Below are 285,609 nucleotides of genomic sequence, written 5' to 3' on the forward strand. Positions count from 1 at the left end.
ATTTTTCATTTAAGTTTATTTATTTATTTTGAGAGAGTGTATGTGTGCACGAGTGGGAGAGGGGCAGAGAGAGAAGGAGAGAGAAAGAATCCCAAGCAAGCTTTGCACTGTCAGTGCAGAGCCCAACGTGGGGCTCAATCCCACAATCTGTGAGATCACGACCTGAGCCAAGATCAAGAGCTTAACCAGCTAAGCCACCCAGGCGTCCCTGTTAGCTAATTTTTAATCGTTCATTCAACACTGAGAGCACTGCCAACTTTTAGTCCAACATGCTGTTCTGTGTAGCAGATGATGCCAGGGGCCCATGTACTATGTACTGTGGCTCTCATTTTGGGGAGCTATCATTTTGGGGAGCATTCCACCTGTTGCACAAAGCACTTTCTATATTCCCCATGTGATCCTTACAATAATCCTATATGTTGGCTATTATTACTCTTACATCACAGGTGAGGAAAATGAGGTATGGAGAGATTAACTGAGGTCAGACACCTCAGGTAAAGGGCGAAGTAGGATTTGAACCCAGCTCCAAAGTCATGCTCTTAACAAGACCCCCCTGCCCTAGAGAAGAAGGGGAGCAGATGCATCATCATAGACTTCCCAGGGCAAGTGTGGCAGGCAGGAAGTCTTCCTGATGGAGGTGCCAGTCTGGAGCTCCGCCTCTGTTTCCTCAGATGCTCTGGGGAATGTTTGGCCTTCCTACCACATGCCTCGTCAGGGCTTCCCTCCCTCTTTTCCCTGCAGCCCCATTTTCTGAGCCCAAGCCTCAGAGCTCCAAGATGACCTGCTGTAACTCAAGCCCCAGGGTGTGGTTCTGTCCTAGATCCTGGGCACCCCAGCCTAGTTAGCAGGGACAGGCTGCCCACACTCATAGACCCGGATGTTGATTTAGAGACTGACTTCTGGAACCACTATTTTGGGTCCCGCTGACAGTGCATTAGCAAGAAATAGCAACAAGGGCTGAGTTGTCAGGCAGAGGGGGGATCCACGGGAATTGGGGGTGGGCAGGCTGGTCTACTGAGCAGGGACTAGCTTTGTCTACTCTGGAGAATTATAGGCCCCACCAACCTGAGAATGAATCGAGAAGTTTTCCATCCCCAGATTGGAGAGGCGCCCTGCCTGGTTGGGCACAGCAGCAGCAGCCCTTCTGCAATCCTCCAGCTGGGATGTATGTTTACTCTTTGGAAAAGGCTCAGAGAGCACCTGAGGTAGCCAACCACCAGCCATTAATGGGACCAAGTGCTGTAGGGAGGAGAGCAGGGAGCTGGCAGGGCAGTTCCTGCCCTTTGAGGCCAGAGCCCAGAGGTCCCACATCCCTGCGGCAACATTCCAACCGCGTTTCATCTTCTCTGAGCCTTGGGTTGTTCAATTTTAAAATGGGGGTGTTAATCCCTATGTCTCAGACAAGGCAGCATAGGTTTGCTCAGTTTATGATTTGCAGGAGGAGGAGCAGGGGCTAAAACACAGCCTGTGCTCAGCTCACTCAGACGGGCACCCTGACCTGGAGCTACGTCTGCTTGGGAGAAAGGGACACCTATTCCTCAACCAAGCCCAGGAGCAATTATGCCTGAAAGGTTGGTTTGCTCCCAAGGGGGCACCTTGCCTGATTTGTACAGAGGAAAAGCACTTGCCATCTGGAAATAGGAAAGATGGCAGAGAAGGGCAAGGACCCCTCTGCCCAGAAGGCAGAGCTGGCCCCAGAGAGTGTTGGTAGGGAGTAAGGAGGCAGGGTCAAGGTGACCAAAGAAGAACAAGATGTGCTGGGAAGAAGGCATCAGGGTGCCCAAGTGGTGAGCATGCGGGCAGAGCTGGGGGAAGCAAAGGTACCCTCTGGAGGCAGGCCTGCTCCTGGGGCTGGCTGGGACCCACTCCCCCTGGTGACCTCCATAGAGAAGACCTGGTGCCAGCGGTGCCAACCTGTAGTTGTGGTCCACGCAAGCACAGAGCTATGCCTGAGGGCAGGGTCATAACCAGGGTGTGGGAGCCATGGGAGCTTTGAGACCATGGGAAGAAGCCTGGTCAGAAACAGCCAGTTGGAAGAGAATGATAAGGCACCAGTAAATTATGATTCAGAGTGACAGGTGATGTCACAGAAGGTGGGTGGGCATTTTGGTGGTTCGAAGAGGAGCACTTCTCTCAGGTTTGGAGGGTCCAGGAGGGTTTCCCAAAAGTAACTGCTAAACTGAGACCTCATAGAGACCCCAGTGAAAGTGGGGGAGGGTGGTACACTCAGGTGGTACAACCTGAAGGATGTTTCAAAGTGCCAGAGGTAAGAGAATGTGGTGCATTCTGGAAACTGCAAGTGGATCTACCATTTCTTAATTACACAGTGTGTATAGAAACAGAATTACAAGAGATAAGGCTAGAGATACAAGAAGGTTCTCAGATAATGAAGCATCTTTATACTTTGTCAAGGTGTTTGTACTTAGGGGGTTGTAAGCAGAGTGGCAATGTGATCAGATTTCCATTTTAGTAAGATTGTGTATGGATATTGGAGGGGCAGGGCTTGAGGCAGAGAGACCAATAGTAGGCTGCTGCAAGGATCCAGTGAGAGGTGAGGGTGGCTTGAACTTGGATCCTCACAACAAAGATGAAGCTAAGTGAGCGGGTCCCAAAGGTATTGAGGAAGTAGAATCAATAGGCTAATTGTAGAAGGGGACATGATACCCATCACTGACTTGAGCAATGGTGGCTGTCAGAACTCTTCACGAAAATGAAGAACTAGGAAGAGTTCAGCTGGTGGGGTGAGGCTGCGGAAAAGCTCAGCTGAGTTTGAAATTCAAGTGCAGCATTCAAATAGAGGTGGGCAGTGGGATACAGAGGTTTGAAGCTCAGGAGAGCAAACCGGGCTGACTCAGAGGAGTCATCAGCCTAGAGATGTGAACTGAGGCTGGGGGTGGGGGCAAAGGGACCCCCCCCCCCAGCAGAGTGAGAACTGTAAGGAAGAGAAGAGGCAGTAGCCAGAACCATGAGAAACCTTGAGGCTTAAGGGTCAGCTGGAAGAGACAAGGGCTAAATAGGAGCAGCCTGAGAGGTGGGAGGAGAGCAGCCCGTGACACTTTGCTCCAGTTGAGGAACCTGGGGCTTTTCGTATTGTGCTATTAGGGCACAAAACGAAGAATCTTGGAACTAAATGTTTTGCTGCTTCATAAAACCATCCTTCACCCAGGACTCTTGGGCTGTCTCTTCCCTAGACCCTCTTCTCTCAGTTGGTGCTTGTTTTAGTCTGTCCTTTTGAAAGTACGCATAAGTGAAAAGATTCAAAAGATGTTATTTGTACAGCAAGTTTTGATGATCGCTTTTTGATGGGGTGGGCATGGAGGAGGATGGTGACGGACTGAACCTTGGTCTTTATTCAGACAACCTCGCTCTTGGGTGATGATATGAGGAGGACAAGATGAGGAAAAGGCCAGCTAATTCTCAGCGCTCGTACTCCCACTCCTCCCTTTTGTACCCAAGGCAGATACTACTAATTGATCCTCATGTGCCCTCTTTCTTCACGAAGACTCAACATGGACTCAGACTCTCTCTGTAGGCTGCCAACATGCTGACTCAGAGCTGGCAAGCCTTCTGGGCTCTCGTGGCCATCCTGAAAGTAAGCCACCACCCCCACAAACCACCAGAAGATCTCCTGTCTTTATTATGATGAACATTTTATTATAGAGACAGACTGAACTCTCTTTTGTATAAAGAATCTTTGGATTGGGTCAGGGAAATCCACCTGCTAAAGGTCACCACTCAATTCTCCCTGCTTCTGCCTCAGCTAAGCCCCCACTTGCTATTTATACCTCAAGGTCACTGGAAACAGCAGAGGCTGCTGTCCCCAGGGCCAGGCTGGTTGGGTTGGGCCATGCTGGCCAGAAGGTCAGGGCTTCTGGCTGCTCACCAAGTCAGAGCCGCCCCGTCTCCCGCCCCAGTCGGTTGTCCAGAACCTGGAGCTGCTGGAGGAAGCCCGAGTTGGGGCAGATATCACGGTGGGCCTGCACCGTCTGGATGGCCTCCACCAGCGTCATGTTCTCGCAGATCATGAGGAAGGCCAGGACAACTGTAGCAGAGCGGCTCACCCCCATAGCACAGTGTACCAGCACACGGCCTGTTGGAAAGACCCAACCTAGCGTTAGCTACCTGCCCTCACACTGACCACCCACCCCAGCGGGAATTGGAGATGCTTCTGGCCATCCTTCAGCCCACCTATCACAGCACCCTGGAATACTGACAATGTTCTTACAGTCAGATGGGGCAGCTGAGGCCCAGAGAGGGAAAGGGACTGGCTTAAGGTCACGGAGCAAGTTAGTGGCCCAGCTAAGGTTAACAGCTGGGATTCCCTTCTCCAGGTCCAAGGTGCTTCTTCTGGCATCCTTTCCAACTCTGCCATCCTGTTGTAAAGGGTGGGAGAGGGGACAGTATTCCTGGAGTCCCCTGGATTTGTGGTTGATTAGAGGGAGTGTCCCTTACCCCCTTAGTTCTGCCCTCTCCTCTATCCCTGCAGCCCTATGCCAAGGCCTCATCTTAGAGGGGTCTGTTTAGCCTTTGCTAGGTTGTGTACCTTCTGCCCAACGCCAGACCTCTTACTGAGGGATGGTTACCCTGAACCACATCAGACCTTAGCTATGTCTGTGATTGTTGGTCCCCTGAAGGGGACACTCACTAAATGGTAGTAGCTATTTGCTCCATGGGGTGGGAGGGTTGTTGAAGATGTTTGTAGCTCTGGACACCCCACCCACCAGTGCTACTGGGAAAAGTGCCCCAGATCCCATCCCCTCACCACCATCCCTACCCCCACCTCCACCCCAGTGTCTTCCCCAGCAGTTCACCTTTAGGAACACTGAGGGCAGTCCGGATGTATCGAGCAACAGGCAGAAAGTAGACACTGAGGTCGAAGAAGGGGTTGTCATCAGCCTCAATGCCATAGTACTCCAAGGGCATTCCGCGGTAAAACTTGGCACCTGTGTCCACTTGAAACTTGCCCGCAGCAACATTCACGACATGGGTGATGCCCAGCTGGGTCAGCTTGTTCTTGTCCCGGGCTGCATACCTGCAGGGAGGGCATGGGGACGTTGAGAGGTGGGGCAGGTCTCATTGGGTCACCTCTGGCTGGGCTGGAACTTGTCCCCTTCCCTCCTCTGCCACCCCTCCTCCAAGTGTGAGACTAGAAACAGTGAACAGGCCCAGATGATCAAGACTCTGTTTCATGCAGCCCAACTTTTCTAGAGGGCAGTTTGGCCACATGCATCAGAAGCCTTAAAAATATGCATAATATATTGGGGCACCTGGGTTCCTCAGTCGGTTGGGCGGCTGACTACAGCTCAGGTCATGATCTCATGGTCTGTGAGTTTGAGCTCTGCATCGGGCTCTGTCCTGAGCACTCAGAGTCTGGAGCCTGCTTCCGATTCTGTGTCTCCCTCTCTCTCTGCCCCTTCCCTGCTTGCTCTCAGTCTCTCTCTCTCTCTCTCTCAAAAATAATAAACAAAAAAAAATTAAAAAATATATGCATAATATATACATCCTTTGCCTCAGCAAGTCCCCTTCTAGGAACTTGAAAAAAACCCAAAATGTGCCCACAGACATATATAAATTGGACCTAATGATATTCAAGATAGTGAAAAATTGGAAAAAATCACTATCTTGTAATAGGAGACTGAGTATGGTATATCTAAATGAAATATTATGCAACCACTAAAATGTTGTAGATTGTTGCAGGTAAACAAGGAAAGGTGTTTGTGCTATATTGAGCATCTGTGAAAAATGCAGGTTACATTGGGGCACCTGGATGGCTCAGTCAGTTAAGCGTCTGACTCTTGGTTTCAGCTCAGGTCATGATCTCACAGTTTTGTGAGTTCTGGCCCCACATTGGGCTCTTCCCTGGCAGCTCAGAGCTTGCTTAGGATTCTCTCTCTCCCTGTGTCTCTGCTCTTCCCTCACTAGCACTGTCTGTGTCTTTCTCAAATAAATAAATAAACTTAAAAAGAATGCAGGGTACAGAACTTTGTTTAAAAATGTTTTCAAAGGATGTGTGGTTCCATTCAAAAAGCTTTAAAAAAAATCTTTCTACATAAAGGAGATTACAAAATGGGACTAGAAAGAGGTATCATTTCTGTAAAAAAAAAAAATGTGACAAAGCGTTTATGTCTGTATATTTTTATTTTTAACGTTTATTTATTTTTGAGAGAGAGAGAGAGACAGAGCACAAGCGGAGGAGGGGCAGAGAGAGGGGGACACAGAATCTGAAGCAGGCTCCAGGCTCTGAGCGCTCAGCACAGAGCCCGATGCGGGGCTTGAAATCACAGACTGCGAGATCATGACCTGAGCAAGTAGGATGCTTAACCAACTGAGCCACCTACATGCCCCATGTGTGTGTATTTTTAAAAAGTCAACAAGGATTTTATAACTGGTTATCTGGTGTGGGGAAAGCATACTTGCCATATTATTTATAAGATATTGAACCATATTTTCTAAATATTAAGGAAAATGTCTGAAATCCACGTATATTCATCCATATATTCCAAATTTTAGGAAAACTTTTGGGGAAATGACTCACAATTCTACTTTCTTTATACATATACACCCTATAGAAACTTGGTGTGTGTATTCCCAGGAACCATGTACTAGACTGTTCCTAGGATCACTGTTCATAATAGCCAAAAAGTGAAAACAACTCAAATGCCCACGTACAATAGAATGGATGAACTATGGGATAGTCATACAAACAAATAGTATGCAGCAATGAAAAATGACTGAGCTTCAGCTGCATATAATGCAAGTGAATTTTACAACACCGAGCAAAGGATGCCAGGCACAAAGAATCCACAATAGGATTCCATTCATATGACTTTAAAAGACAAGCAAAACTAACTACATTGTCAGGTATATAGGTGTTAAAACCATAAAGAAAAGCAAGGAAATAATTATTTCAATACTTAGTAGTTATCTACAAGGAAAGGGATTATGATGACTGGGACTTCTAGGGCATAAGTAATCTCCTATTTCTTGTCCTGGATGGCTAAATGGTTCATATGTGCTCTATACACTTCTCTTTTTTTCTTTTTTCTTTTCTTTTTTTCTTTTTCTTTTCTTTCTCTCTCTCTCTCTTTTTTTAATTTTAGAGGGGGAGAGAGAGAGTGCATGTGTGTGAGTGGGGGAGGGGGCAGAAGGAGAGAGAGAGCAGAGACAGATATAGGGCTTGATCCCAAGACTCTGAGATCGTGATCTGAGCTGAAATCAAGAGTCGGACACTCAACTGAATGAGCCCCTCTATGCACTTTTCTTATGTGTATTCTGTTTCCACAGCTAAAATTAATAGTAATACAGAAGGAAAGGAACATGTGGAAAGAAATGGTGGGAGGCAAAGAGGGTGCCACCTCTGCCCCTGGAGGACTCTGGGAGAGGCTCTCCTTCTGTCCCCTCTACCTCCCACCGTGGGTAGTACTTACGCATCTCCTAGGAAGAGGTTGGGCCAGACCTCATTGATGTGGCTCAGCATGGCAGCCCGACGGACCCACAGCAAGCGCTGTAGGGAGGCCAGTGTGGGTGGCTGGTAGGGGGACACCCGGACTGCCCCATGGATCTTGGGCCTCCGGAGGTCCTGCTTCTGCAGCGAGTTCATTCTGAAACACAGTGGACACTGTGGTGGTTGGGGGCAGGATCCCTACCTGTGGGTCAAGCTGATGGAAAGGCCCAGGCATGGTGCAGTGCCCAGGTGCCACTGGGATGCTGCAAAAAGGGCCTCAGTTATTTTGGATGAGGTTATTAACCAGCTCAGGTGGGGCTGAGGCCTAGACCCTTTCCCCAGGGAACAAGGGAATCAATCCCTTGTCACCCCTGTGAAGCTGAGAAGCTCTCTCCTGCACTTTCCAGAGGTCCCTGATGGTGGAAGCTTTGGCTTCCGAGACAAGGCCCTCGGAGTTCCCTGTTTGTAGCAACTAGTCAGTGAAGACCCTGTCCCTTAAGTCACAGGTATTTGGGACTTTATAGGACTTCAGATGACTATGGCTCTCAGAGGGCACCTACGGAGGCCCCCACATCCTGGCAGCTCATCTCAAGCTCCCTCCTCTGCTACTTCCCCAGGTCCCCATTCCCTCCCAGTTTCAGGTGCTTGAAGGGCAGAGCCCATCTCAGGAATAAGGGGGCCTGGGCCATGAACTGACATTTGTTGGTATTTCTGTGCTAAGTAAACTGATGCTTTTATAGGCCTGAGGCCTCACTTGGGGTAGTTCCCTATTTTACATAGGAGGAAGCTGAAGGTCAGAGAGAATTTTTAAGTGATGCCCAAAGCCATATGGGTGATAAGTAGCAAGGTTGGGTTTTCCATCCAGTTGTGTTCCTTCAGTTCTGTCTCTAAGCCTTCCACTTGCCATCATTGGGGACTCCAGAGAATGGTCACTACTAATCCGTCTGTCTCTACATGAGAGCCTAGTGTTGGGGTCACACATCTGCCTATAGGCCCTGGGATTTTCCTCCTTACCCCCATGACTCAGGCCAGTGCTGAAGATCAGGCCTCACCCAGGGAGGGTGAGTTGTGTCAGGAGTCATCTGGCTGAGTGTGTCCGGGACCCTGCAGAGCTGGGTTATCTGTGGCACCAGAACCTGGGTCTGGTGCTGTGCTGGGAAGGAGTGCCTATCTTGGCTACTTGTCCCTGGCCCCCTCAACCAGTAACTAGGGAAGGTACAAACTGGGAAGAACATCTTTTCTCTTTGGTAGGCAGTTCCAGGACCAGGAAGAGAAATGGGCACCCAGGAGGCCACTGGCTTGGCCAAGCTCACCCAGCGGGTAGCCAGTGGGCAGGGTGGAAGTGAAGACCCAGCTTTCCCCTTCATCCCCCACTGTGACCTCTCAGGGCAGGCTGAATGGCCTGCCACCTACCTAGGGCATGGTCTGGGGCCAGGAATGGGGAAGTGGGTACAGGGACAGGACTCAGCACATGAGCGGAACTGGGCTGGGGCAGGTTCCGCCCAGAACACAAACGCTGTGAAGCGGCTAGAATTCCAGGTCCTTCCCTTGGAGCCTGTGGGGGTGGGGTCTGAGAGCAGATCTAGGCTGCTGTAGACTGAAGCACAGTCCTTTCAAACCCTCTCTGCTTGGCATCTCTTTGGGATGAAAGGCTTTTGGCCCTGAGCTTCCCATGTCCAATGGAAGCTACCTGAAGTGCTGGAAAGAGAACTTTGGAGGGAGGGAGGACAGCATGGCCATAACTCATTTGGTGGCCTCCAGCAAGTCTTTGCTCCTGTCTGGCCGATGGTCTGTCTTATGTTTAAAATCCTGGCCTTGCCTGACTTTAGGATTCCCTGGGGGTGTGACCTGAGAATGAGAGCAGTGGCTGGGTTTGCGGTAGCTACAGGGTAGGGAGTGGCATAGTGTGTTGGGGTGGAGAAAGCCCCAGGCCCCAGGGTTGTCCAACAGCCACACTGGTCTACCGCCAGCAGCTGGAGCTGCAGGAGATGGAGCTCTGGGAAGCCTGGCAGACCCACACTGGCCTCTGAGCTTGGCGTGGGGTACTTCCGCCACCCTGTGGCCATTGGGTGCATCGCAGTCCAGCTGTGCCAGGGAGCAGGCAGCCAGGCTCTGGCTGACACAGAGCTGGTCCCAAGGGGGCTCCTGGGAAGAGGAGGAACCAGCAGAGGGATCAGGAATTGGGGGCTGTTAGGCCACAGCCCATGTTTCAATCTCCTAGGGGCCTTAGACCCAAGTCTGGAGAATGGGGGCCTTTTCCTTGGACTTTGGGGTACTCCTTGTCTGGTCCCACCTAGGTTCTCATACCTGATGCTCACAGATGTACCCCACATTTGTCCACTCTATCCTACTGGGGGTCCAGCCCCCTGCACAAGAACTCATCCTTCAAGCTCCAGGCACATCCAAGGAAGGGAAGTCAGTGGCTACAGCAGCTCCTCTGGTTTCTGCTGCCCCCGGACCTGGACTGACTCCTCCTCCCACATCTCCTTGGCCACCACAGAGTGAAGCATGCGCCCAACATTTAGTAGGGACAGGTCAGGCCTGGCTCTTCTCCTCATTCACTCTGGCCCTCATTCTGCCTCCTTCTTGTGTCTTCTCCCTAAGCTGAATACCTGCCTCTGTGGGCAGTGGTTTCTCTGCTCTTGTGCTGCCGCTGTTGACAAGTTTAGGTATTTGTTTTCTGTCTTTGTGTGTGTCCCTCCTCCTGTCTATGCTGCTCTCCCCAGCCTCTCGTAGGAGCTCATGCTCCTCCACAGCCCCCGACACACCACTCTGCCTGCTGGCAGGCCAAGGCACAGGCCTCCTCGGGGCGGGGGGCAGCTCTTGCCATCCACCTCCTCAGCTGAAGCTCCAGACGTCCCCCTGGCCTTCCCTCCTCCCCAGGCTCTCTGCTTCCCCCTCCTCCTCCCCAAGCAGACCAGATGGGACTGTGGCCACAGGAGAGTTGAGGCCAGAGATCTCAGGGCAAGACGAATGAGGAGTCTGGTAAAGGAAGCCTCGGGGAGGGTGGCAGGCGGGCAGCCAGCATGAGCTGCCAGTGGGGCTCTGCACTCAGCACGCAGGCCCTGGAGGAGGACAGATCTGGGCAGTTCTCAGGTCAGGTGTTTGTATGGTCTTCTTCGAGCCAGTTTTTTCATGGGGCTGCTGTGAGAATTTCATGAAATACTAAATGTAAGGCACCTCCCACAGGGTCTGCCTTATGGTAGATGCCTCCAGAATGGTGCATCTTACTATTATTATCATTACTACTATTATTACTCTTACCCTTTCAAGCCTCAGCCATATCCTGGGTAGAGGGTAACCTCCCCCAGGACAGTGAGGCTTAGTCTCTGTTTCTTTGTGTCTCTTAAGGTTTTTTTTCTCTGTCCAGCAATAATTGTTATTATATTTACCACCTACTAAGGATGGACTGTGTACCAGACAGAGCTAAATGCTTACATTTTCTCATTGGATCATCACGGTACCCTTATAAAGCAGATAACGTTATCATCCCCATTTTACAGATGAGGAAACTGAGGCTCAGAGAGATTAAGCGATGTGTTCGAGGTCACGCGGCCAGTAAGCATGGGATCCAGGATTCGAGCCCACATCTTTCTGACTATTCTGCTCTTGTCTGTGCCTGTATCTCTAGCCCACTCTGTCCTCCAATCTAACCCAGTCCCTCCACAACACACATAGACACAGGTGCCCTGACCCTCATGACTCAGCATGCTCTGTGGCCCCCCTGAAATAGGGGCACTCACCCACCTGTGGGGATATCTGGCCCAGGCTGTGGTCTTCTCTGACGGCCACTTTGTGCTGCCGGCTTCCAGCTGCCTGTCTCCGCACACTTGATGCTGTTTCTATTTTTTGATTTGAGTTTAATTATAAAGCATGATGTGCTGCTCCCCTCTTCTGGCCTCCCCCTGACACTCCCAACTCACCCACTGGGTCCCTGGCATGGTCAGTGCCAAGCCCAGCCAGGCATCTGGCCTTGCTGGGAGTGGAGGCAGCTCGCAGGGGTCTGCTATGGTGTGTATGCATATGTGGAGCAGGGAGAAAGAAGATCCAATAAGCCATTTTAAAAGCTCCCTTGGCCTTCGAGGGTGGTATGAAGGATGGAAAGAAGGTTAGAGCTAGAAGGATCTTCCATGGAGGAGGACAGAAAAGAGACTAGCCAAAACCAGACACAAACTGGCAGTGATGTCAACATCAGAACTCAGGTCCAGGGGTGCTTAGTTGGGAGCTGAGGATTATAGGACTGGCCCAGGATTAAGATCTAGAAGACCCAGGCTGAGGGAAGTGTGGGTACACTTAACAAAGCTGTAAGTGGGGTTCAGAGCAGGCCTTTAGACCTGCGCTGGCCTGCCATCAGAGGCTGTGTGTCCAGAAGCCACTCTGCCCTCTGCCAGGCTCCTCTTTCCTCCAGAAAGTATTCCTAACCCAGGTCTCACTGTCCCTTGAGGTCAGCAAGATGGTGTTTTAGGTCCTTCCAAGGCCACTGTGGTCAGTTAAGGACCTTGGATTTAGGCCTGTTAAGAGTCCTTCCTGCTCTCCAGATACCCTTCTCATATATACTTCAGGATTCCTCCACACACACTCCCAGATGACAGACACACACAGAGACATATGCACACCTGCTGCCACACCTACAGGGTGACTCTGAAGTCCGAACTCCAGGGAGCTAGGGCTCAGCCCCTGCTGGGGTCCCTTGAGCCCTGGGGAGAGCTGGTGGAGGCAGCTATGGCTAAGGGCAATCATGAACACTTAGAGTCCCCTCCCACTCTCCTCCCATCCTCCCACCCCAGGAAACTTGGAGCCCCTGCCTAAGGAGCCTCAGGATTGGCTGAGAAGGCAGACCATTCCCACCTGCAGGGACTGAAGACAGTGGCTGGCAGGGAGTGCAGGCAGCGGGAGGAAGCAGATGGAGTAGCAGGCTCTAGGGCGGACTCCACACTGGGTTCTTACCATCTTCTTGGAATCCACCTGGGCCAGAGCCTCCAGCAGCACCAACAGGACCAGTGCCAGGGCAGCAAAGTGGCACAGCCCTGCGGCAGGGAGTAATGACGAGCTCTGGGGAAGAGATGAGCTCCATGTTATAGGCAGGCAACCCAAGTCCCAGAATGTCTGGGACTTGTCAGGGCAGAGGCAAGAACTGCCATCTAAACCTGCCTCTGCCTTGAGTCCTCTATGTAAGGTCAAGTGGGTACAGGTGCTGGGAGAAATAAGGCAGGTCTGGGGCTAGGGCTCATGGAGAGAAATGACCTTTCCCCAAGGCCCCCTCATCTTTCAGAGTCCCTAGGTCTGCTGTGTATGGCCATATAGGCTGCACACTGCACAACTCCTGAGGACTCCAGTAGCACAGGCTGTCTGGTGGGTGGCACCTCAAGGAAGTGTGCAGTGCTGCAGCCCAACTGATTTCCCCCAAGCCGCCTGACGGAGAGATATTGAAGTTGGAGGTCAGGGCATTTAAGGGTTCCAAGCCAAGGAAGTGGGGCAGTTGGGCATAATCAGAGATCTGCTTTCCACCAGTTTCCTGAACCTGTTTAGAGGAGAGAGCAGGATGGGAACGTGCCATTCTTGTCTCCCTCTTGGCTCCGCATACCCACAGAGCTCCGCACAGTGGTTTCCCACCCAGCTCAGCCCTAGGCCTAATCCCAACCACGGCTATAACCCTAATTTTCTTCCATTACACTCACCCCCAAACTCTAAACCTATCTCTCCGTCCTGCTCTGATCCCCATCCCCAAGATGCTCATCCTTCTGAAAGTATCAGGAAGGGGTCAGTGTTGCTACATGGCTCCCTGGCAGTGGTGCCAGTTAACAATTCAGAAACAAGAACAGCTTTTAGTGGGGGGCAGGGCAATTCAGTCCACATCCTGGGAAGCTCTTGGTAGGAGAAAGCTACCACTTTTCCAACTCCCAAGAGAGCCCAGGCCCATCACCCACCCCTAGCTGGCAACCCCTCTGAGCCAGTGGGCACTGAGGCACAGAGCCCAAGTCAGGGTTGAGGAGAGATGAGGGAAGGCACAGCATGGGTAGGAGGCTTAGCTCCCTGGCTGATGGCCCTCAAGGGGGATGTGAATGTGAGGCAAGTGGGCTACTGGGGACAGACAAAACAGACCCAGCCTCAGCATGGTGAGAGAAGAAGGGCAGGTGACACCGCAGCTCCCTCACAATGCTGGTGCCAGCACAGCCACTCCACCACAGGAAGAGATGTCCCTGTGGTCTCCCAGCTGAGCTGGAGGAAAACAGGGCTGATGCCAAAGAAATTGAAGTAGCACCTCGGTGACCGTTTGTGGGCCGGGAGCCTGAGAAGCAGTGTTGCTGTTAGGAGCAGCCAACTCCTTCTACTAGGCAGCTGGGGATACAGGAGGCCCCCATCAGGAGTAGGGAGACCTGGGGGAGGAAGTGTTGAGGATCTGTTCCTCTTCTGTAACTTAAGGACCATCTGTTAATGCTCTGAATGCACTGCACATGGGGCCGCAGGACGGAGGGTAAACGGAAGTAGAAAGGAGCTGGATAGACCTTTAATGTCCTACAGGGGTCCTCAGAACCTGAGAGGGAATGAAGTTAGGGAGGCTGCTTCTGTGGATCTCTGAGACCAGATTGATTGGGGGAGGACAGGTAGGGAGTGGGGTACTGGGTCTGAGGCAAGGAATGGAATGGCATGATGGCAGGAGAACTTTATATCAAGCTGGGCTCAGGTAAGGAGGCCATGGCTGGTGGCAGGAGTACCTGTACTCCTTCTCCATTGTGAGAAGGGTGAGGCAGGGCTGATGTGAAAATTAGCTAAGCCTGGAGTGACAGCTGTAGCCCCATTTTCCCCCCAGAGCTGGAGCTGGGATCTGGACCTGGGAAAGAGGTATGCAGAGGTGTGGGAATGTCCAGACAGCCCACAGGTGTCAGGACCGGCTGTGTTGCTGCCTCAGTGGAGTTCAGGTGAACCCCCACTGGCTTTTGGCCAAGGAAGCAGGGCAGGCCACATCAGAACCAGGTAAGAAGGCCTCACCTCTTCCATTATATGTTTTCCACCTCTTTCCTTCCTAACATTTCCATCCTCTCAGGGGTCTGAAGAACGTGAGTAGGCTGCAGGAGAAAGGCTCCTTCTGGAAGGTTGCCTTAGCCAGGCCCCTTCAACCCTCCCTCTGGCTACACATTAGCCCTGACAACCCACTTCTGAACTGGTCCCATTCCATGTCCCCTGCCAGCCCTCATGGGCCTTCCCTTTCCTGGTTCCCCATCCAGCCCTGACCTGACCTCTCACTTCTTAACTGCACCCAGTCTTGCCCCTCACCCCCTCATTCCCTGCCCAGCCCTCACCTGGCCCCTCAGCTCCGGCCTGCACCCCGCAGCTGCTGGTCCAGCTGGCAGAGCTGGTGGAGGAAGCCTCGGTTGGGGAAGACCCATCGGTGTTGCCTCACGGTGATCACTGCCTCGCGCAGGGACAGCTGCTGGTGTAGCATGAGGTAGGCCAGCACCAGTGTGGCAGAGCGGCTCACCCCTACCACACAGTGCACCAGGACCTTGGCTGAGGAAGACATCCTGGTGAAAGACCCTTTCCCACCAGCTGGCCCACCCAAGGGCAGGGGTAGGGACCCAAGTTCCTTTCCCAAAGTTCTCCTTTCTGCCTTGGGTGTACTATGTAACCCTGGGCAAACCATTCAGCCTTTAGGGTTCCCAGTTTCCTGATCAGTCAAATGGGTATATCAACACCTTTTGCCTCCCCTTGGGATAGGGTCCAAACTCCTCAACACACGGCTTACAAGACCCTCCGTGAGCTGGCCCCTGCTAACCTTACAGCTTCATCTCAGGCTGTCTCACCCCAACCTTCAGATCTAAGAACACTGGGTAACTTTGAGTTCCTTAAAGCTCTTATGGTCTCTGGCCTCCAGTCCTAGAACATGCTATTCCAACTACCTATAGCTTCTCTAGCTCATGGTCTGACTAATGTTTAGTACTCATCTGTCAGGTTTCAGCTAAGACATGATTTCCTTGTCCAGGCTTTCTTGACCACTCATGGTATCACTTGAATCACAGAGCAGCTCATCCTTTTTGCATGTGGCCCAGTGAATACTGCTGTAGAGGGAAGTCTCCTCACTTCCTGGTCCTCTGGACTGAGCACCCTTGCCCTGTCCCTGGTCTCCCACGTCTCTTCACATTTACCCATTCAAAGGAATAGTACCCACAATACTCCACATTTTGACCATCTTTCCACAAAACATATAAGTTTTGATTATGCAAGTTCCATTAGAGCAGGGATCCTGCCTTGTCTAAGTGTGGATTTAGTACATAGCTCAGTGCCTGGCACAGAAAAAATAATAAATAGCTGGTAAATGAATGCTTGTAAAATGAATGTCAAAGTGCTCTAGATGTTAAAGAGTGCTGTGAGCCATAGTCTTGTCTTTCCTGTCACATAGATGAGAAACTGAAGTCCAGAGAGGGACACTGGCTTGCCCAGGGTCAGGTAAGAAGGGGCATGGCCCTTACCAGGATAAACACAGAGTGCGGGCTCCAGTTTCCCCAGCCTCCTTTGTTCTACCCTGGGTATTAGAAGTTTGTTGGTTTTTTAGGGACATATGGGTGGCTTAGTCAGTTAAGTGTCCGACTTCAGCTCAGGTCATGATCTCACAGTTTGTGGATTTGAACCCCGCATTGGGCTCTGTGCTGACAGCTCAGAGCCTGGAGCCTGCCTTGGGTTCTGTGTCTCCCTCTCTCTATGCCCCTCCCCCAGTCATGCTCTGTCTCTGTCTCTCATAAATGAATAAACATTAAAAAAATTTTTTTTTAAGTTTGCTTTCTTTTCCATTTGAAAATACTTTAGAAACCAGACATCTAGTTACTAAATGGCAATTTCTCAAAGCTGAATGATGCAGAGAAAGAACTGTTCTGCTATTTGTGAAACTTGGCTTTCAGTCCCAGGACTGCTCCTAACTCGTGACATGACCTTGTATTCTAGGCCTCAGTTTCCCTGTCTATGAAGCGATGAAGTTGGATAAATTGTAGTAGCACTGAGCAGAGGATTTTTAAAAACCTGAAGGCTTTTGAAAAACTAGAAATGGGAGGGCACCCATATTTGAGGGGAAACTTGATATCTCGCCCCCCAATGACTGAGCAGGTTGGAATATGAGTTCAGACCCAACTCCTACCCCCGGGCGTGCTGAGGGCACGGTGGATGAAGTCAGCTGCTGAGGAGAAGTAGGCACTGATGTCGAAATTGGGGAGGTCGTGGGCTGGCACGCCCAGGTAGCTCACACTGCTGCCGTAGAAGTCAGGGCTGCCCTGACAGTAGAGTCCGCCGTGGGCTGCATTCAGCACATGGGTGATGCCCAGCTTCCATAGCTCAAAGCGGTTATTTGCCGTGGCCCTAGGAAAGGGAGGAATGGGACTGGTTGCTGGCTAAGCCATGGGGTCCAGAAGAGAGGTTTTGTCTGGCTCCCTGCTTCAGGGGGACAGAGCCATCAATATCCAAAGGGTACCAAGAAGGAACCCAGTAAACTTGAGCCCCAGCCTCAGAGCTTTCTGGTGGAAGGGTGGGTGGTATAGGGAGTTATCTTCAGACCCTCTTTGCTACCTGAGATGATCTGCTCCTGCCTTAGCCAAGTCAGGAAGGAAAGAATTGCTTCAGCTCTGGAATCCAGCTGCCCCTCCTTTCCTGCCCCATGCCCTCCCACAGACATCTGGCCTCTTGTGGCCACCACCTCGTACCTGTTTCTAATTTGCAAATGTTTAATGACACCTTCCCTGATTCACCTTCCTCACCCACTCTGTGTCCAGAGGAGGCTGGACTCAGGAAGGGGAGCTTTCTGTCCATCCCATGTCATACCAGAAAGCACCATTCCCCAGGCCTCTGTCCCTGAGACTCGCCAATTGTCCAGGATATATCAGAAGATTTCAGAATCCTCTGGGAGCTCCAATCATCCAGGCAGGCAAAAGCTTTCCTCCCCCTGGTGGTCACATCTGTTCACTGCACTCACCCCCGCACACAGGAGTCCTAGAGTCAGTCCCTGGCCTGAGATGTGCAGCGCAGAACTATTTTTCCTTGTGCCACCCAACCCCTCATCTCTGGTAAAGAGCCCAAGAACTGTCTCTCCTTGTCCCCTTCCCCACACCCTTTCCGATGAGCTATCACTCACGCATCTCCTATGTAAAGGTTGGGCCAAACTTCGTCCACGTGGCTGCAAGAAACTTTCCCTGCCCTCAGGAGCTCCTCCAGTTCCAGAACGCTGGGGCAAGGCGTGGCTTCGGCATCTCCCCTCAGCACTGGGACTGAGGCTTCAGCCATGGGCCAGCCCACCCAGCCCTCTGTCTCTGCGGTCACTCCTCTTCTGCCTCTCCAGTGTCATTTCTCCTTCCTGGAGATTGGCAGGGACAGGTGGGACAGAAGCAAGTGACTCAGCAAGTCGTGGAGCCTCCAGAGAGAACAGGACATTTTTCCCCCCAAGTTACTCCCCTAACCCCAAACTCCATGACAACATAGAATCCATCGTATCTTTGCAAGTTATTTTACTTCTCCACCTGGGTTTCTTCATCTGTAAAGTAAGGATAATTGCAATTACTTCAAAGAATTGTGAGGATTAAATGAAACAAAGGATATTCTGTATCTAACACATCGTAATGCCTAAGAAACATTTGTTGAACTAAGAGGCTTTGGGCCCTGAGGAAGGCTATTTAGTTCTGAGGACTGAGTTAAAGTGGAGATCCAGGGTGGAGAGGGGGTGATTGATTCCAAGGATGAGTGACAAAAAAAGCACCGCAGGTCTGGGTGGGCTACCAATTGGGTGGGAACCATATGGCTGCTGAGTGAGCCTCTGGATTATGCAGCCCAGGGAAAGTTTCGAGGGTTGTGGAGTCAGAGTAATGTGGAGAGGAGGCAAGGAGGACTTCATCTCAAGGATGCCATGGGGTTTGTGGGGGAAGGTTTGAACAATGGTTCTGTACTGAAGATGGCTGATTTCTCAAAAGAGAAAGCTGAAATGGGCTGTGTATATCAAAGGGGGGAGAAGGGAAGTGAATGTTGCCCTAGACTTCTGAAGAGCCAAAAGGACTGTCATCAGAAACATTTTGGGGGCGCCTGGGTGGCTCAGTCGGTTTAGCGTCCGACTCCGGCTCAGGGCGTGATCTCGCGGTCTGTGAGTTCGAGCCCTGCGTCAGGCTCTGTGCTGACATCTCAGAGCCTGGAGCCTACTTCAGATTCCGTGTCTCCCTCTCTCTCTGCCCTCCCCCGCTCATACTCTCTCTGTCAAAAATAAATAAACATTAAAAAAAAATTAGAAACATTTTGGGGATAGGAGGGAGATTCCCCTGCTTACAAGGGCTTTTGTCCCCACAACAGAAACTAAGAAAGCTCTATATCTGCCCTCCTGTCAGAGGCAGTTATGGGCAAAAGAGGTAAGATGCCTTGCCCGCTCTCAGGTGAGTTCGTGAAGGCCCTGATGGGTTGGGAGGAATATGATTTGCTGTGGTGATGGGGTTTTGAGGTGGTGGGAGTTTGGAGCTGACAGCCAAGAAAGAATCCTTGAAGACATCTTTGGTGCAAAAAGGTGATTTTATTAAAGCCTGGGGACAGGACCCTGGGCAGAAAGAGCTGTGAAGAGTGACTGGTTATATACTATGGAGTTGGGGGAGGTAAAGTCCAGACGAAGTTTCTTAAAGAGATTTCCATATGCTAAGACTCACAGATTACTGAAGGCCTAGCTATTGTCAGACTAAAGTTGTTTTTCCCTCTAGCAAAGCATTATCTTTAAGACAGTAGGGAGTTCCTGGAGATAAAACTATTGATAAATTGCCTTTTTCTTGTAATTTGTAAAATGATGGAGAGTCTCAGATTAACCATTTGTTTTCTTTTTTTTTAATGTTTATTTTTGAGAGAGAGAAACAGAGAGTAAGTGGGGGAGGGGCAGAAAGAGAGGGAGACACACAATCCGAAGCAGGCTCCAGGCTCTGAGCTGTCAGCAGAGAGCCGGTGGTGGGGCTCAAACCTACAAACCATGAGATCATGACCTGAGTTGAAGTCAGAAACTCAAGTGACTGAGCCACCTAGGTGCCCCTTGACCATTTGTTTACGTTCCTTTATTTTGTTCTCAGACAGCCTGAAAGTGCCTGAGGAATGTCACATATATCCCACGGGGGTGGGGGTGAGGGGTGTTGTTAGCTTGTGCTTTGCCCTCAGCTTGCCTTATGCTTCCTCATCAGTGGGAAGGCTCCCAACTGCCTCTGGCCTTGAGTCCAGCCTGAGGGTAAAGGCTACAGCAGGGCATCCCACGGGAGCAGTAGGCACTCTTGTCCCCTCCCCCCCCAACCTGTCTCCATCCCATCAGAGCCTCCGAAGTCTGCCCTGCACTTGATGGGGAAGCAAGATCAAGGAGGGTTTGGAGCTCAGGTCACAGGTGGTTTTGGAGTTGGTTTATGCCAATTCTAAGCCAGGTTAGGTACTTTCTGGTAATGGAATGAGAAGAGTACAGAATCTTGTTAGATTTAAGAATACTGGCTTCGGCATGTATTAACTGCGGTACCTCAGGTAGGTTTCTTGGCAGTTCTGTGTTATAACACCCTGAGAGTTGGCACAAGGATTAAGTGAGATATTTATATAACATTTGGCATAAGCGCTGTCAGAAAGTAAAGGCAATAAATGGTAATAATGATCCCTGGATATTGGCTCTTGCAGAGGAGCTGGCTCCCTCCAAAGGAATTAGGTAATTTCTTGTTCCCAAACCCTACTTACTAATCCCATAGGCCCCACCCCAACTTCACCAGCCTTTTATTTTCTCCCACTTTGACGTTGGACCTGACGCATGCGCTCTCAGACTTCCTTGCTGCGGTTTTCCTTCCCCCAGCCCAGCTTGAGTCCCGCGAACCTTCCGGTTTGGGCCCCACCCCCGCCCGTAGGCTCCGCCTCCCTCCGGTACGGCCCCTCCTCCCGAAGCAGTTCCGGTTCGGATTCAAGTGGCTCCCGGCGCGACAGAGACAGGCCGAAGCGATGCCTGCGCGCAGCCGCCACCGCCCCCGTCTCCACTCGGGCTCTCCTCCCCGGGCTCCGCCCCCGCCGCTCGAGGAGCTTCACTCCGGCGAGGCCCGGAGGGCCCGGGATTCCGACAGCGGCTCGGACGCCGACTCGGAGTTGGGTCGGGGGAGCCCGACCCGGACCGCAGAGGTGAGCGGCAGCTGAGCCTGACGAGAGGGGGGGGTTTGGGGTCGCCTGCAGCCGAGGATGAGTTGGGAGTCAGGGGCGGAGCCGGGGCTCCCAAGGACTGGGGTCTGGAGGGGCCACAGGAGACGGTTGAGGGAGCCTGGAGAGTCGGCTCTAGAATGGAATCTGTGGGAAATGGAGGCTGTTGAGCCGAGAGCCTGAGGTGAGGTGGGAGAGTGGGAGACTGAGGGAGAGATGGCTTTGAAGAGACAAGGGCTTGGAAGGTTTTGAGAGCCGAATAGTGAGGGAAGCAGATCGAAGGGGTCCCGCGTGAATGCGGGACTGGAGAAGGAGATGCTCCAGGATTTGGCAGTGGGGGCGAGGCACCGTAGGAGCCGGGAACACGGTCAGTGTTGTTGCCTGGCGAGCGACGGAACCGGGCTGTGAATGATGAGGTAGCTGACCAGAGTCGGGGGGGTGGGGGGTGATAATTAGGGGAAGGATTTAGGTTTGATTGGAAAAGGGAGGGGCTGTCCGCTAGGAAGTCGTCTGACCTAAAGGGCCTTAAAAAGAGAAACGGGGTCAAGAAAGAAAAAGAGCCCTGGGGGATCTAATTTAGGGCTTTGGCGTTTTCACAGGTGTCTTTGAAAACGTCGAAGATCGCTAGGGTAATGTGCTTGGATAATGGGGCTTTCTCATTTGTGAATAGGGGATCGTTTTAATAATCTGGGGCGGTGTTGAACATTGATTTGCCGTAAAGACTGGGGGGAAGTAGTAAAAAGGAAGTGATGTTTGGAAAAGATAGTGAAGGGGTGATTCTGAACATAAAGGTATCATTTTGGGTTTTTACTAACAGTAATAGCGTGTTTTTGTCTTTGTATTTTTTCTTCAAGTTTACTGTAAATACCAGACAAGTTTAAATTTTTTTTTTTTTTTTTTTTCAACGTTTTTTATTTATTTTTGGGACAGAGAGAGACAGAGCATGAACAGGGGAGGGGCAGAGAGAGAGGGAGACACAGAATCGGAAACAGGCTCCAGGCTCCGAGCCATCAGCCCAGAGCCTGACGCGGGGCTCGAACTCACGGACCGCGAGATCGTGACCTGGCTGAAGTCGGACGCTTAACCGACTGCGCCACCCAGGCGCCCCCAGACAAGTTTAGATCTTTAAAAAAGAAGAGATTTAATACGTTACCATTAAATTAAAAAAAAAAAAAAACAAACCTCAAAACAAGAATTTGGACGCTTAGGTTTTACAGAGACTCAGTATTGACTGGTTCCGCTTTGACAGTTTGAGTTGACACATTATTTTGACCACAGGGTAAAAATATGATCAATGCAGGTTAAAAGGGTTATAAAACTGCAGTTCACCCTTGAACACCAGGAGGTTGGAAGCATGCAGTCATAATCCCCTATAACTCTTGACTCTACAAAAACTTAGCTAATAGCCTGTTGACCAGGAGCCTTACTGATAACATAAACGATTGATTAACACATTTTGTATGTTATGTGTGTTATATACTGTATCCTTATAGTAAAGTAAGCTAGAGAAAAGAAAATGTTAAAATCATAAGGAGGAGAAAATAAATACATTTACAGTACCGTATTTATCGGGAAACAAGTCTGCATATAAGTGGACCTGTGCAATTCAAACCCATGTTGTTCAAGGGCCAGCTGTCTACGTGAAATCACTGCAGCCCAGGAGTACCAGCTCTTTCTCTCACCCGTAACTCCAGGATTGGAGTCACCTCTTGAAAATTGGAGAAGTTCTTTTGATACATTTGCAGGACCAGTATTAATGCAATTTTGTATATATTGTATAAATAATATTTTTAGGAGAGTAATCTAGAAGAATAAGAATAGAGGATGCTTTTAGTTGTCAGTAAACAGAACTGGGATAGGTGGGTACACAAATGCTTTTTATAGAAGACAGTACCAAAACAATAATTGTGCCAGAAAAATAATGATTGCAATACTTACGTTCACTTTAGTATAAGTAAGTTAATTTCCTTTTGTAATTGTTAAATTATAACATGGCTTCAAGAAGTCTTTGACTTTAGCTATGTTTCATATGTTGTTTTACTTTTGCAACTTTTTATTTGACTGTATGTTTTGCACATTTGTTGGCCATTTTAAAACAAACTTTAGATCAAGTGTTTCTTCTCTAAACAGGTATCTACTATTTAATCTTCATGCAGTGAAAATGTACTTTATTGCAAAAACTTTTCAATTAGCTTATGTATATAGACTGTCATCTTCAAATGCTTAGCGGACTAGTAATTATTTCTTCAAAGGAGAGATGAATTCTTTGCTTTAACTGTTGTCAAAAGATTAACTCCCCTTTAACTTAATACAAAAGATATTTAGTTGGAAGTTACGTAGTATTACTATTGCTTATATCTCTGTTTACCCTCACCAGACAGATTTCTCTAAAGACCTTGCCTTTATACTTAGCTCTAAATAAAAGTCTTGGCATTTAAAAATTTACTGAATGGAACTGAAATAGAACTCTCTAGTAAGGTTACATCTTAATATTACTATAACATTAAAGAAACTATTAAATGGACTTGTATAATTTTTAATGTTTATTTATCTTTGGGGGGCAGGGGCAGAGAGAGAGGGGAAACAAAGAATCCAAAGTAGGCTCCAGGCTCTGAACTGTCAGCACAGATCCCGATGTGGGGCTCCAACTCACAAACTGCGAGATCAGGACCCCTGCCAAAGTCAGACTAACTGACTGAGCCACCCAGGCACCCCTGGAGTTGTATAATTAACATATTAAATGCCTAATGGTTACTTTTGTTTCCCTTTGACAGTTCTCACTGTCCCTTAGTCGTAAAGAAAATCAGTTTTGTGGTAGAGCATTTTCCCTAAAACAAGAAGAAGCCATCATGACCACAGTGGCAGAACTTGCAGATATACTTAGATAAATCCATTTTTGTTTATTTTTTAAAACATTTTATTTTTACTGTTTGTTTATCACAGATAAATCAGTTTTGATTTCAGTAGTACTCTCTGCATTCTGTAAAAACTCTCACATTGCACAACTACTTATAAAAATGTATTTTGCTAACCACTAAATCCTCAATGCGTTTTCAAAACTTTGCCATAGTTGATTTGGAAGCATTTTCATGGCTTTTCTGAGAATTGAAATTTAAACACTGTTTTTGAGAAATTGTTGAATCACAAATGTTCTAATGAATATTATTATTTTGTCTTATAAGAATGACCATATTAAGTGGACATTCTTTGAAAATTCTTACCTTCTGGCCTGATGTAATATATGGTGTTACGTAGTGTGAATCTAACACAGCCATTGATCATGACAGTAATTCTTACTTTAGGTTTTATTGTCCTCTTACCTTTGAGAAATCCAGAAGTTAACAAAAATTGGAGAGCATGGACCAGGCACGCTTGGAGAACAATTCAGTGTTTACATGCTGCCTCTGTCACTGGTTGGTAATTTGTCACATGAGTATTGGATATGAATTTGTGACAGACTTGTGTGAATATTCCTAGCCCCCCCCCCCCCCCATATACACAGCATTGTCATCACTGGATCTTAAGCTTAACCTTCTAGTTGAGTCTAGACTTCATGTCTCCATATTGAAGTGTTCTGTTACTTCCCTACACATTGGGTCTTCCTGGTAATAAAATCACTTCAGTACAGAATGTAATATAATATGAGTTTATCTTTGCTCTTGCTTAGGATAGTAGAAACTAGGAAAACTTGGTTACAATAGTTTCATCACAGTCTTTCACCATAAAATAGTTTTTATCGTGTGTACCTCAAAAGAGTGTTGTGGAGTCAGTGACCTATATTTATATTTGTCTTAAATTTTTATTGTGGGCTTAGGTGAGTAATTGTCTCAGTGGACAAGAGAGGTAGTATCTAATATCTTGATCCTTTGTTCTCTTAAAATTCTTGACAGGTAAGACATTCTATCTAGTAGGAGGTGAGAACCACGAATTCTGCTAATTTCAAATCTTGTAAGTTACGCCGTATCACTGAGTTATTGAAAATGTCTGCAAATTGGTTTTAATTTGGAACTTCGAGACTAAATTAAATCACTGTCAGTTTTATTAATGTAATATTGTCATGAAAGTCAAAGATTGCCAAAACTATATATTAAATTTTGAGTCCAGATTCAGTATATTTTCACAATATTGTGATGGGTTTTGAAATCTTGAGCCAGCTTCTCATTTTCCATCATGTTGATTTGATTTGGAGGTGTAGCATATTTAGAAATAAAGATTTTACCAATCAATATATCAAACTACTAGTCTTTCCAAATATCATTTTAGTGATTAGAATAAGAATTAGAATTTATATACTTCTTTGCTGGTATATTTCTTTGTACTGGCATGCAGCCAGATCAAGAACCCCTCATCAAATTTACTACTAAATTATCATCATTGTGTAAAACATTTTACTGCAACTGAGGGTTTAAACTGAGCAATATTGTCTAATTAGATTCTTACTCATTGAGCTGTGATGGTTCTGGATGTGGTATAGAATTAGATGCATCCTGCCAGTGGGAGTCTTAGTTTAAAGGCAAGTTGGAGCCAGAAAAAGTGTGGGTTCTTTGGTATACATGACAATTTTTTTTTTTTTAATAGCATATGAGATTGCATGATCTGGACAGCAAAAAACGTCCCTGAACTGAAGTGCAGCCAAAAGAATGATGATGTAACTAAGAAGGCAATTTAATTTCTTCAAATGTGCTGCATCAAACTCTACTGCTCAGAAGTAGGACATAACAAAATAGTAAAGAATCACTGCTGGAGTTTCAAAAATGGTTGGTAGAAATTGGTTCAGGGTCTTTGTAACTTTTGAAATTATACCAGAATTCATAGATGTTTTGGAAACAATGCTCTGTGCTTAAGAAGGTAAACGGGGCAGGGCGCCTGGGTGGCTCAGTTGGTTGGGTGGACTTCGGCTCAGGTCGTGATCTCGCGGTCCATGAGTTCGAGCCCCGCGTCGGGCTCTGTGCTGACAGCTCAGAGCCTGGAGCCTGTTTCAGATTCTGTGTCTCCCTCTCTCTGACCCTCCCCCGTTCATGCTTTGTCTCTCTCTGTCTCAAAAATAAAAATAAACGTTAAAAAAAAAAATTAAATTAAAAAAAAAAAAAGAAGGTAAACGGGGCATCTGGGTGGCTCAGGCGGTTAAGTATCCGATTCTTTATCTCAAGCATGATCTCACTGTGAGTTTGAGCCCCACATGGGGCTCTCTGTCAGCACAAAGCCTGCTTCAGATCCTTTGTCCCCCTCTCTCTCTGCCCCTCCTCCACTCATGCTCTCTCTAAACAATAAATAAACAAACGTTTAGAAAAAGAAAGAGAAAATTTGATGAAAAGATTTAAAAATAGGATTAAAAAATAAAAATGGGATTAGAAAAAAAGCTGCATAGTTCTAAATACTACAAACTGCAGAGCTAAATGCCCAAAGTAAACTTCATTCTTCTACATTATAGTTTAGTCTTCTTTCATAAAAGTTAATTTTATGCTCTGGCTTATGGATCTGCAAACTGATAGAATTTGTCTGTATTAAATGTATAATAAGTAAGCTTTATTATGTACAATTGGATTTAATGTTATTTTAGCTTGAGTTCACTATAATGTTTAATTGTTTTAAGGAGAATATATTTACTATATAATTTTTAAAAATCTCTTCCCCTCTTTTTTAAAAAAAATTTTTAATGATTTGTTTATTTTTGAGAGAGAGCATGTACAAGCTGGGGTGGAGGGTGGGCAGAGAGAGGGAGACACAAAAACCGAAGCAAGCTTCAGATTCCATGCTGTCAGCACAGAGCCTGACACAGGGCTCAAACACACGAACTGGGAGATGATGACCTGAGCTGATGAAGTCCAACGTTTAACCAACTGAGCCACCCAGTCACCCTTCTTCCCCCTCTTTTTTGTCTTGGGATATGGTCACTTGGAAATTATAATTTAAAAAAATTTTACTGTATGCCAAATCAGTAATAACTTTCAAAAACAGCACATTTTGTGTTCATGAATCAAGTTTAATCAGTTCTAAATTCCTTTAGAGGCATTCGAATGAATGGTTTTTAAAGACAATATATGGTTTTTAAATAAGACAATTACTTCAGGTTATACTCTAGTATTTTAGATTACACATGATCGAGTGAAACTACAAGAAAAATCCAGCATATTTAAATTACTGTCATCATATGAACCTCAACATTGGTTCTGAAAACACACAGAAGTAGTTTTTGGGGCACCTGGGTAGCTCAGTCAGTTAAGCATCAGACTCTTGGTCTCGGCTTAGGTCTTGATATTAGGGTTGTGAGTTTGAGCCCTGCATTGGGTTCTGTGCTGGGCACGAAGCCCACTTAAAAAAAAAAAAAAAGTAAAGTTTTCATTTTGTTCATATATCCTTTGTATTCTAAAGATTGTATGATAACTTGAAAGTCATTTTGGTCTCTTATGTGTTTGTATAATTAAGACCACCAGGATGGTTTGTCTATTTCCAGTTATTGGTACCTCTCACTTTTTTTTTTTTAAGTTTATTTATTTTTTTAGAGAGAGAAAAGGAGAGAGAGAATCCCAAGTAGGAGATTCTCAGGGATTCGCCATGCCGACAGCAGAGAGCCTGACTTGGGGCTCAGTCTCACAAACTGTAAGATCATGACCTGAGCCGACATCAAGTGTCAGAAGCTTATCCAACTGAGCCACCCAGGCGCCCTGTGCCTGTCACTTTAGGAAAATTTCCCAAGTTAATTGTTAAGGTATAGAAGTACTTTTTTTTTTTTTTTTTTTTTTTTTTTAAGATTTTATTTTTAAGTAACCTCTACAGCCAGCGTGGGACTTGAACCTACATTCCTAGGATGAAGATTCTCATGCTCCACTGACAGCCAACCAGGCACCCCTAGAAGTACTTTTAGATGTCAACAATAATCAATTATCATCAACCTATAACATATTTTTTTAAATATTCATATGTTCCTGTTGAAATATATTTTTATTTAGTTAAACTTGATATTAAGTAAGTCTTTATATGAGAAACTCAGGTTGAGTTGAAGTCTACACCGATTAATTGGAATCACTATTGTTATTTTACTTTTGAGTTTGTTCTTTGATTACATTGTTGTTTCCCTGAAAGGTAATTCCATCTTGAGCAAAACCTTATTAAGATTTTACAGCTGTTTTCAGATATTCATAATTATTTCATATTAACCCAAAGGTTGAGTTAAGAGTGGGTTTGGGGGTACCTGGGTGGCTCAGTCGGTTAAGTGTCTGATTCTTGATTTCAGCTCAGGTCACCATCTCACAGTTTGTGAGATCCAGTCTCATGTCAAGCTGAGCTCTGCGCTGAGCATGGAGTCTGGTTTGGATACTCTCTCTCCCTGCCTTTCCCTTGCTCGCTTGCTCTCTCTCTCTCAAAATAAATAAATATACATTAAAAAAAAAAAAAAAAAGAGTGGGTTTAACTATTAGTTGATAGGTGACTATCCTAATGATTTAATTTCAGGCCTAGCGCAATACTGGCAGAAAGAGGAGTTAGTGAGGATGGCAGTATTAGCTTATATTTACTGAGCAGTTTGTATTTGCCAAGCATTATTACAAAAGCATTACATGTTTTAGTCCATGTAATCTTAACAATAAGCCTGTGGAGTAAGAGCTAGTATTCTCTCCATTTTGCAGATAAAAATAATGAGGCCCAAGGAGATTAAGTAACTAATGCAGGGTCACATAGCTGTGAGTTGTAAATCCCTGATTTGAATCTAGGCAGTTTGATTCCAGAGCCAGCATTCTTAACTGCTATGCATTCTGGGTTATTTGTTGAATTCTGTTGCAGAATAGCTTTCTGAAATTTATTTAACTCTCAACCCTTTGTTTCTTAAGCTGTCAGTTGAGGAATTGTACTAAATCTTCCATTCAAGTCATTTCCAATTCTACCATTTTAAGAATTCTGTCATCCTGATTTACAAAACATTGTATGTTTAATATTTCTGATTAGGTTCTGTTCGTAATCTCTTGATCTCTTAAAGTACAAAGGTTAAGTCATTTTCCAAAGTCACACTGGTAATGGGTGATGGTGCTGGATCTGCAATTAGATATTTTTTTGGACCTCTTGGGCTTGTTAGTTGCCTCACTATTTCTTTTATTTAGTGTATATATGCATACGTAGATTAATAATTGAGTTTAATTGATTTTCTTTCTTAATTTTCTATTCATATCTTATTTGTGTGATATGCTTCAAACAGGGAGAAATAATATTGTTTTCATTTTCTTTAAAGAGTCTTCTCTTTGGTTATCAAGTATTACATGCTTATTGTATAAAATTTAGAAATTTTAGAAATGTTTAATGTAGGTAGTGAAGGAGTCCACTGGAGGAGAACTCTTAATAGTTTGACATTTTACTTATTTAAAGATACATACATATGATGCATCTGCTATTTTTTAGGACATTTTGCTCCTTTAAATTTTTTTTTAACTTTTATTTTGAAATAATTAAAGATTCACAGTATGTTGTGTAGACAGTACAGAGAGATCCCACATACCTTTCACTGGTTATATCTTACATATTTATAGTACAATATCAAGGCCAGGAAATTGACACTGGTTCAAAATGTGTGTGTAGTTGTGTGTTACTTTAGCATGAGTAGATTTGTGTAACCATTGCACTGATTAAGATATAGAGGGGCACCTGGCTGGCTCAGAAGAGTATGCAACTCTTAATATCTGGGTCATGAGTTCAAGCCCCACATTGGGTGTAGCGATTACTTAAATAAATAAATTTTAAAAGTTAAAAATTTTTTTTTTTTAATTTTTTTTCAACGTTTTTTATTTATTTTTGGGACAGAGAGAGACAGAGCATGAACGGGGGAGGGGCAGAGAGAGAGGGAGACACAGAATCGGAAACAGGTTCCAGGCTCCGAGCCATCAGCCCAGAGCCTGACGCGGGGCTCGAACTCACGGACCGCGAGATCGTGACCAGGCTGAAGTCGGACGTTTAACCGACTGCGCCACCCAGGCGCCCCCCAAATTTTTTTTTTAAATATAGAATTATTCCATCACTATAAGGATCTCCCTTGGGTTACCCTCCACCCTCAATACATACTCTTTCCTGTGTTCCACCTGTATAATTTTGATATTTTGAGGATATTACAGAGGGAATCATACTGTATATGACCATTTGAGATTGGATTTTTTCCAAATAGCACAATGCCCTTGAGATCCATCTACTTATTGTATGTATCCATAGTTTATTAATTTTTATTGCTAAATAGTATTCCATGGTATAGATGTACCACAGTTAAACTGTTCACATATTATGGGATATTTTGTTTTTATACACCTTTCAGCTATTAAAAGTAATAAAGCTGGGGACATTTGTATACAGGTTTTTGTGTGAACCTTATTGTCATTTTTCTTGGATAAATGCCCAGAAGTACAGTTGCTCGGTTGTATGGTAAGCGTATGCTCAGATTTTAAAGAAATTGGCCAAACTATCATCCAGCATGGCTGTACAATTTTACTTTCCCCCAGCAGTGTGTGAGAGGTCCAGTTTCTCTGCATCCTTGACAGCATTCCATATTGTGACATTTTATACCTCATCATGGTCTTAATTTGCATTTCCCTAGCAGCTGGTGATGTTGAACATCTTTTCATGTGCTTTTTTGCCATTCATACATCTTTTTTGATGACATGCCTGTTCATGTCTTTCACCAATTTTAATTAGATTTTTAGTTTCTTACTGTTGAATTTTAGGAATTCTTTGTATGTTCTAGATTTGAGTTTATCCAGGGAGTAATAGTGAAAAGTATGTCTGCTCCATCTTCCCACAAGCAGAAGTCCACATATGCTCTTTTTAAAAATGTACTTGTCAGAGGGGTGCCTGGGTGGCTCAGTTAGTTAAGCGTCCACCTTTGGCTCAGGTTGTGGGTTCGAGCCCTGTGTCTGACTCTGCACTGCTGGTGCAGAGCCTGCTTGGAATTCTTTCTCTCTCTCTCTCTGTCTTTGCCCTTTCCCCGCTTGCATTCTGTCTCTTTCAAAATAAACTTTAAAAAAAAGTATTTATCAGAAAGAATGCTGTTACCGCCATTTTTTCATCTGCTGTCGTATTTCCTTCATCTCTTGCCTCTATTTTTTAAATTTTCTTTCAGTTTTTTTAATGTTTATTTATTTCTGAGAGAGACACACAGTGTGAGTGGAGGAGGGGCAGAGTGAGAGTGAGACACAGAATCTGAAGCAGGCTCCAGGCTCAGAGCTGTCAGCACAGAGCCCGACACGGGGCTCAAACCCACAAACTGTGAAGCCTCTATTTTTAGAAGCTATTTCCTTCATTTAGTCTGTTAAATACTTTTATGCTAGCTTCATCCCTCACAGTCTGTTTTACACTTTCTGACAGCTATTCTCCTTAAAGCACACTTATTATGTCATCCTCTTATTCAAAAATCTCTAGTGGTTCCCCACTGTCTATAGAATACCCTTAACTTGATGGGGCACCTGGGTGGCTCAGTCAGTTAAAGCCTCTGACTTTCGCTCAGGTCATGATCTCACGGTTTGTTGAGTTCAAGCCCCACACTCTCTGCTGTCCGTGGAGCCCGCTTCAGATTCTCTGTCCCCCTTTCTTTCTGCCTCTCTCTTTCTTTTTCTTTCTCTCTCTCTCAAAAGTAAATAAACATTAAAAAATTTTTTTAAAGAATATCATTAACTTGACAAAGTTTCCATGATCTAGCCCCAATTTATATTTTCAGCTTAATATCCCAGTAGTCCTTTGTGCCCTGTGAACACTAATAGTTCTCCATTGTTTTCTGTCTTCATACCTTTGCTCATACAATTTTCCTCTATTAGTGTACTTTTTTTTTTAACTTTTTTTTTTTTTAACGTTTATTTTTGAGAGACTGAGAGAGACAGAACACAAGCAAGGGAAGGGCAGAGAGAAAGGGAGACAAAGAATCTGAAGCAGGCTCCAGGCTCTGAGCTGTCAGCACAGAGCCCGATGTGGGGCTTGAACCCACGAAACATGAGATCATGACCTGAGCTGAAGTCAGACGCTTAACCGACTGAGCCACTCAGCTGCCCCTTTGTTAGTGTTCCTTTATTTTTCGGTCTCTGTTCACAGCTTCACCCTTCCTTAAAGGCTCAGCTCAGATGTCACTTCCAAGAACTCTTCTGATCTCACCAACTGGAAATAACCTCTCTTTCCCTTAACTTCCTAATTTTTTAAACAAGTTTCATAAGTAACCACTTTATTAGTGTTGTTTTAAGGATTAAGTGAGCTAATGTATATAAATAGCAGCTGTAATTTTACCTTTTTTTCATAATGACTTTCTTTAATATCCCTTTCTAGACTAAAAATCATTGAGGCCAGGATCTGTTTCATATTTATCTAGGTAAGTGCTACATTGCCTAGTGAGATACTCTTCACGTAGTATGTGCACAGTAAATATTTAATAGGTGAACAAACATAACATGAGGGCATTTTAATACTGTCTATATCCCCAGTGCCTTATTACCTGACATCTGGATATAGCAGACAGTAAATGTTTGATCCTGTACAGTGCAAATTTGTGATTCAAAAAGCTTCCATCATTAAGCAGTCTCATTGATGTAATCTTTATGTAATGTAACTGAAAACCTTTGATAAATTCCTCTGCTGATAACTAGAAAATATTTAATGTTTATGAGATTCAATCCCTACAGAAGTACAAGAACCCTCAGCTTATGTGAGGTGGTGTGGTGTAGTGAGAAAGAACATGGACTTTGAAATGAGATTGCCTGGGTTGGAAACCTGTCTGTACTAGTTACTAGTACAAGTTTATCTTGGGCAAGTTATTTAACCCATCTGTTTCAGTTATCTCATCTGTAAACTGAGGAAGATGATAATGCCTACTTTATGTGGTTGTGAGAATTATATGAACATACAAGTAAAACACTTAGAGCACTTTCTGGCCCTTCATAAATGTCTTAAGGTGGTAGCTAATCTAATTATTGCCTGTTGTTACTTCCTAAAAATGTACTGAACACAGTTCAGAAATCAAAGAGTGTGTGAGTTAGGACATACATTCTTTTAAAGAACAACACTCTGCAGAGATGGAATATCTTGTGCCTGCACATCCTGCCCACTGTATTCCTCTTCCAGTAGGTGTTGATTGGGTAACTGATAATCCTGTTCACCTCATTGTACTAATCATACAAAAGTCAAAGAAACAAGTCTTCCAGGGACTTTTTACTGAAAAAGGATTTTGAGTTCATATCAAGGAACAGTACATACTTTTGTCTTCTTCCTTTGAAGAATATGATAACTGAGTTTTTTTGGTTCTGGTTGAATATGCTTCCCTATTTTGTGCAGTTAATTCTTCTGAGGTGATATACCATTAATTTTGTCTTCATGGACAAATTAAAATGGCTATTTAACATTTCCTATATTACTTTGAATCTTGAGTCTGTTTTTATCAATTTAGCAGTCCTCTAAACTTTTTCCAAAATTACTGTCATTCAAATTTTTTTTAAAACAGGTGAATGCTACAATCTACTTTTGTATAATACTTGAAGAATGCATACAGTGTGATTCAATTCATATAAAAGAGAAAAACAAGCAAAACTAAACTATATTGTTTATGAATATATGCTTAGGTACTGAAACTATAAAGAAAAACAAGGGATTATCACAAAGATAGGTTTGTAGTTCCCCTGGGAGAAAGAACAGAGTTATTCACTGGGATACTGGGCTGGTGACATGGTGGTTATAAAATAAGGGAAATTAATAGTTGCCTGAAATGAAAAGATTTTTTGAAATCCAGCTATTTGTTTGTATTATTAATACGTGTATGTACCTGATTTTGGTACCTAAATAGTTAGCCTAGATTTCCCAACAAATAATGAGGAAAATGTATTATTTCTATCTGTAAAAGGGTCTCTTAACAAAAGTTGAAAGTTTTATAATGAAGAAGCTGTATTACAAATCACCTCCAAATCATCTGGATCTTATTTCTAGTATGTATTTTTTTATTCTGAAGATATTTTGGCCTTGAGAATGATTAGTCTCATTTGACATCTTCAGTTTTTGGGGGTTTTATTAAGTGTTATTTTGAGAGAGAGAATCCCAAGCAGGCTCCACATTATCAGCATAGCTTGATGCGGGGCTTGAACCCACCAACTGCCAGATCATGATGTGATCTGAATGAATTTGGACACTTAACCAGTTGAGCCACCCAGGCACCCCTTGGGATTTTAAATTCAGGCCCTACGTTGGGTGTAGAGATTACTTAAAAATAAAATCCTAGGGGCTCCTGGGTGGCCAGTTGGTTGAATGACTGACCTCAGCTCAAGTCATAATCTCACAGTCCGTGGGTTCAAGCCCTATGTCAGGCTCTGTGCTGACAGCTCGGAGCCTGGAGCCTGCTTTGGATTCTGTGTCTCCCTCTCTCTCTCTGCCCCTTCCCTGATATCACTCTGTCTCTCTCTCTCTAAAAAATAAATAAACATAAAAAAGGAGAAATAATATATATTCTTAAAAATAAATAAATATAAAAATTAAAATAAAATCTTAAAAAGATAATGAATAAAATAAAACATAAAACAGGTCCAGTCAGAGTCCCCAAAGCAACTAGGCAAAGATGAAGCAGGAATTATTATTATAATTATTGCTATTAATATTATTATTAAATCACATGTGAAATCATCCTGGACAGTGTCTGATCTATAATAGATGTTCATAAATATTAGTTTCCTTCTATTAGCTCTTTCTTTGCCTCCTCATTTTATAGATAAGGTATTGAGATGCCAAGAAGTTTAGATTGTTTTAAATCACCTAAAAGGGTAATTAATGTTGTTGAAATTGAGCTCCAAGAATTTTGACAACCAATTCACTGCTCTTCACTATATCATGCTACTTTTCTTTTAAGTTAAAGGACAGGTTGAAAATAAAGCTCTTAAATCCTACCAGGGATTTATAGACTTAATATTTATTATAGATTTTTTTTTAAGCTTTCTTACTATGTTTTGAAGACTTTTTTCCTTATAATTATCAGAAATATATAAATTGTGGGGACACCTGGGTAGCGCATTCAGTTAAGTGTCCGACTTCAACTCAGGTCATGATCTCATGGTCTGTGAGTTCTAGTCCTGCGTCAGGCCCTGTGCTGACAGCTCAGAGCCTAGAGCCTGCTTCAGATTCTGTGTCTCCCTCTCTCTCTGCCCCTCCCCCACTCATGCTCTATCAAAAACATGAATAAACATTAAAAAAAATTTTAATATATAGATTGTGGGTAAATTTATTTAAGTTTATTTATTTTTGAGAGAGAGAGAAAGTGTGCACATGTGTGAGCACATGTGGAGGAGGGGCATAGAGAATTCCAAGCAGTCTCCACACTGTCAAGCAGATTGCAACACAGCTCTGAACCCACGGAACATAAGATCACTCCTGAGCCAAAATCAAGAGTCAGATGCTCAACCGACTGAGCCACCCAGGCACCCCAAATTGTGGGTACATTTGATCAGTTATTTAAAATAATAAAAAGTTTCTGTTTCCTGGGTGCTAGGGTATTATAAACAGACTCTGAAGGATTATTTTTAGTATAAACTAAATGCAGTTTTTCTTAATATATATCAGTAGTCAACCCTAGAGTGTGATATGTCTTTACCTGCAGTTCTGTGTATAGGTATAGTTTATTCAGTTGTATCATGTAGATTTTTATATAGGAGAAACAGCTGCTCAACACAGAATCAACATATAATGGATGAAATAAGATATGTGTGAAGGAACTTGAAAGATTAAATGTTAGCCAAGCCAGAAGTAGAAGAACAAGCAGAGTTAGATTGGATGGTCTGGTGTAGTGCTTCAGAATCACTTGGGGAGCTTTTAAAAAATGCAGATGTCAAGCTTCTCAGATTCTGATCCAGTAAGAAAGTTAAAAAAAAAAGCATGGGAAGTAGAACGGGCATGTTTGTTTGTTTGTTTTATTTCAGATTATTCTAATGTGTAGCCAGGTTGAAAACCATTGTTTATATTGATTCCATGGAGCATAGGCAAAGGAGGAGTCAAAGGTTTTTTATATCTACCCTGTGTGGAAAAGAGAGATAAACTGAGAGATGTAAACAACTTTTTCTAGACAGATACTCTGTGAGGCACAGACGTTATACATTAAGTCTCATAAAAATGTTGCTTAAAATCATCTGCTTTTCTGTGATCTGATTACTTACTCTGTAAGTAACATTCCGCTTATTAAGTCAGCCTTCTAGATACTTCAGAGTTGTGAACAAATCTGCCTGGGACAAGATTCTTGAGTATTCTTTCTAGACACTTATGTGCCTAGTGTTGGCATTCTAGTTTATCCATCAGTACCTTATATAAGTTCGCTTGTAGTCTCACTCAATATGATCAACTCTGGGGTAATGACAAAAGATCAAGTTTTGAATCATTGAGGCTGATTACCAGATCCTGATTCCTATGGGTTTATCAAATTAGTGACCAGGGGTTGTCTCTTGGCAGTTAGACATTCTAAATTTGTTGATGTAAAACTGAAGCCCTGAAGAATTTGTAATAAAATTTTATTATTAAAAATGTGCATAAATAAAGGGAAAATGTAAAATCTTTTTAAGACTATACTCTTAAGAATGAAATAGCCAGTGTAAAACAAGGCGTTTTGTTTTTAATAATCCTGTTTGGAAGGGCATTGGGGCAGTTATTTTGATTGCTACTTTGTTTTTGCACATTTATTTAATAATGCTTGTTGAGAACCTATTATGTGCTCATCATACAGGTCTTTGTAATATTCTTAGTAATCCCTACCATAGTCTCTAAAAATAAAAATAATCTAACGTAAAAAATCTCTTAAGCTCTCCTGCTGCCCTAGGTGCTAGATAACTTTTTTTGCTAGACATATTCATGTTTTACTTTTTCTCCCCCTTTCTTTAATTTGTCGTGCTATTTGCCTCCTTTATTTTCTCCCCTGTGGGCTTCACAGTAGGCAGTCTGGTGCACCCAAGCCCACAGCCTCCTCACTTTTCCTGTACTCCCAGGAGACCTACGGCTGGCTAGAAGCCGTGGGGCACCTGTCTACTTTCTTATTCTTAATAGATAGAGTTGAACCTATTTAATAGATGAAATGACCAGATCAGAGCCTTTGTTGTGTTTAAATTATCAATGGGACATTTTACTGCTTCATCTTTTTCCATTGGCACAGTGTGCTTGGTTGAGAAAAAAATATGTTGTACAGCTTATTAAAATAAAACAAGTCATTCATTCCAAAGATAATGCAAGAGTATGTGCATTTAATGGGGGGGGGGGTGGGAAACAGATGAAACCATATCCTGCTTAATTAATTTCCCAGGAAGTTGAAATAGCATAAATTTATTTGCCTTACCTAGAATTGAACTAGAATGTGGACCTTGTGAGCAAGCTTGAAGCCTTTAACCTTAGGTACTTCACTTGCTTTGAAAGATGACAGTTTGGAGCACCTGGGTGGCTCAGTTGGTTGAGTGTCCCAACTCTTGATTTCGGCTCAGGTCATGATCTCATGGTTGGTGGGATCAGGCCCCATGTCAGGCCTCTGTGCTAAGAGTGCAGAGCCTGCTTGGGATTCTCTCTTTCTTTCTGTCTCTGCCCCTCCCCTGCTCCCACATGCCTGCCCTTTCTCAAAATAAATAAGTAAACATTTAAAGAAGAAAAGAAAAGAAAGTTAACAACTGGGAAGATTGAATGGCCTGGCCTATACTGACATATTCAGGCGAGGTTCAATTACAAGAGATAGAAACTACTCTAGGCTCTGGGCTGGGCTGCTAGGAATGACTTCTATAACAAGATTTGAACTTGTGTGCCAAAGAAGTGCTACCTTTGCCACAGTCATCAAAGGTATTAGAAGGCCGGCGTGGAACAATTTTAAGAATGTACCATTTCAGAGCACCTGGGTGGCTCAGTCGGTTAAGCATCCTACTTCAGCTCAGGTCATGTGCTTGTGGTCAGTGAGTTCAAGTTCCACATCGGGCTCCATACTGACAGCTCAGAGCCTGGAGCCCGCTTCAGACTCTGTGTCTCCCTCTGTCTCTTGCCCCTCCCCGTTCATGCTCTGTCTCTCTGTCTCTGTCTCTCTCTCACAAAGAAATAAAAACATTAAAAAAATTAAAAAGAATATACCATTTCAACAACCAAACCAACTTGATTCAAAAATAGGCAAAGTAGGGGCGCCTGGGTGGCTCAGTCGGTTAAGCGTCCGACTTCGGCTCAGGTCATGATCTCGTAGTCCGTGAGTTCGAGCCCCGCATCGGGCTCTGTGCTGACAGCTCAGAGCCTGGAGCCTGTTTCAGATTCTGTGTCTCCCTCTCTCTGACCCTCCCCCGTTCATGCTCTGTCTCTCTCTGTCTCAAAAATAAATAAATGTTAAAAAAAAAATTAAAAAAAAAAAATAGGCAAAGGACTTGAACAAACATTTCCTTAAAGAAAATATACAAATGTCCAGTAAGCACATGAAAAGATTCTCAACATCACTAATCATTATGGAAATCAAATAAAAACTACTTTACACTTTACATCCACTGGGATGACTATTGTTAAAAAAAAACAAAAAAAACAAAAACAAAAAACATAAAATAACAAGTGTTGGCAAGAGTATGGAAAAATTGGAACACTTGTACATTGCTGGTGGAAATGTAAAATAGTATAGCTACTTTGAAAAATGGTATGGTGGGCTCCTGGGTGGCTCAGTTGGTTAAGCAGCTGGCTTTGACTCGGTCATGATCTCACAGTTTGTGAGTTTGAGTCCTGCTTTGGGTGAGCCTTGCTTCTCTCTCCCCTCACAGTACTCTCTCAGTCTTTCATGAGATTTTCTCTTTTTCTCTTTCTTTCTCTGCCCCTTCTCACTTGCGCCATCTCTCTCTCTCTCTCTCTCTCTCTCTCTCTCTCTCTAAAAAAAAAAAAAAGAAAAGAAAAAGAGAAATGGTGTGGTGATTCCTGAAAATAAAAAAAATTACCAAAGACTCAGCAATTCTACTTCTGAGTTTATACACCAAAGAAGCGAAAATAGGACTTGAACAGTTATTGTACAGCCGTGTTTATAGGAGCATTATTCACAATAGCCAAAAGTTGAAAGCAACTCATGTCTGTTGGTGGATGAATGGGTAAACAAAATGTGATATATGTATATAATGAAATATTTTTTAAATGTTCGTTTATTTTTGAGATAGAGAGAGAATTCCAAGCAGGCTCTATGCTTTCAGCAGAGAGCCCAATGTGGGGCTCAAACTCATGAACCATGATGTGATCTGAAATCAAGGTTCAGGTTCAACCCACTGAGCCACCCAGGCACCCCCATGCAACAAAATATTATTCAGCCTTAAAAAGGAAGGAAATTCTGATAACGTGCTACAACATGGACTAACTTTGAAGACATTATGCTAAGGAAAATAAGCCAGACACAGAAAGACAAATATTGTATGATTCCACTTATATGAGGTACCTAGTGTCCAATTTATAGAGACAGAAAGTAGAATGTTGGTTGTTGTGGGGTGAGGAAGTAGGGGATAATGGGGGGGGGGGTTATTGTTTAATGGATACAAAGTTTTCATTTGGGATGAAGAAAAAGTTCTGAAAGTGGACGGTGGTGATGGTTGCACATCCATGTGAATGTACTTAATACTACTGTTCTGTACACTTAAAAAATTGTTAAAATAGTAAGTTTTGTGTATGGTTTAACAAACATACACAAACAAAACAACGTATTATCGTGTCTGATGCAGGCATTAGAAAGGCAGAATTGCTGCTCCACAATTGCAACTTCTTCCTTATACTCAACACTTAGTGACTGAAAACTGGAGAATTGTGCGCGCATGCACACACACACACACACACACATACAACACACACCCAACATTTACATAGTCTGTCTTGTGGACAGCCAGAACTTCAGGAAAATGGCCCCTACTTCACTTACTGTTTTCCGTATCTCTTGTCAGAGAATCCACTTGGCCGAACCTAATTCACATTTAGAACTCTAGTTGCAAGGGATCCTGGGTAATAATTTTTTAGCTTTCAACCTCTGTAGTAGCAGAAAACAACTAGAGGGAGATTGGATGGAAAAGGTGCCAATTCATCAGTGCCAAATTCATCGTATCTGTCACAGACACTGAGTCAGTGTGATTCACAAAGGTAATGCTCCTTTCAGTTCAGTCATTTTCAGTGGGGGCCAGATTGTTCTGCAACTGGTCATACAGAGGTAGGGTGGAGCACACAAATAGTTTCAACAAGGAGGAGTAGGGAAAGAGTTCATTGATAATCATTATCTGCTTTTGCAGTTCTGGACTGGTTGTACTTTGTCAAGCCTAACAACATACAGTACTTGCAGTTTGAATAGAGAAGAACACAACTGAGTTATTTATATTATTGTGAAGAGATTTGGGTCATTCTAATGGGATGCATTAAAGGCTTGTTGATTGAGGAATAGCTATGCTACTGTTAAGAAATACCAAACTAAAGTTCTTATGATAAGGTTTTTTCATTTTATTAAGTATGGAGATAAAGTCATCTTTACAGTATATAGGCAATATACTGTAAGCTCTTTTGCTCTCAGGCTGGTGAAATCTCTAATTAGTATGAACTAAATTTGGAAAGAAAAGAAATATGCTTGTAAATTAAAGAGTTGATGTGCCGAAAATTGCATTTTCTATAGTTTTCAAAAATTTCTAACTGGAGTCCATCCATAAGATACTTTTGTTCCCCTTTGTACAGAACAGTCAGCTCCTTTTGTTTATCTGTTGTCTAGGACTTGGAACTCTGACTAATGCCTGTTGATAATGAGATTCTGCAGGAGTTGAATATTCTCTCAGTGCCTTTGATAATTAAATTATTAATTGTTCATGATTTCAGAGTAAACCTCTTTAGAATTTTATCTCAAATGGGGATGTTTCCTTTATACATACCAAGTAATGTTTTAGACAAGTACAAGCTTTTCATGCAGTGTTTTTTAATTGTGAATTAAGCTTTAATGACGTTAGTGGGGAAACACTTGAGATTTTTTTTTGATAGTTACTTGACTCCTAGAAATCTTAAGTAAGGCACTACAGTACTATTTATAATAGTAATAATATTGTGAACAATTGCCAACAATGGAGAGATGGACAAACTATTGTATAACCATTAATGGACTGTCCTTTTCAAAGGATAATTTAATAATTTTAGACAGGATTCATGTAATAATGTTAAGGAAAATGAGACAGAATTATCTATGGTATGATTTCTTTTCGTAGAAAATTCTGTGAGAGTTATAACAAATTACAAGCAGTAGTCTCAAAGGTAATTTTAAAATTTTATTTCTTCAATGAATATATATTACTTTTATGTATTTCCTTTTTAGTATAGAAATACATTGCTATAAAAGATTCAAACAATGCAGAAATTTACAGACTAAAAACTATAAAGGTCCTTCAGTCTCCTACCTAGACAAATGAAATCCAGTTTATCAGTTTATTCTTTTATGCATTTTGCTTTTGGTGTCATATCTAAAAAATCTTGACCTAACCTAAGGTAAGAAAGATTTTCTCTTGTGTTTTCTTCTAGATGATTTATAGTTTTAGACTTCACATTTGGTCTGTGATGCATTTGGGGTTAATTTTTATATGTGGTGAGAGATATCGATTGATTTTTTTGCATATGGATATCCATTTGTTCCAATACTATTTGATGAAGACTATCCTTTCTTCATTAAATTGCCTTTACATGTTTGTAGAAAAACAGGTATCTATCGATCTATCTATCTAGGTCTATTTCCAGATTCCCTGTTCTGTTCCATTGCTTTATTTGTCATCATGCCACTACCACTTTGTCTTGATTTGGGGTAGATGATAGAATTCTAAAATGGTCTCCAGTGACTGTTGTATAATAATAGAAGGGACCTGTAAATATGATGGGCGATCACTCCTGTGATTATGTTGTGTTAATGTGGCACCGTTGACTAAGAAACTAAGATTATTCTTGGTGGACCTGACTTAATCAGGCAAGCCCTTGAGAAGGAGTGTGTTTTTCCAGGAGAGATTCCAGGTACAAGGGGAGTTCAACACAGGTGAAGCTGCTGCTTTTCAGAATAAGAAGAGGCAAGAACTGAGGGTGGTCACTAAGTTTATGGTAATTAGCTACAAAGCGGTAGAAAATAATTGCTGTATGATAAGTCTTGAAATCAGCTAATTTGTTCTTTTTCAGAGTTGTTTTTGGTTATTTTGGATCTTCTACATTTCCATATGAGCTTTTGTGAGTTAAGTTTATCAACATCTACAAAAAATCCTGCCAGGATTTTGATTAGAATTGCACTGAATCTGTAGTTCAAATTTGGGAGAGAATTGACATCTTAACAATATTGAATCTTCTGACCCACCCATCTCTCATTGTTTATTTAGATCTTTAATTTCTCTTACAGTGTTTTATAGGTTTTAGTGTACAGGTCTTTTCCGGGTTTGGTCAGATTTATCCTTGAGTATTTGATATTTTTTGATGCTATTGTAAATGGTAGTGTTTTATAAATTTCAATTTTTTTAAGTTTATTTAATTATTTTGAGAGAGAGAGCATGAACAAGGGAGGGTCAGAGAGAGTGAGAGAGGGTATCCAAAGCAGGCTCCACACTGTCAGCACAGAGCCAATGTTCTGGAACTCAGGAACCACGAGGTCATGACCTGAGCTGAAACCAAGAGTCAGATGCTTAACCAACTGAGCCTCCCCGGTGCCCCTATAAATTTCAGTTTTTGAATTTTTATTACTAGTATGTAGAAATACAATTGATTTTTGTATATTGATCTTATATCTAGCAGTCTTGCTAAACTAACTTACTAGTTGTGGTAGGTTTTTGTGTGTACGTATAGATTCCACTGAATTTCCTAAATAAACAATTATATTGCTTGCAAATTCTGCAGATTGTGAGTTTTATTTCTTACTGTCTAATCTGTATGGCTTTATTCCCTTTTCTTGCCTTATTCTACTGGCCAGAATGTCCAATGTATAGAATTGGTGAGAATGGATAGTTTTGGCTTGTTCCTGATATTATAAGAAAGCGTATAGACTTCTGTCATTAAGTATGATATTAGCTACAGGTTTTTCAAAGATGCCCTTTATAAAGTTGATGATGCTTCTGTTTTTGGTTTGCCAAGAGGTTTTATCAGGAATAAATATTGGATTTTTTCAAATGCTTTTTTTTGAGTGTCTTTTTAAAAAACTTTTTTCTTGGGGCGCCTGGGTGGCGCAGTCGGTTAAGCGTCCGACTTCAGCCAGGTCAGGATCTCGCGGTCCGTGAGTTCGAGCCCCGCGTCAGGCTCTGGGCTGATGGCTCGGAGCCTGGAGCCTGTTTCCGATTCTGTGTCTCCCTCTCTCTCTGCCCCTCCCCTGTTCATGCTCTGTCTCTCTCTGTCCCAAAATAAATAAATAAATTTAAAAAAAAAAACTTTTTTCTTAACATTTATTTATTTTTAAGAGACAGAGACAGAGCATGAGTGGGGGAGGGGCAGAGAGTGAGGGAGACACAGAATCCAAAGCAGGCTCTAGGCTCTGAGCTGTCAGCACAGAGCCCGACGCGGGGCTCCCACTCAGGAACCATGAGATGATGACCTGAGCCGAAGTCGGACACTTAATAGGCTGAGCCACCGAGGTGCCCCTACAGGGTTACTTTCAAAGGAAAAAAAAAAAACTTATCTTTTCTTGTGTTTCATTTTGAGTAATTCCTATTGTTGTGTCTTCAGGTTTATTATTCTTATCTTTTGTAATGTCTAATCAGCTGTTAATCCAATCCAGTGTATTTTTCATTCTGTGTATTGTAATTTCATCTTTAGAAGTTTCCATTGGAGCTTGTTTATGGCCCATGTCTATAACTTCTTGAATATGTAATAGAGTTATCATAACTTCATTGATTTTCTAGTCTGCTAATTCTGTTTAATCTGTATTAGTTCTGGGTCAATTTTGATTGATTTGTTTTCTATTATAGGTAATTTTTCCTACTCTGGATAGAGAGTAGGCATCTTTGATTGGATGCCAGACATAATGGATTTTATCTGTTGAGTGCTAAATACTCCTAGTAATCTTGAACTTTGTTGTAGGATGTAGTTAAGTTACTGGAAAATAATTTGATTCTTTTGGATCTTGATTTTAACATTTGTTTGGCGGGGGGTGCCTGTGTGGCTCAGTCGGCTAAGTGTCCGATTCTTGATTGTGGCTCAAGTCATGATCTCACACTTCATGAGATCGAGCCCCACGTTGGACTCTGTGATGACAGTATGGAGCCTGGGGATAATCTCTCTCTCTTTCTCTGTCTCTGTCTCTCTCTCTTTATCTCGCTCGCTCTCTCAAAAATAAATAAACTTCAAGAAAAAAAGATTTATTTGACTGGACCAGAGACCTGTTCATTGTAGGGCAGGGTTTTTCAATATCAGCACTCAATATCAACATCTTGAATCAGTTATTTCTTTGTTGTGAAGGGCTATGCTGTGCTTTGTAGAATGTTTAACAGCATCTGTAGCCTCTGCCCTTTAAGTGACTCCCTACTTGTAACAACCAAAAATGTCTCCAGAAATTGCCAAATGTTGGGGAGGGGGTAGCAAATTGCCCCCAGCCAAACAACTACTGCTTTAGGATTAATTTTGTCTTACTACTATGCAAGATCTTCCTATGCACTTTGCCTAATGCCCCATGAATTGTGAGATTCTTTTGTTTTTTTTTCAGTCTGTTTGAGGTAGGCATTTGTATTGGTCTTGTGTGTGTACTGAGTGTTGTTCCCTCTAATCTTTCTGGGTGGTGCTTTTTTCAGTCCTGTTTTGTTTCCTCGTGTGTATGTGATGATCAGCATTTTAGCTGCATATTCAAAGGACAATCTCTGCAGATCTCTGGGGTTCTGTCTTAGTCTTTTCAGGCTACTATAACAAAAATACTGTAGACTGGGTGGCTTAAACAAAGCACACTTACTTCTCAGTTCTGGAGACTGAGGAGTCCAAGATCAAAGCCCAGCAGGTTTGGTATCTGGTGAGAGCCTGACTCTTGCTTCATAGTCAGTCATCTTCTAGTTATGTCTTTAGGTGGTGGAAGGGGTGATAAAATTCTCTGGAGTATCTCTTAAAAGGCAACTAATCCCATTTATGAGGGCTCTGCCCTCATGACTAGTCACCTCCTAATTGGGGGGTTAGGATTTCAATATATGAATTTTGGAGAGACAAAGCATTCAGTCTATAACAAGTTCTCTGTCTGTGCATCTTTCTCTTCTCCAGTAATCTATTTCATGAACACTAGCCACCTGGATCTCCCCAGACCCTCAGCTCTATCTCCTCAACTCAGCAAGTCCGCCAGCCCTCACCCATTTTGTGTCCTGTATCACACATGACTTGGAACCTCTCAGGGCAGTAAGCTGGGGCAGTAGGGTTCACTTTGTATTCTGTCTGGCAGCGATCTTTTTTGTCTGATACCCAGTGTCTTGATGCTGGTTTTTCTCTCCCATGTATTTTGTCTATCATTTGGTTATTTGTGGTGGGAGGGTAAATTTGGTCCCTCTCATTAAATCTTGGTCAAAAATGGAGTCCCTTTAAACCTTAATTGATTCATATTAATTATTGATTAAAGCTGAAAGTGTTCTTAAACACTAACTTAATTTCATTTTTTTGGATTTATATGAAACTCATAACCATCATATCTTTGTTCAAAATTTCCTGTTCCATGTAGTTTCTATGGCACAACATAAATACTAAATTGGCCCTAAAGCCTTTTATCATCTTTTTAATATACCTCTTTAGTGCAGGTTTTCATGGTGTTACATAAATATGGGCCTCTATAATGTAGTAGCATACAATTAAAGGACATGTCCTGACCTGATGAAGCACATTAGTGGAGTGTGTCATGTTTTTAGGACATTGCCACAGCAGGCTCAAAGACTTCCAGAAGGCTTCCTTGTGTTACTCGTTTTGTAGCAGCTAAAACACCAGCATCAAACTCTGATTGTTGGCCCAATTGAGAGTATAGAGAACTGGTGATCTAAGACAGGGGGAAAAAAAAGAAAAAAACAAAGAGAAGATCATTTTGAACAGTGTATGAGACAAAACCGTACTGAAGGATAATGCTATAAGGATGGGAGTGACTTGGAACCCATTGGTGGTAAGCTGTTTGAGAAAGGAGAAAGGTAGCAGAATAGAGAATAAAATGACAGAAGAATCCAGCCTTGTTTTGTGGGAGATGAACTCCGCAAATTTGCTACATCGTAACTGCTGCAGAGTTTGTATGTAACAGGTGTGGTTGGATATTCAAAGATGAAGAAATTTATTCTGAGCATATCTTTGGGGAAGAGAGATGTATGTAGTGGGTGGGATGAAACCATCTGGATATATATATATATATATGAACTAAAACATACCAAAGTCATTTTAATGGAATTTTGTATATATGTGATAACTTACATAAAATGATATACATCAGTGTGTATAAATTCAATGTGGTAAACTGCATAAAACATGTTTGGGATGGCGATGATATTCTGTAGCTAAAAAGAGCTGAGTAACAGTTTATGTAGCTCTTTAGTACATAAGAATTAGGCAGCTTTTTAAAGCATACAGATCCTTATAGGCAGATGTGCTGTTAATGTTCTAAGACTGAAAAGCTATTGTGGATTGATAATATGAAAAACTCTGTTTGGAAACAAAATCTGATTAAAGGCTTCCAAAAATTAGGATTGCTTTTTAGTAATTAAGAAATAAATATTTAATAAGCATTTCTTGTTGCCTGAATATTTTTGATGGTGTAAGTGGTGGTGCTCATGTAGTTAAGTATCTGCCTTTTTCAAGTATTTGTAAGTCTTCATGGCAAGAGTTTGTGTGGGTAGGGGAAGAATGTAGAACAGTAGCAGTTTTTTTACTTTTCTCAACATATGTAAGCATAGAAGATTTATCATAGCCAAAAGTGCATATTATAAGAAAATGATAAACACCAAAATCAAGAATTATTTCATCTGGGAAGGGGAGGAAGGGGACAGTATCAGGGAGGGACATTCAATTGTATTGATGTTTTGTTTTTGGCCTTTTAAAGCAAACTTTTAAAATATAGTTTAACATACGTAAAGTGTAGATCATAAGCATATAGCTTCTTGAATTTTTATAAAATGAACATAACCTGTATGACTAATACCCAGATTAAGAAACAGAACATATATTGGAATTATTTGATATTTTTTCAAACTGGGTAGTGGACATTTGGGTATTTCTTTTTTTTTTAAATTTTTTTTTTTCAACGTTTTTTATTTATTTTTGGGACAGAGAGAGACAGAGCATGAACGGGGGAGGGGCAGAGAGAGAGGGAGACACAGAATCAGAAACAGGCTCCAGGCTCCGAGCCATCAGCCCAGAGCCTGACGCGGGGCTTGAACTCACGGACCGTGAGATCGTGACCTGGCTGAAGTCGGACGCTTAACCGACTGCGCCACCCAGGCGCCCCACATTTGGGTATTTCTTATGTCATTATTTTTTTGTTGTTGTTATGCTTTAAAGTTTGCCTACTGTGTTTTTTTAAAAAAATCGTCTCCTCTCTCTCTCTCTCTCTCTCTCTCTCTCTCTCTCTCTCTCTTTACCCCTCGTGGGATTCTCTCTTTCTCTGCTCCCTTGCTCACTTGCACCTTCTCTCTCAAAAAAAATTAATTAAAAAATCATCTCAGAAGGAAATAGGATCTTTAAAAATATGGAAGATGTCAGAAAACCCACATGCTTTAGTAACTGAGGAAAATACTTCAGGGAAATAAGTTTTTTCCATGTAGGCCTTTGTCTCCTGTGTTATCTTATAAACCTGATAGAGGCCCAAGTTACTGAAAGTTTTAGAATGGAAAAAGAACATTAACAGAACTATGTGGATTAAAGTAGTAAAAATAATTAGTACATTTCATTACATTATTGGCCTTTTACAATCACAATATAAAGTTTGGGTCCTCAAATATGAGTACATTGAAATGACAGTTTTCTTTTAAAAATTTTATCACTGAAATCTCAGTGATAGTTTAAGAAGGAAATTTCTTATTTAGTTCTATAATGGTATATTCAAAGTATGGAAAGAAATGAGCTAATAAGATACTTATATCTAGTTTATAGGCTTTATATCTGTTTAGAAATCATTTGTGTAGTGGGTAGAAATATTCTTAATCTAAGGGGTTTCCTAAAACTAGTTCTCTGTCTACCTTGGTGGTGTTTCTTGTTTTTGTTTTCTCATTTTAGAGAAGTGGGAGATACTTATTCCATCAAACATGAAGATTTCTAAAATTTGATTAATTTTTATGTATCAGGTATCTATTTTAAGAAAAGCATTAAAATGAGATTTTTCTCGATTCTCAGCAGTAGGCTTTTTCTAATGAAGTTACACTTGCTATGGTGTGGAAAGGCCACTTGTAGAGTAATTTTTTGTAAAAATGTTTAGTCATTAGCCTTCCTTCTTCTGTGGGGGCCATATCATAAAATTATTAGAATGTTAATCTACTGAAAACCAATCGTTTGGGTTTTTTTTTTTTTCCTTTTTACTCTCTTCTAGAAGCCAATAGATCAGAGTAGAAAAATTATTGTTTCTGGTATGTTTACGTGTATTTGGTCTTTAAAGGAGTTGTTAGGACACACTGAAGTTTTTGTTTTGTTTTCCTGATTTCCCTGGACAGGCAGTGGAAAAGGAAATGGCTGTTCCTAATCACCTCTGCATTCGCCGCTGGACTACCAAGCATGTAGCTGTTTGGCTGAAGGATGAAGGCTTTTTTGAATATGTGGACATTTTATGTAATAAGCACCGACTTGATGGAATCACATTGCTAACATTGACTGAATATGATCTCCGGTCTCCTCCTCTGGAAATCAAAATCTTAGGGGACATTAAAAGGTTAATGCTCTCAGTCCGAAAATTGCAGAAAATACATATTGATGTTTTAGAAGAAATGGGATACAACAGTGACAGTCCCATGGGTTCCATGACACCTTTCATCAGTGCTCTTCACAGCGCAGAGTGGCTCTGTAATGGAGAGCCTTCACATGACTGTGATGGACCGATCACTGATTTGAATTCTGATCAGTACCAGTACATGAATGGTAAAAACAAACATTCTATTCGAAGATTGGACCCAGAGTATTGGAAGACCATATTGAGTTGTATATATGTTTTTATAGTATTTGGGTTTACATCTTTCATTATGGTTATAGTCCACGAGCGAGTGCCTGATATGCAGACCTATCCACCACTCCCAGATATATTCTTAGACAGGTAAGTTTTGTTTCTAGTTGCCAAGTTTGCAGAAGGTTGGAATAAAAGTAATGATAATATAGTTATGCTAATTATGTTGTTTGTTATTATTTTGGTTGATACATACTTTCTACTTATCTGGTAGCATATGAAGATATGCTTTGAAGTCGCTTTTTTTTTTTTAAGTTTATTTATTTTTGACAGAGATAGAGTATGAGCATGAGCTGGGGGAGGGACAGAGAGAGAAAGAGGGAGACTCAGAATCTAAAGCAGGCTCCAAGCTCCAAGCTGTCAGCACAGAGCCTGATGCGGGGCTCGAACTCACAAACTGTGAGATCATGACCTGGGCCAAAGTCAGACACTTAACCGACTGAGCCACCCAGGTTCCCCTGTCTTAAAGTAAATTAGACCTTAAGCTTGTGTGAGTGGGAAAAGCCACTGCTTAGTTTATTTTTTTTATAGCTATATTATAGCTCCTTGGGCAGTTCACATTTTAAAAGGGTTTCCTGGAATGGTGTCTATAATAAATGGAATTTGGTTACCTTTTCTTGATGAATGGGGTTTAAAAGCTTTTCCAAAAATATGGGGAAGGCTCCTGTATCACCAAATAAATTGGAATTATCACAAATAATACAAATTGATTCATTGATAGTATCCTCTTGTTTTTATGAAGTGTTGCATGCATAAAAAGGAATATAGTATATGCATATGAAAAATAAGAATAGAACAAAACTCAAAACTATTAGTTTTTATATTTGTGATTTTAAAAATCTGTTTCAAGTTTGTAGAACTTTCCTGATTGTTTTTATAAAATATTTACCCTTCTGAAAGTGCCTTGTAGAATGTTTTTTTTGTTTAGAATGTGTTTTTTTTTAATGAAGTGAATTAAAGTATTCGTGTTGAGATGGCAAAATGATGTACATATCACATTTTTGTCCTCACAAACCCCGATTTAAAGTGTAGTAAAGAGGTTTTTGTTTAAGTCGTAAGCCTACAAGGATGCAGCAGATAAGAGAGGAGAGAGTAGCCATACATTTTTGGAAGTTTGAAAGTAGGTGGATGAGTGGCAACAAACAGACCTAAAATAATCAAATTCTAAAACAGCAATTAGGAAAAATGAGAACCAACCCAGTCTATATTGCAGATTTCTCAAAACTCTGGATATTGCAGGTGAAAGGGTGGTGCTAAAAGAAGAATCTAATGAAAACTGTTGAAGAAACTGTTAGATCCTTATATCTCCTCCCCTATTCTATACAGTTTTCCCAATTATAAACAGAAGACCCTAAGGAAGTAAGGAAGAAAGCATATGGATATCTAAGGAAAGAGTATTGGAGGCAGAAGAAACAAGTTGTTCCTTGCTCCTTGTTCTTTGTTCCAAGTTGTTTCCTTATTCCAAGTTGCAACACAAGTTGCAGAAATCCTGAATTGGTAGGGTACTTAGCAGGTTTAAAGAACAGCAAATGAGAGCTGGGAAGAACAGTTGGAGATGAAGTTTGAGAGGAAACAGGAATCCAGATTGTATAGTGACTTGTAGATTATTGTGTGGATTTTAGCTTTCATTCTGAATGAAAAGGGAAGCCATTGGAAAGTATTTTAGAGAAGGAGTGATCTAACTTCCATTTTAAAAGGTAACTCTGGTTGTTGTACTGAGAATAGCCTGAGTGTGGACGTGAGTATGGCCAAATAGGGATTAAATTATTGAATTCACCTTGACAAAAATGAGGTGCATTGGATGAGGATAGTAGTGGTAGAGATGGTGTGAAAGAGTCAAGTTCTATTTATATATTTAGAAAGCGCAGCCAACAAGATTTGCTGATGGATTTGCATGTAAGGCATGAGAAAAAGAAAAGTCAAGGATTACTCCAAGATTTTTGACCTGACCCTTTGCAAGGATGGAGTTGCCCTTTACAGAGATGGGAAGACAGCTGACTTGGAAAGAAATGTAAGGATTTGGTTTTGGACATGTCAGATTGAGATATCTTTTACACCAAATCATTATGTCAAGTAAGAGATGGAAGGATGAGTTGGAGTTCAGAAAGATGTAGGCTGAAATTTGGAAGTTACCAGCACAGGTAAAGCTGTGATGTTAGATAAGGTCTTCTAGCGAGTGAGTTAAAAAGTGGGAAGATTAAAGATTGAACCCAAGAACATTCTTTTCTTTTTTTTTCTTTTTTTAAATGAGTGGCCTGTTTTATATTTCCTTATTATTTTTTTAAATCTTTTAAATGTTTATTTTTGAGAGAGAGAGAGAGAGAGAGAGAGAGAGAGAGAGAGAGATGGAGCATGAGCATGGGAGGAGCAGAGAGAAGGAGAAACAGAATCTGAAGCTGTCAGCACAGAGCCCAATGTGGGGCTCCAACTCACAAACCATGAGATCATGACCTGAGCCAAAGTCAGACAGTTAACCAACTGAGCCACCCAGATGCCCCCAAGCCCAAGAACATTCTAACAGAAATCAGAGAAGTAAGGCAAAACCAGTAAAGAAGACTGAGAATGTCAGGGCAGAGAGAGAAAGTAGTATCCTGGAAGCCAAGTTAAAAAAAAGTATTGTAAGAGGGCAGGAATAATTAATAATTAGCTGTTTTTAAGTGCTACTCAGGGATCAAGTAAAATGTGGATAATTGACCATCAGATATAGCAACATTGACCTTCACAAGAGTTAGTAAAAGCAGAAGCTGATTGTAATGGGTTCAAAAGAGAATATGAGACTTACTGAAATTTACCTAATGGGATATAATCCACAAATAGGAAACATATGCTCATTGTGACAGTTGCTCATTGTGACATTATTTGTAGTAATTGCAAATATTAGAAATAATATAAATGCCTATCCTTGGAAAACTGGTTGAATATAATACTCTGCATAGCAGAGTACTACTAAATCACAAAGAAGAGTGAGGAAGATTTTTAAGAACTGATATGAACTGGTTTTAAGTGTGAAGCAAGGAAAATATAAAATGAGTGAAACAGCTCTTGTTCCATAAATCAAGGAAGTGCATAAAACCAATGAAAGCATGTCAGAAGAACATATGAGCTGGTTTGAAGGGACTTGCACTGATCAAACTAGGGCAATTAAAACATCCAAAAGCATAATGATGGTAATGGATTCTAATATATTGAGTAAAAGAAAGAATTTGTGAATCCATAGTGATAAACAAAAAATGGTCTGGCAAGAGGGGAAATTCTTCAAGAATGATACCAGCAAATAAACATGGATGGCCTATTTTGCAACATCCAGCATAGTAATTGATTCAGGCAGGTCATCAGTGGATGCTAAAATCATTAGGTGAAAGATCAAGAATGTTTACATGATTTGAAAATAATCATCTCACATACTACTTAATTATAGGAAGAATAAAGTAGCTTTCCAGTGTCATGATCTGACATGCATTGTTTTAACCAAATGATCAAATGTAGCATTTCAAACTGACATGTGCATTGGATGTGATGTTCACAGTATCAACTATATAATAATCTTGCCCTTCCAAATGTAACCTAAGTCTAATCATGAGGAAATTATCAGACAAATCCAGAACAAGGAACAGTCTAATAAGACAGCTGATCTGGACTCTCCAAAAATGTAGATATTATAGCAAACGGAAGTCAGGGAGAGAGAATTGTAGGGATATTGAAGAGCTGTAACCAAGAGCAATATATGCACTTTAATTGGAACCTATATCAAGAAAAAATATATACTGTTGACATTTTGGGGACATTTAGGAAATTTTGGGTATGGACTTCATATTAAACAATGTTGTCTAACAATCAATGTTACAGTTTCCTGGGTATAATAGTGTATTGTGTTATGAAAAGGATATCCTTTTTCCTAGGGGAATCATGTTGTAGTATTTAGGAGAGAAGTGTCATAATGTCTGCAACTTACTTTGCAGGGGGTGGGTTCAAGTTCTTCCAAAACAGTATGTGTGTGTGTGTGTGTGTGTGTGTGTGTGTGTAGGTATGCATAGAAAGAGTGAAAAAAAAATGTGGAAAAAATGGTAATTATTGTACGGTGGATTTTTTTTTTTTAAACGTTTATTTATTTTTGAGACAGAGAGAGACAGAGCATGAACGGGGGAGGGTCAGAGAGAGAGAGGGAGACACAGAATCCGAAACAGGCTCCAGGCTCTGAGCCGTCAGCACAGAGCCCAACACGGGGCTGGAACTCACGAACCGCGAGATCATGACCTGAGCCGAAGTCGGACGCTTAACCGACTGAGCCACCCAGGCGCCCCTGTACGGTGGATTTAAGTGAAGACCTTAAAGTATTTATTCGTTCAACTTTTCATAGCCAAGAAAAGTTAAAAAAAAAAAAATTGGTTAGAGTTGATAAGAGAGAAAAAGAGAATAGGAAGAGAGAAATTGGAAACAATCAAATCTTAAAAGGTTTCCTGTAAAGGTGGTAGAGAAATGGAGCTGTATCTTGGACAGAGAAGGAAAGGATAGAGAGTCACCAGGATTTTAGTTTGGGATGGGCTATATTATAGTATGTTTGTTGTATTGATGATAGGAATGACCCAATTTAGGCGGAGGGGAATGATGTTAGGAGGAAAGAGAGGGACATGATCAGAGTCATGTCCTTGAGTAAATGAAAAGTGATGGGATCTAATGGGTAGGAGAGGTTGGTTTAGGCACATGGACTGTTCATACATAACAGAGAAGATAGAAAATACAGGAGCACATTATTAGATGTGATGGTAGAGCATGAGGAAGTGCTCTCCTGATTGTTTTTATTTTCTCTGCAAATAGAGAGTTACAATGGAGAGAAAGATGGCAGTTTGAGGAAAATGAATGGGGTGTAAAATAGTCATCTAGGAGAGTGAGTAGACTTGTGTGATGTAGTAGCAGCACTGATGGCCTCCTTGAAGTTAGTAGTCATGTTGGCATGATGTATTTTTACTACCTCACTCAAATAGGTGGATGGAATAGGTGGATAACTGGATTTAATAGGCAGGGTTGAAGGTTTGCTAGGCAGCATGATGAAGGAAGACCAGGCAAGGGAGTGATTATAATGACTGGCCATGGACTCAGGTGGATAAGAAGGGACATGAGGAAATGAGATAGGTGAAGGACAGTGAAAATGTTGTAAGATCAATGGATTTTAGGTCTCAAAATTATTGAGGTTGGGAGTACTAGAAGGAATAAGCTGGAAAGCAAAGAGGTGTTGGTTAATATAGGATTCTTGAAATTAAGATTATGAAAAATAATCTTAGTAATGACAAGATCCAGGTTATAACCATGGGTGCAGGTCACTGAAGTAGAGTAAAAGACAAGGCCAAAGGAGAAGTAAAAAGATAAGTGAGAAGAACCCAAGTTACAATAGAAGTTTTAGAGAAAGTGACAGTGAACCAGAAGCTGAAGTCTTCAAGAAATGAGAGAATGGATGCTGAGGTTCGATAGATGCCTATAACCAAGGTGTAGTGGGAGAAAGGTGGAAAAATGACCTGAGAGAGAAATGAGGATTTTATTTTAAAGTGTACAATCCAGTGGGTTTTATTATATTTACAAAATTGTGCAACTATCACCACTAATTCCAGAATATTTTCATTACCCCAGAAAGAAACTCCTATCCATTATCAGTCTCATTCCATTCCCTCCTCCTTCCATTCCCTGGAAACCACTAATTTACTTTCTACACCTGTGAATTTGTCTGTTCTGGACATTTCATATAAATGGAATCATACAATATGTGGCCTTTTTTGCGTGTGATTGGCTTCTTTCATTTAGCATAATTTTTCAAGATTCATCCATATAGTAATATGTATCAGTGCTTCATTCCTTTTTATTACAGAATAATACTCCATTTTATGGATATATACTACATTTTGTTTATCATTAATCAGTTAATGAATGTTTGGGTGTGTCCACTTTTTGGCTGCCATTAATGCTGCTTATGAACATTTGTGTACAAAATTTTGTGTAAACATATATGTAATTTTCAGTTTGTAATGGGGATATGAAGCCAAATTTTGCCTAACTCCCTATAGTGCCACCCACTACAAATCTTCATGCTCTTAAGCATTGAAGCTTTATTCATAGGAGAATGGTAACAGGTGCTATCAGTGTTTTTCCTGTGTACTCTCAGATCTCTTTTTCATTTTCTTGCATGTGGACGCCCCCAACATCCAGTAAATGTATCTGTGTTGGAGAGCTGCATCTGGGCTGCTGAATACATTTTGCCTGCTTGGAAAGAGAGGCAAACATGCTTAGGAATTTACATCCCTCCAGCAACGGCCTTTAACTAATGACTGATGAGATAGGGTATAAATATTTTATTTCTCTTCACCCTAATTGGGACAACTTTTAGGTCGGACCTACACTGTCTCCCAAAGTCCCCATAGGATTGAGCCATAATTACCCTTGCCATAGTTAACCCCACAAGCCTTTATTTGATGTCTCACTTTTACCCTGCTTCCTTGCCTTCCTAATCTCATTTTCTTACTACCCTAAGGTTTTCCCTTGGGAACACTCCTAAACACTTTCACACTGATCTTTGTTTCAAAGTCTGTTTCTGAAGCTTATGTTACACAATTTCAAGACCTTCAGTACACCTTAAACAGAAAATTAGGAGATAGGGATGCCTCTATAGGCAGGCCCACTTAAAACAGTGAGAAAGGATAGCTGATAGCCATACTAGTAACAGAAGAACCAGAAGCACTATAAAAAGCAAACATAAATAATGGAAAAACTAGACTAGCCTGGAGCTTAACCTTCATTTCTCAGTAATCCTGAGGTCATTATCATATTCAGTGTAATAATCAGTGTTCATAATCATGATTATTACCAAGTAATGGTAATAATAACCAAAGTTAAATTTTTATCTAGAAAAAAAGAGGCATGTACATGTATAATGCATTTTAGATAACTTTGTATCAAAATAAAATGAGATCTTGAAAAAACATTTCCTCACAACATTCCACTAAAATAACAGTAAAAAGGAGATGAAGGGGAACCCTATAATCCTATGAAGGCAATAGTAGTGATAATGATGAATATTTGGAAAGTAGGAAGTTGAGGGCCTATTATAAGATTAGGAACCGGAGCTAGCAATGTCCAAAAGGGGAGTTAGTGTTGCAGAGCTCCAGAAAAACTCTCTAAACAGATGGCACCAGGTATCTGTCACAACCAGGTACAAATAGGAGCCAAATATGGGCGAATTGGTTGAAAAGCTTTTAGACTTCCTCTATTCCAACAGAAGATAGATGGTATAGTCTCCAGAGTAGTTAAATGTGAGGGACTCTGGACTCATGAGAACAAAGGTACCTAGATGTGTTCAAGGTGATTACTATAAATTTACATACTGACCACTGAAACTTCTAGCTCCCTTCCTTAAGTAGCCAGACTTCTTATCCCCATTCTCTCCCAGCACCAGTCATCTAAGCAGGAGAACAGATCCCTCTCCTTGGAAAACCTACACAAGAGAAAAGGACTATAGATACAATGGTAGGGGAGATATCCCTATCTCATCAACCAGACCCCTTTATCACTCTACCATGAAACCCACAACATGAGAAGCTCAATCTATGCGCACAGAGCTTCAAATTATTTTTTTAGTGCTTCACTGTCAAATATGAATGGTCAAGAATGATCAGACATTTAAGGACAAAAGACCAATGCAAACAGAAAAAAGCAGCATGGGAAACACAAAATAGCATAAGAACACTTCAAAAAATAAACCATATTCTCACAGATGAGATGTTATGTTGCATTTTATGAGACAGTAACAGTAGGCTATAAAAAAGGAAAATTCAGAAGGAAAAAAGCTTTTGGAAATTTAAAAATGAAAGTAGAAATTTAAAATCCAGCAGAATAATTGGGATACAGATATGATAAATTGCCCTGTATGTAGAACAAAAATGAAAAGTAGAGGAGAAAAAGTAAGATCAATCCATTTGGCCCAACAGTGAACAAATAAGGGTATTAGAATACATAGAGAAAATGAAGGGGAAGATATTACTTAGGATATAATAAAGGAAATTTCCTGAATTCAAAGGATGTGACTTTCCAGATTGAAATGGAAAATTTCAGAACACTGGATTTTAGGCTGAAGATCCTAAAATTTAACTTCTTTTTTTTTAATTTATTTTTTTTAATCTTTATTTTTGAGAGAGAGAGACAGAGTGCAAGTAGGAGAGGGACACAGAGAGAGGGAGGCACAGAATCTGAAGCAGGCTCCAGGCTCCGAGCTGTCAGCACAGAGCCCAATGCAGGGCTTAAACTCACAAGCTGTGAGATCATGACCTGAGCTGAAGTCAGAAGCCCAACCTACTGAGCAACCCAGGTGCCCCCTAAAATTTAGCTTCTTAAGAGACAGAACAAGTAACATAGAAAAGATTGGAAATCTAAATAGCATCAAATTCTTTGCAACAGTGGAAGCTAGAGGACAAGACCTTTAACTTTCTGAGACAAAATAACATCTAACTTAGAATTCTCAGTCCAAGCAAACTGCCAATTAGTTATAACGTTAGACCGAAGGATAGTTTTTAAATTTTTTTTTAATTTAAATTCAAGTTAGTTAACATATAGTGTAGTATTGGTTTCAGAGTAGAATTTAGTGATTCATCACTTACATGTAACACCCAGTGCTGATCCCAACAAGTGCCCTCCTAATTAATGAGCCTCACCCATTTAGCCCATCCCCCCACCTACTCCCCTCCAGCAACCCTCACTTTGTTCTCTGTAGAGTCTCTTATGCTTTGCCTCCCTGTTTTTTATCTTATTTTCCCTTTCTTCCCCAATGTTCATCTGTTTTGTTTCTTAAATTCCACGAGTGAAATCATGCTATTTGTCTTTCTCTGACCTATTTGGTTTAGTATAATATACTCTAGTTCCATCCACATTGTTGCAAATGGCAAGATTTCATTCTTTTTGGTCACCGAGTAATATTCCATCTCACACACACATGCATGCACACACACACACCACATCATTATCCATTCATCAGTCAGTGGACATTTGGGCTCTTTCCATAATTTGACTATTGATAGCGCTGCTGTAAACATTGGGGTACATATGCCCCTTTGAATTAGCATTTTTGTATCCTTTGGAAATACCTAGTAGTGCAATTGCTGATAGACCCAAGGATATTTTTAAGTTTTCAAGTCTCAAAATATTTACTTTCCAATCCCACAGCTACTAGAATTGCTAAAATGAAAAAAATTGATGATAACGCCTGATGAGGATTCAGAGGAACTGATAATCTCATACATTGCTGGTAGAGATGCAAAATGACAGAACTGCTTTGAAAACAGCTTGATAGTTGTGGTGTTTTTTTAATAATTTGTTTTTTATTTTAGAGAATGCAAACGGGAGAGGAGCAAGAGAGAGAGAGAGAGAGTGAGAGAATATCCTAAGCAGGCTCCATGCTCAGCATGGAACCTGACACAGGGCTTGATCCCATGACCTTGGGATCATGACCTGAGCCGAAATCCAGAGTCTGACACTAAACCGACTGAGCCACCTAGGCGCCCCCTGTTTGATAGTTTCTTAAAAAGTTAAACATATCCTTAACATAACCCTTAACAGTTTCACTTCTAAGTATTTACCTAAGAGAATTGAAAACATATATCCATGCAAAGACTTGTATGTGGTCTTTATTCAAAACCACCCAAAACTGAATATATCCAAATATCCATTACATATCCAAAATACCCATCAACCAGTGAATGGAAAGGAAATTGTAGATAAAGAAAGGGTAAAGAATTATACATGCAGTATATATGGGTAGATCTGAAATATATTATACTAAGTGAAAATAGGCAGATACAAAAGGTATCTAGATAAATACTGTGTGATTCCATTTATATACCATTCTGAGAAAGGCAAACCTATATAGGACAGAAATCAGTTGACTTGTTGCCCCAGAGCTAGAAGTGAGAGAGGGGGTTGACTACAGAGGGGCACAAGGGAACTTTTTGGAGTAATGAAAATATTCTATATCTTTATAGTGGCGGTGGTTATATGACTGACAAATACGTTTGTCAACCTCATTGAACTACACAGCTAAAAGGGATGAATTTTTTGGGTTGTAAATTAAACCTCAATAAATCTAACATTAAAAACAAGTTTGTCCTTCAGCCTGTCTTTCTCAGAAAACGAATGGAGGAAACAAAACTAAAGAGTAAACTGAAAAAGACGAGTACTTGGATTCAGGAAACAAAGAATCTAATATAGAAAAGAGGAGTTTACAAGGTGAAAGTCGAGTTTTACTTCAAAAAAAGAGCCATACAGGCAGACTAGAAAATGCAACCGTACTGTGTGATTCCATTTATATGCCATTCTGGGAAAGGCAAACCTTGGGATCATGACCAAACCTACTAAATTTGAAAAAAAAAAAAAAGAAGAGCTCTAAGAGAGATTTCCCCAAAAGGAAAAATTGAATCGGTAGAATAGTTTGAAGCTGAATTGATGATAGGCACATAAGAAACAGAGCAAACTAAAAAAAAAAGAAAAGAAAAGAAAGAAAGAAAGAAAGAAAGCTTTTTTAGCTCTAGAGAATTATAAGAATTTCTACAAGAAAGGGATTTAATTATTGTTCTCTACTGACTCAGCTGCAAATGGTATTTAGAAACTTAAGTAAAAGCCAAAAATTATTTTTTAAAAAATTGTGAAACTGTAGAGAATAGGGGAGAGAAAATGGACTGTGGCAGCTAAGAGATATAATGCTAAATAAAACACAAGAGTGAAAGTGATTGCCTCTGGGAAGCAAGAATTAGGTAGGGGGTGGGGCAGAAATGTATTTTCATCCTAAACATTGTAAAATTGTTATATATATATATATATATATATATATATATATATATATATACACACACACACACACACACACATACACACATACATATATACATATGTATTATTTTTAAATGTTCATTTAAAAATTTATATAGTTAAAGTCTTTTAAAGGAATTTTTCTTTTATTTAAAAATTTCTGATATGTGATAACCTTTTCCCCTAGTAATGCGAGATAAATAAGGCAGCAATAGATTAAAAATACATAGGAGGAATCTTTTGAGGTAATAAATGACAAATCCCTGGCTAAAGATGATGTATTCTCTTCACTTACTCTGAATAAGGTTTGGTTGGATAAAACTATTAATACCTTTCTTTCAGATTTCATGTTTTATTTTTAAAGGATACGTTTATTTCCTTAGTTATAAAATTAATACATTGTACAAGAAATTTTAGTGGAAATGTACAAAGAATAAAAATAAGACAATCAGGGGTGCCTGGGTGGCTTAGTTGGTTAAGCGCCTGACTCTTGATTTCAGTTCAGGTCATGATCTCACAATTTGTGAGTTCAAGCCCTGCATCAGGCTCCATGCTGGCAGTGTTGAGTCTGCTTGGGATTTTATGTCTCTCTCCCTCTCCCTCTTTCCCCACCCTACCCCCTACCCCGCCATAGCTCACGCTCTCTGAATCTCTCAAAGTAAATAAATGGGAAAAAAAAAAAAAAAAAAAAGACGATCACCTGGAGATGATATATTTGCACTAATTTATTTCCACCTTTACCTCCTTTCCCCCTCTGTCTTCTCTTTCTCCTCCTTCACTCTTTTTATTTATTTATTTTTTAAGATTGTAAGTAATCTCTATACCCAACATGGGGATCAAACTTAAACCTCAAGATCAAGAGTCACATGCTCTACTAACTGAGCCAGCCAGGTGCCCCTTTCTCTTTCTTTTTAAATTAGGAAATGTGACATGTATTTTACCAGTGAATAACCACAGGAGCTGTGGATTTGGTGAGGAAAGAGGGGTCAATGGAAACAATAGAAGAAAACAAGGATATAAAACAAAGGAGGGCAGAAAAAGGAGTAAAAACGATTTACTGCCTCTAAAACAAAACTAAATTAAAAAAAAAAATTACTATAGGGAGAAAAGAGTCAAGTTCAAGCCCCAATTGTCTGGATTCTGCAGTTAGCACATCATGCAAGAGGCGAACCCTTTCCCATTGATGTTTGTGGGCAGTTTCGTATCCAGGTCTACCATTCTATGGGCGGGGGGGGGGGGGGGGGGGGGGGGAAGGATTGTCACCTCTTCACAGAGAACCATTAATTGGGAATCAAAAACAGCAAAAAAGTTTTGATAAATGAGATATTTGATGAAACAGATCTTTCCCCCAGGTTCTTTAAATATCCTCTCCTAAAAGAGGTAAAAGTTATAGAAATAAATTTTGAAGAGTATCATGTTGCAAAAGGTGTCACATACATGCACTTCTTGTCAGTATGAAATGTAATTTTTTTCTATTTCAGTGTTCCTAGAATCCCATGGGCCTTTGCCATGACAGAAGTATGTGGCATGATTTTGTGCTATATTTGGCTCCTGGTTCTTCTTCTCCACAAACACAGGTACCTCAGTTATTCCATTAAAAGACAAAATGTTTTTACTGTCTTGGATAAAGTTCATCAAACCTTGTTTCTCTCTTTGTAGTTTCCTTGTTAATTTCCTTTAGCCATTATGGAAAATGTTTTGGGTTTGATCAACAAGAAAGTCACCGTGAGGTAATACCTCCATATTTAGTTACATTCTGAATATTCTGAACACAAAGATCAGAGTTGGCAATGTTCGGCCATTAGCCAATCGCTAACAGTCTAGCTTTAACTTTCTTTGGAAACAAACCGGAAATATCACTTTTTGTGGAAGGATAGAAACTCCTCCAAAGACGGTCTTTGGACAAGGATAGTGCTTGAATGGAAGACATTGTTCTCTGCTTGCAGGAGGCTCATTAGAAAAGGGATTATTTTGCACACCATGCACATCTGTCTAACCAGTGTGGTTTGCTTAAGATGGTGTAGGAAATTGATGAATAGGGAAAGTGCTTCTTTGGCACTTCCACTAAGAAATATAAAGGAAAAAAAATTTTTTATTAAAAAAAAACGTATAAGGGAGGCTTCTTTCCTACTTTAGTGAGAGGAAATTACTTGATTTAAGTAAAAAGGCATAGTGAAGAAAAAATTTAAAGAACTCTAAAGTTTGTGGATCTGCTATCTGTTGTCTTTGGACACTGATGAGAAATAGGGACAGTTTCTTGAATTTTTGATCGGTTCTCCTCACCAGGAAGTGCTTGAGGTAAACCGCTGATGGGCTTCAGTTCCTAAGCAGCAGTTATTGCATCGCTTTGAAGGTGAAAAGAAAGGTTGATGATTGCTATTGTTGTCACACTCTCAGGCTGTATTGTGCTTCATTCTTTCCCATTTTCCAGCAATATTTTTAACTCTGAATTGCTTAAAACCAGAGGTGATTTAAGAACATGTATATCACTGGTGCTCTCTGATTTAACTTTGACTCACAAGACCCGGTGAATTTGAATTTATCCACTCTTCAAAACAGGAAACTGTGGTAGGTTTAGCAAAGCATAGCAGTGGCCAGTTAAATGCAAGTTTTGATGTTTAATTTGTCAAAGAAAGTGTTTCTTAAAATGTGGTCTTTGTACTACTTTCATTAGACTCACCAGGCTTCTTGTTAAGATGTAGATTCCTAAGCTCCATCCCAGGTGTACACACTAAAATTTGAGATGTCTTAACCTGTATTCAATGCTTTTTTGAGGGTGGGAAGAGCATTTCAAAAACGTGTAAAGCATAATTCCTGTTTTTAAGAATGTTATAGTCTGTTTTGGTTTAAGGCATTTAAAAAAATAATATGACAGTACAAGTGATATTACAGTGCAGTTCAAAATTTTAGGTTTACTTAATATAAAACTTGGTATTAAAAAAAACAGTATTAAAAAAATTTTTTATGTTTATTTTTGAGAGAGAGAGACAGAGCACAAGTGGGGGACAGGCAGAGAGAGAGGGAGCCACAGATCTAAAGCAGGCTTTAGGCTCTGAGCTGTCAGCAGAGAGCTGGAGGCGGGGCTTGAACTCATGAACTATGAGATCATGACCTGAGCCAAAATCAGAGACTTAACCAACTGAACCACCCAGGCACCCCAAAAGACTTAGTATTTTATACCCTACGTTTAACTTAGGAGAAGTTAGAGAATGTTTATTAGATAGCTACTATCGGTAACCAATTTATGGTGTTATTAATCAGCAAAAAATTCCCCAGAATCATGTGTTTAGTTTTACCTCTCATAAAATAAATAATTTATGAGCGATAGATGAATAACAGGGCTAACATTAAGCTAAGAATCAGGCTAGGTACTAGTCTTACTTCTTTCTCACTAACTCCTTTACCTTCTCTTAGCCATATTTTCTTATCAGTGAAATGATGCTCCTAGGTCTGCACTGTCTAACATGGCAGGTACTAGCCACATCTGGCTATTTAAATTAATGAAAATGAAATAAAATTAAAATTCAGTTCCTTGGTTGTACTAGTCACATTTCAAGTACTCAGGAGCCACATGTAGATACCTTATTAGTGCGGTTATAGAGCATTTCCATCATTGCAGAAAGTTCTATTAGACAATGATGCTTTAGATTGAAGAATTCTCTAAAATTTCTGTCCTCTTCAAAGAGTCTAGTTCTAGTGGTTTTCCTGTCTGTTCTTCCTTTAAGTAAACACTTGATGCCTGGAGTTTTTTGGTTTGCTTTCTTCTGATCTTTCTCTCTTTTTTGGTCACTCTGTTTACAGGTCAATACTTCTTCGAAGGCTCTGTAGTCTGATGGGTACTGTGTTCTTGCTTCGCTGCTTTACCATGTTTGTGACCTCCCTCTCCGTGCCAGGACAGCACCTGCAGTGTACTGGAAAGGTAGCCTGCTACCTCTTCATCATTCTTTCCTTTTGTTTTTGGTGGGTTGATGGCACCATATATGTAATAGGGCTAAGATTTTGCTTTTAATAGTAAAATGTGCTTTTAAGTATTTTCAATATCTGTAAGAAATCTCTATAGATTTCTAGATCTATAGATCTCTATAGATTTCTAGAAATAATTTGGTAGTAATCTTAAGCCAAAATCTACCTCCCTGTTACATCAGTCCATTGAAACTGGTTCTGTGCAGTGAAGCTATAGAAAGCAAGTTCCTTTTGGGGCGCCTGGGTGGCTCAGTCAGTTGAGTGTCCGACTTTGGCTCAGGTCATGATCTTACTACTCCTGGGTTCAAACCCCACATTGAGCTCTGTGCTGACAGCTCAGAGCCTGGGGCCTGCTTCGGATTCTGTGTCTCCCTCTCTCTTTGCCCCTCCTCCCCTGCTCGTACTCTCTCTCTCTCTCTCTTTCTCTCAAAAATAAACAAACACAGAAAGAAAAGAAAACAAGTTTCTTTCAATTGTCATTTTCCCTTTCCCACTATCCTGAACATCTTTAGTTCCTCATACGACATGACTCTGGTCCCTTCAGTGTCCTCATCACTCCTTTTTTAAAAGTTTTGCAGTTTGACCATATTCCATTTAAAGCATTCTAAACTCTATTCTAAACTTTACTCTTTCCTGGGGTATACTAAATAATGGCTGATTTATTGTTTTTGTTTTAAACTTTGTAGCTTGTTTTGCTATATTGTAGACATATCTTCTCTTTTGATTAAATTGAGAGAGGAGAGATTATGCAGATGGGAACAACAACAAAACCCAGATAACAAAAAATTTTAAAAACCTGAAAACCACCTATACTATACAAAATTGGCCTTTGAGACTCATTAAATTTGGACAAAAGAATTTATTATCCTACTATTATAAACTTCCATGCTTTAGTTATGTATTCCCTAATATTCAAATGTATGTGTTAACAGCTTTGTTGTTATTTTAATATTGTTTGTAAAGTGTAAAACATAATTGTCAGGTCTTCTATTGCAATGTAAATAGCTGAAATGCCAGCAAGGGAAGATTAAGCAGCCAAAGGAGATCAAGAACTAAAAATACAGGGGCGCCTGGGTGGCGCAGTCGGTTAAGCGTCCGACTTTAGCCAGGTCACGATCTCCCCGTCTGTGAGTTCGAGCCCCGCGTCAGGCTCTGGGCTGATGGCTCGGAGCCTGGAGCTTGTTTCCGATTCTGTGTCTCCCTCTCTCTCTGCCCCTCCCCTGTTCATGCTCTCTCTCTGTCCCAAAAATAAATAAAAAACGTTGAAAAAAAATTAAAAAAAAAAAAAAAATACAGCCCTTAGCTGAAGGGTAACAAAACTTTCTCTAGGTATTAGGACACTGACCAGTAAGCAAGGGGGAAAGGTTAATATGACACTTAGGATTTCGTGTAAAGGAAATGTTTTATTTTTCTAAAAATATATAAATTGAAAAGTGAAAGCTCACATGGGGCTCAATTGGTTAAAAAGACTTCAGCTCAGGTCATGATCTCACGATTCATGAGTTAAAGCCCTGCATCGGGCTCACTCTCTCTCTCTCTCAAAAATAAACATTAGGGGTGCCTGGGTGGCTCAGTCGGTTAAGCGTCCGACTTCGGCTCAGGTCATGATCTCACGGTCCGTGAGTTTGAGCCCCGCGTCGGGCTCTGTGCTGACAGCTCAGAGCCTGGAGCCTGTTTCAGATTCTGTGTCTCCCTCTCTCTGACCCTCCCCCGTTCATGCTCTGTCTCTCTCTGTCTCAAAAATAAATAAACGTTAAAAAAATTTTAAAAAATAAATAAATAAATAAATAAACATTAAAAAAAAAAAGTAAAAGCTCACACAATTTCCTCTTTCACCCATCCCATAAATAATACTATTAACAGTTGGGTATATAGCCACATAGACTATTTTTAAGCATGCTTACACATTCACATAAGTTTATATAATAGATACTTTTTAAATAAAAGATGAGATTATATTGCAGATATTGTTCTTTTAACTTATGTTTTATTTAATGTTAATTACTTTTTTCTAAAGAAATGCATATGGTTATACCTCATTTTTTTAATAGCTGCAGTGTCCCATTATATGATTTACCAGTTTCCAAATGATACACACTTATGTTGTTTCCAAATCTTACTCTTTATAAACAGTGCCTTTGTAAACATCCTGGTGCATTTATGTATTTTCACTTATTTAAACATCTACTTAAGATAAATTCCTGGAAGTGGAATTATGACCTCAAAGAACATGAACATTAAAAATAGTGATGATATTGCTCAAATGTTTACCAGAAAAGACAAATTTTTTACTACCTACACTGTATGCATATCAGTTTTCCCACTCTCATGCCAGCACTACTTATTATCAATTTTTAGAGTCATTGTCATTCTGATTAATGAAAGATAATGATATGAGACCTCTACGGTCTTATGTTTTCTATTTAAATCTTTACTCTTCTGAATTTGTTTCTGTACATGGTGTGAAATAGGGATAGAACAATTTCCCCCAAATAGTATGGTAATTGATTAGAAGAGATTTTTAAAAAGAAATATATAAGCTTATTACACTGAAAAGAGAATTTCCTGTAGCTGAGGGATTTAATTGTTGGGTCAGCCACTAAAGAGAATAATATATGTACATAGCGCTACAACATGTACTACAAAAATAAATTAGGTACCATTCCTCTATAGTATGGATAACCCTTTTTCTGTCTCTAATGACTGTTTTTCATTATCAGTTAGTTATATGTGGACATTTCTATTCAAATTTGCCCTAAATACTGTTAATTGCTTTAAATTATAATATAACCTACTTATTGACCTGTATTATTTGTTGCAGTTGTTAAAAATAGAAGGTTAAGGTGATAGTAACTAGCAATCAAGTCCCTTACAGTGAACTCCATAGGGCATTTTCATTGAAATAAAGTAATTGCTTGAAATCTCATTCCCAGAAGTAGGAGGTTTAGGGACAGAACCAAGAACCTGCCTGTTTTTGAAATGTAACAATGGACCCACCCTAAGGAAAGAACTACTTAAAGCAGATTTTTGTACCTTGTCTCATTAAGGCATCTTAGTCCGTTATGTTTTAATTTTTATTTTTCTGGAAGAATATTTGGGACATTTAAAATTGGAAGGGATAGGGAGACTTGAGTAACTGAGAAATGATTGCTTTCTTTTGACTGGCATCATTTTTTTCCTGTGCCTGGCTGAGATACATTTTCCTAGCAGTCTCTGTGCTTCACTGCCTAATTTCTTACTCTTACAAGAGTACTATCTGCAACGCTGTTCTTATTAGAGGGCTTAGAGGAACCAAACCATGTGTATTTTAGTAACTTCTCTTTCCTTTTGTCTAATAATAAATTCCTCTTCTTGTCCTGCCCTGCTTTTTTTTTTTTTTTTAAATCTAACTGGCTTTATTAAATGATTGATGAATTGGGCAGCACCCCATCTAGCAAGTAGAGTGGCATTCTAAGACTTAGGACTTTAGAATTGGTCTTCCTGGATTCACATGTGAACAAAGATTCACATCCTCGTTGTGTTACTTACTAACCGTGTGACCCCTCTAAGCCAGTTTCCTCATCTGCACAATTGAATCCTTTCATAAGATTGTTGTGGAAATTAAATACAGTAACACATAAGACACTTAGCAGTATACCTTACACATAGTAAATGCACACTAAATTCTAGCAATTTTTTGTACTGTTATTATGTGTTAAATGCCTTTAAAAAAAAGTGACCTTTACTCAAACTCTTCCTCAAAATGGATTGCTTTTTTAAGCTTATGTGTGGGAGTTGGGATTAGATTTGGCTTTAAATAACAGGAAATTCAAGGTGGCATGGTTTAATAAACAAATGGTTTATTCTCTCTCATAAGAGAAATCTGAAAGTAGGTCATGTGTAATTGTATGGACTTAATTAACCACAACTCATGATTCTTCTGTCTTTCTGCTCTCCTGTATAGTTGTTGTCTCCTTCCTTCATAATTAGCCTTCCCAGAAATCTTTTACAATTCCACTTACATCTTATTTGTATAAAACTTAGTCACATAACCACACCAAGCCTGTAAGGGAGGATAGGAAATGCAGTGTTTGAAACTCTGTTACCAGTTAAGAAGGGGAAAATGAATAGACATTGAATGGTAGCCATTGTCACTGTCATAGCCTATTTCTTGTTGACAAGAACAGCCAGCAAATACTACTGTATTATTGGATTAAAACTTGGAAATATTTTGTGTAATAGTGACCTTTTCACTGTAAAGGAACTTCTGGTAGGGAAATTTGAATTACATTGATTTCATGTAATTACCAGAATATTTCTGACCACTCTTTCTTGATGTCTGGAATTAGACTGGGAGTCTGGTTGCTTTCGTTTAGATCTTATTTCTAAGTCACTCAACATTTGAATTTCAATGGGAGTAGATGTTCAGAAGCCCCTACCTCTCTAATCTGTAGCTTTCTTTATAGGTATATGGCAGTGTATGGGAGAAACTGCGCCGGGCCTTTGCCATTTGGAGTGGCTTTGGTATGACCCTAACTGGTGTTCACACTTGCGGAGATTACATGTTCAGTGGCCACACAGTCGTCCTAACTATGCTGAATTTCTTTGTCACTGAATGTAAGTATCTCTTTAATGCTTCCATGCATATTAGATAACTGGCTGCAGAGGAGGCTGTGGGAAGGGTGTCAAGTTCTGTGAAGAATGAAAGGAACAGACTGATCTAAGAAACACATGACTTAGGAGCACTGGAAGGAATGTGGTTTTGAAACGATGTTTCTGTCCTTTTCCCAGATACACCAAGAAGCTGGAATTTCTTGCACACTTTATCCTGGGTTCTCAACCTCTTTGGAATCTTCTTCATTTTGGCTGCCCATGAACATTATTCCATTGATGTGTTTATTGCCTTTTATATCACGACAAGACTCTTTTTGTACTACCATACTCTAGCCAATACCAGAGCATATCAGCAGAGTAGGAGAGCAAGAATTTGGTTTCCCATGTTTTCTTTTTTTGAATGCAATGTTAATGGTACAGTACCTAATGAATATTGTTGGCCATTTTCAAAACCAGCAATAATGAAAAGATTAATTGGATAAGGACTACCTTTGTAATGGGTTCTTGATTAAATATATAGTAGTTGTCGAAAGTGAGTAACTTTGCTTTCTCCCCCTAGGTTGTTCCCGGATGCCTTGCTTTTGGGCTTATATGTTGACAAAGTAAAGTTCATATTCTGAGCAAGGCTATGATTATAGAAATCAAGAAAGAACAATCAAGAGTCCTTACATATCTGTTTGAATAGGAAGCTTAAGTAGATGTTTCCTGACCCTTCTTTTTCAACAAACTTAATGTTGTGATTGAAGTCAGATTGTTACCTTTACCTGTTGAGTACTGGCTTGTTGAACTTAAGCAATTTGCTGGTTGAAAGTGGTTTTGTTTGTTTGTTTGTTTGTTTGTAATTTCATCAGGACTCTAGTCAAGAAATAATTTTTTTTAAGCTCCTTAATATCTTCAAGGGAAAAACCCCTACCAAGTGAGCAGTATTTGTTCTTTGAACTGATCTCTGTATTCTTGAAAATTGCAACTCTAGAAAGTAATCTGTATTACTAACAAATAATTTTTGCCTCCTGAACCATCTTTAAGAAAAGTATACTGAACATACCAGGATGCCTGAAACAAGAAGAAAATGAAAGGGGCTATCCACGAGGTAACTGAGTACAAATATGGTACTGGCGTTTTTCACCAAAGATAAAACACAAGATGCAGTTCCTGTTTTGTTCTGAGGGCTCAGTATGACCATCAGTCAGTATTTTTGAGGGAAAAGTGGCTGCATCCATAAAAATCAAATTGGCTTAATTTTAGTGAGGTAGGTACCTGGAACAACTTTGTGCTGTAGTTGTTAGTTAGACTTATGACAACCCAATTTTATGCTATTTAATGATGTTATTTAATGAGTAAAATAGTGGAGTGTTTTACCAAATGTTAGATAAAGTTCTGATGTCTTTAGGGAGGTTTGCATGCAAAGAATACTTTTTCTATTTCTGAAAAGAAATGATAACAGGTTGCAGGCATTATACAATTATTTGGTTTAATATTTGTCATTCTTGGCCATCAGAAGTAAACAGTCTCAAATATATTTGGATATAAAAAGGTTTTGTTGTTTTTCATTTTTAAATACAATTGTGTACATACATTCTTTCTATTTTGTCTTAATTTGGCAGTCAGGAAGTGATATAACTTAGTTACTGTTTACACTAGAAATTTAGTACCGTAAGTAATCTGACCCCTGTGATAACATTTGTCACTTTGCTTTTAATGATTTTAATAGTTATGACAGTAGAATGGTTATGGAATTGGAATTCGAGCCCCAACTGATTGAGCTTAGCCACTTGGAAAATTAAGTGTGTAGTTTTTACATTCCATTTTAAAACAAGGAGTTAGAAAAAGTGCTGACATATTGAGGTCTAAAATTAGGCCACTTAGCTGAAATCTGCTTGTCATGTGGGTGAAATATTTTATTTTTGCATTTTGAGTCCTATTCCCACCCCTGTATAAGGTACAGAGGAGCTTGAAGGGAGTGAGCAGGAAAGGAATATTACGCAAACAAGTTTCAGCCAGTGCTGAATTACCCCAATTTGAGTCTACTCTGAACATTATATCTTATTTCTCACCTGAGAAATGACACAAGGCAATTCAAATTTTATTATGATTTTAAAACTCACACTTTAGAATCTTATATCTTAAATTGTTGATTCTTTTACATGCTAGGGACAAAAATGCCAACATTTCATGTACGGAAACTGCATAATCATGAAAGGTGAAGGATGTTTCCTATGACTCTTGAGGTCAAATTATGTGTAACTAGCATTCTTTCCAAGTGACAGAGCAAGACTGTATTTTAGCTATGGAGGGACTTAATGTTAGCTTTTGGAAAAATGTTTGAAGAAAATCTGTGGCAACATTAATTCAAGAATGTTAGATAGCTACTTAATGATAAATTTCCTAACATCAGTCTTCTTTCCTTTATATGGATTCTATTCTAGAACAAAATAGAAAAAAAAAAATTGTAACTAACTTTGCAGAGTGCCTAACAGCAGACTGCAATGAGGATTGTAAAGTAAGTTTTCAGCCTTGCATTTATCATACATGATTTGAGGAAAAGGTAAGCTAGATTTATAATTTATAACTAATACAAGGCAGTGTTTACATAAATTCATCATCTCCAAGTCTCTTTCTTGGAAAACTTGGACACAAAATTCTTTTCCATTTCTTTTTTTAATATGAAACCTATATTACAGTTGTGTTTTGTTTTGTTTTGTTTTGTCCAGAAACTCTCCAGATTTTGTCTTTGTATTTTTTTTCTTGTTAAAATCTAAACCATTGAAAAGGTGGTATTTATATTCACATTTTGGGTATGAATGTGGCTAGATGGAGAAGCTACATGCCTTAGATCTATATATTTTTTTGCCCTGTATTCAGTTGCAGGCTTGTGAAAGCTTATAAAATACTGAAAGTTCAGTATAGAAGGAACCAAGAAGGTTTTGGTTTGGGGAATGCAAACTGGAGGTTATATTGAAAGTCCTCAATGCATTTCTCTATGTTCCTAAGGACAGTGTAGCCTTTTTTGTCTTTTTTTCTTTTTTTAAGTCCATGCAGGACATTGTTAACTGAAGGGTAATTGAAGTTAGTAGAGAGTAGGAGATTTTGAAGAAGGCACATTTATTGTTATTACTGAATAATTTGGGAGAAACCTTTTTTGGCTTTGCTGCAAAATTCTCAAATGCCTATCCTTTCCATAACTCTCTGTGGTCAGAATTGCTGGGGTAAAAATACAACTTCCATATCTGATTAAGTATTTTTTTCGTAATCGGAAAGCAATGAAGGTAATCTTAGAACCAGTCAGCTGAAGAAATGTGGACTGTTCACAACAAAACACCTGTTGGCTAAAAGACCTGCTGATTGTGTAATGATTTACACACACCACAAGTGGCTCTTTCTTACCCTGTACCTGCCTGAGTATTGTTACTTAGAATTTCAAAAATCTTACAATTTGTAAATGGAGAATTGAGGAGCCAAATCCTTTTATAGCTTATATGAAAGTCTGTTTTAGAGACATCTGTTTGGAAAGTGTTATTTATATTTCAAAGTCATATTCATAACACTAACCTGCTTTCAGTGTATTCAGCAAAAGGCAATTTCATCATTAGTTTTATAGTAAACATTTTTTAAGGATTCTTGTTCTAAAATGCTTGACAACGTTAACCATATTCTTGTTTTAAACTCTGTGATCTAATAAATTTACTTCTTTGATAGTCTTTGTAGACCTAAGTTATCCCTTAAAAAAAGTAATTATAGTAATAGTCATGTGTCAGTTCTTTAAGGTATTCAGGCATTTGAGACAAGAAAGTTCTCTTTTAGAATAGTCCAATAGCTTTCTTAAGCAGGATTGGTTTCATTTAGATAGTTTCAAAGCCAACAAAGCATGTCAGTTTTAATGCCATCTTTACTTAGTGGTTACGATGGTGTGCACTTGTAAAAGCGTAGCCTGAATTACCCCCTTACCTCTGTAGAGGTGACTTGTTAGTAACATCAAAAGTCAGACTGCTTCACATGACGAGTGAGAAAGGAAAGAGGTTGAGGATTTTTCCCTCTCTGTGTTTGAGAAGCTCTGAATGACTGAAATTACTATGAAAGTAGGTTTTGGTCTCCCCTCTCACCTACCCCTCACACCCAGTGAATGCCACCAATTTCAAGTAACTTAAATGTGGCCTATTATTTTGCATCAAGTTCAATAAAAATATCTATGAAATCTATAAGCCATAATTCAGCTACTGGTAAGGTTGGTTTTTAGAATATGTTCTACCCTAAATTAGCCAATGGACTTTTTATTCAGTGTACTCCATGTTTAAGCATAAAGATGTTTTGTGCCTGATGTGGAGGGAGAAGGAATACTATGATAATTTTGTTGTTATTTCAGGTCTGTTTCAGTATAAACTACTGGCTTATTAGTTAGTCATCTTAAAAATGCTTAATTTTAATAATTTTTTTGAGAGAATCTATGGATTATTAGGACAATTGAAGTATTCCTGAAATGTAACAAAGGAAGTGGAAACTGGTACTGAGCGGGGGAAGCAAAATTAGTTTGCTAAACTAAAGTGGGCTAAAGTGGGCATGTTTTGTTTTAAGAACACTACCTAAATGTCACTCTATCCACAGAGAAACTAGTATTACTTGAAGATGTGAACGTTCCTGTGGTAGCCATACCTTGAAGCACAGTATTGTATATAAGTAAATATCTTGATTCTAAATTAAATCCAGATTTAACTAATATATATTATTTTATATCTTTGTTGTATTAAAATGTTTAAAAACACTAAAAATAAAACATTTGAAAGTTGGATTGCAGTCATTTCTTTGAGTGTCTTGCATTCCTAATGCAGCTGGTCTATTTTTTATACAGTAAGTTTTTATTTTTGTGAATGATTGGGCCCAGCAACTTTAAATCTTAATATGGTATCTAGTCCCGGGCATTTACTGATTCCTAATTGTCGTTTAGATAAGCCATTTGCTCTTTCCCCTTTCTTTTGTGTAAACTAGAAAAGAAAAGTGATCTTCCTGAAGGTATAGAATAATTGTAGGTTAAGTTGAGAGGGAGAAAAGAGAAGCAAATTGCTAATTATTCTTGGACAGATTAAAGCTTTTGTCTGGTTGGTTTTGGTTTAATTGTAGATTATGTTAGGAAGATGCCATCATCTTGGCAGGTCAGCTTTGGAAATAATGATGAACAGGAAAAGAAGGGAAAACAGCTGTTGGGGGTAGCTCAGTAGCTTAGAACCATGGTGTCATTGGAACACTAAGCATTGTCATAGACCACATGAACTTTGATCCATGACTGAACTTGTCTTCATGATCACTACTAATTGTAGCCTCTCTAGTGGTGGCCCCAGCTAGTCTCTCTTGAGAACTCTGGGAAGGAATAATCCAGGACAGACCCTAGAGGCTGCTTGATGGAATAGAAAAGGTACTGGATTTAGACTCTGAGGGCCTAGGCATGAGTTGCATCTCTGCTGCTGTTTAAATTAGGTCTTTTCTTCCAGCTCCTCTTAACTTTATGTGTAAAATGGAGACCAAAAAAATGACTATCTCCTAGGTTGTATCAAAGGCCAGATATGAAAGTATTCTACCCTTGCTGGTTCAGTAGCTGGTACATAATGCTGAAATACTAGTTGAATTTAGGTCAATAAAACAGGATCTGTGCCCATAGGAAGTTAATAATCTATCTGGGAAGTTGACGTGAAAAGGTAGCCAACAACATTTGTTGGTGGAATAAACCTGTAGTTTTGAAACTGGCAGGTTGAACTTCTTCAGGGGTAGGGGAAGGGGAATTGGAGTTTGTACCATTCTTTTCCTTTTTTTTTTCTTTTAAAGAAAAAACCCAGCACATTCTATTGGGACGCCTGGGTGGCTCAGTCGGTTAAGCAGCAACTCTTGATTTTGGCTCAAGTCATGATCTCTCAGTTCATGAGTTCCAGCCCCACGTGAAGCTCTGCACTGATGGTGTGGAGCCTGCGTGGGATTCTCTCTTCCTCTCTTTCTGCCCCTCCCCTGCTCTCTCTCTCTCTCTCTCTCTCATATATATAAACCTAAAAAAAAAAAAAATTTATTAAAGAGAGAGCACAAGTGGGGGAGAGGGGCAGAGAGGGAAAGAGAATCTTAAACAGGCTCCATGCTGAGCATGGAGCCCGTCTCAGCGCTCAATCCCATGACCCTGGGATCATGACCTGAGCTGAAATCAAGACTCCGGTGCTCAACCAACTGAGCCACCCAGGCGCCCCAGTTATTTTTAAAGTTTGTTTATTTATTTTGAGAGGCAGAGAGTGGGGCACAGAGGGAGACAGAATCCCAAGCAGGCTCTATGCTCACCTCATTGTGGAGCCTGACGTTAGGATGCATCCTATGACCATGAGCTCATGACCTGAGCCGAAATCATCAGTTAGTCACTTAACTGACTGAGCTGCCCAGGCACCCTGAGTTTGTGCTGTTGTCATCCAGAGATGGTATTTCACAGATTTGGCTTTCCCTTTGAAAAAAGAGTTGAGGATAGGGGAAGGAAATGTTTAGAAACCCCTGAGTCAACAGACAAATTTACTGTCTTCATTTGGTAACTTGAGAGAGGAAGGGCACACTGGGGTCTGAGGGTCCAAGCAGAATTTACTAAGCATGTGAAACTTGAACTGACCCCTCCCTGAAGGAAAAATTCATAAAGATATGATGAAAGGTTTACAGGACTCTAATTCTCATGCAAAAAAAATGGATTTATTTGTGTATGTATTAGAGAGCTGTTGACAGAGTATGTGTTTTTAATGGAAGCACTGGGATGCCTATTGCCAGGGTCTATATTGTTGGGACAGATATAAGTAGCTTTATAAAACAGGAGTTAATTGAGGGCAAAGACAGAGAGGGTAGGATGGTGGAAAGTACACAACAGGTCAAACTAGAGATGAAGGAAATGCTACAGACCTCAAGATAGTAGGTCAAGGAACCAGGCCTGGGCACAGCTATAGGAAAGTTTTGCCCCCAGCCAAGGAAGATCATGACACCCCAAAAATGAGTTGTCAACTGCTACTGGCTTGTGAAATATGACTGTAGAATATAATATACCCTGTATCCAAAATTGTCTGTTTTATGGTCAACAGCTCATCCACCCATTGGAGTACTAGACTGCCGGCTACCACGTGGAGTGGGAGCCGTCTCTAGCAGAGACTTGAGAAAAGTGCTGGGTCAAGAGAATGCCTCAGAGACGCTCGGTTACCACTGTCAACCGTAACTGTGAAGAAGACTACTTGATGGCTGTAAGGCATCTGCTAGAGGAGCATAATATTTAAATGCTGTATGTTCTCAGCTCACAGGGCCCCCCTATGAGAACTGGAAGTATAAAACCACCACGACCTGTTCATATCCCAGCCTTAAGAGTCTTGGATCCCACTCTAAACACCTATACCTGATGGTTTTTCATTAGAGATCATCGATCAGCAGCCTTCGTCAATACGATGTCCAAGTACATGAAATTTGATCCTGTTTTTCCCCAAGCTCATTTTGGAGTAGTTGGCAGTGGTGATGTGATTTTTGAAGGACTGCAACATGGTGGAAATCATACCTGCAGAAATTTGATAATCCTAACTGTCCAGGCAAGATTCTGAATTTTCTTCACTATTGCATTCCACAGTGGTAACTGTGATTTTGCTATCTTTTTAAGAAGTTATTGTGAGTAAGTAATGAACTTGGTAACAAACTATATATACTGAAAACTTTTCCTCCCACTCCTGTGCCCCAGCATATAGTTCCCTTTCCAAGAGGCAACCATTTTTTTAATGTTTATTTATTTTTAAGGACGAGAGCATGAGCAGGGAGGTGCAGAGAAGAGAGGGCAACAGAGAATCCGAAGCGGGCTCCATGCTGACAGCAGACAGCCCAGTGTGGGGCTCGAACTCACAAACTGAGAGATCACAACCTGAGCCAAAGTGGAATGCTCAACTGACCAAGCCACCTAGGCATCTCGAGGCAACCATTTTTTTAAATTTAATTTATTTTTTTAATTTACATCCCAGTTAGTTAGCATATAGTGCAACAATGATTTCAGGAGTAGATTCCTTAATGCCCCCTAATCCATGTAGCCCACAACCCCTCCAGTAACCCTGTGTTTGTTCTCCATATTTAAAAGTCTCTTACATTTTGTCCCCCTCCCTGTTTTTATATTATTTTTGCTTCCCTTCCCTTGTGTTCATCTGTTGTGTGTCTTAAAGTCCTCATGTGAGTGAAGTCATGTGATATTTGTCTTTCTCTAATTTCACTTAGCATAATACCCTCTTGTTCTATCCACGTAGCTGCGAATGGCAAGATTTCATTCTTTTTGATTGCCGAGTAATACTCCATTGTATATATATACCACATCTTCTTTATCTATTCATCCATTGATGGACATTTGGGTTCTTTCCATACTTTGGCTATTGTTGATAGTGCTGCTATAAACGTTGGGGTGCATGTGCCCCTTTGAAACAGCATACCTGTATCCCTTGGATAAATACCTAGTAGTGCAATCTCTGCGTTGTAGGGTAGTTCTATTTTTAATTTTTTGAGGAACCTCCATACTGTTTTCCAGAGTGGCTGCACCAGTTTGTATTCCTACCAGCAGTGCAAAAGAGATCCTTTTTCTCCACATCCTCACCAACATCTGTTGTTGCCTGAGTTGTTAATGTTAGCCATTCTGACATGTGAGGTGGTATCTCGTGGTTTTGATTTGTATTTCCCTGATGATGAGTGATGTTGAGCATCTTTTCATGTGTTGGTTGGCCATCTGGATGTCTTCTTTGGAGAAGTGTCTATTCATGTCTTCTGTCCATTTCTTCACTGGATTACTTGTTTTTTGAACATATGTGCTCATATGTGTTTTTGGGTGTTTTTTGAACATATGTATTCATATGTGGTTTTGGGTGTTGAGTTTGATAAGTTCTGTATAGATTTTGGATACTAACCCTTTATCTGATATGTCGTTTGCAAATATCTTCTCCCATTATGTCGGTTGCCTTTTAGTTTTGCTGATTGTTTCCTTCGCTATGCAGAAGCTTTTTATGTTGATGAGGTCCCAGTCGTTCATTTTTGCTTTTGTTTCTCTTGCCTCCAGAGATGTGTTGAGTAAGAAGTTGCTGCGGCCAAGATCAAAGAGGTTTTTGCCTGCTTTCTCCTCGGGGATTTTGATGGCTTCCTGCCTTACGTTTAGGTCTTTCATCCATTTTGAGTTTATTTTTGTGTATGGTGTAAGAAAGTGGTCCAGGTTCATTCTTCTGCATGTCACTGTCCAGTTTTCCCAGCACCCTTGCTGAAGAGACTGTCTTTATTCCATTGGGTATTCTTTCCTGCTTTGTCAAAGATTAGTTGGCCATGTTTTTAGGTCCATTTCTGAGTTCTCTATTCTGTTCCATCGATCTGAGTGTCTGTTCTTATGCCGGTAACATACTGTCTTGGTGATTACAGCTTTGTAATACAGCTTGAAGTCCGTCAGGACAACCATTTTTAACTAGTATGTTTTCCCAGAAGCATTCCATGCATATTCAAACAAATACATATTTTTTCATTTATTTTTATATTATTTTAAACAAACTGTAGCATATACATGTATATGCACATGCATACATGGTTTCATACCTTATTTATTTCACTTAACATATGCCAATGCCTTCCCCTCCAAGGACACACCTTAGTTGAATAAGGTTTATTGCTCATTACAATGAGGGAGAACATATAACATGGGAAATTATAGGGCATCTCAGCTGGAGGGTGTTGGAAAGGACTTATTTTAGGATTTGGGTGGTTATTTAGGTCGTTTAGGGGGAAAGTTTTAAGGAAGCATGGATTTGCTCTGGATTGGATGCTTTCGGGATGTTGGGGCAATCCAATGATTGAGTATCTTAATAAATCTGAAGACAGGAAGAATGGATCGAAGCTAATATTACAATTGGTAAGGAAGCAACAGTCACATATTAGGATAGAGGGATACTTGGTCATTTTTGTGGTTTCAGTAATGTTTATGTTTTTATCTGTGTTCAGACATAATTATTGACCAGTCTTGTTTTTATCCTTTTTTTTTTTTTTGAGAGAGAGAGAGACAGACAGACAGACAGACAGAGTGCAAGCAGAGGGGGGGCAGAGAGAGAGGGAGATAGAGAATCTGAAGCAGGCTCCAGGCTTCTAACTGTCCTCACAGAGCCCAGTGTGGGGCTCGAACTCGTGAACCACGAGATCATGACCTGAACTGAAGTCAGCCACTTAACCAACTGAGCCACCCAAGCGCCCCTGTTTTTATCTTGATCTATCATGGTCACTGGTCTCCTTGTCATACGTTGGTGTTTGGTGAAATTTTTTTTTATGTTCAACAGGAAAACAATAAGGCCTAGCTGTGGGTCCTGGGCCAGCTTCTGGCAACACCCAAGTTCTAGCTGATGGTACCAGGCAAGCTCCCCAGTGTCAAGAGCTGCTTTTCTCTTTCCCACATGATATATTGGTGTTCTTTCCATATAAGTACATAAAGAATGCAATTTGCTTCATTCTTTTTTTTTCTAATGCTTATTTATTTTGAGAGAGAGAGAGAGAGAACAAGAGTAAGGGGAGGAGGAGCAGAGAGAGAGGGAGAGAGATAATCTGAAACAGGCTCCACACTGTCAGCGCAGAGCCCAATGTGGGGCTCAATTCCACAACCATGAGATCATGACCTGAGCTGAAATCAAGAGTCAGAGCTCAACCAACTGAGCCACCCAGGCTGCCCTGTTTCATTCTTGTTAATGGCAACATGATACTCCATTGTATAGATGTCATTTATTACTCATTCCCTGAAAGATGGACATTTAGATTATTTACTATTCAAACAATGCTATAGTAAATAATATATTACTTTGCACGTGTGCAAGTTCATCTGTAGAATAAATTGCTAAAACTGATGATATTGGGTCAAAGGGTTTGTGCATTTTAAATTTTGTTAGATATTGTCACATGATTGACCTTAATAGAAGTTGTACAGTTTTTTCTTCCACTAGCAGTGTATGAGTTTGCCAGTTAATCCATACCATTGCCAAAATAATGTATTACTGAACTTTATCATTTTTGGCAATCTGATAGGTTTAAAAATGATATCTTAATTCCCTTTCAACTTAAATAAGTTGCAGAAGTATTTTTTTAATTTTTTTTAACGTTTATTTATTATTGAGAGACAGAGAGACACAGAGTGTGAGGAGGGGAGGGGTAGACACAGAATCCGAAGTAGGATCCAGGCTCTGAGCTGTCAGCACAGAGCCCGATGGCGGGGCTCGAACTCACGAACCGCGAGATCATGACCCAAGCCGAAGTCAGTCGCCCAACCAACTGAGCCACCCAGGCGCCCCTGCAGAATTATTTTTTTAAATAAAAATTTTTAATGTTTATTTTTGAGAGAGAGACAGAGTGAGCGGAGGAGGGGCAGAGAGAGAAGGAGACACAGAATCTGTGCTATCAGCACAGAGCCCAATGTGGGGCTCAAACTCATGAACCATGACATCATGACTGAGTCGAAGTTGGATGCTTAACCAACTGAGCCACCCAGGCACCCCAGAAGTATTTTTAAATAGTAATATAGTAAGGGAAGGTGACAGCTTTATTGGAATACAAATCTTTATGGAGGACTAACTGCATTGCAGACTATGTCATATACTTTGTTAAAAATCCATATGACTATAAAATATTGAATGGGGAGGGGCACCTGGGTGGCTCCCTTGGTTAGGCTTCCGACTTGATTTCGGCTCAGGTCATGATCTCAGGGTCAGGAGATGGAGCCCTGCATCGAGCCTTGTGCTGTCAGCGCAGAGCCTGCTTGTGATTCTCTCTCTCTCCCTCCCACTCTGTCTCTCAAAATAGACACTTAAAAAAAACAACTCCACTCCATTTAAAATATATAAAACAGGGAAATGAAGATGATTTAACAGATTGAGGTGTGTTTCTCCCATTTTATTTATAGCATAGTCTTTAACTTGGCCATGTCTTGCCAATGCAGAGTAGTGGAGGTTTTGGATAATTGTCTTCCTAAACACCTGAAGGAAGCTAAGTGCTCCCTGGTCTAAGGGAGAGTCTGGAAGACTCAGTTGCTTTCCATTTTAAAGTTCTATAAAGGGTAAACAGGGTGCCTGTGTTACATAGTTGAGCATCTGACTCTTGATCTCAGCTCAGGTCATGATCTCGTGGTTAGTGAGATTGAGCCCCGCATCGGGTTCTGCCTTGATGGTGCAGAGCCTACTTGGGATTGTCTCTCCTTGTCTCTGCTGCTCCCCTGCTTGTGCTCTCTCTCTCTCTCAAAATAAGCTTTAAAAAAAATTAAAAATTAAGAAAAATTAATAAAGGGTAAACATTAATACCTGTCTGCCCAGCAGCAACTACTTGGCTCTGCCTCTACCTATGAGACATTCTAAGGATCTGAATTTACCTTGTCCCAGATATAGGGCTCCATTGTAGATGTATAGGACTTGAGTAATGGAAGATATTTTGTTTTTTGTTTGTTTTTTTTTTTTTTTAATTTTTTTTTTAAACGTTTATTTATTTTTGAGACAGAGACAGAGCATGAACAGGGGAGGGTCAGAGAGAGAGGGAGACACAGAATCTGAAGCAGGCTCCAGGCTCTGAGCGGTCAGCACAGAGCCTGATGCGGGGCTCGAACTCACGGACCGCGAGATCATGACCTGAGCCGAAGTCAGACGCTCAACCGACTGAGCCACCCAGGCGCCCCGGAAGATATTTTGAAAGAATATTTATCAAGAATTTATTGAGCACATACTATATGCCAGTTACTACTTAAGCACTGGTGCTTCACTGGTAAATAAAACAACATCCTTGCCCTCAGGAAGCTTACTTTATAGACAATAAACTAATATATAAGAAAGAAAAAGGCACCCCTAACAGTTGTCAACTAGTAACTGACAGTGGTGTTTCCTTACTGAACATGAACAATGTTATAGAATATCAACATCAACATGTATGACTGATAGACCATCTTCACTTGTAATCAGGCTAGGACAGACACCATGCAACATAAAAATAACCATTCACCCCTCTCCCAATTAATATGTACAACTAAGATCCTGAATTGCCCCAGGTTTCTGAAAACACTCAATCCAGAATAGCATCCCACCTCCTTGTTTTCATGAACCCTCTGTAATATCACCCAACACAAGCCCAAATCCTGTACAAGCCCCTCCTAACACCCTCCTACTGAGCTTGCCCATTCCTTTCAATAGTGTTTAGTTTCTCTTGCTACATGAAGTTTAATTTTAAAAACTTTGACTCATGCATGGCCCCAGCGATCTTTGGTTGGTGGGAATCGACCCTTTTGGTAGTCAAAAGTGGCCACACACACACACACACACACACAGTAGAAAACAGATAAAAGGATAGTGAGTGCTAGGGAGCACTTTCTGTCTGATTGCAGAGGCCTTCTGCAGAGGTGACATTTGAGCAGAGGCCTGAATGAAATGAGGGAGGAACCACATGGATATCTAGAGGTTGAGGGAATAGTGAGTACACTGACCTCTAGAATAGGCTTGGCATGTTGTACAAATAAGAGGCCAAATTAGCGTAAGAGTAAGCAAGAGAGGGGTGCCTGGGTGGCTCAGTTGGTTGAGTGCCCAACTTCAGCTCAGGTTGTGATCTCATGGTTTGTGAGTTCAAGCCCTGAATCAGGCTCTGTGCTGACAGCTCAGAGCCTGGAACCTGCTTCAGATTCTCTTTTTCCCTCTCTGTCTGCCCCTCCCCCACTCACACTCTGTGTGTGTGTGTGTGTGTGTGTGTGTGTGTGTGTGTGTCAAAAATAAACAATTTTTTTTTCTTTTAAAAAGTGAACAAGGGAAAGAATGATTGGAAGTGAACTTATAAAAAAAAGTAGCCAGCCTCCCAATCATGCAGGCCTCAGAGTTCCTGGTGAAGACTAGATTTTGCTTCAAGTTTCTGGAAGCCATTGAGAGACTCTGTGTTTGTGTAGGGGAGTGACTCACATCTCCATTATAGCTAGAGTGACACAGACCTGAGGGTAAGGCAGAGAAGGCCTCATCCACCCACCTCCTGTGTGGCCTTGGAGGCCTCCAGGCCTTGCCTGGCCTTAGAGACAATTGTCTCTGAAAATTTCACCAAGTGCTTCTGGGTCCTTTATTAGGAGCCTAGAAAAAGGAAGGATGCACAAGGAAATGAAAGTGGCAGCAGAACCAGAGGAGAACACGCCATGATCTCAGAAATTCTGTGATAAAATGAGGAGGCATCAGTGTATGTAATAAGAAACAGGATTTTTCTTAACATTCCTTCAGTTGAGTAAAAAATTCACAGGCCAGCAAATTAATTTTGAGAGCTTTGTTTTGGTTCAGAGGTCGGGCTTTGCAAGTGGTCACCAGCAGAGGGTGCTATAAACCTCCAGCAACCTGGATGCCTTGGTCTTAGGTACAGAATGAAGTAGGAAGTAGCTGTTTGGAGCAAAGCATGTGCCTCAAGATCACCTGGCTTCCTCCCCTCCCTCTCCCTCCCCCCAACGGCCATTTCTAACAGGTTCCTAGGTTAGATGCAAGTGCCGACGGTGTTAAATGCTGATGTTCCGGGTCAGACTGTTTCTCTTTCTGGAGGTGATAAGAATCCCTTGAAGAGCCTTTCAACCAACTGTCTGAGGCGCCCTCCCCTAAGGGAATTTCAGAATGGGGTGGAGTGAGAATGCAGGTGTTTGCCAAGCTCCCTAGTTCCCTCCTCTGTCCTCTTTGGTGGTTGTAAAAGTACTCTGTGCACTGAAGCTCTATACAAATAGCTACTCTAAGCTACACTTAGCTTTTTTATTCACTCATTCCATCTTTTTTTTTTTTTAATTTTTAATGTTTATTTTTGAGAGAGAGAGACAGAGTGCCAGCAGGGGAGGGACAGAGAAAGAGGACGACACAGAATCTGAAGCAGGCTCCAGGCTCTGAGCTGTCCGCTACAGAGCCTGACGAGGGGTTTGAAACCATGAACCAGAAGATCATGACCTGAGCCGAAGTCAGACACTCAATTGACTGAGCCACCCAGGTGCCCCACTCATTCCCTCTTTTCATTTTGGTTTCCAATTATACATTACTAGTATACAGAAATACAGCTGACTTTTGGATGTTTACCTTTTCCCCTGTGATGTTGCCAAACTCATGTACTATATTCTAGAAGTTCTTTTCTAGATTTCTTAGGATTTTGCACATAGTTGTAGTCCATCTGTGAATAGGGACCATTTTATCCTTCCCTCATTCCAGCTTAAATTCTTGTTTCTCTGGTGGCCAGAACTAGAGAATCTGCTGACCCCATTCTGTCATGATATTCAGTAGCAGATAACACACACACCAACTCACAAAGCAACTGACAGCATTCTGAATTGTAAGCAACCACTGAGGACGCTTAGGGGAAAAATGTTTGAAATAACGATAATGGTGTTGGCCCTGAGATGAGAGAGACCTAGCCTTGAAATAGTTCTCATTGGCCAGAACTAAAGAGTAGAACCCCACCTGTATAGAGTGGAGAGGTTAGGCTCCTGCCAGGAGTGGAAAGAGTGGCCTTCAATCCTGCCACTCTGAGCTGGGAGTCCTGAGTAGGTCAGGTATCTGAGTTGTAGGACACAAGGGGACTCTTGGTTAAGCCTTGGGATGGACCAGGGCTTGGCAGAGGTGAAGGGAATATATTCACCGATTTGATTCATCATGGGAATTGGTAGCTGCATTCTCATGGAGGGCTCCAAAAGGAAAGCAACAGATTGGGCTTCTAATCTAGGCAGCAGGCTAGAGGAAGTTTGTCCTTTCTTGGGTAGTAGTTGAGTGGGGATAAATATCATCTGAGAGCAATGTAATTTTGTATTCTCTCTCCCTGCACACTGCCTGGTGCCTTCATACATTGGCACTGAGAGCATGACCTTCCTTGACCCTCCTTCCCTTTGTCAAGCTCCTTTTCCTAGGGACTAGCTTCTAGGGTCAGTTCACTGAGCAGCTCCCATTTTCACAATTTCATCCTTCCTCTGCTTCTAAACTTAAAGGTAGCCATTGTCTTCTCAAGGAAAATAGCATGTCTAAAATGCATTATGTTTTCATTTCCCTAGCCTTGGGTAGCATGTTTAGGAATAGATTCAAAATTGGTGTGGTATTCAAATTTGGCCTCCCACTCCGGACTCCACCTCCCAACCCTTATAATCCTTCCTATTAGGAAAACCACTCGAAATAGAAATGGCTGATAACCTCAACTGTTACCTGTAAGAGGGTTGGCTTACAGGGGGAAAGCCTGGCTTCTGTGTCCTACATGTGATGTAATGGCACTGTGCCTAAGTTTGGTCAGGTCACCAAATCACTGCCTCAGTTTCCTTATTTGATATGATGGGATGATAGTATTTGGAAGGCAGTATAGTATGGCAGTTTAAGGGCATGAACTCTGAAGCCAGGTGCCTAGACTTAAATCTTGGCTCCTTTACATACTAGCTCTGTAACTTTGTAAAGTTATGGAGACTTTTTGTCTCTCAGTTTTGAGTTGCTAATAGTACTTAAGTTCATAGAGTTACTATGAGGGTTAATGAATTAATACATGCAAAGGATGTAAAATAGTACCTGGAACATCATAAGTGTAAGATACCATCATCATCATCATCATCATCATCATCATCACATTATAAGGATCTGCTGAGTTCATAGTGTGAAAGTACTTTGAAACTAAAAAGTGATATCCACCCTTTGATCATTACCTTACCGCAGCTCTTTAAAACATTTTTTTTAAATGTTTATTTATTTTTGAGACAGAGAGAGACAGAGCATGAACGGGGGAGGGTCAGAGAGAGAGGGAGACACAGAATCCGAAACAGGCTCCAGGCTCTAAGCTGTCAGCACAGAGCCCGACGCGGGGCTCGAACTCACGGACCACGAGATCGTGACCTGAGCCGAAGTTGGTCGCTTAACCGACTGAGCCACCCAGGCGCCCCACTGCAGCTCTTTAATTAGTTGTGTTTAGCCTGCAGGCTGAGGAGGACTGTTATTTGTTTTGTTTGTTTTATTGAAATATAGTTGACACATAATGTTACATAATGACTCATACGTTTCAGGTGTACAACATAGTGATTCCACAACTCTATGTGTTATGCTATACTCCCCACCAGTGTAGCTACCATCTGTCATCATACATCGCTATTATAATACCATTGGCTATATTCCCTATGCTGTACCTTTCATCTCTGTACCATTCATCTCCTAACTGGAAGCCTGTACCTCCCACTCCCCTTCACCCATTTTTCCCATCCTCCCACCCACCCTCTTCTGGCCACCATCAATTTGTTTTCTGTATTTATGGGTCTGCTTCTGATTCTTGTTTATTCCTTTGTCTTGTTTTTTAGATTTCACGTGTAAGTGAAGCCATATGGTATTTGCCTGTCTTTGTCTATCTTATTTCACTTAGCATAATACCCTTTAGAACCAACCATGCTGTCACAAATGGTAAGATCTCATCCTTTTTTATGGCCGATTGATATTCAGTTGTGTGTGTGTTTATTTATTCCCCTATCGATGGACACTTGAGTTGCCTCCATATCTTGGCTATTGTAAATAATGCTACAATAAACATAGAAGTGCATACTTCTTGGGGTGCCTGAGTGGCTCAGTCAATTGAGTGTCCGACTTCAGCTCAGGTCATGATCTCACAGTTCATGGGTTCGAGCCCTGTGTTGGGCTCTGTGCTGACAGCTCAGAGCCTGGAGTCTGCTTTGGATTCTGTGTCTCCCTCTCTCTCTGCCCCTCCTCTGCTCACATTCTCTCTCTCTCTCAAAAATAAATAAAATGTTTTTTTTTAATTTTTTAAAAAGAAGTGCATTATATCGTTTTGAATTAGAGTTTTTTGTTTTCTTTGCATAAATGTGGGCTGGTTTTGCACATCACTTTCCAAAAGCCCCAGTAAGCTGCCCTTGTCTGGGCAGTTCTTCTGCCCGCAAACTGGCAATGGAGGACTTGGGTCCTAATTATTTATATGGAGCCTTAGATGCTAGTGAATTAAAAACGGAAGATATTACACCACCAGGGAAGGACTTAGCTACCCCTGCAGGAAGGAATTGAGGAGGGACGCCTCGGTAGGCATCAGGGACAAGAACAATCCATGCCCTGGCATAAGACAGAGACCCGAGAGGGGATTTTGAGAAGCCTGGCTCTCATGTCAACCTTCTGAGGGACTGGAGGATGGTCCCTCCTGGTCCTAGTTTCCTTATCTCTAGAAGAAGAAGACAAGTCCTGTTCTCACTTTACAAGGTGCTTGAAAGAAGACAGGGAGGAAATAGTCCCAGATATAAAAACAAAAGGTATTATTGGAGTAAAAGTATCACTTGGCAAATTACCAAACTTGAACCAAACCTCCCTAAAATCTGAGAGTCGAGTGTGAGGGAGAGCAGCATGCCTTCTTTGGATACAGGGCTCTCTTGCTAACTTTTATGTTTGCCCTAACTAGGCTTTGCTACCGGGTGGCTCTGGAAATTGTACTCAGTGAAGACTTTGGCTGAAGTTTGGCTACTCTGCCACTCAGCTTTTCCAGCATTCTGTCCCTGACATGGTCAACGAACTGGGGGAAGGATTTCTTTGCTTTTCAGCCCTTCTATACTCCCCCACATCATACAGGTGTTTCTGCAGTAGGAATCAAATCCTCTGCGGTAGACTCATACTCTTTCGTAATATGACTTTACCACTCCCTCAATCAAGAGACAAAGTCTTTTTTCCCACCCCTTACAGGAGCTGTCTTTGTGACTAATAAAATGTTGGGGCGCCTGGGTGGCGCAGTCGGTTAAGCGTCCGACATTGGTTCAGGTCATGATCTCGCAGTTGGTGAGTTCGAGCCCCGCGTCAGGCTCTGTGCTGACAGCTTGGAGCCTGGAGCCTGTTTCCGATTCTGTGTCTCCCTCTCTCTCTGCCCCTCCCCCGTTCATGCTCTGTCTCTCTCTGTCCCAAAAATAAATAAAAAACGTTGAAAAAAAAAATTTAAAAAAAATGTGACGGAAGTGCTGATACATGACTCATGAGGCTACCACTTTCACCCTCTTGGGACGCTGGCCTGAAACAGCCATGCCATAAAGGAGCCTGGGATGAAAGATCTTGTAAGGAGAGCGAGGCCCAGCTGACCAAGCTATCCCAGCTGAGCCTAGCCTTTAGCTGACCCACCAGCTGAGACAGCTGCATGAGGAAGCCCAATAGAGACCAAGAGAAGAACTGTCCAGTCAATATGCAGAATCATAGACATAAATTGTTTTAAACCACGAAGTTTTGGTATATCTGTTAGTTTGCAAGAGATAACTGATATACCTAACATTTCTTTAAAAAAAATTTTTTTAGGGGCGCCTGGGTGGCGCAGTCGGTTGGGCGTCCGACTTCAGCCAGGTCACGATCTCGCGGTCCGTGAGTTCGAGCCCCGCGTCAGGCTCTGGGCTGATGGCTCGGAGCCTGGAGCCTGTTTCCGATTCTGTGTCTCCCTCTCTCTCTGCCCCTCCCCCGTTCATGCTCTGTCTCTCTCTGTCCCAAAAAAAAAAAAAAAAAAAAAAAGTTGAAAAAAAAATAAATAAAATTAAAAAAAATTTTTTTTAATCTTTATTATTGAGAGACAGAGAGACACAGAGCGTGAGAAGGGGAGGGGTAGAGAGAGGGGGAGACACAGAATCTGAAGTAGGCTCCAGGCTCTGAGCTGTCAGCACAGAGCCTGACGCGGGGCTCAAACTCACAAACTGCGATATCATGACCTGAGCCGAAGTCGGTCGCTTAACCAACTGAGCCACCCAGGCGCCCCTCTAACATTTTATTTCTAAACCCCCTTCCCACTGTTCTGTATTTTGAAAGGCCTGGCTTTCTTTAAGAGGTCAGAGTGTGTTTTTCCAGTCTTCTTGGCCAATATCCAGTTCCATATTGTCCTGAAGTCTGTTTTCACAAGGCTGGTCTTGGCTCTGAGGCTGTATATCTTAAATGCAATCTCATTGTAGGACACATTCTTACTTGGCTTTGCCTCGAATTAAATGGGCAAACACATATACTTACAAAATTTTTCTGTTAAGAAATCACAAATTTAGACTTTTGCCTGTAGCCAAGATGGAGTATAGAGACCAGATTCACCCTCTCACTTCATTATTGCCCTCCAGTGTGTCACCATTGTCCTAAATAAGATACTCCAGATGTGATGTTGGCCCAGTACTGAGGAGAGCCAGTGCATGCTCCCCTTGATCTGGCCCCCAGTGACCTCTCCAGCCTATCCTTGTTAAGTAACCCCTCTTTCTTCTGTTTCCTCTGCTAACATCCCATCTGTTGTCCCTTTCCTGCCATATTATTTACAGTTTGTCAAACATGCCATGCTCTATCATGCCTAGGCATCTTTCTTTTGGGGCTCCCCTTTCCCTCCTAGCTGGTCACATGAACATGTCCTCCATTTCCAAGAATCCATTTAAATCTAAGGCCTCCCTGATACTCTCAAGGTGAACTGACTACTTCATAATCCCTGGTCCTCTGTTCATGTAGCAATCCTTGCGGCTATAACACCTTACAATATTTGTTCATGTTTGTCTCCCTTTCTAGTCTGTGAGATTGCTGATTTTTAATTAGTATCTGACACACACTAGTTGCTTAACAAACATTTATAGAAGGAAGTGTGAGAGGAAGGAATGTGTGTCACAAAATTTGAAAGACTAGGGTGTCCCCAGGGCAGGAAGAATAAAAGCTGACTGATACATACAGTAGCTTGATTTCATGCTTATAGAGCCATTGCAGCATTAATTGTTTCAAAGGAATAGAAAATTGGATGGTTTATTTTATACTATTTATCAAGGGGGTTATTCAACTAAAATACTGTGATATAAACAAGAGCGAGCATTTCAGGTAACCCTTTCCATATAAACAATCGATGGACATAATTAGAAAATATTCTCATCTGTTCATTAACGCAAATTTCCCTTAAGATCTATACTGAAGAGCAATTTATTAGCTAGTTCCACTAGATTCCTGAAGGCAATAAAACTGAATTTCTTTTAATATGCTTTATGATTCAGTCAAACCAACGCTTGTCAGAGGGACCTAGTTCATCTGAATTAACTATATTCGTAGTTTTGGCATTGCAGACTGAGCAGAGTGATTCATTCAAATGTTGTGTCATTGTAGCTCATCTCATAAAACTGCTGGAAACACAGAGAAAACTGATACTGTTTTGGAGGAGATGAATGAGATGCCCCGGGTACACTTTGGCTTCTAGATTTGAACTTCATGAGCTTGGTAGCTTTCTACTTGTAGGGGAGATGTAGCAGTAGCCTTGACTCTTTTTTTTTTTTTTTTTAACGTTTATTTATTTTTGAGACAGAGAGAGACAGAGCATGAACGGGGGAGGGGCAGAGAGAGAGGGAGACACAGAATCAGAAGCAGGCTCCAGGCTCTGAGCCATCAGCCCAGAGCCTGACGCGGGGCTCGAACTCCCGGACCGCGAGATAGTGACCTGAGCCGAAGTCGGACGCTTAACCGACTGAGCCACCCAGGCGCCCCCAGTAGCCTTGACTCTTAAGAGGCAATCCCTCCCAACTTTCCCCTCCTCCTCTTTCAAACACTTCTTGTATACACATATATACATGTATCCATAGAACTTTTCTGTGGCATAAGGGATTTAAATGAAGAGAACGTAGGCCTATCATGGAAGGTCATTCTGTTAGAAGAGAAGGGTGTTACCTGGGGAGGGAATCTTGCTACACATGAACACCTGTTGATTGGGAGGGCAAATAGGCCATTAATGCTGGGGTGTGCTCCACAAACAGGGCCTTAAGCATTTCTTCCAGTATGATATTTGTACTCTACTAAAAATGTCCTGGAGCTGGGGTTTCAAGGAATTAATGAGGCTTTGGGAAAAGCTGAGGTGAGTGTGAATTCCTTCCTCCCATCAGAGAACAATGGCTCCCAAAACAGACGATGTCCTTTCCTGAGCTTCCCCAGAGGTGGAGCCACAGCTGGGCATACAGGCAGAAGATTCCTCCTACAAAATTCCAGTAGCCTCCTCCTACAAAGGCCCAGGGCAGGTTATTCTGGGGGCCACCACTGCTGTGGTTTCACCCTCCAAGCCAGGCTAAAATCATGGTGACCGGATACCCTGAACTGAACAAAAAAGCAGTACTCTGAACTTGGATGGAAACTCCTGGTTCTGTATATTCTAATTGTGTCCCTTCATTGACACATTGTTTCCCATCCATCTTTGCAATTTCCTTCCTTTGGTTTCCTGCCACTTTTTTCTTAGTTGCATTGAGCTTAGGAAATAAGGATTTCACTGGTAAAATCGCCCTTCCAGGTTGTGCTTACAGGGCTTAGAGTACAAACCTCTGCAAAGGGACCAGGGAGCACAACTTTGGTCTCCTGGCCCTCCTCTCAGCAGTTATTTCTGAAACCATGGTTCTTTTATATATTTAAATATAAATATACATATAACATGTATATATGTATGCACATATATAACATAAATATTTTCTATTTTATACATGTATTATATATTTTGAATATTTATATTTCTTATGTCATTGGCTAACACTCCTGATTGGCTCTTCTGCACCTCTTCTCTGAGATGCCCCTTTCCTTCTGCATTTTTCTCCCACTTAATTTAACAGCTATTTGTTGACCCACTATGAATAACACCTGTATCTCAGGCCCTTCAGGAGAGTTAGATGAAAATCAAACTATCCACCCTCAAGTCTTTATAATCTGATAGGGGAAAGGAGAAAAAATACAAATGACTATAAATGACCATTATTCTATTTTTTGAGTACCTGCTTTATGTCTGGTGCTTTTTTTTTTTTTTAACAGATAAAGGCTATTTATTTATTTATTTTTGAGAGAGAGGGAGAGAGAGAGAGAGAGAGAGAGAGAGAGAGAGAGAGAGAGAAGGAGCAGGGGAGGGGCAGAGAGAGAGACACGAGACACACACAGAATCTGAAGCAGGCTCCAGGCTCCGAGCTGTGAGCACAGAGCCTGATGTGGGGTTCAAAATCGTGAACCACAAGATCATAACCTGAGCTGAAGTCAGATGCTTAACCAACTGAGCCACCCAGGTGCCCCTATGTTTGGTGCTTTAAATAGAACATTTCATTTAATCCTTGGAAGCCTTGCAAAATAGTGGTGTCACCCCCACTTACTGCTTGCTGAGGAATTTCCTTAAGGTTTTACTGCTGGTAAGTGCAGAGTTGGGATTCAGACCTGGGTCACTGTCTCCAAGAGTGTCTTCCATGTGCTGCTCTACTGTATCAGGAGGCCTCTCAGTGCAGACCACAAAGGCAAATGCCATAAAAGTGACGTGTAGTTGCAAGGAGGAGCTAAATCTGGAAAGGCTTTAGAAAACATTTGAGATAGGAGTGCTAGTTTACATCTTCTGAGCAGGAGATGCTGAGGTAGAATTAAACATGCAAGAGGGGTGCATGGGTGGCTCATTTGGTTGAGCGTCTGACTCTTGGTTTTGGCTCAGGTCATGATCTCATGGTTGGTGGGATCAACCCCATGTCAGGCTCTGTGTTGGCACAGAGCCTGCTTGGGATTCTCTCTCCCTCTCTCTCTGCCCCTCCCCTGCTTGCTCTTGCTCTCAAAATAAATAAATAAACTTTAAAAAAATGTGCAAGAGATTTGCTGAGGGATATACCTGTGACAAAGGAGAAAATGCAGGAGAAGCTTCAGATTTCAGCACAGGAAGGAAGATTGAGTAGGAAGAGTTTCAGATGGCAACGCAGTTCTAAGAAAGCTTTGGCCAGGCCAAAGGGACATCCTTAAGCCAAAGCCATTTGTGAGAGGAGTCCCACATTGTGCGGCAATGGACCTGCATGAGGACCCCTGTTCATCATTATGCTTGGTTCCAGGCTAGAAATACCTTGTGTGACTTCACTGGATCTAGAAGGGCAGCAACTGGACCAGTGAGTCGGCTGTGCTCTGCATAGCAGCAGATCTGAACAGTGCATTTTCATGGCTGCCATGATAGGCTTAGAAGAACTGGTTACATTTCAGGGATAGCTATGTTGAGAATGATATTTGAAATAACACATTTTCTTTCTTTTTTTTTTTTTTCAAAGTTTATTTTTGACAGAGAAAGAGAAAGAGAGAGAGAGAGAGAGAGAAAGAGAGAGAGAGAAAGCATGAATGGGGAGGAGCAGGGAGAGAAGGGGACAGAGAATATGAAGCAGGCCCTGCACTGACAGCAAAGAGCCCCATGCAGGACTTGAACTCATGAACCATGAGATCATGACTTGAGCCAAAGTCAGATGCTTAAGCACCTGAGCCACCCAGGCACCCCAGAGATAGCACACTTTCTATGGAACACTAGTCTCTTGAGATCCTTCTTGAAAAAACTGGAAACATATTGCATTCTTCTTGCAGAGACTCATCATGCACATCAATTCAAGGCTCTCAGAAGTTCCACTTAAAGAATGGGTTAACTAATCCAACAGTTCCTGAATCTATTTGATCACAGAGCTCTTTCTATATATATAAATTCTATTAATGCCCTGTGTAAATAGTGGCTAACAAAACTCTATGCTTGCTTAGAAGCTTAGGTTAGACCATATTTCAGAGGGCTGTAGCCTATGTTTAACCTGGTGCATTCATGGCTTTATGGAGGGGTCTGAAGAGGGGAGTCATGCACTCCGTTGTATTACCTGGAGGTGGTGTGTAGTGGGGATTGTAGCAAGAGGGAGGTCTTCAAAGTGAATGCCTGATTACTTACAGCCATAATGAGCTTTGGTATTTCCCCCAATCTCCAGACATAGCCTGTGAATCACTTGAAATATAATTGCTTTACTTCCAACCAAAGGTCTAAGGGAACTCAAACTGGTAGGAGGGATGTTGGGTCACCCAGTAGCAAACCGACCAAACTCCTGCAGCCAGAAATAATGGCCTATTGTGCCTCTGGCTTCCTCATCAGCTTCCCTCTGTACTGAGTGTCCAGGCGGCTGCCAGCCAAGCTGTCCTTGTGACTCTCCCAGGCCTCAGAACTCTCCCTCACCCTCCTTCCATTGCCTCCCACACTAGGCCCAGAAATACAGGGCAGCCATACAGTAGATGCAGGCAGCCGTGGGATGTGAGTCATGAGACTCACAGCAATGACCCAGTGACAAGTCTGTGGAGAAGCCAGCTTTCCTCTCCCTTAGATTATGGATTCATGCCCCTACTACAAATTTAACAGGGGGAAATTTTGAAGCCAACTATCTCTGTTAATGTGTCATGACAAGGATGGTCCAGAGCAGTGGACTCTTTGAATGTTCCATAAATAAAATTACTCTCCCTCAATGGGTAAGGCTTTGACAATGGGGAAGCAATGTGAATGGTGGTTAAGAACCTATGCCCTGGACTCAGAGCTGGGTTTAAATTTTGTCTCCACCCACTGGAAGAACAATGCAACCTGGGCGAGTTACCTAACCTCTCTTTATCTACAACAGATATCTTTATACTACCTGTTTCATGGGGTTGTTATAAGAATTTAAAAAAAAACATATGACGTGTTTAGAACAGCGCCTGGCACAAACAAAGTGCTCAGTATGTGTTAGCCATGATTATTTTGATTATGTTTATCATTACTAGTGTCATCATTATTAGATATTGGCTGTGTGGGGATAGAATTGAGTAATAAATGATTCTCACCATTAAAAAGTTTCATAAGGAAGGTAGGGGTGCCTGGGTGGCTCATTAGATTAAGCTTCTGACTTCGGCTTAGGCCATGATCTCATGGTTCGTGAGTTTGAGCCCCACATCAGGCTCTGTGCTGACAGCTCAGAGTCTGGAACCTGCTTCAGATTCTGTCTCCCTCTCTCTCTGCCCCTTCCTACTCTCTCTCTCTCAAAAATAAATATTGAAAAATTTAAAAAAAAGAGTCATAGGGAAGGCAGAGTATTTTTTTTAATGTTTGTTTATTTTTGAGAGAGAGACAGAGAGACAGAGAGAGAGAGCAGGGGAGGGGCAGAGAGAGAGAGGGAGACACATAATCCAAAGCAAGCTCCAGGCTCTGAGCTGTCAGCACAGAGCCTGACGCAGGGCTTGAACTCACAAACCATGAGATCATGGCCTGAGCCGAAGCCAGATGCTTAACTGAGTGAGCCACCCAGGTGCCCCAGAGTATTTAAAAACAAACAAACAAAGCAAACAAACAAACAAACAAACAAACAAAAACTCCATGATATATGTGAGTAAATTTCACTTTAAAAAGCACAAATAAATATTGAACTCTAGTTAATGGTATGCATGCTGAAGTATTTACAGGTGAAGTGTACTGATGTCTGCAACTAACCCTGAAATGCATCAAAAAGGTAAGATGGATTGATGAATGGATAGATGGAGAGATATGGGATAAAAATAAATGTAACAAAATGGCAATTGTAGAATCTAGATAGTAGCATATGGCATCCATTATCCAATTCTTTCAACTTTTCTGTATGTTTGGAAATTTTCATAATAAAATACTAGAAACTATGTAATAAATGCCATAAGGTCACAAATGCCCTAGAAATTCAGAGAAAGTAAATGAATGCATAGTTGGTAAGTCAGCAAACACTGTGGTGGGAGTACATTGGAGTCGGGCTGTAAAAGGATTCAGAGGAGGCAACTGGGTGGCTCAGTCGGTTAAGCGTCTGATATTGATTTCGGCTCAGGTCATGATCTCATGGTTTGTGAGATCCGGCCCTGCATCCAGCTCCATGCTGATGGTGTGAAGTCTCTCTCTTTTTCTCTCTCTCTCTCTTTCCCTCTCTCTCTCTCTGCCCCTCCCCTGCTTGTGACTCTCTCTCTCTCAAGATAGATAAATAAACTTAAAAGAAAATAGAAGGATTCTTAATTCAAAACAGTGGGGATGGGGAAGCCTTCCAGGTGGGATAACCAGCATACAGCAAAGGCAGTGAGACTGAATGAAAACACCGTGATCTGGGAATAGTCCATGACCTGAATTAGCACAGGTGGTAGGTAGGAAACATGTCTGTGAAGGAAGGCAGAGTGCAATCATGATCCATCTTCCTTATACCAGGGACCTTATGCTCTGGGCAAACGGGAGCCACTGAAGTTTCTTGGTCAGGAGCCTCTCTTCATTTTCCCTGTTGCTTTGGGCTAAGCTTTCCCATAAGGAAGGTGTGAGTTTTTCAAGGAAAAAAACAATGTTTCACCAGTGTTCTAATTGGAACTCTGAGCAAGACCCCAGGTTGCTGACTGCATGATAAGTAGCAAAGTCCTTTTATATCAGTCTCTGCATCAACCCAGAATCATTCCACCAGATTATCAACGGGGAGAAACTGCATGAAACTTACACTTATTTTGTGTTCTACCTATTAAGCTGTAACTCCACTATCTTCTTTAATCATCACATCTTATATTAAATAGTAAATTGAAATACAGTCCGCCCTGCCTGTGATCTGGAGAGCTGTAGAATGCTTCTCCTTTCCCCTGGTCACTGCTGGGCTTTGACAGGCAATCTAGATCAGTGATGAAAATGATATCTGAGTATCTGAGAATGATAGCCCAAAGTTATGTGCACAAAACCAGGCATACTGTTCTTTATGCACAATTTCAGGGATTTTTCATAGGTACTGGCTTGGCTTTTAAGCCCTGTTAATCCTAGGAATGACATCACCTCAAGCCATGGGTCCTAATTTCCCCAAATATTTTAAGTCCCCCTATTTCCTTGCACTCTCCTTAGTTTGCACCACAGTTCTGTCTGTGCTTCCTTCTTTCTGGTTTGTCCTCTCACTGCTGCCCCCTCCCTTGATCCCCTCCAGAGCCTTGTTCTATTATAAATAAACTACCCTAAGTCTTCAGTTGCACCAGTGAATGCTCTTTCACTCTCCTCACCTTGGCAAAAAAAGGACCTTTTCCCACAGGTGTTCCTTCTTCCCAGAAAGAAGCCTGATCATTCCCCCCCCACACTTCCACACTCAAGGGCTGGACCTGGGGATGGGAAGGGTAGCCATTTTTTTTTTTTTTTTTTTTACTCCTCCACCCTCCTATAAAATCACCTCTACCATCAGTTCTATCATCCTCTACTCGTTATCCTTTATGACTAACTTCCTGGCTACTCCCCTGTGTTCCCTGAGGACTTTGGCACTTGATTCCCTAGTTTTCCTCTCTACCTTTTATCCTAGCAACATCCTGGTGGCTTCAGTATCCCTGCCACAACCTGTGCCTATCTCACCATTGCATGTTGAGTGTATGTGGGGTGGTTAGTTTCAACAACCTAGCCTCACCTGTCATCTTTGACCTCAACTCCAGTGAACTTCACTTCCACTCCACCTTCTTCCCTGGTTCCTCACCACCCAGAATGCTCCACTGCTAAACCTTACATCTCAACGTCCCACATTCTAACCATAACCACAGCTTACCATCCTGGCTTTCCTTCTCTCTCATCACAATAAATGTCTGTTTCAGTCATATGAAGATTCCCAGTCCTTAGCCCCAGTGCTGTCCTTAGACCTGGGCAAAAGGGCCCTCCCACCCTGGGCCTCATACTTTAGAAAGCCCCCCTCAAACCCTCCTCAGATGGTACCTATTTCTATGGGGTGAGGAGTCTGCAGGGCCAAGGAAACATGCCTACCATGCTCACCTTCTCCATAGCTGGACCAAACTCTGGATACAGAAGATCTGTCTTTCCCATTGAAACAGTTCTCAGCCTGCTTCTGGGGACTGTAAGGATTTCTTCCCCAGAGTCCTTTCTTTTGAGCATGGATTGAACTGCCAGTGACATACCCCTGAGCCCACAGAAGTGGTCAAGGAGTGTGTGTATGTGAAGGGGGATGGAGTAGAAGTGTGAGCTGGGGTGTACCCTTCACATAATGGGACAGAGCTTGGGACAGGAAGAGAAGACATGTGAATCTAGGGGTGTCTCTCCCTATGTGACCTCATCTGGCACAGGCAACAATAGGACTGAGTCCTAATTGAGAAACAGTCAAAATTGGCCTGGCTGGATTTCAGAACTGCTATGGACTCCTGTATATGTCCTATTTCTCCCTTTTTGACCAGGGGTGTCTTTAGCAGTTAGATATCCTGTGCCTATCCTACCCCATGTGTACTGAAAGTGTGTATGTGTTGGGGGGTAGACAGCTTGTCTCTTTGGTTCATAAGTCTTCAGATCAAGAGGAACTGTACTGGAGTTGCTGTACTTAAGGAAATATACTTCGGAAGATTTCTGCTAATACTATAAAGGCTGGAGGTTTGGGGGAGATCTTCAGAGGGAGTTAATATATTTTCCATGTAGGAGAAATGTAAATAATGTGACAAGAGCATTGATTGTAGTAATTTAAAATATATCCACAAATTCTTTGACACTCATTTCAAAACATGGAATCTAATTTCTTTCCCCTTGAGCATGGACTGGTCTTAATAACTCACTTGTAATAAACAGAATAAGGCAGAAATGACAGCGTGATTTCGGAATCCATTTTTTTTTTTTTTTTAAGTAGGCTCTGTGCCCAATGTGGGGCTTGAACTTACAACCCTGAGATCAAGAGTCACATGCTGTATCTACTGAGCCCGCCAGGTGCCCCAACAGTGTGATTTTTGAGGCTGGATCATCTAAGACATTGTGGCTTTGGCCTCTCTCTCTTAGATCACCTGCTCTGGGAGAAGCCAGCTGCCATGTCATGAGGACACTCAAGCAACCCTATGGAGAGATGCACATAGTGAAGAACTGAGGCCTCTTGCCAAGAGCCATATGAGGCAGCCATCTTGGAAGCAGATCCTATAGCAGTCAACCCTACAGATGACTGTAGCCCTAGCAAGTATCTTGACTGCAGCCTCAGTGGGAGGCCTTGGGCCAGAACTACCCGGCTAAGCCAATTTTTGACCCACAGAAACTTTCAGGTAATAAAATGTTTGTTGTTTTAAAATATTAAGTTTTGAGGTAATTTGTAGCTAAGAGAAGCTAATACTCTTTGCCTCACTTGACCACTCCTCAGGATGTGACACCGTCTAGCACTCTCCCCGTCAGTCACTGCTCTTGCAGAGCACCGTCCAGTCACTGCTCTTGCCCTTTGGCTTCCAGGAAGTATTCCCTCCTAGGTTTTCTTTTAGCCTCCTGGCCAGTCTGTTCACCCCTGGAATACCAATACTGCTAAGGCTTCTACTATCTTTATTGCTATCCCATCACTTACTGACTTTAATCACACCCAAGGATAGTCCTAATTAAAACCAAAATTTTCATTCCAGTATCTCCTACCTATACCTTTCTCCTAGGCTTCATAATTGCCTATTGGATAACTCTATTCAGATGTGGCCCCTGGTTCCTCATACTTATCTGAAACAGAATCATCTTTCCTCTCTCTTCCTCATCCTCCATCCTCACACCTGACCCTCCTCCTGTAGCCCTCACAACACTGAGTGGAACCTTTGTTCTCCCAGTTGCTCAGGTCAGAAATGTTGCTCCCAGCCATCCTAGATTCCTCCTCACTTGCTGCTTTCAGGACCTTCAGCATTTGACTCCACCCAACATCTTCAACTTTTCCTGTAGGTTTTTCCAGGTTTACTTAATTACTTGTGGTTTCCAAGTGATTCTTGCCACTTGAAGTACCCGTATGGCTTTGCACATGTCTCTTTCTAGAATTTAGCTTTCCACCCTTGACCTATTGGCTTTTTAATTTTGATAAGTTCTCCTTTCAGACTTTAGGGCAAGTGTCTTTTCAGTGTGACTATGCCCACAAATCTCTGTACTTGCATTTAGCACTGTACTTGCAATTCCTGAATTCCCTATCCTTTTTGTGGGACAGTTCTCCATGGAGTTTCTCCGGGTCTTATGACTTCTTTTATCCCAAACTATCTTTTCAAGGATGTCTGCATAGCGAACAGCCTTGGAAGATAGAGATAGTGTCTCCTTCTGGGGCAGAGTGAAGAGGTTGGGCAGGTTTACAGCAGCGGCTTGTGAAACAGGAGGTTTTTTCTTTTTCTTTCTTTCTTTCTTTCTTTCTTTCTTTCTCTCTTTCTTTTTCTTTTTTTGTAAAATAGGTTTCTTAAATTCAGGTCCTCAGCTGTGACACAAACACTTACTGTGCACAGCTTCCACATGGGCTGTTCTGCATCACCCCTGGGGACAGAGAGGGCAAGGGGAACTAATTCAAACATGAACCTATGTTGCTTGCCATGCCACAAGTAATAAAGTCTTTTGTCTCTGAGTCTCATGTCTTCTGCCAGCATTTATGAACCTATAAAACTATGGTAGACTAACTTGCTAGCTTGCAAGTGGAGTAAAATCTTGGACTTTTCACAGTTCTGGATACCTCTACACACACTTGACCATAAGTGCCCTGAGAGCAGGAAGTGCAGCTGAGTGTACTTTGCTTCCCCTGTGGCGACACAAGGTAGTTGCTTATAGTGGTGGCTGCTACTATTGCTGCTTCTAAAGGGCTTTGAATGAAAGCACTGGAATATATTTACTGACTACAACTTTGAAATAAATTGCCATGACTCTTCTCCTGGTCATTAGGTATTCTGTACATTCCTTGGGTTCCTGGAGGTTAAACTAAAGCCTAAGGTCTGTGTTCTGTGGCACAGTGAAATTCTCTGGGGGTTAAAAATACTACAGATAGTTCACATTGTGAATAAGCCCTACTGCAGGTAATGGAGGTGACTGGGCACAGACTAGGTTTTTCAGGAAGGCGGTGTGTCAGGCTGCATTTGGGATGAGGTATCAGTATTTGCTGTTAGTTTCACCAAAGCATCAAGCACAGCCAAAGCAAACAAGTTCCCAGTAGAACCAGGCTGATTTCAGCGCAACCTGTCTGAGCTTGAATGAAGGCATTAATTAGTGTTTCTGGTGCCTGAGCAAAGACTCTTCCTTTCTTCTAACCTGTTACAGGAGTAGTTCCAACCATAACCAGGCAAGTTTTATGGCTGAGCTTACACATGGGAGGGAGTCCATCAGGATGCACCTCCAATCTGGGTTTGCCTTGTGGAAATCTCTCTGGTTACCGTCTGGTTTAGGAGGAGGGTGGAACTTCCAGCAGCATTTGAGTTGAGCAGAGGTGGCTTTCAGAGCCAGAGGGGATGGGGGTTGGGAGGCTTTCCTCATTGTGTGCGGCTGAATGGCTACTAAAGACCACTTCGTCTCCTTTAAACTTGCCATTTTAGTGATGAGGAAACTCAGATACAGTAAGGATAAAATGCTGAGATTGCTGATGGATTCCGGGGCTTCAATTGACCCTATTTCTATCCCATTAGACGGCTCATTTTTTCTTGTTCTTTTAGCTCCCTCACTCTTCCAGCATACTCAAGGAACTTGAGTGCAACATTCTACTGCCTCGTCAGCAAGATTCCCAAATTTTCTAGCAGGCTTGACTCATCAAGACAGCTCCGGTTCGGTGCGTGTGCAAAGCAGCCCTATCCCTAAGCCAGGAGGCGGCGACAAAAGAGGAACCCTAAGGGCTAGAAGCGAGGAAAAGGGGCGGGGCACCCTGAGGCCGGCTCCACTTAGTTCTGGGCTGGTCCTCCCACCGCGGCCTCTGCGATAGGAGACTGTCTCTGCAGGGTATGGGAAACACACCCCTGGAAGGAAGTTGGAGAATCGTACGTGACCCCCGTGCTGCGCAGCCGCGCCCAGTGGCGCCGGGTCCCGCGCGGGCGCGCGCCTGACGCCCCACCCCATCCATGAGGAGCGCGCGCGGGGCCTCGGCCCCATTCCCCGCACGCGCAGTCCCTACAGCGCTGCCTCCGCCGTTCCCCGCCCCCTCTCCTCTAGGGTTGCCCTCGTCGCTGCCTGACCCGAGGTCCAGCAGCCTCTGCCTTTCCGGCCCCCGCCGACGGACAGAAGCAGCCCACCCGGGGCCGGGTGTGTCTTCCGCCCTCGTGGCTGTTCTGAAGCAGGTTGGAGTGGACAGCGGGCGGCGTTGCGGGGGCCGGCGCGGCGGACAGCCTCGGGGGCATCGGCGGGGTCCTGGCGGGGGGAGGACAGGGTTGCGGCGGGCGGAACGGTGTCTCCTTCACTTCGCCCTCCAGCCGCGGTAGCTGCAGCCCAAGCCTGAGCGAGCCGAGCGGCCTCAGCTGCAAGCAGAGCGGCGGCAGCAGCCCCTCCCAGGAGACCACCAGGTACGCCGCTGTCGCGTCACTTGGCCGCCTAGGCCCCGACGACCAAGCAGGACGCCTTAGCCACACTCGGGGTCGGCCCTGGCTCCCTAAGATGGCCGCGCAGCCCCGCGGCTCTTCGCCTCCCTGTCTGAGACCCCTTCTGGCCTCTTGACTTGTCCCTAACCCCCGCTGACCGCACCTCTTGTCCCTCCAGCAGATCACCTTTCTGTGGCTTCGCCATGGCGACCTATGGACAGAGCTGCGCGCGGCGTAAGTAGAGCAGAGATGTCTGCGGGATGGGGCGGGGTTGGCTGGGAGTCGAAGCCTGTCCACCGGAAAACCGCACCTTCTTTCCCCTAATCTTTCCAGGGGCTTGGAAACTCGCCCCTTTCGGTAGCCGTTCCACCGTCTGACTGCCTCAGCTCTGCGGAGGAGGGGCTGGGCTGTGGGATTTCAGATAGAGGGACTAGGTCAGGGGAGTTGGTCTGTGGACGCATCACCTCCACCCCTTGAACGTGCCTTTGACGAACTCGAAAGCAAAAAGTTACTAACTGTTGGATTCAGCCTTTGGAAGATTGGGTCAGTCACTTTTTTAGAGGAAGTAGTAAACCCCTTGGTGAGAGCACAAGGTCATTACACGTGCTCCTAAGGGCGTGGACGTGCTCTGTAGAATGAATGAGCTGGTATAACCATCACAGATTGCTTGTCCTTAAGCCGCATAGCATTGGCCAAGGACTTGAGTGCCATATTAATATGCCTAAAGTGCTTTTTGATAGTTAGTTGATGTAGATGTTTGAGTGAATCCTAGATTATTGTGTTTTTGTCTAAATTCTAGTATTTAAATTAACGTGTTAATTACCTATCTCTTCCCACTCCAGACTATTGGTTTCGAACTCAGGGAGGATACTAAGAGGTCTATTATGGGAGAGGGCTTTGTTTCAGGTTTTGGTTTTAGGTCACTTGGTTAAATCAGCCTATCCCAGTGAATTTTGGCAGAGATTTCTGTGTGTATAGATATGTTTATGTGTATGTGTTTGGCTCTTTGTACTAGTTGGGTCCTAAGAGGTGAGGCTGTAGATACTGTGTAAATTTAGGAATAGAAAATCTGTTTTTTTCTGTTTTGGAAGGAATTGTCCAAGTTTATATAGCGACTTACTGTGGTTATTCATTTTAGAAATAAAGCTTTATTGGTGATATCTCTTTCACGGATCATTAGAATACATATAGTTAGTGTAGCTCCTGGTGGTATCAAAATTAAACATCTTCAACAAGTTGGACTGCTTCAATTTAAAGATAGCAGTGGGTGATAATCTAGTTCCTGGACAGAAAGTGGGAGAACAGGAACCTTAACACTGGAATGTTTCTTCCCACCAGCAATGTGTATTCCTCCATCATATGCTGACCTTGGCAAAGCTGCCAGAGATATTTTCAACAAGGGATTTGGTAAGATTCTTTTTTTCTTTCCTTTTTTTTTTTTTTCCTTACCCGCCCCCGATCAGAAGTGAAAATGTGTTTGGATTGCTTGAGGAAGTTAATAATTTTTTCAAATTGTAAATATCTTGCTGTGTTGGTTTGTTTACTAGATACATTTTAGATAAAATTTCTGTTAAAATAGTAACAATCCACATCTTTCTCCACCCCAGTTTCCTCTAATTTTTTTCAAACTGTAGTTCATGGATTTTATCTATAAGAAAAAAACAGCTGTGCTTTCTTTCATTTCCTTCAGATACAGCTTAGGTCTTGAGTGACTAGAATTATGATGTTTAAAGTGTTTTTGCTTTGGCAGTGGTTATTCCTAGTGGTTTATGGATTTTTTCAAATGAATTTGGGTTTTCTTCTTGAAGATTTTGTTCCACATACACCCCCTCTACTTTGGATTATTCTTCCAGTTACTTAGTTGATTAATCCTAAAGGAAGACTTCTTTGGGATAATTGTTCTAAATGTCTGTATTAAATAAACTATTGGTTATTCCAAGACTTAAAGTTAATTTTCTGATCTGATATTTAGGTTTTAAAATGGTTTGAAAACCATTTTTTGTGCCATATATACACCAGAACACTAGGAAAAGCTGCATGAGATGTTCTGTGCTGTACATGTTAGTTTACATAGAGTAATTAAAAATCTTTTCATTTAAATGTTGTATCAACCCACATTTTTATGCTCCTTTGAATATATGAAGTTTTTCTGTTTTTTATGTGATTTCAGCTATTGGTATGCATTTTTTATACAGAATAATCATTTCGTTATCTTTTACTCTCTACTTGAAGGTTTTGGGTTGGTGAAACTGGATGTGAAAACAAAGTCATGCAGTGGTGTGGTGAGTGTTAGATATCTAATAAATCCTGATGAACTGTTAAATAATTTTCCTTTTTCTTTTTAAAACACATTTTTAATGTTAATCCATTTGAGAGCAAGAGCGTGCGTATGAGTGGGGGAGGGTCAGAGAGAGAGGGAGACACGGAATCTGAAGCAGGCTCCAGGCTCTGAGCTGTCAGCACAGCCCTACGCCGGGCTCCAACTCACAAACTGCGAGATCATGACTTCGGGATCATGACCTGAGCCAAAGTCGGCCACCCAACCCACTGAGCCACCCAGGTGCCCCCTGCCTTTTTTGTTTTTCAGTGTTCATTCATTTGTTTGTTAGAAGAGAGAAGCGGGAGCGTGCGCACGCCGTTGCATGAGCAACGGAGGGGTACAGAGAGAGAATCCCAAGCAAGTTCCACACTGCTCTGATGCAGGGCTTGAGCTCTGTGAGACCCTAACCTGAACTGAAACCGAGAGTCAGATGCTTAATTGACTAAACCACCCAGGCGCTGCCCTGTTTTGAGATTGCTTTGGGGATGGTTATGTGTGTGAATACTGACTATTAACTGGTTATTTTGATAAATTCTTGCTGTAATTGTTAGCTCCCTTAGTGCATATAACTGATATTTATTAAAATTGATCATATTGTAGTTTCTTATGCACAGACTTGGATTTCAGGGGTATTATATTGGTCACATCTGTCATTTGGCTTCTTTGGTCTGTAAGGAAGCCCAAGTGTTCACTGGTTGTGCAGCTTACCTGCTCAGAGTAATAGTACAGAGCAGTGACTTAGTGTTTGTTTTTGTGTTCCCACTCTTTAACCTCTTGAAGTCCTATGTAAGCACTTGCTGTGCACTTGTGGCGTCACAAAAGCCTTCTGAGAAAAATGAAGACTCAATCCTTGTTTAAAGAGCTTGTTTATTGCTGGTTGGAGAGACAAAATAAACTTTAATCTGGAGAACAATCAGAGAAGTGTATCTAGTACTAGATTGATTAATCAAAATCTTTGTTGGAGAGAAAAGGCTTTTTGTGGACAGCGGTTAAGGAACGCTTTACAGAATTAGGTTTAAGATCAAGAAGGATGTATATGGGTTGGACTCCATACAGTATGTTTTGTTTCCATTTAATGTGTAACTCAATGTGGTACTGCTCTTGTAGTAAGTACCTGGCCCCAGATAAGTCCCTTTAACAGCTCGTTCTGTTTTCTCACCTAAACTGCAGAGGTGTCCAGTTTGCTCCAGAATGTAGGAGCCTTAAGTGTTTGGTGATGGAGTGAAAGGTGTAAGCTGTTCCAGTGATGTCATCTGGTCCAATTCTGGTCCCACATGATGATCTTGATTTTGTGTCTTGAGGATTCCTTGGAGATATAGATATATACACACACACACACACACACACACACACACACACACACACACACATATATATAGGCTGGCTCATAACCTATAGGCTGATGGATGGCAGTGGGTGGAGCCTCAAAAGTCATTGGTCTTTGTCACTCAGGATTAAAAATAGCTACTTCCACATATTCAGCATTCCAAGTATTTGCTAGAAGAACATGCTCCATATATATTGTTTTAGTAATGCTTTCCTTTTGTGTAGAGCACAGGAAGATGTGCAGAGCTTTCACAGTGCCAGTCCAATTTAATCCTCCAAAGGTAGATCTTGTTAATACAATTCAGGAAATTGAGACCCAGAAAAGTGTCTTCTTCAGTGTTACTCATTTACTAAATGACAGCCAGAACTGGATGCCAGGACTCTTAAATTTTACATCCAGTGTTTTTTCCTAACAATCCAGTGCTTTTTAGTACAGGCACTGAGTGCCAGGCCTTGACTTGAAATTCCTGTTAAAGCATTTTACATCAGGAGATTGAGTCCATCTCACTGCAGAGCAGTAGTTATACAGATGTTCTGTTTTCTAAGTGAGGGATGATTGGCCTTTTCTTCCACTGATATATTTTTGATATTTCCTCACTCTTGCAGGGATCACAATTTCAGGTTGAGTTCTATCAGATTAGCTGTCTTCTTTAGACTTGGCTTTCCATTGGCCAAAGTGTGTAGCCATCATTAGCAGACAAATTGTGAATCAGAACACTCAGTAGGTATTTTAATATTTTAACTTGGAAGTTTGCCTGTCTGTATAATAAACTTTGAAAGATTATTAGGTTTTTGGATTTTTTATAGCAGATTGTAAATTTCAGTAAGCCCTCCATATTATGCCTTCCTTTCCAGTTGGTGTGCAATTAGGGATTGGCAAGTTACTTATATTTGCTGCAAACATAAGATTATGTGGTGTACTTCAAATTAATACCTGTATTAGATTGTTTTCTCTACTGATATTATCTATCATACATAATATAGTTTACATCATGCATGATAAAACCAGTTGTAGAGCAAATCTTTTCCTACTTTGTTTCGTTTTTAATGAGAATGTGAAAGATGTTTGGGAAGGTATGAAATCTTAGGAAAACTTCATCTCAGAAAAATAGAATATTGGGGTTACCAAAGATTTTAAATTTTTTCTCATGGCATGAATTCTTCCTACAATGGAGTGCTTTCTGTTGTAGGAATTTTCAGGAAACGTTTCCTAATAGTGTGTCAGTTATTATAAATGCTCATTTTAGTGATGGGAGGGCATCTATGATTAACCATACTAACCTACCATACTAACCTTCGTGGTGTTTTATTTAATATCAGGCAGAAAGGAAACAGTGCCAAAACATTCATTCCTCCCCGCGACCTTCCCTGATTTTTAAATTCCAAATAAAATCACCTTAGTGGAAGTTTCCTTAAAAGGTCTACAGTTTGTTGTTCATTTGAGAATTAGATACAGGTTAACTTGTGATTGACTGGTTGGAAATGTCCAGTGTATGTAAGGTGGCAGTTAGTAACTGACAGGCTAATATGTTCTTGTATGTACTCACAGTAGCAGAGGATAGGAATATTTGGGAAACTAGAAAAAAGGATTAGTGAAATTACTGTATTTTAGTGGGTTTTTATGTAAGTTAGGCAGTGATTCTTCTAGGCTTACAAGAAAGATCATGAAGTCATTTATTGTCTTACTAGGAATTCTCAACATCTGGTTCATCTAACACAGACACTGGTAAAGTTACTGGAACCTTGGAGACCAAATATAAATGGTGTGAGTATGGTCTGACTTTCACAGAAAAATGGAACACTGATAACACTCTGGGAACAGAAATAGCAATTGAAGACCAGGTAATATTTTGAACATGTGTTTTAGTATTTATTTTTGTAATTCAAAAAGGAAATAATGATGAAAACAAATTCTTTTTCTCTCAAAATAGATTTGTCAAGGTTTGAAACTGACATTTGATACTACCTTTTCACCAAACACGGGGTAAGCATGTACAGACATTTTTATCTGCTTTAAATTTCGTTTTTATTTTTAAGTAATCTCTATATCCAGTGTGGAGCTTTAGCTCAACCCTGAGATCAAGAGTCGTATGCTCTAGCAACTGAGCCAGCCAGGCACCCCTTTATCTGCTTTAAATTTAAAAGCATTTCTGTATATTTAGGAAAGGTGCACATTTACTGTTTGATAGCTTCCTTAACTTCCTTGCGGTGGTGAATTTCTGTTTTTGCCTTTGGAAGATGATGAGTACTACAGTCGCTATTGTTGGCTTCCCTTCAAATATTTGCCTCTTCCCATTGTGGCACTAACTTGGGTAATTAACATGTTTCTAATAGGCTTTTGTGACTGATTGCCAGTCGTGCAAAAAGCAATCTTCTGATGGTGGTGGAAGTCCAGTACCTCCATGTTCCCTTGTTTTTTAGCTCACTGAGCTGTATCTTCTTTACCTCTTAGGGTTATCCTGCTACTGCTTTTACTCCCCATTTATGCTGCAGTTCGTAAATCCCTCTTGTGCTCTCTGTGCAGAGGTTGAGTGTGTAAGGCTTTCCCACTGGCATCAGTTTTAAGTCAGTTTGTTCTTTTTCCAGAAAGAAAAGTGGTAAAATCAAGTCTTCTTACAAGAGGGAGTGTATAAACCTCGGTTGTGATGTTGACTTTGATTTTGCTGGACCTGCAATCCATGGTTCAGCTGTCTTTGGTTATGAGGGCTGGCTTGCTGGGTACCAGATGACCTTTGACAGTGCCAAATCAAAGCTGACAAGAAACAACTTTGCAGTGGGCTACAGGACTGGGGACTTCCAGCTACACACTAATGTGTGAGTATTTCCTTTGTGGGTTATGGGGACATAGGACCTGGGAGTGGTATTGATGTCACCTGTCATTTCTTATGAACCCAGGTACAATCTAAAGGATTTCTCTTAAAAAGAATTTCTGTCTTTTTAAAAGAAAATTTCTTTATTTATTTTGAGAGTGTGTGTGTGTGCGCATGTGTGGGAGGGGCAGAGAGAGAGAGAGAGAGAGAGAGAGAGAGAAAATTCCAGGCAGGCTCCATGCTGTCAGCGCAGAGCTCGACTAGGGGCTGAAACTCACAAACTGTCAGATCATGACCTGAGCTAAAATCAAGAGTCAGATGCTTAACCACCTTAGCCACCCAGTACCCCTAAAGGATCTCTCTTAACACAAAAAGATCATCATCCTTAGGCATTTCCGGGTGCCTTTAGAAGTGTATAGTAAAAAATGTTAGTCTGACTTTTGGTGCTGAGAGAGTAAATGTTTAATTTATGTGAGGCTTGATGTGCTCTGGAGTTTTAGAAAAGGCTAAGATGTTGCCAACTTACCAGTATGTTTGACTTGTCTGTGGTATCTGAGGTGCTGAGTTGGTAGGATTGCCTAAAATGTATGGTGTTTTTATCTAACCCAAATTAGGTATGTATGTTGAAAGGATTTAAGAATTTTTCTCCCTTATAAAAACAACGGATTATTAAATAGCAGAAGTACAAAGAAGACCAAAATTTCTCATAATCCTAATCCTACCATCTAGATGTATAATCTTTGTTACCTGATAATGTTTGGGAGTTTTCTCTTCTTATATGTAAATATAGAAAATACGTATTACAAAGCCTGGTTTATAATCCCTCCTGTACTACCTTAATACATTTTGATAATTTTATTGTAGCATTCTACAGCATGATTATTAGTGGCTGGGTGGTAATTCTACTGAATGATTTATCATGATTTGTATGACCTTACTTTGGGGCATACATTGGAATAAAGACCTTTTAAAACACGTTTTCAGTGGAATACTAGAGACCCATGTGAGCAATATAACTATAGCATTGTTTATAATTCTACAATATCAGCTTAGTGCTGTAGACATTACAGTGTGTGTTTTAGATTTACTAATTTAAAGTATCTTACAGCAATGATGGGACAGAATTTGGAGGATCAATTTATCAGAAAGTATGTGAAGATCTTGACACTTCAGTAAACCTTGCTTGGACATCAGGTACCAACTGCACTCGCTTTGGCATTGCAGCCAAATATCAGTTGGACCCCACTGCTTCCATTTCTGTGAGTACTGCTGTGGGCTTAGAGTGGGCTCTTTGCTTGTGGGAATTCATCTTTGGGTAGATTGCATTGTATTGAAAGTTTGAACCGTGGTTCACAGGATCCCTAGTTTACTCCTAGATTGGAATTAGAATTTGTAATGCTGCATTTTCTGTGGAGACAGTGTTAGAAGTTTGTTACCAGGTCATAGTTTGTTTAACCTCAAAAGCTGCTCAGTTAGTGTGGATAATAACCCTGAGCTCCAAGCCTGTCTAAGCTCAGGGAAGCCAGTGTTTTGGCCCCAGGCCAGGAGTAATAGCATTTTAATTGTTACTTTGTCTTTCTATAGGAAATAGTAGTACTATGTTAGTTGGACTCTGTCTTTATGGTTAACAAAATATCTTTAGATTTGATCTTCAGGGTCTGTGGTACAAATGCTGTTTTGCAGGTGGAGATCCCAAAGCTTAGAGAGAGAAAGGACTTTCCTTACTGCTAGGCCCAGAGCAGAAGGGGTAGAACCAGGATTGGACTTGTACATCTTTTGATTTCCCTCCTGGCTAGGGTGACCACTAGCTCATCCTGCTTTGCCTGGGACTATTCCAGCTTTAGCATTAAGAGTCCTGCATCCCAGGGGCACATGGGTGGCTCAGTCGGCAAAGTGTTCCACTTTGGCTCAGGTCATAATTTCACGGTTTGTGAGTTTGAGCCCAGTGTCAGGCTCTGTGCTGACAACTCAGAACCTAGAGCCTGCTTCGGATTCTGTGTCTCCCTCTCTCTCTGCCTCTCCCCGCCAGCGCTCTTTCTCTCAAAATAATAAACATTAAAAAAAAAAAGTCTTGCATCCCAAGGACTCCCTTCCAGCTGTTCTTGGTTAGTTGGGGTGGATAGCCACCCTAGTCCTTTTCTTAGGCTTTTTTTTTTTTAATGTTTGTTTTTGAGAGAGAGGGACAGACAGACAGCTTGAGCAGGAGGAGGGGCAGAGAGAGAGAGGGAGACACAGAATCGAAAGCGGACTCCAGGCTCTGCACTGTCCGCATGGAACCCGACTGAGGGCTTGAACCCATGAACTATGAGATCATGACCTGAGCCAAAGTTGGACACTCAACTGACTGAGCTACCCAGTCGCTTTGCTTCTTTGCTATTTCATCCTTCAGTCATAGTGGGTTTAGGGTAGAAGGGCGTGCGGTGTCTGAGTGTAGAGGCAAGGCACTGGCTCTGGTTTGAGGCACATTAGCAGCTGTTCCTGTGTGTTAGTTGCTTACAGGTCAGGCATTGCCTATACTGTATGTACTGGGAATGAAAGGAAGTTAAACCTTCCCCAAGAGTTATTTCTGTTACGTAAAGTGATCTTCATTCCTGAGAACAATGTTTTGATAATTTAGGCAGTTAAGCTTTAGCCTCACTCTTATTTTATGATAGCAGTTGTAAGCAGAAAGAATGAGAAGCACCCAGAATGCTTTTCCCATTGGTAAGGCGGTGATTCATTTATTTTTCCTTTCTGTTTCCATTTACACTGTAGCAGTAAAAACCTTAGGATTCACACAACACTATCCTCTGGTAGCTACATTGTTGTTCTTTTCAAATGTATGTCCATGGCACCATCACAGATTTAATGCCAGCTGATGTAGCTCTCTCATAGTCTAAAATGGGAAGGCAACTTTGGCCTGTGTGCCATTGAGTGACTCCTGGGGATTAGTTTGGAAATACATCTAACATTTCTAGTGCCCCTGTGCCCCCAATCAAGCATCACCCTGAAGAAGTATTGCCCATCACAGTTTGATGGTTTATTTCTATTCTGAAATAGTAGAAACTTGTATCCAGTTTTTTCTGAGGCTTTTAGCTTGTTGGGCACAAGATGGTCACTAGTGGGGCATTTCTTTCTTAAGACCAATAGCTCACTTGGCCATTGGTGGCTAGTGAAGACTTGGCTGTGTGCCGAGTGAATGTAAGTGCCATTTTATGTGACTTCTGCTTGTAGGTACATCGTTTCTGTCTCTGGACTGGACTGTTTTGATATTACACATTACAAGAGTGTAGACACCAAATAATTTCCAAATCTGGTTTGATCCTAGAGGTTGTTTGTCACCTTTTTACAACGAAGAAAATTGGGTCCTACTGATAATCTGACTTTGAGTTTAATGGATAAGAATTAAGTGGCACCTGGCTGTTTGGCTTAATAACAATATTGAATTTTATTTCACATGTGAATAAGAAAGCAGAACACTTCATAATTGCATGATAGGGAAACCTGGAGGCCCTTTGTCTCTCCGGAGATTCAAAAACTTTACAGTTGTTTTTGTATTTTATTTTAGGCAAAAGTCAACAACTCTAGTTTAATTGGAGTGGGCTATACTCAGACTCTGAGGCCTGGTAAGTGTTCTTGATACGTAGGATTTTTTTGATGGTGTTTCAAAAATTATTTTTTATTTCTCAGCTTCTTTGTAAACCTTTCAAAAAAAGTACAATGAATATGTTTATCTTTTGCCACAATTTTTTTTATTCCTTTTTTTTTCTTTTTCTTTTGTGGGCTGTTTGGAAGTTGGAGCTATCATGACACTTCCCTAAATGCTTCAGCATGCATCTACTCAGAACAGGAATGTTCTGCTCTCCTACATAACTCATTGCTTTCATTGTTTGGTCTCTGTAGTCTCGTTTACTTTATGTACTATTTTGAGCCTTGCTATGTTTTCTAGAGCAGTACTTACCAAATTTTAGTGTGCGTGAGTCACCCGGGGACTCATCAAAATGCAGATTTCTGAGCCCATAGATCTGGATGAAGGGTTCTGTCTTTCTAACAAGCTCTTGTGTGATGCCAGTGTTACTGGTTCTTGGACCACATTTGAATAGCAGGTTCTAAAGCACTTGGAACTCCCCCCCACCCCCAGACTTTGTTTTGGCCTTTTGGAAACCTAAAGGAAAGAATGGTATGAAGAACACCCATATGCCCTTAGCTGCATTCACCAGTTAACATTTACCACATGTGTTTTCTCTGTCCATGTCTGCATACATAATCCTTTTTTTCTCTCTATGCCTTTAAGAATTATTTGTTTTGTAGACATGTGGATACACCAGCCCTAACATGCATATCCTGAGATTAAGACATTTTTCTTCCTAACTACAATACCACTGTCACAGCTAAGGAAATTAACATTAATTTAGCAGTACATAATAGTCTATACATGTAGTCTTTATTCTGTTTCCCCCACTTGTCTATTGTAGCTTTCCTTTCCTGAGTCCAATTATGATTTTCCTTTGTAGCATATTGAATATTATTATATTTTCTAGAGCACTTTGAACTTTATTAACATTTTTAATGCTCTGTGACTTTATCTCTTAACTTTCTGAATTCTCTTGTATCTCTGATACTCCTAAGTGCCCTCTGGTGGCTGGCACTAGTAGGTCATCTGACAGGCTGAGGAGGGACAGGCAGGCTATTAAAGATTGCAGACTTTTGAGGTGTTTCAGACAAATCATAGTTGCCTGCTTTTGTTTACAGGTGTCAAGCTTACACTGTCTGCTCTGGTAGATGGGAAGAGCATTAATGCTGGAGGCCACAAACTTGGGCTTGCCCTGGAGTTGGAGGCTTAATCTAGCTGAAAGAAACCTCTGGGAATGGATATCAGAAGATTTGGCCTTAATATATTTCCAGTGTGACCGACCAGCAGGCTTTTTCCCCCCAAGAAGGTGATCAAAACAAAGGATGATCTAAACAAGAGCTGTATTTTAAATATTTAGACAGTTACTTGTTAGCTGGTTTCTAGTTGAATCGGTTATCTAGTTACCAATGCTGCAGTCGTGCAGTCACCTATACATTATTTAAATGTATTTAACTGTTAAATGCGCTACCCACCAATAATGAAATAGACCTTTATGAAAACTGTGCAATTGTGTGCATGTTTGTTTTTATGTTCTTATTAACATTGAAAATTGCCATTGAATGAGATGGATCAGTGGAAGTTTTAAGATGAGGTTAAAAAATTTTGTTAAATTCAACTATTAGAGTTACTTTTGGTATCCCAAAACATTACAGATTATGAATAAAACAAGTATACATAACTAATGACTCCAAGTATTTGCAGAGTTAAACATTTGCCAGCTAGGGTCAAATCTCCCTTGTATCTAGTTAGTACTTTATTTTTCTGGTGAGCATTTTGCTTTTTACCTAAATCTGTGCCATTAAGTCCTCTGTGTCCCTAAAGTAACTCCATGAGCTTTTTGGACTACAATAAAATAAGAGGATATATGCCTTTATATCTTCAGTTTGTAAGTTTGTCCAAAATTCCATTGGATCACTGTTGACCCCAGAAGGGAGTGGAGAGTAAGTGATGAAGAAAGGAAGAAGGGATGGTGCTGAAGGTTAGCCACATACACCACACCCCTGCAAGCTATCGCTGTGGAAAATGAGCTAGGCCATAGGTGGGATGGGACAAGGTATAGGCAAGTGGAGTGGGGTGTCTGTAACCAGAGGAACTGAGAAGGGAATATGTGGGCCTCGGTCAGATGTCAGTCATTTCATTCTAGGCAGACACTGACTGAAAGGGTCGGGCTTAAGTGTGTGAGACCAGAAGCCGTGCCTTCAGGTTTTGTGGCCACTGGCCCTTAATCTGCACTTGGACTGAATGATAGAAATTAATAGGTGATTCTGGTTGGAATAGTAGGAAAGAGCAAGTGTTTTGATGGGAGGAGATAGTTTGAAGAATGTGATCAGAGTTTAAGAGAAGGGAGAGATTTGTTCACATTGAAACTACTAGACCCAGTGTACCATTTGAAGTCTGAGAACAGATAAGGAAATGTAAGTACTTTCAGACTCACTACCCAAAAAATGATACATGCTGAATATTTCTAGGTCAGAAAGAATCTGATGAGAGATTAGAAGCCCAAGCAAACTTTCCACACTGGGGTGATAAAAAGGCTCCTTCTGGGGCACCTGGGTAGCTCAGTCAGGCATCTGACTCGATTTCAGCTCAGATCATGATCTCACGGTTATAGATTGAGCCCTGCCTTGGGCTCTGTGCTCAGTGTGGAGCCTGGTTAGGATTCTCAATCTCTGCCCCTTCCCCCCCATTCGTGCTCTCCTCTAAAAACAACAAAAAAGGGGTCTTTCTGATCTTACTGTGTTCGTCAGACTGGCAGAAATGGCCTGTATGAATAAGACAGGACTTAATGGCAGAAAGTTGGAATTTGAGCCATTTGAGAGACACTGTTGCTAGGTTAAAAAAAACAAAAGATGTCTGCAAGTTAGGTGTGAAAACACCTCATGCTTTTGGGATACACAGGAGGTAGCTCAGCAGACCGCTGAGAAACTGCTGGCAGTGCTTGGTGGGAAGGAACTGGTCACAGGCCTGGCGACCCCTGAAGCCTCCTGGATGACCTGCTGCCCCTTAACCAGTGGCCTTCCCTCATGTTGTGTTTACCTGGTCCAGTACTCAGGACTGGGTGTGGCACAAGTGAGCTACCAGTTTGTCAAAGATCTATTTTAAGAGTAAATTGGGCCTGTTCACCCATGTGCATCCTTTTTTTTTTTTTTAAACATTTATTTTTGAGACAAAGCATAAATGGGGGAGGGTCAGAGAGAGAGGGAGACACAGAATCTGAAACAGGCTCCAGACTCTGAGCTGTCAGCACAGAGCCCGACGTGGGGCTCAAACCCACGGACCGTGAGATCATGACCGGAGCCGAAGTCAGACGTTTAACCGACCGAGCCACCCAGGCGCCCCTTCCCCATGTGCAACCTTAATAGGCTTTAATGTGTGGAGAGACAAGGGTTGGTTCACACCCAGAGCCCTATGGGTTAAAATGTAAGGTACGTACCAAGAAGTTTAGGATTATGAAAGTTGCCTGTTATGGTCTCCTGTGACCTTGTTTCTAGTAGCCTCCAGCCTCATAGCAGCACCCAGGCCTAACCAAGTGGTGGCAAAACCTGGTTGTCTTCTAGGCTGATGCCATTTCTGCCGGAGGCAGTGTTAGTGGGCAGAACACTTCATCTGTGGCCTGGAGATATCTTCCTAGGGGATTAGGATTAGGGAGGTTTAGATGAGAGAAGTGAAGCACCTGGCTTCCCTCCACCTCAGCTCGTAGATGTTGGTGCCGGACAGCCTAACCATATCTTCATCTTCCTGTGGGGAACTTATTTAAAACCGCAGTACTGATGGTCTCCTACCTGTTGGCCTGTCTGCTTCACACCTTTCTGGTCAGTGATCCCACTCAGTCCCTCACCTTTCTCCAGGACTTCAGGGGGAGGACAGGATATATACTCCAACCTTGTGGTCCTCAGGTCTAAGTCAAGTGGCCTGGTTTTCAGGAGTGATGTCCACTGACCAGAGCCTCCACTGTAGAGGTGAGATCGAGCTGACAGTGCTGTGAAAACATGGGCAGATAGCAGAACCAGCAGAACCTGTGAAAGTACCCAGCCACAAACCTGGTCAGCTGTAGGGTCTGTTTCCTGTTGTCAGACTCCAGATATGGTCTCCCAACCAGTCCCCGCTGCGCCAAACAAGAGCTTCATTCACTTGACCCTCCTAGGAAGCTAAGTAGGAGGGAGACCAAGGCAGGGGCTCTAGCCAGCATCCTGTGGAGTGGAGGCAAATCCGAAGAGCTGGGATCTCTGAGCCACTGTATGTGGCCAGGTCAATCAGAACTTTATATCTTGCCTCCTGTCAGCTGGAGGCTCCTACTCAGGCTTTAGCCCTGGTGCCACGTGGTCCTCAGGACAGTGCCACGGAGGGGATGACGCCTATGACCTCAAGGCTCCCTTTTGCTGAAGAACCTGCCAGTGCTGGGCCCTCCCTCCCTACCCCACTTTAGAGCCACGTACGGAGGCTGAGAAGATCTTGTCCCAGGCCCCACTTTATTGTCGAATTTAGAACTCAGGGTTGATGTCTGGGGTTCCCAGGTCCCCTCACTTGAGGCCACTCTCGGGGGGCCAGCCCTAGATCTTGAAGGCTAAGGTGAGGCCGTCGCCCAGAGGCAGAAGGCTGATGTGGACCCTGGCGTCCCGCAGGATGCGCTCGTTCAGGTTCCGCACGCACTGGGCCTCGGTGTCCCGCGGTTGAGGCTGTAACACCTCTCCGCGCCACAGGACCTGCGGAGGGGCGGGGCATCATGGAGGGACAGGGCCGAGGAGGAGGTGCTTAAGCAGGAGGCGGGGTGAGAGCTGGAGACAGGACCCCAGGGGGAGAAAGCACTGGGCGGGGCTTTGTGGCATGGGGGCGGGGCACAGGGAGGAGCCAAGGGAAAAGACGGAGACCCAGCCCAGGAGGGCTCTCCCTCTAGTCTATCCCTTACACTGAGGACGGCGAGGACTCCTCCAGGGCGCAGCAGCTGCAGGCACCGCTCATAGTAGGCGGCACAGTTCTCCTTGTCCGCGTCCACCACGGCCACGTCGAAGGTGCCAGCTTCGCCCGCAGCCAGGAGCTCGTCTGGAGGTGGGGGGCGGGGGGGGGGGGGTAAGATAGGTCTTGAGTCCGCAGCCCAGGTGGTCAGAAGCCCCTGCCCAGGCCTGCCCAGGCCTGCCCATGTGCTATGACCATTCAGGGACTCTGGTCTGGAGGGGCGCCCTGCCACCCAGCATGTGGCCGCATAGGTGAGGCCAGGAAGCAGAGGACTGTCACTGCCTCAAGCCCGCCCAGCAGACTTGGTCACTAGCTCACGCCCAGTCACCACTTAGAAATGGTGCCAAGGCCCCTTCTACTCCGTTGCTCACCCAGGGTCTCCAGGGCGGGCTTCAACCGAAGGTCGATCTTGTGTTCTTCCTCAGCCTGCGGAAGGAGTGGGGTCACAGCCAGCAGGTCCCTTCTCCTAGGGCTGGGAGTGGTCAGGCTCCAAGGGCCTGATGAGGGACACTCACCTGCCTCCACAGGGGCCGCCCCAGCTCCGGAGGCTCTGGGTTCACCTCGCAGGTTATTACGCGCCCGGCCGGGGGCAGCGCCAAGGCCAACGCTAGGGCTGAGTAGCCTGTGAAAGTGCCTGTGGGCAGGGACATGGACAGGCTCAGGCCAGAATGGGGGTCCTCCTGGTGACTTAGGCTCCCAGTGGTCCCAGCCGTGCGCCCTACCCAGGTCCAGCGCCTTCTTCGCCTTGATGAGTCGTGCCAGGTTGGCCAGAAGCTGGGCCTGCTCACAGGTCATCATGGAATCTCCCTGCGGCTGCTCCAGGGTCAGCTGTGTCGCGGTGGTGGAGGGGAGAGGGTCGCACCACCACTGCCAGTCACCCAGCTCCGCCCCGTGTTCACACCCCCTCCAGGTGCGCGGCTGTGGGCGTGGCCTAGGGGGACTGGCCCTCAGGGAACGCCCACCGCGCCCCGCCTGTGGTGTCCCGGAAGCCCGGGGAGCTCCAAGGCCCAGCCCAAGGTCACACAAGCACGTGGGGCCCGCTGGGTCCGAAGTGGGCGCCTGTTCCCCGCCCCTGGCCCTGCTGACCAGCCGTAGGCTCCGCAGCACCGGATGCTCCCGCATGGAGCGGCTCAGCAGATACTGCCAGAGGGGGCTGTCTTCAGGTGGCAGCAGGCGCTTCTCTCGCCGGGATCGCTCCGAATGGCACCGTCTCCCTGCCAGGGAGGGGTCCTGGGTCAGGGTCTGGGACTCCGGGGCGCCAGGGCTGAGCTTCAGCCTCAGCCAGCCTCGCGGAGTCACGGGCTCCGCTCCCGCACCTGCCCCGCCTGCGGGGGCTCTGCGGGAGGTGCCGCAGGCCCCGCCTTACTCACCCAGGAAGAGGCCTGTGGCGAAGGCGGCGCCCAGCGCGGCCGAGCCCAGGGCCAACGCGGCGGGCACAGAGAGCCGGGGTGCGGGCTGGATCATGGTGCGGCCAGGAGGGAGCGACGTCCAGGTCACTTGGCTTGGGCTTCTGCGCCCGCACTGGGACCCGCCTGCCTTCTAGTCTCCGCCTTGTCCCGGTACTGCCCGCAGAACTGCGGTCTCGAACGCCATCTGGCGGCCGCACAGCTTTACTGCAAGCCCCGCTAGCGCGAGCCGGGCGCCACCTGGTGGCTGCGCTTGGAACTGCGCCCGGGAAGGGGAGCAAGCCTGCATCTGGGGTCTGGGCTTTCGGTGCGGGTCCTCGAGGTCTACGGTCCTGGGTCAGGGAGGTAGAAATTTGATGCCCCTCCTGGGTGCTTCTTATTATTGCTGCTGCTTCTGCTGGGACCCTGGGGCATATGTGGGTGGGTGGCTGGGCCGCTGGCGTAACAGGATAGTAATTTGCACGAAGTGATAGAAATTACAGGAGTTCCGAGAGGGACTGAGAGAATTAGGGGAGGCTTCCTGTGGGAGGTGAGTGAGGGTATCCGGTTGAAGGACCCGGTTTGGGGACAAAAACCACAGGAGGGGAGGCTTGAGAGTCCAGAGGCAGGTCTTGTTGATGGGGCTCTGAGACAAGGTTCTTAGAAACCCGCCGTTGAGTGCCAGACAGACGTATGAGCTCTTGGGTCCCTCTTTCTCAGCCTGTTTATTTTGTGTGAAGTAGGAACCACGGTCTTACCGTAAATAGCACCAGATCCCACAACTTGGCACACAGTAGGTGTCCAGTAAATGGCAGCTGTTGGGAGTGGAGACATTTGGGGGAGGGGGAGTGATTGGAGGGCTGGTGAGGTCCCCTTGCAGGGCTGTTCTGCAGGGTCACTCTCCAGTGAGCATTGATGGAACACTTACTGTAACACAAAGTGGGGAAGGCGAAAGAAGCCAGTGGCTTGTATTCCTAGTGACGCTGCATTCAGAGACCACAGCACAAACTAGAATGGGGAGCAGCTCTGCTTTCACAATTTCCTCTTCTGCAAAATGGGGTTATTCACAGTCGCCACCTCCCAGGGGATGAAACGAGAAAATCCACGTGAAGGATTTACACAGGGCCGGCACTTGGTGGGCTGTAACTTACATTTAAAAGGAGTCCAGGGCCAAAGGGCAGCGGGTCATCCGGCCGCTCAAGGTCACCTCCCCCCGGGCTGGGTGCTCCAACAGCCCATTTAGTACCCACTCTGGCCAGTCAGGAACTCCACCGGGGGGCTTCCCAGAGGAGGCTTAGCGGGTGCGAGGCCCCCGGACCCCGAGGCCCGGAGGCAGGTTTGTTGAGGTTTAGGGGGTGGTCCGTGAGATCGACTAAACCGAGGAAGATCGGAGCGAGCTGGAGAGACTTAGAGCACAGCCCTGACCCCAGCTGGGAGGCGGTGCAGGAGGAGGGCTCAGTTCCGGGTTAAGTCTCCAGGAGCCGCTGACGTGACCTCCAGTGAGACGCAGAGGGCGGGACTGACCCCGGGCGCGGGGTGGAGCCTGCTGTCTGTGCCTGGGCTGGGCGGGGGGTGCGGCTGGCTGGGAAGCACCTGTCCCCTTACCTTCGAATCCTCTGCATCCTGGTTGGCCCCCAGTAAATGTTTCTCTGACCAGACTCTGAGCCTCATCCCCAGGGTAAGGGCTGCTGGTCTCTCCTCTCCCAGGGCTGAGCACACAGCAAATGATACATAAGTGCGGCCTGAGCAGTGTGCTGGAGCGGCACCCCGCTCCTTGCTGCTGCAGCTGCGGGTCTAGACAGTCAACACAGTAACCGTAGGGGCCTTCCACTGAGTACCAGGCCTTCTAAATGCAGCCTACCTATGAGGCTGGCATACTATTCCCATTTTCCCGAGGAGGAAACCAAAGCTCAGAGAGGTGCCCTCCTCACTGACTCCATGCGCTGAGACCCAGCAAGATCCAGACACCCAAGACGTGCTTTCCTGGCAGCCGTGCTGGGCTCTCTCCACCAGGCCACTGGCCTGGGGGTCCTGGGCTCAGCTCTACCTTGTCTGGGAGTCCGGATTTGGGCAGGACCCCAGCTCACACCCGAGCCTCCCTCCCCAAGCCTGGCTTCCGGCGGGAGCCCCTGAGGGGGTGGGGGGGGGGTGGGGGGGGGTGGGGGGGACGGGGAGCCGGCAGGGAGGGGAGGCATGTCACCATATATCCCCGTCAGATTGAAAAACTAATTTGAAAAGATTAATGTATTCCATTCTTGTTACGCTGGCTCTGATACCTCTGGGCCCGCGGCCGCTCTGCCTCCTGATTATTGAATTTTTATGGCCTGGTAATTAATTGCAGATTCCCTGTTTTGTTCTATTTCTTTTTCTCTGACATTTTAATTTCAACAAAAAGCAGTGGTCTCCATGCAGGCTCTCTCTGGAGATCCTAATGGTCTATAAAACAGAATGACTTATAGACGTGGCACCCACTTCAGTTGGCGAGCGATTGTTTGAAACCTTGCTGATCACGCAAAATTTAATTTTTCCACCTCCCTCCCCCGTTTGCTACTCATTTCTTGTCTCTTGCATTGCAGCACCGGGGCGTCTCAGCTCACAATGAAGGGAGCAAAGTGTCGCCTTGGAATCCTACAGAGCCTTTTCCAGGAGGCTGAAAACAAAGTCAGTGTTGCTTCTTTTCCTCAGAGGTGCCCCTGCGGTGGGGAGGAGGGAGCTGGGCCTCCCCAAAGGGCCATCTGGATGTGGGCAGCTGCTCCCAGGGCCATGAGGGGCTGGGCAGGGGGAACACCATTTCTACCTCTCTGGGTTGCCCTTTTGGTCCCATGCAGGTCAAATGCCCCACTAGGCACCCAGGAGCTCTCAGGCTGGTAAGGGCAGAGAAAGTGGGTGCCTCTTCATGCCTTTAGGTCCATACCAGGAAGTGAGAATTGACCCCTGACAAATTCTTAGCCAAATCAGGGCCCTGGAAATAGCTTTCCACAACAATGGGTCTGGAAGAGGCCCCTGAATTTCTATCATGACACCCCCAGCTTCTACTTCTGAACTGCTGACATCACATGGGTTGGATCCTCTCTCCCAGGGGCTCCCCAGGACTGTGCAGGGCAGGGTAGGGGCAGAAAAGTAGGGTTGTGGAGTCAGGTCAGGCCTAAGCAATTGGAAGATGGAAGTGTTCAGGGGCTGCACAGGCAGGTGAGGGGAAGCAGTAGGGGGCAGTGCAGACTGGGGCACTGCAGAGCTCATGTCCCGTCCAAAGGCCTGGCAGCCACTTGGCCGCCTATGCCGCCATGTGGGAAGATGGATGCAGTGTGGCCAGAGCTTGTGAGTTCTCAAGAAGGGTTGAAATCTGGCTTGTAATGTGAAACCTCACCATTTTAAGCATTTGGATTAGACTTTTGTTTTTTTTTAAGCATTGCTTCAGCCGAACTGAATACATCTTTGATGTCTGGGTTTGATCTGGCCCCTGGGACCACCGTTTCCTCTGATTGGGAGCATGTATCAGAGTTGCTGAGACGTGGAGGTGGAGTCTGGTGGGGCCAGCTGATGCCTCTGCCCTGCCCCCACCTCAGGAATCCTTTTCCTACCTTCGGGCTCTCCATCCCCTTCCCACACTCAGTGGGCTCTTCCCCAGCAGCTGTGGGCTGCCAGGGGCACCTTGGAGCCCTCTGTCCAGGTCTTGCCTTCTGTAGGCCTCTCCATATAGAAATTTGCAGCCTGAAGTCTGACCGCATCTGGGTGAGGTTTGCCAAGCTCCCTAGGGAGGATGGCACCTGTTCACCTAAGACTTTGGGGTGTGGGCGGGGGCAATGCCTTAACTCCAAGGCTCTGGGGGTGTTTCAGGCCAAGCAGATGGAATCAGAGAGACCATGAATTAGGGGCTTCTGGGGCTTCTCAGATGAGGTGGGGACGATGGAGCCCCACTGCCTGCTCCTGCCTTCTCTGTGCTGAGATGCTACAGACCTGGCAATGCCCCGGCCTCCCGTGCCCCGGCTTCCTTATCTGGACAGGCCCAGTGGGAAAGCAACAGCACGGGCTCTAGAATCAGATGGACTTGGGGTCTGTCATTGGTCCCATAGCTCCGTGGCTGTGAGTTCAGAGTTTCTCAGCTAGAAAATGAGGGTGATACTTCTCTACCTCTCTTGCTGTGTACTGACCACCCACAAACGTGCGGGCTTTAAACAGCCCCCATTTATCATTTCACAGTCCTGTAGGGCAGAAGCTGTCAAGGTATGGCTGCATTCTCTGCTTGGGGTCTCGCCAGGCTGACGTCACAGTGTTGCTGGGGCTGGGGTTCTGCCGGGCCCCCCGGCTCTTTTCTCAGCCCACTGGTTGTTGGTGGACTTCAGTTCCTTCTCATGAAGCTCCTATGTCAAGGCCAGCAAAGACATCTTGGATCTTTTTGGTGCTTCAAATCACTTTGCCTTTCTCTTCTGCCTTTAAGTGCTCCTGTGCTTACGTTGGGCCCACCCAGATAATCTCAGGTAATGTCCTTATTTTAACGTGACCTGGTTAGTAACCTTAGTTACATCTGCAAAGTCCCCTTGCCATTTAAGATAAGAACCACAGGATTCGCACTGATGGTGGAGGTCACAGAGATCATGGGGGCAAACTTCTGTCTGCCACAATCCCCGATGACCTTGGTGTGTGTCTCATGATGTCATCTGTTTCTTTCCTCCTGTTTTTTTAAATGTTAAAAAAAAAATTTTTTTTTAATGTTTGTTTTTGAGAGAGAGAGACAGACACGAATGGGGGAGGGGCAGAGAGAATCTGAAACAGGCTCCAGGCTCCAAGCTGTCAGCACAGAGGCTGATGTGGGACCCGAACTCGGGAACGGGGAGATCATGACCTGAGCCACACTCAGATGCTTAACTGACTGAGCCACCCAGGTGCCCCACTTTCCTCCTTTTTTGACGGGATGGCCAGGGCTGCCATGGTGACTCCTGGGCGTCACTGCTTCTGTGGGGCATCTTGGCTGATCCTCAGGAGGCTTCAAATGGCCAAGACTTCATGGGGCCCTTCCGAGAACGGGTGGAGAGCGTCTCCTTGCAGCTCTTACCTCTCCACGTTGAGACACTGGCCTATGTTGTGGGTCCTTCCTTCCCAAAAAGAAGACAAGCATACAGACTTCTCAGATGCCGTTGCAAGCATGTGACCTTGCTTCCACCTATCAGAGGTGCTGCACGGGTCCCGAATGCCAGTGTGGGCGCCGTGCGTTGGCTGTGTGGAGATTGATGCCCTGGCAAGCAAGTGTGGCAGACGTGGATGTTCCCGCTCTGCTGGGTGGTTTGGCGGAGCCCCTTCCCACAGGTGGGCTGTGGCGGGAGCTGTGTTCTAACTAGAAGAGTCCCAGGAAGTGAGTGGGTGGAGCTTCCGGAGGTGGAGTTCCTGGCTGTGTAGCACCCAAGCCCGGTTCTCTGGTCCCGCCAGTCTGCTGTTTGCAACGCGATGGAGTTTATCTGCAGCCAAGTGGATTCTGTTGTTTGCAACAAAGTGAAATCTGCTGTTTGTCACAGAGCAGCTTGTGAGATTTGCAGTTAAGAGTCCTGCCTGGTACACTCTCTTCTGTGGGGAAGATTCTGCCACCTCCAACAGACACTGTTAATGTCAACCTAGTCTACCGTCTGCTTCTTTCTTTGTTGCTTGCAGGAGCTCATGTTGTTCAGGCAACATGCCCAACTCTGGGGGATGAACCGTGATGGGTCTCAGACTGGCATGACCATCCCAGTCCTTTTTTGAAGATACCCGCTGTCTCATCCTCACCTGTAGCTCTTTTCCAGCCAGAGATAAAGGGGTGCTTCTCAGGACTTTTTCCTCCTTTTTTTTTTTTGTTTTTTTTTGTTTAGCTTCTTCCTACCTTGAATGGGGTTGTGTAAAAATGAAATGCTTGGAAACATAGCAGCCCTCTTGTGGTTGTGAGGCAATAATGTTCGGGATTTAAAAACCCACACAAACAGTAAAGATGGCAAAAGGAATGATGGTTGGTCCTTGAAGAACTTATCTAGCCATTGAACCAACACCAGCAACTGTTTGCCTTCAGACTCCTTGTTACATAAGAAAGTGGAACCCTTTGTATTTAAGCAATGATTAGGGGGCGCCTGGGTGGCTCAGTCGGTTGAGAGTCTGACTTCGGCTCAGGTCATGATCTCGCAGTTCGTGAGTTCGAGCCCCACATCGGGCTCTGTGCTGACAGCTCAGACCCTGGAGCCTGCTTCCGATTCTGTGTCTCCTTCTCTCTCTGCCCCTTCCCCACTCATGCTCTGTTTCTGTCTCTCAAAAATAAATAAACGTTAAAAAAAAATTTAAAAAAAAGCAACGATTAGTTGCATATTCTTTTACTGGAAGCTCAAAAGCATTCCTGATACAAACAATGTGGCCTGTTCCCACAGGAGTGGTTTGGAGTGGATCCTGAGATAACCCTGTTTGCTTTTTCTTCAGGCTAGAGTGTCAGATTCCCCACTGTACTCAAAATCACACCCTGCAAAAGTGAGGCCCCATTTACCTCAGGGGTGAGCTTTCTCACAGCAGACGCCCCATCCCTTGAGGCAGGCCAAGTTCCCCCCACTTCCTGACAAGTCCAAATAGCAGCCCTGGGTACTTCCTCCCACCCCTGTGCCCCTCAGACCCGACACATCCCATGGACACCTCCCAATCCCTGGTGAGGTAGGCATGTCACCCACACCCTACAGGTGACTCTTAGGGAAAGTAGCTCATCCAACGTGTCACAGCCCACAGCTTGGGGGACTCCCCCCTCCAGAGGGATTCTCTGTATTTGCCTTGGAGGCAGGGGCACAGGGACTTCTGTGACGATGACCAGACAGGGCGAGAGATTTTGTGCAGTGAGCTGGGGATGGGTGGGGGAAGCCCCTGTCTTCCCAACATAATAGTCAGGCTTCTGCTGCAAAAGTGCTGTGTAACAGTCCCAAGTGCCATTGGCTTCCAAAATAACCATGCACTTTTCTCTCCTGGGTCGGCAGGTCAGCTGGGGTGCTTCATTCAGGTGATGGGTTCAGATCATTCTGAGACCAGCGCATAGGAGCAAGAGGCCAAGCACCCAAGTGGTTCTAAAGCCTCTGCCTCAGTCAGGGCTGCTGATGTTGCAGTGTCCACAGCAAGTCACTTGGCCAGGCTGAGTACAGGCGCATGCGTAGTCTACCCCCTCAGTGGAGAAGTCACGTGGAGAAGGGTGTGGGCGTGCAACCCCATTACGGATGGCAGACTGAAGAGGCAGGATCAGCAGTCCAATCTAGCACAGGCCCTGAGGGGGTCCCCAAAGTTGTGGGTGCAGAGGCTGTGGATTGGGCAGGGCCTCAGCAGGGCAGGTGGGCCAGGGTTGTGCCAGGGGCCGAAACTGGACTCCCTAATCTGTTTCTTAGAGGAAGGACCTGAAGCTCTGGGGGCCAGAGTGTTACCTGAGGTAGTAGGCGTGAGCCTCTGCCCGTGCTCCCTGCCATCCTGAACCCCGGTCCAGCCCACGGCACCTGCTTCCCTGGGAGGGAAAACTCCCAGCATCTGTCTTTCCTCCATGCTGCCCGCCCAGGCTCAGCACAAGCTGATCCCTCACATACGCCGTGAAATATATCCTGGGACTCCAGAATTCAGACTGTGTCACATAGCACACCTCTCAGCATTTGTTTTACATCTGGTGGCCTGAAGCTGGCCCGGGGACATATTTTGTTTGCCTTTATCAGTGTTTTGTTTGTTTGAATGGAGGATCAGAAAATTTCACAAAGAATTCAGATTTGATTTCCATTCCTTTTGAAAAGGAAGATTTTGGTGTCTGGGTGGCACAATCAGTTAAGTGTCCGTCTCTTGCTTTCAGCTCAGGTCATGATCTCAGAGTTCACGGGTTCGAGTGAGCCCTGCATTGGGCTCCATGCTGATGGTGCAGAGCCTGCTTGGGATTCTCTCTCTCCCTCTCTCTCTGCCCCTCCCCTGCTTGCTCTCTTTCTCTCTCTCTCTCACTCTCAAAATAAACTTAAAAAAAAAAAAAAAAAGAAAGGAAGATTTGACAGCAGCAGGCCCATTGTGTAGCCTGGCAGGTTAGCTGGCTCTGTGTGATGCCTGCCCCCCCTGGGTCATGTGCTCTTGTCCTGGTCTCCACTGCTCCCTGCTGCCTCAGACCTGACACATTTCACTCATATTTCATATTGGTCTTCTGTCCTGCTGGCACATGAGCTGTGACCTCTGATTTAATACACTCCCCGGAGGCCCAGAAGGAAGGGATATTTGTGCAGGATACATAGCCAGTAAGGGGTCTTTATTTCTCTTTCTCTCTTCCTAAGTACTTCATAGGCATCCTGGAGAGAAAACCCTCTTTTGGGGTCCACACCAGGAGCCCAGTCTCTGCCACCCACTTCTACTGGCTCAGACCGGGGTCCTCTCTCTCGAGGCAAAGCTATTTGTGTCATGGCTGAAACTCAGAATGCCATTGGCCTCGTTGCCCTGAGAGCACAATCACCTTCAGGGGAAAAAACAAACTGAGATGAAGCTTTGGGAGATGTTATGGGAACGTAGGTCCCTGAGCTGTGTATGGAATCCCCCTAGATAGGTAAAAATGGGATACTAACTGCCGATTCTTATATAGCACTTGCTGTGTGTCAGCTACTTTTTGTAACTTCATATTAACTCACTTAGTCCACATTAACCCTGTGAGGGGGAAGGTGTAATTTTTATCTCTGTCTTACAGATGAGAAAACTGAAGCACAGAGAGGTTAAGCAACTTGCCCAAAGTTGCACAGCATATAAACGATAGAGTTGGGATTTGATCCTAAGGTTTCAGGGCTTACAGTTCTTAATCACTGAAGCGTCCTAGAGGAAATGCCTACTGAGGTGGCTGCTTTTCCTGTAACGTCTCGTTTCACCCTCAGACTTGCCCAACAAGGTAGGGTTGGGTTTGGCTGGGAGTGACAGAAAAATCCAAAAGAATAGCAACTTAAGCAAGAGAGAGTTTGATCTCTATTTTATAGAGATTGAGGTGATAAGGAGGCTCCAGGGCCAACATGGACTCAGGCTTGTACTATGCTGTGCTGCCATCCTCATCATGTGGCTTCTCCTCCCTGAGCAATATGGCTGCGTGAGCTCCAGCCATCACACCTTCATCCTAGTTTTCAGCAAAATGAAAGAGACAAAACAGGACTCTCCCCTTTCCTTTGAGGACACCTCCTGAAAGTTTCACTGGATCCTTCTACTTGCATTCCTTTGATCAGCACTTAGTCATATGGCCACACTTCAGTCTAGAAATAGCCTTTATTCTAGAGCATTATATGCTCAGAGAAAAATCAGTTCTATAGTTAAACTTAAGTGGGAGAATGGATACTGGGAACATTTAGCTGCATTTTACAGATAAAGAAACTGAGACTCAGAGAGGCAAACAGCCTCCTGGAGGTCACACAGCCAGGAAAAGGTGAAGTCTGGATCTTCTGTCCCTGGGCCCTGTGGAGCAGATGGGGCTCCAAAAACACACTCTGCCAATTTCCTGGGGGATGAGGGGAGTGGTGGATGTGTGCATTATCCACTTCCTAGGCCCCAGAAACACCCAGGGCCCAGGGCCTGCTAGTCAGACACTCCCTTGTGCCGGCAGCTTCTCTGGGCCCAGATCCATCATCCTGGCACCAACCATGCCCCGGGCCTGACTCCATCCATCCCACTAATGCCGGCATCGACTGCGCTCGGGCACGTTCCTGAGGCGGCCTCAAGAGCGCTGAATAATTCAGGTCTGCGTAATGGGATAATGAATTTACTGACAACCCAGTGTGGTCTCGGTACTTACATTTCAAGAAATACTGACTCCCCAGGCCTGCTCAGCAGGCTGGAGACGTACACATGCCAAGAAACTGTTGCCTCTGCCAGCCTCGTGGGGTTCAAGACTGATTGAGTGGAGACCCTGCTTTGCTCTCACTGATCCTTCCACTGCCCGGGCAAGTGGCCAGTCTGGGAGCTGGGGTTGCCCGGTTGGAACTTTGGGGTGAGGAGGAAGTAGAATCAAAGAAGCTGGGAAGGAAGAGCTGGAAAGGAGTCTGGCAGTCCCTTGGTCCTGCATGCCCATTTTATGAACAGGGAAACTGACGTTGCAGAGGGGACAGGCCTGTTCTCTGGTACACCGTGCTCTGTGGCTGGGATTGCCAGGAATGGCTTAGGGCTCTGGGAGGACACTTGCTTGTTTAGCTTCTAACCTGCTGGTGTGTGCATTCCCCCAGCTGCTGGAGAGTTGCTGCTAGTGGCTCACAGCTGCCCCTTCACCGGAGGGAGGAGAGCTGCCCCACCCCGAAGGCCGCACCAGCTGGGCGGGCTGCGGCCAGTGGCTGGCGGATGTGGTGGTACAACAGGCGCCCCCAGACCTCAAGGTAGGACTAACTCTGTGATGCTGATCATGCTCCAGGACCCTCAGTGGGAACAGGCTGCGGCTAGACTTAGCTTTTACCTTCCCCTGTTATGCGCGCCCTCACTCCCTTTCTCAGAGCCTCTCCCAGTGAACCATCTGAATAGGCATCCCCGATTCAGGCTCTGCTTCTGGGGAGCCCACCTAAGACACCTGCGTTTCCTGGTCTAAGCCCTCCTTTCTGAGGACTTGCCCCAGAATGCTAAGAGGGGATCAGAGCCAGGAATCCTTATTCCTGATCCTGGCTCTGCTGTGTGACCATAAGGAAATCACTTCTCTGCCCTGGGCCTCAGTTTCCCCATTTGTATGGTTGGGGTTGGGGGAGACTATCTCTGGTCCCTTCCAGCTCTGAAGGTCTATGATATGACCTGAGACGCCAAGAAACCTTCTCCTGCCCTACCTAGCCTCACATGTGCGTGGAGCCCTACCATTGGGGTGTTACCATTTTTCTCTGAACCTTTAAGATGCAAAAGTATCTTGAGAATGAGTTTCTCACTGGGAGATCATGCTGTAGGGCAGAATCTTTTAAGGTGGGATCCTTGATCATCTGCACTAGGATCCATTGTCTGAAGGGGTGTTGTATTATTAATATCCTCCCTCCCGCCCCACTTTTTAAATGTGGTGCATGATGTCTGGAGTGGCAGCAGCTAACTTTCAACCATGAGGAGCAGTATGAAATGCCAACAACAAGGTAAGAACAGTGAACAGAAATGTAGAAAGAAACTTGTTTTTGATGGAATTTCTGAATCATTGCACAAAACCTGAAAACACCTACCTCTCAGATCTCAGTGTTTGAGAGAATTAACTATCTTTATTGCTCAAGGAAGTCTTTTTTTTTTTAGAAAAATGTTTAATGTTTATTTATTTAAAAAAAATTTTTTTTTTCAACGTTTTTTATTTATTTTGGGGACAGAGAGAGACAGAGCATGAACGGGGGAGGGGCAGAGAGAGAGGGAGACACAGAATCAGAAGCAGGCTCCAGGCTCTGAGCTGTCAGCACAGAGCCCAACGAGGGGCTCGAACTTATGAGCCATGAGATCAGGACCTGAGTCGAAGTCAGACGCTCAACTGACTGAGCCACCCAGGCGCCCCACTCAAGGAAGTCTTGGTTGACTTTTCTGTTATTTGTAGCCCAAAGCATTCTAAAGAAATCAACACTAAATCGTTATAACAGTCCTTTAAATTAGGGATTACTATTAGCTCAGAGAGGTTAAGTGACATAACAGAGGTCACATAGGTTTCAAGTGGTAGCACTCTTTTGGGCTGGAGCTTTCAGGTTGGGAGGGACTTTGATTATTGATAAACACTTAATTCCTGTCTCCCTGGCTGTATGTGTCCTACTGTAGCCTGACCACTGGGAATGATCTATCTCCCTTACCATTCTGGTCTTTAGTCGTTCCTTCCCCCACCCAACCCACCTTGGGTCTCAGCTTAAAGACCTGAGAAAGGTCCCTTGGCGGGTGGGGAGAAGGAGGCAGCAGATAGCCCACTGTTCATTCCTCCCTGCAGTTTTCCTAACAAGTGTGGCCAGATTCTGGCACAAAAGACTGAATAGAAGGTCAAATCCATCTTGGAGATAATTCTAGCTTCTAAACAGCCCTAGACCCTTGTGGGGGATTACAGCAAAGGAGAGAGAGAAGGAGCCTAGAGACAGATAGACAGATGGACAGAGGTAAGGAAGAAGAGGAAGAGAGAGGGAGAGGTAAAGAGGAGGAGGGTGGGAGGAAGCAAGAAGTGAAGGAGCTAGTTTTAGAGAACAATATTCAGACAAACATGACAATGAATCTCAGCTCAGGCACAGACCCAGCTTCGGCTTCTTCATCCTGTGATTGAGTAGACTAGTAAGGGGGTTGGCAGGGACAGAGGGTGCAGGGCTGAACTGTAGCAGATACTCAACAAATGGGCACTCCTGCCCTGCACACACTGGTCTGATGGTCTTGGTTGCTGCTCTGAGGGTGGAGGCAGGATCGGAGAGGAGGAGGATGTGACCTTGGACAAACCTTTGTTCAGCCTCCTCCGGAGATCTGAGGCCTGGTGGGGAAAAGGGAGTGCGCGCACGTGTGTGTGTGTGTGTTTGTCTGTGTGCGTGTGTACACCCCCCGCCCCCTCACTGTCCCAGATTAGGCGCTTCCAGGTGATGAGACACCTGGATGTTGCCCTTCACAGAAAAGTGGCCTTGGCAGACTAACAACATAGCCAGAGATGCTTTCATCTCCTTATCAGCGGAATGGGCTGGGGGAGGGGTAGGGAGCAGATTTGTAAAGACTCAGTACAAAGGAGAGAATTGGGGAGCCACAGGAGGGGTTACATGGGGGGAGTAGCTGCACCAGACCCTAAGGCTGAGATGCCAAACCTTGGGGCTTATAGTGTGTGTGGGAGTCTCTCTGAGGGGCCTACTGTCTGCCCCAGAGCAGTGGGGAAGGAGGGACAGAAATGAACAGAAGAGGAAGGGTCTCTGTCAGGCATGTAAGGACCTAAGTTTGCCCTCCACCTCTTTGGTTGGTGGGAGAGAGGAGCCCGGACTGACCTTTGGCTTGGGTGGTTATCTGGGCAGAGTCTGGATATGCGGGGCCTGGCTCAATTGAGTGAGTGAGTTGAGTGAGTGAGCCTAGGGTTTCATTGGGCTTGGGGGCTGTAGTGAGAATGGAAGGGGGACAGGATTCCCGCATCAGCTGGGAGGCTCAGGGCAGGGGGAGGAGGGGAATGGCTCCTCTCCTTCCTCCCTGGCTAACTCCTCATGTCTTGGAATTCAGGCAGGTAGACGTTACTGTCTCTAGGGAGCCTTCCCCCATCCCTCAGGTCAGATGTCCCCTGACCGAGCTGGTGTGCAGATTTGAAAACGTGTCCATGAATACTTACACGCTCCTCTCATCAGGATGTAGAGTTCATGCCCCTTGCTTGGACATAGGGGGCCTCTATGAATAGAACATAGCAGAAGTGATGCTCTATGACTTCCAAGGCTGGTTAGAAAAGGCCTGCTAGCTTCTCCCAGATTCTCTCTTGGAAACTTGCTCTGGGAACTGTCAGCTGCCCTGTAAGAAGTCCATCTCCCCGAGGCTGCCAGGTGAGAGAAATGGAGAGAGAGAAATGCCCGGGGGCTCCAATGCATCCAGCCCCAGCTGTTCAAGTCTTCCCAGCCCAGGTGTCAGACATGTGCCTGAGGAGCCTTTGAGATGAGCGAGCACAGCCCCAGCCACCAATGCAGGACAGACCCAGAGTGGGAGCGGCCTGGGGTCCAGGCAGCCTTTAGATTCATGCTCAGAATAAAGGATCATGTATGAATTTCCTAGGGCTGCCTAGGTTACAAATGACCACAAATTAGGTACAAAGCCAGAAATTTACTCTCTCACAGTTTTGGAGGCTGGAGTCCCAAATCAAGGTGTTGGCAGCATTGGTTCCCAGTGCTCTGAGGGAGAATCTGTTCCATGCCTCTCTCCTAGCTCTGGTGATTGTAAGCAAAGCTTGGCATTCCTTGGCTTATAGATACATCACTCCAATCTCTGCCTCCATCTTTGTGTTGGGTTCTCCCTGTGTCTCTGTGTCCAGATTTCCCACTTTCTATAAGGACACCAGTTATATGGATTAGCGACCCACCTTATCTCAGTACGATGTCATCTTAACTAGTTACATGTGCAATGATGCTATTTCTCAAAGAAGATCACATGCTGAAATATTGAGGGTTAGGACTTCAACATATCTTTGTTGGGGACATAATTCAACCCATAGCATGTAGTTGTTTTAAGCGACTGTGTTGGAGTGATATGTTATAGAACACCAGAATTAAGGGATGACTAGGGAAGCAATTGAAACATCAGTAGAAATGCAAGGAGATGGAAAAATTTACCAGACCATCCCTCCAAGAGGTATATGGTTAGAGTAATTGATTTTCTAAGTAGATTGGGGTTGGGGTGGGGCTAGATCCTGTCCCCAAAAGATGCATGTCCCAGTAACAATATGGGCTTGAATAATAATAGCTTCCTTCATGCCTTCTAATGCAGGAAAAGAGCTTTTATTTTTTATTATTATTTTTTTTAATTTTTTTTTCAACGTTTTTAATTTATTTTTGGGACAGAGAGAGACAGAGCATGAACGGGGGAGGGGCAGAGACAGAGGGAGACACAGAAGCGGAAACAGGCTCCAGGCTCTGAGCCATCAGCCCAGAGCCTGACGCGGGGCTCGAACTCACGGACCGCGAGATCGTGACCTGGCTGAAGTCGGACGCTTAACCGACTGCGCCACCCAGGCGCCCCAGAAAAGAGCTTTTAAAAAAAAATGTTTGGGGCGTCTGGGTGGCTCAGTCGGTTAAGCGTCCGACTTCGGCTCAGGTCACGATCTCGCAGTCTGCGGGTTTGAGCCCCGCGTCGGGCTCTGGGCTGATGGCTCAGAGCCTGGAGCCTGCTTCCGATTCTGTGTTTCCCTCTCTCTCTGCCCCTCCCCCATTCATGCTGTGTCTCTCTCTGTCTGAAAAATAAATAAATGTTAAAAAAAATTTAAAAAAAAGTTTATTTATTTTTGACAGAAAGAGAGAGACAGAGAGAGACAGAGAGACAGAGAGAGAGGGAGAGAGAGAGAGCACCCAAGTGGGGGAGGGACAGAGAGAGAGGGAGACAGAGGATCTGGAAGAGGGCTTTGTGCTGACAGTAGAGAGCCCATTGTGGGCGTCAAACTCATGAACCATGAGATCATGACCTGAGCCAAAGTAGAACACTTAACCAACTTAGCCATCCAGGAGCCCCAAAGAGCTTGAGTTTTTATTTAAGCTAGCCCGTTAAATAAGTATTGAATATTTACATAAAGAGATCAACTTGATTATTAGAGTATTTCTGCACTTTATGTATCTCATCATGGTCTTGTTTACGAATGCCTCCCCCACCAGAGCACACTGATTAATGGGGGGTGGGGTGGGTGCAGATGTCTGGTTAAGTGTTTGGCTTCTCAACAGACCATAAGAAACTCTGAGGGCAGGGACAATCTCTGTCTCATTCTCCCAGTCCCCAGCACAGTTCTAGGCACATAATAGGTGCTTAATAGCTATGTTCTGAAAACATGGGTGTTGGAAAAGGAACAAAGGTATTTAAAAATCTATAAGATGATGATGATTAAAGGCATACAAATATGTCAGCTACAAAATATCTAATGATGGGGCTCCTGGGTGGCTCAGTCGGTTAGGTGTCTGACTTCTGATTTTGGCTCAGGTCATGATCTCATGGTTCATGAGATTGAGCCCCAAGTTGGGCTCTGTGTGGATGGGGCAGAGCCTGCTTGATTCTCCCTCTTTCTCTGCCTCTCCCCCACTCACACTCCCTCTGTCTCTCTCAGAAATAAATAAATAAGCTTAAAAAATTTTTAATGATGCTAGAAATATGTTTTTGAAATTTTCTTCAGTTAACAAAAGAGTCTCTAAGAAAATAATGGAATTTTGGGGCTCCTGGGTGGCTCAGTTGGGTAAGTGTCAGACTTCAGCTCAGGTCATTTTCTCATGGCTGATGGGTTCAAACCCTACATCAGGCTCTGTGCTGACAGCTCAGATCCTGGAGCCTCCTTTGGATTCTGTATCTCCCTCTCTCTTTCTGCCCCTTCCCCACTCACACTCTGTCTCTCCATCTCTTAAAAAATAAATAAACATTAAAAAAATTTAAAAAAATAAAATAAGGGAATTTTGAGAGGCCAAGAACAAATTGGGAACATGAACCCAGGGAAGAGAGTGAGTGCTGAAATTTCTATGTCCCCAGGGATACCTACCTTGCTGGGCAGCTGACAACTCCACACCCTGAGTTTCTGTGGCACAAAAAAGAAGCAAGGGATTATGAAAATGACCAGAAATGTTTGCAAAACAGAGGTTCTAGAAATGTAAGTGTATCACATTTGAAATGAGAAACTCAGTGGATCAGATAAATGGAATAGACACAGCTGGAGAGAGGATTAGTACACTGGAAGACAGGTCTGAAAGCACTACACATAATTCAGCACAGAAAGAAAAATGAAAAATTTGGAGAAGAGACATGGAAGACAAAATAAGAAGCTCTAATATATGTCTAGTCAGACTTTTGGAAAGCAATTATAGGAATAATGGGAGAGAGGCACTGTTCAAAGAGATAGTAGCTGAGAATTTTCCATGATATTAAAAAAACAGGAACTTTCAAATTCAAGAATTCCAGTGAATCCAAAGCATGATAAATAAAAATAAGTCCATACATAGATACATGATAGTCAAACTGAGGAATGCCAAGGAGAAGATCTTTAAAATAACAGAAAAGTTTTTATTGTTCACAACTTCTATAATTAGAAGAAATTAGACTGTAATGGCTGATCAGTTTACAATAGTATCAATAGTAACAGTGAAAGAAGACTAGTAGCTTTAAAGAGGTTTAAAGAAGTCATACTGGGGCACCTGGGTGGCTCAGTTAATCATCCAACTTCAGCTCAGGTCATGATCTCATGGTTCATGAGTTTGAGCCCCACATGGGTGAGTTTGAGCCGTGCCTTGGGTGAGCACAAGCCCCGCTTTGGGTGAGCTGGAGCCACACTTGGGGTGAGCCCCACTTCTCTCTCTCACCCTCTCTCTCTGCCCCTCATGGGATTCTCCCTCTCTTCTTTTCTTTGCCCTTCACTCACTTGCACCCTCTTTCTCTCACAAATAAAAAATATATATATAAAAAATAAAAAAGTCATACCATCCCAAGACTCATCCTCAATAAGACTGAAATAATTTTTTTTATTTTTAATTTTATTTGAGAGAGAGAGAGAGAGAGAGAGAGAACATGAGTGGGGGAGTGGGAGAGGGAGAGAGAATCCTAAGCAGGCTCCATGCACAGCATGAGCCCAACACAGGGCTTGATCCCATGACCCTGGGATCATGACCTGAGCTGAAATCAAGAGTCAGATGCTCAACTGACTGAGCCACCCAGGCATCTCCTGAAATAATTTTTTGAGAGATAACTTATCTTGAATGCCTGAGTGGCTCAGTTGCTCCAACTCTTGATTTCAGCTCAGGTCATGATCTCAAGTTTCATCAGCCCAGTATTGGGCTCTGCACTGACAGCATGGAGACTGCTTGGCATTCTCTCTCTCTGCCCCTTCCCCCACTTGCATTTTCTTTCTCTCTCTCAAAAATAAATTAACATTTGTATTTATTAAACATTTAAAAATGTTTATTTATTTATTTTGAGAGAGAGAGAGAGACAGAGAGACAGAGTGTGAGTGAGAGAGGGGCAGAGAGAGAGAGGGAGACACAGAATCTGAAGCAGGCTCCAGGCTCTGAGCTGTCAGCACAGAGCCTGATGCAGGGCTCAAACTCACAAACTGTGAGATCATGACCTGAGCCGAAGTCTGACACTTACCCAGCTGAGCCACCCAGGCACCCCATATAAATAAATAAACATTTTTTTTTAAAAAGGTATCATATCTTTTAAGAATAAGTGTATATCCTAAGTATATACTCATACACTAAAGAGAATTGAAAAAATACTGCTTTGGGTGATGAAATGTTCAGGAATTAGATTGTATGATGTTTGTAAGACTGTATAAGTATAGTAAAACTGTTGAATTGTATACTTTCAAAGGGCCAATTTTATAGTATGTGAATCATCTCAATAAGAATACAAAAAATAGGAATAAGGGTGGAAATAAAGACATTTTCATTTATACTAAAACTGAGAGAATTTGTAAATAACAGATCCCTCCCCTCCATTAGAGGGATTTCTGAAGGAGGAACTTGAGAAGAAAAATGATCTCAGGAAGAAGGTCTGAGATACAAGAAGAAACAATGAATTAAGAAAATAATAAAAATATGGGTAAATTTAAACAAACACACTGATTGTCCAAAACAATGTCTATTCTATGGGGTTAAACAAGAGAAGGAGTTAAAGCCCAGGACTCAATAAATGGAATTAAAACTTTTAAAGTATTTTTTGTTGTTTGGGAGAAGGGTAAATATTGATTCACTTTAGACTATGTTAAGTTAGGTAATCATTTCAAAATGCCAAATCACCAGTAAAGAAATAAGCCAGCAGCTGGCTGGCTCAGTCAGTGGAGAATGTGACTCTTGATTTTGGGGTTGTAAGTTCAAGTCCCACATTGGGTGGAGAGATTACTTAAAACTAAAATCTTGAAAAAAAAAAGAAAGAAGAAGTAGAATGCCTATCTTCCACACTACTAGGTGGAGAAAAACTGGGATGAGTAAAAAAAACCTCAGTCAATTCAAAGCATTGCAACAAAAGAAGAAAAGAAATCCTTAGGAAGCAGGACAAATTAAAACACACACACACACACACACACACACACACACGCGCGCGCGCGCACACAAAAAGATCATAGAAATAAAGCCAAATATATTTGTAATCTTTATAAATATATATAAATCTTTATAAATAAATATAATTGTAATATTACATAAATCTTTATATATATAAATAGACTGAACTCTTCAGTTAATATGCATGGACTATCAGATTGGATTTTATTTTTATTTTTCTTATTTTTATTTTTCTTATTTTTTATTTTTAAAGATAATTTTATTTTATTAAAACAATTTTTAATGTTTATTTATTTTTGAGAGAGAGACAGAGTGTGAGCAGAGGAGGGACAGAGAGAGAGAGGGAGACACAGAATCCTAAGCAGGCTCCAGGCTCTGAACTGTCAGCACAGCACCCGATGTGGGGCTTGAACTCATGAACTGCGAGATCATGACCTGAGCTAAAGTCAGATGCTCAACTGACTGAACCACCTAGGTGCCCCCTGTTATTTTATTTATTTATTTTTTTGAGAGAGAGACAGAGTGTGTGCACAAGTGGCAGAAGGAGGGGGAGAGAGAGAATCTTAAGCAAGTTCCATGTTCAGCATGGAGCCTGATGCAGGACTCGGTCTCACGACTGTGAGATCATGACCTGAGCCAAAATCAAGAGTCAGATGCTTGCCCAACTGAGCCACCCAGGTGTCCCTCAGACTGAATTTTAAAAAGAATAGCCAAGGGACGCCTGGGTGGCTCAGTCGGTTAAGCATCTGACTTCAGCTCAGGTCATGATCTCGCGGTTTGTGAGTTCGGCCCTGCGTTGGGCTCTGTGCTGACAGCTCGGAGCCTGTAGCCTGCTTCGAATTCTGTGTCTCCCTCTCTCTCTGCCCCTCCCCTGCTCATACTCTGTCTCTATCTTTAAAAAATAAATAAATGTTAAAAAAAAATTAAAAAGAAAAGAATAGCCAAATTCTGCTTCTATGAGACACAGCTAAAACGTGAGGACAGATTTTTAAAAAAATTGTAAGTAAAACAGTGAAAGAAAACCAGAAAAATACTAACCAAAAGAAAATTAGCATAATTGTATTACTATCAGCCAAGTAGATTTAAGGAAAAAAGGCTATGGAAGATATAGTGGTATTAAAGGTCAATATGTAAGGTTTAAATTCATCAGGAGAAAATAGTAGTTCCAAATTCATAGATACCTAATAATATAAGTCCCTTTTCAGATACATAATTTGCAAACATTTTCTCCCATTCTGTGTTGTCTTTTCACTTTATTGGTGGTGTTCTTAGAAGCACAAATATTGCAGTTTTGATGAAGTCCAGTTTAACTACTTTTTCTTTTACTATCCATGCTTTTGGGGTAATATCTAAAAATACTTTCCCAAATGCAAGATAATGAAGATTTACCCCTATATTTTCTTCTAGGGGTTTTATAGTTTTAGCTCTTAAATTTAAATCTTTGATCCATCTTGAGTTAATATTTGTATATCGTGTGAGGTAAGGATTCAATTTAATTCTTTTTTTAAAGTGATTTATTTGTTTATTTATTTATTTATTTATTTATTTATTTATTTATTTATTTTGAGAGAGAGAGACAGAGAGTGAGAATGCGAGCAGGGAAGGGGCAGAGAAAGAGAGGGAGAGAGAGGGAGAGAGGGAGAGAGAGAGAGAGAGAGAGAGTGAGAGAAAGAGAGAGAGAGAATACCAAGCAGGCTCTATACTGCCAGCATGGAGCCCGATATAGGGCTTGAACTCATGAACTGTTGAGATCATGACCTGAGCCAAAATCAAGAGTTGGATGCTTAACTGACTGAGCCACCAAGACGCCCCTCAGTTTCACTCTTTTGCATGCGGATATCCAGTTGTCCTGGTATCACTTGTTGATAGCTATCCATTGAATGATCTTGACACTCTTATTGAAAGTCAGTTGCCCACAGATATATGGGTATTTATGTACTCTCAATTCTAGTTTATTGATCTATATATCTATCTTTGTCTCAGTACTGTACTATCTTGATTACTGTTGCTTTGTGGCAAGTTTTGAAATCAGGAAGTATGAGTCCTCCTACTCTGTTCTTTTTTTTCAATATTGTTTTGGCTATTCCTGGTCACTTGTAATTCCATATGAATTTTAGAATTGGCTCATCCATTTCTATAAAGAAATCAGCTGAGATTCTGGTAGGGATTGCATTGAATCAGCACTCAAGTCTTCTGTCACTTTTCAGGGTGAGCACAGTTCCAATCAGCTGGTCCACCAGAGTAGGACCAAAGAACCTCCTAGCCAGGCTGGCTGGTGTGCCCTCACATATGTGTGTCCTTAATCACCCACATCAGTTTGGGTGTCACTGGACTTCATGTGTATGGTAAGAGTGTAGATGACTGAAACAGGAACCCAAACCTTTGAGAATCTTCCAAGGTTGTTGTTATGACTGTAGTAATGGATAATCTTAGGTTGGGTCCCCTAAGAAGCAGACCTTGACATGAAGATTTCAGTAAAAGTAGTTATGTGAGAGGTGGTCCTAGGAGGTGCTGAAAGGAGAGTGGGGAAGTGAGCCAGGGAGGGGAAAGAAGTCAGGAGAATGTGCCTAAATGAGCAGTTTATTGATTTGGGCATCTGAGGCTCAATCTCTTTGGGAACCTCTGGGAGAGGATATAGAATAGGGTTTCCCAGCCTCCACACTAATGACATTTTAGACTGGATTACTATTGGTTGGGGAGTGGGGGGGGGGGTGTTGTCCTGTGCATTGTAGGATGTTTGGTGGCCTCCTGGCCTCTACCAACTAGATGCAGATAGCAACCATTCAACCAAGATATCTGCAGACATTGCCAAATGTCTCCTGGGGCAAGATCATGTCTGGTTGAGAACCATGGGTTTAGAACATGTCTCAGAATTGTTTTCCTCCCATCCAAGAGGGGAGGGAGCTGGGATATTTGCACACCAACTCCCATTCATCATTGTTTTAGCCTTGCTCTTGGGGGCATCAAGTCCCTGGTACCTCTGGCCTGTCCTGAGGTTCTACTGAACATAATCCCAGGCCAGAGAAAGCTCTTGGGCAGTATTTCAGGTGCCCGTAGTAAGAAGCCACTAGCATGCATGGATTTAATGAGAGTTGAGGGGATGTGGGCACCCAGAGAGCAACAACATAGTTCCTACAATGTGTGTCTTTGGAGACCCTGATTCCTCCCCAGATCTGCTGCTTGGCCTGGAAGTCCATGTTCCAGGGCTTTGCAGTTCCCAGTGGTATGTACACAGTGTTGAAACTAACCCACCATGGAGCAAAGGCTTTAACCCCTCACCCCACTTTCTGCAGGCCTGGCCCAACTCCTCCAGGATGAGGAAAGATATAGAAGAGTTTTAGATTGAAAAGCCCCTCATTGATCTTGTTTTCCCAGGTAGAAGGCACTTGGTGTGTGTGTGTGGTGGGGGGGGGGGGTGTAGAGGAAGGTGTGCTCACAGAATGCTCTCCCCTCTGTATCTCAGCTCCACAAAAGGAGTCTCACCTCACTTGTAAGGTCTTCCGAACATTGGGGTCTGCAGCCTAAAAGGATGTTGTCCTTTTTTAGGATGCTGTGTGGCTTTGGGCAAGGCTTATTTCTTCTCTGGGCCGCAGTGTCCCTTATGTAAAAAACAGGGGTGTGGAGGGGTAGACCAGGTGACCTTGAGATGTCCTTCTATCTTGAGTGGCTGCTAAGAGTCCAGGGAGGCAGTGAGGAGTCTCCCGACAGCCAGAGCCTTGGGGCAGCCAGAAAATGTGACTTCATGACAGCTCTGGCCCCCAGTGATATTTCTGGCCTCTGATCTCTGAGCATTTCCACTGTGTGCCCGACACTCTGGGCCTGGTCACAGCCCAGTGCGGCCCCTTGCTCACTCAGGAACATCTGCTACAGCATTTACCACGTTAATAGATTAGCTTTGAGAATCGGGCAGGTGTTTTCCACCCAAGCCAAAAAACATCAAAATCAGATTGCTCTCCAAACCTTTCCACACAGGCAATGGAGTTAGAATGACTCATACAGTCTAACAGATAATAAAACACACATAACATTTGCTTTAAGGTACAGGCGGGGGTATTTTGTCCCGCGCTTAGGAGAAACAAAAACTCACTCTATTTGGGAATAGGGTAATTGAATACAGATGGGAGGAGGTAAATGAAAGAATTTAGCAAATATCTCAGTGGAATAGCTAATGGGAATGAGACAGAATAGGAAATTAAAAATTATTCGAAGCAGATGGACCATTCTTTGAGTTTTTAAAAATTTATTAGGGCCGCGAAAAAATGTGTCTGTTTATTTTCTACGGCCATGAAATTAATGACTTGGTGAGTTTTGCTTGTGCAATTTTATGACTGCCATGTCATCTGTCATAATTTGGGGACTGTTTGATATGGATTTATGAATGTCCCCACCCCCCCTACCCCTCCCTGATTTATTGGTGTGGGTCATGCGTGAATTAGGCTGTTCCCTAATAGAAGGCGCAACACCAACGGCAGCATAACCCTGCAGGCCCTGGGCGGGGGACCTTGGGAGATTCTCAGCCCAGAGGTGAGTGGAATAGCTGTGGAGGGTCACTCTGGGGCTGTGGGAAAGGGGCAGGTCTGACCTAGCTGAACTTCCTCTGCGGGGGTGAGCCCAGCCTGATCCCAGCTGGGGAGGGGTTGGGGAAGGAGCTTCCTGCAACCCTCTGGAAGCTTGAAGCCAGCCCAGGCTGCTAGTGCGTGGCCGGGGGTGGGGTGGGGGCTGTTGCTGCAGCCTCAACTCAGTGGATAAGGACCACCTGGCTCCCTGTACCTTCAGCCCCTGTAGCGGGGCTCACCTGCCCCCCAGACCTGAAGCTCAGGAAAGAAAATTCACCTTGACTGGGAATCTATTAGTGCCTGGCCAGGTACTGGGGGCTTAAGTGCATCCTGTAGATGGTAGTTAATACAGGGCTTTACTATCAGCAGACTTGTGTCCAGTTTTGCTCTGATTCTTCCTAGCTGTGTGGTTTTGGGCTGGTCACTAAGCTCTCTGAACCTTAGTTTCTTCCTCTGTAAAGTAGGGATAGAAATTTCTAACATTAGGGATGTTTTAAGGATCAAAGGAGATAACGTAACACCCCCAGCATATAGCAAAGTGCTAGTAAATGCTGACTATTATTATTCTTAATAATCATCCTGTCAACATCTTGAAGTGGATATTATTATTTCCACCTGACATATGGGGAAACTGAGGCTCAGAGAGATTAAGTGATTTGTCTGAGATCACACAAAGTGATGGAGCTGGGCTTTCTGTGCAGATTTGCTCTTTCCTCTGTAACTCTGGGGTCCAGCTTCTTCTGAATTGGGAAGCCCCAGATTTCTGGAGGTACATCTCAGGGTGATAGACTCATGATCCTGTTCTCTGGTTCCTCTGGCTGGGCCTGGCCTAATGCCCTACCTGGCCTGGGGGGAGTCAATCACAAATTTGGTCCTAGTGACCAGTCCCTTCTGATGCTTGGCTTCCCTGTGGGGACAAAGAGCCTCTTATTAACCTTATTGCTGGGGCTAGCTGAGCACCCATCCAGGTGTGGGTGGGAGGTGTCCAGCCTCAGGTCATTGTAGTCCCCTACCTACCCAGGACCAAGCTCCCAGAGCACAGGGGGAAGGGCTTGCTGTGGGTGGAGCTTGAGGTCCCTCTCAGGCCAGGGAATTTTCTGCGTTCTTCTCTTTAGTCCCTACCCATTTTGAGAAATCCATCCCCTGCCTGGGACATTCTTAGCACCTCCAAATTAGTAGCAATAATTCTTATTTACTGAGCACCTGTGATGGTCACCGTACTGTGTAATATGTTCATGCAATCCACCATTTATTCTTCCATTGGTTAAGTATTTGTTGAGTGCTTTCTGTGTGCCTGGCATTGTCCCAGCACTGGGGATAAAACGGAGAACAAAATATGCATGGTTTCTGTCTTCACTGAACTTCCATTCCAGTGAGGAAGACAGGCAGTCAATAAACACCTTATTCTCTAATGACTTAGGTAGTATTAAGGGCTTTGAAGAAAATTAAAGTGGGGTAAAGGACAGAGAGGGGTGGAGGTGGTGGGGTGGGAGCAGTGTCTATTTTAGATAGTCCAGTCAAGGAAGTCCTCCCTGGCAAGATAACATTTTGAGCAAAGACCTACAGGCAGTGGGCCATGTGTATGGCTATCCAGAGAAAGAGCTTTCAAGTATAGGGAACAAATGCAAAGGCCCTGAGTTGGGAAGATGGTTGGCACAATTCAAGGGATGGCAAGCAGGCTCGAGCAGAATAAATGAAGAGAAGAGTAATTCTCAAGTACATTATCTATTTGATCTTTACCATAATTTTACTGATGAGGAGGACACTGAGGCTCAGAGGTCACACAGCAGAGAAAAGTTCCAGTCCTGGGTCTATGTGAATTCTTCTCACTCTATCACACTATTTCTCTGAATATTATAATTGGGTGACACAGCAGAGCAGGACCAAGGGTCTAGCAATAGGGCAAGGGCTGGAGAAGACTGCAAGGCAGTTTGCAGACCTGAGATGTTTGGAAGGTGAGGCTCCCTGAGTGCAGGAGGCCCATGGTGGCCCCAGCTGTAAGGATTCTTTAAGGCCAAAATACTGGGCTCTGACAGGGCAAGATGGATGAGAGCTCTAAGCTTAGTACCCAGCCGAGTTTCCTGAATGGTTTTCATCCAGATGGTCTCTGGGAGGATAAAATTTAAGAAGATTGATTCCTTGGGAAGGAAGGATGGGGAGGAGAAGGGGCTCTTGCCCACATTGGAAATGTCTCTTATCCTCTCATAAAGGTAACCCCTGCTTTGAAAGGTGTGGCTGCACAGGCTTATTGGCCTGCGTGATTTGTGGGCCTCAGGAGTGGGGTGGGAGGGCAGGAAAGGGGCAGTGAGGACACAGAGCTTTCCTATCTTGGAGGAGGGCAGAGGAGAGCAGCTCCCACCCTTCTGGGAAGGGGCACCTGCAGCCCCTAATGGCTAGGGCCCCACCAGAGTCTCCTCCACCCAGCCAGGATTTCTCCATCTGCTTCTTTCACCTCTGAATGACCTAAGGGTTCCTGTCAACCCCTGTGCTCACAGCTTCATGCCTCCTGGCCTCTGTTGGAGCTGAGCCTGGCCTTGGAAAACCATCATTCTGTGGTGTGGTGGCCAGGCAGGTGACACTGTGTGTGTGTGCATGTGTGTGTATGTAACATAAATGATACATGGGACTTGTATCAGTGCAGGAAGACTGGCATAAATGCAGCAGACTTCTGGGAGAGAAAGGACCAAGACTCCAACTCTTTTTGTGTAAGATGTGCAGGTATTAAGAACTTTTGTAATGTATATATGATAAAGACTCAGTGGCAATGTTGTGAAATTGACTGTGGTGATGGTTGCACATTTCTGTGGCTATAGCAAAAACCACTGAATTGTACATTTTAAGTGGGTGAATTGTGCAATATGTGAACTATATTTCAGTAAAGCAGTTACTAGAACCATAATAAAAGAGACCTGGTAGGAGGGAAGGTTATTGAGGTCCCTGAGATGAAATCACCATGAGACAGTCTTGGGACCAGTAGGTTGGCTGATAGAGAGGGAGGTGGCTGTGGGTGGAGTGGGGAAGGCAGCAGAAACCAAATTCTACCTTGGTCCAGTCATCTTAATTTATGCCTTGAGATTTAGTGTGTGGAGAATTATTTAAGAATATATATATATATATATATATATATATATATATATATATATATATTTAGAAAATTTCAAACAGATAAAGATACCAAAGGGTTCTTTAAGAAAATGTCAAACAGAAAATTTCATATCCAAGTAGAAAGAGAAGAATATAATGAACCCCTTGTACCCATCACCCAACTTCCACAATTATCAACTCATGGCCATTTTTCCCCCATCCACATCCCCATTTACTTCTGTCCTTTTTTAGATTATATCGAAGGAAATCCTTCATATCACATCACTTCAACTGATAACACCATTATTACACCTAGAAGAATTAATAGTAATTCCTTAAGATCATCGAATATCTCTTCATATTCAATTTCCAAGTGTCTCACTAATGCCACATTTTTAAAAAAAATTTAGTTTGTCAGAGTCAGGACCTAAATGAGGTCTGTGCATTGTGATTAGTTGATGTATCTCAAAAGTCTTTTTCAATCCATAAGTGCCTCCTCTATTTTTTTCCCCCTAAAGTTGATTTGTTGAAGAAACTAGAATGTTGTTCAGGGGAGTTTCCCATAGCCTGAATTTTCTTTTTTTAAGAAATTTTCTTTCTTTTTTTTAAGAAATGTTTTTTAGGGGCGCCTGGGTGGCTCAGTCGGTTAAGGGTCTGACTTCAGCTCAGGTCACAATCTCGCGGTCCGTGAGTTTGAGCCCCGCGTCGGGCTCTGGGCTGATGGCTCAGAGCCTGGAGCCTGCTTCCGATTCTGTGTCTCCCTCTCTCTCTGCCCCTCCCCCGTTCATGCTCTGTCTCTCTTTCTGTCTCAAAAATAAATAAACATTAAAAAAATTTAAAAAAAAAAAAAGAAAAAAAAGAGAAATGTTTTTTAAAATTAATTTATTTTGAGAGAGAGGGAGGGAGGGAGGGGAAGAGAGAGAGGGAGAGAGAGAATTCCAAGCAAGCTCCACATTGTCAGCGCAGAGCCCAACACAGGGCTCGAACTCATGAACAATGAGATCATAACCTGAGCTGAAATCAAGAGTTGGATGCTTAACTGACTGAGCCACCCAGATGCCCCATAGCCTGAATTTTCTAATTGTATGTTTAGTAAGCCTCCTCTGGACTCTGAATTTCCCAAAATTGGAAGTTGGATCTAAAGGTTTGATTAGATTTAGATTTTTTGTTGTTTTGTGGGTGTTTTTTCTGTTTTTGGTAAGGCTACTCTGTGGTAGTGTATTATTCCATCAGGAGACACATAATGTCTGGTTGTCTCTCTTTTTGTGATATTAGGGACCACTGATACTCAATACCTAGATCCATAAATTCATAAGAGACTGCAAAAACTATCATTCCTTCTTCATTTGCTAGCAGAGAGAAATTTCTCTTCCATCTACTACTTGGTTACCGAGTACAATTGATATAGGAAAGGCAGGCTAAGGCTGGATTTGTTCTATTATTTACTAGTCTTCAAAAGAACAAGTTAATTCCCTATCATCTTCTTGGGTTTGTTTGCTTTTAGTATCATTATGAATGTATAGATTTAAACATATTGATATGTTTCAATCCACTGCAGTTAGTTTTATTACCAATGCCCAACTTGTCCCATCTTTGTCCAATGGAAGGACTTCAGTTGTCTCCTGAGTTGTTTTGACAGTACCCTAGAGGTCTTTGGAGAGTCCTTGTTAACTGACTGGTATAGCATGGCTCATCTTGTACATTTTCTGCCTCAGAACTGGGAACTTCTGTTTAAATCTAGGTCCCTCTGCGGGGAGGGACATCCTCTCTCACATTGTGTGTCTCACTTTGGCCTGGGCACTATAGGACCCAAAGAGGTAAGCCCAGTTTCATTGCTGTGGACAGGGCAAATGGCAAAGGTCTTGGCATAAACAGCATTTCCCCGAGAAAGTCCTCACTGCTCCCTCAGGCCACATCAGCAACCCCCCTTTTTCCTTTTTTGTTTTACATGTAGTAGTTGCAGGCAACAGAAATTGCCTCTGGTAACTTAAATGATTTTTTAAAGTATTTATTAGGATATAAATCTGGCTGAATTGACAGATACATAAAGACAAGTTTTTTTCTCTCTTGTAAAAATATAATGTTATGGGCAGTCAGGGGAGGGGAGGCTGTAGGGTGACTGCTCCTTAAAGTGGTCCAAGGACCCAGGCTCCTTCTGTCTTGTTGCTCCACATCCTCCAGGACAGTGCTGTCCAGTAGAGCTTTTGGTGATGAAGAAGGTATTCTCAATGTGTGCAAGTAGAGAAGCCACTAACCTCATGTGTCTGCTGAGCACTGGAAAGGTGGCTAGAGTGACTGAGGACCTGGGTTTTAAATTTTATTTAATTTTAATGAATTTAGGTAGGCATATGTGGCTAATAGCTGCAGTGTTGAACAGCATACCTCTAGACTCTTGCCCTTCCTGCCTGGCTGAAAAGGACTCTACCAATCCCACTTGTGGCTTTCAGGAAGTGTGGGAGGTGGGGGAGGAATGGGAAGGCAGGCAACTTCTTTCTCAGGACACACGTCACTTCCTCTCACACCCCATTGGTTGGAACTTAGGGCACCATGCTGGCTGCAAGGGAGTCTGGGAAATGAAGTCTGTACCTGGAAAGCACGTGTTCAGCTGACACTCAGCAGGTGCTGCTACTAAAAGGAAGAAAGGGGAGAATAGCTAATAGGAGACAATTAGTGATAAGGAAACTGCAGAGCTCTAGACTGTTTCTGGGAGTCAGGAGGTGAGGAAGGCAGAGAATCAGGCTGTGAGGCCTCCAAAGCAGACATAAAACTCAAAATTCTCATTGCAGTACAGATCCCTTATCTTGTTCACCATGTATCCCCAGCAGTAAGTGCTCTGGGACACACCTGAGGGGTTAATATTGCCAGCCCAAATCTTAAAGCAGGATCCCTGAGTTCTACAACTAATTGTATGTTCATTTCATTTTTTAATCCTCAAAAAAAGTCCACCCATCTTGGTCTCTGTCTTCACATCACTTTCTCCTCTGTGTGTCTGTGTCTTCTCTCTTATCTGTCTCAAATCTCCCTCTGCCTCTCTAGATTTAGGATTTAGGGTCCGTCTAGATAATACAGGATAAGCTCCTCCTCCCAAGATCCTTTGCTTATTCACATCTTTTACCATATAAGGTAATACTCACAGATCCTGGGATAGGACATAGACATATCCTTTTGGGGTCACCCTTCATCTCACTTCAGCCCAATTCATGTACCTGGAAAATGGGCCCCCACGTGGCACAATTCCAGAGATGTGGTGTTTAATATTGCGGTCCTGCTGGTGACAGCAGAGCTGGAACTTGAATCCAGGCCAGCTTGATTCCGAAGCCCCCTATTTGCACCTAGAATTTAACCTCTGAAGGCTTGAGAGTTAGAGCACCTCAAGAACAGAAGCGGTGGTTAACCTGCATGAACACTGAAGGATGGACCCGAGGTTCACACCCGGATGAACCTCTCAGTTCCAAACCACAGATTTCTCCTTGGTCTTCTTTTCCTCTCTTCCTAGGCCCGCCCTAGTGGGCTGCACTGTGCCTCTCAAAGAGAAGACTTCCTCACATCTGTAAAGTGCTTTATCCTTTATAAAGCAATTTCACATAATATGAAATTGAGGACTTTTTTTTAGAATTGGCGCCACTTACTGTTCTTGATTTAAAAAGCAGAGGAGTTGAGTTCCTTTGTTATTTTTCAAGAAAAACAGTTCCCAGATTAAGTTGATTTTTGTACATGACCCTTGCTTGATTTCTTTTTGGGGTCAGTGGCCTTTGGTAGAAAAAAATGCCCAGGATCCTCCAGCCTGAGGAAATGGAAAGACAACAAGGGGCATGAATAGCCCAAGGCAGGAAGAAGCCAGCGTTGTGTAAGGCCTGCTCCCCAGGGTTCAGGGCTGTGGAGAAGGAAGCTGCCCAAAGGCCTTCCTTGCCTCCACAGGGAGGCTGGGCCTGGGTTGTCAAGGGCTGGATGCCAGGGAAAGCACCGTGGGGGCTGGCACCTGGCTGGTTACGGCTCCCTTCCCCAAATCCCGGCACATGACCCTCCAGAGCATTCATGCTCTTTCACTGCAAAGCTGCTCACATTTCCACCCTCAGGACCCATGCAGACACACACTCGTGTGCACACACATGCACATGGGCACACTTATGAATAATAACTACTGGGCACTTACTATGTGCTGGCCCCTTTTCATCAAGTGCTTTTTATTCATGGATTCATTTCAGTCCTTTCCACAACCCTGTGAATATAGGTACTGTTATTTTTCCCATTTAGCAGGTATAAAAATTGAGGCACAGAGAGGTTAAGTAACTTGCCTGAGTTTGGATTCAAACCCAGTCCATCTGGGGCTAGAGTCTACGTTGCCTCACCCAGGCCTCCACCTACTCCGTCTGGTGTGACACACATGCATGCGTGCACACACACACACACGCACACTGACATGTATCAGCCTTCACATGTACACACAGACCCACTCATGCACGTGGGCAAACACACTCATACACACATCTTTTGTTACAATGCTGCCAGACCTGCTTGTGTGCAAATGCATTCTGACACAAACACTTACCCACCAACCCTGTGTGCCGCCCCGCCTGCCTGCCTTCTCTTCCCGGGGACCCGTTTTTTTCCCGAAGCCAATGACTGAGGCCAGGCCGGGCCAGGTGTCAGGGTCAGAATAGGGGCAGGGTGGCTGCTGACAGGGTGATGGAAAGCAGGAAAGTCACAAATAAGCAAACAGCCCCGCCTGGACACAGCCTTGCTGAGCGTTTCCTGAATGTCCAGGGACGTGTTTATTTTTCCACAACTGTCCAGAGCTGATCCCAAGTCTTTCCCTTCCCGAATGGCTGTCTTGATGGAGCCATGGTGCTGTGAGTCTGGCTCTCTCAGGGCTGATGTATACAAACGTCTCTTCTTTAACAGAGGCTGAGAGGCCCTTGTGGGTTTGGGTCCAGTCTACTTCTCAGCCTTGTTCCCCCCAGCCCTAGGTGCCCCGCTGCCAGCTCTCTGACCTCACGCCCTGCAACCCATTCCAGCCTTCCTGCCTTTGCTCAAGCTGTCCCCTGCCTGTGATGCCCAATTCCTGTTCTCTAGGTAAATCCTGCTCTCCTTCTTGGATCTCACTCAATTGACACCTCCTCCAGGAAGGTGTCTAGGATACTTTCAAGGAATCTCTTTCCCTGGCATTAAAAAGAAAGTTAAAAAATTTTTAATTGTGATAAAATACACATGCCATAAACTCAACCATCTGAACTATTTTTAAGTGCACACGGTTCAGTCGCGTTAAGTACATTCACAATAATGTGTGCTGTCAGCACCATCCATCCACAGAACTCTTTGCATCTTGCAAACCTAAAATTTTGTACCTGCTAAACAATAACTCCTTATCCTCCACTCCCCAACCTCCAGCAGCCACCCTTCTACTATCTGTCTCTATGAATGTGACAACTTTAGATGCGTCATAAGAAGAGGAATTATACTGTATTTGTCTTCTGATGTCTGGCTTATTTCACTGAGCACAATGTCCTCAAGATTCATCCATGTTGTAGCAAATGTCAGAATTTCCTTCCTTTTAAAGGCTGAATAATATTCCATCACACCTATAGACCACGTAAACATATCCATTCATCCATCAGTGGACACTTGGATTGCTTCCACCTTCTGGCTATTGTGAGAGATACTGCTGTGGAGATGGGTGTACAAGTATCTCCTTAGCACTTTGTCCTTTTCATACAGCACTTGTTTGTCCGTTCCTTTGTGGATGGATATTTGGGTTGTTTCCAGTTTTGGGCTATTACAAATAGAGCTGCTAAAAGATTTGTCTACATGTCTTCATGTGGGTCTATGCTTTCATTTCTTCTGGGCACATATCTGGGAACAGGCTGGCTCATCATATGCTAGGTGTATGTTTAACTTTCTTTTTCTTTTTTTATAATTTAAATTTTAGTTAGTTAACATGTTTAAGTTTCTGAAGAGACTGTCAAACTGTTTTCCAAAGTGATTGAACCATGTTACGTTCCTAGCAACAGTGTATGCAAGTTCCCATTCTTCCACATCCTTACCAACACGTGGTATGGTCAGTCTTTTAAATTTGAACTATTTATTCTAGTAGGTGTGTAGAGGGATCCTAATGTGGCTTTAATTTGTATTTCCTTATTGACTGTTATTGCCATATGTATATCTTCCTTGGGAAAGTGTTCAAATATTTTGCTGATTATTTTTATATTGAATTCTTTTTTTTTTGTTATTGAATTTTGAGAGTTCTTCATGTATTCTAGTCCTCTCTCAGATGTGTGATTTGCACATATTTTCCAAATGTATGACTTGTCTTTTCATTCTCTTAACGCTTTTTGAAGAGTAGAAAACTTTAATTTTGATCAAGTCCAATTTATCATTTTTCCCTTTATGCATCATGCTTTTGATGTCATATCTAAGAAATTTTTGCTTAACTCAGGTACAAAGATTTCTAGAAATTTTAGAGTTTTAGGTTTTACATGGTAAGTCTATGATCCATTTTGAGCTAATGTTTTGCATATGGTATGAGGTCTAGCTTGAACTACATTTTTTTTTTTTTTTTTACATATACATGTCCTATTGTTTCAGCGCTCTTTCTTGAAAAGACTAGCCCTTCTTCACTGAATTGACTTTGCATCTCTGGTGAAAATGTATTGTCCACATATGTGTGGGTCTCTTTCTGTTCCCTTGATCTGTCTGTCTCTTTCGATGCCAGGACTACACCATCTTGCTAGCTGCAGCTTTCTAACAGGTTCTGAAATCAGGTAGTGCTAGACCTCCACCTTTGTTCTTTTTTTAAAATTTTTTTTCAACGTTTTTTTTTTTATTTATTTTTGGGACAGAGAGAGACAGAGCATGAACGGGGGAGGGGCAGAGAGAGAGGGAGACACAGAATCGGAAACAGGCTCCGAGCCATCAGCCCAGAGCCTGACGCGGGGCTCGAACTCACGGACTGCGAGATCGTGACCTGGCTGAAGTCGGACGCTTAACCGACTGTGCCACCCAGGCGCCCCTCCACCTTTGTTCTTTTTCAAAGTTGTTTTGGTTATTTTTAAGTTTTTTTTTAAATTTCCATATGAATTTTAGAATCAGTTAAGAATTTTTCAGTTTTTGCCAAAAGCCTGCTATGATTCTGATTAGGATTGATTTGATGCTGTGCATCAGTTTGGGTGGAAGTGACCTCATAACCATCTCCTGACCTGTGAACTGGGTATATGTCTCCATTTATTTAGATCTGCTTAATTTTCTCTCGGGAATGGTTTGTAGCTTTCAGTGTACAAGTCTTACACATCTTTTGTCAGATTTATCCCTAAATAGTTCATATTATGAACTAATTCATATTATATGAATATTATAGTATATTATATGGTATTATATGATTTTTAAAAAAACATTTTAAAGCTTTATTGAGGTATAATTGACAAATAGAATCGTAAGATATTTAAAGTGGACATCACAGTGATTTGATATATGTATATGCTGTGAAAGGAGTGCCTTCCCATCTAGTTAACTGACATCCATCCCTTCATGCTCCTCCCTTCCTCCCTCCCTCCCTCGCTTCCTCTCTCCCTTCCTCCCTCCCTCTTTTCTTTCTTTCTTTCTTTCTTTCTTTCTTTCTTTCTTTCTTTCTTTCTTTCGAAAATATTTAACCTCTTAGCAAATTTCAATTATGCAATACAGTGTTATCAATCATAGTCTCCATGTTTTATATTAGATCCTCAGACCTTATCATATGGCTGAAAATTTGTACCCTTTTACCAACCTCTCCCTATGTTTCCAACCCTTACCCTGACAATCACTTTACTATTTCTATGAGTTTGACTTTTTTAGTTTCCACATGTAAGTGATGCCATGCTGTATTTTTCTTTGTCTGCCTGGCTTATTTCACTTAGCAAAATGCCTTCAATTCCATCCATGTTGTTGCAAATGGCAAGATCTCCTCCTTTCTCATGGCTGAGTAATATTCCATTATTTATATATATCCCACATCTTTATTCATTCATCCATTGATGGACACTTAAGTTGTTTCCAGATTTTGGCTATTGTGAACAATGCTGCAGTAAACATGGGAATACAGATATCTCCTGTTTTCATTTATTTTGGTGATATACCCAGAAGCTGGGTTCTATTTTTAATGTTTTGAGGGCCCTCCATACTGTTTTCCATAGTGGCTATACCAAATTACGTTCCTACCAACAGTGCATTTTCTCTGCATTTTTGCCAACACTTGTTTTCTCTTATCTTTTTGATATTAGTCATTCTAATTTCTACTATAATGGAATTTGAATTCTTATTTAAATTTCCATTTGTTCAGTGCTAGTTTATAGAAATACATAGATTTTTGGACATTGATCTTGTATTCTGAAATCTTGCTATACTCATTTATTAGTTTTAATAGGTTTTTGTAGATACCAATGGATTTTCTACGTAGATGATCATTTCATATGCAAATAAAGACAATTTGTTTCTTCTTTTCCAAACTGGATGCCTTCTTAAAAATCTTTTCTTGGGGTACCTGGGTGGCTCAGTTGGTTAAGTGTCTCACTTCAGCTCAGATCATGATCTCACAGTTCATGAGTTTGAGCCCTGCATCTGGTTCTGTGCTGACAGCTCAGAGCCTGGAGGCTGCTTTGGATTCTGTGTCTCCCTCTGTCTCTGCCCCTCCCTTGAAAATTAAAAAATTAAAAACAAATCTTTTCTTGCCTTATTGGGTTGTCTAGAACTTCTACTACAGTGTTGAATGGGAGTGACAAGAGCGATATTATTATCTTGTTCCTGATCTTAAGGAAAATGCATTAGGTCTATCATCATTAAGAATTGTACTAGCTGTGGGGCACCTGGGTGGCTCGTCGGTTAAGCGTCCGACTTCGGCTCAGGTCATGATCTCACGGTCCGTGAGTTTGAGCCCCGCATCAGGCTCTGTGCTGACAGCTCAGAGCCTGGAGCCTGTTTCAGATTCTGTGTCTCCCTCTCTCTCTGCTCCTCTCCTGTTCATGCTCTGTCTCTCTCTGTCTCAAAAATAAATAAACGTTAAAAAAATTAAAAAAAAAAAAAGAATTGTACTAGCTGTGAACTTTCCATGGTGCTCTTTATCAAGTCAAGGATGTTTCCTTTTCTTTCTTTCTTTCTTTCTTTCTTTCTTTCTTTCTTTCTTTCTTTCTTTCTTTCTTTCTTTCTTTCTTTCTTTCCTTTTTTTTTTTAACATTTATTCATGTTTGAGAGACAGAGAGAGAGAGACAGAACATGAGCAGAGAGGGGGCAGAGAGAGAGACACACACACAGAATCTGAAGCAGGCTCCAGGCTCTGAGCTGTCAGCACAGAGCCCACTGAGGGTCTCAAACCCAAAAGCTGTGAGATCATGACCTAAGCTGAAGTCAGCCACTTAACTGACTGAACTTCCCAGGCACCCCCTTCTATTTCTAATTTCTTAGCATTCTCATCATGAATGGGTGTTGGATTTTGTCAAATTCTTTTTTTTTTTTTGCATTTATTGAGATAATCAATTGGCTTTTATCCCCTTCACTCTATTAATAAGGTGTATCATATTAATTGATTTTTGGATGTTAAGTCAATCTTACAGTCTTGGGATAAACCCTACCTAGTCATAATGTATCACTCTTTTTATGTATTGTTAGATTCAGTTTGCTAAAATTTTGTTAAGAATTTTTATATCAAGGGATATTGGTCAGTAGTTTTCTTTTTTAGTAGTATCTTTGTCTAGTTTTGATAAAGTGATATTAGCCTCACAGAATGGTTCAGAACTATTCTGTCCTCTTCAACTTCCTGAAAGAGTGTGTGGAATTGGTGTTATTTCTTACTTAAATATTTGATAGAATTTACCAGTAAAGTCATCTGGGACTGGGAAGGTTTATGACTATAAATTTGATTTCCATAATAGATACAGGGGTATTCAGGATATCTATTTATTCTTTAAAAAATTTTTTGTAAACATTTTTATTCATTTTTTGATAGAGAGAGGCAGAACGTGAGTGGAGGAGTGGCAGAGAGAGAGGGAGACATAGAATCTGAAGCAAGCTCCAGGCTCTGAGCTGTCAGCACAGAGCCTGATGTGGGGCTTGAACTCACAGACTGTGAGATCATGACCTGAGCTGAAGTCGGGCGCTCGCTCAACCAACCGAGCCACCCAGGCACCCAGGATATCTATTTATTCTTGCGTGAGCTTTAGTAGAATTGGCTGAAAAATTGTGAGGGGTGCTTGGGTGGCTTAGTTGGTTAAGTGTCTGACTTCGGCTCAGATCATGATCTCATGGTTTGTGAGTTCAAGCCCCACATCAGGCTCTCTGCTATCAGTGCAGAGCCTGCTTTGGATCCTCTGTCCCACCCTCCCCCTCTGCCCCTCCCCTGCTTCTTCTCTCTCTCTTTCTCTCAAAATAAATAAATTAACTTAAAAAAATTGTGGCCATTATTTCTTCTTGACCTCCTCTCCTTTCTTTTGGGGATTCACGTTGTGTGTGTGTGTGTGTGTGTGTGTGTGTGTGTGTATTATATAAAATATATATTACATAATATTGTGTAATTATATAATTATATATTAGGCTGCTTGAGTTCTTCTACAGTTTGCTGATGATGTGTTCAATTTTATTTCTCTGGAAGTTGATATGGATCTTTTTTTATGTCTTCCATATCTCTACTTAACATGTTTGCTTTCTCCTCCAGCTTTTGGAAATATGGATACAGTTACATTAATGGTTTTACTGTTCTTTGCTAATTCTAATGTCTGTGCCAGTTCTAGGTTTTTATTGATTGATTCTTCTCCTCTTTATGAGTTGCATTTTCTACTTCTTTGAATGGGTGGTAATTTTTGATGAATGCCAGACATTTTGAATTTTACTTTGTTGAGTACTTTGTATTTTTATTTATTTTTTAAAATATTTATTTATTCTTGAGAGAGAGAGACAGAGCATGAGCAGGGGAGGGGCAGAGAGAGAGAGGGAGATACAGAAATGGAAGCAGGCTCCAGGCTCTGAGCTGTTAGCACAGAGCCTGACACGGGCTTGAACCCACAAACTGTGAGGTCATGACCTGAGCTGAAGTCTGGCACTTAACCGACTGAGCCACCCAGCTGCTCTAGTACTTTGTATTTTTATAAATCTCTTAAAGCTTTCCTCTGGATGCTATTGGAACAGTTTGATCCTTTTGGGTCTTGCTTTTAAAATTTGCTAGGTGGAAACAGAGTAGTGTTTGTCTAGGGCTAATTTTGCCCCACCACTGATGCAAGACCCTTCCAAGTACTCTACCCAATACCCAGTAAAAAAATGAGCATTTCCAGTCTGACTGGTGGAAACAGCCAAATATTCTTGGCCCTTTAATCGTTTCTGATAGTTCTTTCAGTGGCCTCAGGTAACATCCTCATACACCATGCACTGGCCAGTACTTGAGTATTTAAGGAAGAACTACACATCTCTGAGGTTGCCTGTCTGTGCAGCTCTCTCCTCTCCAGGAATCTATCCTGCAAATGCCACCAGATAACTTGATTTACTCAGAGATCATCTTAGCTCCATCTCCTTAACTCATCTCCTTAACTAAGCTCTGCCTGGGATTCTTCCTCTCTTTGCTGCATCCTGGAAACTCTCAAAGCAGTAAGTTAGGAAAAGTATATGGCTCACCTTGTTGATTTCCTATCTCTGTTGCTTCATTTTCAGTGTCTCAAAAATTGTCTCATGTATTTTGTGCTATGTTTTAATTGTTTCAGGTGGGAGAATAAATCCTGTCCCTGTTACTCCATCTTGGCTGGAAGTGGAAAGTGCTCAGTGCTCTTTTGCTTTCAAAACAGTGCCATTAAAGTGGGAGGCCAGCAGTTCTGGAGGAGACTGAGGGGGTTATGGGATTGGCTGGAAGGAGAGGAGTGAGTTTAAATGAGAGGGTGTGCATCTCTGTGCCCATAGCTGTATATCTGTCATCCCTGATTGCACATCTGTCTGAATGTCTGTCTGCATGCCTGAATGCATTCTACCAGAGTTCGGGAAGCTGTCTGTGGCTGCCCCCCAGGACAGGGTTCTTCCTTCTGTCTGCTCAGGTGAAATTCCAGGCTGCTCATACAGTCATCCTGCCAAATTTCTGGATGTCCTATGCCAGAGTTCATCAGGCCTGGGCCGGCCTGTGGACAGGCTGCAGATGAGCCAAGCAGACATTTGCCTTATGTAATTCTGATTGGGAAGACAGGGTGGGAGCAGAATGGCTTTTCTGTTTTGAGTCTGCTGGGGCTAGTCTGAGGGCCCTGCCTCTCCTCTCCCTTCCCACAGGCCCCAGGCTGACCCTTCTGTGGTTTGTAGCTTGCATGCTGGTCTCTCTGGGCATAGGAGGGCTCTGGGTGTTGCCATTAGCCCAGCCCAGGTCTTGGAGGAACACAACCTAGTGTGTGCCAGCCTTTAGCAGAGATTTCTCTTCTTCTCCACTTGCTCCCCTCACCCATGCTAGGGGCTGGGCAAGGGTTCATGTTGCCCAGGCCACCCCCATAGCAACCAGCTCATTCTGATGCCTTTTTTCCTAAGAGTGGGCAATAGGACATAAAGCTGTGTCTATAGCAAGAAGCAAATTTCCCATGATAATTGGAATAGATGAACAGTGTATATTTACTTATCAAATTTGATATTTAATTATCAAATTAAATTTGGTTCAAGGCCCCACTTGTCAAGATGGATAATCGGCCCAAGAATTCTAGAACTTATGCAGACTAAAAAAAAAAAAAAAGTGAGGATTTAATCCAATTAAGTATCTAAAGTGTGTATATCTCTAGTAGTCTATTGATTTAGCTCCCTGGGAAATCTAGATATGGGGGAGATGTTCTCACAGGTCCATAAGGGGACATGTATATGTTCACTATGGCATTGTATATGGTGATGTGGATTTGGAGGCAAATTGGCCGATGTCCTGCCTGGAGTAAGATGAGAACCAGGTGTAGGAAAGGCCTGACGGTGCAATGTCTCTCATTCCATAATGCCTTTGTTGAACTCCTGTGATGAGCTGCTCAGAGTGATGTGTTACGTTGCTGGGAAGCTCAGACTGTGCTAGAATCACATCTCCTTGCAGATGATTATAGTGACTTTGCTAATTTGGGAGTGGGTGTATGCATTTGGGAATAACATCATGTATTCATGTATTCATTCGGTCAGTCATTCATTCATCCTTTCATTCACAAAACAGTTATAGGGCAACAGCCTCTGCTAGGTTTTGGAGATACAGGGGTCTCTGCTGACAAGCCAGTGCGGGAGGCAGATATTAAACAAATAAACATGTCATCATATTGATGATTCTGGCAATAAAGGAAAATAACATCATTTGTATGACAGAACTAAGGTTCATAAGGGATAGATAAAGGAAGACCTCTCTGAAAAAGGAACATTGAAATGAGACCTGAGAGCTGAATAGAGCTAAGTGTATTCTAGGTGGGATAATGCAGACACGAGGGTCCTGAGGCCTTCAAAAATGGCTCTTCCTGGCTCGAGTGAGGCATGTGAGCTGGAGTGAGCAGAGGAGAGGAGCCTGGGGGCAGAGGCAGGGCTAGGAACATGCAGAGCCTACTGCTTGATAAGATGGCCACATAATTTATCATCCAGACTAGGGCACATTTGAGACTGAGAGGCGTGATACTAATAATAATGTCGGGATAGCAGGTCACCCTACTTGTAGGTCAAGGTAAAGAGTTTCATTCTCAAGGATGTGAGAAGCCACTGGGGTCTTGAGGAAAGAGAGATGTGACCTGGTTTGCACCTGGAGCCTGAAATGGGGCCGTAGCACTGAGAAACCTTCCATCATGTTTCCTTTATGCATGTAGGAGCCTTTTGAAAAAGGTTTGGGCAATATCAGAAATCTGGGCGTGAGAGAGGCAGATAAGAGCACCTGTTGAGTCTTGCAGGCTGGGCGGAGAGCTGGCGTGTAGCAGCACCTCCCCCCAAGCCCCCCACCCAGTGGCCCTGTTTGAGTGTGCCACCTGTCTCTAGCCTGCTTCTAGGCAGATGTTTCTCCCAGCAAGTGAATCTGTCCCCATTTGGAGACAGTGATGAGAACTTTCCCCATGGGCGCTATAGACTTGGTGGGGAGGGAATGCTCAGTCCTGCCCCAGCAGCAGGTAGAGGTAGGAAGAGAACAACCCTCTTATACCAACCGAATGCAACTTGACTCTCAATGACTTTACAAAGCAAGAGTGTGACATTTATCACTAAAGTGACAGGGTCTCTGGCATCCTGATCTTTACCTTCCTGTGGGAATTATCCACCCCCCCCCCCCCCCCGCCACTTCACTCACTCATTCCATTGTCTGCCCAAGCAGAGTCCACAGCTGGCTCTGGGGCTCACACATGGGAGAGTGATCATGGTGTCACCCCTCCCCATGCACAAACAGATCCACAGACCCAGGTCCAGAGGACAAAACACAAACTCCTACCATCAGGGAGCTTGGGGGTAGACAGAATGCAGAAGAGATGGTAGCTTTGGAGGGAACCAAATTTCCCAAACTCCCCAAAGTTGTCTGTGCACATAGCCAGCAAATCAGTCTTTCTCCAGCTGGGCCCCAGGTCTCTTCCATGAGAGTAAGAGACAGCCAAGGGTAAGAACTACATGTGGCAGGCACTGTCCATTGCACACCCAGCAGCCATCCTCTCTCCTTCCTTGTTGATAGTGTGACTTGTACATCTAGCAACTGGAGGGTCTTGGTCTTTGGGAAACTGGGACCCTGGGCCCGCTCCCAGCCCCAGGGGATGAGTTGTGATTGGTTTAAATGAACTGCGGCAACTCTTTCTTCTGGCTTCCGATTGGTCTCGATGAGGGAAGGTGGCGGATAGGGATCCAGTTCTGGCAAATACACACAAGAGGAAGTCTCCTCTTCCCAAATAAAAAGACAAAGGGTTGGCTGGAGAATTCTTTCTCACCCTTGTCTCTAACCTCTTTTCCCTCTCTGGACTGCGACATAATGCTTGGTGGTACAGCAGCCACTTGGTCACCAGAATGCAAGAAGCTGGAATGTAAGGGGGATAGAGCGGAAAGATAGAGATTGTTTGAAGTCCTCGTTGAGCTGCGCCAGTCCTGGATGACGTGTCTCTCTGGCCTTCTTGTTACGTGAGACAAATAATGTCTACTTGTTTAAGGGGCTGTACCCAGGCGTCCGCAATCCACAGCCTAAGTGTGGCCCTTATTCTCACCCCTGTAAAGCAGCTGGGGCTTCCGGTTTGGGGACCCCTACCCCCATCGTTAAAGGAAGAATTGAATGACACAGAGAAGTAAGAGGCTCCTAAGATCATGAACACCAGCTTGTCTTCTTTCCTAGCAGGATGACCTTGGGTGAATCAACCTCACTGGGTCTTAGTCTCCTCATCTGCACAGTGGAAGCAATAATGAACACTTGCCTCAGGATTGTTGGGAAGGAAGTGAGAAAATAAAAGGGATAATGCGAAAGAAAGCAGGAAATCCCTGGATGTAAAGTAAAGTAGCTGTTCAATAAAAGTCAGCTCGCTTCCCTCTTTGGGAGTTACATGGAGCCACCCCTCCAACTCTGGCTGTCAAGTCACACACACACACACACACACACACACACACACACACACACACTGTGCATGTCACCCTTATTACCAGGAGAGGGTTTTGCATTATGGAACCTTGAGTTTTAAATTAAGTGTCAAATATAATTTGGCCACACTAAGAATTAATTATATGACTGCCCTTAGAAAAGCCAGGAAGCTCTGCTCTGAGTGTGAAATTGTTTGTCTGCCCACAAGGGAGGGAACCTCCTTCCCAACCAGTAAGAGTGAATGGAAGGGGACAAGGATGGTGTTTGCATGGTCGGGGCGTTTCCCACCTTGGACCCTCTGGAGCAGGGCTCCTTGAGGAGTGGCCAAGGGGTAGGGCTGAGGGGGCAGAGATGAAAACATTGCTGGGAGGTGTCCTCCCTGTCACAGCCACAGCTAGCTCCGCCCCCCACGGCTTGTGCCCATCTGTCAGCTGCAGACACACATGTGGCTGGTGTCAGTCCTTCTCCTTTAAGGGAAGGGAAACATTTCCTGAAGGGGGGTGGGGGAAGAGGGAGACATGTGGCCAGAAGGGAGGCCACATTTGTCTCGATGACAAACCAAGGACAAAAGCTCAGTCTGGAGCATTCCAGGAGGGGCCTGCCTCCTCCTGAGGGTGGAGAGAGCCTTCCTCCCCCGGCCTCAGGGCCCAGGGCATGTTTTGAGTGGGGGAGACATGTGCAGGGCATGAGCAACTGGGCATGGGCATCCAGAACCCAACCCCAGTCGACAGCTGCCACCCCCCAGCCAGCCTCCCTGCTCTGAGGAGTCTGGGTTTAATTTTCTGGTCAGTGCTAAAAGGAGGAGGAAGAGGACAACGAGGAGGAGAAGAAAGGAGCGAGCTGAGGCTCTAATGCAGTCGGCTGGGATCTGTCACTCAGCGCACAGCCCGCTGACGACTCAGGGCAGCCCCAGCTGTAAGCAGCCCATGATTTATGGACACCGAGTGAACTCCTGCGGCAGAAACCAGCCTTGAGATCAGAGCGGCAATAGGGCCCTTTTTTTTGGCAGGAGACAGGGCCTGCATTTTTCTCATTCATGCCAAACTGCTTTGCACGGCAATTAGCTCTGTCCTCATTTAGTCTCTGGTCCCAAAGGGTAATGAAAGTCATATATCATCTTCAAGACTGCTAATTATTGAGCTCGCTTACAGGTAGGCTTTGTAACTGTGAGAAGGGCCTGTCGGCCCAATATTTATTACTCTTCCAATAAGTAAGCAAAGTGGGGTGGGGGCACTGGAGGGAGAGGGGAAAGGAGGAGGGGGGAAAATCGGGGGGACAAACAACTTTCTTGAGAGACCGCCCAACCCCAGCCCTGGGATCTCTGACATACCTTCTGCAAATGTGCTCATCAGAGGGGAAACATCTTTATTCTGCGGAGCCATTTTTCATGCCCTAACAGACCAGTCTAGGAAAGCAGAGTGGTGAGGAGAAGCCAGTGGAGGGATGGACTGAGGTCTGCAGGGAAGGGGATGGAGGGGCAATGGGGAGGAGAGCACAGAAAGAGAGCAGGGTGGAAACAGAAGACAGAATCCCCCCAGCCCCAGGTTCAGAACATTCCCCTGTTGTTCTTGGGGCTGCTGCGTGGATGGTGGGGTAAGCGTCAGGATTAACTGTCATGTCAGGGCATGGAGTATGTAAGGCTAATGCTGGAAAGGCTTTTTGTCTGAGCCCTTTGCCTTTATTTGGTTGTCTTGCCACACACAGATGTACTATCTGGATTATAATTTACAGATTTCCATGGGTGTGGTTAACTCAGGGGAAGGTAGACTCTTATTTCCATGCAAACGGACTTTAAAAATATAATGAATTTGGGGCGCCTGGGTGGCTCAGTCGATTGGGCCTCCGACTTCCGCTCAGGTCATGATCTCGTGGTTTATGGGTTCGAGCCCCGCGTCAGGCTCTGTGCTGACAGCTCAGAGCCTGGAGCCTGCTTCGGATTCTGTGTCTCCCTCTCTCTCTGCCCCTCCCTGCTCCCTCTCTGTCTCTCTCTCTCCTTCAAAAATAAATAAACATTAAAAAAATACATAATGACTTTTTAGAAAAACTACGTGTAAATATTAGACAGGTTACTGATTTTTATTATTTTTTTTTTTTCGTTTTTTTTTTTTTTTTTTTTTTTTTTTTATTTATTTTTGGGACAGAGAGAGACATAGCATGAACGGGGGAGGGGCAGAGAGAGAGGGAGACACAGAATCGGAAACAGGCTCCAGGCTCTGAGCCATCAGCCCAGAGCCTGACGCGGGGCTCGAACTCACGGACCGCGAGATCGTGACCTGGCTGAAGTCGGACGCTTAACCGACTGCGCCACCCAGGCGCCCCGGTTACTGATTTTTAAACAGAGGATGCAATTAAAGCCAGAGCTAAAGAAATATAACTAAGTACTGTTAGATCCCATATTCAACACGAAACCAATACTTACCAAGTGATTATTGTGTGCCAGGAACTGTGCTGACAGCTTTGGGTTCACATTTCTTATCTGAGTCCTCATAACCCCCATGGCCCTGATGCCATCCCATTTTACAGGTAGGTTAAGTTACATGTCCAAGGTCACACAGCTAGTTAGGATTGGACCCAATATCATCTGGCTCCAGAGTCCATTCTCTAAACCACAACACTATATTTTCCTCAATTTATCCTGAACCATTTACATTTCTAGTTAATGACATTGGTTGATACTGGTCTCTTTTGGTTTCAAGAGCCATCATAGACAGATTTTCTTCTGCCATTGGCAATCCTCCCACTCTGAGCCTCTGTAGATGGTGGACTCATTGATAAACTGGAAGAGAACTATTAGATTGACTTGCAAGTCCTTGCACTTAGCATCATTTGCTCTGGAATCTTTCCTTGTCTGTGGGGGGAACAGTGGTGTGCTGGAGTGCCCCCCAACTCCATTGAGGGACATTATGTTGGAGGCTTGAAATTGACCATGGTAGGAATACTAGGAAAATGGCAAATGCTACAAGTTAGGGTTTTTTGTTGTTGTTGTTGGTTTGTTGGTTGGTTTCCTGAAGAGCTGGCTATTAAATATCCACCAGCACACAGCTGGGAAGGACCCATGCTGTAGCTCATGGTAATTTCTCTCCATCAGAGGGAAGTGCAGAGAGCACTGGTAAGTGAGTCTAGAGACCCGAGTTCTAGACCTGGCTTTGCCAGTAAGGGATCCTGACCTGAGCTCTTTGTCCTCATTTGTATCAGGTGGTCTCTTAGGTGCCACCATAGCCACAGGATTATGTATAAAAGTATTTTCATAAAGAGCTTGAAGCCACAAAATGAAGCTTAATTGAATTTACATTTTTGCTCACAAATGTAAAATGTCTCCCCCATACCCATGTAGAATAGGGCTAAGGCTGTGGGTATTTGTGCAAAGCACATGTTGCTGTATGAACTGTATAGGTGTAGAAGACATTCTGCTTGCTCATTCTTCACCATTTTTGGAGCAAGACAGACTAGGGTAGAAAGCCATCACTTCCTTCCTCTGTGACCTTAGACTGGTTAGCTTCTCTGTGTTTCTATTTGCTCCACTGGGAAATGAGCATACTCAATAGTGTCTATTCACAAGGTGCTGTGAAGAGTGAATGAGATCATGCCCATTGAATGTTGGGCGCTGACTCGGTGCATGGCAAGTGCTGAGTACCTCCTTGGTGTTGCTGCATTTCTTCCCTGCAGTGTTTCTTTCCCTGGATAGGGGGGAAGGTGCCCCACACCCACCTCCCAGCTGCCAGAGCCCCTGTATGGGCAGCCAGGGATGAGAAAGAGGGGCTGCTGTCACCTGCCTCCTCCGCTGGAACCTCCCAGCCCCCCAGCAGTTATGCAAACTTTTTTGTGTTTGTTAAGCTCCTACTGCTGGGAGGAAGGTGTGATCCCAGAGTCTCATGTTCTCAGGTGTGGAGGCACTGGCCCTAGGGGCACGACCCTGGATTCTACAGGCAGGTCAGCTAGAAGGACACCAAATAGGCTGTGGAACTCTGAGCCAGTGTGCCCTCTGCCTACGTGGTTCAGAAATGCCCTTCCACACGAGTCGCTTCTGGTCCTTGCAGGGGGTTGGGGTGTGGAGGGCGTGGTCCTCTCCTTGTCCTCTGGTGATGAGCATCTGTGGCATGGCCTCCACCTGCCTGCTGTTCGCTGGCCTTGGCTCTGGGAGACTCTGGTTCTCTAATGTCACGCTTCTGCATGCTCCAGGTGACTCCCCCACAGTGTCTGAACATGGGCACAGGGTGTTCTCTGTTTTCATCTTTCTGCAGTGCCTGTCTCCCAATCCTGGGGGACAGATGGATCTACCGGCTTGGATGCATGCCCCACCTCCCTCATCCTCTCTCCCAATGCTCTGTCTACAGCTCATCTTGCAATGCACCTTCCACTCCTCCCTGTCCTGGGTTTGTTTCTGTTTACTTTCTTGGCCCCCATCCCAGTTACCTACCGTCCTATGTACCTTGTAATACTACCTACCTACCTTGCAATACTTTCTGGACCTTTGCTTTAAGATTTTCTGAGGCTTGAGCAGGGTAGTGATGAGTGGACCCAGGACCTCCAACAAAGTCAGGACCCAAGGCTCCATCCCTAGGTTCTGCTCCTCCTGGTAATGTCATCTTCTTCCCACTGCTTCTCCTCACAGCAGAGTCATGGCTGCTGAAGCTGTGGCCTCACATCAGTGCCCATAGAGGACGAAGATACCTATCCCTGGTCTAGTTATAAAACCCTGGGAAGGACTCAATTATCCCAGCTTGGGACATGTGCTCAACTCTGGATGCATCACTGTGCAGGCAGTCAGCAGATGGGGTACTAGGATGGGCCAGGCATGGGCCATCTGCTGGCTCTTGTGCATGGTCAGATGAAGTGTTGTCCAGAAGAAGGGAGATGCTATGCTGAGCAGGGAAGCATGACTCCACTGCAGGTGGAGATGGTCGGCCCCAATATTCCAGCATTAGCAACAACATGCCTAAGCCAAGTTGTGTGGGGGCACTAGGTTCAGACACAGACGATGCTGCTCCATCAAGGATTTGTCTTGGGAGAGCCACACTCATGTTTGGAGCTAGAGGACAATATTTTACTTTTATTTTTATTTTTTATGAACTAGAAGTGGTTATTGCAGAAATTTGGGCAAGGTTGCAGTTGGGTGACTCCAGCTGAGGTTGGGCCAGGGCTCCCTTCCAGGACTAGGCAGGTGGGATGAAGAGAAAGCAGACAGAGTGTGTCTGGGCCTGGGGTCTCAGAGCTGTAGGTGATGTTGGGAGATGGGCTGCAGGAGAGGCCTGTGCTATTGGGCTCCACGTTCAGGGCCTTTACACACCATCCTCCATCACCATGAAGAACCTTTTGAATTGTTAATTCCCAAGCAGTGACAGTGACAATTCATCTAGTAACAAATGTGTTCCCTTCCCAAGGGGTCAGTCAGGAGCTGAACCTTGCCTTCTGCATTGTGGGCTCTCCCTGCCTCACCAGTCACAGACATCATGGACATTCAGACATGCCACCACCTGGCTCCCCTTGGCCTGCAGAGCCCTGGCCTGCTTTATAACCCTGGCAGGTGAGCCTTAGGACAGCTCAGGAAAAAGGAGGGATTCAAGACCTGTGATAAGGTAGAACGCTGCCCAGAGAAAGTGGGGTCAGGATAAAGAGGGGGTATTCACTCAAAGTTTGAATTCATTGGTGGAGGTCTAACTGGGAGTCAGAAGAGAAAGCACTTTGCCCTAAACTTTGCTGCCCCAGGGCTGTGAAAGGACAGCACAGGTACATGGCCTGTGGGGGTGGGTCTTCTCTGTGGGCAAAACTCCCACACTCTTTTTTTAAGTTTATTTATTTATTTTGAGAGAGAAAGAGAGAGAGAGAGCGCGAGCATGGGTGGGGGAAGGGGCAGAGAGAGAGAGAGAGAGAGAGAGACAGAAAATCCCAAGGGGGGTTCTGACATGGGGCTCAATCCCACAAACCATTTAACCATGACCTGAGCCGAAACCAAGGGTGAGACTCTTAACTGACTGAGCCACCCAGACACCCCCAAATCCCACACTTTTAATACTTCTTGCTACCTGGTGGGCCAGGGTGGCCGGGATGGGTGGAAACAAGGACTGTTTCTGTTAGGGGCAAGGCCTAGGTTTTGAACTGGGATAAAACCTGGCTGGAGAGAGGGCTTGTTTGGGGAGGCAGTCAAGGTACAATAGACGATAATAGCCGAGTCAGCACTGGGTCCCGGCCCGAGATTTGTCTCCTGCCCACAGGCCTCCTGGCCATCTTACCCCTACTGTTTGGGTACAATTGCTACATAATAAAGCACCCAAACTGTTTTATTATATCACAGATTCTGTGGGCCAGGAATTTGGATAGGGCACAGTGAGAATGGTTTGCCTCTGAGGACCTCGGCTGGGCTGACTCAAAGGCTGAGGGAATCATCTGGAAAAGTCTGGAGTTTCCCTATGAACGTTCTGCAGAGGCTACTCTGGGCTCCCTCACAGCATGGCAGCTGGATTCCAGGAACAGTCACCCTCAGAGAGCCGACAGAAGTTGCGTGGCCTTTTCTAGTATAGCCATAGAAGTCATGCAGTGCCACTTCTGCCACATTCTATTCATGGCAGCAGTAACAAGCCAGCACAGATTGAACGGGAAAGGAATTACTTCTTCTTCCTGGGTAGAGGCAAGGTGATACTGTAAGAAGGGTTTATGGGACAGGAGATGTCATTGAGGCCATTATACAACCAGCCCCACTTTTGCAAAATCCAACTGCCACACCCATAAATTTGGAAAGATGAGGAAGTCCAGTGGTGAACAGAGGCTCATCCTTACTTCACAGAGGGAACAGATGAGGCTGTAGAAGTCATCAAATTGAGAAAGGGCCCTAAAAGCCCAACTCATACTCAATTGTTGCACAACTGGAATTGTCAGAATGTTCTCAGACTGTGACAAAATCTGCTTCCCTGTAAGGTCCACTCATTGGCTCTGGTTCTGACCCTGGTGGATAAGGACTGGACAAGAAAGGAGGAAGCTAACAGTCCTGAGTGCCACCTGTGCACCTGGCCTGTGCCTGGGGCTTTCACAGCCATTTGCTGAAGAAGCAGCATGTGCCAACTCACACTCACTGCTGATGGAGATGTCACTTTTCCATCCTGAGGTCCTTCCCCTGTTCCTGAATGACCGGGTTTCCTGATTGCTCATTACCTTTGCCTGTGTTACAGTTTTTCCTGGCTCATCTTTTTTTCTAAGTAGTCACATCACACAAGATTGTCCTATCTTAAGATTGCCGTCAAGTAAACGCCTCCCGTCATTTTTCACTTTAACTGCTGCTGCACCCGGTCTCTCCCATGCCACTTTTCATCCAGGAATCTTCCCATCAGACCAGGATTAGAATGAGGATGAATATCCAGAGGCCCATTGTTGGCCCCAAGGGACCTCGGAGATCCAAGTGTGTCTGGAGAGTGGGATCTGGGACCTGTCTCAGGTGGACCAGGGGTCAGCTTGAGCTCTGGCTTCCTGCTGGGCTGGCAGGGAGGGCAGGCCAAACAGGTTTATTCAGAGGCTGGGAGGACCACCACTCACTGAATGCCTGTCCCCTTCTTGCTTGGAGGTGGGGACAAACCATAGGCTCAGCATGCAAGTCTCCTGGGCCTGGTCTGGGAACACTACGTACTACGTGGCATGAGGGTGAGGTCACAGGGAAGACTGTCAGGAAAGGACCAAAGAAGGCTCACTGCAGCCCTCCTTCATATGGGCCTTAGCAGATTCTTAGTCATGTACATATATGTAAACAAAGAATAGGAGCATTTATTGATTTTAGGTGAATCCTCCTAAATTGAGATGTCCCCTGAACACCAGTATGACATGTCCCCTGAACACCCCTGAGGACTCTCTGGATTGCAAGTGGCAAAAACAAAACGAAAACAAGTTGCAGCAAGACAGGGAATGTATTGGCTCACCTGCTGTGAAGGCTGAAGGTAACAAGGCTTCAGGCTTGACTGGATCCAGGGACCTGAAGATGCCATCAGACTTGTCATTAGCGGGCTGCACTGCCCTGTTTGGCATCATTTGCTCCTCCAGTAAGTTGTTTTTTCAGGTAGCAGCCACCAAGTCACTAGGAGCTCTGGGGTCCTAGCCTTATAATTCTCAATCTGAAAGGAATGGACACTATCTGTCTTTCAGAATAAATATATAAAATCCCGGGGAAGGACTCTGATTGCCTAGGTCACATGCCTGTCCTGAGCCAATCTTTATAGGCAGGAAGACCGGGTAGAATGATTGGCCAGGCCTGGGTCAGGTTCTAGTGGCCAGCTACCTCCCAGGCATCCATGGGCAGAAAGCAGTATAACAAAGCTTTAAAGGATGGGAATGAGCAAGTCAGGAATTGAAGGCATGCTGTCTTCTGGGTCTGTCTGGTGTTTTGTATCTGCTTCTTTTTGCCCACTTCCTCATTTCTCTCCTTTTCTTTGAGGATCAGCTTCCCCACCCCACCCCCTTCTCTTCAGCATCTACAATGGCGCAAAATGGCTGCCTCAACCCCAAATATTAGTAACTTTTAGAAGTCTGATACCACCTGTGGCTGAGTTCAAATTTTCAAGGAAGAGAGAATCTGATTTGTTGCAGGGATAGGTGTTCACTACTGGACCATTTAGCTGGTCCATACACACATGGCCTCTGTGGTCTTCCCCTTGAGCAGGCCTGGTAGGAGCAGTAACTCAGAGAAGAGAGCTGTGGGTGTAGCAGGCGTTTCAGAACAAGGTGTTGTGCTCATCCCAGGTGATCCAAAGAAGGGCAGAGCATGGCACCATCCCTGCCCTCAAGTAGCTTTAAGGATAGCTGGGCAGGCAAGATGTTCATTTGGGCCAGGGGTCCTAGGACCTTGGAGAAGGGCAAGGGCATTGTGGGCCAGGACAATCAGAACAAACTTGTCCTAGAGGTGGCGGGAACAGAGCTGGCCTCTCCAGGTGGGCAGAGAGGAAAGGACAAGATTCTCCAGGGCATGGAGTAGATGTTCTCTTCCTCACACCTGAGCTGGCTCACATAAACCAATATGCAAATGCGCTTAAAGTGTCATGTTCACGATTGAGCCTTTCCTCAAAGTGTGGGCTCTACAGAGTAGGTTTCTATGTGCCTCTCTACCTCCTCCCCCCAGGTTCCAGCCAGGGTCCTTATAACACCCTTGGTCCCTGGGTGCCCAGGAAGTGACCCTCCCTCTCTGCCACTCACCATCTCAGGACCTGTGTGTGGAAGTTGCAGGGAGTTAGTTTTTCATGACTTCTTGGAAAGTCAAGGAAATTGTCTCTCCCCAAAAGACAAGAAAGAGAGAAAGAGAGGAAGGGGGGGAAGGGAGGAAAGAAAGGAAGCAAGCAAGCAAGCAAGCAAGCTGCAAGAATAAAAGGAAAATAACCGTTTGCATCTGGAGAAGGTAAAGAGACCTGCAAGAGGCCTGAGGTAGGGACTTCTACTCTTTTGTTGTGGATGAAGAAATAGAAGTACAGGGAAATTCTGGCCTTGCTCAGGTTCTCATGGTAGGACTGGAACCCTGCCTTCTCACTGCCCCTGGCCCAGGGCTCTTTCCATGAGCCCTTGGTGGCCAGTGGCGTGGGGTGGGGGCCCTGACAGGGGTAATGTGGTGGGGGAGGGGGGACATGCAGAAATGCCTCACCTTTACAAGGTGGGAGTAGAGGCTCAGCCCAGGAAAGTGCAGCCAAAACCAAATTCTCTTGGGAGCCCTGCGGGATCCAAAAAGTGGCTAAGAGGTCACAGGTTGCTCCTCAGGGAACTGGGCCAAGGTCCATCCAATAGGCGTTATCTGGGCAGATGCCATTTCCTGTTGGAGGAAAAGGAAGAGATCTTTGTGTTTTTCTGCTGTTTTCCCCTTTTAGGCAGATCAGAAACCAGATCGAGTCAGATAAACCCAGTAGAGAAGAAAGAGGCAGTGGCTGGCACGTAGAGAAAGGTCCCTTGCCAAAGTGACACAGGAAGACACCCAGAGAAACCCTCCCCTGGCGGAGGAGGGAGAAGGGCTTCATGTGGGTCTCACTGTAGACTTTTAATACGATTTCCAAATGAAGTTTTACATGCAGTGACTGTGTTACTGTTTTGCATCTGGTTGAGAGCGACAGATTGTTAACCGTGAACTTAAAGACTTCACACTTCTTCATTGTTTCAGCAGGGGCGGCCTCACCAAATGGAAGTGGCCCCAACCTCACTTGACCTCTGCGAGGCCCCAAAGGCTGTCTCGGAGGGCCTGGGACGGACAGGAGGAGGCAGAGGAGGGGGAGGGGAGCTGGGGAAGGCAGCTAGGGGAGAGAAGCTGGGAGAAGCGGGGAGGAGGGGTGCGGGGAGTCCGGAGGGAGGACGCCGAGGGAGACCGGCGGGAGCGCGCGAGGGGAGAGGGCAAGGTGACCGCGGGTATCAGTGAGGGGCCAGTTGTCAGGGTTCTATCTGCGCCGTGATTGATGGGAGCCTGGGTTTTTCTGTCAGCCTGTCACGGCGCAGGAATGTTTAATGTTCTCATTATTGGTTACGCTGTTGTGTATATTTCTCTGTCAGCACCGCGGACCCAGCTGAACTGGCAGAGCACTTCAAAGGCCTGCGGGTCATTCATCATCCCCATGACGCTCCGGCAAATGCTCAGCTTCAGCTCCGCGCCAGGGATTTGTTATGACTTGCGAGCCGGCTGACAGACAGGACGGTGGCGGCCGCGGGAGGGGGACGCGCGGGAGGGAGGCGCGCAGCCCTTTTGTCACTCTGGGCGAGCGGCAGCGCCCAGCGCCCGGACTCGGGCTGGGGCGGGGGTGGGGGTGGGGGGGTGGGGGGAGGCCGGGCTGCCCCGCGGGGGTGGGGACGGGGGCGCGCCCGGGCTGGGGTCCCGGGACCCCCCCCCCCCCCCAGGACTCTCCCCAGCGGGCCCAGCGGGCCCAGCCGGCGCCCTCGCCCTCCCGTCCCACCCTCCTCCTCTCGGCTGGCGGTGGCGTCTCCGAAAGTTGTGCTGAAAACCCAGAGGTTGGGGAAAAAAGCGAAACTTGCAACCGTCCAGGGCCCGAGGAGGGGCGGGCCGGGGGGGGGGGGGGGGGGGAGGGGAGAGCCGCAGAATATCGGAGCTTTGTTTCCTTTCCCAGGCCGTGACATGATTAATCGTTTTCTTCTGATCTAATTTTGGAACATGAAAAACAGCACATTTGTCTTGAAGAAAAATGATGTGCCGAACTGCGCAGATGGAAATTTCGAGCAATGAGAAAGATTAAAGTGAAACCCCACTCCTTAGACCTAATCATGAGTTGTAGATTATTCTGTCGGCCCAGCCAGATGGTAGCTCTGATTCCACAGCCCCTTCTTATATTAATGAATACTAGACTGTTATATTTGACTTAGGTAAGTGAAATGTCTATCAGAGCTAATGGACTGCCAGCCAGCATAACACATGTTGTACCGCTAAGGGTCCTTGCTGCATTTTTCATGTTTTATACTAATGTAGAACATTTTGTTTCCTACTGTTTTTCATCATTGTCACTGTTTGCTAAATATTTTCACATGGAAGGGGGGGGAGGGAGACAAAGTCATGAGGAAAAAGAACCCCCCTCCAAACTTGTGTCCAAAGCTAATTTCCTCCCTTTGGGCTTGGCTATAACTCTACAAGTAAAACAGTCACCCCAAGCAATGCGTACAGGAACTCAATAGTAACGTGATTAAGTTCCCAGTCAACAAGACTACACGGGACTGTATGTTAACAAACCTAATTATAGCCCTGTGGTGATAAATTGGGCCAGGGCCCTTGCTGCACATCTCTGAGGTCATGTCTAGAAGAGCAGCTTGACCCTTGTCTCAGGGGAGAGAACTGTCTTGGAGAGGAGTCCCACGCTCAGCTTGGAGGAGGGGCTGTACTGACGCAGTAGTCTAGTGACTCAGGAGGGTGGGCACATGCCAGGACACATTGCAGAGCAGAAGGTCAGAGGTATAAGCAACCAGGCATTAGGCTGTCCTGGATGAGGCTGGAAGGGTGGTGGCTTCAGAGCCATTGGTGCCATCTGTGTTGTGAGCAGTATCAGGATGCCTGAGAGGAGAGCGTGCTGTTCCCAGTTCACTGGTTCCATGTAGGCCTCAGGAACTGGTGGCTCACTTTCTCTGTGCCCAGTGGAGGGTGGCTCAGACCCTCTTCCTTTTTCCAGATAGCTGGGCTGTGCACTGGTGAGGTCCCAAACAGCTTGTTGTTCAAGAGGAAATCCTGAGCTACTTGTTTGTGAAGGACCCAAGCCTGGGTGGGAGTCGTGTCCTGGAGAAAATGAGTCCTGGAGATGGAATCTGAAAGCTGTTTGGGACAGATAAGATGGAGGCAGTTGAGAGATATCTTCAAAGGGTAGTGTTTTGGGAAAAAAAAAAAAAAAGGAAAGAAATAGAGAAGAGAGAGCTATACAAGAAAACACATGAGAGAGAGGCGGGGGGGAAGATAAAGGGGAAGGGAGGAAGGGAGAGAGGGAAAGAAGGAAGAGAGGAATGCAGAGAAAGCGAGAGACATTGAGGCAAGGAAGTGTAAATACCAACAGAGAAGAGAGCCCACGAATTCAGATTCTTCTTGCTCTAGCCAAAATGAACTCCCTAAAAAGCAAATTTAACCCCTGCTTAAAATTCTGTTGGCTGTGATTCTTGCAGGAGTCAGTTCAACTGTCTTGGCTGTGAATGGGTGACCCTTTTCCATCGACTCCAAGCTTACCTCTGTGGCCTCATCTCTCACCTGTCCCTAACTATGAACCCTGCACTTCTGCCACATGAACCTTCTCAGGTTTCCAAAGAATGCTAGGCTCTTTCACAACAATGTACTTTGTCCCACTTCCTTCCATTCCTTCTCTGGCAAACTTCTACTCATCCTTCAAGACCCAGCTCCCAGCTGTCCTCCTCTGCCATACTTTCTTCACATTCCCCAGGGAATCGTTTCGTAGTAGGGCCCCCATCGCTTTTTATCCAGATCCCTATGAAAATGTGGGCTGAGCTGCGTTGAAAAATGTCTGTGTTTGCAAACCTTTCCCTGTGCACCTTCTTTCCTCTACAACTACTCCTCTGTTCGTTCATTTGTTCACACATTCAAGCAATACATATTGAGGACCTACTCTATTACCAGGTATTGTTCCAGGCACTGGGGATTCAGCCATATACAAAATTCCCAGCCTTCTTGGAGCTGCTATTTTGGTACTATGTGTGTGGGTGTATTAGTGAGTCTTCTTCATAGTAAGAAACACATTTGTTTAGGCCAGCTCTAATAGTGGAGGTTATTATAAAACAGAGGCAATAAAGGGGCAGAAATCTCATGGGGACCCAAGAATAACTGTACAACTTCTGAACAACCTCTCAGCTTCTGTAACTCATAATTGGGTCATGTGTGGCCCTTCCCAGGTGCTAATGTCTTTTTTAAAACTTTTTATTGTGATATAATATACAAGCAGAAAACTGCACGTCATAATATAGCTCAATGAATTTTCACAAACTGTAACCCACAGTGAGATCAAGAAACAGAACATTTAGCCCTCCAGTGCCCCTCTTGTCATCCTTCTTTATTTCATTTTTAAGTTAACTTCCCACCCCAACTTTCCCCCAGTATTTACTATGACATTTTGGTTTCTGTTTTCAGTGGGCTTGTTTTTCTGAACAGCTTTACCAAAGTCAAGTTTACATACCATAAAATCATCCATTGTATGGAATATTACTCAGCCATAAAAAGAATGAAATCTTGCCATCTGCAATAACATGGATGGACCTTGAGGTAGTATACTATGTGAAAGAAGGCAGACTGAGAAAGACAAATGCCATATGGTTTCACCTATATGTGGAATCTAACAAACAAAACAAAGAAACAGATTCATAAATACAGAGAACAAACTGGTGGTTGCCAAAGGGGAGGGGAGGAAACGGTGAGATAGGTGAAGGGGATTAAGAGGTACAAACTTCCAGTTACAAAACAAGTCACGGAGAGAAAAGTACAGCATAGGGAATACAGTCAATAATATCATAATAACGCTGTATAGTGACAGATGGTGACTACACTTTTTGTGGTATTGAGTAATGCACAGAATTGTCAAACCAATATGCTGTACACCTGAAACTAATATAACATTGTATGTCAACTATACTTTAATAAAATATCACCCATTATAAGTGAACAAGCTAATAATTTTTAGTAAACTTACGGCGTTGTGCAATCATTACTGCAATCCAGTTTTAGAACATTTCCCGCATCCCCCCAAATTCTCTTGGGCCCATTTTCAGTCAAAACTAAGTTCCAGCCCCAACCCTCAGTAACCAGCTTTTACATTTAGGTTCTATGATCTATTTGAAAAATATATATATAATAACTTTTTTGAGATATAATTCACATGCCATAAATTCCCCATCCTTTACAAAGGTAAAATTCAGTGGCTTTAACATATTACAAACTTGTGTAAATATCACCACTGTCTAATTCCAAAATATTTCATCACCCAAAAAAGAAACCCACACCCATAAACAATCACTGCCCATTCCTCTCTTCCCCAATGCCTAGCAATCATGAATCTACTTTCTCTCTCTACAGATTTGCCTATGCTAAACATTCCATAGGAATGGAATCATTCAATATGAGGCCCTTTGTACCTGACTCGTTTCACAGATTTAGTGTTTTCGAGAATAATCTATGTTGTAGCACATGTGAGAACCTCATTTCTTTAATATTATATTAAATATATAATAATATTTATTATTATTATAATAAATTATAATATTTAATAATATTAATTTAATAATTTAATAATAACTAATAATATTCCTATATTACTCTGGGTTTATAGCATCTTGTTTATCCATTCCCCGCTGATAGAGATTTGGGTTGTTTCCACTTTCCGGCAATTATACTGGTATGAATATTTATGTACAAGGTCTAGTGTGTATGTATGTTCTCAATTCTCTTCGATATGTATCTAGGAGTAAGTAGCATTGCTAAGTCATATGCTAACTCTACATTTAACTTTTTGACTGTGATCCATTTGAAGTTAATTTTTGTTTATGGTATGAGGTAAGAGTCTAAGTTCATGTGGATATCCAATTGTCCCAGGATACATTTTTTTAACTTTACTTTTTAAGTTTATTTATTTATTTTTTAAGTTTGTTTGTTTGTTTGTTTATTATTTACTGTTAGCGTGGAGCCCAATGCAGGGCTTGAACTCATGAACCATGAGATCATGACCTGAGCCGAAGTTGGCTGCTTAACCAACTGAGCCACCCAGGTGCCCCTCAGCATTAACTTTTTTAAAAAATATAAATTAGCACTGGATGGGTCAAAAGCTTTTCCTGCAACTACTGAGGTATTAAAATCTCTATTATTGTTGGGTACCTGGGTGGCTTAGTTGGTTAAGTGTCTGACTTTGGCTCAGGTCATGATCTCATGGTTTGTGTGTTCAAGCCCCACGTCAGGCTCTGTGCTGACAGCTCAGAGCCTGGAGCCCACTTTGTTTTTGTTTGTTTGTTTGTTTTTTGTTTTTTCCAACAAGAAGCCATAAATTTATTAATGATAGAAACAGTACAAATTTCAAACCAAGCTGCAGTTATTCTTTTGAAACACCAAAAAAGGGTCCTCCTTTTCAGACAGTTACATTGTTAATTCCATAATAGCATTTACAATATCATTACTGTTGTTCTTCAGGGCTCGGAACTGCCTTTGCTATTGATACATTTGCTTGTGACGTGACCAGTTCTACGTCCTTAACCTCTACACCTGTTTCATCAACCTCTTCCTCTTCACTCTCTTCTTGTACAGTTGGAGTCTGTGTCTTTCCTTGAATGTTTGAGACAGCTTCACCTTGAACTTTGAATTTCTCAGCAGCTGCTAGTTGCGCCTGCTGAGATAAATCCTCCATCTTGGCTTCCCCCAAAACTATGTAGGTATCTGAAGCTGGGCTCTTGTAGACATCTGGTTTTGTGATGACAAAGAGGATAGTGACTCTTATAACCCCTGTAACCCGTCGAAGACCTAGTTTGGACATAGCCTTCCATGCCTTCTATTCACTCCGGCTCTGTTTTGCTTTACTGACTGGTTTTTCATGGATTTCAGCTGCTGCTGCCAGCTGGGCTTGTTGGGTGGTTGCCTGTGTGGAATCCTGTTCCTCAAGCTCTGGTACTGATTCATCACTGTCGGATTCTGTTCCAGACCCTGTCTCAGCCTGGGGCTGTGGCAACTCCTGCTCTGTAGCAGGAATGGTTTCTGTGGCTTCACCAGGCATTTTGTGGGGGGAACGCGGAACCAAAATGGCGGCAGAAAGAGCGTGAGCGAGAGCGTGACCCACGCCTGTTGCAGAAGGAAGCCTGGTGGAGGGGCGCCTGGAGCCCACTTTGGATTCTGTGTCTCCCTCTCTCTCTGCCCCTCCCATGCTTGCTCTCTGTCTCTCAAAAATAAATAAACATTAAAAAATTTTTTTAAATCTCTATTACTGTTTGTCTATTTCTCTTCGAAATTATCATGTGAGTTGTCCTTTATTCTTTTAGTATGGTGGACTATATTAATTTTTCTTCAAATACTAAACCAACCTTACATTTTTAGGATAAATACACTTAGTCATAGTGTGTAATCCTTTTTATATGTTGCCGAATTTGGGTTGCTAATATTTTGTTAAGGATTCTTGCATCTATTTTCATGAGGGATATTGGTTTTCTTGTGTGTGTGTGTGTGTGTGTGTGTGTGTGTGTGTGTGTGTGGCATCTTTGTTTGGCTTTGATTTCTGGCTAAATCTGTCATCATAGAATGATTTGCAAGTATTCCCTCTTTCCACTATTTCTTGAGTTTGTGAAGGATTGGTTTTATTTCTTCTTTAAATATTTAATATTTGATTCACCAGTAAATCCATCTGGGCTTAGGCTTTTCTTTGTGGGAAAACATTTAATTATTCATTCAACTTCATTTTTTGTCAGTTTATTCAGATTTTCAATTCTTTTTGAGTCAATTTTAGTAATTTGTGTACTTCCAGGAATTTTTTCCACTTTATCTTAGTTGTCTAATTTGATGGCATAAAGTTGTTCATGTATTCTCTTATAATCCTTTTAATTTCTGTAGTGTCAGTAATGATATACTTTCTTTATTCTTAATTTTGGTTACTTGTATTTTCTCTTTCACTTTCTAAATGGTAAGGCTAAGAGTTTTCCAATTTAGTTGACTTTTTCAAATAACCAACTTTTGGCTCTATTGATTTTCTATACTTTCTATTACATTGATTAATGTCCTAAGAATGTTATTTAATTTGCAAAATTTTGGCATTCTTCCTATTTCTTTGTTATGGATCTCTAATTTTGTCTTTTTGTGGTCAGGGAACATACTTTGTATTATTTCAATCTTTTTAAAGTTATAGACACCTGTTTTGTGCTCCAGGATATGATTTATCCTGGAGAATGCTCCATGTGCTTGAAAATAATGTTTATTCTGCAGTCTTTGGGTAGAGTGTTGTATAAATGTCAGTTAAGTCAAGTTGGTTGATAGCGTTATTCACACCTTATATGTCCTTTCTGACTTTCTAACTGGCTATTTGATCAATTATTAAGAGTGGAATGTTGAAATCTCCAATTATTATTGGGATTGTCTGTTTTTCCTTTCAATTACATCAGTTTTTTCTTTATGTATTCTGGGGTCTCTCTTGTTAAGAGCACAGACAAAAAATGTTACTTCCTGAGATATTAATATATTCCTGATATAGATATATAGATATAGATATAGATAGATACCTTTGTCATTATAAAAAATTTCCTCTTTATTTCTAGTACTTTTTCTTGTCTTAAAGTCTATTTTGTCTGATATTAATAATGTAGGCTCCCATTTAGTAAATTTGGTTATTAGTGAAAATTATCATGATATTTAAATATATAGAAGCTCTGCTAATTGACCTCCATTTAAAAATATTTTATATTCTCTCTGTAAAGCATATGAACTGATGCCCTCAGTACAATAAACACTTGTAACTGGTATGCTACTTTCCAGTACCAATTGTATTGTCTGCTTACTACAGATCAGTTGTGTATGTTCCTAAGTCTCTGTATGTTAGTTTTACTTTTATTTTTAATTACCTACTTTATTTAAATATAACATAAACTAATAAGATCTGACTATAACAAGAAATAAATTGGTTTTTCTATATTAAATAACTTGAATGTTTTGGACAAAAGTACCAAAAAAACTGTGTTGAGTGAGTGTGCATATGACAACTTAAAAATTTAAGGAAAAAATCACAAATATTCAGAAGGAATTTCCATATGTAAAGATGTAAAGAGTTCTGCTTAAATTCTCACTGTGTTCACAGTGTAGAATAGGCAGAGATGCTAAAACTTATCTGAAAAATTTTAAAGTAACCATGACAAAAATGCTTCAACAGGTTACTACAAACATATTTGAAACAAAGAAAGGTAGAAAGACTTAGCAAAGACATAGATGTAAAGAAGAACCAAATGGAAATATCAGAAGTAAAGAATACAATAACCAAAATAAAAAGCTCAGGGAGTGGGATCATCAGTGGAATGGAAGACAAAGCAAAGAATTAGTGGACAGAGAGAGATGAGAACTTTAGATATCTTCAGATATGTAGGACTATAACAAAAGAGCTAACATTTGGGACATCAGAGTTCAGAAAGGAGAGGAGAAAGAGGGTTGGACTGAAAAAGTATGAAAAGGAGTAATGGTGAAAACCTTTCCAAATTTATCAAAAAACATAAACCTATAATTCAAGAAACTGGATGATTCCCAAACAGGATAAACCCAGAGACATCTATACTAAGGTGCATCATAACTGAACTACTGAAAACTAAATGTAAGGAAAACACTTGAAAGCAGGCAGATAAAAATGACACCTTACCTGAAGGGAAAAACAATCTGAATTATGGTGTATTCCTCATCAGAAAACATAAAGGCCCAGAAAAGCAAGTGGCACAACATTTTCAACTGCTGAAAGTAAATAGCTGTAATTAGTGTCCTATAGCCAGCAAAAATACCCTTCAGAAATAAAGAAAAAATGAAAACATTCTCTGATGAAGGAAAAATATGAGAATTTGTCACCAGAACTATCCTAAAGGAATGACAAAAGGAAATTCTCTAAACAGAAAGTAAATAATAAAATGAGGACCTTTAGAACAGGAAGAAGTAACAGTATGAAAAAATATGAGTAAGTATAATAGGTTTCTCTTCTTAATTTTTGAAAAATAATGTTTTAATGATTCAAACAATATTATAACACTGTCCTTTTTTTAAAGTCCCAACTTTTATTTTATTTATTTTTTTAATGTTTACTTTTGAGAGAGAGACTGCATGCACACACATGTGGAAGGGGCACAGAGAAAGGGAGACAGAGGATCTGAAGTGGGCTCTGCTGACAGCAGAAAGCCTAATACAGGGCTCGAACTCACAAACCATGAGATCATGACCTGAGCTAAAGTTGGACACTTAAAACTGACTGAGCCACCCAGGTGCCCCTGTAATACTATCTTAGTGGTTCTGAATGAATATAGGGGGAATATTTAAAACAATTATATTATAAATGGGAGAGAATAAAGGAACATAAAGGGAGATAAAGCCTCTATTCTTCACTTGACCTGGGAAGGTGACATAGCTTGTGACAAGTTAAGTTTATATAATGTAATACCTACAGCAACCACAAAAAAAAAAGCTGTGCAAAGAGATATACTGAAAAATGCTATAGGTAAATCAAAATGGGATTTTTAAAAAGTCAGGTAACCCACAGGAAGGCATAAGAGAGAAAAGAGAAATGAAAAACAGAATGAAAAAACAGAAAAAAAATGGTAGCCTTAAGCCCTAGCATATCAACAATTACACTAAATGCAAACAATCTAAATACAATAATTAAAAAACAGAGATTTGCAGCATGGATTAAAAATCATCACTCTAGTATATGCTGCCTACACACACACACACACACACACACACACACACACACATCCCTTTAAATGTAATGATACAGCCAGATTGAAAATAATAGGCTGGAAAAAGTATTATATAAATATTAATCAAGAGAAAGCAGGAGTGACTAACATGAAATAGACCAACACCAATTACAACACCAATTACCACAATTTACTCAATATGAAACAGATATTTTGAATAGTCCTATAACTATTAAGGACATTGAATTAGTAATTTTAAAACTCCCAAGTAAGAAATCTCCAGGTTCAGATGGTTTTACTGGAGAATTTTACAAAATGTTTAAAGAAGAATTAACACTAATTTTATATAATATTTTCTAGAAAATACATGAGGATGGCACGCTTCCCAACTCATTTTGTGAAGCTAATTTTATGCTATTACTCAAACTCTACTAGGAACACTACAGATCAATGTCCCTCATGAATATAGATTTTAAAAATTCTTGAAAAAATTAGCATATAGAATCCAGCAATATGTTACAAGAATTATACACTATAACTACATGGGGTTAATTGCAGGGATGCAAACCTGATTCAATATTTAAAAATCTGTCAATGTAATCTATCATATTAACAGAGTAAAGAAAAAAATCACATGATCCTATCAGTTGGCTACAGCAAAAGCTTTGACAAAATTCAACACCCATTCATGATTTAAAAAAAAAAGCTCTCAGAAAATAGGAATATATAACTTCCTCAACTTGATAAAGAGCAGCTACAAAACAAAAATCTACAACTGACATTATCATTAAGACTTCATTTTTTCCCTCATAAATTAACAAGGCAAAGACGTTTGATTTATTTATTCAACATAGTCCTGGAAGTTCTATCCAGTGCAGTAAGACAAGTAAAGGAAACAAAAGGCTTACAGATTGGAAAATATTTTGGTACTACTGAGAAATAAAAACTTATATTCACACAAAAACCTTTATGTGAAACTTTATTCATAATAGCCAAACAAGGGGAAACAACCTAGATGTACTTCACTGGGAGAATAGTTAAACAACAATATCCTGTTATGGTATTGTGGTATAGTTTTGCAAGCTGTTACTAGTCAGAGAAACTGAGTAAAGGGTATGTAGGATCATGATGTATTATCTAAAGCAGAGTTTAATCTTTTTCTTAATGTTTATTATTTATTTTTGAGAGAGAGAGAAAGAGAGAGGGAGAGAGAGAGAGCGAGAGCATGAGTTGGGGAGGGGCAGAGAGAAAATAGAATCCCAAGCAAGCTCCGCACTGTCAGTGCAGAGCCTGACACAGGAGTCAAACTCGCGAACTGAACCATGAGATCATGACCTGAGCCAAAATCAAGAGTTGGACCCTTAATCAACTGAGCCACCTAGCAGAGTTTAATCTTAAAAAACTGGATTCTCTTAATCATCTCTATAAGTGTCAAATGTGATACTTAAGAAATTAATAAAACATTTATTCTCCACTTAAAAATCTATATCATTACTTATATATTCTACCAATTACTAAGGGAGATGTGTTAGAAATAATTCATTATGATTGGGAAGTGTGTGTTTTTCCTTTTAGGTCTGTCAATTTTTGATTTCTGTATTTTGAGTCTATATTGTTGCATGCAATAGAATTATTCAACCCTCTTGGTTGATTGAGCCTTTAATCACCATGGAGTGTCACTGTTTATATCTTATGATGCTTTTTGCCTTAAAGTCTACTTTGTCTGATTTTAGCATAGTGATGCTTTCTCTCTTTTGCTTGGTATTTGCATAGGATTTCCCTCTTATTCTTTTGCTTTAACATTTTCTGTATCCTAATTTTTAAAGGATATCTTATAAACACATATATGTTTCTATTTAATATAATATGAAAAATTTAATATTTTCATTGGAGTATCTTGTTCACTTACATTTAATGTAACCACAAATATATTTGAGTTTATACCTGCCATTTTATTTGTTCTATTTTCACACACTCTGTATTCTTTTTTCTCTTGTTTCTTGCCATCTTTTAGATTGAACAAATATTTTCATTATTCAATTTTCTCTCTCTTTATCTTGTTAATTATAAATTTATTTTGCTATTATTTTTAGTAGTTGTCTTAGACCATTCAACATACATCTTTGATTTATCAAAGTATAATATTAAACAGTACTTTTACCACTTTCCATACCATGCAAGGACTTTAGAATACTTTAACTCCATTTACCACATCGAATTTTTATGCTATTATTTTCACATTCTACATATATTTTACACCTCACATGATATTATAATTTTTCTCTTGGATAAATACATAGGAGTAGGATTGGTGGGTCATGTGGTATGTGTATGTTTACTTCTTTAAGAAACTGCCAAATTGTTTTCCAAAGTGACTCTACCATTTTGTGTCTCCACCAGCAATATTTGAAGGTTCCAATTACGCCACATCTTCATCAGCACTTGGTATTGACGGTCTTTTAAATTTTAGCCTTTCCAATAGGTACAGAGTAGTATGGTGGGGTTTTAATTGGCTTATCCTTACTGAGCAATTATCTGTTCATGCACTTCTTAGCCATTCTTCCATCTTCTCTGGTGAAGTGTGTGTTCAGAATTTTTGGTACTTTAGAAATTGGTTGCTTGCTTTTTTTTGTGGTTGAATTCTAAGAGTTATGTATATATTCTGTAATAGGACTTTGTCAGAAATATGATTTGCAATTTTTTTCCAGTCCATGGCTCACTTTTGGATTCTCTTAACAATGTATTTTGCAAAGCAAGATTTTTTAATTTTAATAAAGTTCAAATAAACATTATTTTCTTTGTGGATCATGCTTTTGTGGATTGTACTTTTAGTATCTAGAATCTCTTTGCCTAACGAAGGGTCGTGAAGATTTTCTCCTGTATTTCTACTAGAAGTTTAGTAGTTTCACATGATACATTTAGGTTTATGATCCATTTTGAGTTAATTTAGAAAAAAACATTTTGTTTTATTGAGATATAAGTCACATACCATAAAATTAACTTTTTAAAAGGTATAATTAATTGGATTTTAGAATATTCACAAGGTTATGCAACGATCTTCACTAGCTAATTCCACTAGCTAATTCCAGAGCATGTCATCATCTGAAAAGGAAACACTGGAGCCTGTTAGCAGTCTTGGACCATCGCCCCTCATCCAGCCTTAGGCAACTACTAATCTACTTTTTGTCCATATAGATTCCTTGACTTAGTGTAATATTTTCCAGGTTCATCCATTTTGTAGCAGGTATTAGTACTGCATTCCTTTTTATGGATTAATAATGTTTAATTATATGGATATATATACATTTTATTTATCCATTCATCATTCTATGGATATTTGGATTGTTTTCACTTGTTGGCTCTCATGAGTAATACTACTGTGAACACTGAACATTCATGTACAAGTGTTTGTGTGAACATATACATTCAGTTATCTTGGGTATGTAGCTAGGAGTAGTTGAATTAATTTTTATATAAGGTGGGAGGCATAGGTTGGGATTTTTGTTTTGTTTTGTTTTGTTTTTGTATACGGACGTCTAATTAATCCAGCACCATTTACTGAAATAGCTATCCTTTCTCCATTGGATTGTCTTTGACTTTTGTAAAATATCTGTTGATTTTTAGATTCTGTTTTGTTCCATTTGTCTGTGTCTTTTTGCTAATACCACATTTTTTTTTTTTTTTTTTACTATTTATTCTTTTTTGAGAGAGAGACAGAGCACGAGTTGGGGAGTGGCAGAGAGAGAGGGAGACACAGAATCTGAAGCAGGCTCCAGGCTCTGAGCTGTCAGCTCAGAGCCCAATGCGGGACTCCAACTCACTGACCATGAGATCATGACCTGAGCCGAGGTTGGACGCTTAACTGACTGAACCCCCAGGCACCCCCAGTCTGTATTTTTTTTACTGACCTATCAGTAGATAGGTTTCTAGTCCTCTCTTTAGCTGTGTCGTTTTTGCTGTCAAACTCATCTATCCAGTTCTTAATTTCAATTATTATATTTTTGTTTTAAAATTTCTACTTCAGGGGCACCTGAGTGGCTCAGCTGGTTAAGTATCCAACTGTTCATTTCAGCTCAGGTCATGATCTCATGGTCGTGAGACAGAGCTCTGCATAAGGCTCTGTGCTGAGGCTGGAGGCTGCTTGGGATTCTCTCTCTCCCTACCCCTTCCCCATCTTTCTCTTAAAGTAAATAAACATTAAAAAGAAATAAAATTTCTACTTGATTTTTTTCTACTTGATTTTTTTTTTTGGATAGATTCCAGTTTTTCACCAAAATTCTCTACTTGTAATTTGCTTTCTGAAATGTATTGGTGACATTGTATCTGATAATTCCCATATGAATCACCTGTAAATCTTTTTTATTATTTGGTTTTTCTCTGGTTTTTGTTCACTTGGGCTTGTCTCCTGGTAAGTCTGTAACTTTTGATTGAATGATTAACACTGTGGATAAAAAATTAAAGTGGAAGTTTGAGCTTGAATGTTACTTCTTCCAGAGAAGGCTTTCTTTTGTCTCAAGTAAGAGTCGGATCATCTTAATCTGATCTCAGATTGAGTTCAGGTTTCTGCTTCTGTGATGGTTCTATTTACGTATCCTAGAAGTAAGGTTAGCCCTCACTTTTAGGCTATAACTTATCAGGCATCCCAACTGAGAGCTGGGGTGTTTGCTAAGGTTCTTGACTTATGACAACCCAGAATTCTTTTTTTTTTTTTTAATCCTTAGTCCCAGGAGACTCCTGAATATCTACTCAGCTTCTGGGTCCCTCAGATATTTGCTTACAAATCTACAAATGCCTGCAAAAGAAAAATGTGGCCAGCTGTTAGGTTCACACGAGTATACTTCTTTTCTCTTGATATTCTTGGCCTCTCAAGTCTTCATTGTCCTGGAAACTTTTCTTTCTGTTGAAACTTGCTTTCCTAGCTGGGTGAAGATGTTGATATGATACAAGCTAATCCACCATATCCAGAAGCAAAATGGAGAGCATGGACCTTGGAACCCAAACTGTAGTATTCAAATCTCACTTCCATCATTTATGTGCCTGGTGATCATGAACAAGGTATTAACTTTTTTGAGCCTTACTTTTCTTATCTCTAAAGTAGTAATGGTAACAGTAGTTACCTTATAGGGATATTGTAATGATTAACAAATGCACATAATATATTTTAAAAATATATAATCTAATAAAATAAATATCTTAGAAGAGTGTCTGGAATCCAAAAAATGCTGTAATTGTTATTTGCTGTTATTATTTTTACTTGGTCTCCTTTCCAATTACTATTATTTTCCCTTGTATTATGTCATTCACACATCCTTAATAGTTGGCACTGGCTAGTAGATGAAGTCCAAATTCTATATATGCAGTTCTCAGCCTCGGAGAAGTATTAGAATAACCTGTGGTACTTTTTAAACTCTTAAGCCCCAAGTTGAACCAGGCCAATTACATTAAAATTTTTGAGGTGGGATACAGATATCAATCAGTATTTTTGGAAGAGCCCCAGGTTATTCTAATGTTCAGTGAAGACTGAAAACCTCTATTTTACTTCCTAGCTTTCAAGGTCCCTTAGAGTAGGGCCCCAACCTATCTTTTTAAAGAATTGTATGCATGTATTTATTTTTATAAATTTTTAAATGTTTATTAATTTTTGAGAGAGAGAGAGAGAGAGAGAGACAGAGTGCGAGTGGGAGAGGGGCAAAGAGAGATGGAGACACAGAATCTGATGCAGGCTCCAGGCCTCTGAGCTGTTAGCACAGAGCCTGACATAGGGCTCGAACCCATGACTGCGAGATCAGGACCTGCGCTAAGTTGGGCACTTAACTGACCACTTATTTATTTTTTTTTGAGAGAGAGAGAGAGAGAGAGAGAGAGAGAGTGTGTGTGTGTGTGTGTGCATGAGCAGGGATGAGAAGCAGAGGGAGAGAGAGAAAACCTTAAGCAAGTTCCATACTTAGACTGGAGCCTGACCTGGGGGCCCTTCCCTGCTTCCCAACGTGGGCAATCTCTTGTAGCGTGCCAATCTACTCAAGGTACGGACTTTCACCTGCATAATCTCTTATATAAAGCATGAGGCTCAAAGGCTGATGTTTTTTCTCCTCCGCCTCCCTTCGTAGTGGAAGTGGACACCCAAGAATGTGCTTATGTCCTTGTGTCCTCCCTCTTGGCTTTTATCTCTTTACTGTAACTTGGATCTGTTTCATGGTAAGTTTTGATTTTTTTTTTTTTTTTGTTCTTTCCGCTTCTCCTTCCCAGACCTTCCTTTCACCTTTCCTTGTCCAAGACTAAGCCAGCCTCCACTTCTGCTTAGAAACATACTATTTATTTAACTGGCCTTGTCAACTGATAGCATGGCACAGTAGCTAATTTCCAGTGATAGGGCTTGAGAAACCTTTCTGCCCTGAGGAGCCAACATTGATCAACATCGTGCTCATTCTTACCTCTACTCCTTTGTTTGTGCTTTGCTCTCTACCCAGAGTATCTCTTACCCTTCCCCTTTCTCTGCCAATTTTAAATCTCTCCAGTATTCATGTTTTACTTAGTCCATGAAGCCCACTCAACATCTCCAATGCACACTATTCTGCCATCTATGTCACATTCCTCCTGCTCACCTTGTCTATTCTACACTATTGTACCTCAAAATTATATACTGCCCTCCAATAGAGGACCTAGGGACACAGCAGGAATTTAATACTTAATATTTGCTTGTTAGACTCATGTGAAATTGATGGAAAGAAGCCTTAGCTCAAAATTCCCTAAATCGATTTCTCCTTTCCCCAAAATAATAATAACAACGACAACATCAAGAATTGGTAGGAATAAGGTAGAGAATCCCATTCATTCTCTCTTCCTGCATAACAAATTCTCACAGTTGTAGCAGCTTAAAACCACACCGTTTATTGTCTCACAGTTCCAGAGGTCATTAGGTCCAGGTGGCTTGGCTGGGTTCTCTGCTCAGGATCTCACAAGGTCAAAATCAAGATATTGGCCAGGCTGAGATCTTATTGGAGGCTCTGGGGAAGAATCAAGCTCATTCAGGTTTTGGCTATTTCAGGTCCTGGGAGCTTTAGGACTGAGGTCCCCTTCTTCTTGGGGGCTGGGATGGGATGGGGTGTCTCTCTCAGGTCCTTCCATGTGGCCCCCTCTATCTTAGCAACAGAAAAATTCCTCTAGGTTCAATTCCCCTCACACTTTGAATCTGATTTCTTTTTCTGCTACCAGAGGGAAAAAACTCATTGCTTTCATGTTTTTAAATTTAGGTTTATTTATTTATTTTGTGAGAGAGAGAGCAAGAAAGTATAAGCAGAGGAGGGGCAGAGAGGGGGGGTGAAGAGAGAATCCCAAGCAGGCTCCACACTGCTGGTGCAGAGCCAGACTTGGGGCTCGAACTCACGAACTGTGAGATCATGACCTGAGCCAAAATCAAGAGTCAGAACTGACCAAGCCACCCAGGTGCCCCTGAAAACTCATTGCTTTAAGAAAGTCTCATCTGATGGGTTAAGCCTACAAGATTATCTCTGTATCTTAAGGTCAGCTGATTTGGTCTTTAATTATATCTGTAAAAGCCCTTCATAGCACCAGCACCTGGATTGGTGTTTGAATAACCAGGGGATGGAAATCTTGGAGAGCTATCTTCAGAGTTCTGCAGCAGTGATGGAGCAGGAAGCCAGACAACCAGTAAGAAAGCAACCGCTGAAATCCAATGGACCAATGCTTTGCAGAGTGAAAAGCACCTTAAGGATCAGCTAGTCCAGCCCTGTTTTTTGCCTGATGGGCAAAAAACTAAGACCCAGAGAGGGGAAAGGAATTCATAATTCATCTTCCACAAATCCACCCAAGGCCAGACACTGTATTAAATGTTTATGGAGAATATAGAGATAAATAAGATTGAGCATCTGCCTTTAGGATTTTACTACCCACATGCCCACGGCCCGTGGAATCTAGTTTTCCTTTAGAAAATAGCCTGTTTTTAGGGGCACCTGAGGGGCTTAGTCGGTTAAGCACTGACATCAGCTCAGGTCATGATCTCTCAGTTCCTGGGTTTGAGCCCCATGTTGGGCTCTGTGCTGACAGCTCAGAGCCTGGAGCCTTCCTTGGATTCTGTGTCTCCCTCTCTTTCCCTCCCCTACTCACATTCTGTCTCTGTCTCTCGCTCAAAAATAAATAAACATTAAAAAAATTTTTTTAATAAAAAAGAAAATAGCCTATTTAACCCTTGGAGACTCTAGAACTATGTACTAGAAAGGGACCTCAGAGATAAAATATTCCAATGTTTTCCCAAGTAGAACTGATAACTTTAGGTGACATGTAGACCAACATTTTAATTGTGTTTCTGGCAAATGACACTGTTTCCCCTGCATTACAGCGATGTAAAGGTTTTTTTTCTTCCTCCCTCTTTTCCTCTCTTTTTTCCTATCTTTACCTTGTGTGAAGACACCTACTGTGTGGAGACAATAGAATATGATGCTTAAAACATTTGGGCTGTGGAAATTAGAGAAAGCTGGATGTTGAGCCTGGGTTCTCCTACTTGGCAACGCTTGACTTAAACTCTGAGTCTCCTATTCTCATTAGTTAAGTAAAGATAAATATGTCATTATGGGGCGCCTGGGTGGCTCAGTCGGTTAAGCGGCCTACTTCGGCTCAGGTCGTGATCTCGTAGTCCATGAGTTCAAGCCCCGTGTCGGGCTCTGTGCTGACAGCTCAGAGCCTGGAGCGTGTTTCAGATTCTGTGTCTCCCTCTTTCTCTGACCCTCCCCTGTTCATGCTCGCGCGCGCTCTCTCTCTCTCAAAAATAAATAAATGTTTAAAAAAAGATAAATATGTCATTTAAGTGATATCACGTGTGTAAAGTGCTTAACAGAGTGCTATCACTGTGTGAGGATTCAATAGGTTAGCTATTATTAAAATGAGCTCTATTCTGGTTTACAGGGAAGGGGGGGGCGGTTTCTGCTAAGGGCAGCCAGGCCTGGTTTTCCTTGATCTCTCTGGGAAGTGGGGAGCAGTGTTGGAGGGGGTTCTTGTACCTCTTCCTCTCCTCTTTTGAGGGCATGGAGAGGTGCCTGAGATGTGACACTTTTTAGGGGGAGAGAGGAAATGGATACAGAGAATAAAGGAGAATAATGCAGGGTGCCTGTGGGAATTATTCATTCTTTGGAGAAACAACAAACATGGATTGAGCACCAGCTCTTCCCTTCTGGGAAGGAGCAACTTCAGTAACCCCACCCAACCCCCACCCCTTGTGTCTCCACACCAAGCCTTCTCTCAAGTCATTCTTGACTCATTCCCCCAGGAATTTGTCTCCCTCTCTTTATTCAGAGACTTGTTGAATCCTCTCCTCTAGGAAGGTTTTTTTTGGTTTTTGGTACTAAAAATTATTCAAGGTGGCTCTGTCAGAGGAGGGGAATGGAGCTAAGGATGGAGACTTTGGATGGTCAAAGGCGCCAGGTGACTTGGCAGTGGGTGAGGGAGGAGCATCAGAAAGAAGATGGGAGAGACTCAGAAAAACTTACTAGATCATGCCACCCAGGCTAGCCTCTGAATGTGCCGGAAACTGCTTAGTGTATGCCACCAGTGGAAGAAGTTTTAGGCATTGCAACATCCTGGTGGCGGAGGTATTTTGTCAAGAGCTAAAGAGAGAACCTACAGATAGGTGCCTATTCTGCCAGTACATGGGGCGGGCATCTGCCAGCAGTGAGACAAGCCCCCTGAAGGGATACAGAGTTGGAAAGGAGACTGGGTGGGGGTGGGGTAAGGAAGGGGATTGGCGTGGTAGGGAACAGTTTTAAACATTTGGTGCTACTTAAGTTATGAGGTAAGTTATGTAGGTCTTTCATTTTTTTTAGATTTATTTATTTTGAGAGAGACAGAGATAGAGTGAGTGGGGGAGGGGTGAGAGAGAGAATCCCAAGCAGGCTCTGTGCTGTCAGCACAGAGCCCCACACGGGGCTTGAACTCACAAAACTGTGAGATCCTGATCTGAGCGGAAAGCAACAGTCAGAGGCTTAACCAACTGAGCCCCCCAGAAGCCCCAGTCTTTATGAGCCAACTGACCATGTTTCTCCTGAGCCAATGCAGAAGCAGTTTGTGAGACTCTGTGATTCGGAATGCCTCTGAGCCACTTCCTCGCTTAGGGAGCAAGAACAAATAACATGAGATTTAAAATAATAATAATTTTACACAACGCAGGAAAATAGGTCTTTCAACTCTACTGGTGGGAGTACAAATTTGCCCAGTCTTTTTTAAGGTATTTGGACAGTATGAATCAAAAGTCTTAAAAATGTTTATGCATTTTGATGCAGAAATTCTACTTCTAGGAACATATTCTAAAGAAATAGTTGGACAGTTGTACAAAGCTCTGTGAATAACGGCATTCATTATAGTTTTGTTCACAATAGTGGACAACTGAAAACAACCCAAATTTTCAGCAGTCATGGAGTAGATGTTAAATGGGGCTACCTTCATGGAATACTATGCAGCTATGAAAAAGACACTGCTGCTCCTCCATATTTATTCATATAGGAAGATGTTTATAACATTTCAAGTGTGAAAAGCAGGTCCCCAGAACTATATTCACTATGATCTTATTTTTATAGATAAAACTATAGCCATTTATTTCAGTAATTTTTTTTCTCCCAGACCATTATTTTATTGAAGATGACTTTATGCTGAGACTGCACCATGAGGAGGCCCAGTTTTACACAAGGTCACTGCCACAGAGCAGTTCATTACTAAGGTGTTGAGATAGAGGCAGAGTACATAAATTACTTTGCATAGTGTCTGACACATAGTAGGTGCTTAGAGGTAGAAAGTCTCTTAAACTGTTCAAGAGAATCTTTGTCTAGCATCTGACTTTGGTTCAGGTCATGATCTCTTGGTCCATGGGTTAGAGCACCGCCATCAGGCTCTGTGCTGACAGCTCAGAGCCTGGAGTCTGCTTTGGATTCTGTGTCTCACTCTCTCTCTGCCCCTCCCCTGCTCACACTCTGTCTCCCTCTCTTTCTCAAAAATAAATAAACATGAAAAAATTTTTTAAAAAACTGGCAGAGTTCTGTGCCAGAAAGTATATAGTTGTTATGATCTCAATTTTGAAAAAAAAAAAACAAAAAACATCCACCCATACAAAAACTCTCTTAAGATATAAACAAACAAACAAATAAAAACCCCAAAATGGTAACAGTGTTTAAGTAATGTTGGATTAAGGGGGTGATTTTTATGTCTGTTTTTGCTTTTTTTTTTAAATTTATTTATTTTTTCAACGTTTTTTATTTATTTTTGGGACAGAGAGAGACAGAGCATGAACGGGGGAGGGGCAGAGAGAGAGGGAGACACAGAATCGGAAACAGGCTCCAGGCTCCGAGCTGTCAGCACAGAGCCCGACGCGGGGCTCGAACTCACAGACCGCGAGATCGTGACCTGGCTGAAGTCGGCCACTCAACCGACTGCGCCACCCAGGCGCCCCTGTTTTTGCTTTAATACACCCAACCCCACGTGATAGAACAGACTGTCTTTATTACTGTCTTTCTCTTCACTCAAAGTTAAAAAAAAAAAAAGACTTTAATTACTGATATAAAGTAAAACAATTACTTGTTGGTTGGCTGAGAATTGTTAGAAATTAATAAATAGTTTGGAAATTATTTAGTAAATTCTAATTACTTAGCAAAAGTAATTAAAATATTTATAAGTGAACACCCATAAAACACCAAGAAAATACATTACTCAATAAATGGTTTAATTAGTATTTCATTACTAGAAATTAATCTCAGTAACCAAATATTACTACAAATTACATGTAGGATGGACAACTTATTTTACTGCTATTAATGATTTCAATTACGAAGTTTGTGCTAGTCTAATTCCCTCCTGCTTCTCCCACCCGCCTTCTGCACCCACCCAGGAGAGTTCTCACTTCTCACACACTGGGCCTGAGGGTGTTTGGGGCTGGTCTGACACCTTCCACATTGTTGGGAATCCCTAGATTAACAATTTCTCTCAGCTTATTTCCCGGTTGTCTTGCTGAAATACTGGCCCTGGGTGCTTCTTAATCAGCTAGAATCAGACTCCAGGGGCTGGTGGGCTTCTTCTCACAGATATACATTCCTCTAGGGTCTTCTAAATCACTCGGCTACAAGGCTCGACTCCCTCCCCATGCCTGTGCCAAGGCCACTCTGGCACTGGCTTGTGTTCTCCGTTAGGTGCTCAAGTTGGTGGAGGGTGGGAGGGTGGGGGGACCCAGCTACTGCTAAGTCATAAAAGGACAACTACATGCAGGTTAGAAAAAGGAGACTTTCTTCCAGGCAGATGCAGTCACACACTGGGGTGGATTTCAGTTTCCTCAGGAGCAAACTATGAGACTCAAGATTTGTGTATACTAGTCTTATTGGGGAGTGTTCTCAGGAACAACCACTTAAGTGGGGGGAGGTAGGACTGGGCAGACATCACTCAGCAGCCCCATGGGAAGCTCTGAAGCTGGGATGATTCTTCAAAAATGTCCTGCATTGAGGCAAGGATGGGGGTGCAGGCCTTTGTCATTTCAAATGACCAGGCATCAGGTCAGACATCACTCTGGGTAATGACGTGCCTCTCTTTGGCTGAGGTCAAGTCCTGGAGAGGGACTCCAGCTCTTAACAGCCAATGCTCACAGCAGCTGGAGGAAGGAGTGCCTCCATTCGGAAGGAGGAGTTTACGCAGCTTGGGTCCTGCACACCCACACCTGGAGGCCCTTCTGGGGTGGCTTGAGGCCAGGAGTTGAATGGGCCTGAGCTGTCCCATTGTTCTTCTGGGGCTGCGAGGAGTCTTACCTCTGGAGTTGGGGTGGACCCCTACTTAGCTATCAGCTGATGTTTATGCTTAACCTATAAGCTTCATGAGGGCTCGTCCATGTCTCACGGTATTCTCTGAATTTAACAGTTTGTGGCAAAATTTTTGTGGCAAAAATTAGTATTTGCTGATTGAATCTACAGTAGTAAAGACAAACTGTCACCCAAATGCATTAATATATAAGCTGTGATGCACTTGACAAAGGGAAATACAGAGAATCTGATATAGGAGGGGTCAGGGAAGCTTCCCCAAAGAAATGACACTTGAGCTGAGAACCAAGGAATGGGTAAGAGTGACCCAGGCAAAGTTAGGTGGGGTGGGCTGCTTCCCAAGCCTTCCCCTGGAAAGGCATTCACTCTGCCTGCTGCTAAGCCTGTCTCTTGGGTGTAGACAAAGAGGACCTGAGAGGTCACACTCACTGAATTTCTCCTGTTATCTGCTGCGGAAATGTATCCTTTGTCCTTATCACAGCCTTATCTTGTGTAACATTGTTGTGTCAGAGAGCTTTTTTGCCAGACCTCAGCTCAGCCACAGAGGGATGAATTTGCCTGTACCTGGCAGGTGCTCTCTGGAGCGCGAGATACAGACGAGATGTCCCAGCTGGAGGTGGTGATCACCCTGTACTGCCCACAGGGCGTCACACACGTGGATGCCACGTATTGTAGAGGACCCAAGACTGGTAGCAACTGTGCTACACACATCTAAACCCCTGTTTCCTATTTGTCCTTCTCCTCATCCTGCCCACGCCTTCGCCCCTGTCTCGGGTAGTCTCCAGATTGCTCACTGCGCAGGATTGTACGCGGCTTGTTTCTCCTCCACGCATGCGCACGTGGCCTCCTTTCTCTCCTGAGGACCACTCCACCCACAAAATCCACCGGAGGCCCTTCCCTGGAACTCTGCCTGGCAACTCCAGATCATACTAGGCTTACCCCTGTGTGGATTTCTACAGCCCTCAGCTGTAGATTCTTTAGGGCAGAGACTGTTTTAGAAACCCTGGGCATGATAGCATGCCTCCGTGCTAGCGAGCCAGGAGGTTGGGGAAAGCCTGGAGAAGTCAAACCCTGAAAGAAGATCCGGTATGTGTGTCCCTGCCACAGTGGTCTGGTTGGTGGCCGGCAGTGTTGACGGTGGGCTGGATGATATCTGGTGGTGTCTTGGCTAGGCACACTGTGAGGGTTGCCATAGGCCTGGCTTCTGCTGGTGGTGGCAGGACTTGGAGGGAGGGAGGGAAGGGGGGAGGAAGATGGAAAGTTCATGTTTATCACGCCTGGAACTTTGCCTGCCTTGTCCTTAATCAGTCCACAGCTAATTAGCCACCTCCTTCCAGCTCACCAGAGCACCATTAATCACCTCGTACAAAGCAGAGTCAGCTGGGCTTTCTGCTCTGGGGAATCCCGGGTGGGCCCTTCTTGCCTGGGGTACTGAGAGGGCCGAAGGAAGGCAGGAGCTCCTCTGGGAGGGTTCCTGGGGTTGTCGGGCAGGGGCCCTGGGGCCCAGTACCTCCTGGGAAGATTGTAGGAGGAAGCTTCAACATTCCAATTTTGTTCGAGGAGATAATGTCTGAGCTGCAGACCAGAGGCTCACTTCCCCAGACTCCCTTGCAGGGAGGGAAGGCATATGACACAGTTCAGACTAACAGGGCATAAGCTGAAACCTTCTAGGGCTCTAGGAAGGCTTTTGCTTTCCTGATAAAAGCCATTGGATGCTGCTCATGCTGTCCTTTCTTGCTCTTTCTCCTTTCTGCTTTGAATGCAGACTTGAAAGGCTGGAACCACAGCAGCCATCAGCCTCCACAAGGGAAAGACCAAGAGAACTGTAATAATATCAGCTATGAGCTGGCAAACCAAGGCCAGTAACCATCCAACGTCTGGAGTCCTGTCAGGTGAGAATGATGAAGCTCTAGCCCACTGTTGTGGGCTGCACTGCAGCAGCTGCAAGTAACTGCAAGTAACAATACTTGCAGACTTGCAGCTGAACACCATTCTAACCAGGGGAACTCAGAGGGTGGAGGCCTGATTGCAGAGATGCCCATGGTACCGGGAGTAATCCAGACATTTCTGGGCCTCACTAGCCAGTGGGCATGAGTGAGGTTATAGTACCTAATGTCACTAGCTCCGTCCCACCTCCAGTCCTTCATCCTTGAAAGCCTCATTCTCTAACCCCTTTTAGTCACCTGTGTTATTAAGAAAGTATCTGGGTGTGACATTGATATATCAGTCATGTTAACTTTGTGTAATGGAGTTCCTAGTAAGGCAAAATTAGATTTTCCAGCAAATAAGTAATGCCTTTTTTCCTAGTTAAGGAACTCTGAGGTAAATAGGCAAACATATTGCTTTGGACGGGTGCCTGACTGGCTCAGTCAGAAGAGCATGTGGCTCTTGATCTTGGAGTCATGAGTTCGAGCCCCATGTTGGGTGTAGCGATTACTTAAATCAATACATGTAAAAAAATTGCTTTTGAAAAAGGGCGCAACAAGGAATACTGTGATTCTAAGAAGGTTTTGGTGTACAAAGGTGGGAGTATTTGTATATGGGCCAAATAGCCTCTTGGGAGGACTGGAGTAAAGACTCTAACTGACCCTTCCCTTTTGGGTTTCAGATTACTAGATTAGTTTCTGATGACCTGAGTTGGGCTCCTCTGAGATCCCTTAGCAGGAAAAGATAGAAAGGACCCCCGGGGGAAACTCACCATCAGGAAATGGGGTATGTGAAGAGGTGAATCAAGCTAACATCAGAGCCTAGATGTTTTTTAGGGGGCGTGCTGGTGTCCACCTAGTAGGTGGCCAGGCAGAAACCCTTCTGACCCAGACACGCCTGCAGTGGTCATGCTGTGGGAACACAATGGCTGAAAATATGAGTGTGAAGTAAAAGAATTGCACCTTGGAGCCAAGTGTGGGGCCCATGTGTGCTGTGCGTGTCCAGGGGTTGGAGGAGCAAGGGCAGCACTAAGTTGTGGGTATGGTGTCAAAAACTGTACAGGACCTGTTTTCAACAGTGACCCCTTGTGGCAGCAGACTGCTATGACTCTTCAGTTCTGTCTGCCTGGCTTTTAGAGACAGGTGCTGATGTACTAAGGATCTCCAGTTCTTGGACAGTTACCAAAAGGTGAGAGGAGGAACACTCCGAGCTAGAGAGGTAGGGTAGCATAGTGGTTAGGAGGATGGACTCTGGCATCAGACAGCTGGGGGTCACGTTTCTGCTCTTATCTTGTGCACAAGTCTGGTTTCAAGTGCTGCTGACCTGTGCAGTCTCACAGGAGCCTTAAATAAGCCCCACACTTGACTTAATGCTTAGTGCCTTGAAAGTCTTAATAATTTTGAATAAGCCTCCCCATCCCCTGCCACCGTGTTTTCATTTTGCACTGGGCCCTGCAAATATGTAGCCAGACCTGCTTGGGCAAATTACTTTACTTCCCTATGCCTCAGTTCCCCCATCTGTAAAATGGCTAAAAAAATTACCTGCCTCAGCTTTGTAAGCATTGAGTTATATACATAAAGTACTTAGAAAAGGATCTGGCATTGTAGTAAGCTCTATGTGTTAGCCATTTTTTTAATTCCTATTAATTCAGGCAGATGAAGACTTGAGCAATTAATCTGCAAAATGCAGAGATGTAAGTATGTGTGGGCATCAAGTAGTGAAGCATATCAGATCGAGCACATGGGGGAACAATGTAAAGAGAGGAAAATGTGACCCCTGGACTGACTTCTTTCACAAGATGAGATGCCTCATCAAGCCCACATCCATCTGGGTCCACAGGGCTGACAGGGGAGGAGGATACCGAGGTCTGAGAAGGGTGGAGTCAAGGCTAAGCTCCCACTGCAAGGATGGCAGCAGAAGTTGGGCATGGCTCGGAGGGGCAGGCTGGGACACCTTCTGGATGGTGCCTGCTATCTCCCCACAGGGTCAGGCTGCGAGGCAGGCTGTCATCAATGCAGGCCCCATTTCCTGTCCTCTCAGATGTGACACACCATTAGGGAAGGGTGACCCGGTTCCAGCCTTCCCTCCAGCCTGGGGCCCATCATTGCATTTACAGGACCAGGTCAGAGGATATGAGGTTGTGGGGTGCTTTATTATTATGATTATTCTAAAGAAACTTACCTATTGACAAGTAACATATACACAAAAAGAAGAGCAATTATAAGTGCCCAGCTCAATGGATCCTCTCAAAGTGAACATACCCAGTTCAAGAAATAGGGCATCCCAGAAGTCCAGAAAGCAGTCAGTCACCCCCTCCTTCCCCAGTCAGCTAGGTAGCTACTCTGCATCTCAGTTTTTAAAACCATTAGGTTGCACTTTTCAGGGCACCTGGGTGGCTCAGTTGGTTAAAAGTCTGACTGTTGCTTTTGGCTGAGGTCATGATCTCCCAGTTGGTGAGTTCAAGCCCTATATTAGGCTCTGTGCTGACAGCATGAAGCCTGCTTGGGATTCTCTCTCTGCCCCTCCCCTGTGTGCATTCTCTCTCTCTCTCTCTCTCAAAAATAAATAAACTTTAAAAGAGGACATTAAAAACAGATTTCACTTTTCAAATTTTTTTTTATTTTGAGAAATTTCCAATCTACAAAATAAATTGGAAAAATAGAATAGGAACACATGTATACTTACCTAGATATACTGATTGTTAACATTTTGCCTCATATTCTCTTGTCTTTCTGTCTTTTGTCCTCAGAATCTACATGTGTGATTTTCAGAACTATTTGAGAGTTATTTTCAAACATCTTGGCACTTTATCCCTAAATATTTAAGCACATGTCTCTTAAAAACTAGGACATTTATACAGTGTAATTATCACACTCAAGAAATTTAAATTACTATGCTACTATTATATAGTATATAGCTGATATCTATATCTCCCTAATTGTCCTAATAATGGTCCTTATAGATATATGTTTTTAAATCTATAATCTAAACCTGGAAAACATTTTGCATTTAGCTATATGTCTCCTTAGTTTTCTTTAATCTAGAACAGTTCCTTTATCTATCTATCTATCTATCTATCTATCTATACCTATCTTTTGGTCTTTCATGACTGACATTTTTGAAGAGTACAGGCAAGTTTTCTAGAATGTCTCTGAATTTGGATTTGTCTGATTGTTTCCTCATGACTGAATATTGTTTGAACATTCTTGGCAAGAATGCTACATGAGTTTTATTATTGTGTATTTATTCTTTACAATTAATTTATTATTAATAATAGTGGCTGTAATTTATTGGGTGCCCATCATGTGATGTGGGGATTACTATGTCCATTTTATAGGCCAGGTCACTGAGGCAGAGAGTGGCCAAGTACTTTTCCCAAGGTCACATAGTGAGGGGAAGTGCCAGGATTTGGTCTGTCTCTACTGCCCATGCTCAAAATCATTTTTTTTTTTAAAACAACAACTGATAATCAGTTTAATAAAAAGTTTGACTTAAGCATCTGCAATGGTGACTTCAATCTTGACTCCTAGCTCAATACTGATAGAAGTAATCTGCTTTAACAATCTCAGAAGGACTGTGTAAATTAATGAGTCACTTGTGGATCCTCATCTGAAAACGATCTGAAGTCTTTACCATGAGTTTTTCTTGTGGTGATTCTCAGAGGCTTGGTGGACATTTGAACTTGTCCTTTCCCTTTAGATTCTTTCCTTTTGCACCTCTGATCAAGTCAGTACATACCTTCTCTAAAGATTTTATGTTGTGGCTAGTTAGAGTAATTTTCACTGGCGAATCCCCACCTCTGGTTCCATGATGTCTTCTGGATGTCTTTAAAAGCCATGGCTGCAGCGGGGCTTCCTGACTGACTTGTTCCTGGGAGAGAACAAACAGTGAACAGTCAGGAGCAGAAGTGGGGCGCCCAGAGCTCCGCTTTAGCTGTGACCATGTCTTCCTCAAAAAGAGCACTCAGAATTGGTTCTGGCCACTGACTTGAGGCTGTGCCCTGGCTGTGCCAGAGGAGCCTGTCTGTGGCATCTCAGAGGAGCACGCACAGGGCTCTTCCTTCATGGGAGCTGGTGCTGAGGTGGGCACCTCTGTCTGTGCAGGAGAGGTGAAAACATGTCAGACCCAGAGCTGATGGGCAAGTCAAAACTGCTAGTTAAATGGCTTTAAAGTAGTGGCCATTTATAAGTTAATGAAAGAGAAAATAGGCACATTATACATACAGATTTGTCCTTAATGAGGGGAAAAGGCGTTGTTTACTGATGTTCAGTTCTAATTATCCATGCACAAGGCTAGCTTTTTCCCAGCAGTGCAGCGTGCCCCCGCTCTCCTATCTTCTACCATGTTCCTTTAACCCCTTCAGTGCCCAGCTGGGTAGTGACTCATCCCTCAAAGCACCAGTTTCCAGTGCTGGCTGAGTAGCCAATTTCTGACTCAGTCTGCTGGGACCTTTGACCCTGAGAAAGGCCCGGCAGCTGTTTATGTCCTCTGCTGTCCGCAGCTGGGTGCCAGATGGGGGACAAGGCTGCCAGGGCCCTCAGGGCAACCACCCTTGGAAGAGGCAGAGCTCAGGGATGGCTGCTTTTCTGGGGTGGAGGCTTCTGGGTAGCAGGAAGGACCCAACAGATGAGGGAGATGGAAGGAAGGAGTTGCAAGCTGGGGACTCCCCAGGAAGTAAGGGCTTAGGAGCATCAGCCACCGATACCACCCCATGTAGTTTCTCTGAAACTGTCAAGAAGGAAGGGGCTCCCTTGGGAAAGGTGAACAGTGGGGTATACCCCAAGCACACCTCTCACCATCGCTGAGGTCATGCCTGTTCATTTCTCACTTAGCATAAACACACCTGAGGTCACCTGGATAAACAGATAACGCCTCATCACCCTATAAGCTTCCCCCTGAGTCTCCATGTCCCAGCTGCTAGATGTTGCTTGTCCTCCATGGGGACATAAACTAGCAACACGGATGAGTGGGACACGCCTGACTATTGTCAAAGTGAGGTCACACAGCCTGTTCAGCTTGGGAAATCAGTGAGGAGAGAAGAAGGTGCAGGGGCTATACACTGGAGGCAAGGTGGAGGAAATGGCTAAATGGACCCCAACCACAATGCCCCCTCCAGGGGCACATTTGAGCTGTCTTTAGGAGCCTAGGCTGGGAAGGAATTTGGCTTTCCCTTGAACTTTCTGGGTGAGTTAAAGGTAGCAGTTCTAATTTGCTAACGCTCAGAGTACCTTCATCACTCTGCACTGGGCGGTGGATGTCCAGGAAAATGTGCCTGGGGACTCCCCACAGGTTGTTGTATGGGTGGTGGCAAAAACATTACCTCCACGGGGCGCGTGTGTACCTCAGTTGGTTAAGAGTCCACCTTCGGCTCAGGTCATGATCTTGCGGTCTGTGGGTTCAAGCCTCACGTTGGGCTCTGTGCGGACAGCTCAGAGCCTGGAGCCTGCTTCGGATTCTATGTCTTCTTCTCTCTTTACCCCTCTCACACTTGAACTCTGTCTCTGTCTCTCAATAATAAATAAACATTAAAAAAAAACAAAACAAAAACCATTACCTCCATGACCACTAGACAAGAATCCATGGAGTGACCCCACAACCTAATTTTGAGGGTTTGAGAAAAGGAGGTGCTTCATGATTGATTAAAAAGGAAGCTGAACAAAGCCAATAAATTTGAAAATTTAGATAAAATGGACAAAGTCCTAGAAAAAACACAAGGTATCAAAATTGACAAAAGAATAGAAAGCCTAAGTAATCTTATAACTATTAAAGAATATGAATGCTTCATTAAAGATCTCCTTACAGGGAAAATGCCAGGCTACAACTGCACTTCTTCCTTTGGCAGTTATTGGGCATTTGCTGCTATTAAAGCCACACATTTGATCTGTGTTCACCTTCTTATGCCTATTTTCAGCACTCTGCTGAGATAAGGAGTTATGCTGGAATCCTCTTTCCCATCCTTAACCCAGAAGAGATGTCATGCAGCATCCTTTCCATAAATACCTCCTATTTATTTGATGCTTTGAGTGGGAAGCCAGAAGAAATTTTATGAGAACATTAAGGGTCTCTGTGCTAAGCAAGTCACCTGTATTGATCTTATTTAATGTGCGTAAACATAATGCAAGAGAAACGTTATTATTCCCATCTGAGGTTCAGAGAAGTGGCCTGACTTTTCCAAGTCACAGAGTTAGTGAGAAGGGAGAAAGGAAGCTGGAGCCTAGGGTCATCTGACTCCAAAGTCTATTGCTCTCCTGCTGTGCCACACTGCTGCCCAGAACAAGCCTGCTCCTTCGTCAAGGAAAAGAAGATCATGACTGAACCCTCTCCATACCCAGACTCCATCTCCAGCTGTCAACATTAAGGTCAGAATTCCATGTCCCTCCCATCCTGATTATATAATGCTCAGGAGTTTCTTCAGTTGGTGAATGACCCTCTTACATAGCAGCCCCCAGAACTGAACCTGGCATTGAAAGGCATGGTTGGCTATTCTGTTTGTCTATTGCCAGGTTAAAAATTATCCCAAACTTAGTGGTATAAAACAGCCATATATTATGCTTATAGACTCTTGGGGTCAGCAATTTGAATAGGGTACAGCATGGATGCCTTGTCTCTGCTCCCAGTGTATGGTCTCATCTGGACGATCTGAAGGCTGCTGGTGACTCAGTAGCTGGGGGCTCCTTTGCTCATATGTCTGGTTGCTGGTGCTGGCTGTTAGCTTTTGACTGTGACCTTAGCTGGGACTCTTGGCCAGAATATCTATATGTGACTTCTCTGTATAGCTTTAGCTTCCTCACAATATAGTAGCTAGATTCCTGTGTGAGAGAGCCAGGTGAAAGCCACATTGCCTTTTATGACTTAGTTTAGCTACTTGTACAGTATCACATTGGTGACATATCATTTGAGGTAGCCACAAAGTCCTACCAACTTCAAGAGAGGAGAAGTAGACTCACCTTCTGGATGGGTGAGTGTTAAGGTTCTAGAAGAACAGGTGGGACTGGAAATATTACTGTGGCCATTTTTGGAAAATACAGCATGCCTCATGGGCCTAGCTCAGAGGAAGCTTTCCACACAAGAGGACTTGAGAGTAACACAACACCCTTCATTCAGTCAACACACAGTGGTTAAAGTATCTTCCACGTGCCACACACCGCCTCCCTCATGGGGTAGCTGCACACATTTTTAGCTCTATCCTCACTTAGGTCCTCCCCCTGAGGCCCTGAGACATTTGGTCAAGATGAGGGAACTTTGGGCTTAAATTCTCTCCAACCTTCTGGGAAACATTGTTCTGAGTCACTGTGTCTAGTGTTCAGAGAATAATTTCTTTCTCTGGGGGCAGCTATTAAATTGAAGTTTTATATTCCCACTCCTGAAAGAGCAGGTATATTGAACAACTGAACAGTTTCTGTTTAAAAAAATTGTTTTAATGTTTATATTTGAGAGAGAGCATGCGCAGGGGAGGGGCAGAGAGAGAGGGAGACACAGAATTCGAAGCAGGCTCCAGGTTTTGGGCTGTCAGCACAGAGCTCTACAGGGGGCTCGAACACGAGACCATGACCTGAACCGAAGTTGGATGCTTAACCAACTGAGCCACCCAGATGCCCCAGTTTCTGTTTTTTGAAGAAAAGAAAAACACCCAATTTGTTTTTTTACTTATCTGTCAGCAGGAAAGAGGTTCCTGACCTTTGATGAGACTAAGAAGTAGGGTAATCTATTTGTGAATTGGCTCTCTGTGGTGTAGAGGAGGAAGCTGGGAGGGCTCCTCTGTCCCTTTAGCACAGGAGTGTGGCTAGTGTAACTGGCTTACTTGCTGTCACCCTGGCTAATGTAATGAGCTGGTCATGACAAGTTGAAGGATAGCCTGCATAATAATCATGATAATAACCAGTATGCATCATACTGTACAGTATGTATCAGCTGTGGGCTGAGCATTTTACACACCGTCCCATTTAATCCTCTTTTTTTTTTAAATTTTTTTTTAATGTTTATTTATTTTTGAGACAGAGAGAGACAGAGCATGAACGGGGGAGGGTCAGAGAGAGAGGGAGACACAGAATCGGAAGCAGGCTCCAGGCTCTGAGCCATCAGCCCAGAGCCCGACGCGGGGCTCGAACTCACGGACGCGAGATCGTGACCTGAGCTGAAGTCGGACGCTCAACCGACTGAGCCACCCACGCGCCCCAATCCTCTTTTTTAAAAAGTGTATTTATTTATTTTGAGAGAGAGTGGGAAGGGAAGAGAGAGGGAGAGAGAGAGAGAGAGAGAGAGAGAGAGAGAGAGAATCCCAAGCAGGCTTCACACTGTCAGTGCAGAGCCCAGTGCAGGGCTTGAACTTACAAATCATGAGATCATGACCTGGGCTGAAATCAAGAGTCAGATGCTCAACCAACTGAGCCATCCAGTTGCCCCTCCCCCCATTTAATCCTCAGTGCTGTGAGGAAGGTACTAAAATTGTTTTCAAGGATGAGGAGACTACTTACTAAGGTTCAGAGAAGTTAAATAATTTGTCCAAAGGCACACAGCTAGGAAGTGATTGAATCCAGGGGTTCAAATGGACTCCAGGGACTGTTCTCTTAACATTGGGTTAAGATCTGTATCTGTTGTGCAGATACAGGCCTGGTAGCTTAAAGGGAGGGGCAAGAATCAGAGTATAACAGGCTCTGGATTTTGGGTCTCTCTTGGTTGGGTATCATAGACTCATTCTGCTTAGTCTTCTCATCTGTAAATGGGGACAATACCTACCAGAACAGGTTAAGTAAGGTGCCAGCATAGTATTCCAGACTCAGTGGGAACTCAGTGTATGGTTAGGGAGTCCCTTTCCCTTTCTCCTTCCTCCATAATTTGCCTTGGCCTCCCTTCCCAGAAGTAGGGGGATGGACAAGATGATTTTCTTAACTATAGCTGCTCTAAAATCCCTGGTTCTCTAAGCTCTTGCTGGATTTCAGGATTCCAGCCCCTCTCCACTGTGCTTTTCATTGGGAGAACTTTAAATGATTTTATAAAAACTGCAAATGTACAAGGTAATTGAGTCTTCTGTTTTATTACCCTGAGCTGCCTGGACCTTGCCTGGCCTCCTCCTCACTCACTGAGCCGCCAGAATAAAGTTGGAAGTGTTTGTGCTGGTAATATATAGGACTTAATTAACCTGGCCTTTTATAGCATTTCCAATGGAGGGTTGGAACAAACTTGAGGCAGCTTGAGAAAAGGGAAGGGGGGTGCCTGGGGTGGGAGTGTGTATGTATGTACAACATTCGATGTTGTGTTTTTTTTCCCCTCCTGTTCTTTTCCCTAGTACTTTAATCGGCACTTAATGACCCAGTCGAAAATCCATCATTCAGTCCCAGACACTGGTGGGAAGGGCTAGAGGGGAGGTGTGCCTTCTTTCCTTGTCTACAGTAGGCCATGGAATGGTCAGTGAGTCCAACCATACCAACTCCATTCCCAGAGACTCCCAGCAGAGGCTAATCCTGGTAGGAGACAGTGAATGGAATTAACTCTGGGTTGGCTAATACCATTCCCTACTCAAATGCAAACAAACCTCAGAAGACTCCAGTGGGGTCAGGTCCGCATTCCTGAGAGCCAGTCTGAGTTCATCTCTTATTCTGTCTACCCGTTCCTCCCTCTACTCCTGAATATTCCCACTCCCTTCCCTTTCCTGCATGAAGCCATGCCTGAACCGGACACCCTTCTAAACCAGCCCAGGAAAAAGTGACTCAACTCAGATCCACTCTGGCTACAGGGGGAGGGGTTTATAAGTGCCAAAGTACCTTGCAGCCATTATTTTAGGTAGACTTCCAAGTGAGGGCAGTCGGGGTAAATGCCTCTCACCAGCTGCCTATTCAAACCATTGCTCCACATGCCATGGCTCATAAATCCTACCCCGACACTGCCGAGTGGTTACATCATCTCTAAACCTCATGCAACAATTCGATTTGGAAATAAAAAGGCAGGTGTTAATTGACTCACTCCCTCTGCCCCTTTGTGGTGCCCCTGACCCTCGATAGCTTTTAACCTCACAGTTAATAAAAGTTTGGGGCCCAGCCCTAGCACGGTTCCTCATTCATTCTTTCATAACGTCAGCAAATTCTTACTGAGAAACTGTAATGTAAGTCACTGGCCAGTCCCTTGGGGGAGAGTGTTAGGTGGCCAAATGTGAGTAAGAAGCATTTCGTCCCTGAGGAAAGCTTCCAGAGGAGGATCACACATTATGCACATTTGGGCAGCAGGTGCCTTGTGTCCCCAGAGAAGGCCTAGTGCAGCCACCGTTTTAGTGGGTGCCGCCACTCAACTCTTGAGTTTGCCTGCCCAGCATCCATTCCTCCTCTCAGAGCACCCAGATTCTCCAGAGAATTCATATCTCTTTCCCTAAGTATACATAGTTTCAAATGGGGTTGAATGTCTTGGGTCCCCAGGGATCAGCCCAAGACTAGATCTAGCCAGTCAGAGCAGGTCAGCCCCCTGGCCACAGGGATTAGGTCAGTGATGGGCATGGAACTGAAGCTGGGCTAATGAACACTGTTGCTTCAACTACTGTGGAGGGGAAGCTCTTTTTTCCATTGGGGTTTGCCGGAAATAGGCCTGGGGCTGTTTGTGGCTCTCTTGCCCTAACTCCAGAGCTGCTTCCTGAGCCGTAGAGTGAAGCCATCACTTCATTGCTTCCTGTAGGAGAGCCTTTGGCTTCAGGTCATGCTGTCTCCTGCACCACTACGAACAGCTCTTGCTTTTTCTGTGTGTGTATTATCCCAGGTCCAAGTGATCCCCTGTCCACCTTCAATTAGTCTGTGTCCAGGAAGAATTTCAAGGAAAGCAGAGCTGTGAGGTGGAAAGAAAAAGACTGCTGAGGGTGTTGGATAACTAGATCCAGCCCTGCTTAAGTCTTGAACCCCTGAATTTTCACTTAAGTGGGCTAATGAACAGCTTGAGGTTCCCTCTGTTTACATTTGCAAGAGTCAGTTTCCTTAGAATTTCTGTTGCTGATCCAGTCCCCGAGTCCCAAGCTATCTAGGTACAGCGACCACTTGGAAGTCACCATTACCTTCCCCCAACTCAACAGTGGGCCAAAGAGACATGGGCTCCTTTCCTCTTTCTCATTTTGATAGAGTTAGGCCCTGGCAAGAGAGGTGCCTAGAGCATGTAATTTCAGTGGCAGTTGTTTTTAAGGTCTGTGCTAGTGTGATTCTGGGAGTGAGTGCCTCCTTAAATTTGTGCCCTAGGCTCCTCTTGTCACACCCTAGTCTGGCCCCGTTCAGGTTGTTGGGCATCCATGCCCATGTGTCTCTAGGCCCAGCCTGAAGAATTCAGAGTAGATTACTACTGTCTTTCTTCCCCCAGAGAGGGCTTGACTCATTCTCTGGGCCTTGGAGGATAATGGTCTATAAAGGGCTGCTCTGGGGATTTCAGCAGATCAAACCAGAGCAGAACTAAGCACAACTCATTCCAGCTCAAAAGGGCAATCAACCTATAGCATCCATGTTTGGCACAGGTAAATCAATGGGGAATCTTCAAATTAGGGTGAGTTCAGAATTATTTGGAACACCAGATTTGCTTTTATTTTATTTGTGTTCATCCATGATTTGACTTATCTTAGGATGAGATAATAGTTTTTCTTGGCACAGACTTGTTGAATGTAGACAGAGCATCAGCCACTTGGACCTAGGGAGACTGTGCCTGAGATAATATACACATGAAAACCGAGAGCTGCTCACTGTGGTGCAGGAGTTAGCAAGGCCTGCAGCCAGAGGCCTTCCCTTGATCACACTAACTAGGTGTGTATCCTTCAACACAGTTCTTTACTCCTCTGACCTCTGTTACCTTGGATTTAGAGGGGCAGACCATACAGGATGAGCTCTGGAGGCAAAGAGATCTACTTATAGTCCCAGCTCTTGCTCACTTGGACAAACCTCGCTCTGAGACATGTTTCCTCATTATTATTCCTCAGGGGGAATCATAAAGGTACTTCTCTCTTAGGATCGTTTTAAGATTCAATGAGATAATGAAGTTCTCAGCACAGGGCCTGATATAATTTCTCAATTAATTATTATTGGTGTTAATATTATTCTATAAAACAAGAAGGCATATTAGAAGATCAAAAGTATTGTCAAGCATCAAAGTGCTAATACTAGATCTAGTCCCAGCCCTCGGAGGATAACCACTGTTTTCAGGGCATTCCAAAGCCAGTATGAACTGACCACCTACTGTGAGCTCTTTGAGGAAAGAGCCAAGTCTCACCTTTCCAATTTTAGGAGGTCTTCACCACCTCTAGCCACAGGAACATCACCACCAGGATTCCTCTTAGTCAGTGGTGGACACTCTCCTCTTTTTCTCAATGGATGCCTTTTCTATTTCTTAGAAATCTTATAAGGAAACATGGACTCCTCAGATATGCCACTGAGGTGACCCTTAAACCTCATACCTCTCTATATGCGTGTCCTTTTCCTTAGTTAGACCATCAGTACCTTGAAGGCAGGGACAGGTCCTGAACTTCTTTGTGCCCCCATAAATCTAGGTACAGAACAGGTCCTTAGATGTCAGTATTTGGCTCATGAGGCCCTGCCCAGCTGGGTCCTGTGTGCCTGGGCCTGGGCTGGACAAGAGAGGACACTAAGGAGATTCTTGGGAATGAAGAGGGCCTCTGATTGTCGAAGGCATCACATGCTCTTTTTGGGACCACTGGAATAATCTGAGAGTTCTTTCTGAAGCAGCAGCAATCAGCAAGACCTGGGGGGCTCAATTACCCGAAGCCCTTCCCAAAGCCACAGCCACCCCGGGTAGCCTGCCTGGTTTCTCCACCAGCCGCAGGGCTGCAACTGAACAGTGTTGGCCTCTTAATAAAAACAGCACCAATGCCAAGTCCTAACTCCACGGGAGAAATAGCCCTGTGCCCCCTCGATCCCATTAACATTTCACACCTTAATGTGGCCATATTTTTGGAAAGCCAATATGAGCTGAATAGCTTATTGGTATGCAGCTCCAGGTGGGGGTGGGGGCTCCAGGGAGGGGGAGAACTCTGCAAAGGGGATGTAATTAAGCCTCAGAATGTTCAATATATGCCCCAAAAGGAGGGCATTTGGGGGTACGAGAGCAAGAGCAATGGCCTTGTCCAGGAGGTTTGTGTGCATGAAAGCTTGACCGTTGCTGGGAAGTCCCAATGCGTCTCCCACCCTTGCTCACCCCAAGCCCCCACCCTAGCAGGGCCACCCACTCACCCTTTGGGTCCCTAACTTTGCATTTCCCAAGCAGACCCTATCGGCAGCTCTTCTGAGATAAAATACATCATCATTTGCTCCATTAGAAAATAAATGTATGGCTATATTATGGGATTTGCATTCCATTACCTTGGTTTGCATGCCATAAAACATTTATTACACCCTTGGGCTAAAGTCTTAATAATGACTGGGTGCGAGGCACTAATGTGGTGCTGGTCTTGCTCAGGAACCAGAGATTAATGCCTTTTGATGTCACCCAGCTAATAGTCGTGCTCACCAATTTGTCCCATCAGAAGGCATTAGAGTCAGGCCTTGTGTGGGGGTGGGGGACCACTGCTCAGCTTCAGCTGGGAGGTGGGGCTCCCTGCCCCTCTACCTGGTCTTGTTCAAAATGACCAGAATGAAATCTCAAAGTCCTCCCTCTTCCATCCCCACCCCTACCCCCACCTCTAGCCTTGGGCAGATCCCCACCCCTGGGTGTGATGAAGCTACAACAGGGGTTGAACAGGCTGCTTTCCTGCCAGAGGGCAGCAGCAGCAGCAGTAGCAGCAATAAGAGTGTGTGAAAATGCATGTACATACACACACACACACACACACACACACACACACACACTCCTCCCTTCTTTCTCAAGGAATTTGCCAGGCCTGCCCCATTCAGCCTCTCATGGCAACCTAGCAGCCCACTGGAGGCTCAGGTCCACCTTCTTTCCACAGTGAGGCCCAATCACAGCCTCTGGCAGGGAGAACAGGCCCTTTGGGGATGGTATTGTGGGTCCTTTATCTCCTCCGCTGCCTTAGTTGGAACAGAGCTAGGGCCAGGCCTTGGGTGGTATACTGGTTTGTGGGTTTTTGACTCTCTGTGGGGCATCCCTCCTCTCAAGAGACCAAGCCATAAGGCCAGAGATGCCCCTCACCTCTTTTGCCCAAAGCCTTGCCTGGGACGTGACATTCTTGTCTGCAGAAGGCAAGGCTCTCTCTTGATTCTGTGTAGAGTCCCCTCAGAGATTAAAAAAGAAACAAACAAGTAAAAAAAACTCCACCCATGTTTGCAAATCAAAATTTCTAGATTGGGGCCTGGGCATCTGTATTAAAAATCTGATCTTTGGGCGACGCTGATATGTATTCAGCCTCAGGTTGGAACTTGTCAGGGCACCAGAGAAAGTTAAATCTTGGGATCTGTATCCTGACAGCTTCTTCTGTACCACAGGGAAGGCCGGACAAAGGTCAAAGATCACTGGTTACAGAGAAGCTCAAGCAGTGAGGAAGCTGCAAGAAAGCCCAGGGTGTGATAAAAAAAAATCCTCTTCTGTCTTCCCTAGGAAGCCCACCACGCCCTGGCTCCCTCGAGGGTCCCAGACTACAAAACCCATCAGTGTGAACTCCACAGGAGAGCTCTTATTCCTATTTGAGGTCACCAATGTGCCTGCTCATTCTTCTCTGGGTCAAGCTGCTCTAGAAGCAGGCTTGCTCATGGTCACATAGTTGCTCATGGCACACTGGAAACTCTGAGGTTGTAGGAGAGGTGGGGGTCCCTAGAATGACTAGGGACCTGAGGACCCAGTGCAAGGTGAATAGGGGGGCACCTTCTCTCTCCTATAATAATGAATCTTTCTCTAATAACAAAATGCAGGGTGAGCTGTATTGTGAAGCCTTATTTAAATTCGAAGGGAGTGCAGATGATGTTTAATGAGATTGATGACTTAAAAATGAGGCCAAATAATAATCATGTGGATTTAATTTTTTTATATTATATTAAGTTTTTTATTTACTTCCAGTATAGGTAACATACAATGTTACACTAGTTTCATGTGTACAATATAGTGATTCAACAACTCTGTACATTACTCAGTTGCTCCTCATAAGTGTACTCTTAATCCCCTTCACCTATTTCACCCATCCCCCACCCCTATCCCCTCTGGTAGCTATTGGTTTATTCTCTATAGTTAAGAGTATTTTTCTTGGTTTGTTTCTCTCTCTCTTTTCCCTCATGTTCATCTGTTTCATTTCTTAAATTTCACATATGAGTAAAATCATATGGAGTTTGTCTTTCTCTGATTTATTTTGCTTAGCATTATATTCTCTAGCTCCATCCACATCATTGCAAATGACAAGATTTCATTCTTTTTAAAGGGTGAGTAATATTCTGTTGTGTATATATATACCACATCTTCTTTATCCATTCATCTGTCAATGGACACTTGGGCTACTTCCATAATTTGGCTATTGTAAGTGATGCTGCAATAAACATGTGGATTTACTTTAACGAAGGGTAAGTTAGTGAGATTCTTTCTCACTTGAACCTCCTGGCATGGTGGGCCACTGGGCACCATGTTACTGTAAGTGTGGAAGCAAGGCTAGGTGACTCGAATCCAGGCCTGTAGACTTCTAGGCCAATGTTCTCTGCACAACTCGTGACCATTCTCCTACCTCACCCTAGATAGAATGTATTCAGGCCTTCTTCTGATTTCCTCTTCCACCTGAGAGACCAAACCATCATCCTTCCTTGCTGTAGGAAGGCAGAAGCCTTCACTCTTTGCCACAATACTATGTGCCCCACCTTACTAGAGCAATCTGTTGAAGCCAGCACTTTCAGTCAGTCCCTACTCAGGAAGCCACATGGCTCCCAGCAGCCCATTGATTAGATCCATGCTCTTCTGGGGCTAGCCCTACCTTATACACAATCTCAAGTGCTGGGACCAATGCTGGAGATCTCCAGTGCTGGAGCCCTGAGAGCAATAAGTCCTGGTCCTTGCTCTGAAGGATATTGTAATTCATATATAGAGAAGAACACTCTTCAAAGGTGTTATGGGTATACAGGAAGTACAGATGAAACACCATGGGAGCATGTTGCTTCTGACCATGGACATGCAGGGCAGCTGGTGAATGAGGTAGCACCTAAGGTCAGAGATGGAGGAGGAAGTAGGATGGGTGACAGGGCTGGCCAAGAAAGGGAAGGGTGGGAGCAAATGTACGGAGGCAGGAATGCTTTGAGAATGGGAGAGAGTGGGAAGAAAGATTACTATGAAAAGATAGGGTCAGAACAAGAAGCACTGTCAATGCGGGGCTCAATCCTAAATGTAGGGGAGAAAAAGGTCTTTGTACCACAGTGCTGGGCAGGTTCTCTGCCTGAATTGGAGCTGCTGAGGCCAGAACAGGGAGCCCAGGTGGATGCCTCTGCTGACCCAAGAATGAGCCCATTAGGGCTGGACTGGGAGCCCATTAGGGCTGGAGCCTACAAGGGCAGGAGTGGGAAGGAAAAGGTGGATGAAGGAGGCAATAGAGAGGAATTGAGTAGAAGCTGAGGACCACCTGTTGTGGAAGAGGCTGGAGCCACACGTGGCTCTGAGAGAGTGGTTCTCAATGGGGCGGTGCTGCCCAGGGGCTAATTTGGACATCGACGGGAGTATTTTGTTGTGACAATGCTGGCATCAAGTGTGTGTGGGGGGTGGGGGCAGGAGTGCTCTCCGCATACTGCAGTGTGCAGGATAGTCCCATGCGATGACGAGTTCTCCCACATCCCGTGCAACTAAAGCAAATTGCAAGTACTTTGCTGTATACTCCACAACCCAAGGGAGCACCATTCACTTATGTGATGAAGTAAATAGCTGTGCAGTGCCCAATCTGCACAACCATAACAGAGGTCCAAGGCTTGACCATAATTCTGGTAGAAAAATCTATTTACAATGACCCAAGTCTAAACCTTGCTCAGTTTTACATATAGGCACAGAGCACTTTTGCATGGTTTTTTTTTTTTTTTTTTTCAAAGTTTTTAAATTTATTTTTGGGACAGAGAGAGACAGAGCATGAACGGGGGAGGGGCAGAGAGAGAGAGGGAGACACAGAATCGGAAACAGGCTCCAGGCTCCGAGCCATCAGCCCAGAGCCTGACGCGGGGCTCGAACTCACGGACCGCGAGATCGTGACCTGGCTGAAGTCGGACGCTTAACCGACTGCGCCACCCAGGCGCCCCTGCATGGTTTTAATATATACTGAATTTTCTGGGAATGCAGCTCTTGTGATATTGAGGGAGAAATTATCCTCTGTTCTGTACAGAACTTTATCAAGAGTTGTTCACCATTTCAGAAACCACCCTTCATGTGGGCACATCAGTCAGGGACCTTAATTAACCAGCACACCCCCTAAAGCAGGAGGTACTGACAAGCTGTCCCATCATGTGGTTTTATGTTTGGGTGCAAGTATTTGACTTCTTCATTGTTGCTGAGCGTTTACATATTGAAATACGTATTATTTTATTATAACTTACTTTCCTTTGATTTTTCCTTTATGTAACAGTTGGGTCAATATATTGATTTTTTTTTGTGTGTGTGTGTGAAATTATGTGGATAGGTTGGTTATACTATTATCTCTGCTCTCCATCCTGGGATAGTAAATGGGGCATGACATACCTGCTAATAAAGGAGGCTGTGGGGTCTGATGGGCCAAGAACTATGGTTTTGAGAATTCCAGCCTCAACAGCTTCTCCTGGAAGCCTCATCTGGCCACTTTAACTTCACAAAAAAAGAGTTCTTTTTTTTTTTTAATGTTTTTTATTTAATTGTTTTTGAGAGTAGGAGAGAGAGAGAGAGAGAGAGAGAGAGAGAGAGAGTGAAAGTGCACACAGTGGGGGAGGGCAGAGAAAATCGCAAGCAGCCTCCATATATCAGCACAGAGCCAGATGTGGGGCTTGAACTCACGAACTGAACTGTGAGATTGTGATCTGAGCCCAAATCAAGAGTCAGTTGCTTAACCGAATGAGCCACTCAGGCGGCCCATCACCCTAAGACTTCTTTTGTTCCTCCCTAAATGAAGCCCTTTGTTATACCTCTTTTCCACTTTTTTTTTCATGATCATTTCACAGACAGTTTTGTCAGTTGTGTCCCAATAAACACATAAGCTCCCAAAGACAACCTTGAGGTGATGGCCTTTTATGGCCCTGAGCAGGCCCTGCAGGAAAGGGTAGGAACTTGGCTCACTGACCTGAAATGCACAAGTCAGGTGGTGACAATGCTCCTGTGGGTAAACAAGAGAGAAGCGCAGGCCCAGCAAAGTAATGCAAAATCCAGAAAATCCCATCCCTCAGCTTGACAGAGCTGGGGCAAAATGGAGACTCTCCAGACTCTAGAAAAGAAATTTTAAAATAAGTCTCATTCAAAGAAAATTAGTGGGAAATTGCGGAAAAATCAAATTAGCCACACAAATTCTGGTACTGTTGAGAAACAACTTATTGGAAGTCCAAAGTCAAGACGTGTTGAGGACTGAAAAAAAACAAAAACAAAAACCTCCGATGTGAAGAGATGGTGCTTTCAAAGGGACTTCTGTGGGCAAAGAGGTATCCTTCATAAATGGGAAGACTGGCCAAGCCTGGAGACAGAGTTTAGATAAATTAATGGATGAGAGTGCCATAAAGGGTGATGAAGGGGATCTTGGCTCCTCCCGAGGTAAGTACCATACTAGAGATATATGGAGGACAACCACACATTCCTGTTATGGGGCCTTGTGTCCTTACCTGAGGCAGACGACAAGCTTGGGCCCCAGAAGGCAGGAGGCAATGCTGGGGTTTCCAGTTATCTCTGGAGATTCCCTAAATGGACGCAATAATCCACTTCTTTAAAAAATTAAAGAGAGAAAAAAAGAGGTTAGGTCAGACATACTCAGTGTTTTTGGAAAGGTTTTTTAGTATTGTGTATTTCAGTTCAGGGGAAGCATAAAACAAAAGTCAGTGAGGGTACAGTGGGTGTCACAATTCCTCAGGTAGTTGACCTCATCACTGGGGTTCCAGGCCTCAGATGCCCGAGTTCATATCCTAGTTCCATCACGGAGAAGCTGAGTGACCTTAGGTAAGTTACTTAGCTTCTCTGTTCTTTAGTATTCTCCCCTCTAAAACGGGCATAATATTTCACTGGACTGTGAAATTTTAAGAAGTTAATGTGGTATAGGAAGGTTCTTAGCACAGTGTGTGGCATATGTAAGTGTTCAATATGTGTGTGTAATAGTTGTTGTTCTTACTCTTGAGAAAAGGCCCAAGTTTTGTTAGCTTCCACTCCCTCCCTACTGATTAACCAATGAAGGAAGCCTTTGGGGACATAAAGGAGGAGCTGGAAGGGGTGTGTATATGCCACTTCACCTTTCCAGAGAATCCAGGGCATGGAGGTCAAGTGCCTTGGTCCTGGTTCTAAATCTGCTGTTAGAGTAGTCGAGTGCATGCGGAGTGCAGACTAGCCCCCTGGCCCAAAAGATTTAGCTAGGTAGGGGACAAGGGTGACTGTCACTATGAGATCTGTGCCCCCCAAAACCTTTTGATTGGCGAACATGGTGCCTGGGAGGGGTAGTTTCTCAGTTTTATGTCTTACACATGTACCATTGCTCAGTAGCAATTCTCCCAAGAAGGACTCTGAACCCTGGATGTAGGGGAAGGGTGCCAAGATGCTTGGAGGAAATGAAACCCAGTCAGTCACAAAGCCTGGCCTGAGAGAGCCTGGGTTCCCCAGGAGTGTTACCCCGCTCACCCTCTTTGTCGGCTTCTCCCATATAAATGCCTTGGAAGGATATCCCAGGGGTACTGGTTGGGGGTGGGGGGCATTGTAGGGCTTTAGAACTGGAGGTTACAGCAGACGCTGTCAGTATCCATCCTATCCCATTGCCCTTACCATGTCTATGCTCCAAGCCTGACTTTCAGCTGCCAGCATCTGCCATGCTTTGCCTGACAGCTTTATCCAGGCACTAGTGTGCCTTTACATAACAATTGGGAAGCAGTCTTCCACTAATGACCAACAGGACCACTGTGTGTAAGTGTCCAAGGTCCCTTCGGATGGGATAGCTCTGAGATGTATGTTCTAGGTTGTCTTCCAGAGCTCCCCAATGGGAGTGAGCTCCAGGTACACACAGGGCTAATTTGCTTAACAACATACCCCTTATTGGTTTCCTTCCCTTTGCTGATTCACTTCCCCACTCCTGGGTTCACTCCCAAATAAACTACCTGCCCAAAGCCTCATCTCAGGGTTGCTTCCACTACACTAAGACGGAAGTTATTTGGCTGAACCACTTGGTGTTACCGAAGCAAGATAATTGTCAGAACACACATGCCCACGTGTACAGGGTGTAGTAAGTGCCCACCTTGCAGGGCCTACACACGACTCAGAAAGATTCAGAACATTTGCATCATTAGGAAGGAGCTCCCTCCACCAGCTCAGGAAATGATCGGTCCTCCATCCCCCACACTGGGAATCTTGTTGGAGGTGAAAGCCCTGTAAAGAGACCCCCCTCTGGCTTTTCTCTCACTAGCCGTCTGTTCCTAATAACCCCACCCACGCACCCGAGCCTCCCTGACTTGATATTGCAGGACGCTGTCACTTGAAATTAATTGCAACTAATTAAAAATGATCCGGTTAGGACAATTGCACAATGGCGCTCCGGAGACCGCTTCATTCCCAAAGGTTTGGTGGCGTTTGTGGCTGCCGCAGCCCCAGTCGGCCGGACGGGGCCATACATCATCATGTCATTTTACATTGTTATTTCTCTGAAAGCAGCAATTTAAAAGAGTCTCAGATGAACCTTGAGCAACTTTGCACTAAAAAGAAAAATGTTACTGTCCAAGATCTGTAAAATATAACATATAGGCTCAAAGAAGCCACTTGACATGAAAAGAGGCCTTAAGTTTGTGCTGCTATTTGCATATAATATATAACGTTGTAGTGGAAGGACCCACAAAGCAGGTAGTGGCTGTGGAGCATCGATCCTCAGCTTCTTTGTTCAAACTGGGTCACCTACTGTTCCCAGTTATTATTTTATCACAGCCATTCCTCATGTAAGGTGACAGGATAGCATCTAACTGCTGGGTTCTAGGGACAGCCACCCCCTCCGCCTCACTTAGTGGAAGACCTAGGGTCTTTCCTGACTCTGACTCTGGGGGCATTGCAAATCCCAGTTTGGCCCTGCCAGTTTCCAAGTGGATCCCAGGCGTGGCAGTCCTGTTAGGACAAGAGGCACTCCTTGGGCTTGGGAAAGGCCTGGTAAACCGGGAGTTGAGGTAATGAGCCCTGCCAAGCAGCCTAGCAGCCTCCATACCTCATTTCAAAGGAGCCCAGGCAGCTCGAATGAAATTTTGAATGAATTTTGGCCCTACGTCCTTGAGCTACAAGTCTCTCTTATCAGGTCACCTGCTGTCCCACCTCACTTCTGTGGTCTCCATCTCAGCCTCCAAATCTCTGCACATCAGCAGGGCAGGGGAGAAGCCGGCATTTTGAACAGAAAGGGATATGTCAGAAAAGCATCTTCCAAAATTATTTTTCTAATGCTCTGTCTTTTTCTGCAAGTGGAAAAAAAAAAAGGGAGATGACTTTAAAAGTACCAACGGGGCGCCCGGGTGGCTCAGTCGGTTAAGCATCCGACTTCGGCTCAGGTCATGATCTCATATTTTGTGGGTTTGAGCCCCGCATCGGGCTCTGTGCTGACAGCTTGGAGCCTGGAGCCTGCTTTGGATTCTGTGTCTCCCTCTCTCTCTGTCCCTACCCCATTCATGCTCTGTCTCTGTCTCTTAAAATTAAGTAAAATTTAAAAAAATAAATAAAAATTAAAAAAAAAGGTACCAACAAAAACAAGAAACCTCTGCAAAAATTGAAAGTTCAAAAATTAAAAGCCAAGATCTTTAAAGGCCTAGGGGAAATAGAAAAGACTACACAGATAAGATGAAAGGAGAAAAAACAGCAAGCAGGTATGCACAAAAAAATGTATGTGATTACTAAAATTTGGTTCTGTGCTTCCCAGAGGCCAAAGCAATGAAGGAAAATAAGAAAAATGATTAATTACAAATATTATGTGGTCCTTAAAGAAAAAGCAGACCAACTCCTTAGAAGAAATAATGCCCCCCCCCCCCATGGAGTTCATGTGGGTCATGCAGTGGTGTACATCCTCCACAGCATCCTTACTGTTAAGGCAGGGGTGAGGCTTGTGAAGTCACCTGCATTGGAAATCAGGGCCTAGACCTGGTGAAGGCACCTTTCTGGGAGATCCAGGAGATGTGGATCAAATGTGCAATCCACCAGGGAATGGCTTCATTCAGGAGTGACACCCAGATACTGGCTGTACTCAGGGACGAACTCCAGTCTCTTCTCCAGATCAGTCTCTGTCGCATCGTGTTTCTTTCAGCTCTACTTTTGTTAGAGACTGAGCAGCACACAGCTTGAGGTTCTTGTTCCCAACAAAGATGTGGAATGCAGGTGTTGTACGTGTCTGAGAAATAGATCTTGATATATAAATCACAGCACATCTGTATAGTGGGACACTGTGCAGCCACCAACAGGAATAAGGAGATGACATGTGCTGTTAGGAAAAGTTGCATAAGATACATTATTAGGTGAGAAAGGCAAGCTGCACCATAGTAGGTAGTGTGGTATTGTATGATTCCGTTCCTATTAAAAATTAAATAATCAGGGGTGCCTGGGTGGCTCAGTTGGTTAAGTGTCCAACTTCGGCTCAGGTCATGATCTCACGGTTCATGGGTTCAAGCCCCGTGGCGGGCTCTGTGCTGACAGCTCGGAGCCTGGAGCCTGCTTGGGATTCTGTGTCTCCCTCTCTCTCTGCCCCTCCTCAGCTCTCTCTCTCTCTCTCTCAAAAATAAATAAATATTAAAAAAATTAAATAATCACATAATATATGGACATAGAAAATTTCTGGAAGGATACATAAGAAATTGGTGACAGTATGTCACCTTGGGGGAGAAGGAATTTTATAGTTTAGCTAAACCCTGCTTACTACAGTTATGTATTACTTTTGGATGTAAAAAATAATTAAAAAAAAAAGCGAATCAAGAAACAATGCAGTTTTGTTAGGAAGAATGAAGCAGATCAGTTTTACGGAAAAAGTAAGATAGGAAGGAAAAGTCTGGATAAATATAGATCAAATGTCTAAGAGAGGCTGCCTTTGGAAGGTAAGATTACAGCAGACTTTCACTTTCAGGTTAATCATTTTTGCAACATTTTTGTAATAAGTAGGTATTTATTTTATAATAATAATTTAAAAAAACCCAACATTTTAAGTCAATCTAGGGGACTGTCTGGTTGACTGCCTTTTATGAAAATTAAGAGGCCTAATCAAGACTTATCCAAATGAATGGCCACCCTACCTCTGTTGGGCAGTGGGCCAGAAAAGAATCTGCAAGCAAGACAAGCATTTTTCTTGAGGAAGCAGTTGGCTGTCTATTCTGGCACACAAATGAATGAATGATCTTGACATTAACATTCCGGCCTCACAGAGCACTCACTGATGCTTGCCTGGGAAGGTGCTTATAGCACAGTCCAGGGGCCGCTCTGCTTCTGAAAAAAGCACATTTAAAAATTGCTGTTGTTTCATGGTATGATAATATGTTTGAACTATTAATTTTTAACAGTTCTGGCTATGTCCTTCTCTTTGTCTCTCCCCACCCCACCTCTCCCTTTGAGCTATTCTGTTCTATGCTGGGGGCCTCAGGGAAGAGATGGGACAGCTGAAAGAAACAAAGGCTCATCCTGGCTTTCGGCTTTCAAAAGCTTAGGGAAAAGGACCCAGGGAAAGAAAAGATAACCATCAGAGAGAATATCCCACTCCCAGGATTAGAAAATGGGCAAGTGGGAGGGTCAGAGGTGGGTATGGCAAGAGGATTGGGGCCAGCTTTGGAGGAGCAGCGGTGGTATCCACAGAACTCTAAGCTTCCTCTTGGAGAAGCTGAATCAGCAACCCTGGTCCACAGTCTCCATCTAAGGGCTGGGATGTGGATCAACAAAGGCCTGGAGCTCTGCAGGGCTTCAGGAAGGGGCTACCTCCGTCTACTCTCTCTGCACCTGCCTAGGTCTTTTATCTCATCGCCAAACATCTTTTCCAGCTTCTCAGTCTGGATGGCTGGACACCACTGCTTCTGGATTAGTTGGCCTTGATTTGACACCCAGAGCCAGACTGACTTTTCTCAGTACTCCGCCCCTTGTTTCTGGGGCCAACTGCAATTGGCCCCACTTGGATCACGTGTCCATCCCTGTGTCTCCAGTAGCCTCTGCACCAATCTGCTGTTCTTGGGGGCTGAGGTCTCTACTGCAACCACATTTGAGGCCAATTTTCCACTCATCCCATCCCTGTTTTCCTGGTTTCCTTACAGGTGTATCTCCTGAGAGCACTCCCCAGTAAACCTTCCACATGCAACTGTCCATGACCTCAGTATCTATTTCCAATCTAAGACACTCACCTTGCAGACTCGGGGTACCTACAGGATATCTGGAGTGAGCATCAAGGGCTGTGGTTGCTCACCTGTTAGGAAAGTGCTGCCTTGGAGAGCGATGGAGCTCCAGACACCATTCCCAACACTAGACACTGTGAGGCTGAGGAAAGAGCACTGGAAAGAAGCTTGGGAAGCCCTGGGTTCTGCCACTGGTGAGCTGTGTGGCTGGGCAAGCCTGTTAACTCCTCTGACTCAGAGTTTTCAAATGCAGATCAAGGAATTTCCTGCCCAACAAGGTTAGTTAAAAGTTCACAAAGATGGGGCACTTGGGTGGCTCAGTTGGTTAAGTGAAGGACTCTTGGTTTCAGCTCAGGTCATGATCTCACAGTTTGGTGAGTTCAAACCCCGTGTCAGGCTCTGCATTGCAGGTGTGGAACCTGCTTGAGATTTTCTCTGTCCTCTCTCTGCCCCTCCTCTGCTTGTGCTGTCCCTGTTTCTCTCAAAATAAATAAACTAAAAAAAAAAAAGTTCACAAAGAGGATCTAAGTAAATGGGCCTCCAGCAGTGTTTGGCACAACATAGAAATGTTATACATATGTAAAACAGTTTGGGTTTCAGATATTCCTGCCCCTCACCATCTATCCCACACCCTTTCTACCCTTTCATATCAGGCTTGGTGAGGCCATCAGCAGAAGGGTGACATGACCTGCCCACCTCCGCCAACCAGGAAGGTAGCTTTGTGAACTCATATTGCCTTCTTTGGCTCTCCACAGGGACTTTGTATATGCTGAATTCTAAGTCATATTAAGTCCTATTAAAAGATAAATCATATTATATCTTGTTTTCTGCTCATAAGATTTCCCATCCCACTCAGTGCCTAACACTATGACCCCTATTATCTTTTCGACCCTTTTCTACTACTCATCTTCTCTCATTTTCTCCAGCCATATTGGTCTCCTAGCACTAGGCATACCCCTACCCCAGGGCCTTTGCACTTGCTGCTCTCTCTTTAGATATTCTTCCATCTGACTCATCTCTCACATTTTCAGGTTGTTACACAAAGGTGAATGAAACATCCCCATCCTCATTTAAAATAGCAGAAGTCCCTCATCACTGTCTATCCCTCTCCACTTTAGCACTTGTTACCATCTGACATGCCATGTATTTCATTAATTCACTGCCTATCTTACTCTTTTGAAATATAGACTCCACAAGGACCTGTTTTGTTCTCAGCTATATCCCACAATGGTACCTAGCATGAAATAGATTCTTGATATAGTTTTGTTAAATGAACGAGTGAACATGTTTGTATGCTTTACAGGCAGGTGAGACTAAACAGAGCAAGCCCACTACTGAAACCAATGACAAATTGATGTCAGTCATGGGAAAGGAGGGGCAAAAGGTCCCTAGCATGGCTAGAATCTCTGAAGTTCCCTGCCAGGCCAAAGAAGTACCTAGGCTCTCCCCTGCTATCCCAGCCAGGCAGCTCCTTGAGGGCAGGAGCTGTCCCTTAGCTAAGTGTCCAGCTCAGTCCCTGGCATGTGGCAGGTACTCAATTGATGTTTGCTGAATGTAGCAAGGCACCAAGGTGCCGGGAGCCGAGGGGAAGTGGTCTGCACCTTCGGGCGCCTTCAGGGAAAATACATCTTCAGATGCTGACATATTTATTTGCCTCTCACCTCAGCCCTTGGCATTGGCCAATGTTTCTCAAAGTGTGTTCTCTAGTGCTAATAGGCGTTAGGGGTGCTAATGGGTGTTAAGTGGAAAATGGGTTCTGTTGTTAAATAAATTTGGGACATGCTGGATTAAACAAAGTTAAATAGGTTTCCTGACTTCCTGAAGAGCCTTTAATATGCAAGTATAAATTATAAATCCAAGAGGGGCTTATGTTTTGAAAAGGTTTTCAAACTGACCTGATCATGGAACTCATTTTTCAACGTTTTTTTTTTTTTATTTTTTTTATTTTTTATTTATTTATTTTTGGGACAGAGAGAGACAGAGCATGAACGGGGGAGGGGCAGAGAGAGAGGGAGACACAGAATCGGAAACAGGCTCCAGGCTCCGAGCCATCAGCCCAGAGCCTGACGCGGGGCTCGAACTCACGGACCGCGAGATCGTGACCTGGCTGAAGTCGGACGCTTAACCGACTGCGCCACCCAGGCGCCCCTGGAACTCATTTTTCAAGGAGAGCAAGGATTGAACAGATGACTGTTTGGGAAACACTGGCATAACCTCACACCTATCAGAAGTTGTAAAGATTTGGGAGGAAATCTAGTGCAATACTTTCTCTTCACAGAGGTGGCAAGAGAGGGGAAGACCAGAGAGGGAAAGGGATGGACTGTGGGAAACAGAGTATGTCAGAGTTGGGGCTTGGGCTACAATCAAGCCATCTCTCCCCTCTAGGACACTTGCTGCTTTCAGTTTTGACCTCTGGCCTTCTGAACTCTGACCTGTCAGAGTTGACCTGTCTGCTTTGCTCATTTGTACTCTCAGGTTCACAGAAACGTAGAACAGGAAAGCCCTCAGAGATGTGAAAGTCCCATTTCTGACCTCACCTCCTGTTTCTGGCCCCAGCTGCCTGCCATGACCCAACTCTGGGCTTCTAACCCACCCCTGGGAGCCTAAAGCTCCCCACCTCCACCTCCACCCCTGCCCCCTCTGCCCCTCCTAGCATAGGTGTTCCTGCCCCAAAGCTCTGTTTTTCAAACTGTGGTCCCAGGACCAGCAACATCAGTACCCCATGAGAAGTGGCTAGATATGCAAATTCTCTGGCCCTACCTCAGACCTACTGAATAAGAGACTCGGTAGGGGGGTGGGGGCAGCAATCTGTGTTTTAACAAGCCCCCAGGTACTTGTGACTCATGCTAAAGTTTATGAACCACTGCTCTAAACCATGCTCACTCAGACCAGACCGCTGTAGGGAAAGGCCTGTCCTTGGCCTGCCTGGCCCCCAGAAAGCAGAGCACAACCTCCAGAGCCCTCAGCAGGGATCCTGGAAAACTCCGGACACAAAATCTTTAGAGATTCTTATAGCTGAGCGGGTTCCAATCACTTGAACTTGGTGCCACCTAAACCCTGAAGTTAATTTACACTGCATCATTTCATTAGTGGTCTAATCGATACATACAATTTTATAAAATAGACCTGGGCTGGGCAGTTTTTCAGGCTCCTATTGTATCTATCAAATACCACCTCCCTCCTCTGAAATAAACCACAGTAGTAGGAGATCTATGTGATACATGCTTTGGGGGATCTGGAAATGTCTGAGTCTTACCTCAGTGCACTTAAGTTGAGGTGGGGTCTTCTCAGTGCATCAAAAGAAGTGCTCTAATTGAGTTGAATAGCTTGATTCTAGTACATTTTCTTCCAAAATCCTTCTATTTTTTGGATTTCTTATCCAGGGTGATGTGGACAGGCTCATGGTGGCCTCATAGTTGCTGCACTGAATAATTCCCAAGAATTCCCTTGTGCAATGCATGGCTAAAAGTGGTGGTCCTAGGACCCCCCTCCCCTCAGGAGAATAACACCCTCTTTCCCACCTGCCACCTACAGGTGGACAAGAAGGCCCTCAAATGTGCCCCTTGGAAGGTTGGCTGGGATAAGGTGGGTTGCTATCTGCCTGCCACTGAGAAATGCAGGCCTGCAAGGTCTTCCTGTTGCATTTACTGTCACAGTCCTGGCTGCCACTGCTTCTGTGCTCCTCGGCAAGGGTGTAGATAATTCGGGCACCCACTCACTCACTCACTCACCCACTCAGCCCGGGCGGCGATGTCAGCTGCTCTGGCAGCCCTCCATCCATCCTCGTCATTCAGAGACCTCTGAAAGTATGCCTGTCAATATAATGCACGGCCTGTTGAGGGGAAGTGACATTTTGAATAGTGGACATTTTTCCAGGAGCATTCATCCTAGGTCAGCCTCGTGATAAATAAATACATTTGGTGTCTGAAGTCAGCAGGCAGGATACAATGACCGAAACGCAGGCACAGATGCACATACCATGAGGCTGAGTTGACGGGGTGGAGGTAGGATGTGAGAGATGGGGGGAGAGGGAAGGCTCTGTGAGCAGATCTGGGGGAGAATTTATTCCCCCTCTTCCTGACACCTCTAGGGAAAATGGGAAGCAAATAATGCTGCGATTTCCATTTGTCCCTGAACCACAAGAGGGTCCTTTCTTTCTCTCACCCTTCTGCTCCTCACCTGTCCCTCCTCCCTGCAAAAAAAAAAAAAAAAAAAAAAAAAAAACAACCCAGTCCCCATCTTAATTACCCCTAACAGTGCCCTAAACAAAGTATTTATAAGGCTTACTGCGTTTGTCTTCCCGTTCCTATTAATAAAGTCTGGGAATGTAGGGAAGAAATATGGGTGGGTGACAGGGTTTTTAATGGTGCCTCACCTTAAATGCATTTTAAAATATGTAAATCAATAAAAAAATTATTTGTAATAGCAGCCTAAGAGTGCTGGTTAGCCTGGCACGGAGTGAAATGCATGCTACAAGCCCTATTACCATACATCCTGGGAGCTGTAGTTAGGATTAATCTGTCAAAGGGGATGGTTTAGTGTTGATGAATATGACATGTGACCATTAACGATGTTGATTTTATCTCCCGAGATTAGCATGATTTACTTCGGATGGATAATAATGTCATTTGCTTGATGCAGTAGATCTGTTTACGAGCTGATTAAATTGTAAGGCCTTGCCTCATTTCATGCTATTTGGTTTACAGCTTCATTACCACAATCACAAAAGCTGGGGAAATGTCCCACATTCCATGTCACAATAAATCACTGCTTCACGTTGCTGGGATGGATTTTAGCAGTTCTGCCCAGCAAGGATCATTCTTGGGTCCCCACTAATCTGTGATCCAGAATACATTAGGGGGATCTTCAGGAACACTGGAATGAGAGGGGGCAGGAATCCTCTCGGATCTTTTAATTGAGATTAAGGAAGTCCTTGAGTAATTAGCTGTAACAAATTGCCTTATTATTTAGACAGTGAAGTCACTGTTTTTGTTGCAGGGATGATTACCATAAATACGCAGAAAAGTGACACTCCAGGAACCAGAGGGAAGCTTGGAAGCAAATTTCATTTTCACCCCTTTATCCTTTGCTCTGGGAGAGGGGTGATCTGAATGCAAGGTGTGTAGGAGGTCCTCAACCCCACCATGCTTCTTCGAAGTGGAGTTGGGAGGAGGTGGGCACCACACACCCACAACACAGCACTGGCCACCTCGGCACCTCTGGGTGGGTTGCGGCCAAAGCGGAAGGAAGAAAGGAGAATGCCGGCCCCTGGGTCAGAGAAGTGTGTAAACCACAGACCTGTTCTCTCCATACCAACTCCATGCCAGACTGAACTGGCCGTAGGATCCTCTGTGCCTAGGAAAGAGAGAGGAGGCACATGAGATGGAAAAGACAGGGTTGTTTCCTGCTAAGAAGCTGGGGAGGCAGCACACATGGGCCTGAAATGATTGTCTACATTTCTAATAACACCCAAGAGATTCTGAGTTCTTAACTACTGCCGGGTCCTGTTCTCACCACCAACACAATTCTGTGGTTGAGGTTGGCATTATTATTCTTATCCTATGTTATAGATGAGGAAGCCAAGGCTCGGGGAGGTTTAGTGATGTGCCCAAGGTCACACAGCCAGCTGGTGACAGGGCTAGAATTTGAACCCAGGCAAGGGAGCTCAGAGCTTGGCACAGTACCTATACACTGAGCTTGCCATTTGGCTCAGGGTAAGGCCATTTCAGCAAAGAGGCAAGGAGGGAGAATTTTTAGGCCTTTGGTCTCTTAGTCCTGAACTGAAGCCTGTGACTGTGAATAGGTGTTTCCTGCAAATAATTTAGGATGAATAGTAATCAGGAGCACTGAGGCCAGGTCTCAAATGGGTACTTTAGTAAGATTTTGTGATGAGCACAATCAAAGAACATATAAGACAGTATACACTTCCTCAAGAGCAGGGTTTGAAAACAGAAAGTAGTAATTTCAAAGAGCAAAGGTAACCTCTCCTGCTTCTTAGCTCAGCACCTCCCTAGGACACTAAAGAATACAGGGGAGAAATTGTGGCCCTCTAAAAGTTCTGTACAAGAGGTAACTCCAGAATTCCAAAGCTCCATGCAATTTCACTTCTGAACTGGATACGTGGCCCTCAAGTATCTGCATCCCTTAACTAGACTCATTAATGTGTCCTCATAGCAGAGGTCACTAGTGGCCCTCCAGTCTCCATTCCTGTTTTTCCTGTACTGGAACCCTGATTTGTAACTGATTTTAATAAAATAAAGACTACATTTCCCAGCATCACTTGATGCTTGTGAGCCATATGACTAATATGGCAGCCATTTATTGAGCCTCTACTCTGAGCCAGGCCTTGGCTAAGTGTTGGTTGGGATAAAGATATGTAGGAGGCAAACCCTGTCCTTAGCCAGCCAAGCTGCTATTCTGTCCTTCAATCGCTGATAAAGCAACCTGTCAGGTGTTAATTGATGTATCAGTCAGTCAGCATGCTGGCTATTTGATCAATGGCCAGACCCTTGCCTTGCAGGCATTGGTCCTAGTACTGAACTCTCAGGGTGCACAGATGACGATACTTTGGCCACAGTCTCAGGATGTATAGAATTTAATGTCAGGCATAGGGATAAACCCCCAAGAAATAGACATACCCTTATCTTACACTATACACAAAAATTAAAGACTTAAGCATAAAGTCTGACACCATAAAACTCCTAGGAGAAAAGGTAAGGAGAAATCTCCTTGACATTAGTATTGGCAATGATTTTTGGGGATTTGACACCAAAAGCAATAAAAGGGAAGAAACGCAAAAATAGACAAGTAAGATTACATAAACTAGAAATTTCTGTACAGCAAAGGAAACAATCAGTAAAATGAAAAGGCAACTTACAGAATGGGAGAAAATATTTGCAAACCACGTCTGATAAGAGGTTAGTACGCAAAATATGTAAGGAAATCATACCACTAAGTAGCAGAAAAACAAATAACCCATTTAAAAATGGGAAGGGGACCTGAATAGACATTTTTCCAGAGAAGACATACAAATGGCCAACAGGTACATGAAAAGTGCTCCACATCACTCATCATGAGGGAAATGCAAATCAAAACCACAGTGAAATATCACCTCCCACCTGTTAGAATGACTAGTATCAAAAAGAGAACAAGTATTGGTGAGGCTGTGGAGAAAAAAAGAACCCTTGTGCACTCTTGCTGGCAATGGAAATTGGTAGTCATTAGGGAAGACAGTGTGGAGTTTCCTCAAAAATTACAAATAGAACCACCATATGATCCAGCAATCTTACGTCTGGGTTGAAGGAAATGAAATCAGTATCTCTAAAAGATGTCTATACACCCAGCTTCATTGCAGCATTACTCACAGTAGCCAAGATGTGGAATCAATTTACATGGATCCATGTGTCCATGGATCCATGTGTCCATGGATGGATGAAGGGATAAAGAAACACACACACACACACACACACACACACACACACACAGAGGAATAACATTCAGCCATAAAAAAGAAGGAAATCCTGTCATCTCACCATTTGCAACAATATGGACAAACCTGGAGGCCATTATGCTAAGTGAAATAAGACAGAGGAACAAATATTACATTATATGGCATATATAATGCACTTAAAATAGTCACACTCATAGAAGCAAAGAGTAGAATGATGGTTATGGTGGTTGCCTGGGGCTGGGTTGTGGGGCAATGGGGCAGATGTTGGTGTCAAAATGTATAAGGTTATAAAATGCGTAAGGTCTGGGAATCTAATGTACAGCATGGTGATTGTGGTTAATAATACTGTATTGTATACTTGCAGTTTGCCATAAGAGTAGATCTTTGATGTTTTCAACACACACACACACATACACACACACACACACACACACACACACACACACACACACACACACGATAACCATGTGAGGTGAAGGATGTGTTAATTAGCCTGATTATGGTAACCATTTCACAATGTATCCCAATAATGCGCTGGCTGTGCAGCCATATCCACCCCCTACCAAAGACCACTCCTTACTGCTTTTTTGGGGGCTCCTGGCACTGGAGCCATGCCCCCTCTGAGGTATCTTGTCCTCCAGGATGTTGTGTGTCTGACCATCTCCCCATCCCTGGTCTCCTTTGTCTCCTCTTGGTCACAGAGGCTTCCTCTGTGATCCTCATCTCTCTGTCTCTCCAAGTTCGACACTTGTTCCCTGTGCAGGGAAGTCATATGGCATCACTTCTGCTCTAATTCAGGGGAAGTGAATATATAAATGAGCCTGAGCCTGGGTGGTTCAGTTGGTTCAGTGTCTGACTTTGGCTCAGGTCATGATTTCGCAGTTCGTGGGTTCAAGCCCCACCTCTGGCTCCATGCTGACAGCATAGAGCCTGCTTTGGATTCTCTGTCTCCCTCTCTCTCTGCCCCTCCCCTGCTCTCTCGAAAGTAAATAAAAACATTTAAAGAATAAAAATAAAAGGGAACACAGAAACTTTTCTGTCCCCTATGTTTGGAGACTCCATCTTTGTTTCAGCTTCTCTGCCACACTGACCTCGTGGCCCTCTGGGGATGGAGACAGAGAAGGGATGCTGCCTGGTAATGTCCTTTGTGGGGTGGACTGTGAGTCCAAGCCAAGGGCTCAGCCTGAGGCGGTCAGAGAGGCAACCATCCTGAGGGATCCAAAGCCTGGTCAAAGCTTTGAGCTAGGGGCTAGGAACCCAGATAAAGAATTGTGTTCTGTATGGTTTGGGGCATTCTCCATGGAAGGTAAAAGGGATTCTGGCCTGTATCGGTTACCTATTGTTATAAAGAAAAGGACTCCAAAATTTAGTGGCTTAAAACAATAATGATATTTATTTTGTTCATGTATCGGCAATTTGGGCGGGGCTGTGTGGGGAGGGCTTGCCTCTACTCCACTCATGGTCAGCTGGGACAGCCCAAAAGCTGGCGGCCTGAATCTTTGGAGTCTTGTCACTCCAGGCTGCAGTTGGTGCTACCTTTGGCTGTGACTTCAGCTGGGGCTGTCACTGGAACACCTGAGCATGCCTGTCTGGGTGACCGCGTGGCTTCCTCAGAGCATGGGGTTTCAAGGGTGAGCATTCCTAGGGGAGGCAGTGTTGCCCATCCCGATAGCCTTGGAAGTCATATGGCATCACTTCTGCTCTGATCACAGGCGTGCCCAGATTCAAGGGGAAGGCACATGAACCCCACCTGCTGATGGAAAAGTGCCAACTTCATAATATAAGAGGAGTCCATGGGATGGGATATATTGATGCAACTAACTTTGGAAAATATTAGAGACAAAATGACTGTTCCTCATAAGCCTTCCTCAAGAGTTTCCACCTTTAGTCCAATTTTCTTCTTTGATTTTCTCTCCATGGGTTCATATCCCTCACCCCCCAAGTTTTGACTCTCTTTTCTGTGCTTCCAACTCACAGATTTACATCTCCAGCCCTGATCTGCTGCAAGCATCGGAAACTCAACCTGTACAAAATCCACACTGTGTATTTCTCTGCAAAAGCCTGCTGTCCCTCAGAATTCCTCCCAGGTGCCCAGATGTGGCAGACTCTTGGTTATCCTTCTGTGGCCACTGGAGCAGAAACTACATGTTACAGCCTCCCTTGCAGCTGCATGTGGCCAGGTCACTATGAGTGACTTCTTCCTTACTTATTCAGAAGGACATCACTTGCCCTGGACTTCGTCCCTTTCCCCTTTTCCATGGATGGGAGTAGTGCCCATATTTGATCACCCTGATGAGCACAATACCCTAGGGGATGAAGGAGCACCAAGATGGAAGGAACTCGGGTCCCTAAATGACATCACACAGCAGAGCAGTCTCAGCAGCATAGACAACAGAGACCTGAGAGAATCTTCTGTCGGATTGAAGTCACTGTATTTGGGGGTTTCTTGGCTCCAGCAGTGTAGCTAAGAACCATAGGCTGAGGACCTCAGGGGTATATCTGCCTTCCCTCTCTCCTCCCTAGTCCCTGCCCATCACTGAGTCCAGTCCATTCTACTTCCTCACTATCCCCTGAAACTGCTCTTGCTTTGCCTGTCTTGTAGCCTCTCCTCTGCTTCTAGCTCTCACCTTCTCCTGTCTCAACCATCTGACCTCTGAATGGTCCCTTCATCTCCAGTCACTCACTGTTCCATGCCACAAGGTATACCTCTGCTCTAAGACCTTTGATGGCTCCCCACTGCTTATCAAAGAGCAAGATACCATCTATTCCTACCATATTCTCACCCACACTCATGGGCTGTCCCCCCCCCCGTGCCTTTGATCCTGCTGGTCCCTCCTCATTATTCCCAAATTCCTCATTTTTTTCACCTACCGAATGCCTATGTATTACCCATGTCCAGATGAAGTGTTCCCTCCTCCCAGTGATTTCCACATCCTCTTATGGGAATTAAACCAGTGCCTCCACTATGATAGGCATTCTCAGAGCCCACCTTAATGCAACAGTTGTTTCCATGACCTGCTAGACTAGATAGTATGTGGTTTAAAGGCAGACACCATTTCCTGGTCATCTTTCCACTGCCTTCATGCCAAAGAGAATGCCCTGTATACAGCAAGAGCTCATTATATGCTTGCCAGTGAAAACACTCGCTTTCCCTGTCTGGAGCATCACAATTCTGACTGGGCAGTGGTCTTGCCATAAGTGAGCAAGGTTGTCTTCCCTCTTGCCTGGGGGACCTCTCCAGGGAACACTAAGGAGCGGGGCATGAGGGGCTGCCCTTCTCACATTTCCCTGGGAACTGAAGTACATAGGTTTTATAGGCATGGGCTCTGGAGTGAAACAGCTTTGGCCTTGAATTTCAGCCCACCACTTATTAGCTGTGTGACTTCAGGCATGATACCAACTTCTCTGAATCTCAGTTTTTGTTTTATAACTTAAGATTAATATAGTACTTATCTCCTAGAGATCTTGTGGGGATTAAGAAAGATTTATATAAAGATATATAAAGCTCTTGGCATAAGGAAAGTGCTTACTAAAGGATAATCATCATCATCATCGCCATCATCATCATCATCATTCAATATCTTTCCTATGGCCTGAGACTCTGCCTGGTGAGAGAGCACCAAGGCACCTGCTGCTCTAGGCCTGGCCCACTGGAATCCTTGCTGTCAGACTGGGTTTCCCTATGGACAAAAGTTAGAGAATATGCACTGTCAGGACTAGCTGGGCCCCAGCTGGGCAGTTTGCTGGGTGCTCCAAGAAGGTGGAGGAGAGGGAGCAGTGCAGAAGTCTGGTGGGGCTGGAGGGAGGGCCCAGCTCCCTGGTGGCTCACCCCTAAGAGACAGGGTCAAACGAGATTTGGCTGGCTGGCATCAATAGCCAGGGATGCAAAGTTGGGAGTTTAGAACTGAGCAGGCTGTAGAGGCTGCTAGGGAACTCAAGGCTCCCCATATCAGGTGGGCTGGCAGCATCGTCCCACAGTGGTCATTCTACTTTGGTGTAGAAAGGGACCCACGCTCCCAGATAACCAGGCTTTGGTGCTAGCAGATAGAAGGTACCAAGGGCCATTGAAAGATGGCCTGCATACAGTGGGGTCAGAGAGGGAGGCTATCCTCTCCCTACATACCACACACACTATCACATCCTCCTCACTGGCAGGGAGGAAGCTCCCTGCTTCCCGCTGATTCAGGGCCTGAGCGGCTGGATCTATCAGTTGCAGCCATCTAAGTGAGACGGGCATAGGTGGATCCAGTGGTGTGCTGGTGAATGTTTGACAAACAGCTCTCTGGGAGAAGAAGTCTTCATTTGTAGTGTTTGCCAGTTACTTTTGTGTAAATATTCCCACCATGGCTGATTTCAAGCAATCAACACAACGCCCCAGAATGAGGAGCTGGGAAGAGATGTGCACAATTGGTTCTTGTGAGCCAGTATGAACTGACTCCAGCACACCACTCGGTGGGGCCGGACACCTGTATTGGGGGAGAAAGCAGATGTGCATGGCTTCGGTGTACAGAGAGGTAAAGGTCACCATGCAGTGGTAAAAAGCACAAAAATAACAGCTCTGGAGTCTAACAGCCTATAACAGAATCCCAGTTCTGCCACTTGCTGGCTGTGTGATCTTGGTCAAGTCACTTTACCACTCTGTGCCTCAGTTTCCTCATCTATAAGGTGGGGGCTAATTATAATGCCAACTTCATAGAATTCTTCTGAAGGTTGCACACTGGCCTGTGGTAGATTGATATAAATGTTATTTATTACAGTTAATCACGCAGGGTAGTTGGAATGTTGCCTCGGTCAGAATAGTTTAGAACAGAAAACCCAGAATTCCTCAGGGCATTTCCCAAAGGCATGGTCTTTTTATATTTAATCTTGAATTTCCTTCAAGACTGAAGATTTTAAATCCACAGGTCCACGAACAACCTGAAATTATTTTTTCCAATGTTGAGTATGTGTACTTATTTCTATAAAGAGGGGCTGTAGCTTTTATCGGATTCTCAAAAAAAGGCTGTGGTTTCTGCATCCTTCCCTCAACCCACAAAAGGCTTAAGAAGTAGTAATGTGGAGGGTGAATTCCCACACCACAGGAACTGCCTCTGGAGGATGTTGGGGAGAGGGGATGTTTGCAGAGTGTGTGGAAGAAAAATGGCAGAGTCACAGAAAGACCCGTAAAGACGTTAGCAAGGACTCTGAAGTATGTTTCCTTTATTGAGACCTAGGGCTGAGGAAGCTTCCAGAAACAGGACAATGGAAAAGCTCACACTTACGCATCCCGTTCCTGATTTCTCCTTACCCCTGCAGTTCCAAGAGTGTCCTCTTCCCTTCTCCAGTCTACCCTCCCTGCCCATGCCCTGCTGGACCCAACATAGCTTCTTGCCCTGAGAGTCACCGCTTTGCAGGAGGTATGATTCAAACTCCCTTGAGTGTTGCTATGATTCCTTGATACCATTTGTGTTCCTCTTGGTTGTGTTTTGTTTCTTTTAGGTTTCTGGAGTTACACTATAATTATTTAAGGTAAGGCTAGCTAGCGCAAAGTTGATTTAGCATTGGTCTGCTTCTGTTTTGAGTTGGAGGCTGTATTCAGTTTTTTATTAACAACATGGAAGGGAGTGGCGGGTAAGTTTACAATGCTTCTCACTTTCCAGCCACTTGTTTTTTGTTTTAGTTCATTTTTTAAAAAATTTTATTGGGGCGCCTGGGTGGCGCAGTCGGTTAAGCGTCCGACTTCAGCCAGGTCACGATCTCGCGGTCTGTGAGTTCGAGCCCCGCGTCAGGCTCTGGGCTGATGGCTCGGAGCCTGGAGCCTGTTTCCGATTCTGTGTCTCCCTCTCTCTCTGCCCCTCCCCCATTCATGCTCTGTCTCTCTCTGTCCCAAAAATAAATAAAAAACGTTGAAAAAAAAATTTAATAAAAAAAAAAAAATTTTATTTAATTTAAGAGACCATCCCTATCACTTCCTGGCTTGTTGTGTGTGGAGTTCAGGACCAAAGTTAGAGAGGACTCTAACCTAAGTTTTGTAGAGGGAGAAAATTACTCTTGACAAATTTTACCCTAAATCACTGTAGTATACTACTCTAGGCACCTAAAAGGAACAAAACCCACCAAACTTACACTGCAACTTTTGAGGGCTTATGACATACCACCCCTGCCCATTGTATCAACAAGAATCTGTGGTTTAGAGGTAGAAGTTTCCACCCAGTGACTTCCTGAAAAGCCACCAACAACAGAGCTCTCTTCTGACCCTGGTTCTAGGTGAGCCCATCTGTGAATTGCAGAGGGGTCTGCTAATGTTCTATCCCAGCTCCCACCCCTCCAACTCCCCTAAGTAACAGAACCCTGAATTTATTTGAGGCAGCAGTATGCTTAGCTAAACATTACATTTCCCAGCCTCCCCTGCAAATAAGCCTGCCATGTGACTAAGTTCTACTCAATGAGGTATAAGCTCAAGAGTTGTGTGTGGATTCCAGAAAGACTCATTAAAATGGAGGGACCCTTTTACCTTTCCTTTCACTCCTCCTTTGCGTTGCTTGGAATAAGATAATGGGGGCTGTGCTCAAGCAGCCATCTTGGACTCTGAGATGCTGTGAGGATGAAAGCTTCCGGATTGGGAGAAGCCGAAGACAGAAGGATCTGGGTCCCTGATGACTGAGGGCCATTTTTAGCCTGGACTGCCCACCTCCAGGCTGAGAGAAGAGAACATTTATCTTCTTCATGCCACTATTTAAGGGTCTTTGTTATTGTGAGCAAGTACAATGTCTAGCTGATGCATAGAAGCTTGCTCAGCCCTGAGTTTTGTGCCATGGACAAAGACAGTCACAGTTTCTCTAAGGCCACTGCTATTTCTCCTCCTACTCTTTTTGAAAGAACCACCTTGTCCAAGATGGCCCAATTCTTTTGCATCTTGCCTCCCTTCTGTCTTTCATTTTTTGGCTTCCTCTGTCTTCCCCTCTCTCCCTACCACTCTTCTTTCCTTCCCTTTCCCTCCTTCTATCTAACATTTATTGAACATTTACTATGTTCTACATAGCATGCTACTTGCCAAAAGTAGAAATAGGTATAGGAGACAGTCCATCCTCCCCAGTGCCTCAGAGTCCAGGTTGTCAGGAAAATGTAAAGGGATATGATGATGGGATGGACAGGTGCTACAGAAGCAAAGAGAAGGACACTGAGTCCAATGGGAAGGGCCTGTGGGCTTCCGTTTAAAAGCAGGAGTTAAAGAATTTAAAGCAGGAGTTCTGAGTTGCTGGTAATTAGGAAAAGAATGCAGAGGACAAAGATTCCAGGCACAGGGACCAGGACAGTATAGTGCAGTGATTAAGGACTTGAGTTCTGGAGAACAGACGTGTTACTTGTCTCTAGCCCTCAGCTCCTCTACCTTAAACTGAGGCTAGCAACGGTAATAGGATTAGATGAGTACCTGGAAAGTAAGTGCACACAACATGCTATTTATGAACATTATTATGTTGGTAAATGTGCTGCTCACCTGAAGTGTGCGTAGTCTGATATCAGTTTTGGAGGCAGGTGTCACAGAGGCCATAAGTGACTTGTCCGTGGTCACACAACTGTGAAGAGGCAACACTCAAACCCAAGTATCCTCACCCCTTGTCCCATGGCTTTTACATTTTCACCTTCTGTCTTTGCAGCAAGTGTGGAGGGAAAGCAACTCGAGGGAAAGATCAGTGTGTGGTGGTGGGGAAAAACCTGGATGGCTTCCTAGAAGAGATGAGTCTTGAGGAAAGGGGAGTTTGGAGGGCATTTCAGGGAAGGAGTGTATGATGAGCACAATGGACCAAGGTGTTGGGGACTAACTGGCTGGCAGAGGGTCTGAAATGTGAGGACTGGAGAGACACAAATTGGGACAGGCAAAGAGGGGCCAGATTAGAAGATGAGCCCTGATTACAGGCACTCTGATGGCCAGGTGATGGAGTCGAGAATTTGAGCTGGTGGACCACAGAGAGCCACAGTTAATTCTTGAGCAGGAGGGCTGGTTATAATAAAAGGAAACTTTGGGAAGGAAAGAAGGAAAGCAATCTGTCTTTACTAAGAGTCAGTATGGGCCAGAGAGTAGGTTTGGCATTTTCACATTATTTTATTTGCACCTCACAACAATCCCATTGGGTTAGTATTAATGTCCCCATTTTATAGATGAGAAAACTGGGGCTCAGAGAAACTGAGTCATAGAGTTGAGCCAGTGATAGAGCTAAAAGTTCGATTTCTATCAACCTGACCCCAAACTTGTGTTCTTTCCACTGCACCATGTGGTTCTAAGTTGTTCTCACTCTCAGAATGCCCCTTGTGCTGTGGGGGAGGTGCGGCTGCCTCACCAGGGGTTTAAGAGTCTTTTTGCAGGCCAGATACCTCCAGGACAAACCTGGGGTCACACTGGGCAAGAAGAGCTCAGTATCTCTGACACTTTGAGGAATTCCCAGCACAGGGTAGGGTGAAGTACTTGGGCTCCAGGTTTCATAGAAATGAGTTTAAATCCTAGCTCTGCTTCATACTAACTGAACTTGAGCAGTGTCCTTAAATCGCATTGAGCCTCAGCTGAGGCAGGGCAGGAGGATGAGCCCTGGATTAGGAATCAGCCTTGGCATAGGTTCAAACCCCAGTTGAAGTGACAAATACCCGAGGAGGTGAAATGATGTGTGTATTCACTTCAGAATAATGGGGATGGTGGGGGGAGGTGACTTGGAGGAGGTAGAGGGGAAACAAGATTGGCCATGAGTTGATAACTGTTGAACCTGGGTGATGGGTTTACGGGGTCTGTTATACCATTCTCTACCTCTGTGTATGTTTGCAAATCTATAATAAAAAGTAAAATAATAATAATATATTAATATAATAATAATAATAATAAAACACAAACAACAGTTATGTCCACCACACTGTCTCCCACCGAATCAGAATCTCTGGTTCCCAGTGATTGTTATGCTTTAACATCTCAAATGAGAACAGCCAGGGTGAGAATCTCTGCATAGACTGTATGACTCACTAGCTATGTGACTTCAAGCTAATATCCTTCCCCTGTCGAGCCTCAGTTTCCTCATCTCTAAAAGGGGGGCAAAGATTTTAACCTCATGGAGTTGTTATAAAGTTTAAATGAGATAATATAGGATAACATGGGCTGGACATAGTTTATAACAGAGTGAGCAGATCAGCCTGAGCTTTATAGTCATGCGGAACACAGCCAGGCCTCTAGCCTTAGTGGGTGAGGAACCCTAAGCCAATATGTGCAGAAGATGATGCCAGATGGTCTAGAGATGAGCCTCACCTTCTGGGCAGCTTTCACATTTTCCAAAGCACAGAGAGTTCATCAACTAGCGGGGGTTTTTCATCTGCCTTTCCTTACTGCTTACAGACCACCCTGCACAAAGACACCGGGATCACTGTGACACCACCAGAAGTACAGATGGGGTCAGTGTTTGGATGGAGGGAGTCTTGGGCTTTCTCTGCAGGTCTTGCCACTGACTTCCAGGACTTAACCCTCAGTTTCTCCATCTCTGTCAGGGCAGAGTAAAGAGGTGGACAGCCTGTGGCAAGGGGTAGGCCTTAGGGGACCACTTTGGTTTGACAGACAAGGTGACCTGTTGAAGCTTGGAGGGTGGTAATGGGAGCTTGTGGTTGGGGAGGGGCCCATGACATCTGCGTCAACTCCTCTGGGATAGAGAAAGAGAGCAAGAGGAACAGTAGAAGATAGAGCAGGTGGAGAGGCGCAGAGGACACGGTTCACAGCAGGAGAGGAGCGAGGAGCTACAGAGAGGGGACTCCCGGACACCACTCCGCTCTGCGATGGTGGAGGCTCAGGGTGGCAGGATGACCACCCAGGCCGCGGTCTGCGCACCGGCCTGGGTTCCTTTTCTCCTTCCCGCTCTGGTGGGCTCCGCAGCGCCGCCTGGCGGACACGCCGCTCTTTGCTCAGGCTTCAGCAGCAGCCGGCCGTAGCCCTGGGGATCCCGCGGCAGATCCGGAGAAAGCCGGAGAGAGACGTGGAGCGCGCTGTAGGGATGGGCGTTTGTTCCCCAAGGGGGACTCGCACCCGGGCCTGGACCCGTAGCACAGAATGGCACCCTCTCTTCACGAACTCTGCGCCCGGCTGACTCAGTTCCATACAACACGTCGGGGAACCGTTTCTCCCTCCAACCCCTAGTTCCCCCAGCCTTTTGCTGTCTCTGAGCAGCTTCTTCGGGAAGGAGGTCTCATTAAATTTTCAAGGCGTTTTTGGTTTTGATTTTTGTTAATAAAATACCAGGAGTGGGCGTGAAGGCACGAACTTGTCCAATTCGTCTCCCTGTAGGTCCCAGACCTGAAATTCCAGGGCGGGGTAATTTCTAGGTCCTTCCCCGCCCAAGCGGGTCCTGGCGGGCGAGGGTGGCGCAAGGACCTCTGTCCGAAGCCGCGAGGCTAAGGAGGGAGAAGCGAGGAGCTCGGAGTGGTCAGGGCCGTGTGGCTGGAGCTGGTGAGAGGGTGAGCAGGGGCCTGGCTTTCACGTCCCAAGCCGCCGGCCCTGGAGCTGTCCCGACTCGGACCTCACCACCTCCTGGAACGTCCGCCCCTCCCACTTGCGGGGGTGGCAAGTGGCCGGGGTCTCTCCCAGAGCCTGGGGATGACAAGCCCCCCCCCATTGGCCGGGGTTCTCGAGGAGCCAGGCCCAGCCAGGCCCAGCCCAGCTTCTCTAAGCCGCCACAGAGGGGGAGCGGTGCTGCGGCGTCCCAGGACACAGCCCGCTGGGGTCTTCCGCCGGCGCCAGCTCCGGTCCCCGGAGTCTGGGAGTGCGGGCATGAGGGTTGGAGGCGACGGAGCCTGAGTCCCCACAAAGTTCTCTCCCGGCGGAGGCCTGCGAGCTCACGCGGCGTCTCGTAGGTCGCCGGGGCTGCTTTGCGCGCTACCCGGGAAAAGGCCCCGAAGCCGTGAAGCTGACGCTGGGAGGAGGGTGGAAAATCTCAAAGTCACCAGCCCCCGAGTTAATGGCGGCGGGGACGGCGCGGTTGACCGACCGAGGCCCGAGGCCGAGGGCGGCCTCTGCTCGGCGGTGACCCTCGGGAGGCAGCAGGGGGAGCTTGACGCCGAGGGAGGCCGGCGGCTCGGAGAACCCAGGACTGCCTGACCCCAGGGAGAGGGGAGTTCGGGGTGCGTGCTCAGCGCCGCGACTCCGTAGTCCCGGGATCCCAGGAAAGTCGCGCACTGAGCCCAGAGCTCCCGCCGACCCGGGAGGGCGAGCATCCAAACAGCCAGAAGACCACAGAGCTCACGCCCGGGGCAGGGGCACGAGTGTCTGTGTTGGGGGGGAGGGTGGGGGGGTGGTGACTGAGTCTCCCCCCACCCCCGCCGCCTCCCTCCCAAAAAAGATTAGGGCTCTTCTCTGCGTGGTTCTATCAGAGCTTCGTGCAGCTCAGTCCCACCACTCAAGTTGGGGACAAGGGAGCGGTGCGCGCTGCGGGGATGCCCGCGCGGACGGAGAGTCCCGCCGCGCCCTTTTCCAATCGGACCTCGAAGCCGAGGACAGAGCTCAGCGCCCACCTGGTCTCCCTGGCGAGACAGGGAACAGGCTCCGTGACCTTCGTGGGGCCGAATCTGAAGGGGCTTCCGGGTCGTATGCCCCGGCGCGCTCTCCTGCGGCACAGACTGGGGTAGAGCTCGGGCTGCAGAGAAATCTGGACGCGGAAAAGCAGCCGCGGCGCCGGCCAGCCGCGGGCCCGGACTCTGGGCGTGGGGTGTTGAGGGCTGGGCTCCGGCAGCCAGAAGGAGAAAAGGAGAGCGAACTCACTTTCAACCGAGGGGCTAGAAGGTTCCGGCGCGCTCCCCCCAGGCCTGGGAAGCAGATTCCCAGGCGCTCACCGTCCCCGGATCTATCCCGGCTGCCCGCCTGGGACAGGGATGCTTGGAAAGCAAAGACAGGGACAGCGGGCAGTGGCACCTCCCCAGGGCTAAGGCCTTGGGGAGAGTCCTGGACTGCGCCGCTCTCTGTACAAAACAAAAGCCAAATTCTCAAAAATCTCAAGAGAGAAATATTGATTTTTTAAAAATCTTTTTTTTTTTCCTTTCACTTTTAACAAACCGTGTGCTGGGAGGAAAATTAAAAACTAAATGAGCGATTGCTCAGGACACGATCTTTACAAATTGTGAAATCCCCTGTTTAAAAATATTTTCCCCAAGGCAAACCCCACGACTGGCCAGCCCTTTGCCTCTTCCTGAAAATCACCGCAAAAACAATAGGAAATGCAGCCACGGTCCTGGGAAGTAGGAGCAGCCGCGAGGCCCAGGGAACCCGCTGCGGCCGAAACTGCCATGCTCTTCCTTTCTCTTTCACCAAAAAAATAAATAAATAAAAAATAAAAAAAAGATAAGAAGAAGTAAAACCTTTTAATACATCAAATATACGGAATTTTAATCTTTAAAGCGATACATTGTCTATTATTTTAGTACATGACGTAAACCTTATTTGTCCCCTTCTCAGCGGGTGGACTTAAAAATTAAAAATAGTTGTGTTCCTTTTAAAGAACAAAATAAGGCAAATGAGGTTTTGGAATAGAATTGTTTTTCCTTTTTTTTTTTGTTTTCTTCCAGAATACATACAAAAAAATACCCATTCTCTTTCGATGGTATACACCTTAAAAATAATTGCAATTTGAAATCAGAGCTGACAAATTGTGACTTGTTTTGTTTTGTTTTTTTCATTTTTTGTAACAAACATGCATGTAAATTTGTGTTTCAATCAGACATTAAATAAGAACGTACAATACAATAATAGCAATTTTAAAGTAACATTAAAGAGAAGACCTCTAGTTCTGTGGCGGTTTTGTATTTATTTATACTCTACAAGGGATGGGAGGGTTTGTTTTTCACATTTTTACCCTCAAGATTTAATTTTTTTTTTTTTTACCCCTCCTCCTTTTTACCTACGGAGATCAAACTAAATAATGCACTTTTGAACCACGGGTCCGCTTGGAGCTAACATAAATAAATACCAGTGTCCACCGATGCAGTCCTCAGATGAACACCTTCTCAATTAATTTTTCCTTCTTTTTCTATAAAAAGTCAAATGATATTTTTTCAACTTTTATAAAGTTTGCGTGGGTGGGGAAATGAGAGGTGGAGGAAAGGGGAGTTTCCCACCGGGTCTCGGTCGCTGTTTTGGGTAGATAGATACGGCATATATATATTTTCCTTTCCTGGCCCGGGTCATCCCCACGCGCGGGTGACAGTAGCCTCTGCCCTGTTCCCGCCCCTCCCTCGGCTCCTCCCTCCCCCCCCCCCAGCTCCTTTCTCTCCCTTGCTAACCCTCCCCACCGCCCTCACTGATACCCCAGTGCCGAGGCGGTGGTCAGTCTCTGTCCGTAGAGGGCATAGGGGGAGTAGTACGGTCCCGTGGCGGCGGGCACCGGCACAGGAGCGCCGGGTGTGGGTAGCGGGCTCTTGGAGTAAGGGTGGTAGCGGCTGCTGAGTCCCAGCGCGTGGTGGGGGCTGCGCAGCGCCAGCGTCCCGGGACTGCCCGGAGCGCCCGATGTGGGGATGTGCATGTGGCAAGCCATGGCGGCCGCTGCGGCGCTGGCCAAAGACGATGAACTGGGGTAGCCCGACAGCAGTTTGTCTGTCCCGGGGAAGGCCGTATGGGTCCGCAAGTGGCTCAGCAGCTCTTCGGACGTGGCGAAGCGCTTGTCGCAGGGCCCGTTGGCCGACACCCAGTTGCAGATGTGGGGGAGCGGGTCGTTAGGGAGCATGAAGCCGTAGGGGTAGAGGGGGTGGCCTGCCAGGGAGGGCGGTGTGGCGCCGGCAGCGGCGGCAGCTGTTAGCGAAGAGTGCACGCCGTGCAGCGGGTGCGTGGGGTACACCAGCGGGTATCCGGACTTGAGCGCCGCGGCCGCCGCGGCCGGATCGTGAGCGCACGAAGCGCTGGCTGCCGCCGCCCCTGCTAGGTGGCTGGCGCAATGGTAGCTGAGGCAGTACGGGTCCCGGCACAAACTGGCTGTCATCACGGATGGCGGCGACGCCCCGGCCAAGGGGCTGGAGCCCGCCGGCTTACTGCAGCCCAGAGAGCCCGCCGCAGCCGCCGCCAGCTGCGCCCCCACCAGGCTGCCCGGCTTGGTGGGGTCAAGAGCCACGCCATGTGGCAGGAATTGGGGCGGGTAGCCAGCGTAGGCCCCAGCCAGGCTGCCTGGATAGGTCATGCCCGCGGGAGGCAGAGGGAACACTGTCTGGCCCGGCTTGTAGGGTGATACCGGAGCCACCAGCCCAGAGCCCAGCACTGAGGAGGAGGTGGGCGCGCTGGGGCCCGAGCCGGAGCTGGAGCCCGATGAACCGCCGCAGTCTGAGCCTAGCGCCTTGCCCCCGGGGCCCCCATCTGGGTGCTGGTTTACGTCCACATTAATCCCTCCGCCGCAGCTAATCCGGCCGTGCGCCAACCCAGTGGGTCCCCCTTCGGCGGAGGCGCCCCCGGAACCCTTGCTGGAGCCGCCGCCGCCGCCCGCGTCGGGGTCCTTCTTGTCGTCCTTGCCCTCTGGGCCGCCCCCGGCCGAAGGCAGCATGCCTCCTGGCGAGCAGGCCGAGGCGCTGGAGCTTGGGCTGCCTGTCCTGGGTGTGAATGGCTGGCAGGTGGCGCTCGGTACCCGGAATCCAGACTTTTCTGCTGAAACCCCCCCGCCGCCGCCCCCGCCACCACCGCCTCCGCCGCCGCCGCCTCCCGGCTCCTTCTTATCCGAGCCGGGTTTGGAGTACGGCTTGAAACTCGACTTGTCCTCCACGCCGATGTCGCTCAGCTTGAGGGGGCCCGACTTTGCGTCCTTGTCGCCCCCGGTGCCGTTGCCGGCACCGCCCGCGCCGCCCCCGTTGGAAGCGACAGAGGAGAGTTTGGAAGAGGGCGAGGGGTCGGGCTTCCCGATCTGCGAGCATGTTTGCGCCAACAGCGCCAGCGGGCTCTTCTTGGCATCAAGCTGCGGGGTCAGACGTGAGGTTGGGGAGTGGCACAAAGAGAAAGAAGGGGAAACCCTTTAGAATCCTGGCTTCTAGGGTTCAAACGCCCTTCCGCAAACCGCCAGTTACGATCCTCCCAGCTCCAGGCGCAATCCTAGGCAGCACCCCCCACACCCCCCAAGAGACAGACACACACACACACACACACACACACACACACACACACTCGCCCCTGAGGAAGGCAGCAGCTCCCTCCTCCCCGCCAAATCAGGATATATTCTTCCCTCTATAAGCGCCAACTGTATTTTTAAAAATACTCAGAAATGTTTTGGTTTCTGACTCCTGGACCCAAAACTATACCTCCTCCCCCATACACACACACACACACACACACACACACACACACACACACACACCTATTTCTTCAGAGTAAGGGCTCAGGCCGTTGGTGCCTTAGAGGCTGTATACAAATATCAGTTTCTGGGGACCCTTAAGACTGCGACTTTGGACCGCATTTCGGACTTCCGCCCCTCTTCCGGGCCGAAAGTGAAGGGGACGGAGTCAGTGTGGAAGCTTTAATGCCAAAAGGAGAAATAAGTTTTAGCTGCTTTGTCCCCTAGCATTCCCATCCCATTCTACCTCTTGCCCCCCTTTCCGCCCTAGTTTTAAGGTGCGGGAGCACTATGGGCTCTCCCCCATCCCGGAACTGAATCACTCTGACACCCCCCCCCCCCCATTCCCACCTCCAGATCCCGAGAGAAAGAAATCCTGTGAAGCGGCAGCCAGGGTGGTGGTCCCAGCGCGATCCGGGGAGAGGGTCCTTACCTCGATGGGGCTGACGGGAGTGGAAGGCAGAGGCTGCAGGTACTCGGGGTGCAAAATGTGGCCAGTCCGTGCCGTCAGCATCTTCAGCACCTTGATGGGCAGGCGGTTAGCCTGGCGGAGAGGGTCAGAGGGGGGCACAGCGTGCACAAAAGGCTTGGTGCTGCCGGCCAGGGACGAGCCTTGGCCGGGGCCAGAGCTATTTCCAGAGAGCGCGCTGGTCCAGGCAGGGTCCGCACTGCTGCCGCCGCCGCCGCTGCCGCCGCCGCCGCCGCCGCCGCCGCTGTGCTTACTGCTTCTTAGGGCAGAAAGCGAGGGCGCTGTGCTCATGACCCACCCGCACGCATGGGAGCAGCGGGGGGAGGGCTCCGGGAGGCGCGGGGCGGGCTCCGGGCTGCGCGCTCGCCCGGGGAGCAGAAACAGTAGGAGGAGGAGCTGGCGCGGCGGCCACGGGCACCCAGCGCGCCTTCTCGGCGCCTGGAGCCAGAAGCGAATAATCCTGGGTGGCCCGCAGCAGTGCCGTGGCCGAGCGGGAGGAGCCGGCCGGACTGTGGGAGTGCCGGGTGGCTCGCCGTGTCCGCCTCTGACTGTGCCCCTGCGCTGCGCACTCGCGACCCAGCGCTGACGCTGCGCTTGGCGATGTGAGCCGTTGCCTGTCCAGCCGGGGCTCTGGCGAGGAAACTCACTTCAAAAGCAGCTGCACCAAGGGGGAGATTAAAGCCTTTGCCGCCTTCCAATCAAATGGGAGCCCGAGGTGATTGGAGGGTCAAGGGGATGTGACGCGTCCCGCGCCGCCGCCGCCGCCGCCGCCAGGACTCTCAGCGCTGGTTTTAATGGGCAGCTCCTTCTTCACCGCCCCCCTCCCGCGTGTCCCCTCCCTCGATTTCGCTCCGAGGACGACCTGGACATTTATTCTGCGTTTGCTATCTGCCGCCTCCCTCTTTTTTCTACCTCGTCGTCCTTCCTTTTCCTGGCTCGAAAATAAACTGAAACCTTTTTTTGCAGGAGGGTGCGTAAGAGGAAAAGATTGAGGGGGGTGTCCAGAAGGAGCAACGGCGGGAGTCTGGACAACAGCTGGACTGTCAACTCCAGGGGCGCACAGGGGCCCCACACACCAAATATTCTGTCTCGTTCAGTAACTGAAATCTCTCGCGACGCGGCCACCGGGGTAAGGAAAGGTGGAGAGCGGGTGACGGAGGAAGTCCGCCCGCCCGCTTTGATTTCTCAAGATTCGGCAGCAGAGAAACCAGAAGCTAGGTGGGCAGCGGAGGCGGCGGCGGCTCGTCTCCGGGCTGTGCGCTGGGCTCCCAGCCCTTCCCGGCCACGTGACGCCCGGGGACGCGCAGATTGGGGCAGGAGCGGGGGTCACATGTTTCCTCTGTTTCACACTCCGTCCCCCCCTCCCCATTCTTACTCTCCCCTGCTACCCTCTCTTCTCTCTCCCCCTCTCCTCAGTTCTTTGGGCATCTCCACCCCTCCATCAATTGTCAATGTTCCTCGACCGCAATCAATCAGTTATTTGTCAGCTCTTGTCAATCCGCCTGTGATTTATGTCAGCTTTTGTTGCTGATTACAAGGCGGGTGCGACTTGAAGGGGAAAAAGGGAGAGGGAGAGAGAGATGGAGAGAGAGTAAGGAAGAGACCAAGGGGGAACCAGCGGAGGGGGAAAGAGGAGCAGCCTCCTGGGATGGGGTGGGGGTGGCTCTAAGAAAAAGAATGAAGGAGAGGAAAAGAGGCTCTCTGTGTCAGGAAAATGAATAGTGAGGGTAAAGTGCGCAGGTGCGCCCAGGGCGCTGAGAGTGTTGCACAGGCCTGGGGTGTGCGCTTTGCCCCCCTCGGCGTGGAAGAAAGATACACCTTTCTACCTCTGGGACTTCAGTCTGTTGGGGCCGCGGAGGGAGGAGCTGCCCCGGGTACCCGAGACGGGCGGCGGCGGCGTCTAAGATGGGAGATATTTTTGTCCCCCGGATAGTCCCTCGGGAGCGTGAGGATGTCAGGCTGCCAGCCTGCCGCGGAGTCCGCCCTTCGTAGTGCCCCGACCCGAAACTCAGACTTATTTCTAAGAGCCACACCACCAATGTAACTTTGAGTCCTGGAGGTCAATGGTGGGGTACCTCCTCCCGGTCTTAATTCTTTGACTTCCCTTCGGATCGTAGCTGGGGCTGAGAGGCTTCGAGGAGGCCTGGCCGTGGGTGTCCGGTGGAGATACGTCTCAAACTGACTCAGGCCCTCTCCCCAATCCTCTCCCACCCTGCGGTATCCCCGCAGGTTTGGTAGCCGGGATTCCTCTGGGCTGGCTACTCGCTCGAATTTATAGGAACGCCGAGCTGGGACTGACCTGCGTTGGGAAAGCAGAGGGAAAGAACGAGAGAGGGAGGGGTCGGTTGCTTGTAGGAACTTGGGTCTTCCAGGGAAGCGGAGCGGGACTGCCGCGTTCCCCTCGATTTGCACCGTCACTCGGGCGGTTTGGAAGGAAGAGGGGAGGCGCTGTGCGTGCCTCTGTGTACCTGGAGCTGGGTGCACAAGTGTGTACGTACGTCTGTGCCGCGTGTGAGTTGTCAGGGCTTTGGTAGCGTCTGGAGCGAGTTCGGGGGTCGCTTCCAGAAACTCGCAGAAACTGGAAGGAGGCGAGAGGAGGATACATCCCCTTCCTCGGAAGGACTTGGACGACTTTGAATCTCCCCTCCCCCACTTTTCCGCCCGGCTCTTCTTTTGTTGTCAAGTCCTTTGATAAATGGTGGGGCAGGGAGCGCGGGGAGCCAGGAGCCAGTCAGTACCCGCGCGGGGGGCAGGGGCCGGGTCTAGCGACCCGGTTTCCACCGGCACTGAGCCCCAAACGGCGGGGGTCGGTTCTGGGACCTGCCCTCCTCAGGCTCGCCCTCTCCTCTCTAACCGCCCTATTCCCCTCTCTCCCTTTTTTTGGTTTCTCTCCCACTCCACACAGGTACCGAGAACTTTCTGGGGTGAGTTTTAGAATTCTCTCATAGGCATTCTTTTTCTGCGTTTTAATCTTATCCCTCGATTCTTTAGGTTGGTAAACTTCATGGGATTGTCACTTGACTAAAGACAATTTGGAGAAGAGCGAAGTGAGGCGATGTGTTTTTGGGGCTGCTGTTTGTCGGTGTGTGTGTGTGCGTGTGGGTAGGTGTAAGAACACACCTGCGTTCAAGGAGATTTGGAGTGTCTGCCTGTGCGACAAGTGAGGAAGGTGAGTCCGTAAGATGGTGGCGAGGCCACACGAGAGGCTGTGAAGGTTGTCTGAGTCCTCTTTGGGGAGCGAGTCCCAGGTGCCCATTTCTGAGGGCGGGACAGTCCTAAGCTGTCTCTACAGGGCAGCGCGTGGGGGAGGCCGCTTGTATCCAGCGGGTGTGTTAGTGTCGGCATCAGTGAGTGCTCTGCTGTCGAGGTGTCGGCCCGGATCAACTGTAGAGCTCCCAGCTCCGCTAGCCCCGCCGTGGGCCGCGCGTTGTTGCAGTCTCCTCTTGAGGCCCAGAGACTGAATGCTGGGGGCGGCGGCCAGAACTGGAGGTGACCGCGGGCGTCCTCTCTGCCCCCCCCTCCCCCGCCCGCAGTCTTCTAGACTCAGTTCTATCCCTCTCCTGGAATTCCAGCAGCTTTTTCTTTGCCCTGGGCGATTCAGGGGCGGTAAACCCAGCACCTAAAGCCTGGGGGAACCAGAGAGTGGGCCCCGCGTGCCCCAGAATGGGCGTGCCACGGTGTGACCGCACAGGATCGCAGGCCTGCGCCGAGCCGCGCGCGCGCGCGGGTCGTGGTCCGCGTGCGTTCGCTCTTCGCAAACCCAACTCTGAAGGTCCGAGCGCACGGGGGCGCCTGGGGGCCTGCGCGTCCGGGGCTTTCGGGAGGCGCCAGCATCAGAGCCTGCGCATCTCGCCCGGGAGGCCAAATCCCTGAAGGTCTTGCAGGCCTTGGGGGTGGGGGAGTTATTAATTACACTGTGCTAGGCCTAAAGCCTCCAACCCCAGCGGCGGTTGGCGTGGATGTCCTGTGGATTTTATTTGCACACAGTGTAAATGATTTGTTTTCTCTGAAAAAGGAATGGGCATGGCAGATATTTGAGGAGGGGGTGGGAGGAGAAGGAAGGCGAGAGAGCTGAGGAAAAAAAGTTTGAAAATGCCTTGAACTATTCACTGTCGAGATGGCTAATCAGTATTGAGGCCGGAGGGCAGGCGGGCCGCCTTTCACCGCCGCTTCCCTTTCATCTCGGGCTCGGCGGAGGCGCTCAATTAAAAGCCTATCAGTTTGTAAGTAAATCAACGCCTATCAGAGTTGTCACATCAAACAAAACGATTATTATTGCAGCCCGCCTCCCCTATTAATCTCCCTCGAAGATAATCCGCCTGACAGGTCAGGCCCGGCGAGCTGGAAAGCCTGGCCCAGAGCGCCCAAACAGTCCGGGACTGGCGCGCGCCCCTGGGGGCCTCCCCACCCTTGTCCTGCCCCGCCTTGTGGTCCCCCAGGAGGGGGGAAAAGATGGAGCGGACGGAGGCCGCTGGACCCCGGCCCGTCCCTCCGGACTGGAAGCGGGGCCCATATTCGCAGGGTTGGTGGGGGACCGTCTCGCGAGGCCCTCATCTCTTCTCGGGCCCGCGGTGGCACTGGGCCTGCGGGAGCCATGGTCTGGTCTGGTCCCGGGGCCTGGCCAAGGCCTGTATTCTTTTCGGCTCGCCTCTCCTGGCTTTTTCTCCTCTATTCTTCTCTTTTTTTGTTTCCTCACACGCTTCTTTCTAGACTCCCTACCTTTTCATTCTTTTCTCCCTTCTTCCTTTCCTCCTTTTCCTACTTGACAGGGAATATTTCTTATCCTCTCTCCCTCCTCTCGGTATACCGTATATACCACTTCGGCGCAGTCACACTCTCTAAAGCAGGGCATTCTCAGCGCCCGGGTTATTTCTCTGCGGCAGGGCTGCCTCAGGAGTGTGTGCAATTCCTAGGAACTCCTGGCAGAGTCCTGCCTAATTTCTCCCCAAGCAGGGGCTCTCAGCTCTGCTCCTGTGCCAGGGTTGGGTGCGTTTGAAGGGGTGAGAAAAAAAGACTAGGGTAGTGTGATGGTTGGACGGTTGCAAGCGCCCAATTCTGGAATTAGTATTTGGCCTTGGAATTTCACAGCTGCGACGTCGCCGACCTCGCTCCTGGCGTTCCTGGGCTTTGCAAATATACGGAGGAGACCCTCGGGGCGTCTGGGCCTCAGCACTGAGTTTGTGAGGGGATCCCTAACACTTAATAAGTAAATGCAGCCAGACAATCACTTCTAGGCTGCAAACTGGTTCTCCCCAGGCCGGGTGGGGCCCGGATTCCGCACGGACGCGAAATCGTGGCCTTCTCCGGTGTCCTCCAGCTTTGAGCTTTGGTACGACTCGGAACCAAGCGCGACCCGCCCTTTTACGCACTCTTGCTCCAGATCGATAGGCCCAAATGGTCACTGCCTAAGCACGGTGGAGCCAGGATTGAGGGGTCGTTGAAGTGGCTAAGGGGGAAATGTCTGCCGGCTGGACCCCAGGTCCTCCTATCTTAAATGCCAGGTTCAGCGCCTGGTGATGTCTCTGTCTCCCAGCGTGTATCCGGGAGAACCCCCGAGGCAAGACAATGTTGGCCGTTTGGGCCGAGCCTCTTCCAGCAATCACGCCAGGGTCCGAGGTTGAGGGTATCGCATGGGGCCCACCTCAGCGTGCTCGGTGCCCAGCATTTCAGGACCTGTGGCTCCCACCTCGGGTTCCCGAAAGCCCCCCCTAAGTTGTGCACACCTTCCACAGCCAACCTGGAGTAATAATTATTTCCATATCCGGAAATATTGTAGCGATGCAGTTATTCAACTATCTATGTGCCCGCTCTTCTTCAATGTATTTATTTCACCTCTGCCACGACGCAGATATTTAAAGAGGTACACATACTGCACCCCTCAACGTAGCGGAACTCACTCTGGCTATAGGAAACATTCACTGGGTGGTTATTTGGACATAAGGCTATCTTGAGTCCAAATTACACTCAAGCAGGAGCTGTAAAAAAACACTTGCTCTAGAATTTTTTCAACTTGACTGTGTGTGTACACACCAAGAATTTAATAATATTTTATATGCCTCTATAGGTCTAAATATTCAAATGTTAGGTTACATGCCTTGAAACCGGAAGCGATCTTCCGTTCACACTGGACCTGGTGCTGTTTGTATAATATTCATCTCCCTGCACTTACACATGAATCTTGATCTAATAAATTCAACCTTGTCATTTTTAGAATCGACGGGATTTCTCTGCGGTTTGCGCTGCCTGCATCCGAATAAATTCAGCTCTCAGGCATCCGGCAGGAAACGGCTCCCGGTTCGAGTGTACGCAAATGCATCGGCCCAGCACGGGACTCGGGGTGGCTCCTGGTGATCACGCGGCCGCGCTGGACTATCAACGCTCTCAGCCCGGGAGCTGCCCCTCACTTCCCGGCAGTGCCAGGCAGCCCCCACCCCTGGTGATGCTTCGGCCCTCGCTGGGCCGAGTCCGCCCGCGGCGAAAACTGAAAGCAAATTCCTCGGCAAATGATGCCCGAACTTTCTTCGACGCAAGTTTGACACTATGATTCGGTAGTCACTTAGGGAGGACTGCGCGCTGGTATGTGCGCGCGCAAGGTGTGGGCGGTGGGCTAAGAAGGCTTGGGGCAGCCGAGCCTGGCCCGAGGCGAACGGCTAGGGAAGGCACCTCCCCTTCCTATTTCTCGCCAACTCCTCGCCTCGGTCGGTAAGAATAGTTTCCAAGGTGTCGCAGACGCCCAGGGTGTGTTTGTGGGGATCGCACCAGGGAGAAGGAAGGTTTGTAAAAGTTGCAGAAACAGCTTTGCCCCGAAGCATCCGCCCAGTAAGCCTCAAGGAAGCTTGAAAGCAGCTCACCTTCCCCGGGGCGGAATGCCCAGAGATCGGCTTTGGAAGCCCCCAGCCCAGTCCTCTCCCCTCACCTCGTACCCGCACGTAAATAACCTCCCGCAGCCTGCGCTGGAAACTTAAAGCGCCACGCCGCGGTTGGCTGGCGAGGCCCGGACGCTGAGCTAGCCCGCAAGGCCGCTCCTCTGCCCGCTCAGCCCCAGCCCCTAAAAGAGGCTTGCACTGAGGGGAGAGGACGAGTTTGGATTCAGCTCTCGGTCGGCTGCCTAGACCTTCACTGCCGATTTCCCAACTCCCTGGAGCAGGCTCTTCCCCCTGGGAGGGGAGGTCTTGGGGTGCTGGCGAGGGCGCAAAGTGCGCGCGCGGGCCGGCGCGGGGGTGGGGGGCGGCTGCAGTTCTCTCCGCTGGGCCTGTCGCCGGGCCGGCCGCGGCGGGTGAGTGATGAGGGCAGAGAAGGGCGCCCATAAATCGCGGGTGTCAGGGCGAAAAACTCTCTTTATTGTCTGCATGATGGATGGGCCCGGGGACGAGACACCAAATACTTCGTATCGCCTTTAAATGGGAACACATTTTCCGCGGCCATAATTCATGTTTTTTAAATAGAAAGTTTGAAATGTTGCCTATATTTCACCGGCCCTGACATATTTATGAATCGCTCCCTGCATGCAAATATCATTATTTAAAGCGCCGGGGAGAGCTGGGGGGGGGGAGGGGAGGAGGCACGGCCCCCTTGGCGTGGGGGTGGTGAACCGGGAAAATGCTATGGAGGGGTGGGGGCTCTCCCTAAAGTGCGGACAATGAGGCGCGGGGTGGGGGGAGCCGTATCCGGAAGCCGAACGCACCGGGGGCTCCCCTCCCGCAGCTGGACCCAGCACTGCCTCTCCGGGAAGTTTGCGCGGCCCGGGACGGAGGACAGGCCCCCGCCCCCCTGCGGGGAGACCCGGGGCATTTTGCTTCCTTTTCCGAGGCCCGGATCCGAGCCAAAGACACTTTTTCCACGAAGAAAATTTTAAAAAATTAATAAAAGAATTTCACAAACGCAAATAGTAACAACCAAACACGTTTCGTGTTCTTTGCATTTGCATTGATTTTATTGATTTTCATTCTGCAAACCTCACATTGTGTACTCCCGGGAGGAGCGACTGTCAGACCCCAGTCGCCGCAGGGAGTGGGTGGGGGGGATAACCCTCCGGAGCTGCAGCCCGGACCCAACCAGCTCACCACCTTCCAGGCACAACAGAGCCTGCGCAAGACGCGGGGACACAAACGAGCTGGCTCTCAAGGTCTGGGGGCTTCAGTCCCGCCCCCTCTGCTTCCCCAGTGCAATGTAGCGCTCCTGGGGTCCGCGTCCGCCCACCCGGAGCCCCATTATCAATACAATCGCTTTGGAAAAAAGCGATCTGGGCACGTGCCATCAGCCTCTCCCTGGCCCGTCCATTCAGGGAAGCACCCACACCTGCGTCCTCAGTAGCCGAGTCTTTACCTGTGCGGTTCCCCGCGGCGCCTGCGGCCGCGCTGGTAACAGAGGAATGGAAAGGAGGACGGGGGACTGGGAGGGACAGAGAGCACTGCCCGAGACAGCCAGATACGCAGACCCGGGTCCTCTTCTTCGGACCTGGCGTTGGGACTCTGGCCGAACTCCCTCTAGGAGCCGAATTGCACCGGGGAGAGCGGGCCGGGTGACCAGCTAGGGGAACGGGCCTCAGGAGGGAGGGGCGGGCCCGGCGGCACTTCCGCTGGGGGCGGGGCCGAGGGCTGCCGCGCCAGCCCCGCCCCTCCCCTGCGCCGACCCGCCCCCAGCCCGTCAGGCTCCGCCCCCGCCGGCTCGGCTGCTGAATCTCAGGCCCCCGCCCAGGGCCTAGCGCACAACCTGGGACTCGTGGGACGGCGGTGGCGGCTCCTCTTCCTCACCTGGATGTTCTATGTTAGGATTTTTTAAATCACGTGAACACAAGCACACTAACAACCTAGGCCCAAACTCGCATGTAAGATTTTGTCAAACTTTGGTCTCTTGGTAGTCCTGAGACTTTCCTGGCCCAGCGACTCTCAAGCATTTTCTGGAATCCGACCAGCCCTACCCTGGAAGACAGTAGTGTCCTTCAGGACTAACAAGAACAAAAGTTAACACTTATTGAGTGTTCGCTTTGTGTCAGATACTAAGAACTGTGTATGAATAGTGTCCTCACAGCAAGTCTCTTAGGTAAGTACCACGAATACCCCATTTCACAGATAAAGTAATTGAGGTACAGAGAGAAGAAATCGGTCTTGCCTCGCTCCCATTTCATCTATACTCTTTTCCCTTCTTTTCTTCAGATCCTCAGTATCCCAATCCATCACTCCGGGGAAATCTTGCTGGGCTTTTACTTACCTGTGGAGGGAGTGTCCATGGGTGGGTTAACCACATCTACCTGCAGCTGAGGCCTTGCTGAGGCGGTCCTGCACAGAGATGGGGGAAAAGTATAAATGAGATGGGCTCAACTCAGCCCCCAGCAGCTCCCAGCCTGATGGGGAAACCAAACCAGTGAGCATCCTTCCTTTTTTCCCTGTAGTGCCTGCCAAAGCCAGAGTGATCTTTTTAAAAAGTGTATCACTCCATGTTTCTCTTCTGCTCAAAAGCCCCAGGTTCTCATCGTTCTTAGGATCATGTTGAGCCCGTGGCCCCCGGGTCTCTGAGGCTTGACTTGCCTCAACTTGCCTTTCTGCCTTTCTGTGTCTCCTTCTCGCTCTCAGTCTGAGTTCCTGCTATCAACGATTGCCTGCTGGTTACTCAAATGTGCCATGCTACACCCTCCCTTGGGACTTTGCTAATGCTTTCCCTTCTATCTGGAATGACCTCTGTCCTTCTCTTCACCTGGCTCACTACTCTTTTTCATGTCTCAGCTTTCACACCACTTCCCTGCACCCTCCCACTTGGTACTAAGTTAGGGCTCCTATAACCCTCTCTCAGAGCACTTACCACACCGGGGATTTCCTGTTGAGAGGCTGTCTCCTTCACTGGATGGTAACTCCAAGGGGGCAGGGATGGGGCTATTCCTTCAAGGAATGAATGAAGAAAAGAGCATTTGTATGTACCATCAACTGTGCTGAATGGATGAACAATCACTTTTGGGGCTCACTGCACCTTGGGGGGGGCACCAATAAGTATTCTCCATAGTCTCAGATGTTTTCAATTTAATAAGGAGGATAAAATCTCATGAAAAAATTATTATTTTGAACCTATATGTGGTAAATATCAGATAGGTCAATGCTCGAGGAGATTGGGAAAGAGAAATACCTATGTTTTTCCAGCCATTTATTCAGATTTTCAGAGTGCAAGATGTGTTAGCTGATACATGTAAAGGGAAAACACTGCCCGCCCACCCATGACCACTCCTCCCATCATTCAGACATATGTGTCTCAAGGCTGTAGTCAGGTCTCCCTTTTCTCTTTCTCACTTCACATATTATTGCTATCACAGTTCAGTACTTTATTAGGTCCTGACTGAACTACTGCTACCAGAACCTTCTAACTGTTCATCTCAGCCTCTCTTGCCTCTAATCCATTATATGTACTCTTGCTAGGTTAATTTTCTTGATCACATCATTCCCTTGCCCCCAAATCTTCAATGGCTCCCCATTGTCTACATGAAACGCTTGACTCTTGATAATGTAGTTCTAAACTCCTTTCAAAAGGCTTTAAGTTTCGTCCCCAAATTATAAAAAAACATGTTCACCAACCAGCAAAGCACTCAGAGATATTTAAAGACAAACTTTATGATCTCTCCATCTCCCCTCTATTTCCCACCCAGTCTCCTGAGATATCCAGCGTTAACAGCTGAAATGTAACTTCTGTCCCTTTCTCCACACCCACCATGCTCATATAAACTATGCTCATATATATGGGACTATTATGGGTTTAAAAAAATTTTTTTAACGTTTATTCAATCTTGAGAGACAGAGTGTGAGCAGGGGAGGGGCAGAATCCAAAGCAGGCTCCAGGCTCTGAGCTGTCAGCACAGAGCCCAATGTGGGGCTCGAATTCATGAACTGTGAGATCAAGACCTCAGCCAAAGTTAGACACTCAACCAGCTGAGCTACCCAGGTGTGAGGTTATTATGTTATTGCTTGTTTATACAAACAGTGAATATATGAGAGTTATCTGTTGCTCGTTCTTTCTTGCTAACAAATGGGTCTATAGATATAAAGGTAATTTATTTATTTTTAGCTCCATAGCATTCTGTAGAAAGAAGATATCCGCTTATTCAACCATTCCCCTGTTGATGGTCATAAAGGTTATCAGTTTTATTTTCCACTAACAAAATTTCTTGAGTCTATATCCTTGCAGTCAGTGATTTTATTTCCATGGGATAAATTACAAAAGTGCAGCTGCCTATACCCCAGTCAAATCTAATTTCTTTGTTCTTGCCACATGCCCTGTGTTTTCCCACTCCTGTGTTACCTTTCCATGGAATCCCTTGTCCCCTATGCTGTGCATCCAACTTCCAATCCTGCAATGCCCAAATCTGATACTGGAATTTAGATATGCAGTTCAATATCCACCTTCCTCCTTTTTTTCCTAAGCTTACCGTTGTAACAGTGTTCCGGGCCCAAGCAGTGTTTTGTGATTGGTGTAGACCAGTCATGACAATCCTAGTTTCATCTCTTCCAATTCTTGTAGCTGGGGAAGGCCATATGACCCAGTTTTGCAAATGAGACACGAGTAGAAGTATGGAGGTGGCAAACCAGGAGGGAAAACCTTGGGAAACACTTTTGTTTTCCTGATCAAAGGAGACGATGCAGATATTTTTACACTTCCCCTTCCCCTCTTTCTCTTTTTTAAACATTTTTTTAATGTTTATTTTATTTATTTTTGAGACAGAGAGAGAGAGAGAGAGAGAGAGCATCATGAGCAGGGAAGGGGCAGAGAGAGGGGGAGACACAGAATCTGAAGCAGGCTCCAGGCTCTGAGCTTTCGGCACAGAACCCAATGTGGGGCTCAAACCCACGAACTGTGAGATCATGACCTGAGCTGAAGTTGGATGCTTAACTGACTGAGCCACCCAGGTGCCCAGAAGGATTGTATTTTAGAATAGCCAAGAGTCACTTGGAGTTAAATCTGGTCGTATCTTTTAACCTTCAGTGTCACTATAAACTATTGCATAGTGGATATGTTATGTTTGTTTGTTTGCTTGTTTACCTTTTTTTGCCTGTCATCTGAATCCCCTTCCTGTTTGTTGTAACGCTGGGCCTGCTTCCAACTACAAAAGCTGGAGGGACCACATTCTCCCTCTTCTACCATTCAGCTCAGGGCTCAGCTGAGCCCAGGGCTTACCTTCATTTGAGCAGATCATAGTACTTTAGCATGTGGTGGGCTCTGGGATCCAAGTGCTTGGTTCCAAAGAACAGTACTGCCGCATTTCCTAGATGTGCGGCTTGGGGCAAGGTTTGAGTTTCCTCCTGTGCAAAGTGGATGCAATAATGATACCTACTTCTTAGGTCAGTGGGTAAATTAAATGAGACAATGCATGTGCCTGGCACATAGAAAGTGCTCAAAGAGATGATGATGATTATCCCCCTGTGTTCTTTCTTACCTCTGAATCCTTGCAGTGCTCTTGGTGCCATTCATCTGACACTTAATTATCTACTAATTGATGATATCTTTCATTAGCTATTTAAATTTATATTGTTGAACTTTGTGTGTGTGTGTGTGTGTTCAAGTTCTCAAGTAGATTTTAAGATCCTTTAGGCCTAACCAGATGCCTTGTTTATATGCCTAACTCAGACTAGCAGAGGGCTAAGTTAAAGTAGGCATGAATGAACACTTATTAAAATGAGTAATAAAACGTCCAATGCCAAAGAAATCCATGATTTCTTTTAATCCTGACAACAATCCCATAAGGCATGTAGTGTTATTCCCATATTGCAGATGAGGAAACTGAGGCTAATCTAGAGGAAGTCACTTGCCCAAATTCCAAAGGTTAGTGCTCTTTCCTGCCTCACAATAGCCTCCTTCAGCTTTCAGAAATTCTGGCAATGCCTCCCTCGTACGCTCGAATTCCCAAATTCACCTTCTCTTCTAGCCCCTTTCAGCATCCCTGCCAGCTCTAGCAATCTTTCCATGTGTCCATGGGGAAAGATGTTGGAGATACATCATTAAATGAAAAAATCTGGTTATGAAAGAGTAAGGACATGCACACACCCACAGTTAATGCACATCACCTAGAATACAGGCTGCCAGAATGTCTGTGTAATCGACCACTATCTTAGGGAATGGGATCGTGGGTGATGGTAACTTTCTTCTTGTTCACCTGTAGTTTCTACTGCAAACATTTGTTGCCTTTATAAACAGGGAAAAGACAATACAACTTTTGTTTGCTTGCTTGTTTAATGGAGACAATGATGCAGTGCCTCCAGAACTCTCCTTGTTTTCATGCTCCTCCCAGTTCCCTTTTACTGAAATGTGCTCCCAATCAAAGCAACTAGTTTTCTCTCCCTCCTATGAGCCAGGTGGGCAGAGGCCCATTCCTGGCACTTATTAGTCACAGGTTTGAAATGCAGGGGAGGGTTGGGGTGGGAGAAATGATTGGTGTGGGGTGGGAATTTGGGGATTCTTTTATCCTCTGCATCTCAAAGGCTGACAGGCTCTTGAGGGGTGGAAATGACTGGTAATTAGTGAACCTTCTCTGCTGCACACACTAAAGACACACTTCACAGTCTCTGTGACCTCTGCAGCCCGGTGAGGCTTTGTTATGTAGATGCTCTTAATTGGGTGAGTCACTTACTGCAAACAGCTTCAGGAGAGAGCACTGTGGGCTGTTTCAGGGAGGCTTCTTAGCAGGGGTTCTAAACTCAGAAATTGGGGGGCTTGACAGCTGGGGCCTCCAAGTAACTCCACTCCAACCTTAGAAGTGAGAAGTGATCCCATGGCTTGGAGTCAGCATGGTGAGCTTGGGGGAGTGTTAAACTATGGCCTTCATCTTCTTCCGCCCTTTCTCCCTCTCTTCTTCAGTTTCTAGATCACTTATTCTTGGCAAAGCTGAGAATATTTTGAGATATAAACTGGGTTCTCTATATTCAAGGAGTTGAACTCATAGTTAGGACAGATAAAAATGTACATAACAACACCATATAGCAGGAGTCAATGCCAGGCACCTGCAAGAGGCTTTACTATGATCTTTCAGACTCTGGAGCAGGCACTGAGGGCTGGTGCATTGGAGAAAGTTTGTCAACAAGGGTGAGCAGGATTTGGAAGGAGCTATGGGGAGAGGGATTCCCAGGATGAGGAGACTTTATGAACGAAGGTGTCGCCAGGTCACTGTCACACCCAAAGTCATGGCTTCTAGCACACTGAATTTGGCTCAGATGTCAGATGCACTGAGTGCAGTGAGAGAATGACTCAGCAGGTCTTCAACAGTGCCGCACTTACATTGTCACATGCTGCTGTTGGTCCTAGAGTATCTTATCAGCTGCTTCCTCTATAGGAGCACACAGTGCATATGGACTTTTTAATTACATCAAGCCCCCCACCCCCACAATGTGGTATTTTGGTGAATGGTAGCTCTTTGCAGTCTCTCCTTTCAGGCCCTTTCCACCCTTCATGGGCGGGGGAAGGGTTGGGTGTACTTTCACAGCCTGTGAGGACATTTTCCTGACCCTACTCTCTTCTCCAAATCTGTTTTCCTACAACTGTCCTGCTGACTGCCCTACAAAACAAATGTAACCACTTTATTCCCATTGTGCTCAAAGCGAGGCCTATATAGGTCTTTAGGTCCCTTCTGCCCTCCACCCTGTCTCTTTTGCTCTCTTCCTGTCTTCAGTGTTGCCAATGACTCCCCTGCTGTTAAATCCAGTGGTTAATGCTTTGTCCTTTATTTACTTGATCTTAAGTAGTACTGGACACATTGATCACTCTTTATTCCTTAACATTTTATTTATAACATTTTTCAAACTTAAGAAAAAAAATTTAAAGAACAAGATAATGCCCATTTCCTTTCACCTGGATTCATCAGCTGATAACAGGTTACCACATTGGCATGTTCTCTGTCTCTCTGTCTCTCCCTCACACACACACATTTTTTTCTGAACCATTTGTAGTCTGTAGGCAACTTGTTTACCCCTAATTTCTTCAGCTTGCATCTTCTAAAGAAAAGAACATTCTCTTATGAAACCACAGAACAATTAGCACACCTAAGAAAAGTAATGTAATATCATTAGTAACATCATCAAATGGTTCAAATGTAAACATTCCTGACTCTCCCTAAAATGTTTTTTTAGATGTTTTTCTTTTTCCTAGTTTCAATATCCAATGAAAGATCATGTATTGCTCTTGGTTGTCATGTTTCTTTAGTCCATTTTTATCTAGAACACTCCTCCCTGTTCCCCACATCCACCCCCCATGACATTGACATTTTGGTCAGTCTAGCTCAGTTGTGTTGAAGAATGTTTCACTTTCTGGATTTGTCTGTTTCCTCCTGAGTAGATTCTGGTTAAACATTTTGGCAAGAATAGCATGTAAGTAGTGTATACTTCAGAGGCCCATACACCTCAGAGGCCCATATTGTCAGATTGTCTCACTCTTGGAGATACTAAATTTGGGCTCCTTGGTAGAGTTGTGACCACCAGATCTCTCTACTGCAAAGGTACAGTTTCCCCTTTGTAATTTATAGGTAATCTGTGAATTCCTCTTTACCCAATGCTTTCAACGTTCCCTGATGGTCCTTGGGTCAATTGTCATTATTATGTTGGAACCCCATCTTTATCAATTTTTTTCTTGGCTTCCAGAGTCTGACTTGCTTTCGGTTCTTCCTTACCTTTGCAGCTGCTCATTCTCAGTCTCTGTGGTTCCTCCCCTTCTCCTTGACCTCTCACTGTCAGTGCTCTAGGACCCAGTCTTCACATCTTTTTCATCCTGTCTCATGGCTTTAAATGCCATCTAAAAACTGAGGAGTTCCAAATTTCTAACTCTATCTATATCTGCTTCCTTAACTCTACATTCATATACTGACTGCCTCCTTGACCTCTCCACTTGCATGGTCTCAAAGTCATCTCAAACTACTTAGGTCCAAAAGTGATCCCTTGATCCCCACATCCCCTAACTTGCTCATCCATTTCAGTGTGACAGCTTTATCCTTCCAGTTGCTCAGGTCAAAACCTTGGAGTTACTCTTGTCTCCTGTGTTTCTCATGCTCTCCATGTCCAATCTATCAGAAAATTCTGTTGATATCATCTTCAAAATATATCTAGGCACTGTTCACCATCTCCAGGAGTCCTATAGTAGTCTGTTGTCTGCTCTCCCTGCTTCTGCCATTCCTTCTCCACGGTCCATTCTTTTTTTTTTTTTTTTTTAACGTTTACTTTTTTTATTTTTGAGACAGAGAGAGACAGAGCATGAATGGGGGAGGGTCAGAGAGAGGGAGACACAGAATCTGAAACAGGCTCCAGGCTCTGAGCTGTCAGCACAGAGCCCGACACGGGGCTCGAACTCACGGACCGCGAGATCATGACCCGAGCCGAAGTCGGCGCTCAACCGACTGAGCCACCCAGGCGCCCCTCCACGGTCCATTCTTCTTAGCACAGCAGCCAGAGCAGTTTTTACAAAATGTGGGTCCCTTGTTCAAGGCTCCCCAAGTCACTTGGAGTACAAGCCCCAGTCTTAGTCTCAGTCTCTCATGCCCTAGATGATGTGCTTCCCCTCCCCTTGCCCCTGCCTCCTGATTCCACTTGCATTGCTCTTCTTCTTATTCACTCCTCTCTCCACTTTAGCCACACTGATATCCTTGCTTTTTCCTAAGCCTGCCAGGCACTTTCTTTCCTCAGGGCCTTTGCACTTGCTGTTCTGGCTGCCTGGAACATTTCCCCCCTAGATGTGCACCTGGCTTTTCCTTGCTTCCTGCAGGTCTTGGCTGAAATATCACTTACTTAGTGGGGCTTTCCATGATCACCCTGTCTGCTCCCTGGGACTCCTTTTCCCCTTTCTATGCTCTATTGTTTTCCATAGCACTGATCACCTGCTGGCATAATTGGTATTTACTTGCTTATTATCTCTCCCCCTACTGAAAGTAAGCTTCACAAGGGTAGAACTTTGTTTTCTTTATGGCTCTGTCCCCAGAGTTTAGGTTAGTGTCAAGTATACAGTAGGCACTCACTATATATTTAAGAAATTAAAAAAAGTTTTTTTAATGTTTATTTTTGACACACACACACACACACACACACATACACAGAGTATGAGTGGGGGAAGGGCAGAGAGAGAGGGAGACACAGAATCCGAAGCAGGCTCCAGGCTCTGTGCTGACAGCCCAGAGCCCGACTCAGAACTCGAACCCATGATCCGAGTGATCACGGCCTGAGCCGAAGTTGGACGCCCAACCAACTGAGCCACCCACGTGCCCCTCAATCCATATTTATTTTTTTATTTATTTTTTTCAACGTTTTTTTTAAATTTTTATTTTTGGGACAGAAAGAGACAGAGCATGAACGGGGGAGGGTCAGAGAGAGAGGGAGACACAGAATCGGAAACAGGCTCCAGGCTCCGAGCCATCAGCCCAGAGCCTGACGCGGGGCTCGAACTCACGGACCGCGAGATCGTGACCTGGCTGAAGTCGGACGCTTAACCGACTGCGCCACCCAGGCGCCCAATCCATATTTTTTTAAAAGAGAAGAAGCATCTTATTTTATTTCAAAAATATTATTTATTTATTCTTTCATTCATTTATTTATAGAGAGAGTGTGGGAGGGGCAGAGAGAGAGAGAGAGAGAGAGAGAGAGAGAGAGAGAGAATCCCAATCAGGCTTTGCATTGTCAGCATATAGCCCAACGCGGGGCTCAGACTCTCAAACTGTGAGATCATAACCTGAGCTGAAATCAAGAGTCAGACGCTTAACCAACTGAGTCACCCAGGTTCCCCCCTCCCCAATATATATTTTTTGAATAAATGAATTGAATGAATGAATTTCTAGTACCTTAGCATAAGCTATAAACCCTCTGCGTTCTAAGTAGGTACTGACGGTCTAAAATTTCTGCATTCTCTACTGGCCACTGGTAGCTATTGCAGTAGATGGGAGACCTGGGTGTGTCCCAGATTGGGGTTCAGAGGTCCGACTATAGCAATGAGATGGGATCCATGATCCAGCATTGGTGTGTCTTGTGTGTATGCAGTTACACATATAGTTATGTGTTTTTGTGTTTGTGAGAGTCTGTGCCAGTGAGGTTATGTATAAAGGTCAGTGATCCTTCTGTGTTTTCTTCCCCAAGAAAACCCACAGACACTTGATAGGGCTGTAGAACCTCTGTGTGCCCATGAATGCCTCTGCTTTTAGCTGCAGTATCTCAAGGCTTCAGCCCACCTGTGCTTTGGAGGAATTAAAAGTCTGGTGCAGGTACACCTGGGATACCCATCTTTCTGGCTGGGGTGACACTGGGAAGCTTGAGCTCAAGTTCACCATTCAAGCACAAGCAAGGTGACAACACAGCAATGTGAGATTAACAGAACACTCTATAGCTTTTGCATTTGCTTCTCCATCTGCCTGCAAGATCCTTCTCCTGAGTCTTCTCATGGTTGGCTCCATCTTATTACTCAGACTTCAGCCCAAATGTTGCTCCTTAGAGAAGACTTCCCAGAACACTCCATAGCTGTCTGGGGCTGTGCAGTTTGGGACCACAAAACTATTATGAGAGGGGCTAAAGTCAGGCTTGTGCTCTGCTCATCAAGGATTTCACAGGAGAAACGCTCCGAAAAGCCTGCAGAGACCTTGGATATTGTATCCAAATTAGTACCCCCTCCCCCACCTCACATTGTCTGCTTTTATCTTCATAGCGTGTATCACTGCTATCGGAAATTATGCATTTCTCATACTTGAAATTATATTATCTATTTACTTATTACCTGTGTCCTCCCACCAGAATATAAGCCTCAGAGGAATAAGGATCGTATCTGTCTTGTTCCTTATTGTCTGTGCCTGACACCTAGTAGGTGTCAAGAAATATTTAGTAATGAGCACATACTCTTTATTTTGGGGAGGTGTCCATACTTACTTGTGTATATTTTATTTTAGTAGTAAATTTCTCCTTAGATCAGTTAGTTCACATGTAGGGAAACTGAGGACCTCAGGAGTGAAAGGCTTCAGCCATGGGCACCCAACTAATGGTAGCAGAGCTAGGTCTCTCGAATCCAGGGCACTGGCCATTACAAGACTTGCCCAGCACTTCATCTGACCCTCAGCCTCCTGGTACTGGTGGTTTCAGGTGCAGCTGACACTTGCTTTACCCCTGGCTCAGAGCTGCAGACAGACCTGGGGCTCCTTTTGGAGAAATAGGAAGAGACTCTGAATTAATACTGGTAAATCATGCCAGAACCCTCTTGTGTGCATTATTATTATTGCCCCCCATATATTCTAAAATAATCCCTGTAAATAATTATAAAAATAAATCTCAGTGACAAATTTTGTATTTTATTTTATTTCCAGGAACACATTTATTCATCATAATCTCTTCAGGGGTAGGACAAATTGGAGCACTGGGTAGTGAATACAATTTGCAAATAGGCAATATAAGTAGAGAGAAAATTAATATGTATTCCTCAGCACTCTAAAAGGAGAGGAAGAACATTAATAGCCATTTCCTTGAAGATATAACTTTGAAAATGTTATTTCTGATCCATCAGTGTGGGGCTCCATATGAGGAAAACGGTTACGACGTGACAAGAAGTGATTAGATGTGAAATGGCATCTTTCTGGCTCTCTTCCCCATTCTCTTCACCATCTTCTTACTGGGATGTAGGAGGAGTCCTGTTTTATTTTCTTCAGAAGACCAGAGTTCTGGCCCAGGGTCAGCTGCTCATTTGCTGGGTGACCTTGGGCAAGTCCCTTCCATGCTTCAGGCCTCAGTTTCCTCAATCAGTAGTTGGAGTAAATGATTTCTAAAGCAGCCAAGTCCGGATGGATGATCACAATACAAATTACCTGGGGGTACTTGAGGAAATATGCATGTTAGGGTAGCATCTATGGGATTAGAATCTCATTTGCTGAGTCCTATACTTTTTAATTGAGGTGGGGGCAGGGGGCTGTTCCTCAACCTCCAAATGGCAGAACCTCTCCAAGCCAAGTTGGGATTCTGGAAAAGTACCTGGGGCTTAGACACTGCTTTCCTCTCCCCCACTGGACAGTACAAAGTTGAGCAGGTTCTTCTGGTCAATGTTCCTTTTCCTTCTCAAAAGTCCACTATGAGCTCCTGTCCCCAAGTCAGAGATAACTTCCCTCTGGGCCCAGCCAAGGACTTGGAGCATCCAGTAAATTCCAGGCAAATTGGGAAATAAGATTTGATTTTCATTGCTTTTTTCAGATTTGTGAAAATGATGCAAAAAGATTAGCTGGTAGCAGTTCCAGTTATAAATTCTCTTTTCCTGACCCTTCCATCCAATGTCCTTCCTTGTTTTTAATTACAAAGGCAGGGTATGCATGTTGCAAAAATCACAGAAGATATACAGTGAAAAGCAGAAGCCCCTTTCCTATTCACCTTCCTCAAACCTACTCCCTTCCCCACCCCCTGCTAATGTTTGCATTTTAGTTTTTGTTTTTTTTATTTTGAGAGAGACAGAGACAGTGTGAGCAGGGGAGGGGCACACACACACACACACACACACACACACACACACACAGAGTATCTCAAGTAGGCTCTGCTCTCAGCACAGAGCCCAAGGCAAGCCTTGAACTCACGAACCATGAGATCATGACCTGAGCCGAAGTCAAGAGTTGGCAGCTTAACCACTGAGCCACCCAGGCTCCCCTAATGTTTGCATTTTAATAGAGACAACCACCAAATCTTTTAAGATCCTAAGAGAAGGGATCTCAGAGGCACTGAGAATTAATGGTAATGATAATTGTAATAGTATACGGTAATAATAAACTAACATTTATGCAATGAATAATCATGCCAAACATTATGATTGCATTTAATATATATATATATTTTAAAATGTAATTTGTTCTAGTTGGGAGATCAGGGAGGTGTTTTGGAGCCTAGATCATCCTTAATCCCTCACATACCTGCAAATACTGCAGATAAGGCCCTGAAACCTTTCTTCTTTCTTAAACTCCCTCCTTCAGACCACAAGGAGGCTGCTTCAGCAACAAAGAGCATGCTGTATGCAGACATCCAGATTTTTTTTTTTAATTTTTTTTTTCAACGTTTTTTTTTTTAATTTATTTTTGGGACAGAGAGAGACAGAGCATGAATGGGGAAGGGGCAGAGAGAGAGGGAGACACACAGAATTGGAAACAGGCTCCAAGCCATCAGCCCAGAGCCTGATGCGGGGCTCGAACTCACAGACCGCGAGATCGTGACCTGGCTGAAGTCGGACGCTTAACCGACTGCGCCACCCAGGCGCCCCCAGATTTTTTTTTAATTGAAATCTGAATGTGGTAAGTCTGAACTAGGGGCTGGGGCATGATTAATTACAGCAATCATCTTAACCTGCCCAGGTGTTGGGCCTGAAAGAAATGAGGCCAGGCTGAATAGAAATTTGACTAAGGATAGGTAGCAATGCTAATAAAACTTTGTTAACTGTCCTCTCAGCTGATGATGCACAGAGTTGGAGGATTTAAGGAATCAGTTTCTGTTTCACTGGTTGTGGTCGACCTCAGAATCAACTCCCTTGATTGCAAATAAACAGGATTTTCCTTTTTGTCTGCAGGAATGCAATGGAGGAAGAACTCTAGGGGAAAGGGCCTTTTCTGCCAGAGAATAATAATAACAAAGATGACAGTAGGAATAAAATATTGCCCTCTTCATCAAGGGTGATAAGGAAATGTCTAGTGGTAAGTAAGTGTTGAACCTTCTCACTCCCCATATGCAAGTGTTAGAGCTCCAGAATTCACAGGCTCACCATTAGCAGCCCAGGTCTGATTTGAACTTTCTGTTCTGTAGTCCTCATGAGTACAGCATACAAATTGGGCTAAATGTCTGAATTTTGGGTTCAGAAAATAGGATCACAATTTCAGGGCTTCTTGTTGAAATAGTACTGCAAATGTCACAGCACAAATCTTTCCTGAAGTGTATTGTATGTCTCAGCCATGTATACACCCAGTGCCTTGCACAGTGCCTGGTCCTTGGAAGCTGGGGCAGAGGAGTTGTGGGATAAAATGGGGTGAGGCAGGGGACCCCTGCAACTTACTTTCAATTGGCTATTTGGAATGGAGGCAGGGAATTGGAGAAGAATCTGGATGACTGCATTAGCCTTCCCTCCCCCTCAGTACTTCTGGGGCTGAGGCAGAAAGAGTTGTGCTCAAGAAGAAGCCCCAACAAGATTTGTCTCTTCTGTTCACTTTGGTAAACTCCTTGTCTTCCGAAGGAATCATTTGTCTACCTCCTGGGCCAGCCTTATCTCAGTGTTCTTTTGTTTTCCCCCTTCCCAAAGGGAAGGCCATATTACCTGAAGAACTTTACCTTTGCTATTTCTTTCTCTCTCTCTTTTTTAAATGTTCATTTATTTTGAGAGAGAGTATGAGCTGGGGAAGGGCAGAGAGAGAGAGAAAATCCCAAGCAGGGTCCATGACATCAGTGCAGAGCCCATCTCAGGGCTCAAACTCATGAACTGTGAGATCGTGACCTGAGCTGAAACCAAGAGTTGGATACTCAACCCACTGAGCCATCCAGGCACCCCTACCTTTGCTATTTCTATTTAATTTTCCTTTTTGTTCAAGAAGGTGATGAGGAGGTATAAGGATGTCCTCCATCCTCCCGTTCTAATCTTCTTTGGTCCAAGGATCCAAATTCTTTTTCTCCTGCTCCTTTTCCCTCCTGTCCTTTTCTCTTCTCCCTTCCTCTTGTTCTTCTGTTCTGAAGATAACTTCCAAAGCTGAAGGGAGTAAGGAGAGGTGAATCCAGTTTCTTTTTAGAGGAGCCCTCCCCCACTGCATTTAGCAAATTTCTACTCTGCTCAAGAACTTTCAGTAGCTCCGTATTGCCATCAGCTTAGATTTCAGACGTGAAGCCCACCTCGATCTGAGCTACCCTTATTTTTTGTGATTTCCCTAGTTATGTGGCCTCCTGGATGTATTCACCTGGTGGACACACGCCAAGTGTTCACAAGAGTGTGCGGGGAGGCATTCTAGACAGAACAATTAAAAGCCAGGCAGAGGATGGGAGAAGCGGAGGAGGAGGCAGAAGAGATAAGGCAAGATGGAATTATAAAAGATCTTGGGGTGGCTCAGTTGGTTAAGTGTCCGACTCTTGATTTCGGCTCAGATCATGATCTCACAGTTTGTGAATTTGAGCCCCGCATTGGGCTGTGTGCTGACAGTGCGGATCCTGCTTGGGATTATCTCTCTCTCCCTCTTTCTCTGCCTCTCCCCTGCTAGCACTCTCTCTCTTTCTTTCAACAAAACAAAACAAAACAAAAAACAACCAAAAAACCAAAACAAAAAACAGTAAAATACAAACTTTAAAATATCTTGAGGGACATATTGGAGATTTGGGGCTGTATTATTATTAGTTGATGGGGAGCACTGAAAAATTTCAGGTAGGGTCAACTTGGGCTTTTAGAATGATCACCCTAGGGCTATGTGGAGGAAGGAAAAATAGTGAGGGAGGTCTGGAAAAGTAGAAAAGATCCCTGCCTACTTTGGCATCATTGGCAGGTAGTGTTTGCAGAGCAATCTATGTTCAGAAGACAAAGCTGTGTTTGAGTGCAGGGGCATGGATGAGATGACCTCAAGCACCCTCCTTGTGGGTGGCATGTGTATGCATTCCAATTTCATCTTTGAGTAGGTTTAAGCCTGTTTCCACATGTCCTCTCCTGCCAGTCAGAGCCTTTCTAAGGAAGGTCAAGGTGAAAGGTGGGGAGGGCAGTAGGCCTGTCAGGGCCTGGGCCCACTTCCTCCTTTTTGGGCAGGGAAAGCAGACAAAAGTGGACAATAGACCAGAGAGGGTGTGTCCAGCAGAGAAGGAGAGAGGAGCGTGAGGAGCTGGTCTGGGGGGCAGTAGATCTTGGAAGATTCCTTTGATCCCCCTTATCTCTGGAGGGCAAGCTTTCTTTTTTGGCCTGAAGGACCTTTTGTTGCAGCATTTCCTGGAACCCCCCAAAGTAAACACAGCCAAGTCTCTGTTCTTACAGCTCCACTGTGCTATGTCGGCTTTTCCCAGCAGAGAGAGGGGCAGGCGGGTCAACACTCAGAGGTCAACACCATTCATTAGAATGCTGACAAGAAGGAAGGGCCCACATTACAATGTGTCGGCACCCAGCCCGAGAGACAATGATGATAGCCACAATATGCTTAACCATGATCATAATTATCATCAGCTGCACAAACGGGTTTCTAAGTGCTGTTTAGACGCATGTAACAATGAAAACAAAAACCCTGTGAATGCTCCCTCCACAGAGGTAGAAGCTACAATTATCAGTAGGTCTACTGAGTTGAGACCTGGAGCCTGGCATGCAGGACTTAGGCACCATTCACCAGGGAGAAGGGAAAACTATACTCATTGGTATGGAGGGAGCAGGGGAGAGAGGTTGGTTAAGGCTGGGCTGGCTTTTAGCTGCAGTGGAAGGCTGGTGATAATGTGACATGAAGTATCTGGTAATAGCTTTGTGCATCCTGGGGATGGAGGCAGCAAGGCAAAAACTCACACGGAGAAAATCTGGTTCCTTTCAATTGAGGACAGGCATGAGCTGCCCACCCAGCTTGATGGAAGAGGCCTGTTGAAGGAGGCAGTAATGACCACCTCTCATTTCCAGCTGAGGGAAAGGAGTGGGGGGGGGGAGGGGGTGGGGAGCGGCGGTGGAGGAATTTGACCGCAAGGGTGACTTGGAGCATCACAAATACTTTTTCCCTGTGAGGAGGGAGAGAATAAGAGAAACTTGAAATTAGGGGACATCATTGATTCGTCTTCCCTAGGGTTTATTACTGTAAGCTGGGGTGCTTTTAGCTGAGCCAGCACTTTATTTATAGGGAAATTCAATTCCCCCTTCCTCCCACTACAAATGGAAACTCCGCCCATTAGGTGTCCTTCCAACCTCTCAACTTCCCCCTTCCCCTCGAAGTTGGGGAGGGGAGTTCGGGCCAAGAGGCCCCTTCTTCCCACAGTTGAGGACCGTTATGTAATCTGGATTGTGAAATACAGGAAAGGCCCGTTCTCCATGCCCCGGGGCTAACTGCTCCGTGGGGGCCCCCCTCATGGGAAGCCCTCCCCCCAACAGCCCGCCCCCCGAATAATGCAGTAGAGCTCTGGGCGTGGAGTTTTTGGGGATGCTATTCCTGTTTCCCTGGCCTCCCAGGGAGCTATGGGGTCCTAGGGCGCCCGGGGGCCGTGGGGAAGTCAAGGGGTCATGCCATTTCGTCTGAGCGCGCAGCGCTGGGCACCACCTGTTGCGGAGCGTGGCGGGGCGGGGTTGGGGGAACAAGGCTCACCTGTGCGAGGGCCAGGCCAAGGGCTAGTGCCCCGCGAGAAGCTGAACCCAGGTCCGGACACCCGCCCGCGCCTCGGGCTTCCGCCGGGTCAGCTGACTATTTATTGCGGAACTGCGCGCCGGGCTGTGCCGCTCGTTGCTGCCGCGCTCCGTGTTCTGTGCCTGCGCTCAGCGCCGCGCGTTTGCCCGGTCGCCATGGCCGGGCTCGTGGTCAGTGGAACTCAAGTAAGTTCGCCAGGGACGAGCCCTGCCCTCGCTTGGGGCAACGGGCTTGGGGAGGGAGTGCTGGGGCATGGGGCCACCCGAGGTTAGAATAAGGGCTCCTGGTCCCACCACAGGGGGCTGCGTCTGCAGTTGGGGACTCTTTCACGTGTCTAGGCCTGCCCTAGTTTGATGAGGACAGGTCCCATTTGGGGCTTGGCACACCCCCTGGCTGTGGGGGAAGCAAGGGAAGGTAGCCCAGGTCTCCTCCACCTCCTTCTGTCTCTAGTGCTCATTGCTGGGGCCAGCAGGGATGATTTCTCCATCAGAGAAGCTGGCAGTGCCCACAGCTGATGGTACTTTTTGGGGCTGATAAAAAGTGTTAATTTCTTTCATAATCAGAAGAAAATTACTTTGGCCAAAGAACACTTTAATGTAATCGTCTTCATACTAATGAAATTGTAAACTCCAAATTTCAGGTGTTTTTTGTTTTGTTTTTTGAATGCACCCGGGATGGTGAAAGTACCCAGGGACCACCAAAGACGTGGAAATCATAATGTATTCGTGCAGGCGCCAGGTTTGGGGGCTCCCTTCCAAACTGCCTCCGGATCCTAAACATAGACCCCTTATTCAAGGCAGGTAGAAGGCTAAAGTTCTCCAGTTTTATTTCAGCACCTGATTTCTTTTTTTAGTTCTATATTATATAGTTGGCATTCCATGTTACATTAGTTTCAGGTGTACAACATAGTGATTCTACAATTCTGTACTTTATACTTTGCTCACCACTAGTGTGGTTACCATCTGTCCCCATATGACCTTATTCCAGTATTATTAGCTATATTCCCTGTGCTGTACTTTTCATCCCTGTGACTTATTTTATAGTTGGCAGTTTGTATTTCTTAATCCCCTTTGCCTGTTTTTGCCTCTCCTCCTCCCCCCTCTCTGGCAACAACCAGTTTTCTGTATTTGAGTCCACTTTTGTTTTTTGTTTGTTTTTTAGATTCCACATGTAAGCGAAATCATTGTATTTGTCTTTCTCGGACTGACTTCGCTTAGCATAATACCCTGTAGGTCCACCCATGTCACAAATGGCGAGATCTCATTCAGCACCTGAATTCCTGTACAGGTGTCTGTGAGGAATGACAACATTCTTTTCAACTCTGGGTGACAGACACCTAGCCTCACTTGCTTTCAGCGCTGTAGTGAAGCCTCAGGTGTTCTTAGTCATTGCTGGAGGGATGCTGGGCCCAGGTGCCTTTTACCTTCTGGAAAAGCCAGGTCTGTCTTTTTTAACCTCTCATTAAGCCTGCCCTCTTCCCACCTTTCCTTGCACACCCTAGAGAAATAGTTCTGAGGTTTTGAAGCTCTCCCCTTGGATTGCCTAAGGCAGGTAGTGTCAGGCACAGTTAGATATTGAGATTACTTTGGGCAGATGTTTTCCTCTTCTCAGAGTTTGGAAGTGAGAAGGCCAGTGAGGTACCAGCCTGTGGGAAAGGTTGAAAGTGGCGGGTCTTATTTATCAGGGAAAAGGGGCTTTTGGGAGTTAACATGCCTGCCTAGAGGGAGGAGCTGGAGGAGAAGGCCTCTTCCCGAGAATATCTCCCCCCACCTCCTCCCCCACTGCCCCACTGTAGGTCTCTGCATTTCAGACCCAGCGTTCTTTGGGTATAGCTTCTTCCAGCTTCATGGAGGACTTGACAGTAGGGCTAAGAACTTTCCTGTGCCTCCTTCTCTCTTCCCTCGTTTCCCTGACTTGATTTCTTTTCCCCCGTGCACCTCTTGCTTTTAGCCCACTCCAAACTGCTCAAAGGTAATCACTGGCCTGTGTGAGGCATTTTGGGCCCTAGGGGACTGTTCTAAACAGATGGAGCTGCCTGGTAAAGACCAGAGAAGGCAGGCTGGAAAAAATACTCCTGGGGTGTTAGTCCCCCTTGTCCTAAAACACCTAGGCCAGTGGATTTGAGTGGCAACCCTGGGGTTTAGGGTCTTAGCATTCTGCCCCTTCTAGTTGCTAATGACGACCATAGCAAGATATAGTTCCTGAAGTGTATGTCACATGGTACTTCTCAAAATTTGGTAGAGCCACCTTAAGGGGGGGTGGGGAACCTTCCCATGAACTCACTGTTGATAGTTTCTATTGCAGTGTTGCTTAAATACACAAACCTAAAGCCAGATAGAACCTTTTCTAAGTTGATAGAGACCTATCCCCCAAATAGATGGTTTAAGTGCAAAGACATAAGAACACCATGATGCCACTAAAACAATTAAATGAGATGGATGATGCTGTTTTGCTGAAATGAGGTCTCCTCTGCTTTCAGCCCACTGTGGGCTCACTGCTGTTGCCCTGGGTTTTGGGAGTTGCATGGGCCTATAAATAGCCCTCCCTCCACTCCTTTCTGTGAAGTCTTTTGATTCAACACAAATCTGACCTCATTTATGTCAACGTTAAGTCTTCAATTGTCTTTTTCCACTAGTTTAAGATGAAGTAGGGGCCTCGATAAAATTGTATATACAAATGCAAACTTGGAATTTGGGCACACGATTTCAGTGCCCAAGAGACCAGGGAATAACCAATCCCTTTCTTAGGGATATTGGTCCGATTCCACTATTTATCAAGTGGCCACTAGGTGCTGAGGACAGTGCTGTGTACTTTAAATATGTTATCTTCTCTCATTGCTATAAGTAAGTTGAGGATAATATGTGACTATTTCATGAGGATTGACTAGGTAACAGGTGGTAGGCATCTAATAAATGTAAGCTCCATTATTTACACTTCTGGATGCAGTTAATGTTAGACTAGTTTACAGAGGAGGAAACAAACTCCCTGGGATTGTGACCCATCCAGGATAACACAGCTAGTAAGTAGCGGCACAGGGTCTGTTTCCACTCTGACAGTTGTCAGTACTGCAAATTTAAAATTGAGGATCTCCCACCCCTGACTAGGGTCAGGCATCATAAAATAAGTGTCTCTCAGTCTACTAAGAAACCTACCATCCACAGAAATGGCCAGACTGTCCTAACTGCAAGGAGAAACCTAGTCTCCTACAGTCTGGTAACTCCCGGTGGCTTCTGGTCGGAGGGCATGAGTATGTGTATGTGTGGGGGATTTTGCACAGACCTCTTCCTTTGCCTCTCTGGTATTCCTCCTTGTAGGGTTCTTGATAGGTTTTCATGTCCCTGGTAATGGTGTCCCTTTATTACCATTTCATGTAGGGTGGAAGTCTTGGGATACAGGTGCTATAAGATAGGCAGATGAAAAGTACAAAACTTTGTTCTTCAGTTGAGTCTAAATCAAAGTAATTGACTAAATGAAATGGCCCTTGATCTGGATGTGCTCTTGCTTCTGTGGCATTGGGGTCTATTAATCTCCATTTCCCTTCTCTTCTTCAAGAAACAAACTGTATTTGGTCTGGCTCTTCTGGCCTTGTTTCTTCCATTAGGTGGTCTGATGCTCCAAGAAGCTTCTTGACATCCTGAGACCTAAGGTCTTCAACTCGGAAGCACTTCTTAAACATGTTTGTCTTCTCATTGGGAGTGTTGGTTGCAGTGCCTGGCAGTGGCTGCTTGCTGCTTTAAGCCTTTTCCAGATGATTTGGACCCTTAAATGTGGTCAGCTTAACTCCCATCTCTAAATGCTCCAGTTTACTGTGTAGGGGTGGGGGGGCAGTGGTGGTGGTGCTGGGTTCAAGCATGCAGATGGCTTATCAAGTTGGTTTTCATACTACATTTTGGAGACTTGATCACTGTGGAACAAGTTGTGCGTTAGTTTTCCTGGGATGTCATGTGAGAAAACAAGCTGATGAAAGTCTTGTTAGGCATGTAAGTGGTGTGCATGCTTCATGGTGATAGCTCTCCTTGGTGTTTGTGTTGCCTCTGAAAGGGAATCCTATAGAAGAAAAAGGGGGAGGGGCGCCTGGGTGGCTCGGTCGGTTAAGCGTCCGACTTCGGCTCAGGTCATGATCTCATGGTCCGTGGGTTCGAGCCCCGCGTCGGGCTTTGTGCTGACAGCTCAGAGCCTGGAGCCTGTTTCAGATTCTGTGTCTCCCTCTCTCTCTGCCCCTCCCCTGTTCATGCTCTGTCTCTCTCCAAAATAAATAAACGTTAAAAAATTAAAAAAAAGGGGGAGCAAATATCCCCCTGTCTATGTTCTGACTCTGTTCTGGGGCTTTAGCCATGCTATCCTGAGGTAGTTTGCAACCTTTCAGCTAGGAAGTTGCGTTTTTGAAGCCCAAACCTGCTGATAGATGCAGCACTAGCATTTATTGATGAAGAAAATCCATACCCACACGTGGAGTTGTAAGAACTCCATGGCACTCAAATTGGAAGTACCTATTCCTGGTGCAGGACTTCCTCTAGGCTTTATCATTAAGAAGCTATATAACACTGGGCATGGTGCTGAAGTCTCCCTTTCCTTGTAAAAAAACATGATGGGTTTTGAGAAACTGGGTCTCTACCATATTTAGGCCTTGGTGAGTCTATAGGGACAAAGCTCAGTTTCTACATCTAAATCTCCACTTCTATGCCACTTATACAGATTATTTAAGATCTTTGTGATATGAGATGGTAGTGCATGATGGGGTGAAAAGGATGGGTTTTCTGGTGAGTACCTCAGGCCTGCAGGGTCACTGCGGTGTTCTGATACAGAAACTGCTGCTGATCAAGTGGGTATCCAGAGGGAAATTGAAGTCCATAGGCTGACTGAGGCCTTATATCCCCAGTCTCTTCTTGCTGTATGATTTCCATCTCTGCTTGGAAGCAGAACTTTGTTCCACAAGAAGTTCTGAGGAAAGACTGGTCCCCTGTAGAAAGGGGAGATTGCTAGATTGAACCTAGAGACCTTTATTTTTTAGCCTTTATCTTCTTGAGTCCAAATTATCTTATTGGAGTCAGCTGTTTTTCTGTCCTTTCTCCCCCACTTTCTCTTCTCCAGATATGAAGTCCCCAGGGGAGTGAACACAAGATACTGTATTGCCAGCAGTTTGCCACCATTGGATAGGATAGGGTTGAGGGAGGACTTGAGAAATTGGGGGTGTTAGGGTGCAGTGTGATTTTTTTTTTTTTTTTTTTTTTTAATTAGGTCGAGTCCTAATGAAAGTGGTGTTTCTGTAGTTCTAGGATGGAATGCTAGTAATCCTCAATGTTCATCCTAATATCTAGAATTCGATGTGGCCACCATATTCCTATTCTCCATTAGGAAGCATAACCCCCTGGGGAATCTTACTCATTCCAAGACATTCTTACCTGTATGTATAGGAGGATATGCATTTGTAGGGAGAAAGGGTCAAGACTGTAGTCCATGTGATAGGGTTGAATTTGTACCTCGTCATTGGAGGTAGGGAGCCCTTTAGGGAAGTCTCCTATATTTTGATCCATTAGCCAACTCTCACCCATGGGTTTGTTTTATGGGTTTTGGGATTAGTACACTGTGGTTGGATTGGCATCTACCTCTAAAAAGTGGGTTTCAAAAACCTAGTGGTTGGAGCAGTGAGCAAGCCCTCTGACCTTGCCACAATCAGAAGTTCTGGCATCAAATTGCAGTTCAGCTTCTTAATATTTGGGCACACACTAGGTGGTTGATGGTGATGATATAAGAGAAGGCCTAAGGGGAATTGCTCTGCAGCCCTATTGGGGTTGGTTGCAGAAGGATCCCTGGAGGAGAGAGGCTTGGAAGCTGTGGCCACTGTTGTCCTGTCACCTTCAAGTCAACTTTGTTCAGAGTGTGGGGGATATTTTATACACCGTGGTGTAAGATGGGATTGGTGATCTGGGGAGGTTTTCTTGTCCAACCCTGTTTGTTCCAGCGCCCTGCAGATTGAATGCTGGTGAGTGCATCTGCTCTGTCTTTTATGAGGTAATGTGCATAACAGAGTATTTGAGGGAGGGGGGGATGGAGAGGAGAGCCAGAGGGGCAGCTGTTGGAAAGGCCTCTGAGCAAGAAGCTGATTGCTGTGATTATATCAACGTGTTCTGATGTGGGAGCCTTTTTGGACACCTGAATCCAGCCAATTTTAGTTCAGTTTCTGTTGTGCTGGGATTAGTCTCCATCATGCTAAGTGTACCAGGAAAGGCGAGCTATTGGCAGAGTCCCTGAAGCCCCCAAAGCCGATTTGATCAGGAAAAGGACACAAATGTGGCCTTCTTGTGTGTGAGGGGCGTGTGTTTAAAGTTGCGGAAGCAATCTTGGGATCAATGACTCAGGGTTGGGAGCAGCTGGGCGATTTCCGTTTGCCACATTGTTTCTGTTCCATTTAATTTCCAGGTGTCCTACATAGGCCAGGACTGCAGAGAAATTCCAGAGCACCTCGGCAGGGACTGTGGACATTTTGCAAAAAGGCTTGATCTGAGTTTTAACCTTCTGAGGTATGTACCCTTCACAAGATACAGACCAGGCCGGGGAGGCCCAGTCCCCTTGGTAACAGCCTGCAGGTAAAAGTTCCCATCCAGCTCTGCATAGGGTGTGGGGCTCTGAGATGTGTGGAATCCAACCCCAAAAGTGTGACTATGCTTCAGATGATTCTTTGGTTAGCCTCTTTGTGCCACTGAAAAAGCTGTGTGTGGACATCCTCCACCTCACCTGAGGTCCTACAAGAGGACCGTCATTGTGTCCCTTTGTTCTTTTCCTTTCTCACTGATACCATGTAGACGAGTTAAAATACTCTTGGGGAAGGAATGGGATGGAATCAGTAAGAGCATTTTGGGGTGCCCCATCTCCTGAAGATTTGCCAAATCACAGGTAGGGTGTATATATGCGTGCTTCTTTTTTTCTTTTTAAATGAATTGGAACCTCAAATATTTGTGATTTCTCCCCGATGACATTCAATCCCAGATGGAATTACTACTCCCAGAGTAATTCAAACACTGATGGCATGGGACAGGAGGGAGGGGAACTCTAACAACTGCTTCAGTCTTGGCAAAAACTAAGTGTGATCTTCTATATTATTCCATTGGAAAATGCAGATGGTTCCTTGATTTCTTCATAGAAGTTTACCACTTGGGACTGGTTTAGGGGCTTGGAAGAGAAGCGAGAGGAACTTGGAAAGCAGATATCAGGGAAATGAATAAATGAGCAGGGTTCAGGATGGTGGCTTTTCCTAATGAGCTGGTTCCATGCCGGATTTTTCTCATAAGTGTCCCCTTGAGAACTGTGCTGTCCTCTGAATGGAACAGACTGTTGTGGGGTGGAAGACGAGAGGGGACTCGGGCACTTTCATGCTTCCATGCTCTGGAGTCTTTCTCTCCCAGACTTTGAGTCCAGACACTTGGAACTGAGAATTTGAGAGAAGATGGATAAAACTCAGGTAATTAAGGCACCAGCGGGTTGAGGGGACTTTGAGCCAACAGAGCCTTTTGGGCTGGTACTCCCAGAGATGCACTGTCTTCAGGGAAGGGGCATCCAGGGTGTTAAGAAGAACGTGGACACTGTGTACATGCTCTCCCTGACTCCCAAAGGGTTTGTGTGCTTCTGGGAAGATGGGGAAACTGAAAAGTCACAAACTAACATGTAGTGATGAGAGGGTGCCAAAGAAAAAAAAAAAACTGACTAAAGATATTTAAGGATGATTTTTGGTCCCAGTACCCAAGGAGAAGACAAAGTACACAGCCTGGACATGTGTGCACCTTAAAAAGTTCCCCATTGCAGACTCTGGGAAAGCATTTCTTTGGGCATTGGAGGGACTTCTTTCTGTGTGACTGGCTTCTAGAGGCTTGGGGTGTTGTGGCTCTGGCCACTGCCACCTTGCTGGTGGGAGCCTGGATGTGGGTTGGAGGAGGCTGTGCCCCACGAGGGAGCATGTCAGCAGGGACAGGTCATGGGACTGTGCTGTCAGGTCTAAGGAAACAGAGCTGTCTTTGTCAAACTCGGAGGCCCTGCCTTGCCTCCCTTTGGCAGAGAAGAGGCTGGACCCTGGGAGTGGTAGTTGTGTGTGTGTGTGTGTGTGTGTGTGTGTGTGTGTGTGTGTGTGTGTGTTGAGCAGGGTCAGCAGTGAGAAGGGGCTCTGAGGGTCTGGATTTATAAGGATTTGTAGGAAATGACATAGAGGCAGGGTAATCCAGTGAGAGGAAGTTTGGTAAAAAACGATTTGGAAGAAGGGGAGTTGTGAATTTGATTCTCCTTTGTTGAGAAAATTTCTGTTGAGGTGCTATCCCATTTGGTCAGGAGCCTATACTTGGCAGATGGTCAGTGCCATACTGGGTTATAACTGGATTGGGGCAGGGATGAGCAATGAGGGGTGAGGTCTAAGTTTCAGGAAGAGTTTATGTGAGGACTTGGTTAAGCTGGGGGGACTTAGAGACTAGAATAGAGAAAAGCAGTCCTGATTTAATGTGGAGGTGTTGGAGCTGGATCCTCTTTTCTTGTTTACACAAGGGCGGGTGGGTTAGGGGATGGGACACTACCTTCTCTTGGGTGTTGGAGGAAGATGTGAGCTTATTCAAGCACTGGTCTCTATCTCTGTCTTCATCTGGATCAAAATAAAATATTTTAGATTCTTAATTTTTAAGTGTATTTATTAAGAGACAGTCTAAACCGGGAGGGGGGCAGAAAGAGAACAAATGAACCCCAAGCAGACTCTGTGCTATTAGCATAGAGCCTGATGTGGGGCTTGAGCTCAGGAAACCATGAGATCATGACCTGATGTGAAACCACGAGTCAAAGGCTTAACCGAGTGAGCTACCCAGGCACCCCAGATTCTTGGCTAATTCTTAAAGTGGAGGAGGGGAGAGAAAAGGGGAAGGGAAAAAGAAAGATGATGATAAACTTCTAAATAGGTATATAACAGAGGACCCAAAGCCCACCAGGCTGTAGGGCTCATCATATCCAAATGAAATAACGTGAGTCCCCATCACATTCTGTAGAAAGTTTCTCCCTAGCCCTGCCTTGCTGTTTGCATGGGATCTGGGGAGCGTACTACCTGGTCAGTTTGCCCACACCTGGATTCACAATCACTCTCTGCTCTGTTGTCTGCTGTTTTACCTCTTGGCAGTCTATTCAAGATACTGCCCCCTCTCAAGACATTCCCTTCATTTCTCCCAAGCCCAACACAGCATTACTATGTGTAATATAGTAGTACTTTTACTACCAGTTCAAGGTATACTGGGGGGAGGTAGGTAGTATTATAGCACATGGCAGGAGACAAGCTTGGGCTAGCATTGTTCCTGGAAAGCTTTTAGGTGCTCTGTTGCCAGAGTTTTTCCCTGGTTGCAGCTCTCCTTCAGGTCAGGCTTCTTGCAGGTGACCAGGTGCCTATCCCAGCCTGTTTATCACTTTTCCATGTCACTTACCCTCTTCCTAGAGCTGCCCTCAGAAACCCACAATTCTTTTTGCTTTGTTATATACAGAAAAATTATTGTCCTGTTCTTTAAAGAACATCTCTGCAGGCTTCACTCCCACCCCCCATCCAGATAATCCTATTACAGTATTGCCTTAAACAGCAATAACCCTAATACAAATTTTGCTACACCATAGGTCCCCAAATCAGCTGTAGTCCGTTTGTATTTTAGGCTATAGTTTGTTTTTAGGCAAGGAATTCTATTCATTTTCTTAATAGTTAATGTAGGCATGTGGCATAGGGTTTAGAAGGAGCAAACATAAAAACGGGGGTGGGGGTGGTGGGGGGGGTGGTGGTGGAATTCTTCACATGTAGTTACTTTAGCCTCCCAGTTCTCCTCTGCCCTGCTGTTTTTGATTTGGTCCCAGGGTTGTGGAATCTAGCCCTGTGCTGGGTGTGGAGCCTGCTTGAGATTCTCTGCTTCTTCCTCTGCCCCTCTCCCCCTGGCTTGTGTTCTTTCTCTAAAACAGAATAAAATAAAAACATGGTCAGTATAGGCATGTTAAACTCAGGTATGAGGAAATGCTCTTTCTTTCAAATCCCTGATAATCTTAGGACTGGAAATCACCATTGCTGATGTTTTATTGTCTTCCAATCTTATTTATTTTTTTTAGAGAGATTTTTGAACTTTCTTTTTTTCTTTTTTTTTTTCAATATATGAAGTTTATTGTCAAATTGGTTTCCATACAACACCCAGTGCTCATCCTGAAAGGTGCCCTCCTCAATACCCTCCCCTCCCTCCCACCCCCCATCAACCCTCAGTTTGTTCTCAGTTTTTAACAGTCTCTTATGCTTTTGTCTTCCAATCTTATAATGCCAAATGTTTAAAAATGTTGGTGGTGTTTACCTTGTGTTGGAAGCATTTTCCTATCAATACTGCATTAGTTTTTAAAGGCTTATTTCTTAGTGTTGGACATTTAGATTGTTTCCAGATTCTTACTATTAAAAATATCTCTATTCTTGTAGCACTCATGAATAGGTCTCTGACTAATTTCTTGGGACAAACTCCTAGAGACAGAATTGTCAGAGGGCTTTGACAAAGATGTCAGACTGCCCTTGAGAGGTTATACCAATTTCTGCTACGAAGACTATTTGAATACCTATTATCCCAAACTTTTCCTTGAGCTTGTTGTTGAGGTTTTCAGATTGTATTTTTAGATCAATAAGGAGATCCTATGCTTTAGTCAGTGCTGGTTCCTTGATCTGCTCAAGGCAAAGATCTCTTGTTAATGAGTTGTTTCAGGTTTAGTTTCCCCTTTTCCCTGATGGGGAAAGGCTTGAGTTATCTCTGGTACTCATCCCACTCCCTGCAAGGGCCCTGAGTAGTTTGAGTGGGTTGCTCGCTGAGCTTGTTGAACACAGTGGGCAGAGCAGGGCTCGCATGGCAAATGGTGATAAATACACCTATGTCATTCTGGTAATAAAATTGAGGGGGTTTAATTGATGTATGGCAACAGGAATCTTAGGTTTTAAAAATTGTTTGTACTTGTGTCTTATTTAGCATCACTCTGATAAATGCACTCAATGGGAGAATTGCTTAGGAGAAAATGTCTCAGGTGGGAGATTGCTTGTTGCTTCCCTGACTTTGACCAGGATAAAAGTGAAAGACTGGGGAGTTGGGGAAGCTCCAGTACCGAAATGGTGGCTCTGTGCTCCCCATCTCCACCAAGGCAGTGAGGTGGACTCTCCACGGCACACTGTAAGGGATTCGAGGACAGGCACACAACCGTTTCTGTGTCTGTTATGAACTGCTAGATTAAACTAGATCTGGTAACTTGATGCTAAATTGGGAAAAATGGGCAGTGGAAATTAAAAAGAACCAACGCTTTGTGGTTCCACCACCCTGGCTTGAAATCCTCCTCTCGAATTACTTACCAGTTGTTTAACTGCCCTTAGGCTAATTGCAAAAATCCTGAGTGTGTAACTGTGTAAAGTGCCTAACAAATTACCTGGCACATAGTAGGTCTTCAATAAGCATAGCTACAGTTAGAACTAAAACGTGTTGGTGGGGAGGCTGAAAGCCTAGGCTTAACCCTCCACAGGGCCATCTCACTCTGTAGTCATTGGGATTATTATTTAAAAAAAATTTTTTTTTTTTAACATTTATTCATTTTTGAAAGGCGGTGCGAATGGGGAGGGGCAGAAAGAGGGAGACACAGAAACAGCTCAGAGCCTGGAGCCTGCTTCTATCAGCACAGAGCCCGATGCGGGGCTCGAACTCACGGAGTGCGAGATCATGACCTGAGCCAAAGTCAGCCACTTAACCGACTGAGCCACCCAGGAGCCTTGTAATTGGGATTCTTAATGGACATTCAGGATTTCTTCTCCTTTAGTACATGGTATGTTTACACATCTCTGCATCCTTTGGTGTGACCAATGGGCAGAAATGCGAAAAGCTAGTGTGCAGTTTGTCAATTATTCCCCTACCTGCTGTAATCAGTCTTAGGTTCTGACTGTAAATGAGCAAAACCCTTTGCCGATCCATGTTGGACACAAACTTTAAATGAGAACTAAATCTGTTTGAGTTTAGGGTATTTCTGGGGTGCCAGGGTGGCTCAGTTGGTTAATCCTCTGACTTTGGCTCAGCTCGTGATCTCCTAGTTTCGTGAGTTCAAGCCCTGCATTGGGCTCTGTGCTAACAGCTTGGAACCTGCTTCAGATTCTGTCTCCCTCTCTGCCCCTCCCCTGCTTGTGTTCTCTTTCTCTTAAAAAAATAAACATTAAAAAAGTTCAGGGTTTTTCTTGTTTGTTTCTTCAGAGAGAGAGAGAGACTGCGCACGTGCGCACGTGAACGGGGGAGGGGCAGAGAGAGGGAGGAGCAGAATCCAAAGCAGGCTCCAGGCTCTGAGCTGTCAGCACAGAGCCGACATGGGGCTTGAACTCATGAGCCGTGAGATCATGACCTGAACTGAAGTTGGACACTTAACTGACTGAGCCACCCAGGCGCCCCTAGGGTGTTGATGCAGTGTAACCTAGCCTATCCTAACCAGTATACTTAAGTTCTCCAGCTGTCCTGGACATCTCCTAGCTTCAACCCAGTCCTCTCCTATGTATTTTTCATCTTTGCCAGCCAGGAGCATCCCTTTGTTCATATCAGGTGGGAATGGGTAAAAGCTAATTCCCCACTCAGGCTCTCAGGAGAACAGTTCAAAGGGTATGCTCTGTTGGCATGGATCTTTATCAAATCTTTTCTTTGCAGTCAGGGACCTTGTTCATACTTGTTTTTTAAAACCCAAATGTAGTGGTCTTGCTTGGAGAGTATGCCAATAGTGAAGTGAAGGTAGCAACAGAGTTGTCAGGAAACCTTGAGGGGAAGAGATGATGGTAGAAAAGATAGACTTTAGAAAGCTACGCTGTTACTGAATTTTCCAAATAGTTGTAGGTCAGTGATGAATTCCAATGAGGCATGGGTCTTTGCATGTTGGAATAAGTGTTGTTTATAAGCTGGGGAACGTGGTGAAAAGCATCTTTTTTTCTACCAAGAGAATCAGTGGCCATTCTCATGTCTCCAGCTACCAATAGAACATAAAACCAAAAGGTGAAGTGCAGAATGACTTGGCAGGTAACGATTAACGTCCCAGTAGCAAGACTTTAATTTCCTGTATTTACACTTTCTCAAGTGACCTCCATGACAGTAGCACCACCAAAAACAGCTTAAAGGGAGGAGGGAAGATCCCTGAGAGAGCAAGTTTCAGGCCCCTGTGAGTGAGGTTTAAATGACACCACCCTCTTCCTCCTCCAAGAATGTCCTGACTTGCTGGATTTTTAGCCTTTGGCCAGAGAAAATGGGTTTTGAGCCACTGTGGGTAAGACTGGGCTGGGAAAGTGGTGGGAGGTTGGAGAGAGTGGTCTAAGGGGCTATAATGAGGTTCAGCTTTTTCATAGATGATGGCCCCTCTAACTTACAGTATGATTATGAAAGCACTTCCTAAAAGAGTGTCCCCATATTTCCTACTGTGTTTGCCTCTTGGATAAGAAGTTCCTAGATTTTCTAGTACTGCCTTCTTATTTCTCTTGTCATCCATTTTACTCCATCAGAATCTTGGGTTTAATTCTCCTTTCTTCATAAAGTTTCTCTCCCTGAGCTTTTTTTTTTTTTTTTAATGAATTTTTTTCTTTTATTTTTGACAAAGCATGAGCAGGGGAGGGTCAGAGAGGGAGACACAGAATCTGAAGCAGGCTCCAGGCTCCAAGCTGTCAGCACAGAGCCCAATGCAGGGCTCGAACTCATGAAACTGAGATCAAGACCTGAGCCGAAGTCCGATGCTCAGCCAACTGAGCACCCAGGTGCCCCTCTCCCTGGGCTTTTTGAACTTGGGCCTCACTGCTCTACCTTCTCCCTTGGCCCTTCTCTCTATCCTGAGGACATCACTGTGCATGTGGACAAGGCTGCCTTCCATGTTGTCAGGGTGGCAGTTGGAAGCAGTGGTGATTTGGGGGAAGAGGGTGGAGATTGGCAAGCTTAACCCTTTCAGACTCTGTGGTTGAGAACTTGAAGAGCCAGTGAGTACAAAGTTCTGTCACAATGATGGAAGTAGGGGCTCTACAAGCATTTAGCCAGTGAAGCCAGAGATGTTTTGCAGGACCTAGGACTGCTTTGGACGAAGAGTACTTCTTCCCTTATGCCAACTATGCTTTGTTGAGAAAGACCTCAGTCCTGTCCCAGATGGGCTGCAGAGTGGCCCTCTTGAGCCTCACAATACAGTAGCCTTGCAAATAAGTACTGAGAGGTAGCTGGCTTCATTCTCCAAAGGAGTCCAGGGACAAGTGTCAAACAAGTGACATGAGTTGTGTTTATTAACTTAATAATAACCAATATTACTACATGCCACAGCTGAGCAGGACACTTAAAGTGTTATCTATCTCATTCAGTCTTTGCAAAGTGTTTTACAGTGTGACTGTTAATACCCACATTTTACAGATGAAGCAACTGAGACCCAGATGGGGAAGAAATGGGCCCCAGACTACCCCTGTTAATAAATGGGAGAACAGGGATTAAATGGCCTCCAGGGGGTTGACTTTAGCTTTACAGTTACTCCAAACTGCTTCTTAAGGTAGAACTTGTTGCTTTTTTGGGTGTGAGAAGATGGGTGGCTGTTTCCAAGCCTATATTTCCTTGCAGAGGGAGAAGGTTTATTTTTCCTCTTAAATCCTGAGTAGTCTGTGGAAGCCACCATCATGGGGTCACAGTGGATCCTCCAGTTTGGAGACCCTTGTAGGCTTTGAGTTCTGTCTGTTGTATTTTCTCTCCTGTTTCCCAAAACCCTGATTCGGAAACTTTTGGGTTTGCAAGACCTTGTGAGACCTGGGCTGGCTTAAAGGTGGGGACTTCCCAGGGAACTCACTTTCTTACTGCCCTCTGAGCTGTGAGATGCAGGTCACGGTCATGGGGAAAAGTGGCTTAGCAATTGCTGTGTCTCAGATTGTTCTATGTCCCAGCCTTGGTGTGGGGACCCTGCGACCTATTACTGCATGTGTGAGTTTTGAGTTTGGAGAGAGAAAAAGGGTGTGTGTGTGTGTGTGTGTGTGTGTGTGTGTGTGTGTGTGTGTGTGTGTACACTTGCACATGTATTGACTTGCATACACACACCCACCATCTGAAAACCCTCTTTCTTCCGGTCTCCTCAGGGACTGCAGTGGTGGGGATTTCAGCTGTGCTCTGCTCCTTGATGATGAAAGTGGAGTGATAATGCTTTTTGCTTGGTGTCTGTGTTTAATTGCAGGACTATAATAACTACAAATTCTCCCTGGCCAAGACTTTTCTAATAAAAGGTCTCTTCTCTCCCAGCTGCTTTCCCTTTCTTTTCACACCCCCACCCCCATCACTGCCACAGCACAAGGTCACTTAGGGCTTTAAATGAGGGAGAGAGACATGTTCGGGTTTCGTGTGTGTGTGTGTGTGTGTGTGTGTGTGTGTGTGTGTGTGTGTAAAGACACCTCCTCCTCCAGACCCATCATTATGGAGATCAGCTATGTGCCCCGCACCTTTGCACCACCTCCCCTAAGCTCCTCTGAGTTTATACAGAACCCAATTTTCAGTCTCCTGGGTGTCTGCTTTTTCTCTGGTTCTGAAGAAATAAGACGGGTAGAGGAGGGAAGACCAACAAAAGAGGTTTAAAAAAAAAAACCCAAACCATTCGTGAGATAAAGCAAGACTTATTAAAAACAATTGGAGGGGAAAGAGAGGGGGTGTTAACCCCCACATGCCCCATTTTCTGCAGCTGGAGAAGTGTTTTAAGAAAATGCACCATTGTTGAAACTTTTTTTTTTTCCTTGATGGATTTATTTATAAGGTAGAGAAATATTTTCCCCGTAATTGGGTAACTCTTAATAGTAGCAATTGCATATTTATCAGTGTGAGGGGCTGTTATTAATGTAACTGTCAGGCCCAAACACATTTCTGCATTAAATCCATTTAGTATGTGCATTATTCGGGCTCGAATGTCACCGGGACATCAAAGCCCCGTAGGCATGGAGAGCTCAGTGCCCTGCTGTGGCTGCCGAACAGGCCCTTGATCAATAAATGTAACATGTTAATGCAGAGCAAATAGAATAAAAGATTTCTTTGACAAGACATGAAAAATCACCTTGTGGCAGCTGGCATGTGATGCCGTTTCTGGGGAGACACTAGCAAAGTTGATCTGACAAGTAAAGAGGAGAGATGATGGTTGTAAGGTGCTTTTGTTTCAAACTTCTTTCTTGACCTGTCAGGTTTTGAAGGCGCCTCAATGGCTCTTTTTTGTCATGTGAAAATTGTAGTCTTAGGTAGTTATGAAGCAGTTATCTCTTCTCAAATTGTGAATGCTGCTGTTTAATTGATTCACTTAGCATTTGAAACTGTCACGCATTAATAATTGCGAAATCCTGTAGATACTGCTCTAGTGTGTCATGCTTAAATGTGTAGTTATCAGAAAATTAATATCCTTAATGAACCGGTGCTTTCAAACTAACATTGCATGAAATCTCTTTTGCCCTTTGATTTGCTGAAGCCACATCCGCCAGTTTGCAGAGAATCACCTCTCGACAGTTTGCTTTCTTGATGCCCGACAAATGCCAGCTTTGCTGTGGGTACATCGCATGCTCAATGACAATAAATATAGTAATTATACTGGAGTTGGTAATTAACATAATTGTAGTCAATTACGACAAATACAGTGCAGAGCTAAGTAAATGAGAGGGGAGAAATTAGCAAGCTAATTGATTTATCTTTACTTGGCTTTCTATTACAACTGGCAGGGCTGTTTTTCTTGGGGGGGGGGGTCGGGGAGAGCAGGGGAGAAAATACCCACAAGGATTGTTTACAAGTAACTGATTTTGTTTTGAAGTTGCTTTGTCTTTTGACTTATGCGTCACCCCCCCCACTCTGCTAAGAGGAGGAAAAAGGGAAGAAAAAGAATTTAAATGCCAAGGGAACATTTTTGTTAATTTCACAACATCAAGCTGAATGCAACATCAAGCTGAATGCAACAGCTAACCCGAGACAGGATTTAGCTTTCACTAAGGCTTGTTAGTTTTTTCTTCCCAGCTTTTGCTCTGGTAAAAGAAAGTTTCAGTGTGTGTGTGTGTGTGTGTGTGTGTGTGTGTGCGCGCGCGCGCGCATGTGCGTGTGTGTTCACTCCTTCGTTCTAAGCATCTATTAGTAAGGTGGTGCTTTGCCGAATAGTACATTTGGGGGTTATATATGCATGTTAATTTGCTCAAGTTTGTGCTGCTGGCTTGGCGCAAGAATCGGGCATATTTTACTTGGTTCAGCCCCACTTGGTCTTGTTATGCCTCTTCCCCTTAGTACCCGGGGAAGAAATGGAGGAAAGGAGTGGCCAGTGTTGGAGATGGAGGGGGAGGGGCTCCAGTGAGGACCCCTTGCCCCCTTTCCCTTCTTTGCCACACTACAGGGTTCCCTAGGGCCCTGGGCTATCACACTCCTGAGGCTGCCTGGAGAGTTTTTGTTGGAGCCTCTGTGTGCATTGGTTTTGAGCTGGTCTCTGTGCTGCTTGGAGCCTTGGTTAATGATGTTTATGGTGTCCCTGTTCTTTGTTCACCCCTTTAGTGTGACTGCTGTTGAAGCCACTCGGGGAGAATATGTGTGTGTGTGTGTGTGTGTGTGTGTGTTTGGAGGTTCAGGGTCGCATCACAGCCCGTTTTTTTCTCACAACTTTGAGAGACAGGATTTCTTTTTCCTTGTCTCTTGACACACGATGGGGGCAAGTGACCAGAGCCTTTTTTATGGTTGGAGTGCTTAAAATCTTCCCCTGGTGTTACCCAAGGTTAAAATTTAGTGCTTTCAGGACATGACCGTTCACGTATCTGGCATCATTTCTCAAACTTCCCAATCCTCCCAGGGTAGTCCCCTGAAAATTTAGCAGTTTAGCAAGGAACAATTAGTTTAAAAGACTTTTATCTGGCTCTTAAGACTCCACTGGCTACATTTCTAATCTGACATGAAGGGAGATCGAGGCAGCAGTTCTACTTCCACATAGATGGTGCACAGAATCCTGCAGGACCTCAGATAGAATGCGGTTCCTCAGAAATATTAAAATGTCTGTATTTTGGAACAACAGGACATACTTGGACATGGCTTAGTGTGGTCATTCTTCATGTGTACCTCCTCTGGAAACAAAATTGGCATGAAATATTTATATACAAGGAATCATTTAAAGTTTGCAGGCATAATGGCCTTTCTGATGAAGTCTCAAATTATTGTGCTAAAAATGTGTGGATCTGAGGGGAAAAGACCCTCCTCGTAGGAGAGGGGAAGATGGTACCTGGAACTCTAGCTTGAGTTTGATACGGGTCATGGAGATACCAAATGATTCACAGGTGTAGCTTTGTTTCCCAAAAAAAAGATGGATTCTCTATATTGTATACCTTCGGTGAGGGCGTTCTGCTGTGAGTGCCTGGAAGAGGCCGAGAGAGGGGAGAGACAGAGAATGTGTGAAGAAAAGCACTTGTGCTGTTGACCACTGTCAGAATGTGGCATCTGTAGTAGTTTTGTCACTGTAATGTCCAGTCAGCTGATGGTTTTTATGCTGTTTATTTTCCTGAGTAGTGCTCAGATGTGGAGCAGATGTGAGTGGGGAAGAACTTCAGATGATGGCAGAGGAAGCCTCTCTTCACTTTTAATATTGTACAATAAAAGCTAACCTAATTGGAGCTAGTTTTGTTTCTGTACTACCAAAGAAATGATAAGACAGGGGATAATTTAGATGCATTCTTTTCAAATACGATGCTGTTTGCAAAGGCACCATTTCCCCAAGACTCTGTTCTGTTTCACGGAGACTGAGACCCTTCTAGATGTTTAAATATGTGTGTTTTGAGCTGCTTTGTTTCTTAGAAATTCTAGTGACTTCTCTTGTTTGGCAGCAGCTTTGTGGATTGAACCCACTAAAATGCACTGTGGGCTTGGTGGAGCAGAAAGTAAGAGGGGATGGAGTTAAGAGCTTTTG

At 44.7% G+C, this 285,609-nt stretch overlaps 7 protein-coding genes, 3 long non-coding RNA genes and 1 pseudogene across 23 annotated transcripts in view; 5 read left to right on the top strand and 6 right to left on the bottom strand.

Annotated features, from left to right (window-relative positions):
- Positions 1–2,108: 2,108 nt before the first annotated feature.
- On the top strand, positions 2,109–3,661 carry LOC131492864 (uncharacterized). The gene is made up of 2 exons (XR_009252318.1): positions 2,109–2,266; positions 3,357–3,661. It is a non-coding gene; the product is annotated as an uncharacterized LOC131492864 (long non-coding RNA).
- On the bottom strand, positions 3,634–14,947 carry DUSP13B (dual specificity phosphatase 13B). Of its 4 annotated transcripts, none has more exons than XM_058696761.1 (6): positions 14,746–14,947; positions 12,392–12,496; positions 11,192–11,286; positions 7,428–7,601; positions 4,812–5,032; positions 3,634–4,090 (listed from the first exon to the last, which is right to left on the bottom strand). In XM_058696761.1, exons 1-6 carry the CDS (start codon positions 14,830–14,832, stop codon positions 3,888–3,890), a joined length of 885 nt encoding a protein of 294 aa, XP_058552744.1. In that variant the 5' UTR covers positions 14,833–14,947; the 3' UTR covers positions 3,634–3,887. The 4 variants fall into 4 exon arrangements, with proteins under 4 accessions (XP_058552744.1, XP_058552742.1, XP_058552745.1 ...); XM_058696759.1 differs by having other exon boundaries at positions 12,293–12,496; XM_058696762.1 differs by lacking the exons at positions 11,192–11,286; positions 12,392–12,496; positions 14,746–14,947 and adding an exon at positions 8,858–8,957.
- A 1,607-nt stretch (positions 14,948–16,554) lies between these two features.
- Positions 16,555–17,707, bottom strand: DUSP13A (dual specificity phosphatase 13A). The gene is made up of 2 exons (XM_058696042.1): positions 17,559–17,707; positions 16,555–16,789 (listed from the first exon to the last, which is right to left on the bottom strand). The coding sequence occupies exons 1-2, from the start codon at positions 17,705–17,707 to the stop codon at positions 16,555–16,557; spliced, it is 384 nt and encodes a 127-aa protein (XP_058552025.1).
- Positions 17,708–20,340: 2,633 nt separating this feature from the next.
- SAMD8 (sterile alpha motif domain containing 8) lies at positions 20,341–72,829 on the top strand. 5 transcript variants are annotated; one of them, XM_058696765.1, is made up of 7 exons: positions 20,437–20,575; positions 31,871–31,913; positions 48,154–48,746; positions 60,974–61,069; positions 63,294–63,411; positions 67,901–68,051; positions 68,226–72,829. In XM_058696765.1, the coding sequence occupies exons 3-7, from the start codon at positions 48,169–48,171 to the stop codon at positions 68,528–68,530; spliced, it is 1,248 nt and encodes a 415-aa protein (XP_058552748.1). In that variant the 5' UTR covers positions 20,437–20,575; positions 31,871–31,913; positions 48,154–48,168; the 3' UTR covers positions 68,531–72,829. The 5 variants fall into 5 exon arrangements, with proteins under 5 accessions (XP_058552747.1, XP_058552748.1, XP_058552750.1 ...); XM_058696767.1 differs by lacking the exon at positions 31,871–31,913 and adding an exon at positions 44,750–44,881; XM_058696766.1 differs by lacking the exon at positions 20,437–20,575 and adding an exon at positions 25,169–25,347.
- A 28,311-nt stretch (positions 72,830–101,140) lies between these two features.
- VDAC2 (voltage dependent anion channel 2) lies at positions 101,141–112,989 on the top strand. Its single transcript, XM_058696769.1, has 9 exons — positions 101,141–101,281; positions 102,386–102,454; positions 103,280–103,329; positions 106,383–106,535; positions 106,625–106,677; positions 107,280–107,507; positions 108,612–108,762; positions 111,051–111,108; positions 112,235–112,989. Exons 1-9 carry the CDS (start codon positions 101,251–101,253, stop codon positions 112,324–112,326), a joined length of 885 nt encoding a protein of 294 aa, XP_058552752.1. The 5' UTR covers positions 101,141–101,250; the 3' UTR covers positions 112,327–112,989.
- A 2,577-nt stretch (positions 112,990–115,566) lies between these two features.
- On the bottom strand, positions 115,567–118,821 carry COMTD1 (catechol-O-methyltransferase domain containing 1). Of its 3 annotated transcripts, none has more exons than XM_058696771.1 (9): positions 118,606–118,821; positions 118,383–118,501; positions 117,440–118,269; positions 117,156–117,283; positions 116,792–116,897; positions 116,585–116,703; positions 116,441–116,495; positions 116,023–116,156; positions 115,567–115,819 (listed from the first exon to the last, which is right to left on the bottom strand). In XM_058696771.1, the coding sequence occupies exons 3-9, from the start codon at positions 117,531–117,533 to the stop codon at positions 115,667–115,669; spliced, it is 789 nt and encodes a 262-aa protein (XP_058552754.1). In that variant the 5' UTR covers positions 117,534–118,269; positions 118,383–118,501; positions 118,606–118,821; the 3' UTR covers positions 115,567–115,666. The 3 variants fall into 3 exon arrangements, with proteins under 3 accessions (XP_058552754.1, XP_058552753.1, XP_058552755.1); XM_058696770.1 differs by having other exon boundaries at positions 117,440–117,807; positions 118,213–118,269; positions 118,383–118,623; XM_058696772.1 differs by having other exon boundaries at positions 117,440–117,807; positions 118,383–118,623.
- Positions 118,822–118,941: 120 nt separating this feature from the next.
- Positions 118,942–231,329, top strand: LOC131492873 (uncharacterized). The gene is made up of 5 exons (XR_009252321.1): positions 118,942–119,132; positions 120,031–120,115; positions 127,648–127,794; positions 193,642–193,768; positions 227,631–231,329. It is a non-coding gene; the product is annotated as an uncharacterized LOC131492873 (long non-coding RNA).
- On the bottom strand, positions 174,648–175,574 carry LOC131492870 (nascent polypeptide-associated complex subunit alpha-like; annotated as a pseudogene).
- Positions 191,285–199,653, bottom strand: LOC131492872 (uncharacterized). The gene is made up of 3 exons (XR_009252320.1): positions 199,123–199,653; positions 197,436–197,672; positions 191,285–193,080 (listed from the first exon to the last, which is right to left on the bottom strand). It is a non-coding gene; the product is annotated as an uncharacterized LOC131492872 (long non-coding RNA).
- A 6,659-nt stretch (positions 231,330–237,988) lies between the features above and the next one.
- On the bottom strand, positions 237,989–242,061 carry ZNF503 (zinc finger protein 503). Its single transcript, XM_058696763.1, has 2 exons — positions 241,380–242,061; positions 237,989–240,574 (listed from the first exon to the last, which is right to left on the bottom strand). Exons 1-2 carry the CDS (start codon positions 241,704–241,706, stop codon positions 238,940–238,942), a joined length of 1,962 nt encoding a protein of 653 aa, XP_058552746.1. The 5' UTR covers positions 241,707–242,061; the 3' UTR covers positions 237,989–238,939.
- Positions 242,062–266,209: 24,148 nt separating this feature from the next.
- Positions 266,210–285,609, top strand: part of LRMDA (leucine rich melanocyte differentiation associated) — a 1,033,502-nt gene continuing 1,014,102 nt past the window's right edge. The window contains exons 1-2 of one of the 5 annotated variants that reach the window (XM_058698401.1): positions 266,210–266,864; positions 273,100–273,200. In XM_058698401.1, the coding sequence (XP_058554384.1) occupies positions 266,559–266,864; positions 273,100–273,200 (407 nt within the window). In that variant the 5' untranslated portion in view covers positions 266,210–266,558. Of the gene's footprint in view, positions 266,865–273,097; positions 273,201–285,609 lie in introns of those variants that run through there. The other 4 variants (XM_058698402.1, XM_058698400.1, XM_058698407.1 and 1 more) reach the window with 4 other exon arrangements.

The sequence above is a fragment of the Neofelis nebulosa genome, chromosome 13 (assembly GCF_028018385.1).
Source record: "Neofelis nebulosa isolate mNeoNeb1 chromosome 13, mNeoNeb1.pri, whole genome shotgun sequence".
Lineage (NCBI taxonomy): Eukaryota > Metazoa > Chordata > Mammalia > Carnivora > Felidae > Neofelis > Neofelis nebulosa.

Excerpts from the sequence above, each read along its gene's own strand:
- COMTD1 (XM_058696771.1), bottom strand. The coding sequence starts at position 117,533 with ATGATCCAGCCCGCACCCCGGCTCTCTGTGCCCGCCGCGTTGGCCCTG. Across the intron at positions 116,898-117,155 it reads TGCTGCGGAGCCTACGGCTG|CTGACCCTGGAGCAGCCGCA; the intron begins GTCAGCAGGGCC and ends ACCGCGACACAG. Across the intron at positions 115,820-116,022 it reads GAGTCCTCGCCGTCCTCAGT|GTCCTGTGGCGCGGAGAGGT; the intron begins GTAAGGGATAGA and ends GCCCCTCCGCAG.
- DUSP13A (XM_058696042.1), bottom strand. The coding sequence starts at position 17,707 with ATGGCTGAAGCCTCAGTCCCAGTGCTGAGGGGAGATGCCGAAGCCACG. Across the intron at positions 16,790-17,558 it reads AACCTTTACATAGGAGATGC|GGCCACGGCAAATAACCGCT; the intron begins GTGAGTGATAGC and ends TCCCTTTCCTAG.
- SAMD8 (XM_058696764.1), top strand. The coding sequence starts at position 20,402 with ATGCCTGCGCGCAGCCGCCACCGCCCCCGTCTCCACTCGGGCTCTCCT. Across the intron at positions 20,576-48,153 it reads GCCCGACCCGGACCGCAGAG|GCAGTGGAAAAGGAAATGGC; the intron begins GTGAGCGGCAGC and ends TTCCCTGGACAG. Across the intron at positions 61,070-63,293 it reads CTTCTTCTCCACAAACACAG|GTCAATACTTCTTCGAAGGC; the intron begins GTACCTCAGTTA and ends CTCTGTTTACAG.
- ZNF503 (XM_058696763.1), bottom strand. The coding sequence starts at position 241,706 with ATGAGCACAGCGCCCTCGCTTTCTGCCCTAAGAAGCAGTAAGCACAGC. Across the intron at positions 240,575-241,379 it reads CTCCCGTCAGCCCCATCGAG|CTTGATGCCAAGAAGAGCCC; the intron begins GTAAGGACCCTC and ends CTGACCCCGCAG.
- DUSP13B (XM_058696759.1), bottom strand. The coding sequence starts at position 14,832 with ATGGGTCTTCCCCAACCGAGGCTTCCTCCACCAGCTCTGCCAGCTGGA. Across the intron at positions 12,497-14,745 it reads GGCCGGAGCTGAGGGGCCAG|AGCTCGTCATTACTCCCTGC; the intron begins GTGAGGGCTGGG and ends TCTCTTCCCCAG. Across the intron at positions 11,287-12,292 it reads ACTGTCTTCAGTCCCTGCAG|AAACAGCATCAAGTGTGCGG; the intron begins GTGGGAATGGTC and ends ATCAAAAAATAG.
- VDAC2 (XM_058696769.1), top strand. The coding sequence starts at position 101,251 with ATGGCGACCTATGGACAGAGCTGCGCGCGGC. Across the intron at positions 101,282-102,385 it reads TGGACAGAGCTGCGCGCGGC|CAATGTGTATTCCTCCATCA; the intron begins GTAAGTAGAGCA and ends TCTTCCCACCAG. Across the intron at positions 108,763-111,050 it reads ACCCCACTGCTTCCATTTCT|GCAAAAGTCAACAACTCTAG; the intron begins GTGAGTACTGCT and ends ATTTTATTTTAG.